Raw genomic sequence first — 218,229 nt, 5'->3', positions numbered from 1 at the left:
CCTTGTGATTTTCAGGTAAGTCCCTTCTTATCCCTCAGTTTCCCCATCAGGGTAAGGAAATCTGTGAATGAAAAGAGACTTTGCAGCCTTAAAGCCGTAAGGACAGCATCATGGCGAGCAAGCAAATCTCATTTTTGACTGGTAGAAATCCTGCCAGTGATACTTTGGCAAATTATTTAATGTCTCTGAACAGCAATGTCCCTACCTGTAATAATGCCTACTCCACAAGGATTGTTAAGGATTGAAGGCATGTGACATGCTTTTGCAAAGATTCAGACGGGAGCTGCTCTGATCCTCAGTGCCACCACTTACCAACCTTGGTCCTCTGGAAGTAACTAGGGTGAGTTTACACTGGCAACCGCCAGATGGTGCTAGAGTTAAGGATACTGGCTGTGGGATAAATTTGTTGCATCTGGTGGGGAGATTTTTGATGAGCATTAAATCTTGACAAGCTGAGACAGCTTGATTGCCCTTAAAATATCGAGAAATAGGGCAAACTACTAAAGGATGTAGGGATGAGTGAACACCAAGGAGAACTCAAGAGTCTCCATCTGGGCTTTGAGCTACCAATCTGTAAAATAACTACAATCCCCAACATTGGTTAAATAGTTAACGCTAATGCTATGTCACATCATGTTATTTAATCCTTAGAAAAGCAATGAGGTGGATATTTTATATCTGCACGTTCAAGTTCATAAGTTACTAAGTGGAAAAATTTGGGACTCAAGTCTAATTGATTACAAAGCCAATGTAACTGCAGGTCATTCATGACTCAAGAAGGGAATACAAAGGGACAGGACCATTGCTAGTACTGCTAAGAAGATTTGTGGATTCACCTCACCAACCCTTGTGCTTTCAGAGACCATCAACAGCTCAAATTCATTTCAAAGGCACCCATCTAGCAATCCTGTCCTGCCCCCAACAGCATTTTGACTGGTCAGCCCAGCACAACTACAGTTGAGGATGGATAAAAAGAGCTCCCTTGGACTCTGTACAAGATCCCTATAATTGATCCAGCACCTTCACAGAAGAATGTACACACATAATGGAATTCCTCAGAGACTAGGGTATCTGTCCCTGCTCTTTTTTTGGAGGACTTTCAATTGATGAATAAATTGCTTTGGGGATATTTTAGAACTTTTTTCCCCAAATGTCCCTGCTCTTAATAGGTCATCTGTAGAACAACAGAATTGGAATATGGACTATAGATAAAAGTATGGTATCAATCTTAAATCTCCTGGATTTGATAACTCTACTGTGGTTATGTAAGAGAATACCCTTTTTCTTAGGAAATATATATATTGAAGCATCAAGGGATTTTAAATAAGACGAATTCATTAAGGAAGGTTTTGAAATTTCAGAAATGTAAAAGAAAAACGGATCATTTATCTTTAACAGTTTAGAGTCATCATGAACATCCATTATAGAATAGTGCGATAATGAGTGCTTAGGTTCAAACTGGTTCACAAGGCATTTAAAACAACTTTGGTTTGAATCTTCATTCAAGTTTGGTTTTCACTGAGAATGTGGGTTTGACTCAGAGGTCGTAATTTAGAAGTTCTGCTACAGGGTTTACAGCTCAGGAGAAATCCTTACGCAGTCAGCCAGTGGGGCTGGGGGACTGCCTGGGAGTTGGGCCCAGACTGTAAAGCAGAGCAGAGGCAGGGCCAAGAGAGGAGCTACTGTCACACACCACAGAGATAAAATCACTTTGGAGTGGGGGCACCTGGTAGAGCATGTGACCCTTGATCCCAAGGTTGTGAGTTTGAGGCCCTCATTGGGTATAATCTCTACAGAATAAAAATAAATAAAATATTTAAAAAAAAACAAAAACACTTTGGGGTTGGTCTGGTGCTGCTGGATGGATGAGATGAGGCCATGTAAAGAACAGGGCTTCTTGGGGATCGCTTGACCCCTAGCTTAGTGAGCAACTCAGGCATGATGGGAAGGAGGCAGAGCTGTACCTGGGAGCCTAGAGCCCTTTCTCAGGACAAGAGTATCATTAGACACTCTAGTCCTTTGTCTACAGTCACACACAGCTCTTCTATTGCTCCATACCTTCACTTCTTAAGGAACCATAATTTTAGTACTTAAAGGGGACCTTGCTACTCCAATCCAATTAACGTTGCTAATCCAATCTCATTAAAGACAGAAGAAAGCTGGGGGCGCCTGGGTGGCTCAGTCGGTTGAGCGTCCGACTTTGACTTCGGCTCGGGTCATGATCTCGCAGTTCATGAGTTTGAGCCCTGCATCAGGCTCTGTGCTAATAGCTCAGAGCCTGGAGCCTGCTTCAGACTCTGTGTCTCCCTCTCTCTGCCCCTTCCCTGCTCATGCTCTGTCTCCTTCTGTCTCTCAAAAATTAATAAACGTTAAAAAAAAATTGTTTTTTAAAGACAGAAGGAAGCTGAAGCCAAGAGAGCAACCCAATGACCTGTTATGCTTGTGCAGCAGATTAGCAAAGCCAACATGAACACGTGACGTTACAGCTACAAATTCTTTGCTCTTAACACATGGATGGTCTTGTTATTCTTCATCACAACCCCATTCTTCCCCTTGTTAAGGATGAGAAAAGGGAGGATCAGAGAGTGGCTTGATGCCAAAGACATTGGGGAGGGGGAAGGTGGCCAACATCCAGAGGGGTTATGAAAGCTGTTTTGAAGTCACTTCCCTGTGAGTCAGGGTTGGCTTGAGTGTGTAGATTAACTTGCTTCTCCAGCCCCCAGGGTTCCAAATAGCTCCATCTAGGCTTCCCTGTCAGATTTCCAGCTCTTCCGCTCTGCTGAGAGACCCTGACTGGGCTCAGCCCCTTCTGCTCACTTCTCCTTCCCCACATAAAGGAAACCTAGAGGGTAAATCCATTTCCCAGGGAACGCTGAAGACTAGGAAAGAAGAGTGAAAACTTCAGAGAGAGGTTCTCTGAGGAATGGCAAAGATCTTCTAAGGTAAAGGCAAAGATGCAGGGATATTCTGCTACTTGGGAGGAAGGTAGGTGAGAGACAGCTTAGTTTAAGGAGGAAAAATCATGGGAGTGAGGTGGGGACACCTGCCCCATGTTACATGGCTGTCCAGAGCCAAGTACATTCTCAGCCTAGGCTCCCCAAGGGGTGGAAATGGAACAACCAGCTCATGATACAATCCCCACTGAAAAGCCTGCAGAAGAGGACTCTATCAGTAATATGGCAGGATGTCACCTAGGGAAGAGGAAGTAAAGTTCCTCTAGATGAAGTTGCATTCCCGTGCTCAGCACTAGAGGCCCTCCCTTGCACCTGTGTCAAAATCTGATTACGAAGAGATGTAGCACCGAAGGGGCTCTGACTCTCCCTGGGGAACTGAGCAAAGGGCCTTAGAAACCCAGTCTCCTTAGCTTTCTATTTCCACAGACAGAGCCCACTGCCTCCTCTATTCCTTAAATGACACTTAGATTAACCCTGATATAAATCTTCCATTCAAGCATTTACAGACATTTCTTGTGTGCTGGGCCTGTGCTAGATGCTGGAACACGGTGAACAACACAGGCACTATCCCTCCCCTTCAGCGGCAGAGGCAATTAGCAAGGAATGACAGAGGGAGGGAGGAGTGTTAGAATATAAGGGTGGCTCCCACATCATCTGGGAGTGCCTGACCCACCTGGGAAGCAGCAGGGCAGCTTGGACACATGAGAAGTGAGTTTGGAGAGGCAGATGAGCTGGTCCTGTCTTGATCCAAAGGCCAGGATGCCACTTGGATTTCAGGACACTGATTTTTTTCATCTTGCTATCACTTTTTTTTGTGGTCTATTTATTGAGGTATAATTTATATACTATTAAAATCTGTCCACTGTAAATATAGTTTAATGGCTCTCTGGAATAAATCTGTACAGTTATGCAAACAACATAATCCAGTGTCTATCACCCCCAAAAGGTCTTCTGTGCCCTTCTGCACTCAATCCTGGTCCCACTTCCAGCCTTAGCCAACGACTGATCAGCTTTGTCTCTCCAGTTTGCCCTTTCCTAGAAACTCTGTATTACTGGACTAATGTAATACGTAGTCTTTTTCTTTGGTTGTACTTTTTTTCTAGTTTATTTTGTTTGAGAGCGCACACACGAGTGTGGAAGGGGCAGAGAGAGAGAATCCCAAGCAGGTTCCTCACTCTCAGTGCAGAGCCCAACCTCAAGGCTCAATCTCATGAACCATGAGATCATGACATGAGTCAAAACCAAAGAGCTGGATGCTCAGCCAACTTAACCACCCAAGCACCCCTATGTAGCCTTTTATATGTTCACGCTTCTTTGACTTAGCTGCTTCCATTCAGATGAATTTTTTAGATACATCCATGTTGTTGTATGTTTGTTCCTTTTTATTGTTGAGGAGTATGATACAATAAGAAATATGTATTAAAGGGCACCCAGATTGCTCAGTTGGTTAAGCATCTGACTTTAGCTCAGGTCATGATCTCACAGTTCGTGTGTTTGAGCCCCACATCAGGCTCTGTGCTGACAGCTCAGAGCCTGGAGCCTGCTTCAGATTCTTTGTCTCCCACTCTCCCTGCCCCTCTCCCCCCCTCACACTCTCTCAAAAAATGGATGTTAAAAAAATTATTTTAAAAATCTATTTTTTTAAAGAATTTTTAATTATATATATTTGGTTTCTGTCCCCAGTTCCAGGTATACATACAGTTCCTAAAACCCTTGGAATTTGCATAGTGATAAGAGTGTTTTGTATGCTAATGAGATGAATTGGTGTCTGGGTGCCCCTAGATGGCTTCAGGATGGAGCCTGGTTGGCAGAAAAGTGTGATTACAGGGTTGGAACTTTCAGTCTCAATTCAAGGGAGGGGAAAGAGGCTGGAGGGTAAGTTAATCACCAATGGTCCATGATTTAGTCAACAATGTCTACATAATGATGCTTCCCTTAAAACCCCTAAATTATGGGGTTCAGCGAGCTTCCAGGTTGGTGAACATACTGAAGCACTGGGAGGGGTGCTTGTAATTCTATATGAATCTGAGGATCAGCTTTTCCATTTCAGCAAAAAGACCAAAAAGACTGGAATTTTGATACAGATTGCACTGAATCTGTAGACTGGTTTGAGTAATATTATCATTTTGAAGATATTAAGTCTTCCAATCAACAAATATAGTATGTCTTTCCATTTATTTAGGTCTTTAGTTTCCTTCAACTGCGTTCTGTAGTTTTCTGTGTACAAATGTTTTACTTCCTTGGTTAAGTTTATGCCTAGGCATTCTTTTGAATGCTACTGTAGAATTGTTTTCTTAATTTCCTTTTTGGATTGTTCATTGCTGATGTCATTCTGGTTTTCATTTGCATTTTCCTGAAGGCTAATGATGTTCAGCATCTTTTCAAGTGCTTATTGGCCATTCATATATCTCTTTTGGCAGAATGTAATCTTTCTTTTTTTTTCCTCCAGACCTATTTATCCTATTCCAGTGTTTTCTTTTGTTTTAACTGAAATACAGTTGACAAACAATATCACATTAGCTTCAGATTTACAATACACTGATTCCAAAACTCTATAGTTGCTATGCTCACCACAAGGACAGCTACCATCTTAACCTTTCATTCTTTTAAATTTTTTAAAGTTTATTTATTTATTTTGAGAGAGAGCGAGAGAGAGCAAGCAGAGAAGGGGCAGAGAAAGAGATAGAGAACCCCAAGGAGGCTCTTCGCTGACAGTGCCACTTGGGGCTCCAATTTACAATCATGACCTGAGCCGAAATCAAGAGTCTTCTCTGACTACCCGACTGAGCCACCAAGCAGCCCCCCTTAATCTTTCATTCTTAATCTCCAATTCTTAATCTCCAACTCTGAGTGGAGACAGGGAATCCCTTTGTCTCAAATACCCTTACTCCCTTCTTCCCTTTCCTTTTACTTTCAAAAAGTACTTAACAAGTAGAGGGGTAGCACAGGTCAGAAAGTTAAGACCACAGGGACTGGAACCAGATGACTATTGTCCCACTCTGCCACTTACTAACTGCATGACCTTGGGCATAATTTAACTTAACCTTGCTTAACTTCTCTTTCATTTCGTTCAAGTTTAACAGTTTATTCCATTTGTTACATAAAATAAGTGGCTACCCCAGTCAAGCATTGTGCTAGACCCTACATTACAGTCAGAAGCAAAAAACACACAACTGCCATCCCAGTGGGTTTCCAGGCCAGTGGACCACCCCAATGAATGTGAAATCCCTATTACAATTAACATCTGTTGCACAGGACTTTGACCTGGCCAGAGTCCAGAGAAAGCTTTTCTAAAAACACTGATGCTTTAACTGAGCACAAAGGAGTTAACTAGGCAAAGAAGAGGAAGAGCATCCCAAACAAAGGGAGAACACTTGGGAGGTGGGATAGAGTATAGTTAAGGAGATAGGTGAAAGAAGCTCAGTGTGGAAGTGTGGAAGAAGCTCAAAGAATGAAGGAGACATGCGATAGAATGTGAAACTGGAAGAGAGGCCAGCAAGCACAGAACAGGCTAAGCTTCAAGGCCTTGCTGAGAATTTGAAATTTTATTGCAAAGATTATGAAAAGCCATTCAGGGGTTTTAAGCAAGAAGATGAAAACTCAGATTTGTTTTTCAAACTTCAAATCTGTTTTATATGTGAGAAGAGAGCATGGGGCTGAGTCCTGAAGCACTTAATATCCAACTAGAACACTGTTCAAAACATATAAGCCAAGAGAGAGAGGGTATAAGAGATGAACAGGGGCACCTGGGTGGGTCAGTCAATTAAACATCTGACTTCCTCTCAGGTCATGATCCCGGGGTTCATGAGTTCGAGCCCCACCTCGGGCTCTATGCTGATAGCTCACAGCCTGAAGCCTGCTTCGGATTCTGTGTCTCCCTCTCTCTTTCTCTCTCTGCCCCTCCCCCCACTTGTGCTCTGTCTCTCTCTCTCAAAAATAAGTAAAAATATTTATAAAAAAGAAGAGATGGTCACATACAAGTTAAATGCTGTTGAAAATTACTGAAGGAAGAAGAGGACTAAAAAATCTACTCAAGAAACAAGAGGTCCCTGGTAACATCTGAGGAGCCCCCCAACACCAATGCTCAGCCCTCAGAGCCTGTCTGCCATTTCCAGCCCCCATGGCACCTGCCTCAGAACTTTCTCTCTGGCAGATAAGGGTAGGTCTTTCTCATTAAGCTTCTGAGGATTCCCTGGCAGCTCTCCTGGCTGGTTGCACTAGCTGTGTCATGGGGCCAGGCCAGGTCAACCATGTCTGCCCACCTCATCTAACCACCTCCCCCATCTATCTGCTTGGGAGCCAGAGGTACCTACTGGGTGCCAGCATAAAGGCAACCTCTTGCCATGGCTAAGCAATACTCTGAAGTCAGATACTAGTTCATATCACAACTCTACCACTTAACAAGATCTTGGTGAAAGATACTTAAACAGAGCTGTTTTCTAACCTGTAAAACCCTGTGATTAAATGTAACAGTGAAGGGGCTCCTGGATGGCTCAGTTGAGCCTCAGACTCTTGATTATGGCTCAGGTGATATCTCACAGTCCCTGGGATCAAGCCCCATATTTGTCAGCATAGAGTCCATGTGGGAGTCTCTCTCTCTCTCTCTCTCTCTCTCTCTCTGCTCCTCACCCATTCATGCTCTTTCTCAAAAATAAATAAATAAATGTGACAAGTATGTATCAAGTACTCCACAAACAGTACTGGCTATCATAGTCTCATATTCATTCATTCATATTCATTCATCAATTATTTATGATGCTAGGCAATGGGGCTATCGTAGTCAACAAGACAGACCCATCCATGTCAATAAGGACTGCCCAATCTAGTGAAGAACCCAGTCAAGTAAAAATTTGGTGCTCCGATGAGAAAGGCACAGGGCACTGGGAGAAAGATTGGGTAGTGGTGGGAATAAAAATCACACCCAACCCATTCTTGGTAGGGAGGGTTTGGTTTTTCCTTTTGGCAAGATCACTTGTTATAGCATGAAGACAGCATTGGTGTTACCGGCAAGAGGTTTGGTTCCTGTCCTTAAAGATAGTAACTTGGTTGAGAAAGCAAGCACAGGAAAACAATTGAGAAGAAAAATGTATATAAGTATTAGGTGACCATTATACTGGGTGTCACACTGACTTTTTTTTGCAAAAATCTCAGCTTATCAGTTTCCGGGTTCCAAATATCCCCACCCTTAGAGAGGCCCAAGTAGTAACCTCACTCTCTCAAAGCAAGGAGCAACCCAGTATCCCTAGTGCTTCATAGGGCTTTCTGAGGCTCAAAGCCCTTTCACCCAGAATAGAACACAAGACCTGCCCAGCAGAGGCCTGGGGTTCCTGTAAATTCTGTAGCTGGAGAGGAGGCTGCTGGAGCTCCCTAGTTTCTCTCTCAGTCCTTCCCCCTCTGCTAGGCTCAGCTATAAATAGCTAGTTGGTTTCCAGCAGGGGATCTCCCAGCCCTGCAGGAGCAAGCACCGCCTTCTCACCCAGTGCTGCCCTCAGCCTGGAGCAGAGGGGGTGGTGGCTGGAAGCGGGAAGGAGAGGAGAGGAGGGGAGGGCAGGAACAAGCACCACACAGAAGCTGGCCCCTGGACTACATTACCCACAATCCCAGACAATAGTTGGGAAGAGGAGGCTGCTAGGAGCCTGAAGCCTTAGAAGGGAAAACAAGGCCAGCGGAATCCTAGGCCCTGGGTGTGCAGTCCAGGCCGTGAAACCCAGTTTTTTTCCCCAAAAGCTAACCCCTAAACCCTCAGTCCTGGACTTCAGAGATCATCTCCTCTCCATGCATCCAATTCACAGGCACTCAGCCCACCTGGAGTCAGGGAAACCAACAAAGCTCCTTATCTTTTGACCTTATTCACTGTGTGTGTATGTGTGTGTGTGTGTGTGTGCGCGTGCACGCACACACACACACATATACACACATGTGCACAACCAAAAAACTGGAAACCTGTGAGTGATCAAGTCTAGAGGCTGCTTGGTGCTAGAAGCCCCTTCTAGGGCATATTCCCTACTGAGCTTTTCTTTCCCTGCCTCACCTGAAGCAGAACAGTCAGGGTCTCACGGGTTGGTCCACCAGAATGCCTGTACGTTGATGATGTGTTGCACTTCTGGAAGAGCTGGAGGGTGGCGTTTGAGCTGCTGCTGCTGGTTTGGTCTGTGCTGAGGTCTGGTCCCTCACTCTGACCTGTGCTCATCTCCAGGCAGACAGATCAGAGTAACCATGTGATTGAACCACGTTTAAATCTCTGGAGGTGCTGTTGGAAGGGCCTGTAAGGACTTGCTGGTTCCTGCAGTGGATAAACCAGAATTGTCAGGCTGAGCAAAGGCCATTCTGGGTGGTAGGGGCACCCAGTGTGCCCTGCTCCAGACCTCATCCCCACTGCAGCTGTATACCTGCCCCAGCTCTGGCTGACCCCACACCATCCCTCTAATTTTCTCTACAGAGTCAAACTATTGATGTAGATAGAGTTCTGGGGCTCACAAACTTCCAGACCACAGGATGCACCGCACAGCGTGTTAGGGGCCCAGCCTGAAGTCAGGGATGCCTGTCCAAGGTGAAACGGCCTAAACGGTGTAGTTGGCCTAAAAACGGGGTCCTTTCCCCTCTTTCTCCTCTCACAGATATAACTCAGTGAGCTAGGCACCAGGAATGCAAAGAGGAGTAAGATCAAACAGCAGTCTCAATAAATAAAAAGGTATATAATACTGTGTTAAGTGCATAACGTGCCTAGGAGTTGGGGGCGGGAAGGATTTCCAGAAGGCCGCATGTCTCAAACAGGTAAAGGATGAGTAGCAGTTGTACCTGGGAAAGGCACTCCAGGGAGGGCCGACAGCTTGAGTAAAGGCAGGAAGCCTCAAGAAACAGCAAGGAGGGCGGCAAGAACAAATAACAAACACCCACTTGCGACACATAAGGGGAGCAGTGAGGGAGGAGCGGTAGGCCCTCACACCGTTGTTTAGGATTTGGGGCTTCAGGCCCGGGGTTGGCAACCGCGGAGGGATCTCCAGCAAGGCGTGCTGTGTTCAGAAATGGGGAAGAAGAGGGAGGCAAAAAAATGAAACCGGTGGAGCCGGTGGGAACCTCAGACCTGGGGATGGAGCAAGACACCATGCCTACATACAGACTCCTCAGTCCGCCTGTCCGCGTTTACCTCAGCCAGGCCCGGCCGCGAAGAGGCCAGGCCGCGCGTTCCCAGCGCCGCCAGCCGCCCCCTCCTTGGCAGCGGATCCCCTGGCCGCTGGCTCCCTCCCACAGCCGCCCGCGGGCCGTCTGCCAGACGCGCCGGGAAGGAAGCGCCTTGTATGGGCCTAGGACAGGGAGGAAGCGCCTTGTAGGGCCCGGGGAGGAAGCGCCATACATGGCGAGGGGCGGGCGGGCATGGGCCGGGGGCGGGCAGTCCGCCCGGAATGGAGCGAACTTCCGGCGCCTGTGCCGCACCACCCCCCACCGCGCGCCCGTGCCTCTGGCCCCTCCCCGGCCGCGGCCCGCGCCCCCTACCCCACCCCTCCTACTCCATCCCACTCCTCGGGCCCGGGCCACAGGAATGGGGGGGCCGCAGGGGACTCTCGGGGGCCGGCGCGGCGGGGGATCCAGCCCGGCTTAGACGCCTGGCCGAGCCGAGCTGGATTCCCAGCTCCACCATGCCCTCGCTCTGTGACCTTGGGCCAAGCACCTTGTCTCTGAGTCTCAGATTCCTCTTCCGAGGGTTGTGGGGACAAAATGAGAGGACACCAGTTAAGCAGTTCCTCGAGCGAGCCAGGCCCGCAGTGACAGTCTGTCACCCTAACAACTGAAGGGCTGGGGGCGGGGGGGGGGGGGGGACGGTTTTCCCAGTCACCTACGGTCTGTGTCCCTTAAACCCCTCCCCCGCCAACTACTGGGGAGCCTGAATGAAAGGCTGTATGGGAGCTGACGGCTTCAGAAGAGACCGTTCCAGAAGAAAATAAGGCAACTTTAAGGTCTAGCGTTTTCCCTTCGAGTCTGTGAGGTTCACATCGAGAGGGCTCCAATCCCAGCTTCTCTTACCAACTGGTTGATGCTGGGAAGGTGCTTCCCTTTCCTGAATCTTAATTTCCTCACAGGTAAAATGGAGAAAATAATTTCTGATTTGCAAGGCTGTAATGATAAATGAAATGGAGCCTGTGTGTGCATAACATACCTGACATTGAGTAAATGCTGAACTGATGTCAGTTCCTCAGTTCTCGGTGCGCTTTCCCAAATGGGAGGTGGGAGAAGATATGAAGGGATTGAGTAGTTGGCCATTCTTCTGTCCCTTCTTTGGCATCTCTGGGGCCTTATTGCCAAGATATGATACCTTTGCCAGAAGTGTGTGTGGCCCTAATGCCCCCCTTTCTCAGTTCAGCCACCACCCAAATAACCTGTCTTCCCTGCTGCTGCTCTTCTCTACCTACTCCCAGAGCATAGGTGACCTGGACAGTCTGGCAAGGGCAAAAGAACTTCTAGGAAGTTGAAGTTCCCATCACAGCCAGAACCTGGTATCTAGGACACCGTACCCTCCCACAGCCTGTCACTACCACACCCACACATTTCAGCAAGAGATGGGTATCAATCTCAGAAATACATTTCCCAATCCTCCCTTGTCCCTGCCCTGCCCTCATCAGTTTTCCCTGTCCTGGAGTCCCACTTATATCTAACCTGAATCTTCCTGCCTCTCAGTCGAAGTCCCATCCTGCTGAGCTGCAACCCTAAGAGGTTCCAGGCAAGTTTGTGGACATACACAATAGATGTGTGTCACCCACGGCCTTGTTTCCTTTCATCCTTGTTGGGCAAGGAGGCTGTTGTTGGCATGGTAACCTTCCCTAGAAAAGTTGCAGCCCTCAAGGATGTTTTTCAATTCCAGCAGGGACATAGCTCCTTCCCTGTACTGTAGATCATTGGGTGACATGTAGCTGTGTCATTCTGGCCTCCTCCAGAATGGGGACATGGTGCTGGTGGCACAAAAGGAGGTTTGGTTCAGGAGAGCAGCAAAGGGCCTAAGGCACACGCTGATTGGATCTCTGAAGAACAGGTTCCTTCTGTCCTACATGTTGATCCTCTGCCGCCCAGAGAAACCAGTTCTGAGGCCCAGAATATTTAGGGGGCCTCTCGACATCTCATAGTGAATGGTAAACACACATCTTCACTAAAATCAGGCACCCAACAAATGGTATGAGGCCCAGTGCTTAATTCTGTAGAATAAGCTGATAAACCAGAAAGCCTCCAGAATCCAGTGATTTCCTTTCTCCTCAATCCCTCTGTGGAATAAATGAATATTTATTAACCATTTCCTGTGTTGCAGTTTCGCATACATTATTTCAACTAATTCTTCCCACAGTCCCTATGAGAGAGGTATTAGGACATTTTACAAATGGAAAAAACTAAAAACAAAGATCTTATGCAACTTGACCAAAAATCACATGGCCATGGAGTGGTGGCATCAGGACTTGAACCCTGGTCTTCAGATTCCCAATCTCGCACTTTTTACTAGGTTTTGTGTTCCTTTGTATTTACTATCCTGCTACTGAGAAATCCTTCCCCCAGGAACCCAAGGCACTGCCCTTCTATGAGGTCCACAGGAACAAAATGGGCATTAGCATCAATCTCCATGGCCACGAGGTCCTGTGTGGCTCTGTGTGGCATTGCAGCAGCAGCAGCAGCAGCAGCAGCAGCCTCAAACTTGAGGCTTCCCCCTGCCAGCTGCCTTGTCTCGTCATGGAGTTTCCCCGGCAGAGGGCAAGCTGAGGGAAAGTGGTTCCCAGCTGCCAGCTTCGTCTAGGCAAAATTGCATTACAGCCAGCCCCGGCTTCCCTCAGTCCCTCCAGAGTGAGCACATTCAGCTCCCCCGCAAAAAGGAGGGGGAGAGAGACACACAGAAAAAAAGGAAACTTCCATTTTTTTCCCCGGCTGGGAAGCACTTGGCTTCAAGCTGTCACTCATTTTGTAGGTGGGGAAGATTAATACTGATCCTCTCGAGATTATGGAAGACTCTAAAATGAACCCTTGGGCAAGAGCTTTGCCCAGGAGAGACATTAGTAGGAAAGCCTGGATTTGACTGTGGTGGGAAAGAAGAGGAGGCAGGTCTCAGGAGGGAGAGAGACTCCTGGATCTCCTCATGGTCTCCTCATGTGCTACTTCATAGGTATCATTTTTCTTTCTGCAAGTCTTCTGTCCAAAAAAATGAGAAGAGTACTGGCAACTGGAATAGGGTGAGGAAGAAAGCAGTAGGAGGGTACTACCAGGTAATGACCTCGAGCAAAACATAGGAAGTATTTTTATTAATGTTTATTTTATTTATTGTTGAAATAGCAAGAGTGAGGGAAGAGCAGAGAGAGGGGGGTGGGACAGAGAATCCCAAACAGGTTCCACACTATCAGCATAGAGTTGACGTGGGGCTCGAACCCATGTGCCATGAGATCATGACATGAACTGAAATCCAGAGTCGGACGCTTAACTGACTGAGCCACCCAGGTGCCCCAACATAGGAAGTATTAATAGTGTTAATAGTTAATATTTATTTATAGTGTGCTGACCATGCCTTATTTATTATCTGAATCCCTTCCCTCAGGTAGATCCCACCATTATCCCTGTTTTGGAGATAAGGAAACTGAGGTTTATGAGCTCCTCAATAAAAATAGCTCCCAATTAATGAGAGTGGATCAAGCACTCTGTAGACATTATCTTATATAATCCTCACCACAAACCAATGAGATGGAACCATTGTGGCCATTTTCTACAGGTGAAAACTGAGGATCAGAGAAGTAGGGATCTTGTCTGTGATCACTAAGTGATATAAGTGGCAGAGTAAAGGATTACAATTTGATGTGTGACTCTAGAGCATGTGGGCTTGACTACTTGGCCTTGCTGACACCAAGGCTTCTCCACATCTTCCAGGGCTCCTTCTCACATAGGCTGAAACCACAAAAATCTGCCCACACCTACATTTCTGTAGTGCTGGCCACACAGGCAAAAACCTGGCCAAGAATGTTCACTTGCTTTAGTTCAGACTTGCCACCAGAGTATTTCTAGGGTCTAGACAGATGGGCCAGGGTAACATGGGCCCTGTGTCATAGGGCTCTCATTACATTCAATCCAGATTCCCAAGGCAAGAAGGAACCTTGAGAGGGCTTCTCTACCTTCCCCACGCCTTGACATTTCCGGAAGAGATGCAAAAAACATAAATTGAACAGCCCTCAGGAGGGCTCCTTAATGCCCAAGGGAGGTACCTTTTGGAGAAGAGTCTGGAGAACCCAGCAATCAATCAGGGAGACCACAGAGTGGCAGCCTCTCCAGCTAGGCGGGCTCCCTGGGGCCTCTCCCAAAGGCTCCTCTGCCTGTTACAGGAGCCAACTCCACCACTTCCACCCATGCTGCAGGGCTGTGGGAGTGGGAAACACTTGAAATCCTGAGTCAGAGAAAAGGTTCCACTTCACTTTCCCTGGAATGTCAAGGATGCAGCAGTCTATCTAGAGAGGAAGGGGAACTGGAAAGTGAGAAAGTATAGTACTCATTTCCTTCCCTATCATCTCTTTTATGTTTAAAATATTTTTTATGTATTTTTTATTCCATTTATGTCTTTTTTATGCATGTTCACTGCAGAAAATACACATGAAGATAATAAGACTTATTAGTATGAATGTTCCTCCATTTTTTTCTCTCCTCTTGCCCATCCACGAAATGTTTTACAGTTTAGAATCCTATCCCACTTTCTAGTTTAAAGAGTTGGATCTTGGGCACCTGGGTGGCTCAGTTGGTTAAACGTCAGACTTTAGCTCAGGTCATGATCTCATAGTTTGTGTGTTCAAGCCCTGCATCAGGCTGTGTACTGACAACTCAGAACCTGGAGCCTGCTTCTGTTTCTGTGTCTCCCTCTCTCTTTGCCCCTCCCCCACTCATGCTCTGTCTCTCTCACTCAAAAATAATGAACATTAAAAAAAAAAAAATTTGTAAATAAATAAAGTTTGGTCTTTGCCAGACCAATTCCTGGATCTTTTAAAATGTAGAATCGTAAATGCTAGGGAAGGGAAGGGGGTCATTACTGGTTAGAGACAGAGAATGAGATGTAGAGCCTGAGAGGCTGGGAGAAGGAAAAATTGGGGCAGAGAGGCTAAATTGATCTGTATAATAAAGAACAAGGTGGGGCACCTGGGTGGCTCAGTCGGTTGAGTATCTGACTCTTGAGGTTAGCTCAGGTCATAACCTCAAGGCGGTGGGATTGAGCCCTGTCTGGCTCGATGCTGAGCATGAAAGTTGCTTGGCATTCTCTCTCTCCCTCTTTCTCTGCTCCTCCCCAGCTCATGCACAAGCATGCCTATGCTCTCTCGCTCTCTCTCAAAATAAATAAACTTAAAAAAAAAAAAGAACAAGGGAGGGAAGGAGACAAAGAGATGGGTTGCAAAAGGAAAACTAGGAAGAATTTTATCAAGGGTCACTATGGAGAATTAAATGGATCCCCTGTAATTCCTCAAGTAGAGATTGAAATACCATTTTTATTCTCTGGCTCCAGGACTATAATTCTTTTTTTTTAATGTTTTATTTATTTTTGAGAGAGAGACAGAGACAGAGTACAAGTAGGGGAGGGGTAGAGAGAGGAAGACAGAATCCCAAGCAGGCTCCAGGCTCCAAGCTGTCACCCTAGAGCTTGATGCAGTGCTCAGACCCATGAACCGCGAGATCATGACCTGATCCGAAGTCAGACCCTCAACCAACCAGCCACTCAGGCGCCCCCAGGATTATAATTCTTTATTTCTAACTCCACCTAGAGACTTGACCATGTAGGGATCCAGAAATTACTAAGATTCCATACAGGAAATTATAAAATATCATTATTTGATAAAAGAAAGAAAACAGGCAAGTATTTATCCTGACCTTTTTTTTTTTTAACAGCTATGTTTTTGTTTTTTTTTTTAATTAATAAAATTCTAGGGGTGCCTGGGAGGCTCAGTCGGTTGGGCGTTCGGCTTTGGCTCAGGTTGTGATCTCACGGTTCGTTGGTTTGGGCTCTGAGCTGACAGCTCAGGGCCTGGAGCCTGCTTCTGATTCTGTGTCTCCCTCCCCTCAGCTCCTCCCCTGCTCACACTCCGTCTCTCTTTCTCAAAATAAATAAAGATTAAAAAAAATTTTTTTAATTAATAAAATTCTACCCCAATGCGAGGCTCAAACTCATAACCCCGAGATCAAGAGTTGTATGGTCTACTGACTGAACTAGCCAAGGAACCCTTAACAACTTGATTTAGTCTAAAGTCTTTATTGTCAAATTTTGGCTAATAAGTGCAAATGGAATGACAGAATAATAAAATCACCATTTTGTAACCTCTGTGGGGTAAGGATTTAGACAAGGATCATCAATCATCAGGGATTCTATTGGGTCAAAGAATGAAGGAACTTTATAATACCAATAATACTTAAGCCCACCAATTACTTTTAACATCACAAAAAGAGACCACCCAAGAGAATTAAAAACATATTCACATAGAAATCTGTACATAATGTTCATAGCATTAGCATTATTTGTAATAGGCAAAAGTGGAAACAATCCAAACGTCCACCCACTGATGAATCAATAAACAAAAATGTGGTATATTCATACAATGGAATATTATTCAGCCAAAAAACAGATATGAAGTATTGATGAATAGTGTAACAGGAATGAACCTTAAAAACATTATGCTAAGTGGGGCACCAGGGTAGCTCAGTTAAGTGTCCAACTCTTGATTTTGGCTCAGGTCATGATCTCATGGTTCATGGGACTGAGCCCCGCATTGGGAGCCTGCTTGGCATTCACTCTCTCCCTCTCTCTCTCTGCCCCTCCTCTGCTCACATGTGCTCTCTCTCTCAAAAATAAATAAATGAACTTAAATATATATATACATGTATATATACATACATATATATGTGTATATATATATGTATATATATATACGTATATATATACATATATATATGTGTGTGTGTGTGTGTGTGTGTGTGTGTATATATATATATATATATATATATATATATACTAAATACACTAAAGTATTTACACATGAAATTATATAATGTCCAGAATTTGCTTCAAAACAATCCAGTGTGTGCTGGTAGAGGAGGGTGGTAGAGACAAAACTAGACCATCTGTGAAATGACAGTTGTTGAACTACTTGATAGATACAGAGAGGTTTATTACACTATTCTCTCCTACTTTTGTGAATGTTTAAAAACTTAAAAAATATGAGACTTACGGGGCACCTGGCTGGCTCACTCGGTAGAGCATACAACTCTTTGGGGGTTGTGATTTCCAGCCCCATACTGGGTGTAGAGATTGCTTTAAGAAATAAAATCTTAAAAAATATATATGAGGTTTGGATTATCCATTAAATTGGAGTATATTTAGAAAGTCTATCTTCTTTGAAGGAAAATGGGCTGAGATCGAATAGTTGAATTTGAGATGACTCCTACTTTATTAAAAGCTGAAATTAAAGAACATATGCACAATCTGAAGTGACCAGCCCAAATTATTGTAATCACTACTGTTATTATTGCAATAACTAAATTGCAAGGGCACCAGGACCCTCCCAAGGAGCCAGGAAGTGGTATAGCCTTTCATACACCAAGAAACACAGTCATACTAAGTTGTTGATCTTCCTTCTAACAACACCTGACTCCTTGTTGCCTCTAGGAAAAGTACAGGCTTCCAAATCTGGTCCTGACCTGCCTTTCCAGCCTTGTTTCCTCACCCTCCTCTCCTTGATTCCTGGCCGCCAGTAATTCACTGGTTTCTGAACATACTGACTCCCTTGCCTTTAAATCCTTGCCTGCAAATCCTTCTGTGAACTCCCAAACTTTCTTTCACACCCTTTACACATGTCTCCTTCTCTTCGACAGAATTAGCCATTCCCTGTTCTGTACGTGCTTCTGATACATCACACTGTAAGGTATTATTTATGTTTAAATCTCCCCCACACCCAACTCTGTGCTGCCCCAGACTCTATATTGTTTATCTCTACATGTTCAGGGTCTGACATAAAGTAGGTATTTGATAAATGTTTTTTGGACAACAGACGGGGGGTGAAGGAGCAGCATAGACTTTGGATAGCCCAGTTACCCAGACCTGCACTTGTCCCTTTATGTGGCTACTAAGTTAGGACACAACAAAGCAAGCAGTCTGATCCAAGAATAACTAACAAGATCACCTGGTTAATATCAACTCAGTAATAAGTAGAAGAAAGAAATTTAAGAGAAAGGCTCTGAGCTTAGTGGTATGCATGAATTGTATATTAGAAGTGGGAATGGGCCCTTGGGTAGCTCAGTTGGTTGTGCCTCTGGCTCTTGATTTTGGCTCAGGTCATGATCCCAGGGTTGTGGGATCGAGCCCTGCATGAAGCTCCACACTGAGGGTGGGGCCTGCTTGAGATTTTCTCCCTCTTTCTCTCTCACTCCCTCAAAAAAAAAAAGGGGGGAAATACACCTGTCAGAATGGCTAACATTAACAACTCAAGCAACAACAGTTGCTGGTGAGGATGCGGATAAAGAGGATCTCTTTTGCATTGTTGGTGGGAATGCAAGCTGGTACAGCCACTCTGGAAAACAGTATGGAGGTTCCTCAAAAAACTAAAAATAGAACTACCCTACGACCCAGCAATTGCACTACTAAGCATTTATTCATGGGATACAGGTGTGCTGTTTCGATGGGACACATGCACCCTCATGTTTATAGCAGCACTATCAACAATGGCCAAAGTATGGAAAGAGCCCAAATGTCCATCGATGGATAAATGGATAAAGAAGATGTGGTATATATATACAATGGAGTATTACTTGGCAATCAAAAAGAATGAAATCTTGCCATTTGCAACTACGTGGATGGAACTGGAGGGTATTATGCTAAGTGAAATTAGTCAGTCAGAGAAAGACAAAAATCATACGACTTCACTCATATGAGGACTTTAGGAGACAAAACAGATGAACATAAGGGAAGGGAAACAAAAATAACACAAAAACAGGGAGGGGGACAAACCAGAAGAGACCCATAAATATGGAGAACAAACTGAAGGTTACTGGAGAGGTTGTGGGAGGGGGGATGGGCTAAATGGGCAAGGGGCACTAAGGAATCTACTCCTGAAATCATTGTTCCACTAGATGCTAACTAATTTGGATGTCAATTTTAAAAAATAAAAAATAAAATTTAAAAAAAGGGGGGGAAGAAATGGGGGTAGAGATATTCAATGGTGGGTTAAGATCTCAAGAGTTCTCTAAGACATAGTTGAGAGAGCTCAGAGAGTTAATAAAATCACAACCATTCCTGATTTTTAAAAAACCTACATCCCTCAAATTTAGAAGCCAGTAGCAGCTCTCTGGTATTTCCATCCTGTCAGTCCCAATAGATGACCCACCTACAGGGAAACAGCCAACTTATGTCCACATAGTAAAGGACCTAGAGCCCTAAATCTCTAGAAAATCTTTCTTTTTTCTTTAGCACTCTTCGTTAACACCTTACAAATGAAGGGGCAGATCACTGCAGGGGGAGAGAATACTCTATCAGAGGACCTTCATGAAGACCTGTACATCACACCAGATTCTAAAAAATAATTATTTTTTTAGTCTTATTTTTTTCATTTTCTTTCATAAATGCAATGATTTTCCTTTTTTCCCTTTTTTTCAAAGATTTTATTTTTAAGTAATCTCTACACCCAACATGGGGCTTGAACTCACAACTCAGAAATCAAGAGATGTATGGCTCTACGTACTGAACCAGCTAGGTGCCCGTCTTTTTTACATTTTTACCAGCTTTCTTAAGATGCAATTGATATATATATATAACACTGTGAAAGTTTAAGGCATACAATATTTTGTTTTGTTTTGTTTTGTTTTTTAAGCAAGCTGTATGACCAAGATGGGGCTTGAACTCATGATCCTGAGATCAGGAGTCTCAAGTTCTATTGACGGAGCCAGTCAGGCACCCCTAGAATGATTTTCTTCTGCTCAGAAGCACCTGGGTGGCTCAGTCAATTAAGAATCCAACTCTTGGGGCGCCTGGATAGCTCAGTCGGTTAAGCGTCCGACTTCGGCTCAGGTCATGATCTCACGGTCCGTGGGTTTGAGCCCCGCGTCGGGCTCTGTGCTGACAGCTCAGAGCCTGGAGCCTGTTTCGGATGCTGTGTCTCCCTCTTTCTCTGACCCTCCCTGTTCATGCTCTCTCTCTGTCTCAAAAATAAATAAATGTTAAAAAAAAATTAAAAAAAAAAAAAAAGAATCCAACTCTTGATTTTGGCTCAGGTCATGATCTCACAGTTCATGAGACTTAGCCCTACATCGGGCTCTGTGCTGACAGCGTGAAGCCTGCTTGGGATTCTATCTCTGCCCCTCCTCTGCTCTCTCTGTCTCTTTCTCAACAAATAAATGAACTTAAAAAAATACCTACTTACTTGAAAAATAAGGAAAAGTATAAAAATGAAATAAAAAGTTTCCATAAACCCATCAGAATTGGGGCACCTGGGTGGCTCATTTGGTCAAGCATTTGACTCTTGCTTTCAATTCAGGTCATGATTTCACAGTTTGTTTTGAGCCTCCTCTCTGACAGCAGGGAACCTGCTTAGGATTCTCTCTCTCCCTCTCTCTGCCTCTCCCTCTCTTGTGCGGTCTCTCTCCCTCTCTCTCAAAAATAAATAAATAAACTTACAAAGAAGTAACAACCATTAACGTTTGATGTATGTGTGTGCACATGTGTATATTTTATAAAATTGAAATCATGCCATATAAAGTTTTATACATTATTTTACCACTTAAAATTATATTGTAGGCATTTTTTCAGGTTAATAATTATTTTAGAACATGATTTATAATGATAGCCCATCAGATAACAATTTATTTCAGCCATCATCTCTTGGCCATTTATGTTGTTCCCAGTTTTTCTCCATTACCAAAAATACTGTAATTAACAGCACTCCTGGAAGAATTGCTAGGTCAGAGGGCATGAACTTTTCTAAGGCTATTGGTGCACATTGTTGAATTGCCCTCGGGACAGCTTATACCAGTTTATCTTCCTTCCACCAGTGTGTGAGTTTCGTGCTCAAAGTGAAAAAGGTAAGACTTTCTGTATTCCTCACAATGAGTATATTTGTAATCAGGAAGAAAATTTGTTTTATTTTAAAAAGAAGAAAATATACATTTTCCCGTAAGACAGTGGTACATGGGTGAATAACTTAAAAAGAACAGCTTTATGAAGCCTGACAGTTGGGTCTGAGGACGTTGAAAAAAGTGTTTCTGGATAGAACCAACATGCTTCTGAGAAGAAAATTCTAAGGACCTTGGCAGTCTCATTAGCCAAAAATGAAATCTGGCTTTGAAGAGAAAGAAATATGGTTCTGAGGAGATAATTCCGGGGAGTCATCACAAATCTGAGGGAACGAAATTCTGAAGCTGCTGAAATAGGACTGGAAGCAGTTACCACTTCAGGGTTTCTGTTTTATAGAGACTTGGGGGCAATCATAAAGTTGTGTTTATATCATTCATAGAAGATTGGGAACACTCACCAAGGTACTGCTAGCCTCATCACTGATTTGGGAAGGATTATTAAGTCAGGTGGACCTGAGAATAGTGAAGAGGTGGTTCTGAGAACACAGTTTGAGATGAACAATTGGTGTTGAGATGACTGAAAATTGGTTCTGATAAGAAAGCTGGAGGTTATTCACTATGTCTGAGAAGCCAGTTTGAGGAAACCCAAAATTGGTTCTAAAGAGAGTCACAGGTGATTGGCAGGCTGGGATGGATTTGTTTCTCTTTCTCTCAGACCCCTGGGAGATGCTCCCAGGTAGCATTAGTAGATGTTTCACCAATTTGTTGAATAAATGAAGTACAGTTTGGTTCTCAGAAGTCTGGTTATTGGATCTGAAAAGATTCTAGGGTGAGAAGTTGGTTCTAAGGAGAAAAGAGTTTCAGAGAAGGCTAAAATCATTTTCTCTAAGGAGCACACCCACTGTGGGTGGTTCTGTGGCAACTCGACTTCCAGGTTTGTTTGGGAAATGAGGAGGCACTCTAACCCAGGTGGGCAGACTGATTTACCTGGGTCACAGAGATGGGACAAGACACTCCAGCAGAAACTCATTTCCATGTATTTGCCTCCTCAGATTTTTAAAGTCCCTTCCTTCAAAATGAGTCCCTAAGTGCAAGTCTTAGGAAGACCTCCACCCCCACTACCGTAAGGCCTGCTCTTAGGCCTCCAGCTTGCAAATCAGCACCACAATCTTAGAGGGCTGTGTCCTCCGAGCAGAGGATCTTGTCAGAGCACAGGCCAAGGCAGGTGGCAGGAGAGAGAACCCAAGATGTATACCCATAAGGATGGAGGACAGATCTGTAGGGTAGAATTAACACTGCAAAGCCCACCTGGAGAATGGGCACTCAAAGACAGGGAAAGAAAAGATTTTTTTTTAATTTTTTTAATGTTTATTTTTGAGAGAGAGAGAGAGAGAGCGTGGGGGAGGGGCAGAGAGAGAGGGAGACACAGAATCTGAAGCAGGCTCCAGGCTCCGAGCTGTAAGCATACAGCCAGACATGGGGCTCAAACTCACAAACTCACAAACTGTGAGATCATGACCTGAGCCAAAGTTGGATGCTTAACCGACTGAGCCACCCAGGCGCCCTTAAAAAAGATATTTTTTTAAATGATAGTCTTTAGTTTTTTTTCTTTTTTAAGTTTATTTACTTATTTTGAGAGTGGACTGTGAGTGTAAGCAGGGGAGGGACAGAGAGAGAGGGAGACAGAGAATCCTAAGCAGGCTCCGTGCTGTCAATGCAGATCCTGACTTGGGGCTTGATTTCACGATGTTGAGACCTGAAGTGAAATCAAGAGTTGGTTGCTTGGGGCTCCTGGGTGGCTCAGTCGGTTAAATGTTTGGCTCAGGTCATGATCTCCGGGTTCATGAGATCATGACCTGAGCTGAAGTCTGATGCTTAACCGACTAAGCCACACAGGCATCCCAAGATAATTTTCTAAAATAAGTAAAGCCATCTCTCCTTACCCCAACCCCAACTCATACCCCAGAAGGCAACAAGTGCCAATTTATCAGAGTTGAGAACACAGAGCCTTAGCTGCCCTTTCCACTCTCAGGCTGCTCCTCAGTTCTAGGCTCCCTAGGCCCAAAGAAGAGAAAAAGAGAAGCTATAGTTACATTACCTCAGAATTGAGAAGTGGGAATTTGGTAGGATAGTGTTTTTGACAACTAGTGAGTGAGTGGGGCCTGTGTTTCAGAAAACCCACCCAGGGAAGAGCCCATAGGATATAGTAATAACATGGACAGATAACCTCAAAGGACTAGTACCCTAGGGCAGCTTCCCACACCATTTGAGCTTAGCTCCTTCCTCCTTATGAGGTAGAAGTGCCTCATCGATACATAGCCCACCCTCTACCAGGTACCTTAGAGAAGTATCACCAAGGACTCATGTATTTTTGCTAAGCTGAATAAATAGCAACAGGATACGTTGCTTAGCCCCAGACATCTCATTACCAGAAGGTATAAATGAATGAGAGGGAGTTTGAAGTAGGGCAATAAAAATGATGAAGGGCTGGCTCTGTTTACGTGAGGAAAGATTAAATGAAGCAGTTCTTTTAGAAGGCTGGGCCTTCACTATGTGAGTGTGGGGGAAGGTGGGGGATTATTGCTTCTAGTAAGAGGGAGGTGAGTAAATGGGGACATGGTGGGAAGAAGGAGTCAGAACAGGGGCTGTGGAGTAAATGGGATCACATCCACACAAAGACTTGTACTCAGGTGTTCATAGCAGCTTTGTTTATAATAGCCCCAGAGGGAACCAACCCCAATGTCCATCCGCAGGTGAAAGGGTGAACAAATTATGCTATAGCCATAGAGCGAAATACCACTCAGCAATAAAAAGGAGTGAACTATTTATGTAAGCAATAACATGGATGAATCGCAAAATAATAATGCTAGGTTAAAGAACAAGACCCAAATGAGTAAATACAGAATTAGTGAATTTCTATGAAACTCCAGAAAATGCAAACTGATCTACACAGCAAAAGAAAGCAGATCAGTGGATGCCTGGGGACAGGGATGGAAGAAGGAAACATTTCCAAGGGGCACAAGGAAAGTTTTGCAGGTGATGGATGTGTTCATTATCTTTTTTTCTTAAGTATTTATTTATTTAAATAATCTCTATACACAACATGGGGCTTGAGCTCATGACCCCAAGATCAAGAGCCTCATGCTCTTCCAACTGAGCCAGGCAGGCACCCCTGATATGTTCATTATCTTAATTGCGGTTATGGTTTCACCTGCGAACACATACATCAAGACTTCATCAAATGGTACAGTTTATTGTATATCAGTTGTACTCAAAAAAGCTATAATAATAAATAACCTAAGCACTGAGGAGAATAGGCTTGTCTGAGATAGCTCCCCAAAAAAGGAAATGAAATAGATTTACTTACAACTGAGAAGCTGAGCTGCCAACTTGACCAAGGAGAATTTCTCAAGTAAGCTTTGTCTCAAAAGGCTTTCCTAGGTTCTAGTAATGGGAAAAGGGAGATAGAAAGAAAATTCACTGCAGTGAAGGGCTAGATTTGCTATTTGGGGGCAAAAATCTTAATAGCACCTGGACGCTAACAGATAAAATGTTGAAACCTTGTTTGTTCAGTGCCTGATTCTTTTAGACTCGGCCTCATTGGTCCTTTAGGACCACTGAGATCTTGCTCTGCTTACTCCTTGCCTTTCAAACTACACTAAGTGTGGCTGAACCAGGGAAAACAGCAGGGATAGGGAGTGAGAGGGACATTGCAGGAACTACCTCTAACCCTCTAGTACCCATACCTGCTTCCTAGAGTTGGAGGTTCCAAGAGGGGGGTAGGTAGAAGGAAGCACACCTCAAACTCAGCCTGACAACCAGGCTAAACTCGGCCTGAGTGCTTAGAATCTTTCCAAATGGAAAGCCTCATAGACTCAACATTCCTGAAATTCAAGAGAAAAGAGTACCTCTCAGGTTCTAGAAAGAAGGGCCAAGGGTCCTTAAAACCAGGTTCTTTTTAAAATTCAGAATCTAAACCTATCCTTTGCTGGCCAAGTTTTCCCTGCCCCTTCTCTTCTTCCACCCCACTCCTCTGTCCTCAACATCCTTGAAGCCCTAGACAATGTCCCCAGGTAGCAATCAATTGTTCAACACTATCTGGGTCCCTTCCTAAACCTCAGCCTTTATGATGATAGAGCTTTTATCAGCACCACCCTGTGCCCTTGGTTTCAGATTTCCCTCACAGAAGCAGGAGTTAAAATACTTCCCTTTTTTTTTTTTTTTTAATACTATAGGACTATAAAATGGGGCAATTTTTTAGTCTTGCCCTATTTCAGCTATGCAGAGAAACTTGAGTTTCAAGTGACAGAATCCAAAGGAACCCTGGTAACAGGACTAATAAAAATTAGCTGGCAATATTGGCAGAATTTCTCTACAAACCCTCTACATCAGAGTTGCCTGGCGTGCTTGTTGTCAAGACCAGGTCCAGGCCCCCACCCTGACCTCAAGAATCAGATGCTCTGGGAATGGGGCTTGGGAATATGATTCTAATGCATTGTAATAACATAGAAGATTTTCTGCTTTAAAGGAACAGAGTTTCTTTGCTCCTTCTTACATATTTTATTCTTGCCATGTCCTGCCATGCCCACCCTTGCCTTGGTAGTCTGTGGTGAGAAATTATTAAGACTGTGTTACAGGCATAGACTTGTGTTTCTGGGGCCAGAGTGAGATGGGGAAGGGAAGGTGGGGCTGGGAAAAGGTGTGTCAATGCAAATACTGTCCCATCAGGACCTGGCAACTTTGCCAGAACACTCATGGGGATGTGACCTTAGCTGGAGAAGGTGGCTTGGTTGCTCCTGCTCTAGACTGAGCAGTGTGGTATCAGGGGAAAGGGCAGAGATCAACAGTGTTGGTGGCTGAGGGCTAGAATAGAAGAGAAAGAATTGGACTAATGCCAGGAGACTTCTGGAATTTCCCTGGCTTCAGAAGTAGTGTGGGAGACCCTCAGAGGGAGAAGGAATGGAGGAGGCAGGTTAGACCTTACCCTCACTCAAAGGCTGATAACCACACTGGGTATAGAATATACTTCATTGTTCCTGACTGGGAGGATCAGAAGTTGACAGGATCCAAGGCTTGGGAATTCCAGGACATCAAATCTATTGTACCCAAATGACCAATGGTTGGTAGTGTCTGACCCATTTACAGAAGACTCAAATCAGGGCTGAAGGTAGTGCTTGCATTCAGTAATCTACCCATTCATTCATTCTCCCAGGTAAAAACTCACCAACACCCTCCCTAGCTCACACATAAAAAGTAAGTCAATTGAGTTGACTCTTAGCCTTCCCAACTCAATTTTTCCACCTTTCCTAAGCTCCTGTGGGGGTTGGGTGTCCTTCTCCTTGCTCTCAGAGAGCCCCATGCTTGTCCATATTATATAACACCATGTTATAATTTTTGGCCTACATATCCGTGTCCTCAACAGTCTACATTGTTGTGACCAGCTCAAGGCCTCTCACAGAGCAGAAGATGCTAATAAACCCATAAGAATTGCTCCAGCCATGAGTGTGCACCATCAGGGAGCTGGGGCTAGGGAACCTAGAACCTCAGGCCTCCTACACAATGGGAACAGACTTGGTCTGGATGGGAACCTTAAATACCAGGCCAGCCTCCTGCCCACTCTGCCTTGTGTTCCCAGAAGCTGCCAAGGATCGCAGCTCCAGCTGGCAAGTAGTTAGATTTCTTCCTGGAAGGATTCTTGGCTTGAGAACTGGCCCCCGCCTCTTCTAGGCTTCTTCGATACCCTCAGGTTTCAGGGGACGTGGAGAATGGGAAAGAGAGGCTGAGTCAGCTCCAGCCTTGTTACTACTTCCCAAAGCCCTCAGGCCCACCCTTTATCTCCCCCAAGTATATATGGCAGGAACTCTCAAGAACATAGCTTTCCCCAACCCTGGGTAGAGATAGGGGGCAGGGTCGGCCAAACATTTGCGGCCAGGAGAATAGCACTGCTTCTGGGCACTCATGTTCCACTTTTTATTTTTTTGTTTTTTGCTTTTTCTTTAATGTTTATTTATTTTTAAGAGAGAGAGAGAGACAGAGAAAGACAAAGCATGAGCAGTGGACGGGCAGAGAGAGAGGGAGACACAGAATCTGCCAAGCTCCAGGCTCTGAGCTGTCAGCACAGAGCCCGACACAGGGCTTGAACTCAAGAACCAACAGATCATGACCTGAGCCGAAGTCTGGTCGGACGCTCAACCGAATGAGCCACCCAGGTGCCCTTCATGTTCCATTTCTACCTGTAGCCTTCTTCAGCTTTAATTAACCAAGTTAAGGTTCCAGTCTGCTAGACTAAGGAAGAGGCCCAGTATCAAGAGACCCACACACAGTTCTCAAAGAATTCACTCCAGTGACACACAGCGGGCACGGCTTTGACTGGAATTTCCCTGTCTCCAGGGAGCCTGGCTGGCTCAGTCTGCAGAGCATGTGACTCTTGATCTCAGTGTTGTGAGTTCAAGCCCCATGTTGGGTGTAGAGATTACTTAAAAATAAAATCTTAAAAAACAAGAAAGGAATCTCCCTGTCTCTGTAAAAGCCCTTCAAAGCCCTCGATAAAGATGGCTACAAAAGGGCCGCCCCCTCTCCCACCCCAGGAAACACGCACCCAACCACAACTATTTTATTTTCCTTTTAATTTTTCTGAAGGATATACACCACATATCCCATGGGCAATAAAGCGCATTCAATGTGTTTATAAGCCAAACAGTCACTTTGTTTAAGCAAACACAAGTACAAAGTAAAATAAAACCACAAAATAATGAACTGCATGTTCATAACATACAAAAATCGCCGCCTACTCAGTAGGTAACTACAACATTCCAACTCCTGAATATATTTATAAATTTACATTTTCAGTTAAAAAAATAGACTTTTGAGAGTTCAGATTTTGTTTTAGATTTTGTTTTCTTACATTCTGGAGAACTGAGGCTCAGCTCAGCCCTCTTCCTTATTTTGCTCCCAAAGCCTCCCCCGAATCATCACTCCCTGCCCCCCTTAAGGCTAGAGGTGAGCACGTCCCTCACTACGGCATGAGTCAAGCTGTCAGCAAGGCGCAGCACACAAAAGGCACCAAGACGTGAAACTCCTTAAACCAAAAGGATGAAAAAAAAAACACTTTCCAAAAAAAGAAGAAAAACCAAACCGTATTTTGTCACATGTGAGAGTACAGTCGGGCAATATTTACAAAAAGGTTAACGGAACATCACTCTGACACATGCTCTGATTAATATCAAGGACTGCTGTTTCAAAAAAAGCTTCAAACTTAATCGTCACAGCATCATCACAAAATAAAGGATCACTGTTGGTTTGCTTGGCTTTTCTTTTTTTTTTTTTTCCAAAGTGAGGCCCTAACTCCAAATAATACAATAGAATATGCAAATTATCTTCACATCAAGAGTACCCCAAGAAAAACAAAATCCATGGCACAGACACTGTACAAGGGTGCAGGGCTGGGCTCTTACGGCCCAAACCGCATTTTGCCAACTTGATTTTCTAGCATTGAAGGGACCAGGGGGTCAGGCATACGATGGAGATGATACTGAAATGATATATCCAAAATCCATGCAAATCAAGTTCTTTGGAAAGAGGTGAAGAACTTGGACATGGCTGTTTCAGGCAGCTGAAGTCAAAGGGAGTAGGGATGGGGGAGGAAGGGCAAGTGGGCAGAGAGGATTGCAGGCCAATAGACCTTCCACGCCGACCCTAGAGTAGAGTAGAGGGGGAGGGTTTGGCTCTGAGAACCTCCATCTCACCTAAGAGGAACCCCCTCCTGTGGCCATCTCCTCCTGCTGTCCTAAGTCTCTTGTGTTTCTTTTTCTCCCTTTTCCTTTTTTCCCCCTTTCCCTTTAGCAAATTTCAATTGTCCTGGGAGAAAAGGTTGTTGTCATGTCCGAAAGCCCTGTTGAGGCGCTGAAGGAGTTGGTGACAGCCGAAGAAGGGAAGCTGCTGACTTGGGCTGGGAAAGCAGGGGGAACGGAGGAGTATGTGGTAGCCACTGAGGGTGAGGGGAAGCCACTGTGCACAGGGGATGGGTAGGTTGAGGAACCAGGAGAGGAGTAGGAGGTGGGCACAGGTGATGGATATGAGGTGGTGGCTGGGGACGGATAAGAGGTAGTAACTGGGGATGTGTAGGAGGTAGCCACCTGGGACGGGTAGGAAGAGAGGGAGGTGGTGGCAGAAGAAGCCACAACACCTTTGTCTGCCTTTTTGTCCTTCTGCCGCAAGTGGATCTTGGTATGCCTCTTGCGTTCATCACTCCTGGCAAACTTTCTCCCACAGATGTCGCAGGCGAAGGGCTTCTCGCCTGTGTGTGTGCGGATGTGGGTGGTGAGATGGTCACTGCGGCTGAAGTTGCGCATGCAGATGCGACACTGGAAGGGCTTCTGGCCAGTATGGATGCGAATGTGGCGGGTGAGCTCATCTGAGCGGGAGAAGCGGCGGTCACAGGACTCCACAGGGCAGGCATAGGGGCGTTCGTGGGGGGGCGTCTTGCTGGGCCGGTTGGGGTACTTGCGCATGCGGCTGGGTTTGATGAGCTGGGACTGGTAGGTGGTGTTGAGGGCCTTCAAGTCCTGGGAGCCCGACTGTGTGGCAAAGGCCTTGATGGTAGACAGTGGAGTGAGTGAAGGCTGCTGGGTACGGCCTTCCAGGCCTTGGAAAGGCTTCTGGTCTGGGGTGCCCAGGCCCAGGTCCCCCTGCTGTTGTGGAAACAAATAGTCAGGGATCATGGGGACCTGGAAGCTACCCTTGGCAGCAGGGTAGGCAGGAGGCGGGTACTGGAGCGCGGTGCCTGCCGAGCCTGGAAAGGCTTGGCTTTGTGGCTCAGGGAAGATGTCAGTGTTAGGTGTGGGGAACGTGGGTGCTGCTGAGTAAATGGGGCTGCTGTCATTGGACTGTACTGCACAGCTCAGGGGTGGGCTCTGAGAGGCAGAGGAGGAGGAGGAGGCTGCTGGAGATGGTGCTGAAGATGAGGTGGCCGGTGGGTTGGTCATGCTCACGAGGCCGCTGACCAGGCTGAAGAGGGGCTCAGGCCACAAGGTGTTGCCACTGTTGGGTGCAGGCTCCAGAGAGAAGCGGCCAGTGTAGGTGATGGGGGGCAGCCGGGTGGTTTGGCTGGGGTAACTTGTCTCCACCAGAACCTTCTCGTTATTCAGAGAGATATCAGGAAAAGACTCTGGCAGGAGAGAGAGAGGGAGGAGGCCCGGTTACTGGAGAGCAATCACTGGAGGATGAGGACACGAGCTGCCAGGCAAGAGGTCGGGCTGGCTACCATTGACTCCTGAGCTGGTTAATAATTGATAGCAGCAGATTGCAATGTTCCTGGACCCGCTCCAGCGGCAGAGCCCATTTCAACAACAGCTGACGCAAATACGGAGAATCCCCCTCCACTGCAGCTCACCGCGCTCCGCAGCGGCGGCTGCGCCACGGAGGGATTCCCGCCAGCAACCCCTCCGCCGCGGCTAGTGCGCGCCCCCTACCCCGGGCTGCCAGGACATCCCTGGGCACGGATCACGGCCATTCCTTGGGCACAGGCGGCAAGCAACGCAAGGATGTCTGGAGAAAGGGGGGCGCAGCCCTGCTCCTCAAAACAAGCCCTCCCCCCCCCCCCACCCACGCAGCCCGAGCTCTCCATCCAAAACAGAAGCTCGCTCTTCTGCGCACAGCTAGGGACAAGGAGGGTGAGGGTGAGGTGGGTGTCCCCAGGTATCCCTCTAGCACATGACCCTAAGGATGCGAGGAAGGGAAGGGAAACCCCACTTGCATCCCTGAGGTCCAGGAGCACTGCTGCGGTGAAGGGGGCGCTGCAAGGCTGTGGGGAAGGATTGGATGCCAGGATGGTGGCGAAGGAGCTAATCCTCGGCGTTGGCCACCGCTTACCTGCGGTCAGGTGCTCGTAGGGCTGCTCGCCTGCCTCCCCCTGAGGGTTGAAGGCGCTGTTGCTGCTGGCGCTGCTGCCGCCCCCTCCACCTCCACCGCCCCCGCTGCTGCTGCTGCTGTTACCGCCGCTGCCCTCTGAGGCCCCGGCAGCACCGAGAAACTGGGGAGCCCCGTTGCTCAGCAGCATCATCTCCTCCAGCTTAGGGTAGTTGTCCATGGTGGGCGAGTGAGGAAAGGAGCCGAACGGGTCGGAGATCTGCAGCGGAGACATCAGCTGCATCTCGGCCTTGGCTGCGGCCATCCCGGACGGGCAGGCTGGAGAGCTGGTGTTGGGGCGGGTGGGCGCAGCCCGGAGCCGTGGCTGCGGGGGACACACTCTCGGGGGCCTGGCCGGGTCACATGCGGGACGCAGGGCACACTGTGGCGGGAGCAGGTGGGGCCTCTAGGCTCGCCCTCGCAGCCAGCGGGTGTGGACGCGGCGCTGCTACCGAGGCTGGGGCAGGGGCCGGTCCTGCGGCGGCGGAAGCTGGCGGCGATGGCAGCAGGCGGCGGCGGCGGCTCCCCAAGTTCTGCGCGCTGGGATCTCTCGCGACTCCCCAGATCCGCTTCTATTTGAAGGGTCTGGAACGCCATGGGCCCGCCTCCGTCGTGACGTACATGGCCATATAAGGGAAGCAGGAAGCCCTAATATGGCAAGACCGGCCGGGAGGACCCAGAGTGACGTGAAGCCCCCTATCCTAGAGCTGTGGGCACCGCCATCCCTCACCCCGGCCCCTGCGCGGACTCCTGGACCCTGGGCGTCTAGGCTTCGAGAAAGCTTAGGACTCAAGCCTCAGCTGGGGACTCCCGGACTCAGGCTGCCTCGGAGTTCCCAGCCTTGCCCCCGCCTCTTCCCTCCGCCTTCTTCCCTCCTCCCGGAGCCGGAAGCGGCCGGGCCATATCTGGCCGTTCCAAATAAGGCGCTGCCCAAATAAGGGTTGTTCCGGCGGGGGATCCTTCCTGCTCCTTATATGGCGTTTCCGGGTCGTTGCTCGCTGCTCCCTGGTTGCCCCCCCTCCCCCTCCCCGGGAGCCAGAATGAGCTCAAGAGCTGGGGACGCCCTGGTGGAGGTCTCCGGGCGCGTAGCGCTTGGCGCATCGCGGCTCAGGCGACTCCCCAGCGGGGACTCGGCTGGGGAAGCCCGGGCCCGGGGCGGGGGCGAGGGCGAGTCGGCCCGGGGTTCTGCCACCGTCATCCAGGGCCCTCCCGCCCACCTCTGGGACCGTGGGAGCGGGGCGGGAGCTAAGGGGAGGAGCGGCTGGGCTGACCGGGGCAGAGGCCGCCCAGGAGAGGCGGGGCATTGACCCCCCGGCCTTGACCAATGGCACGAAGCCATTCCAGAGGTCATGGGGGAAACTGAGGCTAGGAAATACTCGCTAAGTGGTTCCCTAGGTCTCTTTGGGTTGCGGTGGGCCACCTGCTTCTCAACCAGGAGCTGGTGGTCCTTGTGGTGGTGGGAGACTTTCCCACCTTTATCCAGAACAAATGGAGATGGGCGGGCAGTGCGGCAATCTGAAAAGGGGGCTTCCCTATGGGCTGTCTGGGGACCCCTAGGCTGGCACCGAGAGGACCTGCTTAGCGGCCTGGTGCTGCCCCCTGGAGGTCCCCTCTCCAGCTCAGTTCCCCGGGCCCCGGGCCGAGTGGGCTCTTCCGCCGGCTTCGGGTTCCCCCTCCCTGCTCCTGTGCTGGGCGCGTAGCCAGACCGGGGGAGCCTTAGACGCAGTGAGCGCGAACTGAGCAGGCGCCGCAGCCTGGGTTCTCCCTGCAGTCCCTGGGGAGCCGCCACCGCCGAGGCGCCCAGACTCCAGGCGGGATAACACTTCCCTCCCGGAGCCAGCCTAAGGGCGGGAGGGCGGCGGTGGGTAGGCGGGAACGATTCCCGCAGGTCTTCCAGGAGCAGGACGCGAATGGGGAAGCCCTTTCGGTCCCATCCCTACCCCCGCATTTAAATGCGCACCCCAAGAAAACAGGGATTCCGAGAGGGGAAGGCTCCTGCTCTAGCTCTCAATCCAGGGAGGTGCTGTTTTTCTGAATTTAAAAAGAAAGCACAAAATTTGTGTGGAAGGAGGGTGCTGAGGACACAGGGACGGACGGGGGTAGGTCTGGGGTCCCTGTGAACCCAAACAGGTCAGAGTCCTGGAGTTTAAATGGGAGGGGCACTAACTTTTGGGCTTCATCCTTCTCTATCCTCTACACACGCACACACGCATGCCAACACACACACACACAGGCACACACACACACATTTTCTTATAAAAATCTATTTAAGGAATCTAGCAATGAACCTGTGTGCTCTAAGTCTGAGCTCCCCAACCCAAATGGCTAGGGCGTGGTGAGAGGCCCACTCCTAATGCCTAACCGTGTTGCCCATTAGGGCCATGAGTGATGTACCTTCTCTGAGGCCTCCTGCCAGTCAGGGTCAGATGGCCTTGTGTCTGAATGCCACTCCCAGGTTGGGTATCTTGGCCAGGCTTTTTGTATCTCACTTTCTTCAACTGTAAAATAGAGCTAATGTTAATGATACCCACATGGAAGAATTGTTGTGAAAAATTGAAGCTTACATGGACTGACATCACTGAAGTCCCAAAGCACAGTTCCTGCCTTGGAATTACCATTCAATAAACAGTGACTATTGTTATTTTCAGGGGCTTTTGACCCACGGGGTCACCCACGATTCACCCACCCGTCTTCAGCCTCCAAGCAAACTCCAGTGATCCTTTTCTGAAAAACTGTGCAGAAAGGGAGAAACATTCCAATTCTAACACAGGGGACATTGTCCTGAAGAGCTAATCTGAATCTTTCTTGCTGAAGTAAAACATCACTTCCTAGAACAGAATTTTACAACCTTGTGTGTGTGACAGAATCACTTCTGGAGCTCTGGGGAAAAAAGAAGAAGAAATTTTACCTTAGACCTACTGAGTTACAATTTTTCTGACCTTGTGAGTGCCAGAACTGAACTGAGTGGATTCCTCATCTTAGTTAGGATCCTCCTTCTGTCCCTGGGGAGCTGCCCAGATCCCAAGAGCACAGCCAGAACAAACCAATTCCCCTATGATTCTCATGTGGAAGTTGACCTAAGTTATCTTCAGATCCTCACTGAAGCTGGGCAATGGAAATCCTTATAGTCTATATCTTTTGTTTTGCATATGCAACATCAATTCCCCTCTCTTTTCATAATTGCTCCCCAGACAACGGTTTCTTTTGGGGAACCACTCCAGTCCATGTGGTTGGAGGAAGACAACCCTGTTCTAGACCTAGGAGTGGGTATGTCACCCACACCTGGCCATCCATCTAGAATGCTCCATCCTAGGACCATTCCATGTCCCTAGCCAGAGCAACTGAGTTAGGATGGGCACATGACCCAAACAAGGCTAATGAAAAGCACTTCTGGGATTTTTTCTGGAACTCTTGAAAAAGGACAATTCTCTCTCTGATGGTACTAAGCCAATGGAATGTAAGCCTGGAGGCCATCTTGCCATGAGGACTGGAAAGCCTACCTGAAAATGAAGCCAATGCAGAGGAAAACATAGAAGGCTTCTACATACAGAGAGTAAGTCTTTGGATACAGCCTGAGGTTTTTAGTTATGCAGGCCAATGCATTTCTTTTTGATTTAATAAAATAGGCTCCTTTCAGTTTCTGTTACTCACAATCCAGCAGTTTCTGATTAATACACCCATTTTCCACAACAAAAAGAACTTTTCTGAGGACTTTCTGTGGGCAAGGATTGGGAAGGCCTATGGCATACACCCCGGCCTCTAAGAAGCTTACAGTTAGGTAAAAGAAGACTGGATTCCATGTTACAAGAGAATTAAGAATAGGAAGAAGCCCTGTTAGCCTCCAAATGTCAGTTGTGCTGAAGAACACAGAAGATAAGAGGAGGGAGAGATTCCAGGGAAGGGGACAAAGATGATAAAAAGATTTTAGAGGAGAGCGAACATGAGAAGAACCAAACGTTGTGGTGCGGAAGTGAAGCACTTTCAGGCCAGGGTTGGGGGGAGGGTGGCCAGAACAGTCCTTGTGTGATCTGCCTGGAAAAAATGAGCTAAGGGGCACCTGGGTGGTTCAGTTGGTTAAGTGTCTGACTTTGGCTCAGGTCACGAACACATGGTTGGTGAGTTTGAGCCCTGTATTGTGCTCTCTGCTGTCAGCTTCAGATCCTCTGTCTCCCTCTCTCTCTGCCCCTCTCTGGCTCACTTCCCCCCCCCCACACACACACATAAACATTCAGGGGCACCTGGGTGGCTCAATTGGTAAAGCATCTGACTCTTGGTTTTGGCTCAGGTCATGATCTCACAGTTTCACGAGTTTGAGCCCAACGTTGGGCTCTGTGCTGGCAGCATGGAGCCTGCTTGGGATTCTCTCTCTCCCTCTCTCTCGGCCCCTGCCCCACTCACCCTGTCTCTGTCTCTCTAAAAATAAATAAATAAACTTTAATTAATAAATAAATATATTTTTTAAAACGCTAGAGTAGAGAGGGTTTTAATTGGGAGATAGCAGGAGGTAAGGCTGAATAAAACATTCATTTAAAAAAAACACATTGATTTATTTTTTAAAAGGGTTATTGGCCCTTGCTTGTATCAGAAACAATTCTAAGTCTTGGGGATTCTGCAATGAAGAAAGCAGATGGAGTTATGCCCTCTTGGAAACTGCTATTCAGTGACACAAGTAAACAACTATGTAAATAAAAAGGATGATTTCAGATTATGGTAAGTAAAACATACTGGAGAGGTGAGGGAAGCATCTCAGAGGAGGTGACATTTATGCAGAGACATAAAGGATGAGAGGAAACCAACTGTGCATAGAGGAGTGTGGTGGGGAGGGCATTCCAGGCAAAGGGGACAGCTGTGCAAAGGCCTCAGGAGGGAAAGGCTGCGATCAGTCTAGGGCCTCAAGCTAAGGTATGGGCAGTGAGAATGTTTAGGGCTCAACTGTACCCCTCCACCCTCTTCTCCCTTATTCTGCCCTCTATAGCTCATACAGAGGAGGAGGTATCATTTTCCACCCTGCTCTGCCTTCATGGTATACGCCCCTGAAGAGCACTGGGAGGAGTGGGCTCAAAGCCCCTACACACTGCACAGACCTTAGCCCTCTCTCTGACTGGGAAACCAGTGAGAAGGAGGGCCTGAGAGTCTTCTCCCTGGATAGAGTTATGCTCTGGGCCTGCCTTCTCAACAATACAGCTGGAAGCATCTAGGTTATCCCCATTCTCCTCTGGTCTGTCTTCTGGGCAATGGCACAACCCTGGTTGCTCTCATGGGTGGGGGCTGGGGGAGGACTGGAAGGCGAGGAGGAGACAGAGTGAAAAGAACTGACCCCTCCCAAGGAGCCAAATCTCAGGTGGGCTTTTGAGCACCTACCTAACTTGTGCCCAACAAACCTGACAACCAGCCTGGGGTCTAATGGAAATGAAACTGGGGGTAAACAAGACTCAGAGTCACTCCTGCACCCTGACCTGGGATCTACAGGGTTTCCAGGAGCATTAGGGATGAGTGTGGGACTCTCACACCTTGCATCCTGGGTAACTGGTGCCAGAAGCCCTGGGAAAGGTGAGAAGCTCTTGGAAGGGGTGCCGTCCACTCCGGCTGCCGTCTACACTCCGACTTTCCTTGCAAGCAGGAGAGGAGTAGCGAACAGACGTGACAGCAGAACTAAGCTTGCCCAGGGCACCTGGGGCTCCAAGCAAAAGCCAGTGGGAATCATTATGTCTCAGAAACTTGACCCATTGCTGAGCACCCAGCATCTGTCAGAGGAAAACAAGCCCCATTTTCCACTGCCACTTCCTCCTCCTCAACCCCGACTACGTCAGCACCCACATGTGCTGCTCAGATCGTGGTTTGCCACTGCTGTGGCCCGCCTGGGGCTCAGGAAGTGACTCTCCCTTCAGTTCCGTCTGGGGTGCCTGTCACACTTTCCGATGGCTGATGGGTTCTGCCGGAAATATGGAGGGCCTGGCCTTCAATAGGTCTGGGTACAGCTCTACTCCCACCCTGTGAAGGAAGGGTTGTGAGAGGTGAGGAGAAACCTCTGGAGAGGCCAGATCTGGTGGGGGGTCGAATGAGGGGACAGAAAGTGCACTGACAGAAGAGGAGAAATGGAGACATGAAGAATGACAAGGGGAGATGAAAGAGAAAATCCCCTCGAGGTGTTGGAGTGTGAAGCCATTGTATTTTGCTCCAGTTACAGGTGGGGAAACCAGGTGCCAGAGGAAAACCCTGACTCCTAAGCCAGGTGGAGAAGGGCATGTTCTTTTTTTTTTTTTTTAATGTTTTTTTTTTAAATGTTTATTTATTTTAAGAGAGAGAGAGCGTGGGAGGGGCAGAAAGAGATGGGGAGAGAGATCCCAACCAGACTCCATGCTGTCAGGGCTCAATTCCGAGAATGTTGCGATCACGACCTGAGCTAAAACCAAGGGCCAGATGTTTAACTGACAGGTGCCCAGAGAGGGGCAAGTTCTAAGAAGGGCTCATGGACTGTGATGCTGAGGCCTGAGGCACAGGGGCCCCTGGCTCTGAAGAGGGTACCTGGCATGCTCGGGGTGGGTTCTAGGAGCTTCAGGAAAGGGACATGGAGGATTTGGCCAAGATTAGGGGATCTGCCTGAGAGAGTTGGGGTCTGTGTTGCCATCCTCAGAGTCTGGCTGATGGGTTGTGTGCCAGACACAGGTTAGGTCTAAAGTGGAGACACTAGGGGCGCCTGGGTGGCACAGTCGGTTGAGCGTCCGACTTCAGCCAGGTCACGATCTCGCGGTCCGTGAGTTCGAGCCCCGCGTCAGGCTCTGGGCTGATGGCTCAGAGCCTGGAGCCTGTTTCCGATTCTGTGTCTCCCTCTCTCTCTGCCCCTCCCCCGTTCATGCTCTGTCTCTCTCTGTCCCAAAAATAAATAAAAAACGTTGAAAAAAATTAAAAAAATAAAATAAAGTGGAGACACTAAAGCATAATACTTTGGCACAGAGCATCTGTTTTGGGCAGAGGGAGAGGGTGAACACTCAGGGCTCTCCTGGTCCTTTCTGCCTCAGAGTAACCTGCAGATGCAGAAAGAGGCTGCTGTCCTTGGACATCAGTCTCTCTGCCTGTGCTGTGTGGATCCTCTCCCAGGCCTGGGGCTGTCAAGACCCTGGACTTACAGGACAATTTGGCCTGTGGTGGATTCTTTGCTCTCCCCACCCCTCAGCTGAGTGTGCAGCAAAGCTGGCTGCAGAAATCTCTGGAAGCGTGTTGGGCAGGCAGAGGGAGGGGAGCGTTACATAAGAGCCCACTGATGTGCAGGAAGTCTGGAGCAGCCTTTAGATGAGAGAGGCAGCGTTCCCATCCAGCCTAGAAAAGCAGGAATAGCAACGGCGGTTATTTCTGGCCCCTCACCGCCGCCCAGCCCAGCGCCGGGGGTGCTCAGCTTCATGGTGGGTGAGCTTGGACTCTGTAGACCTGGTGGGAGGGGGAGGGAAGTAGGGGACAGGCAGCCCCTGGGGTTGTGTCACAGTGGCACTGGCCTCACCCCCTACCCCAAAATACCAGGATGCAGCCATGAGCTGTGGGTGCTTGTTTTTTTTTTTATTCTTCTTAACATCTAGATGCATTCTCTACCCCCACCTCACCCATAAGACACATTTACAATGTGACAGGCTCTGTGCTAAACATTTGACAGACATTTGTATTCACAATACCTCATGAAGTAAGTACTATTCTCACCCCCATGTCATTGATGAGGAAGGGGGCTCAGAGAGGGCAGGTGACTTGATTAAGGTCAGAAAGCTGAGCAATGGGGGAGCCAGGATTCCAATCCAGATAGTCTGGCTTCAGAACCTCTGGCTGAAACCAAAGTCATACCAAGAACAACATATTCTCTGGGGTTCCAGAATGAACTGGACAAAGCTTTCACCCCTAGGGATTCTTTATTTGTATTTATTTATTTATTTTAAACATTTTAACGTTTATTTATTATTTTTGAGAGAGAGAGAGAGAGAGAGAGAATGAGCAGGGGAGGGGCAGAGAGAGAGAGGGAGACACAGAATCCGAAGCAGGCTCCAGCCTTTGAGCTGTCGGCGCAGAGCATGACATGGGGCTTGAACTCAGACCTTGAGATCACGACCTGAATCAAAGTTGGATGCTTAACCAACTGAGCCACCCAGGCACCCCCACCCTCTAGGGATTCTTGAGTCAAGTCGAGTAGGGCAGACAGACATGTGAACAGACCATTTCAACAGTTACTTATCAAACATCTACTCCTCTAGGTATTAAAGATACAAAAAGAAGTAAAAAGGTGACTTCTCTTTTGCAGTTTGTAGTCTGGGTGTGGGAGACAGATAAACAGGCAATCACAACAGTGTGAAATGTGCTATCATAGGGGAAGCTTAGTGACTTCCTAAGGCTGAATAATATTCCATTGTATGTATATACCACATTCTGTTTAATCCTTCATCTGTTGATGGACATTTAGACCATTTCCACCTTTTGTTTTGTTTTGTTTTAAGTTTATTTGTTTTTCATGAGCACAGGAGGGGCAGAGAGAGAAGGAGAGAGAGAAAGAATACCAAACAGGCTCCAAACTGCCAGCATGGAGCCCAACGCAGGGCTCAAACTCATGACCCATGAGATCATGACCTGAGCTGAAATGAAGAGCTGGATGCTTAACCGCCTGAGACAGCCAGGCGCCACTGTTCCCACCTTTTCACTCTCGTGAATAACACTGCTATGAATATTAGTGGGCAAGTACCTGCAGACTGTTTTTATTCATCATCCACTTCAGCTATCAAAAGAGAGATTAAAGTTAGATTTAAGAAGGACTTCCTGATTTTGTACTACCAGTGACCAAAGCAGCAGCATCTCCCTCTTTTCATAGTTTTAATAACCACAATCTCCTCTGCCTCCCTTAATCCTACCCCTAAACTGGGGGAATGCCCGGAATGGCTGCACTTGTATGGGAAAGAGGCTTAATAAGGGTCACTCTGGGGTCATAGCTGTAGATGGTTTATTTTTAGGAGCTGGGTGGTAAGAGTTTCATTGTCTTCCCTTAGGCTATGGGTATGTTTGCCACCATTCCCCACCCCACACCCAACTTTCTCCTTTCCCTGGCAAATCCAGGCTGTCTCCCTTTTTCTCTCCCAGGCTAAATTAGGAGTGTGAAGCTGCTCTTCTTCCCAATTTAGCTTTTGAATTAAAGTGAGAACTGAATGTGGCTGGAAAGCTGACTCCCATCTGTGTGTGTGAGAGAGAAAGGAGAGCAAATGAGCATGAACACATGCAGGAGAAGTGAGAGCAAGGGAGGCTGATCTGGGCTGCTGCTGTTTAGTGCAGACACCCATCCTCCGGTGCAGGCAAACAGCTCAGCCAAGAGAGACAGTGAAGTTTGAAGGTTGGTGTTTTTTTCAGGAGTGGAAAAGCACTACAGGACATCATTAGAACATTCCGCAAAAATGTGCCGAGGGCTTGTTGTGTGCCAGGACCCCTGCTAGATGCTGGGGAAACCGTGGTGCACCAGGTAGACCCACTCACTGCCTATGCCCTGGCTTTCAGTCTGGTGGGGAAACAGGCAATGACCAAACAGGGGGAGGTGTTGGGGAGGAAGAGCAGAATGCCACAGGGACCGGGATGGGATGGGGCAGGGACGTCACTTCTAAACTGAGACTTGAAGTGCATGCAGGAGCTGACCAAGTGGAGCAGAACTAGAGTGCCTAGGCCGAAGGCATTATGCATGCAAAGATCTGAGTGTGCCTAGCTTCTGCCAAGGAGGGCCCTGGCATCGGGTGAGTCAGGCTCAACAGGGCTCAAGAGTTTCTACCTGCTCCTCCTCTCCCCTACCCTTCTTCCAGGGAGAACAAAACTAGATGACAGTGACTTGGGCCAGAGAAGTCTGAGAGCATGTGAATCCTTCTGTTCATGCTTTAAATGGTCAACCTGGGGGACAGGGAACCTGCAGTTCTGCTTCTGAGATCCTGCTCAGAGAGCTGGACCTGGAAGGTCCAAGATGGACATGGAACAGAGGAAATGGGATCTCTTTGTCTTGAGACAGAAGTATCAGGAAGGGTCTCTGCTTTGTTTAGCTTACCTGACTCTTCCCAGGTTGGAGGTTGCTGGCTGAGTCCTTATCTTACTTGATGGGAATGAGTCATGATTCTGGCTGAGATGGGAACAGGTTGAAATCTTGGCAAAGAAAGACCCTCTCTTGGCAGAGATAGAAAAGAGCTCTCTGGTGGCCATGCATTTCTCTGTCAGCTCTCAAATTCCCCAATGACAGGCACAGCAAAGGGATGCTAGTGTAAAAATCACCATCAATATTTCAGGCAGCATTATTTATTGATCACTCATCTGGCTGGGACAAAAGGAGAGGGTAATTCATTAGGGATGCAGGGCTGGTGGGGTCAGTTTGGGAAGGAGGTCAGGGAAAGGTAGGTTACTAAGGAGGCCCAACCTTGGCTTTTGTAGAAGTACCTTGGGATTCCAGAATTTGGAAATTAGGGTCTTTTTTTTCTCCTTTTTAAATCTCATAGTGCATCAGATAAAATAAGGGAAGGGATAGGAAACACAAACACTTGGGCCTGGCCTGGGACTGTTACTATGGCCATCAGGGAAATCATATCCAGAAGAGTCCTGCAGCCAGGTGAGCTGCCATCCCTCTGGGCCTAGCCTGCCTCTCCCAAGTTCCCCACCCCTTGCCACCTGTTGGGTTCCTCTCCTCACCTGACCTTGAAATTAGCTCCAGTGGCCTCGTTGATGTCCTTTCAGAAACTCATGTTGGGTCCCTTGGGCTGCAGGACCCTCCCAGAGTCAGCTTGGCAACTTCCCTGCTTCCAGGACAGTGCCTGATTCTCACCAAAAGGGAGTACCTGCCCTTTGGGCCTGACGTTCTCCTGGGGAGTATGCAGGGGGTGGTACACAATCTGGGCTTAGGAAGTAATTGCTTGAAAATCCATAGTTTTTCCATGCACCTGCAAGAATGTTTTCTTCATGAACCTGCAACTCCAGCGAGTGGGGCATGAGACACCCTGCTCACCAGACCATAAGGCTGACTGACAGCAGGAAAAGATTCTCCCCTTCAGGGGCTGGGAATCCCACACTGGGAGTGAGCTGCGCCACCTAGTGGGCTTTTTCCCCCCTCCTTGCTGGTATCCCTCCTACCCATCCCTGCCTCCAGCCCAGATATGGGACAAGTTGTCAGGCAGAACCCAAATGGCTCTAATACTTAAAGTGCCCTCCTCTACCAGACAGGCCTATTTCAGCTCAGAGAGGGAAAAACTAGAGGAATTTGGGAGGGAAATGATCACAAAATGCCTGAAATTTAAGGCAGTGGGGAAGCCAGCAGTGGCTTCGGCCTGCCTCTTCCTATTACAGTCTCTCCCTATTATCATGGATGCCACTGATATGGTGTCCATGGCCTAGAGCCCTTGGATCCACTCCCTCCTCTGCCAACCCCCTTTCCTCCAGGCTGAGCAAGACTGGGCTCAGCTCTGTTGATCAAGGAAGAACTGGCACAGGCTGGAGCTGCTGGCTTTCCTCTGACGTCACAGCCTGGAAATCCCATTTTAAGCAGGTTCTTTGGGTGTGGGACACACACAAGAAAGAGAGGGGGAGCCAGCTGAAGCAGCTCCAGCCATGAGGACATTCTATCCAGGGACCTCAGGCCTGGAGGGCTGTCCAGTGTCCCCCAGCACGGTGGGACAGAAGGCTAGACCTTAGCTCCCACTCAAAACCTAGTATCTCTCAATGCTCACTGGGGACCCAGGGAGTGAACAAGAATTCTCCACATAGTTTTAACCATACACCTCTCTTGTGACATCTCTTCCCCACTCCCCTGGCCTAGAGGTCTACTGAGGAGGAGGGGAGAGAGAGGGTGGTCCTAAGGAATGAGATGGCAAGATGTCACCTAGACCCAAATGTGTCCTGCCTGCCCCTCCAAGAAGCTGATCCCTCCATCTTCTTGTCACCCTCCATCTTTCCTCTCCTCCCCTGCACCACAGGGGCCAGGCCCTGTGCCGAGTTCTAGGAGACTGTTTCCATGGCAACGGACCAAGGAGCTTGGAAATCTGAGCATGTTCCTGTTGACACAGAGAAACCCAGATGTGCATGGAGAGCCTGGCAGTGGGGAATCTGGCAGTGACCTTCTTAGCAAGTGGTCACTGTGGGTGCAAGCATGTATCTGTGTGCATCCATGCACATGCGTTCATATTTGTGTGTTATGCAGCAAATGGGATTTAGGTTAGGGAGGGCCTAACCTGGTTTTCTGGCCATATGGTAGCTGCTAGCATGAGACTGCAGCATCTTACTCTCTTGAGATCTTTCTAGAACAAAGGAGTCTCTCCCTGAATCCTATCCTGACGCATCCTCTCCTTTCTAGAGGAAGGGACCAATTTGCTCAGAGGCCAGTGGTGAAAAGAATGACCTTCAGAGGGCTGTTGACTGGAGGATTCCAGAGAAGATGAAAAGGGCATTTCACACTCCACCTCCACTGTGACCTCAGTTCAGGAGGTTCTTGGCCACTTTGGCCTGAGTGTGAGGCTGGAGAGGACATACCTCTGTGATGCCAGGGAAGGGAGAGGGAAGTCTGCTGTAGGGGCATTTTGCCAACTGTGGGGTCCAGAGCCTGGGGCTAGGTCCCCACACACCCTATGCCACACCCCATGCTCTGCTTCCTTCATTTTCCTTCTACAAAGCTGCACTACTGTTTCTCCCCTTCCTTCTCCCTTCCTCCTCCCTGCCTTGCTCTCTCCCCCCTCCTTCTCCACTCTTTCCCTTTGTTTTTCTCTTCCCATGCTGCCTCTGCTCCTCTGCCATCCTTTCCATTCTCTTGGGCACCGCCTTGCAGGGCTCATCCCCAGCCAGTTGTTCCCCTTGGCCCCTGGTGGTCTTCTACCTCCCAAGGACTCAGACCCCATGCCCTGCAGCCTCCTTCCTTGTCTCCTCCAACCTACCCAAGCAGCCCAGGGCTCAAGCCTTTCCTCCTGGGGCCACAGGGACTATCTCTTTGTCCCCAGTCCTTGGTGTCCTGTCATCCTTCTCTGTCCCCAGGCTCAGACATGCACTGTGAGGCTGGTTCCCCATCTCTACCTCTTCCCTCAGCCTGTCTCCTCCTTTCAGAGTCTCTCCCTCTCAGCCCTCCTCCAACATTCTTAAGCCTTTCTAAGCAGCATGGCCAACCAGTTCCCTGCCCAGCAACCCCCAAATCCTATTCCCTCTTCCCTGGGACACTCATGGGGGTCTTTGTCCTCAGAGCTTATACTGACACTTTCCATAAGGTACCAGGAGGTCCACTGGGGATGGAGGTCTCTTGGCAGAATTCCAAGGGACAAGACAACCTTGACAGTTGGAGACTCCTAGGCCTTCGTAAGTCATGGTCCCTCCTACTCCTCTGGCTGTATCTTGAACCTCCAAACCATTTTCAGAGATGGACCAGCTCAAACCTATCTCTTATCTTGGAGATCAGAGCTCTTGGGTCTCACATTTTGACCTCTTCCCCCCTTCCTCCTATAGCTGAGCCCTGCTTTTTACTTGAGGTCCTTCCCACCTGGGGACTGGAGGAGCAAGAACAAAGTACAGAGGCCGAAATACATGAGGTGCCAGAATTTGGTTTATTGGCTCATCCAGTGCCAAAGGTCCAATGGGCACCCTCTTTTCATAGAATTGGAAGCACTTTGGCTCCAATATTTCTTTTCTTCTTCACACATTCCTCCTGAAGCCACGGCAGAAGCTGGGGTAGAGTGTGGGGCAAAGGCTGGGCTAATAAGGGTCTGCCTGCTTACATGGGCTCAGTTTGCTTGGCACAGGAAAAGGAGTCTGGAGAAAAGGAAGATGGGCCCCCAGGTGAGGAGGAAAGGAGCTGGCTCAGCAGGGCCCTCTACAATGGGCCCTGAGGGGTAGAGGAGCCCAGCCCAGGGGCAGGGCAGGAATGGGAGGAAGCAAAAGGGTATCAAGGGCAGAGGAGGAGATAAGAGGCCTTCAGAGCCTCATCCTCTCTTGGGCCGAGGTCCTCTGAGGCTCTGAGAGTAGGAGGGAGGGCTGAAAGCAGGGAAGGGCCAGCTAGCTGTGGGGCTTAGGGTGGGGGGTGGTCACTGCTGGCAGGAAAGTCCTTTACTCAAAATCTCCCCAGCCCTAGACCTAGAAAGATACACACACACACACACACACACACACACACACACTCACACCCCTAGGACCCCACTTCTTTTTAGTGGGGACATGTAGCACACAGCCCTATCCAATGCCCCCAGCTGCAGCTCTGGCCTCATCATCCTGGTCATTTAAGCACATGCTAAGCCCCTGTCCTCCATTCACATCTGTGGCCTGTGCCACAAGTTCTCTGAAGCCTTCCCCTCTCCCTCCGTCTCCCAGGTGCCTTCAGGCCCATCTCTGGTCAGTCTGGGCTGTGACTGCTCCCCCAGCCCGGAGAGAGCAGTGGGGGCATATTAGGACCTCAGAAAAGGGGATGGCCATGGTCTTCAGCAAGGCACTGGGTGGGTGGGAGCAGGACTGGAGCAGGGAGAATAGCAGTTTGGGCTCTAAGGAGCCCCCGCCTCCTTGGGGGGGCTCAGTCTTCAGTAACTCCTCCAGCCTCTACCCTCCACCCCCATAGCAGGGCCTCCCTCCTCTTTTCCAAGCCCTTCCAGAGGAGTGGTCACTGGGCAGGCACCAGAAACAGCCATCTGAGGGGCCCTGGGGCCGGAGGCGTGTGGGTTACTGGCACAGTGTGCAGCCTCCGGGGGGTCAGAACCTCAAGCCAAGTCACCCCCACCAGAGGTCTTCTTCTTGGGCCGGGTCTTCAGTGTCTTGGAAGCCAGTGGCTGCGGGAAGGAGAGAAGAAGTTAGAGAGTTCAGCCTGGGGTCACACCTCCTCCCCATTTCCCCCTGCTCTGGCCTGGGCTCTCACCTCAGCTTTGGGCACTTTTTTGACAGGTTTGACCCTCTTAGGGGCCTTGTCTCCCATATCATCTTCAGAGGTCTCTGTCCGGGGATCTGCCTGGTTTGTGCTAGATCTTAAATTCAGGGCAGGGTCATCTCCTGGTTTGGGGAAAGAAAGGAGAACAGAGGTCTGGTGGCTCTCCTACCTGGCCTCCATGCCCTTGAGGTCCCCCCTCCCTCTGCCCAGTCCTGGGCCCTGCCTGTACCTAAGTCCTCAATGGTATCCAGGAGGCTGCCAGGGTTGGGTCGGAGACGGCTGTCAGGCCCCTGCAGGGTCAGTGCATCCTCGTCCCGGATCAGGGTCAGGTCCTGCATGCTGAAGCTTCGGAGCTTCTCTGATAGCACCCCCTGGCCCTAGGGTCACCACCACGCACCGGGAGAACCGGAGGAAGGGGCGGGGTGGAGATAGAGGTCACTATGGAGCACGGGCAGCCACTGAGCTCAGTGTTTTCCTCACACTGTCCTTACCCAGTCCTTTGGCAGCACTGAAAGGCCCATAATTTCCCTTTGGACAGTTGAGGAAACTGGCTCAGAGAGTTGAAGTCACTTGGCTGGAAGGTGTTAGAACCAGGCCTACAACCCTGAGTTGCACAAGCCCCAAACCATCACAGCACCAAGGACAGGTTAGATGCAAAGGGGCTTGGCTAGGGGGATGAAATGAGCAAGGTGGGGCCCTGGGAGCCTGGTCTGCCCCCATCTCACCTTGGCAGCAGCGGTGACTGCAGCATTGGCAGCCAGGTTCAGGCCTCTCTTGCCCACTCTCATCATGGTCTCATAGCTCTTGTCTCGGGCCTGTGTGATGTACTCGTCGATTTCCTGAGAGGTGGGAGGGGAAGGAGTAGGAGGTGAGGGGTGGTCCCTGCTGGCTAGGCCATTCCCTGCCCCTGTTCACACCCAGACAAAGGCACTGCCTGCTCCAGGAGGCCAGGGCTCTGCCAGATCACTTCAGGTTCTGGGTGCCCACAAGGAGAGCCAGGAATGGACGTGGCTGCAGACACTGGGCTGCCATGGCCTGGGGCAGGCTAGGAAGTCAGCTGAGAGTGGAGGCAAACCTTCTCCTTGTTGGACAGTGTTGGGTGCACGAACTTGCGGTAGAGCACGCTGGAGCCCTTGGTATAAGGGGACAGCAGCCATATCACAAAGGCGATCTTGAGCTCAAAGTAGAAGGGGAACCTGTGGGTGGGACAGAGGCAAGTGGCAGAGCCTGGGATAGGGAGTCAGGAGGTGAGCTGATCCCCTGCAAGACCTTGCCTGGTTCCCCACCCCTTAGTGCACTGGGGTTCCCACGTGGCTCAGGAGACTGGGCATTTCCTTCTTTCTTTCCTTCTTTTTTTTAATTGTTTAAGTTTAAGTTTATTTATTTATTTTGAGAGAAACCGAGAGAGAGAGAGAGAGAGAGAGAGAGAGAGTGTGAGCAGGGGAGGGGCAGAGAGAGAGAGAGAGAGAGAGAGAGAGAGAGAGAGAGAGAATCCCAAGCAGGCTCCAGGCTGTCAGTACAGAGTCTGATGAGAGGCTAGAACTTAAGAACCACAAGATCATGACCTGAGCCCAAATCAACAGTCAGATGCTTAACTGACTGAGCCACCCAGGTGCCCCTTGGCATTTCTAATCTCAAGGAAAATGGGAGGCATAGCTGAGATTCCAAGGGGGATGGTAAGTGCCTCCAGCAGAATTCCCCTTGCAGTGGCTCTCTGCACATTTTTCTCTTGGGAGTCCCAGGCCTCTCACTCTGATAGAACACTCCTGCTTGTCTATCCCAGGGCCAACACAAAGGCGAGCTTCCTAACCTCCCAGGTCCACTCCTGGGTCCTCACCCCCTTCTCTTCCTGCCCTTCCACAAGGAAGACTGAAGCTTCTCCAGCTGTGCTCTGGATCCCATTCTTTGCTGCCTCTTACTTTTAAGGACTGTTGTCCATTCCCTGGCTCCTTCTCCTCAGGCCAGACTCCTTCATGTCTCCTACATTCTCACAAAGCACTTTCCTTTGTTTGTGGCAAGAAGCATCTATGCTAGGGGCTCCTGGGTGGCTCAGTCAGTTAAGTGTCTGACTTTGGTTCAGGTCATGACCTTGCAGTTTGTGAGTTTGAGCCCCACATCGGGCTCTCTGTTCTCAGCACAGCACCTGCTTCAGATCCTCTGACCCATCTCTCTCTCCCCCTCCCCTGCTGGTTCTCTCTCTCTCAAAAATAAATATAAATAAACTTAAAAAAAAAAGAAGCATCTATGCTCACTGTCCTCACAATTTTTAACCCACTATTCTTTCCTAATCTAACCCTACTCAACTTCTGCTAAAACTATTTTTCTCAAAGGTCATTGGCCCTTGCAAGCCAATGCAATCATCTTTTGTTCTCTACCTCTCCATAAAACTCTCTTCTCTCTTGATTTAGTGTTCTGTGCTTTGTTAGTCCTCTCTTCCAAGAGGCATCTGCTCACTCAGTACACATTTTTTGCGCTCCTGCTGTGAACATACATATAGGTGATTAAGACATTCTCTGTCCTTCAAGGGTTCACAACATAGTCTAGTAGTGCTTTGAAATACTAGCACTGAATGTCTATAAGATTGGATCATATGCCTAGTTTACAAATAAGGAAACTGAGACCTAGGAAGCTGTAACCTGCCCAAAGTCATACAGGACGTCTGGCAGAAGCAGGTTTCCTGAATTCTATTGTGGTGCTTTGGCTATCATCAGGTAGAAATGTGGGGGTTGGGTCTCTTATTCTACTGATTAAGCCAGGCATGCACGGGGGGAGAGTGGACATCCAGGACCCCATGGAACTGTGGGAGGACTCTACCCTGGGTCTCAATCTTCTGTTGGGCTGCTGGGGGTAGAGAGTCTAAACTCTGGACCCTGAGATGCAGGGTGGGGATGCTGGACCTCACCAGGAAAGCACAATATCCGTGAGTGTCTCAGCCGTGGTGAAGAAGGCAAAGACGATCCAGTACATCATCCATTTCACCTGAAGGTACAGAGAGCGGTATTAGCTGGGGCCTTGAGGGAACACCCAGGACCCCATCTCTCTTGCCAACTATGCTGGAGGTGTTGTGGGGAAGGGACACTCGGGACCTCAACTTTGCCTGTGGATCACACCACAGGAGAAAGGGAACACAAAGGAACTTCCTTGAAGTAAGGTCTCCTTAGTGCTGAAGCACTGGCACAAAGTCAGTACTGTCTGTATTGTGATCCACTGGCCTATCTTTGCCACGTGGGGTGGGTAGGAGATTAAGGGGTCATAAACTCACATATTCCTTCACGTTTTTTGTCTTCACGGCCTTGTAGGAAGAATAGGCTGGGTACAAGGTGCCAAAGATGAGCCTAGGGAGGCAGGCATGGTTACTGGTCCCCTCGGCCAAGAGCAGTGGCCTCTCCCTCCCAGCTCTGCATCAGTCAGTCCCTGGGTAGGTAAGGGGAGAAGGACAGAACTCCAGAGTGCCACATCAACTGGACTGATGAACTCAGGCCAGTGGTTACAGTCAAAGCCATTAAGCCTCAGGTGACAAGCTTGGAGGTCCCCAGCCAGTGAAGGTGATGTCTCTCCTCTCTCTGTTTTTCAGTTTTTCTCCAGCCCCTTAGGTAAAGAAAGACCCAGAGGCCAGAGGGTCCAATGTGGTATCTTCACCCATGATCACTGGTTATCCGTATTGTGGGGAGTGGGGGTCTGGTCACTGCAACAGGGTGGCTCCCTTCTCCAGATACTGTGCTCATTCATACCTGTCTGCCCTTACCTTCTACCTCTAGTTCTGAGCCAGGCTGGTTAGGGCCAGGTCTGTAGGGGAACCAGACACCACGTAACAGGGCACTCTATGTGGCAATCAGAGGCACCTCTGTGGTTCTGGGGACCTGGGGCACAGAGGGCACAGGGGCAGGAGGCCCTAAGAGGGGCAAAAGGTTTATTCCCCTATAAGTACGCTTGGGACCAAGCTCGGGGGAGGGTCCTGGGCTCAAGGCCCTAGCTGGAGTACAACCTGGTAGTGATCCCATTAGAGAGACCATATACAGGACACAGGTGAGGGAAGGAGAAGACTGATGCTCCCCAGGGAGCTCATCCAGGCAAGAGAGAAGCAGCCACTCTGAAGGGCACAGGGAGGTATGACGCCTGTGGATAACCTCTGGGGTGGGGTGGGGGAGAGGAAGGAGGGAGACTCCAGTGACAGGGAGCCAGAATACAAGAACATAACAGCACTGAATGGGAAGAAGGCAGGGGGAGGGAATTTTGGGGTGTCAGTCCCCCACGGTTAGAGGCTGAGGGGCAGGGTCCTGGGGCAGGGTCCTGAGCCAGGGTAGGGGTTGGCTGAGGCCCAAGCAAAGCCCCTGCTGGGCCCAGCCCCTGACCATGTGTGGGTATTGCCTGTTCTCCCAGGGACCTGCCTCTTACAGGCAAGATACTTTCAAACCGACCTGTGGAGAAGGGGTCGGGGGTGGAGTCCTCAAGGACGAAGTGTGGGGTGTGGGAGCAGGCTTCCCTCCTGGAGCCTGGGGGAGGAGCAGGGACAGAGCTCCACAGTGTAGCCGGCAGCCTGGAATGAAGGCCACCTAAGGCCCTCCCCTATGTGGCTTTCACAAATCCAGGCTGAGCACACATATCCCCTCCCGGTTACCTCCCACACTTTGTCCTCCAAGCATCTCTGCTTCCCAACACCCAGATGTCCTCCCTGGGGGGCCTTCAGAGCTTATGCCCTCATCTCTAGCGTCCTGATACTGGAAGAGAGAGGAGGCCAAGGCTGCTAACTACGGCCCTAAGCAATGGAATGATGAGGCCCTGTCTGGCTCCCCGCTCTTCCATTAGCCCTCTCCCCGCATGAAGATGACGGCCCAGGTCTGAGTTGCTCCTTCAGCCCAGATCTGCTAGGTGGGGGAGGGGACATGCTGCCTCCCCTTCATAAATCAAGCCATGCTTCCCAGCCCTAGGATGAAGGAACACCGAAAATTAAAAATAAAAGGGGTGGGAAGCCAGGCTTACTATGCTCCTCTAATGTTCCCCCCTCCGGTCCTGGGTCCTACTCTTCCATGTCTTGTCTCTGGGAACCCCTAGGAACGATGTGCCTTTAGGGGACTCTGTTGTATGAAGCCACGGAACGGTCCATGCTGGGCTTCAACACCCCTCAGCCCCCAATTCCCATTCCCCATCCCCCTCCCTGCCGGCCGCGCCCCGCCACCGCCGCACTCACACCACCAGGCGAGAGATGATCCAGGACACCATGGCGGGGCCGGGCGGGGTGCGGGGCGGGGATCCGGCCCGAGCGGAGGATGCAGGTGCCGGAGGTCGAGCGGCGGCGGCAGCAGGAGCCGCAATAGCAGCAGCAGCCGCAGCAGCAGCCGCCGTGGGGGCCGCGAAGTGCCGAGCAGCCGCGGTTAAAGGGGAGGTCCCTGCCGCAGCGGCGGGCCGTGGGCGGCGGCGGCTCTTAAAGGGGAGGCCCGCCCGCGGCGGCGGCGGCGGCGGCGGCGCGCCCCCCTGCACCTGCTATCACCGGGCATGCGCCTTTGACCCTCACCGCCCTGCCTTCGTCTAATCGCTTGTTCATCTTCCTTGGATTCCAAGCCGTGGCTTGAGGTCCTTACAGGCCTTCAGGTTCCATCCTGACGTCCTAGCCCTCTTCCTGCCTTGCCCACATCAGGCTGAAAGGTTTAAACATTCCCCCAGGAATACTAGCTAGGACTTATTGGGTGCTAACTGTGCCAGCCTCTGAGCTAAGAGCTTCACATGCATTATTTCACTGAATCCTCATTTCATAAGGCAGAGGTCATAATTATCCTCATTTTGAAGATAAGGAAATGGGAAGCTTAGGGAAGTTCAATAATTTGCCAAGGTCACAAAACCACTAAGTCATGCTAAGGTATGAACCCATGAAGTCTACTTTAATCAGGCCACTTCTCCTAACTGCTGACTAGCAAACTGTCTTTCTCCATTACAGGCCCTGTAGACAACCACCCAAGAACTTCTCAAGTCAAAGGTATAGCTATAGCTACACCTGTCCACCTCACCCCTTCTTGGCCATTACCAATCAATCCTGTTGGAGGACCCGTCCCCCACTCTGATCTTTTTTACGTTGTCGCTTGCTAAGCTTTGCAGGAAAACAGCCCAGGCTCTCAAGGTGAATACCCAGGGGTAGACCCTCTTTAAACAAAAGGTAGGGAGGCATGGCATCTGGGTTGGAGATGGATCTAGGGCCTCCAGTTCCACCCCCACCAGCAAATGCTGGCAGCAGTGTATGCCCTAATTCTGAAGACATTTATATCCAGAATGTAGGCTAGCCCGCCTCCTGATTTTCACCAAAGCAACAAAGCTCCAACCTCTGCAACCCCCTTTCTCCCCATTGCTTTCCTTTCCTGTCCCATTTCAAAGCTTCTGCATTCTTTAAGTGGAGGTGTGAGTCTTCTGGTGACCATAGCCTCGACCCGTGTCCATCCAGCCTGAAAGGACACGTTCAGAGCTCTGTATTTCAGTTATGGTCCTATTCAAACTCTATCCTTGAACCACACAATGGTCTATTTCCACCCTGATAATTGTATTTCCAGGCTCAAACACTTTGGAAGATGTTTTCCAACAGAGTCTGGAGACGCAGCCTCCGATGACCCCTCTTGCTATTCTTTACAACTTCCTCTTCAAAAGGCCTTTTCTAATTGGAATGTAGTCTGTCCTTACTCCTCAAGCTACTTTAATTGCTGATTTATAAACAAAAAATCCATTTGGGTCTTTTCCCACCAACTCTGAGGTGGACCTAGGGCCACATGTTTCATATGTGGGCAGGTGGGCCTCCTGCTTTGAGGAACCTCATCACTGATCACCCAAAACCTTGCTCAGGCTGTCCCCCACTGCGCTTACCCCCAGCTGCTCTAGGAAGGTTAAAGACCTCATCTTTCCCACTCCATTCACATAGCATCAACAATGGAAAACCCATCTTTTCTGCCACTCTTTTCCCTTCACCCCCCAAACCCACAAACCACAATGACCTGGCACTTTCCGCTCTCAAATGGGCACAAATTCAGGAAGTAAAGGGTAATCGGATGCAGCAATGTAATGAAGGTCAGAAAATGAACCATTCGCCACCTCCAACCCCACCCTCAACCTGCCTTTGATTTTTAGAATGGCCGGCACAGAAGAATTTAGTCCACTCCAAACAGATTTGTTAGATTTTTAATAAGAACATGGAAATCCCAATCAGCCCTTCAACAAAATTAAAATACAGAAAGTGAAATTAAAAGTATTCTACAGTAAATGACTTTTATTAAAAAAAAAAAAGGTAATTGTGAACATATAAACAAGCCTGCAGGGCACTACAGTACAGCTGGAAAGAAGATAGATACATTTTCCAATGTATCTATGGGCTAATGAATTCCATCGTTTTCAAATAAATTCTTAATAAAACTCCACAGAGTTGGAAAGTTTTGCTGAAAACATTTTTGGACAAAAAACCCAAAAAACCAAACAGACTCATGTAGGAAATCAAACTTTCCTTTGCATTCGGAAATGTAAGAAGGAGTCCCAAGGGAACGCTGGTAATATGTGAAAATGGTTCCTGCGACACCAGTGTGTGTATCTGTAAAACACACCACAGCTCAGACATGACAAAGTTCTTTCTCAGATGGCTGTTCCCTCAAGATAGGACTGAGATGGGAAGGGAAGAAACTAAAAGAATCCTAAAAAGCCAATTCTTTTCAATTCTGCTTTGGCTGATTTTGTGCTATAATGGGCAGTTGATTTCTAAAAATCATAATTCTTCAAAGATTTTTATCGAAAGGAAGACTAAATGTAATGTGCCTTTCCTCATAATCCAGGAAAACAACTGTGGTATTTCAAAAATTCTAAAAATATCTACTTTCATGAAATAGTAACTATTTCACTACAAACCTATTTTTCACTAAATACACACGTTTCCTAATCCTGGAGCCTCCTGGGAAAAGCAGTGGGTTCTCCCTGGGTCCTGCAAGACTCCAGTGTTCACGAGAGACATTGTGGGGAATGGCTTCACCCCATCTCCTGGGATGGTCTGTGTCAGAGGTCACGTGCAGAGACACTGTCAGGCTTCCACCAGGTGTGTTTAGGCAATTAGCCCCTACTTGTACCAGTTATGTGATTCCCCCTACCTCCAAACACATTCCCACTTAACTAGGCACGAGAGAACAAAGAAAAGAAAGGTGTGCCCACATTCCCGGTTTCCATGAATCTCAAGTCACGAGAATGTGCAGGAAAGCCCAGCAATGTTCAGGCAATTCAGAGTCCCAAAGACCACAGGATGGGTATGTGGCACCCTTGGCTTGGAGTCTGAAACTGTGTGTGTGAACAGTGTGACTTTCCTGGGTCAACCTTCAGTGTTGAGGCAGCGTAGAAAAGAGTGGCTGGAGAGTTTGTAATACTGACCACACTGGCTCCCAGTGAAGGGCCTCTGCTCCAGCAGAGAACCCTGCCGTTCCCTGTATGTGTTGTGAGTGAAAGACCTGCTTCACAGGGGAGTTAACAATTTCTCCATGCCTAAGATCTTGCCAGTTTGGATTCATGAGCCTTGAGGGTGCCGACAGCATCTTTCACTGCGTGATAAATGATGTTCTTCACCTGGAGAGAGCAATCGGCACAGTCAGTTCATGGTGGCCTCATATTATATTCTCAAATGAAGATATATATTTTAAACAACCTATAAAGCCTACTAGTGAGTGAGGAAATCCTTCAACGAGGACTGCATACTTCCCAAATCAATCCCATAGATGATTTACAAATCACAGAGGATAGAAGGTCTATATTCAAAAAAGAATGATGAAATCATTTGAAAGGCTATATAATCACCATCATCTATGTACTTAGTACATGCTGGGCACTATTGCTAAGTTTTTGTTTTTGTTGCTTAATTTTTTTAAATGTTTGTTTATTTTTCAGAGAGAGAGAGAGAGAGACAAAGTGTGAGCGGCAGAGGAGCAGAGACAGAGGGACACACAGAATCCGAAGCAGGCTCCAGGCTCTGAGTTGTCAGCACAGAGCCCGACGTGGGGCTTGAACTCATGAACCACATGATCATGACCTGAGCTGAAGTCCGACGCTTAACTGACTGAGTCACCCAGGTGCCCTATTGCTAAGCTTTTTATGTGGACTTTCACTTAATCCTTACCACAGTCTTATTAGGTCTATTCTTTAAAAAAAAATTTTTTTTAATGTTTTATTTATTTTTAAGACAGAGAGAGACAGAGCATGAGTGGGGATGGGGAAGAGAGAGAGGGAGACATAGAATGTGAAGCAGGCTCCAGGCTCCGAGCTGTCAGCACAGAGCCCGACGCAGGGCTCGAGCTCATGAACCATGAGATCATGACCTGAGCCAAAGTCGGACGCTCAACCAACTGAGCCACCCAGGTGCCCCTGAGGTCTGTTCTATTATTATCATCCCCATTTTTACAGATGAGAAACTGAGGAAACCAAGGTTCTCTGGTTAAGAATCTTGCCCAAGGTCCTACAGCTAATAGGAATGCACTAAAACAACAGTGGGTGGGTAGGATTATTGGATATTTTCTCCCTTTGTGCTTGTATGTATTTTCTATTTTGTCTAAGAAGAACACATATTATACGTGAAGCAGGAAGGAATAGTTAGAGTTACTAAAATAAAGTGAACAGGCTAAAGACAGTTTTAAACCAAGATAGTGATTATTCCTGGGGAGGGAAATAAAGAGACAGAATGGGGAAGGGTATATGGAAGCTTCAATAATGTAGTTGTTCTATATGTGTATGTTGTATAATAAGTATGTATAGGATGCTTTATTTCTTAAGGTGAAGGATGGGCACATAAGCTCCCTTTTGCTATTTTTTATTTAAAAACTTTTGTACTGGGGCACCTGGGTGGCTCAATCAGTTAGGCCTCCGACTTCGGCTCAGGTCACGATCTCATGGTTTGTGGGTTCAGGCCCTGCCTCGGGGTCTGTGCTGACAGCTCAGAGGCTGGAGCCTGCTTTAAGATTCTGTGTCAACCTCTCTCTCTGCCTCTCCCTCACTAGTGCTCTGTCTCTCTGTCTCTCAAAAATGAATAGACGTTAAAAAAAATAATTTTTGTATTAATTAAACAATTATTTTTTTTATTTAATTTTTTTAATGTTTATTTATTATTGAGAGACAGAGCGTGAGCAGGGGAGGGACAGGGAGAGAGAGGGAGACACAGAATCTGAAGCAGGCTCCAGACTCCGAGCTGTCAGCACAGAGCCCGACATGGGGCTCAAACTCACAAACCGTGAGAATATGGCCTGAGCCCAAGTCGGATGCCTAACCGACTGAGCCACCCAGGCGCCCCTAATTCAACAAATATTTACTGAGTACCTAGTATGTATCAGATATCATGCTAGGGAAAAGCAGTGAATAAAGGAGTAAAATTCCTGCCTTCAGGGAGCTTAAATAGCTTATATTCTAGTAGGGATACAAACAAACAGAAAAAATACATTACATGTTAGACAATAAAAAATACTACAGACAAAATAGAGCAGTGACAGAGGATTGGGAGTGTCGGAGGTGACATATTATAAATAGAGACCTAATGGAGCTGAGATCTGAAAATATATATGTCTGCATATTTGCATTATATCTATAATATCAATGTTATCTATCAATGTGATTGTACTTTGTAATAAGAACTTTAAGGTTGAAACGTTCAAAAAAAATTTTTAAGTTTATTTATTTTTGAGAGAGAGAGAGTGAGTGTAAGCAGGAGGGGCAGAGAGAGAGGGAGACCGAATCCCAAGTAGGCTCTGCTCTGTCAGCACAGAGCTGGAGGCAGGGCTCGGAACACGAACCCAGAGATCAAGACCTGAGTCAAAATCAAGAGTTAGATGCTTAACCGACTGAGCCACCCAGGCAGCCTGAAATGTTCTTAATTTTTAAAAAGGAACAGCAAAAATGAGGAGACTCAGGGTTGAAGATGTCTGAATCTACCTGCGGGAGGCTGGGAGACTATATTCAGATTGCTGAAGTCCTGCCTGGGAAATCTTGCTTCCTTCTTCTTCTTCTTTTTTTTTAATGCTACTAAAGCACCCAACAACTCTTAGGGATATGGATTGCAGTACCTAGCAGGGCATTAAGGAATGGAGCCTGCACAGAAACATGTGTGAGAAGCAGCTCTGGGGAAATGCCCTTCTTGGAAACATGCTTGGAACACTCTGCCACAGTGCTTTCACCATCTAACTGGGAAAAGTCAGTCTAGTCAGTTATTAACACTGAAATACTTTATCTCCCAGGGGCAGAGAAATAGAAGATGATAGCAGAAATGACTAGGTTAAAAGATGTGTATCCTCTAAAAGCAAATCAGAAGAGGACTCATTAAATACTATGTGGAAGAGGATCATCTATCCAGTAATACCTCCCGTAGAATACCCTCAGAAAGCAGAATGCTCATCCTATGTATGTAGGCAAGCAGGAGATAAGGAGAGAGAGTGGGGGTGAAGGAGGAGTTATTTACCTGCAGTTTATCCTCATGGTTTGTATGAGTGTTAGAGAGATGCCTGAATTCCTGCGTCAGGCGGAAACAGTGCTTTACATGTTCTGGAGATACAAAGTCTTCTGCTACTTTTATGCAACTGTATAGATTGTGCACCTGGGAGAGGAAAAGTTCAGAGGGAAAAGAGCCCTGAGATGTTCAGCAATATATGGAAAATATCCATGACATAGTTTTAAAAAGAAGACAAAACCCCCCAAACTTGAGAAATGCTTATGATATTCCATTGTCATAAAAACAAAAGCAGAAAAATTCCAAGTATGTATTTATAAATGAAAATGTTAGTATTCTCACAGAAGAGGATCTGGAAAAATATATACCAAACTGTTAACCACAAGCTACTTCTGGAGAAAGCAGGGTGAGGGGATGGAAAAGGGGCATGGCACAAGTAGCCGAGTTAGGACTTTCACTTTCTCCCTTATTTAAAAATTTTCAAACGTGCATTGAGAATTACACTGAAGAAACTTAAAGAGCAAAAAAGAAGTTGCAGTTTAAGAACAGTCAGCCTAATGCAGCCATTTGTATGTATCTATTGCCAGATTAGTAGGAAACTCAGAAATAAGGAAGCCTATGGAATCCAGTGGAACCCACCTGGTGTGGGGCTCCAGCAGGTATGAAGACAGCATCTCCCAGGAACTGAACAATGGCCCAGCCTTGCACACCATACTCCTCATAGAGTCGCTTACGGAGGGTCTGGTCCAGGTACCAACTTTGGTCATGGATTGGGTCATGATCAGGGGGATTCTCTTGGCCTTGCTCTTCTCCAACCTGAAGCCATAACCAAACCCAAAGATGGAAAAATCAATGCATAAAAATTATAGCATAAACCCAACTTCCTGCAGCAATGTCCCTAGTGGGGCCAAAGTCTTCTGCTTTATTCTATTCAACACCCTCCAGGTGTGGATTCAGGCCTTCAGGGCATTTGGACAAAAAGTACCTGTCTTTAATTTTTTTTTTTTTTTTAACATTTACTTATTTTTGAGAGACAGAGAGAGACAGAGCATGAGCAGGGGAGGCACAGAGAGAGAGGGAGACACAGAATCCGAAGCAGGCTCCAGGCTCCAAGCTGTCAGCACAGAGCCAGACACGGGACTCGAACTCACAAACCGTGAGCCAAAGTCAGACACTTAACTGAGCCTCCCAGGCGTCCCAAAAGTACAGGTCTTAAAAGCCAAGAAACCCCACACGAGAAACCTAAACAGGTGGTCTCATCACCCCCAGACCCTTCATCCATGAGTGGATAGCCTACTTGGGGGCATACCTTTCGTAGCAATTCCCGGATCTTTTCTGCATCCTTGGCTGCATAGATGTGCCACAAAGCACCAGGCTTCTCCTTTCCATCATGAATCCTCTGCTTTGTCACCTCATCAGCATCTCCCTCATCAATTGTCTTGAGTACCTCTGAAAAGAGCAAAATTACTTTTCCAGTCATTTCACTTCCTCTGAGTAAAGCAAAATGTTCAATTCAAACAAGCTTAGTCTCTACTATTCTCCATCTCTCTGAAGCAATGTAAGGTAGAATCAAAGAATCAAAACTCATATTTGCCTAAGCTTTCTACACACAGTAAGAGCAACCCTAAATCTTCCTTAATAGAGACTCTGCATTTTTTTGGAGGGAGAGTAGTCTTTTAAAACATATTTCTTGCTCAAACTGTTTAGCCACATCTTATGTTCAAAATGCAGGTTATTTCCTGCTGTAAGTAGACAGACTCCATGTACTTTTTCAAGACCTCTTTATAAACTCTAGGGTTCTACGGATATAAGGCCATGAAACATAAAGCTTCTTTGGCAAGTTAAGAGGGTAGACTTCTAATGCTTGTCTATTATAATCCTCTAAAGGACAACTAACGGAAGGATCTGCAGGTGTATCGCATTAAAAGCAAATGTGTGGCAGCAAATATCCAAAATAATGACACCAACAATCCCTGAACTGTGAGATTTTGAATTACGTATTTCTTTAACATTTTGTACATTTTCTAAAATGTCCATAATTAACACATATTAATTTTATACTGAGATGGCAGGGAGTAAAAATGCAGCAAAATATCACTTTGATGCTTTTGTTCTGCGCAAATAAGCTGGCTTTATCATCTGATAAACTGATCTGGCTGATGGCAAGTGAGCCAGACTGCCCTTCCTTCTTTGCTCCTATTTCTGATGCTCTATACTCAGTGGAAAAGGGAGCATTCCCAGAAAGAGAATGACTGTGGTCAGAGATACACAAGTACCACTCTTCTTTCCTAAAACCTCCTTTCACTTAGCAACATCTACTGGGCACCTACTATGCATAGGCCCTGAGGAGAAAGACACCCGATTCTACTCCTGACGTTGAGCCTCACCATCCTGAAGTAGAGGGTATATAGAAATAGTACCTTCATCATGAGCACCCTCCCCGATGGGGATCCCAACATACACCATCACATTGACTGCATCAGATACATCTAAATGAAGGTTTGTTGTGCCAACTCTTCTATCTTCTGCGGTTATTAAGCCTGAGGGAAAAGGAGGATATGCAGGGTGAAAGGGCAATATTGTGAAAAATCCATACCAACTCTACAAGTGAGAACATACTCTAAGATGTTCTTAAATGGGTAACAGGGAGAGTGAAGTATATCTGTTGATTAAAAAAAATCACTCTCATCTCTTTTCTAGTGTTTTAAGATTGATTTCTAGCTTGGTTGACACTATAGTTTTGGCCATTCACTGAACCAATTTCACTCCCTACAACACTATCTCTATTTTTTTTTTTTTTTAATGTTTCTTTCTGAGATAGAATGAGCAGGAGAGGGGCAGAACAGAGGATTTGAAGCAGGCTCTGCAGTGAAAGCAGCGAGCCCGATGCAGGGCTTGAACTCATGAACTGTGAGATCATGATGTGAGCTGAAGTTGGATGCTAAACTGACTGAGTCACCCAGGCACCCCAACAATCTTTCCTTTAAAAGCAAAACAGATATGTGCATTACTGACATACAAATGAGAATTGGCTTTCACAGTGATATATGGCCTTATTGTGACTTCACAAAGAGCTTGCTGGGTGGTATGGAACTCTGTCTTCTTCACTGTTATTTTATCAAGGCTCTTAAAAACTAAGAATCATGTCTTCTTGCACAGAATGTTTGAGAGGAAACTTTCTAATTATTGTAGATATACAAAGTATAGATGTGATACAAATCAATATGACAAAAGCCATCGCATTTAAATCCACCCTGGGGCCTGTGCCTGGCTCAGTTGGTAGAGCATGTGACTCTTGATCTCAGGGTTGTAAGTTCAAGCCCCATAATGGGTATAAAGATTACTTAAAAATAAAAAAAAAAATCTTAACAAACAAACCTCAAACCATTATGGCTACTGTTAAATTCTTTAGCACCTGTCACTTTGTGCTCTATTAGCTCTACACAGGACCTTGACTAAATATCTCCCTCTATAGGTGAAATGGGGAACAGTAGTGTCCCAAAAGGGCAATTACGGCTTTGGCTTCTTCATACCATAGGCATTGTACATCTTGGGGCCCAGATCGGGCCTTACAAAGTAGCTGGGTAGCCTAGAAGCCAGATTGAGCCTGCCATCTCGTTTGGTGTACTCTGGCAGAGGAAGATTCTCCATCAGATCTTCAAACCTACAGAAGATCAGGAAAGATGACTTAGCTTGTTAAGAGGGAAAAAAGCAAAGAGGCAAAGTCCACTTTTCTATCATTACTTTGTGATGCTTCAGCAAGGCACAGGGTCTCAAGATGACCTACTGTAGTTCACTAACCTTGTGGGCATCATGTCTCGAAAATCTTCCCCAGGAGGCCAGTCCTTGAGTTTAAGCACCATAGGCTGCCCATCTTCTGATCTTAATCGCTCTGAAAGACAGACAGCACTCCCACAATCTGCTTGTTTGGCTGCTGCCTGGTTTTCCAAAGACTACAAGTTTTAGGAGACTAACTTATTTTCACACTTGTGACCCATCCTAATGGACTAGGTGAGCTTTGTTTTCCTCGCCCACTGCTTTATTTCACACATGCTATATTTTTCCATCTCACAAGAATTCCAGCCTCAAGAGTGAAAGTGCTCCACACAACCCATGGGAGAAGGTGCTTAAGCCCAGGTGTGCTCTGGGAGCCAATGATTGCCAGGAGAGCTAGCTTGGGTGGCACCAAGACAGACTGTCCCCCCGCCAAGGGGGTATGATTTGTGTCCAAGGGCAGAGCTGGACTTCCTTTCCAGTCTGCCGTCATCAAAACTACTTACTGCATATGATCTCAAAGCCATCCCAGAAATCCCGAACTTTCACATCGGAAATTATAGCACAGTTCCTGCAGTTCACTAAGTCCACATCTTGGTCTCCAAATTCCTGGCTAAAGGCTTCTGGCTTCCAGAGTTCAGACTTGAGCTTTTTATGTACCCCTGAAACCAACACTGGCTGTGGAAACAAAATATGCCAATCAGAACCATTTAGGAAATACTTTTTAGCTCAGAGCTCAAGGACAGGATAGGTTTCCTGAGGACAACCTCTTCTTCACGATGATTTACTGTTCTGTCCCAGCTTCAGAATCTATAGGTTTCAACATGTCAGGTGCAGGAAATGGAAACCACTTCTCCATTATAATTTTTGAGTTTCATGCTGGGAAGCATGCTACAGAAATTACTTCTGTTGCTCTGGTATCTACCACTATTTTGAGGTGAGAGGACAAAAAGCTGACTAATGCAACTTTGAGAATACTTCCTCACAGTGAGAATGAAGAACTATCCAGACAATTCCATAACCTCCCCGTTTTTCAAGCACCTTCTAAAGTATAAAAATTAGGAAGTGTTATCACACTATCATCCAAATTTGTGCAGACTTGGAACATTTACCTAGAAAAGTACTACCCATTTCTACCCACCTTCACCTTACCCCTATCACACTTAAGGATTTTCCTCTAAAAGTGTCATTAATGCCAGATCACCACTTCCCAGAAATTTCAACTACCCTTTTCAGAATGCAGACCTATAGAGCTTAGAAATAGAAGGAACCACAATATATTTTTAGGAATCTTCTGATTTTTTAAAATCCAAGTAAAATCGAAGTAGCAAGGAAGTTTTCGGTGAACTTACTATGTCTCAATCTCCCTGTCAAAAAATCTCCTAGACAGAATTGAAACTATTGTTGTAGTTGTGGTGGGCAAGCAGCCAGCTGGTCCTGGTAGCTACTTATCCTTACTTACCTGGCCTTGCTTCCAACATTCCCGGAAGATCTTCCAATTGTTTTTGTTGCTGGGGTCATGAAGACACAGAAGTCGGCCATCACAGAGCCAGGAGTGAGATGTATGGGGGTCCAGCACATTCAACCCCATCACCATCTCCTTCACTTCCTTTTGGGTATCAGTCAAGTTACAGGCCCGCTTTGCAGCATCTGAGGTTTTCTTATTTTCTACCACTGAGGCAATGATGTGGTCAAGGAAGTTGGGTAGGCTGGCCTTGTTCTTCACTCCCTGCCAGATACAATTCTATCAGGTAAGTATGAATGAGGCACCATGAGAAGAGCATTCAAAAAACTGTCTCACAACTGTACTCACAAGAAGGAGTTATGACTTACCTGATTAAGTTTCACAAACGTTTCTGAGATACTTTTTTTTTTTTCTGAGATACTTTTTGTAATTGAATGAAGGTTTATGAAGTCAGTATCTTATATTTCCATCTTTTATACTATGCTTTACATTTATGCAAGAAAAGTATGCAAAGATCGCATCTGCCTCAAGAGCCTAGAGACCTAAGAAATGTCTTTACCATCCAGCCTTGTATTAAGGATTTGCATGTGGACCACAAGGATCACAAAATGCTTTAACTGAGTGAAAAAGATTATTTACTTTGAGGCTTATAAATTTTTTTCTGTCTAGCATGCCCAAGGATACTTCAACTAAATAATAAAGTGACTTATCAAGGCAGTGTTTTTTATTTCTTTTAATGTTTATTTTTATTTTTGAGAGAGAGAGGGGGTCAGAGTGCAAGCGGGGCAGGGGTAGAGAGAGACGGAGACACAGAATCCAAAGCAGGCTCCAGGCTCTGAGCTGTCAGCATAGAGCCCGACGCGGGGCTTGAACTCACGAATTAGGAGATCATGACCTGGGTCAAAGTTGGACACTTAACAACGGAGCCACCCAGGTGCCAAGGCAGTGGTTTTTTGTTTGTTTGTTTGTTTTTTAACCAGGGAGTATACCCCAAAAAAGTGGTAAATGAAAGTATTCAAAAGGAACTAAATATTCTGAAAGTAGTCTCCTAATGTTCAATTCTTCCCTTGCTTATCACCCCACTGAGAATCTCTCACACGTTCCAGGTGATGAAATCACCAGGCTCAAAAATCAAAGTGACATACCTAATGTCACAGAACTGAGAGGGCTTTTATAAAAAGCCTGAAGTATTCCTAAGTCTGAAGTATCACTAATTATTATCTCTACAAAGTACATGTAATCATAGAACTTCTTGGGAAAATCAAAAAAGAAAAAGGAGAACTGAAGGTCAGAGCAAGTACATATAAAAGAGAGCCAAAAGTAATTTTTTGAAGTCACTAATGCAAAAGAAACAAATAACCCACATCGTACATGGCTCAACCATCCACAGCTCACTGAATTTTAGCCACTCATTATAAAATAGAATGAGAAAGATATTTATGTACTTGTTTGAAATGATCTCTAAGACAATACACACTAAAAACAGAAAAGCAAGGTGTAGAGCATCTGAGTAAAAAAAGGAGGGAAAAAACCATACAATGACTGACCTGCAGAAAAGAAAACAAGTGGCTGGGAGATGATGATGGGAAGGAGACTTTTCACTACATCATTTAAATTTTTATCTTGTGAATTCATTCATTCAGTAAATGCTTACCGAATACCTACTATGTATCAAACACTGTGGCACTAGTGATACAGCAGTGAATAAAACAGTCAAAAATCTTTTAAGGAAAGGGAAGACAGACAACAAATCAATCATGGTAATGAATGCTATGGAAAAAATAGTAAGTGCAGACAAAACAGATATGGAGGATGGAGCTGTGATGGATTTTACAAAGGGTGGTTTAAGAAGGCCTACAGGACGTGACATTTCAGAAGGGAGGAGATGAAATTAATGATGAAGCAAGCATATGGTTACATGGCAAAGAGAGTTCCAAGTGGAAGAAAAGGGTAAGCGCAAAGGCTCTGAAGAGGGATTCTTGCCTGGTCACGGCCAGTAAGAAGGTGGGTGTGGTCAGAGCAGAGTGAACAAGGAAAGTGGTGGGTGAAGTCAAAGAAGTGCAAGGAAGAAGTCTTGCACAGATAAAGCTAGAGCATTATTGTCCACTGAAAGGATTCTGTTTATATTATCAGAGAAATAGGAAGCCCTTGAAGGATTTTCAACAGAGCTAACAAAAATCATGTCAACGAAACCACTCATATTTAAAAAGAACCACTCAAGCTGCTGTGTTGACAATAGACTATAGAGTGGAAAAGGGAAGAAATAAAGGAGACCTGTAAGAAGTTTACTGCAAACATGCAGGCAAGAGAGGATGTTGGCTCAGACCAGAGAGGAAGTGGTGGAGCTAATGAGAAATGGGTGGACTCTGAATACATGTTATTTTTTATTTGAGAGAGACAGAGAGAGACAGAGAGAAAGAGCGAGAGGGGCAAAAGGAAAGAGAGAAAATCTTAAGCAGGTTCCATGCTCAGCACAGAGCTTGATGCAGGGCTCGATTCCATGACCCTGGGATCACGACCTGAGCTGAAATTGAGAGCTGGACGCTCAAATGGCTGAGCCACTGAGGTGCCCCTGCATACATTTTAAAGATCAGACTAAAAGGATGTGCTGGCAGATTAGATAGAAAATATGAGAGAGGGGAGTCCCAAATGACTCCAAGATTTTTGGCCAAGCAACTGGAAGAATGCAGATGCTCATGACCAAGAGAGGAAACTACAGGAGAAGGAGGCTTATACGCAGAAGATCAGGCATGTGGTCTTAGATGTGTTAGGTTTAGGTGTCTATTATAGATATCCAAGAAAAGGCAGTATGAATGTACGGTCTAGGTTAAAAAAAATAATAATGCCTGTTATTGTCAAGAAAATAGTGATTCCTGCTGACTGAAAATTTCAATGTCTCAATTTCTATTGACTTCTTTTTAAAAAAAAAATTTTTTTTTTAACATTTATTTATTTTTGAGACAGAGAGAGACAGAGCATGAACAGGGGAGGGGCAGAGACAGAGGGAGACACAGAATCTGAAACAGGCTCCAGGCTCTGAGCTGTCAGCAGAGCCCGATGCGGAGCTCGAACTCACGGACCGTGAGATCATGACCTGAGCCGAAGTTGGACGCTTAACCGACCAAGCCACCCAGGCGCCCCTATTGACTTCTTAACATGGCACAAAAGGTTCACTATTTAAACGGATCTCAAACATTTCCCAAATGCGATGTAAATAACTTGTCAGTTGGACAGACAACACAGATAACACAAGTTACCCATATATACTCTAATCTAGTTATCAGATCTCTGATGGCTCTTGCTTGGAAAAGCAGCAAAGGCTAGAGTTGTAGAAAGGACACTTACTGCTGAGGATGTGGAGAAGACCGGGGGGAAGGGTATGCCTGTGTCCAAGGGGGCTTGAGGAAGCTTTCCGGGTCCGGAGTGAAGGAGGTCTCGAAGGCTAGAGCCTTCGGTTTTGTTGTTGGAGGCAGTGGGACCCAGTAACAGACTGTTAAAAAGCTTTGGAGTCAATGGAGAGACCTTTGCAGTGGAGTTGAACGAGTCCAGCCCAAAGGGTGAATGAGACTCTTTACTGAGCACCGACCTCAGGGACCCTGCTTCTGTAAGGACATAACCAGGAATAGCATTAGGCATGACAAGCAAATGACTCCTAAAAATGAGCCAAAAGGGGAGGAGGACTTTCCCCTTCCCTGGTCCACAAACTACATACAGTTTGTCCAGGCCAACCTTGACAAGGTTATGACTATAGCAGGATCATGGCCAAGGAGAAGCTCTCCTACTTCTTCCTTCCTTTACCAGATCTGGATTTCAAATTTCCTTTTGTTCCAATCCATCTTTCATCTCCCTCACTTTCTAACATAGTGTTTCTGCAAGGGGGTCTTCAGAATACTTGTACTGGAATCATCTGGAGTGTTTACTAAAAATGGAGATTCCTGTTTGTACTCTAAGAGAATGTCATTTAACAGTTCTGGTGGGGCCCAGGAATCTCTATTTATAATAATTCCCCAGGCAACTCTTGGGCCCATGGAAAATCAACCCTGGCTGCGTAACAGAACCACCTGGAAGGTTAATAAAAATCTCCTATCAATTCTGACTAAAGAGGTCTGGGGTACAGCCCAGGCATGTGCCTTTTCTTTTGAAGTTTTATGTTTTATTTTCTTAAAAGTAGACTCCACGCCCAATGTGGGGCTTGAACTCATCACCCTGAGATCAAGAATCGGATGCTCTACCAACTGAGCCACTCAGGTACCCAGGCATGTGTCTTTTTTAAAAAAGCTCCACTTCTGCAAAAATATTGAAAGCAATTCCCTCATTTTATGTGATTACCCAGAGAAAGCAAGCATCATGTTTCATAAACGTGGATGGTCATGTGTGAGTTTGAAGAATCCGGGAATAAGTCCAGGTTCTACCCAAAGGCAGGGCAGAGGCTTCTGTTCATCTCACCTTTTGTTTCTTCTTTAGCCTTCTGAGTTGCTAAATCCGCCAACCAGTGCAGGGCAGATGAGGGGGGGGCTGTGTCAGGGCAAGGGGGCCTGATGGTTTTTAGCTCACTATTGCTATTTGAAGTCGAACTATCTGCTTTCAGAGACTCATCAGATCTGATGTCAGTGCTGTCAGCTTTGGGAACATGGTCAGTCTCTGATGTTGTTACTGCTGCAGTTCCTCCTCCGCCTGAGAAAGTGGTTTCATTTCCAGAAGAGGCACTAGGGTTTATGCTAGGGAGCTAAAGCACAGAAGGCCAACATGGTTAGAGTGCTGTTCTTGTGTAGGAAAAAAAACAAACAAACACATAGCAAGGGCTACTGACACTAAAAAAGTCTGGGAAAACAACCTGAAACTGTCTCATAAACTATTTCATTCATTGATTAATTTAACACATATTTAAGGAGTCCTACAACATGACAGAAACTACGCTTGGTTCTGTGAAAAGATCAGTGAACATAAAAATAAATAATACAATTTATTTTAAAATATTAAAATATATTTATTTAGCATGCCTGAGGCTCAGTTTCTGCAATGGTAAACCGATGATTAAAATGTGACCTCATAAAGCTGTTCTGAGGATTAAATGAGATAGTATATGCAAAAAGCTTAGTAGAGTGTTTGGCATACATAAATGTTCCATAAATGTTTACTATTCTATTACTGAATTTTCCACATGATTTGCTCTAATATGTCAACTCTATTGAAAATATATCTTGAGATCCCTCAGCCTTAATTCCTGTACCTCCTACAGACCATGAATTAGTAGTGTTCCTGGAAAGCACTCCAAATATAAGCAAGTTAGCTGTGTGTGTGTGTGTGTGTGTGTGTGTGTGTGTGTGTGTGCGCGCGTGCGTGCGCGCGTGCGTGTGTGTTTAAAACGGCCTCTTGTTCAAAACAGTTACCATCAAACCGGAATGACCTCCACCTCTGATAGAGCAATGAGCAAACCACTGCCTCTCTGGAGGCTTGGGATTGTTTTCAGAGTAGAATGATCCCAGCTCAGCAGGCCAATCTTCATATTTCTGTCCTCAGTACCTAACATGACAAGGACAGGGACCATGCACACATATTGGACTGCCTTCCTGTTAACCTTTTCTATACTCTTCACCTATACAAGGACCCTGAGGTATAAATCTTGACAAGATGAAAAGAATCTCATTGTGCTACTTATCAACCCAGCCTGAATTGGTTTTAAAGACAAATGAAGAGAAACTCATACCAGCTGGAGGGAATTAAAATCCCTTGAGTAACTTTTTGGGGGTTCTCTCTAGATAGGCTTCTCCATCCCCTAATTCCTCAGGAATCCTACAGTAGCCTAGGACAACACAGGTGAAAATGGGGCATTTCCTGGTACTAAGAAGAGAAGTAAGTTTCTCTCATTCATACCCACACATACCACTTTACCTGTGACATCCCATTGGTGACAGCAGGTCTCAACACAGATTTGTTCTGCCGACTAATACAAGGGCAGTTTGCTTTTATTCCCCACTTGCCCCGGGCAGCATGTACCATGTCTCCAATATTGTAAAGAGCTGGGAGAAAGAGAGCAATAGAAGCCTCAGAATGTTTTATGTGCCAGATATTGTGCTAACGATCTCATTTACATTATCTTCCTCAATCCTTACCCACATTTCAATGAGGTGGCAGCTATTACCCTCAACATTTTTTTAAAGATATTATTTATTAGGGCACCTATGTGACTCAGTCGGTTAAGCGTCTGACTCTTGATTTTGGCTCAGGTTGTGATCTCACAGTTTATGGGATGGAGCCCCGAGTCTGGCTCTGGTGCTGACTGTGGAGCCTGCTTGGGATTCTTTCTCTCTCTCTCTCTCTCTCTCTCTCTCTCTCTCTCTCTGCCCCTCTCCCATTTTCTCTCGAAATAAACAAACTTAACAACAACAACAAAAAGACTATTTTCTTAAGTTCATTTTTTAAGCAGGCTCCACACCCAACATGGGGCTTGAACTCACAAACCTGAGATTAAGAGGCCCATGTGTGGGGCACCAGGGGGGCTCTGTCAATCAGCATCAGACTTCAGTTCAAGTCATGATCTCACCATTTGTGAGTTCGAGCCTGCGTTGGGCTCTGTGCTGACAGCTCAGAGCCTGGAGCTTGCTTTAGATTCTATGTCTCCCCCTCTCTCTGTCCCTTCCCCGCTCATGCTCTGTCTCCATCTCTCAAAAATTAATAAACATTAAAAAAATAAAAATAAGGAGTGTCATATTCTACCAACTGAGCTAGATATGTGCCCCTAAGGATTTTAGTTTTTAAATAATTTCTACACCCAATGTGGGACTTGAACGCACAACCCCAAGATCAAGAGTCTCATACTCCACCAAATGAACCAGCCAAGCACCCCATACTCTCAATTTTTGATGATGAAACTGATACTCAGAGAACATCATTTCTCAAATACATACAGTTGGTAAATGGAAGTACTAATACTTTAACCCAAGTATAACTAGCCTAAAGTTCTGTGTACTCTTAACAAGTTACACTCTCTCCCTGTTACAGTAAATATTAAGGTGTCTTGCAGGAGAAACTCTAGGGGGTAGATTTCCTTCCATTCAAGAGCATGTAAAACATTTTAATTTTTTTTTTTAATGTTTATTTATTTTTGAGACAGAGACAGAGCATGAACAGGGGAGGGTCAGAGAGAGAGGGAGACGCAGAATCCGAAGCAGGCTCCAGGCTCTGAGCTGTCAGCACAGAGCCCGACGCGGGGCTCGAACTCACGGACTGCGAGATCATGACCTGAGCTGAAGTCGGACGCTTAACCGACTGAGCCACACAGGCGCCCCCATTTTAATTTTTTTTATTAGTTTTCTTTATTTTTGACAGAAAGAGACAGAGCGTGAGTGGGGGAGGGGCAGAGAGAGAGGGAAACACAGAATCCAAAGCAAGCTCCAGGCTCTGAGCTGTCAGCAAAGAGCCCGATGCAGGGCCCGAACTCACGAACCATGAGATCATGACCTGAGCTGAAGTCAGATGCTCAACCCACTGAGCCACCCAGGCTTCCCGACCATGTAAACATTTTAAATTGTACACGTGAGATTTATATACTTTAACTTATATCTAAAAAAAAAAAAAAAAAAAGGAAAAGTGGGGAAAAAGCAGACCAATGTAAACTTAACGTGAACATTTAACCAATGCTTAGATCAGTAGGGAGCAAGCATCCTACCAGTGCCCTGAGGGAGCCCCTCTGCTTGGAAGCTCTGGGGTATAAAGGATTCAACGAGTGCCCTCTGTCACACTGGAGGAGAATATAGGCAGTAGATTGATCATCTTCAATGTGTGTTATTGTAAGTATGGAAGGTGAAAACACACTTTTTGGAGGAATCATTGAAATAATGATTTCAATAGTGACATAAACATGACCATTCATAGGCTGCCTTCATGGATTCAAAAGGTTTGCTTACCTTCAGCTGGATTTTTACAAGCCTAAAAGCAAAGGTCTTTCTGGAAGCATGTGGGACTTTTTTCTATTCTGGTCCTGCCAACCACAGGAATGTAAAATGTTATGTAGAAAAGTAACCAACTTCTCTAACCTGAAAGGTGAGGCATAGTGTGTGCAATGGCTGCATAGAATCTAACACATATCTGAAGATTCAAACACTCAGAAAAATCTGGGGAAGCTTAACAAAAATCAGGCTGAGATAAAACCATTTTACCAGATCTTATGATGTATGAATTAAACCTCAACTAAATAAAAAACTTTTTTTCCACCAAATTTATGTATTTTTATTTTTTCTTTGCTTAAAAATATTTTTTAAGGTTTATTTATTCTGAGATAGAGTGTGCAAGTGGGAGAGGAACAGAGAGAGAAAATCTCAAGCAAGCTTCCTGCTGTCAGAGCAAAGCCGGATGCGCAGCTTGATCCCACAAACCCCAGAAATCAGGACCTAAGCTTAAACCAAGAGTGAGACACTTAACTGAGTGAGCCAACCAGGTGCCCCTATTTATTTACTTATTTATTTTTTAAGTTTTTTTATTCAAGTAATCTCAATACCCAATGTGAGGCTCGAACTCATGACCCCAAGATCGACAGCCACATGCTCCTCTGACTGAGTCAGCCAGGAGCCACTCTTTGATCAAATTTAAAAAAGAACTCCTTTGGGTGCCTGGGCAGCTCAGTCATTTAAGCATCTAACTCTTGATTTCCACTCAGGTCAGGATCTCACAGTTCATAGGATCAAGCCCCAAGTTGGGCTCTGCACTGGCAGTGCAGAGCCTGCTTGGGATTCTCTCTCTCTCTGCCCCTCTCCTGCTTGCATACTCTTTCTCTCTCTCAAAAGAAATAAACTTTAAAAAAAAAAAAAAAAGAACTCCCTTACCTGTGCCAGGGATAATCTGTGTAGGCATGAGATTCTCTGGTTCATGGGACTGCCCCTTTGCACACTTCAACCAGGAGAAAACTTCTTCATCACCCATCTCCTCCGTCTCTGAAACAGAAATGAAACGACTTTATTTATATTACTAGGGTCATAAGATGTATCCCTCTTAGTGAGTCAGAGTTTCAGATCCTAAAGGCCAATTTTCTCTTTAGCCAAAGAAGATAGTATCTAACTCAAAAAAATCTACTTCACTGATTTACTGTTATTTATTGTATCTACATACAAAAAATCCAACAATTTAGTGTGCACTCCCATGAATTTTCATGAATGTATACAGCTGCATAAGCACTACCACAATCATAATATAGAACATTTCCATCTTCCTTCCTAAAGTTCCTTCGAGCCCTTTGCTTAAAGTCAATAGCCTTTTCTTAACCCCTGGTCACCAGTGGTCAACTTCCTAACACTAACATTTTTGCTTTTTCTAGAATTTCATATAACTGGAAGCATACAGTATATAGTCATTTGTGTTGGATTTATTTCATTTAGCATGATTGGAAATTCATCCATATTGTTCATGTATTGGCAATTCATTTCCTTTCATGGCTGAATACTATACTGTGGTATGGATATACATTTTTATTACCCATTTACCAGCTGGTGAACAGTTGGATTATTTCCAATTTGGGGCTATTATGAATAAAACTACTATTAACATCCAAGTACAATCTTTTGTGTGGACATACTTTCTTTTCTCATTTTTTAAAATGTTTATTTATTTTATGTGTTTATTTATTTTTGAGAGAGACACAGAGCACAAGTGGGGAGGGGCAGACAGAGATGGGGACACAGAATCCAAAGAAGGCTCCAGGCTCAGAGCCGTCAGCAAAGAGCCTGACGCAGGGCTCAAACCCACGAACCGTGAGACTGTGACCTGAGCCGAAGTCAGACGCCTAACCAAGAGAGCCACCCAGGTGCCCCTGATGTTTACTTATGAGATGGATAGACAGAGAGAAAGAGAGAGAGAAAGCACGAGCGTGGGGGAGGGAGGGAGGGAGGGAGGGAGGGAGGGAGGGAGAGAGAGAGACACACGGAGGGAAGGAGGGAGGGAGACACAATCTGAAGCAGGTTCCAGGCTCTGGGCTGTCAGCAACAGAGCCCAACTCTGGGCTCAAACTCACAAGCTGTGAGATCATGACCTGAGCTGCAGTCGGACGCTCAACTAACTGAGCCACCCAGGTACCCCATGTGTGGACACATTTTCATTTCTCTCATAAACATGTAGAAGTGGGATGCTGGGTCATATGGAAAATTTATGTTTAAACTTATAAGACATGGTCATACCGTTTTCCAAAAGGATGGTACCAATTTCCACTCCTACCAGCAACTGTTAAGAGTTCTAGTTCCTCCACATTCTTGGAAACACCAGGTACTGTCAGTTTCTAAAATTCTAGCCTTCTAAGTGGGTAGAGGGGTTTCTCGTTACGGTTTTATTTTTTCCTTTTCCAAATGAGTAGTGGTATTTTTTTTAATGCATTTATTTTCCATTGATCTATCTTCTTTGATAAAGTATCTGTTCAAATCTTTTGCTCACTTAAAAATCAGGTTGTTGTCTTCTTATTGAGTTGTGAGAGCTCTTTATGGTGGATTCAAGTCCTTTAACAAATAGGCAATCAGCAAATCTTTTCTCCCAATCTGTGGCTTGTCTTTTCATTTACTCAAAGTGTTGTTTGAGGAGCAAAATATTTCAAATTTGGTAACAATTTTTCTTTTGCTTTTTGTGTCCATATAAGTAGTTATCCAACCCAAGGACACAAAGATTTTCTCCTATTTTTTTTTCTAGAAATTTTGTAGTTTTAGCTTTTTATGGTTAGGCCTACAATTTACTTTTGATATATCGTGTGGGTAAAAATAAAGCTCATTTGGGGCGCCTGGGTGGCTCAGTCAGTTATGTGTCCATCCGATTTTGGCTCAGGTCATGATCTCATGGTTCATGAGTTTGAGCCCCACGTCAGGCTCTGTGGTGACAGCTCAGAGTCTAGAGCCTGCTTCAGATTCTGTGTCTCCCTCTCTCTGTGCCCCTCCCCCACTCTGTCTCAAAAATAAACACTAAAAAATAAACAAATAAAGCTCACTTTATTTAGTACAGATACACAATCATCCCAGTACCAGTTGTTGAACTATCTCTTCCCAACTGAATTATCTTGGCACCTTCATTACCTAATCAGCTGACTATATATGTGTGTACATCTCTGCTGTTATATTACCACAGTGCCTTAAATTCCTGTAGCTGTATAGTCTTAAAATGAAATAGTATAAATCCTCTAAATGCCTTCTTTCTCAAAATTGTTTTTGTTATTCTAGTCTTTTTTTTTTTTTTAAGTTTATTTTTGAGAGAGAACATGCAAGCAGAGGAGGGGCAGAGAGAGAGAGAGAGAGAGAGAGAGAGAGAGAGAGAGAGAGAGAGAGACAGAAGATCCAAAACAGGTTCTGTGCTGACAGCAGAGAGCCCAACGTGGTGCTTGAACTCATGAACCATGAGATCATGACCCAAACTGAAGTCAGACCCTCAACCAACTGAGCCACCTAGGCACCCATAAATTTATTTTTTGAGAGAGACAGTGTGAGTGGGGGACAGAAAGAGAATTTTAGGCAGGCTCCACGCTGAACACGGAGCCTAACATTGGGCTCCATCCCACAACCCTGGGATCATGACCTGAGCCGAAATCAAGAGACGGATGCTCAATCAACTGAGCCACCCAGGCACCCCATGTGTTTCTTACCTATTAATTGAATTTATCCTTAAGCACTTCATGGTCTTTTGATGTTACTATAAATGATATTAATTTAAAAATTCAATTTCTAGTTGCTCATTGACAGCATATAGAAATATAATTGATTTTTGTTCAGTTTGTCCAGTAATCTTGCTTAAACTCAATTAGTTCTTGTAGCTTTTTTTGTAGATTACTTGGGGTTTTCTTTATTAAGTTTTTTTTTTTTTTTTTTAAGTTTATTTGAGAGAGAGAGGGAGAGGGAGTGCAAGCAGGGGAGAGGCAGAGAGAATCCCAAGCAGGCTCCATGCTCTCAGCAAAGAACTCAGTGCAGCTCTTTGAGCTCAATTCCATGAACCGAGCTGAAACCAAGATTCAGAGAGTTAACTGACTGAACCACCCAGGCGCCCCACCCAACGTGGGGCACAAACCCATGGCCCCAGATCAAGAGCCATATGCTCTTCCGACCAAGCCAGGCAGGAAGCCCTCCTTGGGGTTTTCTATATAGATGATCATGTCACCTGAGAATAAAACACATTTTACTTGGGGCACCTGGGTGGCTCGGTTGGTTAAATGGCTGACTTTGGCTCAGGTCATGATCTCACGGCTCCTGAGTTCGAGCCCTGCATCAGACTTGCTCCTGTCAGTGTAGAGCCTGCTTCGAATTTTCTGTCCCGTCCTTCTCTCCCTCACTTGCTGTCTCTCTCTCAAAAATAAATAAATCTTAAAAATTTTTTTTACTTCATTCCAGTATATGCTTTTTGCGGGAGGGATGGCATTATGCTTTTGTCTTTTATTTCTCATGCTGACTAGTAACTCCAGCTCAGTGCTGAATAGAAGCTGTGAAAACAGGTATTTTTGTTTGCTCCTGATCTTAAGGAGAAATATTCAGTCTTTTGCATTATGTAAGATGTTCCTATCTATACCTAGGTTCAGTGTTTTTTGACCCTTATTTCTTTATCACTTCCCTCCCAAGACCTTTATAGACTTTTTTTTTTTTTTGGTAATTATACTACCCACCCCAAGAAAACTGAATGCAAGATACACTACAAATCTGTATTGTATATACTGTTTCATTTTCCTTCTTCTTTTGAATTAACTGCTTTTGTATGATTTGCCTTTGTCTCCACTTTTGGCTGACTGGCTATATACACCTCTTTATTTGCTACTGTTTGTTCTTGGGTTTGCAGTATCTCTAGCTTACCACAGTCTGTCTTCAAATAGTATACCATTCTTCACACACTGTGTAAGATTCTTATATTCTTCCATTTCCCCTTCCTTTCCTTTGTGCTATTACATATTTTAATTTTACACATTTTTAAAAATTTTTTAATGTTTATTTTTGAGGGAGACAGAGTGCAAGCAGGGCAGGGGCAGAGAGAGAGAGAGAGAGAGAGAGAGAGAGAGAGAGACAGACAGACAGACAGACAGACAGAATCCAAAGCAGGCTCCAGGCTCTGAGCTATCAGCAAAGAGCCCAATGCGGGGCTTGAACCCACAAATCATGAGATCATGACCTGAGCCGAAGTCGGACGTTTAACCAACTGAGCCACCCAGGCACCCCTAAATTTACACATTATAAGTCCCAAATTACTTTGTTACTTTTGCTTTAAACAATTATCTTTTAAAAAGTTTAAAAATAAGAAAAAGTCTTTTATATGTAGTCACATATTTACCCATAGATGTTCTTCATTCCTTTGTGTAAATCCAAATTCCCTTACTGTATCTTTTTTTCCCCTTGAATAACTACCTTTGTTTGCACTGTGAATCTGCTGGTGATGAATTCTACCAGCTTTTCTTTGTCTGAAAGACTATTTCACTCTCGTTTTTGAAGATATTCTCACTAGGTATGAATTTTAGGTTAATAATTGGTTTTCAGCACTTTAAGATGCTGTTCCGTTGTCTTCAGTGGAAGAGCGTTTCTGACAACTTGGCTGTCATCTTTGTTAGTTTGTATATATAAAGTACTTTTTTTCCCTCTTGTGATTTTCAGATTTTCTCCTTATTGCTTTTCAGTAAGGTGGGTAATGATGTGCTTTGGTGTGCTTTTAATTTAAAAAATGTTTATTTTTGAGAAAGAGAGACAGAGTGCAAGCAGGGGAGGGACACAGAAAGAGGGAGACACAGAATCAGAAGCAGGCTCCAGGCTCTGAGCTGTCGGCAGAGCCCGACAAGAGGCTCAAACACACAAACTATGAGATCATGACCTGGGCCAAAGTTGGATGTTTAACCAACTGAGCCACCCATGTGCCCATGCTTCTTCTATTTGAGATTTATTGTTGATTTGTGGTTTTATAGCTTTTTCATCAAATTTGGAAAATTTTTGGAATTTTTCAGGTATTTTTTGTATCTGCTCTCTGACCATTTCTCTTTCTGAAACTCTAGTTAAAGTTCTGGCAGGCTGCCTGATATTTCCTATACATAAACAAGGCACTCTTTAACTTATAAATTTAAGTCTTTCTTCTCTTTGTGCTTAGTTTTGGATAGTTTCTATTGTTACATCTTTAAATTCAGCTTCTTGTGCAGTATCTAATTTGCCATTAATCCCACCTAGTATAATTTTTTGGGGATTTTTTAATCTCTACACCATTTATTTGGGTCTTTTATGTATTTTCTATTTCTCTCATATTTCCCTTTATGTATTTATTTTTATTTTTTGAGAGAGAGAGAGAGAGAGACGGAGGGAGAGGGAGAGCGAGTGAGCATGTGCTTGAGTGAGGAAGGGGCAGAGGGAGGGGGAAAATCCATGCCCAGTGTGGAGCCCAACATGGGGTTTGATCTCACTACCGTGAGATGATGAATTGAGCCGAAATCGAGTCGGATGTTCAACCAGCTGAAATCAAGAGTCGGACGCTCAACTGACTGAGCTACCCAGGCGCTCTTCCCTTTATGTCTTTAAATATATTCATATGATTTATAATTGCTGCTTTAAGCCCTTTTTACAGTAATTCTATCATCACTGTCATTTCTGGATGTGTTTCTATTGAATGTTTCTTTCCCCCAGATTATTGGTCACATTCTTTTTTGCATACTTGATTATTCTTTTATTTAACAAAACTTTATCACTAAAGTATAGTTGACATGTACAGTTAACATACTAAAGTAGTTCCGGTGTACAACACAGTGATTTGACAATTCTATACATTATGCAAGGCTCACTATAATAAATGTAGTTGCCATATGTCACCATACAATGTCATTACAATATTATTGACTATATTCTCTGTGCCATACTTTCCATCCTTTTGACTTATTTATCATTGGAAGTTTGTACTGCTTAATCCCTGATATGTATTTCACTCACCCCACCCCCACTGCCTCCCTTCTGGCAATCACTAGTTTGTTTTCTGCATTTATGAGTTTGTCTTGTTTTTTTTTTTAATTAATTTTTATTTTTTTTAAAGTTTCATCTTTGAGAGAGAAAGCAAGAGTAGGGGAGCAGCAGAGAGAGAGGGAGACACAGGAAGTGAAGCAGGCTCTGCACTGACAGCAGAGAGCCCAATGTGGGGCTTGAACTCACAAACCATGAGATCATGACCTGAGCAAAAGCTGGATGCTTAACCGACTGAGCCACCCAGGCACCCCTATTTTTTTAAAGTGTTTCTATGCCCAACGTGGAGCGTGAACTCATGTTCCCAGGATCAAGACATGCATGCTCTAGTGACTGAGCCAGAGAGGCACCCCCGTTTTGTTTTTTAGATTCCACATGTAAGTGAAAAATATGGTATCTTTATTTCACTTAGTGTAATACCCTGTATGTCCATCTCTGTTGCTGCAAGCGGCAAGATGTCAGTTTTTTATGGCCAAGTAATATTCCATAATGTATATGTAGGTGTATACATGTATATACACACTTAGGCTACTTCTATATCTTGCCTGTTGTAAATAACAGTGCAGTAAACATAGGGGTGCATATATCTTTTTGAATTAGTGTTTCCATCTTCTTTGAGTAATTACCCAGTAGTGGAATTACTGGATTGCATTTCTGTATTTTATTTTTTGAGAGACTTCCACACTGTTTCCACAGTGGCTACACAGATTTACATTGCCACCAACAATGCACAACTGTTCCTTTTATTTCCACACCCTCCCCAACACTTGTCATTTCTTGTCTTTTTGATACTAGCCATTCTGACAGGTGTGAGGTAGTATCTCATTGTAGTTTTTATGTGCATTTACCTGATGAGAGTGATGTGCAGCGTGTCTTCATGTATCTTTTGGCCATCTGTAGGTCTTCTTTGAAAAAATGTCTATGCAGGTCCTCTGCCCACTTTTTAATCGGGCAGTTTTAGGTTTTTTTTTTTTGTTTTTTTTTTTGGTGTTGAGTTGTGTAAGTATTCTAGTTTGGATATTAACTCTTTATTGGATATATCATTTGCAAATATCAAATATCTTTTCCCATTCAGAAGGTTGCCTTTTTGTTTTGTTGGTGGTTTCCTTCACTGTGCAAAAGCTTTCATTTATTTTTCTTTTGTTTTCCTTGCCTGAGGAGACATATCCAGAAAAATGTTGCTATGGCCAGTGCCCAAGAGATTACTGCCTGTGTTTTCTTACAGGTGTTTTATGGTTTTGGGTCTCACATTTAATTCTTTAATCCATTTTGAGTTTATATTTGTGTATGGGGTAAGAGGGTAGTCCAGTTTCATTCCTTTGCATGTAGCTGTCTAGTTTTCTCAGCACCATTTACTTAAGAGACTCACACCTGATTATGCTTTTTTTTTTTTTTTTTTTTTTTTTTAAGTAAACTCTATCCTCATTGGGGGGCTCAAACTCAAGACCTTGGCTCTACCAAATGAGCCAGCCATTTAGCTGATTATTACTCATACCCTGATTTTTCCTGATTGAATGCAGAGCTTTGTGACTTTAATGTTTCAGAGTACTGGATTTTGTTGTAATCCTTTAAAGAATGTTTGATTTTAGTCTGGTGCATAGTTAAGTAACCTGCAGATCAGTTTGATCCCTCCAAGGCTTGCTTTACACTTTGTTATGGCATCTCCACAGCAGCCATTATTCTGGGACTACATTAGTCCCACTGCTAAAACGTGACCCTTGTGCACTCTTATCCAGAGTCTTTCCAGTCTGGCTCGTGGCAATACAAATGGTAAGTTCTGGAAATTATTCAATCAATTGCTTTCTGAAAGTTCCTTTTTGGGCCTTAAGGAGTTTCACCTCATGTGTGTGCAGATCACTACAGAGCCAAAAACTGAGGTGATCTCTCTGCAGTTCTAACGTCTTCAGCACTATGCCTCACTCTTCTCAGACTCTTATCTCTTTTTCAGTTCAGTGAGACTGTCAAACCGTTGTAGTTGCTTTTCCCTCTACTACAGCCTGGAAACTGCCTGCGGGCAGTAAACGGGAGCAATTGTAGGATGTGCCTTGTTTCTTCCCTTCTCTTAAGAGACAGACTCATGCTGCCTGCTGTCCAATGTTTAAATCCATGATTTCATATATTTAGTCTGGTTTTCTTATTGTTTATGGCAGGAGGGTAATTCCTGTAGAAGTTAATCTTTCGTGGGCAGAAGTGGAAGATCTAATAGCTACATAACACATAGTACCTAGTAGATGTCAGGCCCTGTGCTAACCATTTCAAGTACATGATCTCATTTAATCCTCACAACAATGCTATGAGAGAAATACTCATATTATCCTTGTTTTATAGATAAGGAAACTGAAGCTCTGAGGGATTAAGAAAATAGCCTAAGATACCACAGGTGGTGTAAAAGATGTGGAAGTAGGATTCAAATCCCAGTTGCATACCACTAAACCACCATGTTCCAATGGTTACACAATATCTCTGAAGAGGGAAGAATGAGGTTAAGGGCCAAGTAGTAAGATAAAGCAAGGAAAAAAGGAAGCACAAGATTTGAATAGCCTTTTTCCAAAGATGAATACAGCCAACAAGCACATGAAAAGATGGTCAACACCATTAGTCATCAGGGAAATGCAAATCAGAATCACACAATGAAACAGGGACTACTTCATAGCCACTGTGATGGCTATAACCTAAAAGGCAGACAATAATAAGCATTGGCAAAGATGTGGAAAAACTGGAAGCCTTGTGCATTGCTAGTGGGATTATAAAATGATGTAGCTACTATGGAATACAACTTGGCAGTTTCTGAAAGAATTAAAAACATAGGACTGCCATATAACACATAAAATCCATTAGGTATATACTCAAAAGAAATGAAAACCTATGTTCACACAAAAACCTGTACACAAATGTTCATAGTGGTACTTTTCATAATAGCTCAAAACAGACACAACCTACATGTCCACTGACTAATGAATGGATAGACAAAATATAATATACCCATACAATGGAATATTATTTGGCAACACAAAAGAACGAGTTAATGATACGTGCTATCACATGGATGAAGCTTTAAAACAGTATGCTAAAGTGAAAGAAGTCAAGTCCCAGGAGGCCAAATATCGTATGATTCCATTTATATGACATGTACAGAACAGGGAGAGATGAGACAGTAAGAAGATTAATGGTTACCAAGGGTTGAGAGGGAGAAAAATAGGGAGTTAGTGCTACAGGTTACATTTTTTTTTGGAATGACAAAAGTGAAATTTGATAGTGGAAATGGTTGCACAAGCTTGAGAATATACTAGAAACTTTTGAATTGTACACTTTAAAAGGGTGAATTTTATGGCATGTGAATTATATCTCAATAAAGATGCTGTTAAAAAAAAAAACACACACACAAGGGAAGATGAAGAATAACTCTCCTTGGATTGTTTTAGCCTTCCCAGTTAGGCTGGAATATTGGCAACCATAATGCCTCATAATGCAACAAAAATGAGTGAAGCTAAGCAGCTAAAATGGGGGCACAAACCCATTCTTGCTTCAAGTCCCATACCTCCAATGACAGGTTACCTTTAGAATTGAACAGGACAATATTTGCTCACCACTGCGCGGACGGCTTTTTCTGAGCCTGTAACAGTCAAGGCAGACCCCAAATCCACATTTGCGACAAACCCAGTGGATGTTGAAGAGAGTTGTTTCACATACATCACACATCTCCCGCACACCACGCACTGCTCGCTTCCATGCCACTTTCTCTGGTGGAAAGAGGAAGAGGGATATTGTTGGCATTGATCATCCTGAATAACAGTAAAAGACTACAGATCCACTGACTGCTCCTCAAACTGTTTTGTCCAGCAATCAAACTCAAAGATGCAAGAAGTTAGTGTTTCTATAAATGTAAGAGAAACAAAATAGATGGAATTGTTAATATTTCTAAACAAGTGTCAACGATATAAATGCCACGTGTTGTTACTTAAAGATACTGTAAAAATGTCAATGTGGGGGAGTCTGAAATAAGAGGATTCTTCACTTGAAATGTAGGGTATAATGTCTTGGGAGAATTTTCCTTGGTGTAGAAATAGGGTACAGTATCTCACAGATATGGAAACATCATCAATGTCTGAATAACAGCGGGTTCTAGGTATGAAACATCGTACCCACTAGCACTTCATCTACTCACAAACCACATAATATCACTTACTAATACAAATAGGTTCAAAGCAAACTCAAAGTATTTAGAGTGACCCAAACCCAGACAGGGATCAAGGAAGGAATAATGTCTGCTGGATATAGTTAGAGCCTCAGCTCCTTAGTTTGCTACAAAGAGAAGTCTTATCAGTCTTAATTTGTCCACAGAGAATGCCATTTGTCACTCCTTCTACTCCTGTGACGTAACAGAAAATACAAGTTCCCAAATAGAAGTGCCTGGAAGACAAGGAAGTGGGTGTCTTACGATGTGGCTCCACCATCATCATGGCCTCTTTCTCTGACATCACGAGCTGGCAGAACTGGTCCCCAACGTTGGCCAGGATGTATTTTGAGGTTTCTAGGTCTATTCCTTCTGCAAGGGAGGAAGAGGGAATCCACAGGTTCATGGCATCAGGGTCACTTTGCTGGGGACTCAGAAACCCCTCCACACGGAGTACTCCCTTTCGAGTGAAGATCAACCTGAGATAGGAAGGCAGATAATCAAATACATGGTAAATAGCAGCCATGCAAACTAAAACACACCTAAAAGCCTAGGATCTACAAAAATTAAATGAGCCTTAAAAGGCATTAGAGTGCATTAAGAATTTTCACCCTAGTGGGGCACCTGGCTAGCTCAGTCAGAAAAGCATGTGACTCTTGATCTTGGGTTTATGAGTTCCATCCCCACATTGGGTGTAGACTTATTTAAAAAGGGAAAAAAAAGGGGCACCTGGGTGGCTCAGTCGGTTAAGCGTCCGACATCGGCTCAGGTCATGATCTTGCGGTTCGTGAGTTCAAGCCCCCTGTCGGGCTCTGTGCTGACCACTCAGAGCCTGGAGCCTGTTTCAGATTCTGTGTCTCCCTCTCTCTCTCTACCCCTCCCCCGTTCATGCCCTGTCTCTCTCTGTCTCAAAAATAAATAAACGTAAAAAAAAAAAAGGAAAAAAAAATTTTTTTTAAGTTTATTCATTTATTCTGAGAAAGAAAGAATGTTAGAGGGATAGATACGGGCAGAGATAGGGAGAAAAAAGAATCCCAAGGAGGCTCCACGCCGTGAGCACAGAGCCTGATGTGAGGCTTGATCTCATGAACTGTGAGATCATGACCTGAGCCAACATCAAGAGTCAGATGCTTAACTGGCTGAGCCACACAGGCACCCCTCCAAATTTTATTTATCTATTTTTTTTAATGTTTATTTATTTTTGAGACAGAGAGAGAGACAGAGTGTAGCGGGGGAGGAGCAGAGACGGAGGGAGACACAGAATCTGAAGCAGGTTCCAGGCTCCGAGCTGTCAGCACAGAGCCCAATGTGGCGCTTGAACTCACCAACCATGATATCATGACCTGAGCCAGAGTCAGACGCTTATCCAACTGAGCCAGCCAGGTGCCCCCAAATTTTGTTTAAAAACTAATTTTCAAAAAATAAAAACAAAACAAAAAAATAAAAATAAAAACGAATTTTCACCCTATTTGACCAACACAGTATACATTCTCTGCAATAGTAGAAAGGCTTATTATTAACACTTAATATATCTGGGTTCTTTAAGAAGCTGTCAAGAGACATCTTTCAGTTTCTCTATCCACCTGAGTGGTGTGCACCCACACCACTGAATGTGACCAGAGGAAAACAGCCATGCTCATTGTCTCATTTGAAATTCACGTCTAACTATGTCAGCTGAGCCCTTCATGTTGCCTTCCAGTTACAACAGTTTCCTGGGGCACGCCCTCTCCTAGATGCCTGTTTCGTAGCTTCTCTTTTCTTTTCTAACCTCCAATATAATTCTCTCATGAGGACCCTGTTATGTATTCCATGGAGAAAATACAAGGAGTCAGAAGAGATGTCCCCCAAATTCCCAACACCATACTACCATGCCTTCCTGCAACTGGGCCCATGTTCCATCTGACGTGCTGCTGCTAGGAATGAACTAGGATCCCAGCGAAGACCAATCTCTCCACCTATGCTCGACATCCTCTACATCCTCTCACGTAGGCAGCCCTCCACATATTCTTTCTTCTACATCATCTATCTTCCTCTCTACTGAATCATTCTTGTATTTGAACTATCTCAAAAATTCTCTAAGAATTTTCTATCTCAAAAATCCTCTCGATCCCACACCCCCCTCCATTTATCTGCTTGTAAGAGCAATGTTTCTTGACCGAGTTGTCTATACTGATTGTTACCAGCTCCTCTTCCCTTTCATTTTCTTACTCCACTCCAATCAGGCTTTCCCTCACCAACATACCAAAACCGTTTTTTGACAAGGTCATTACCCCTCATTAAATCCAACAGTCACTTTCCGTTCTCATCTGACTTGACCCAATCCCCAGTATTTGCCAGAGTTCATTATTCCTTCCTGGAAATACTTTCTTCACTTGCCTTCCAGGATACCTTACTGGCTGTTCTTTCTTAGCTGCCTTTACTAGCTCCTCCTCATCTTTCCCATCTGTCAATGTGGGAGAACTCCAGGACTCGGTCCTAGGAATGCTTTTCTTCTTTGTCTACATTTGGACTCCTTCAGTAATCTCAATTAGGCTTAAATACCTGATGACATCGAAATTTTTATCTGCCTGGACTTTTCCCCTCAACTCTAGAGTTGAGTTTCCAGCTGCCCTTTCAACATCTCCATCTAGAAATCTTTTTTTTTTTTAAGTTTATTCATTTATTTTTGAGAGAGAGAGAGAGAGAGAGAGAGAGAGTTAGTTAATTCAGAGGAGGGGCAGAGAGAGAGAGGGAAAGAGAGAGAATACCAAGCAGGCTCTGCCCTGTCAGCATGGAGCCTGATGTGGGGCCCTAACCCACAAACCCTGATTTCATGACCTGAGCCAAAATCAAAAGTTGGACATTCAACCGACAGAGCCACCCAGTGCCCCTCAATCTAGAAATCTAATAGGCATCTCAAATTTTACATGCCCAAATTAAAAGTTCCCATTTTCTTCCCCAAACGCGCTTTTCCCTAAGGAATCTCCTCATCAGTAAATTGCAGTCCCATTTTTCCAGTTTTCAGGTCAAAAGCTGTAGAATCCATTTCTTCTTTCATGCTGCACATCTGATCAATCAGAAAATCCTGTGAGTTCTACCTTCAAAATATATCCTCAATCCAACTGGACTCATCACTTCCATCACTAAGCTACTGTCATTCTCACCTGGATAATTCCAACAGCCTCCTAATTTCTCTGTGCTCCTGCCTTTGCTTCAATATAATCTATCCTCAGTAAGGTAGTCACAGTGATCCTTTAAAACATTCCTCAGCGTCACTCATCAACTCAAAACCTCCAATGACTTCTTATTCAGCACAAAAGCCAAGGCCCTTAGATTAGTCCTTTAAAATATGGACTCATCATTAATTTTGTGACCTCAATTTCCCTGCCCCCATTCTGTATTTTAGCCACCCTAGGTCCACAAACACACCAGGAATATTCCAACTTCAGGACAGTTGCCCTTGTGCCCTCTACCCGGAAAACTTGTCTCTCAGAGACATGTGTGGTCCACTCCCTCACCTCCTTCATGTCTTTACTCAAGTCTTACTTATCTTCTCAAGTCATCCTATTTAAACTATAGCCTCTCTAGGGGCGCCTGGGTGGTTCGGTGAGTGGAGTGTCTGACTTTGGCTCAGGTCGGGATCTTGTGGTTCGTGAGTTCGAGCCCCGCATTGGGCTCACTGCTATCAGCACATGGCCTGCTTTGGCTCCTCTGTGCCCCACTGCCTCTGCCTCTCCCTCGCTCACATGCACATGCTCTCTCTCAAAAAAACAAAAACAATAACCCCCCACTAAACTGTAGGCTTTCTAACCTCCCCACAGTTCAATCCTCTTTCCTGTCCTTATTTTTCTCAGTTATTAACAGCTAACATGCCATACATTTAATCTCTTTTCCTTATTTATTGTCTGCCTCCTCAGCAAACCTCTGAAGGGCTAGATTTTTATGGTTTTATACAGTGTTTAATCCTCAATGCCTACAACGATGGCTGGCACAGAGTATGTGCTCAGTAAACATTTGCAGAATAAGTGAAGCTACACTATGTGGATAAATCATTTGGATTTCTGTATCTTAAAAATTAAGATTTCTTGGAAGATTGTTTAGAAGAAATTCTTCTTCTAAGTTTATCAAGCAGAAAAAAGTGACTATCTGCTGTTTGGTAAAAGCAGGGGATACTCCCAGGATTTTCATCAGTTATATCTATTCCAAAGACACTTCACAGTATCTCCTCATCTTACTTGCCCTTCTCCCTGAGACTCAAGTTACTCTAGCATTGTAGAGGAATAAAGGGTCAGACACATCCATAATACAAAATAGCATGCTCTGCTTCTACCACTGGTTTCAAATGGAATCCAAATTAGGAATGACTCAACGTAGTTCAGGGGCCAGCGGCTGAGCTGTTCAGTTCCCTAAGGACAAAGCCACAAGTCACTTCACAATCCAAACTGAATGGCTACTATGGATAGAGCCTCAGCAAAGACTCAAGAGCAAACAGGTTAAGGAAAACAAGGAATAGACTGGACATATGCTTACAGATTCAGAGATTGGGAGTTGTATATCACTAATGGAAAGTGGGAAGGAGACAGGCAGGTTTGGGTACCTCCGGAAGTGAAAGAAGCGGCAGGCCACAGTGGAATCATCTTGCTCCTGTTCTTTAAACTTCCGATACCGCTCCAGGCGGCATTCCCGACACTTGTGCAGGTGAGGAGCTACATTGATGCATGACCCATCCTGCAGGAAGGGCTCTCCAGACTGCTTCAGCTTCTTCACCTTGCTCACATCTTTTAGCACTGACTGGCCAACTGTGGCAAGGGAAGGAGAAACGGTTGGTCATGATTGGTATTAATGAGACCCAATAACATAATCCTCTTGGGGATGAATTCTTGTCCTGACCTGGGTCATTGCTCCTTGCCATGGCTGGGCTTGTGTGCATCATGTCCAGCCATGACAGAAAGGGAGGGAGCCAAGAGGCTTCAAAAGGAAGCTAAGGACCATGGAGAATTTGTGGGCATTGTCCCATTACAAGGAAACAACTCTGGTATGGGTGAGGAAAACCCAAGAAGGCAGAAGGTAGCCACTTGCCTCTAGACTCTCAGGATACGACTGTTCTACTAATCACAGACTGTTGGGCCCCCATGGTACCAATTCCTAATGACAATAGTAATGGACGCTTGCCTTTACACATTTCTGGGCTAGAAGCTCACAGCATAGGAGTTAATGGCTTTTGGAAGAGGTGTTAAAACCTGATATATGTAACAGAGAGAAGTAAATTTGAGGGGTGATTCTTTTTGCCTAATTAAGTCTATGAAAGGCTGCTATGTGAGAACAGAGTCCAGTACTCAGTAATTCCTCTAAAGTAAATTAAAGAGGATGGGCCAAAGAGAAGTAGAAAGGGATGAGAAAAACACCGGGAAAGAACTCTTGACTGAAAGGAGTATCAGGGGTCTTCCCTTTCTCTGTCCTCATTATACAGGTAGATATCCCTCTTACAGTGTTGGGGTTTAGATGCAATCCTGCCCTGAACCAACAGGTCTGATGAGGGGCCTCTAATAGGCCCTTTTGGCCATGTTATTCTATGTGATTACAGAACTTTCCATCAAAGAAAGGGCTTCTGCTGCCCAAGACTACAATAGGCATTCGAAGCCAGTGCCAGAGCCAAGCCCATGAATAAGCCCAGCAAGATCACCTTTCAGGGGGGCGGTCCGTGGCCGGCCCTTCGGGGCCTGCTTCCCTTTGCCTTTGCCCAGTAATAGCTCAGCACTGCGCTCCCCATTGGGGCCCAGCTTCCCCATCAGGTGCTCTGGAATCCCCTTCAGGCCAGTCTTGGCCTGCAGCTGCTCCTCAGAGTCGCTCAAATCTGATAGGTCACTGTTGGTACTGGAGTCCGAGTCCTGTCTGCAAGCCAAGCTTCGCTCATCCAGTGAGAACCTTTTCACAGCTTCAAAAGGAGCTTTGTTCTCCTGTGAAAAATCTGCTGGGGAGGACAGAAAGCTGCCTGAGTGCCTGCCAAAGACGTTACTAAAGGTTTTGAGGAGGGGATTGTCCTGTTGCCCAGGCCCCACAGTTGGCCTCTCCTCTGTGGGGCTGGAGGAGAGAGTAGGCATCTCAATGGGTTGGGTGAGGCTGCTGGTGGGTGAACTGGAGCGGCCATTCCCCATGGCAGACAGGCTCGGACCCCCGGTGGTAAGAGTTGAGCCCAGAACACCAGACACCAGTTTGGAGGAGTCAGTTGTGATGAAGAGGGTTTTCTTCTTTGCTAAAGATGCCGAATCTGTAGAAGAGTGAGCCTCGGGCCAGCTGGGTGCTGCCTTAGAGGTGACAGTGGTAGCAGAGGAAGAGCTACCTGACGCCTGAGATGCAAAGCTGCTGAAAGGGCTATGTTCAACTTTCTCCACAAATGCTAGGAAAGGGTTAGAGGGCTCTTCTCGGGATAGTTTAGGGGGTTGTAAAAATAGATTTTCATGACTCTCTGGGGTGCGGGCGTTTAGGAGGCTCCGTGGGAAGGCTGGCGTGAGGGTGGGCATGGACTCTGCAGGCACCTTCCGGTCCACAGAGCTGCCAGCTTTAGAGCCTGATTTAGTGTCTGCTCCAAGAGCCGATCTGCCTTTACACAGGCTCTCAAGGCTTTGTTTGAATGAGTCTCGACTGGAGGAATCATCAGCCAAACTCTCTGAAACGGTAGTGAAGTAGTTACTGGTGGGTAAAGTTTGGGACATGCATTGAAAAAACAAGTTTTTGGAGAGATCAGAGTCTTTCTGAGACTCTGGTGCAGAGCTACAGCCAAAAGAGAAACCCAAAGGTTTATTCTCTGTGGCTAGAACCCCATTGGACTGGCTCCTTCCACTTCCAAAAGTCAAAGGTTGTGATGAACTTGGGAGAGATGCTCCAAATCCAGAAGAGGCCAGAACAGTACTTCTTGAATTCTGAAAAGAAGATAGCCTGAATTAGGAATTCTAGTTTCTCTTGACAACCTTACCACCTCTTTCCTGGGCCTAGGCCAACATTTCTTGTGGGTCAAATCAACTTTTCTCCCCTACAATTCCATGAAAACTGCTCTTATAACTAGATTTTTACCAGTGTTAGAGATGACACCTGCCACGGACCACACAGAGGGCATCTTTAACAAGGTGAGCAATAGACAGCAGGATGTCACTCACCCTGCCACTCCCTTGACTGTTAGCCAACTGGGTGTCACAGTACTAGGAGGCTGGGTAGGATTCTCAGTTTCTACTTGGAAATGGAAGATTCTACCAGGAATTGGAGAAAAGGATTCCTGAACAGACAGATACTAGCTTTTACTCTGAAATGTACCTAGTGACCCTGTTATATTAATCTCCCTCAATGATCTTAGCTACTGTCAAAGTTTCAATTTATTTAAACTAACTGCCCATTTTACAAAAGTGACTTCTGCCCCGTAACAAGGAAAAATATTCTCTTTCTTAGTCTGAAACTCCCCAAGATGGACCCTTTTAGAATTTGGCCATTTATTTATGCGTCCAAATCAATCTAAAAGTTGAGTATCTACTTCAATTAAAGTTAGACCTAAAGGTGTTAAATTATCAGGGCATCTGGGTGACTCAGTCAGTTAAGTGCCCGACTTCAGCTCAGGTCAGGATCTCACGGTCCGTGGGTTCGAGCCCCACGTTAGACTGTGCTGACAGCTCGGGAGTCTGGAGCCTGCTTCAGATTCTGTGTCTCCTTCTCTCTCTGCCCCTTCCACATTCGTGCTCACTCACTCTCTCTCAAAATAAAAGATGTTAAAAAAAAAAGATGTTGAATTACAAAGCACTCATTACTGAACCCTTCTGTTATCATTAGGATCTAACAAGCCTCCAAACAAGAAAAGTGTAGATACTGATACATCCACCAAACAAAAGCATTCAGCCTAACACACTGGAGAATGAAAAAAAATTTTCCTTTTTTTCACCTTGTTAATGTTAACTTCTGCATGTAAATAAAAGGTGTGTGCATAAAGAAGGGGAGGATCACTTTCATATATATTATACAAAGAGGGAAACATTCATCCACAGGTGGGTTTGAACATTTAAAATCAACCTTCAGGTAGTAGTAGTAGGATACCATTAAACATTCATTTTAAAACATGGCAAATAAAAATTATTCTAGGAGTGCTTAACGGATATGGAGTTTCCTTCTGGGGTGATGAAAATCACCACTAGAAAGTGGTGATTCTTGTGTAACATTGTGGATGTACTAAATACTACAGTATTTGAACACTTTAAATGGTTAAAATGGTAAATCTAATGGTTATTACTTTTCCACATTAAAAAAAAATTATTCCAGATAAATGAAAGGGCTATTGTTCAAAAAAAGGTGTTAATTTACTTAAGGTACTCATTAAATATGCAAGAAGAGCCTACATTAGGACTTTCCTTGAGGATGCCACAGAGGCATGAGAACCAGGCATGCCACCTATGGCTTGTCTCCAGTTGACATTTGCTACAGAGGCTGCTTCAGGGCATTTTAGAGTTAAAAACTTAAAGTTGTTTATTATTTATTTATTTTCTTTAAGGTAAACTCTACTTAGTCAAACTCACGAACCGGAGATCAAGAGTCACATGTTCTACTACCAACTGAGCCAGCCAGTAACCCCATTATACTTTTTCTTTTCCTTCCCACTAATCAACTACTACTGACTTAAACCCCTTCCCAACTAAAAAGAAGAGACAAGAAAGACACAGCCCTAAGAATTGTCTGTTGTTTCATTAAGCAGAATTTGGCCAGAAGCCTTGACACCTGCATGACTCCAAGGATCCAGCATGGGTAGCTTAGGTTTCACTACTAAAGTTACCCTTTGAAAATAAATATACACATGAATGCAAAATAATTTGGATGGTCTTTCATTTTCCTTCACATGATTAAATTCTAAATCCTCTTCTTATAAGAAAGTGATGACAAATTGATTTCAACTTAATTTTTAGGGCAAGAAATTTCCTGGGGGCTATGTCCCTAATTTAGATGTGATACCATAATGAAACATCCTTTTCTGTACTTCTAAATCATATCCCAGGAGAATACCTAGGCTGACACATTACCAAAATCACTGATACAGTCACAGAAACTTCTCCAATCTATTTGGAAAAGAAATGCCCTTTGAATCCACATTTCTTCTAATCAGCTTTGCTACCCCAAGAATAATAGCATTCAGTGGATCTCCCAGCATATAAAATTTGGTCTACTTTGTAACCCCCTTTACATCTACACAGCCTTTGGCATGGAGTGGATTTTAATTAGTTTGAGCAATATAATGACTTATACACGGTAGAAATTCACTTAAGATCCTCACCTACTTCTCTTGGGAATGCTGGTCAACTAACAAAGGACAAACCATTTATCAGTATGAAATCTGCATTTACAAACCTTCTCTTCTGCCTGGACATTTCACCTCCCTGCCCATCCTTGCACACTAGGGATTCACAAATCACATTTGCTAGGAGGGGACAAACTCAGATGAAATGTATATGCCATGTTTTATCTGGCATTGTTATGCCTATAATGATTCCATCTTAAGATGTGAGCTCCTTCAAATAGGGATTTCAATTCCTTGTCTATAATATACAGTACTTAGCACACAGTAGTTTCTTATACATAATTAAAAAAATCATTTAGTACTTTTTGTATTTCATATTCCAGCTTGAAGAAACAGCCAGTTTGAAAGAAAATGACTAGCATCATAAATCATTCTGTGGTGTACAAGAGTCAAGACTGTGAGAAATGATTTTGATATTGTTTCAAATTTAACTTGTATTTTTTTAGAAGTTTGTTTATCTATCTATCTATCCATCCATCCATCCATCCATCCATCCATCCATCTATCTGTTTTTAAGTAGGTTTCATGCCCAGTGTGAAGCCCAATGTGGGGCCTGAACTCACAACCCTGAGATCAAGACCTGAGCTGAAATTAATAGTGGGACGTTTAACCGAATGAGCTACCCAGGTGCCCCAATGTTAACTTTTATTTAACAGAAGTTCCATTTCAGCAACAATACATGCAAATCAGATAAAAAACATAGGAAGTTGGATCCTACTGTGATTAATTCCATCAAATTTTCCAGTGAGGCTTAAAAAGATTAAGTCAGAAAAGAAAAGAAAAAAAACCAAAACGCTTTTATAGCTATATCAAATCATGGAAAGAAGCCCAGCCTCAAAGGAAAATATCATAGAAAATGATGAACTAAAAACAGGGGATGGTAATAGTCGCTCTCACATAGCCTTAATTATAGTGTTCACTGTTACCAACACTGTAATTCATTAACCTTGTCTCTCATAGGCCTGGTAGAGGCTCAACCACTGTGTGAACTAAATAGATAATTGAATTAAAAAGATTCCCCATCAGATCTACTTTAATATCTCATTAAATTGGGTTTTATCATCAGTTTTTGATTAGTGCAATTGTTCGGGTGACTTTTAATAGCTGATAAAGTTATGAAAATATACACATTTGCCCAATGAGCAGTAAAGGACTGTTCAGAGCACAATTTAAGCACATGTCAGAAATACTTCCTTTCCTGTGGCATTTTAGATGCTTCTTAATGTGTTAACAATAAAGTAGGGTAAAAGAATGAACCCAAATCTTGCAAATCTGCCCCTGAAACAACTCACCTCTCCTGGGGCCTGTAACCGGCTGCCTTTCTGTTTTTCCGGCCCAGTCCCTGCTGCAAGGCCAGTGTCTGAGATCCTCACCGTGGTTGGGGTGGAGCTGGCGGTAGTGACCACAGCTGCTGAAGCCACCATGCCCTGGCCAACTTGTTCCAGTGTTTTTCCTGCCTCTTTGTTTTCGGCTCCACCCACCTCTGGGGCCAAAGGTGTCTGACCTGTGGCTGTAGAATATGGAGTGAAAGGTACAGGTGTGTCCCCACCTACAGGCTCATCCTGTACCACCAGAGTCCTGCCGTTTTCTTTGGTGTAAGTGGCAAAGCGAATGTTGCGGTTAATCTGGGGGACAAATGTAGTCGGTGGCTGCTTGGCTCTCTGATCCAGCCCTGGCTCTCCACTGGCATTCCCTCCTTTCCAGGGCCCTCGGCTCGCCTCACCTCCATCGCTCCCATTACTGTCTACTTCACCCCTGTCTCCTTTTAATTTCTTTGATGCAGGGTCACACCCAGAGTCCGAAGCACTTTTCCTCCTCCGGCCATCTTTCCCCTCTATGCTCTCTCTCTTCTTCTTTCCTTTGGAAGATTTTACTGCTTTTAACGTACCCCCCTACAAAACAAAATTCAGAAGAGATTTATTACAAGGAACCTTCCATCCTGTGAAAACCATAAACCATTAGCTCTTTCCCATCTCTAGAAGCAGACAATGAAAGCAGGCAGATTGCTACATTCCAATGCCAGCTCTAAGACATCCCCTTAGTCAGAAAGCTCCAATCTTCCTGTGACTCATTTTACACACATATTCAAGATCAGAGTTACTACAAGTTCACTCACTTGGCAAACCCTCCCCTTAAATAAAATGCTTCCTCAAATGGACTTTTTTGAGGGCTTTAAAAATTTGTGGAATTTCTTTTATAAAACAAGACTGCTATTGCTAGGCTGGGAGCTCAACTGCCCCTTGATGAAAAAAAAATCTGCTTTCTTTCATATTTTTCTCCTTGTTTGCCTGACAATCGCATTTCAAGTATTGAAATATAAAAATCTCCTCTATCCAGAAGTCACTAAAAAACTGGGGACAACTTAGCAATAAGACGACTAAAGTGGTGAGTCTATGACCAAAGGAAAAGTGAGCCCAACAAAGACAAGTGTGGATTGCTCTTGTGGACACTATAAATACTCAAACAATTTCCAGAACTTGTTTCAAAGTATTAGACACAGGAAAGCAAAAAAGGGAGGCTACCACAGACCATACAGCCAAATCCCGCAGCTTTTCCAATAATTTCAGCCCATTTTATGAAATCTTACTTATGTCTTATTTGAGAGGCCTAACAACCTTAAAAGATAGATTAGGAGACATGATTCCTATCTCTGAATAAACTCCTCCCCCGACAAGAGCATGGGGAAAGGGGCTAGGAACACAGTACCATTCTCTCAAACAATCTTTGTGCAGCAAGAACTTAGGTCTGGAACATTCTTAGATTGGTATCCCACCATGAAGCAATTTTTTTTTTTTTTTTTTTTTTTTTTTTTTTTTTTTTTAGCTTTATTCAGTTAACTTTCAGAGAGTTTTACTCAAATAACATGTGTTGGGCTGGTAATAAGCTAGTGATATGTAGTTATTTAGCCATTAATATTTACCAACTTCATTAAACTGCTCTTAATGCTCTTGAATATTTATAGAATCTTTGAGCAGATCTATATTTTTATTGTAACCATTACTATAGTTATAACTGTAACATTTTCAAATTTTATATTTCATCTTGCCAGTTCTAGCTTTTGTATTCTCTCTCTTTTTTGCTGCCTTCATTTGCATCTTTTCTCCTTAATTTCCTTCTACTGCTCTTAACCAAACCCAATATTTACTCCTGTTCCCCCCATACTGTTGGTAGTCTGCTGTGGAAACCACAGATCTTCTATCCAACACATCCAGCCAAGTTGCTGATCTTGGCTCACAGCAACTTCCCTGAAATTATATGTATGTCCTACTTACAGTGAGCTCCTCACATGTGAGTAGATGGCATAAGACACTGAGACTAGTACTCTCCAGCTATATCTGACCAGCTGAATAATGGCTGGCATGTAAGTAGTAGTTAATGAATGAATGAAATAAGGAAGGGAATAAGAAAGGGGCCCAACACACCCTCAAAGTAAAAAGTGTTTTCAGTCATGTTTATAGTCAAAAGGCATATCCTACTTGTGGCAATATAACATGTAGTGAAAAGCTATTGAATTCAACCCTGATTCTTCTTTTCCTAATTTGATCTTGTTATATCAAGTCAAGAATGACTGGATAAATGTGAAGAAATGTATACTTACTTAGCAGGAGTGGCCAAGACAGCAATATTACAGAGATGCTAAGAGACTGTCAGGAATATGTGGATAGATGGCTGTCATACTCAATGTCTTACTGAAGGAAATTCAAACAGGATTCCTGATTGATTTAGGTACTGATTTATTATGTATCTTTATTTGGGTTATGATAATTCTGAATGAACCAAGAGCTGGCCTGGTTCACAGTAATTATGGAGTAATCCACTGTGTGCTGAGCACTGAACTAGGCACCTGTTTGATTTGAGTTTTCTTGGAGTACAAAATTTCAGACTTCTTGGAGCTCACTACCACCTAATGAAAAGAAAAAGAGGATGCATCTTCTCCATTTCTTATTACTCGATGGGTTATAAATACTACTACTGCTTATTACAGCTTTAACTGTCTAGTGTATCTTTCAAATATATCTGTCCTGAATGACTGTAAAAAGAAATAGTTAGGCCATGGATTTTAAAAAGGCTAGGCAACACAGTCATGATTAAAAGGGTTTTCTTAGACTACAACTCCTGCTTGAGACTGTATTTCCCTTAAGTAGATAAGACTGTGGTGAGAGCAAGAAATGTACAGTGGCCAGAATGGAGACCCAAAGGGCATCCATGGATAACACACACATGAGGAATCTGCATAATAAGATAAAGAAAGCTCATGAGTCTCAGAGACTCAGTTGATTACTGTACCTCGCTCTGAGTAGTTGAATTATCCATCAGCATCACATGGATCAGTCTGGGATCTACGGACTTGATCTCACCACTCTAGAGTAGGAGAAGGATAGCAGAAAATATGAAAAAGGGGAGGAAAAAGATTTAAGCCCTGTCCAAAGATATAATTATGTATTTTTTTAATCCATGTAATTATCTATTTCTACTCCCCCAATAGAATGAAAGCTCCATGAAACCAGGAATCCCTGCAATCTCATTCACTGCCAGAATAACAACATCCAAAACAAGGTCTAGAATACAGTAAGCACTCAAATATTTGTTACATGAATGAAAGAATTGAGCTCAATGACCAAGTGTCTCTTTTAGAGACGTTAATTTCAAATTCTACATCTCTAAAATCTTCCTATTCTGTACATATCAGAAAGTAAAAACCTACAGAATCAAGTCATTAAAGGACTCACTCTACTAATAAAGAATAAAAGTATTAGGGAGCAGCCAATTTGACAAACACTGTCAGATTTAATGTGCATATCCTATGATCTAGAAATTATGTATGTAAAAACTTATTCCAATAAACAATGTGTGGCAGTATACAATGATACCTATTCAAGGATATTCACTGCAGCATTATTTGTATTACTGAAAATAATGGCAATTATGTAAATGTCCACCAATTTTAGATTAAATTAGTTATGACATACCCATTCAGTAGATAAGGCAAATTTCTATGTATATTTACAAGAAAGATATTGATAATTTACAGTTAGATAAAAAAGGTAAAGAACTATATATGTATGGTATAATTCCATTTGTTAATAAAGTATGGTTCATATATATATATATCACATAAATAGATAACATACAAATATTACACATACACACAGAAGATATTTGGAAGAATATAAAAAATACATACCAAACTGTTAATGGTGGTTACCACTGAGGGGAGTGATATTTCCCTGAGGGAAGGGGTGGCTTCCAATATATACTTTATATATGTGTATTTTTGAAATTTTAAAATGAAGATTAATTAGTAATTTTTTTGAAAACTCAGTAAAAAATTAAGTAAAATCATTTATGCTTACCTTATATGTGGTTAAGAACAACTCTGAAACCAATTCAAAGATAAATACATTTATGTTTGCCTCAAAACACTCATCTAGGGGCGCCTGGGTGGCTCAGTCAGTCAAGCCCATCCACCCTCAGCTCAGGTCATGATCTTGCAGTTCAAGAGTTCAAGCCCCACATCGGGCTGTGCTGACAGCTCAGAGCCTAGAACCTGCTTCAGATTCTATGTCTCCCTCTCGCTCTCTGCCCCTCCCTCGCGCTCTCTTTCTCTCTCTCTCTCAAAAATAAGTTAAAAAAACCCATTCATCTATTGTTTTTCTGAGACAATTCTCCAGGTCGCTCTAGATACGTTCACCGTCCAAAGGGGAGTGGCATAAGCATTACAGAAGCAAATGCTAACTGACTAGATTTTAAACTACTAACCTTTATGGATATGATAAAATAATGATAATTCTACTTCACATTTTTACACTGTTTTACAGAGTGCAAAGCACGTTCAGATCTACTATCCCAGTTCCCAAAACAGTGCTGAGGTGGGGCTGGGGGATTACCTAATTATCTCTTAATTTACGAATGAGAACAAAGAGGTTAAGAAAGTTGAATAGCCCTTCTCAAGATCATACAGTCATTAAGTGAAAGAGCGGGAGACAGAACCTAAGTCTTCTTACATATAGCTAAATGCTCCCTTTCTCTACACCACCCTCTGTAAGAGGATGGATGAATCGTAAAGGAAATAACCCCAAACCTCACCTCAGTTACAGACACTTCCATAAGACGGGTGATGGAGTCTTGATGGCTTACAACACCACAGAGCCAACTTTCTTCCCCCTCTGGCTGGTATACTTTGACCCTGTGACCTTGAACACTGTAGGGACCTACAGGAGACATCAGTCAGTACTGAAAATGTTTGGCAAAGTTATAATTCATGGTTCTTTCTAAAAGCAGAAAGAAAACTTTGGTGTAAATATTTAGCACTTTCACTTCTCTTGTATAGAGCTGAATAAAATGGTTATTAAGCCACTTAAAAACAAAATAATTTTTCCTCATGATCTTTGTAAATTCTATGTGGAGATTCTGTAGCATTCCAAATCTGATTTCACCCTATCTGAATCTTCCAATTCTAGAAGGAATAGAAGGAAGACAAAACTTACAAACAAAAACTACAGGTAGTAAGAAAATTTATCAGACGTACCTCATCTGATATACACATATAAAAAAAATGGGAGGTCAGTGGGGCGCCTGCGTGGCCCAGTTGGTTGAGTGTCCAACTTTTCATTTCAGTTCAGGTCATGATCTCACAGTTCGTGGGATCGAGCCCCAAGTCCAGCTCTGCGCTAACAGTGCGGAGCCTGCTTGGGATTCTCTCTCTCTCTCTCTCTCTCTCTCTCTTCTCTCTCTCTCTCCCTCCCTCCCTCCCTCCCTCCCTCCCTCCCTTCCTCCCTCTCCCACTCTGCCCCTCCTTGGCTGGCGTGTTCTTTCTTGCTCTCAACATAAATAAAAAATTAAAAACAACAAAAAAGGGAGGTCAGTAAGTTGAACATACTATTTTGTCATGTGACCGTAGGAATGTTAGATAACCATCTGTACTCTGCTGACTTTCAATAGCAATAGGTGGAGAGTTCCATTTATGAGGTCTCCAGCCTCTGCACTAATAATAGTCTGAACAAACATAGCACCTGCCTTCCTAGGAAAACAAAGTTTTAAAGATATTACTTTATCAGCAGGTAATGTTACCCTGCAATTTCATTTGCCCTCCAAGAAGGACAGTTTCTCTCCTCTGCATTATCTCATACATTTGAGACTATATAGTTAAGTCATCACTTATTTTAAATTATTATTATCTCTCACAACTATAATGAAGCTTCCTCAATGTTTCTCTGTGTATCCATGTACATATTCACTTCTCATTCTGTCCAGTTTTCTTCTATCAAGTTTTTCTCACATTCTTTCCTCCTTCGTATCTTTCCTTGACCATTAAACATCACTTTATGCTTATACTCTCCTTCTCCCAATAAGCCAGTTTTCCTACTTTTACCCATTCAGATACAGTTTGACAAAGAGAACCAAGGACCCTGTTTCACTGAAAATCATGATTTTCAAGAGGCTCAGAAAAAAAGAGGAGGAGATGTGCAACACGAAGGGAAGGATAAATATTCTTTATGTAGACTCTTGGGCAAAATCTGTATCTGAACTGGAAACAGCTAAGGATTCTTTTGTTTTAATTCTTAAAAAAATAACATGTTGTTAATGTGAACGAGTCTGTGGATACCTTCTTTTATGAACATGTACCTTGCACTCTAGGTTGTTATTTATGTTACTGGTCTTTTTAGTCCTTAGGAACCTCACAGACACTGAGCTCAATAAGGGCAGAGGTTTTCTAGCTCTAGTTCCTTAACATTGTGTTTAGTACAAGATTTGTCCTTGGTAACTATTTAGGAAATGGAAAACAAAACAAAACAAAACAAAACTCACAACAAAACTGGATATTATGAAATGTAATTTAAAGAGGTAACTGTGGTCTGAGTGAGATTCTATTTTTCCCATCTATTCTAGAGATCTTGCTAACTGGAAATACTCTGATGGACTCTACCCACAAGAAGAAACACAAATGTTTAGAGTTGCATGGTGTCCTTCCCATACTATCACTTCAACACTGACCACACACCTGATTCAGGATTCAAGGACAGAAGACTGCTTGTTCTTACCTCGACTAAATATCTCTTGTAGCTTCTGGTCACTGATCAAAGCATTAACTGTTTCTCTCAGTGCAGCATGTTCCAAAAGAATCTGGTTTTGGCTATCTGTTCCCATCTGGTAAAGACAAACAAAGAAAACAACCGAATATTAAAATAAATAGCAATATCTAACCAGGTGAGAAAATCATACCCTTGAGGAGCTCTATACTGACAGTGCCAAAGAATGTTTTTTGTTTTTTTGTTTTTGTTTTTGTTTGTTTTTTTAAATTTATTTTGAGGGAAAGAAAGAAAGAGAGCACGAGCAGGGGTAGAGGGAGAAAGAGAATCCCAAGCAGGCCCCGCGCTGCTAGCACAGAGCCAGATGCGGCTCAAACTCACAAAACTGTGAGATCATGATCTGAGCCAAAATCAAGAGTCAGATGCTCAGCCAAGTGAGCCACCCAGGCACCCCACCAAAGAATGTTCTGTAGAACCCTAGTCTCATGAGATGTTCTGCAAAAAATGATGCTCGGATCATTTAATTATAGGAAATACTATATACTCTATCTTTCTATATGTTGTAGCAGATGAAAGGCTCTGACAAGACATGTAAAAAAAAATTTGTTTAGGTTTCTCACACATATATGACCACAAAATATTTTATTCCATGTAAATCTTTTGGTATATGTTGATATTTATTCAACATTTACTGAGTGCCTACTCATATAAACACTAAGATTGCAAAGATGAATAAAGTAAGGGTGGTGAGAGGGAGTGAGGCCGAAAGAGAAAGGAAGACATATCAACAAAGAAATCATCACTAATATTTCACACAACACAGTTAAGGAAATACTGTTCTTGACTGCCTCAATAAGACAGCAAAACTTAGAAGTTTCCTAATTTTTAGCCTTCAGACAATAAATCTTACAAGTGAGAAATAAATATTACCATCCAAAAATTTTCAAACTCTAACTCAGATGCTAGTTTGTTTAAACTACTAATTTACCCCCTTTCTTTCTAAGTAGAGATACACCTAAGCTCTTTAATATTTAATGCTGCTTGGAATAAGCCCAAACTCCCAGCCTCTCTGCCACTGACCTAAGTATAAGCCCCCTCAAGTTATACAAGCAGCCACCTCTGTGAAACCACCTTCTGAGGAGACCCTTAGAATTGTGGTCTTTGGGGCACCTAGGTGGCTCAATCAGTTAAGCATCCAACTTTGGCTCAGGTCATGATCTCACAGTTCATGAGTTTGAGCCCCATGTCAGGCTCTATGTTGACAGCTCAGAGCCTGGAGCCTACTTCAGATTCTGTATCTATCCCTCTCTGCCCCTCCCCTGTTTGCTCGCATGCACTCACTCTCTCTCTCTCTCTCTCTCCCAGAAACAAAATGAAAACATTAAAAAAAATAATAATAATAAAAAGAATTGTGGTCTTAAGTCTTAAGTGGTTTCAAGGTAGGGTGGGGTGTGCTGAAGAGGAAACAAGTCTCAGCCACTGAATGGACTTTCAAGGTAGCAGAAAAGCTTTAAAATGCACAGGGAATTAACGGAAGCACTTGTTTCAATACTAAAAGAAAAGGGGAAACATTTATAATCAACAAATTAGCAAGGAGGGAAATAAGTTTAGGACTAGAGGAAGTATTAAGTACCTGAAACAGATGCAATCCATTAGCATCTGACAGGAAACGAAGCTCTCGATCCAAAAGGTATTCAACTGGAACCACAGAACCCAAACCAAGTTTATCTACTAGGGGAGTGAAAGTCTGTGAAACAGAAATGACAAGAAATTGATTAGAACTTGGAAAAGAAAATAGGTAACAATTCATCCACATCTCTAACTTCAGAGACAGTATCCATCATTAATATATCTTTCACCCCAGTAAATACAGATAAACTAAAGCATAAAACATTCCCAACCCATCATCTACCCCACAAATAATCATAGGAAGCAAACTAGAACAGAAACTCAGCCCAATACTCCTATTTACAGCTGAAAAGGACACAAAGAATAAGAAATTCCCAATTACCTCTAGGGATCTGACTAATTTTGCCAGGCTTCAAGAGGGCTAAATTACAGTAAATTCCCAAAATAAAGACTTACAACATTATCGTCTCTAGAACTCCTAAAATCTTTGGGAGATATGTAAAATAATCACTGGTATAAATGCTCATGGGTGAATTCATATTGCTGTCTCATAAATGAATAGCCTATAAAAGTCACCCGGGGCCCATGTCCATTTGAGCTTCTTCCAAAAGTTCAATTGGAAATGGACTTAAAAACAAACAAAAAAGGGGGTGCCTGGGTGGCTACATCGGTTAAGTGTCCAACTTCGGCTCAGTTCATGATCTCATGGTTCGTGCCCTGAGTCGGGCTCTGTGCTGACAGCTCAGAGCCTAGAGCCTGCTTCAGATTCTGTGTCTCCCTCTCTCTGTCCCTCCCCAACTCACGCTCTCTCTTTCAAAAATGAATAAACTGGAAAAGACAAACAAACAAACAAACAAAACAAATGAAAAAGGAGAGTATAGTAAATGATGTTACATATAATCAATTAAGTAGAAAATTTGCTTTGAATATTATTTATTTGATCTGGTTAGCCATAGAAGTAGGTTTTTTTTAAATGTAGCCATTTATGCCTTTACTTTGCTAACAGGATAGAAACAAAAGGATACTCTCAGAATGAAATTTATGGCATTATTTTGTCAAACTTCAGAAAACAAAACTTAATAACAATAATAAAGCACAAACAACAAAAGCAAAAATAAATAAGTGGGGCTATAACATACTAAAAAGTTTATGCATAGCAAAAAAATGATCAGCAAAATGAAAAGGCAACGTAAGGAATGAGAGAAAATATTTGCAAATCATGTATCACACAAGAGGTTAATATCCAAATACATATATAAGGAATTCATACAACTCAAAAGCAAAAGACCAAATAATCTGACTTTAAAAATGGGCAAATCACCCTAAATAGACATTTTTCCTAAGAAAATATACAAATGGCCGATAGGTTATAAAAAGGGGTGAACAACACTAATTATTAGGGAAATGCAAATCAATACCACAAGAAGCCATCACTTCACACCTGTTAGAAGACCTATCATCAAAGACAATAAAATAAGGGCTGGCAAGGATGCAGAGAAAAGCAAACCCTTTTGCAGTTGGTGGGACTATAAATTGGTGCAGCCACCATAGAAAACAGTGTGGAGGCTCCTCAAAAAATTAAGAGCAGAACTACCATATGATGCAGCAATCCCACTTCTGAGTATGTATCTGAAGAAAATGAAATCACCATTTCAAAGGATTATCTGCACACCCACATTCACTGCAGTGTTATTCACAACAGCTAAGATATAGAAACAACCTAAGCCTCCAGTGATGGGTGAATGGATACGGGGAATGATGTGAGGTGTATGTGCATGCACGTGCACGCGCGTATGCACACACACACACACACACACACACACACAGAAATATTATTCAGTCATAAAAAAGGAGGAAATCTGGGGTGCCTGGGTGACTCAATTGGTTGGACGTCCGACTTCGGCTTGGGTCATGATCTCATGGTGAGTTCGAGCCCCATGTAGGGACCTGTGCTGACAGCTTAGAGCCTGGAGCCTGCTTCAGATTCTGTGTCTCCCACTCTCTTTGTCCCTCCCCCACATGCTCTGTCTTTCTCTCTCTCTCAAAGATAAATAAACATTAAAAAAAAAATTAAAAAAAAAAAAAGAGGAGGAAATCCTGCCATTTACAACATGGATAAAACCTGAGGGCATTAAACTAAGTGAAATAAGTCACAAATGCAAATGAAATATTGTATGATTTCACTTACGTGTGAAAAAAAAAAGAACTCCTAGAGTAGATCTATAGTTCCTATGGGTGTGGGCAGTGGGGAATGTGAAATGTGGTGAATGTGGTCAAAAGGTACAAACTTCAGTTATAAGTTCTGGGGTTCTAACATACAGCATGGTGACTATAGTTAACAATGATGTGGGGCGCCTGAGCGGCTAGGTTGGCTAGGTCCTCCGCCTCTCAAAAAGAAATAATTAAACATTATTAATTAAACATAATTAAACATTAAAAAAACAATAATGTATACTTAAAAGTTGCTAAGAAAGTAAATCTTTTCTTTCTTTTTTTTTTAAGTTTATTTTCAGAGAGACAGAGAATGCAAATGGGTGGGGGGGGTCAGAGAGAGAGGGAGAATCCCAAGCAGGCTCCATGATGTCAGCACAGAGTCCATTGCAGGGCTCGAACTCACAAACTATGAGAACAGGACCTGAGCCAAAAACAAGAGTCAGATGCTCAACTGACTGAGCCACCTAGGCACCCCAGAAACTAAATCTTCAAAGTTCTTACCACATACACACAAAATGTTAACTCTGTGAACAGTGGATGTGTTAACTAACTTTATTGTGGTAATCATTTCACAATATATATCAAATTATTATATTGTTACAAACTTGCACAATGTTATGTGTCAATTTTACCTCAGTAAGGCTGGGGAAAAAAAATAAGAGTTCTTATGGAAAGAAAAGGCTTTAAGGATTACAAACATTGTTTCACAACCTTACATGAGAAAACACTAAGGTGAAAAAATTCTTTAGAAATAAAAGTATCAAATATTATCGAATACAGCACTGGCACAAAAAAAGACATAGAGATCAACAGAACAGAATAAAGAGCCCAGAAACAAACCCATGCTTATAGCTTATATGATCAATTAATCTCTGAGACAGGACACAAGACTATACAATGACAAAAAGACAGTCTCTTCAACAAATGGTGCTGGGAAAACTGGACAGCTACATGCAAAAGAATGAAACTGGACCCCTCTCTTAAAACACATACAAAAATAAACATCTAAAGGTAAGACCTGGAACCATAAAATTCCTAGAAGAAAAACAAGGCAGTATTTTGTAGACATTGGTCATACAAACATTTTTCTCAATACATCTCAGCAAGGGAAACAAAAGCAAAAATAAACTATTGGGATTTTACACCAAAATAAAAAGCTTTTGCACAGCAAAGTAAACCACCCAAAAAATGACATGGCAACCTACTGTATGGGAGAAGATACATAGAGAATGATATACTTGATAAGGGGTTAATATCCAAAATATGTAACACCAACAACTGTCCAAATAATCCAGTTAAAAATGGGCAGAGGACCTGAACAGACACTTTTCCAGAGAAGACATGTAAATGGCCAACAGGTGCATAAAAAGATGCTCAACACCACGAATCATCAGGTGAATGCACATCAAAACCACAAGATACCACCTCACATCTATCTGTCTGAATGGAGAGTATCAAAAAGTGTTGGGTTGGAGGTGGAGAACAAAAACTCTCCTGCACTGTTGGTGGGAAGGTAAATTAGTGTAACCACTGTGGCAAATAGTATGGAAGGTCCTCAAAAAATTAAAAGTAGAATTACCATATGATCCAAGAATTCCACAACTAGGTGTTTACCCAAAGAAAACGAAAACACAAATTTAAAAAGATACATGCACCCCTATGTTTCCTGCAGCATTATTTACAACAGGCAAGACATGGAAGCAATTCAAATGTCTATCCATAACTGAATAAAGAACACACACACACACACACACACACACACACACACACAGAAATATTATTCATTCATAAAAAAAAGAATGAGATCTTGCCATATGCAACCGCATGAATGGACTCAGAGGGTATAATGCTAAGTGAAATAAGTCACAGAAAAACAAATGCCATATGATTTCACATATATGTGGATTTTTTTTTAACTGTTAATTTATTTGGAGGAGAGTGAGAGAGAGAGCACACATGCGAGCGTGCCAAGATGGGTAGGGGCAGGGAGAAAGGGAGAGAGAGGATCCCAAGCAGGCTCCACACTATCAGGGCAGAGTCCAGCACAGGGCTTGATCTCCTGACCAGTGAGATCATGACCTGAGCTGAAATCAAGAGCTGGATGCTTAAATCGATTGAGCTACTCAGGCACTCCACATTTGTGGAATGTAAGAAACAAAATAAATGAACAAAGAAAAAGAGACAAAAACCCCATACTCTTTAATACAGAGAACTGGTGGTTGCCAGAGGGGAGATGGGTGGGGCCATGAGTGAAATAAAGAGGATTAAATTTATGGCATTATTTTGTCAAACTTCAGGAATACTTATCACTACGAGCACTGAGTAAATGAATAGAATTGTTGAATCATTATAGTGTACACCTAAAACTAATATAAACACTGTATGTTAATTATATTTCAAAAACACAAAACAAGTTCAGAAGACACAGTTGAAAAGATCTCCCACTTTCTGCTTCAGTAGCATCAGAATAAAAGTATGTTAGGAATATACATGCTTTGGGAACTCTAAAGAGTTCAGCTATTTTTTAAAAATATTTATTATTCTTGAGAGATCTACAGAGCACGAGCAGGGGAGGGGCAGAGAGAGAGGGAGACAGAGAATCTGAAGCAGGCTCCAGGCCAGTCTGACCTGTCAGCACAGAGCACGACGCGGGGCTTGAACCCGCAGACCGTGAAATCGTGACCTGAGCTGAAGTCAGACACCTAACTGAGTAGCCACCCAGGCGTCCCAGGAGTTCAGCTATTGGATAAATACCATAGTTACAGTTATAGTACAGGAGTAAAGCTCAAATATGTTCGTAGGCAGTAAGTCACTCACCAGGGCTGGCCACTGTGCAATTGAGACTCGAGTACCCTGGACAAGGACTGGGTCCTTCCGGGGTGCCCACACCAGAGACCCTTCCAGCAGAAGCACAATAACTTCTTCAGCATGAACTTTAACCCAGGAGTGCTGCTTCCAGTTACAGCCATCAAATTCTACAAAGATCTGCAAAAAGAGATAAAAAGGAGTTTGGAGGTCACATTTGGAAAAATCCCACATTATAATATATAAACAGACATAAACTGTGACTAGGAAAAATTCTAATTTGTTTTAAAGTCCTTTTGATGAATTTCAATAAAAATCCATCTTATTTCAGAGCAAGGAAGCTGATCTCAGCTTCACTTTGAAAAGGGTAGCAGAGTTAAGGGGGCACATCCACAGTTAGCAATTTTTAGCTGTTATCCTATTGAAATTTGTAACTCTTGGTTTCCAATTCACATCTATGCACACCAGCTAGGAGCCTACTATGTATGAGACACCATGTTAGGGTCAGAAATAGAGAAATCTAGCACATTTCCTGGTCTTAAGGAGCTCATAGTCTAACAGGTTAGAGAGAAATTCTTTACACTTGTACTGCATATGACAGAACTTTTTAAAAAATGTTTATTTATTTATTTATTTTTTGAGAGTGTGCAAGCAGGGGAGGGGTAGAGAGAGGGGGACAGAGGTCCAAAGCAGGCTCTGTACTGACAGCAGTGACCTTGATGCAGGGCTTGAACTTACAAACCTTGAAATCATGATCTGAACAGAAGTCGGATTCTCAAGTGAGCCACCCAGGCACCCCAGTGAACTTCTTTGAGGAATTTTTTTGAATAGGTGATATATGAACATGATATAAAATTCAAAGGATGAACACCAAAAAAAAGGTTCCTTCCCAGTTCTGCATGTGGATTTTTTAACTGCCCCTGCCAGGAGTGATCTCATATCTGTTAGAAGAGGCATGCTGTCAACATCAACAATACTTCGCTTCCTCCCAGCAGAGATACTCTACTTTTTGAGATATAGTTACATAGACAGTGCAGAAAGTTTTAAAAAGTGATTCAGATTAAACAAAACTTCATTTTTCTTTTATTTCATTTTATTTTACTTTAGAGAGAGAGAGAGACAGTGCGAGCGGGGGAGAGGGGCAGAGGGAGACAGCTCCTCACTGAGTGTGGAGCCTGACGCAGGGCTTGATACCACATCCCAGGAATCATGACCTGAGCCAAAATCAAGAGTCGGACGCTCAACCTACTGAGCCACCCAGGCGCCCCTAAACCACATTTTTCTTTTTTTTTTAGTTTTAATTTTTAAATAATATTTATTTTTGAAAGAGACAGAGAGAGAGAGAGAGAGAGTACACCCGCAGGAGCAGGGAAGAGGCAGAAAGAGTGACACAGAGGATCCGAAGTGGGCTTCATGCTGACAGCAGAGAGCCCAGTTTAGGGCTTGAACTCCTGAACTGTGAGGTCATGAACTTAGCCGAAGACAGCCACTTAACCGACTGAGCCACCCAGGTACCCCAAAACTACATTTTTCTAATAACTAGTATGCTTAGGTTTGGCTTTTCTATATAAATTCTGAGTATGTTTCACATGCAGCATACAGAGCAAGACACATGCATACAGGTATCAATAGTTAGCATAGAAATACCCAGGGCTTAAATTATAGCTGGTGATAGAAAGACTATTTTATTCATAGCCCCTTCATTTTCATAGAATTTTAGTTGGTTTTTGAGAAGCACATGCAATAAAATGACAAAATACAAATGAAAAAAAAAAAATCAAGGCCAAGCAAACTACAACAAGAAGTCACTATGAAAGTGTAAAAGGGAAAACTTAAGCTGGCCACGAGGATCTATACAGCTGTATGACTGAGTGATACATGTGCCTCTGAGCTTCCTAAAGGACAATTTGAAAATGAGGAGGTTAGTTGCATAGTTTCCACTGTCAGCATCTTTTTTTAAAACAATTTTTGGTAATGTTTATTTATTTAAAATCGAGAGAGAAGAAGATAGAGTGTAAGTGGGGGAGGGGCAGAGAGAGAGAGGGAGACACAGAATCCCAAGCAGGCTCCAAACTCAGCTGTCAGCACAGAGCCTGACCCCGGGCCTGAACTCATGAACTGCGAGATCATAACCTGAGCCAAAGTTGGACACTGAACAGACTGAACCACCCAAGTGCCTGGTTTTTTTTTTTTTTGTTGTTGTTTTTTAATTAAACTCTGCACCCAACATGGGGCTTGAACTTACATGCTCTACCAACTGGAGGAGCCAGGAGCTCCTCCCACCGTCTAAAAGGAAAACAAAGTAATTACTCAGGGAAGCAATGCTTTTCCAACCTCTTGGCACAATAAGAAATTTCTCACACGAAGCTTCCAGTACATGTATGTACTGTTATTTTTAAAATATGTGTAGATGATACAATGAATAAAATTCAAATCCATTAAAATTGTTACTGAGTTCATATCAGCCTTTCATGGTATACATGTTCTCATCTATTCAACATAAAAATTAAAGGTAAAATTAAATGAAAATCTAGGATACTTACATTCACAAAGTGTGAAAGCACTGTGCAGTAGCCTAGTGTTAGGCTTAATCTCTTCACAGTCAATGCATACTTGTGAATGTGGAGTGCGTTGCTGAAAAGTTATCCCAGAAATCAAATCCACTATATAAAGCTCCAGTTTTATTATTGTAATATACCAAGCTTCACTTCTGATTAAACACACATATACATACCCACCCACACACACACAGTGGGGAAACAAGGTTCAGAAACAAGAAGCACAATTTTTACTGAGAAAGAGGAGAACAATGAATTGCAATATATTTAATACATGAATGGGCTCACTCATATATACATAAATGTTCCAAGGGAATAAGACACAAACTTCAAATAACTTGCAGACCATTGGAAAGAGATAATCAAACTTATACTTATGTGCAGACTCAAGCACCAAGAAAGGTAGTAGCAGCATAATAAACACAGGTTGGGGCTTATGTTCCAGGAGACTTGGATTTGAGTACCAGCTCCACACTATTAAAAAAATTTTTTTTTTTAATATTGGGGCACCTGGGTGGCTCAGTCGGTTAAGCGGCTGACTTCGGCTCAGGTCATGATCTCCGCGGTCTGTGAGTTCGAGCCCCACATCGGACTCTGTGCTGACAGCTCAGAGCCTGGAGCCTGTTTCAGATTCTGCGTCTCCCTCTCTCTCTGACCCTCCCCCATTCATGCTCTGTCTCTCTCTGTCTCAAAAATAAATAAATGTTTAAAAAAAAATTAAAAAAAATTTTTTTAATGTTTATTTATTTTTGAGAGAGAGAGAGAGAGAGAGAGAGAGAGAGAGCGAGCAGGGGAGGGGCAGAGAGAGAGGGAGACACACCAGTTGAAGTAGGCTCCAGGCTCTGAGCTGTCAGCACAGAGCCCAACACAGGGCTCGAACCCACGAACCGCGAGATCATGACCTGAGCTGAAGTTGGACGCTCAACCGACTGAGCCACACAGGCACCCTGAGATCTACTCTATTAACCCCAAAACTTGGACAAGTCACTCTTCCCTCCTCAAGTTTTGGTTTTCTCCCCTGTGATAAGACACACTTGTCTTGCTTATCTCATAGACTGGTTGTGAAGTTCAAATAAAGTAATGGATTCAAAAGCATAATATGCCATAAAATAAGGAGAAATAAAGTAAAAAAATCAAGTACGGGGGATGTTCAGAGGCAGGAGAGATCACTTTAAGGGTGCAGAGGGGACTGATATGGGCTGAGCCCCCTACCCCCCCCCCCAAAAAAAAAAGTCCACTCAAGTTCTAGGATGGCCAGGAGCTATATAAGCAGACTGTGGGGGAAGGAGTGAGAGATGAGGCTTAAAAAAAAAACAAAGTCAATGTGGCAAACCTTGAATACTGGGATAAAAAATTGAGGCTTCATCTAGCTGCCAATGGGAGGGGTGTGTATACGTGTGCATGCACACAAGTGTCATTAAAGGGTTTCTAAGTGAGGTCAAGATATGAACAGAGTAGTTGGTTTTAAGGAAATTCAGCTACTAACCAGTGGATACAGACAGACTGGAGTTGGGGGAAGGTTATAGGGAGTATTCTTACATGACCTAGAGTGGGAGCAGTGAGACTAGGAAGAAAAGTGACTTGTGGTTGTTAAGAATAATCAAGCTTGATAAATGGCTGGATAAAAGGATAAAGGAAAATGTAAAAATGACTTGGATTTTGAACCAGAGTGATACCATTACATAACTGATATCAAGAGGAGGAGATGGCTGGAGGACAGACAAGACCTTGCATGGCATGAAAAGTAGCATGGAGTATTAAATGCCCTGGCTGAGTCTGACCCTGAGTACGCTACCAGGCATCACTCAGAAAACCAGAGGCTGAGGCTCCACGGTGACTGATGGCAAGGTGCCATGCTGAAACCACTTTAAAAATCAAAGGCGAGTCACAAAATTCTAAGTTATAGCAATACACAAATACAATACTAAAAGAAGTCATTGTACTATAGCTATAACAATTTTTATTGCTTTTACAAAAGAACTTCAACACTCAAAAAGTTAATATTCAGGAATCCTATCATCACTTACCAGAAAACATCAGGGAAAAGTTCAATTACTGAAAAACCAGATTTCACCCAACTTAAAGGAAATAAACTTTCAACCCACCCCAGCAAAGGACATATATGGAATGAAGTGTTTACTTTGACAACAACAGTGCTACACATTCTGGGATCAAGCTACAGTTCAAGGCTAACAGTATGAATGTTTGCTATTTTTTTTTTTTAAGTTTATTTCTTTACTTTGAGAGAGAGAGCACGAGCAGGGGTGGAGCAGACAGAGAGAGGGAGAGAGAGAGAATCCCAAGCAGACTCTGCACTGTCAACATGGAGCTGGATGAGGGGCTTGAATTCACAAACTGCAAGATCATGACCTGAGCCAAAACTAAGAGTCAGATACTGAATTGGTTGAGCGACCCAGGAGCTCCAATATGAATCTGTTTTAAGAGCAATATGGAATGTGGATATATGTAAGCACGTTCTCTGAACACTAAGGCTTATTTCTGGCCCTAGCACTGTGCTTTACTTCCTAGCTTAGGTAATGGAACAAAGGAGAACATATAAGGTAAACAATAATTTCAGATCAAAGTACCTACAACATGAACTCTTAAAATGGTAGTGGCAAGACCAGAGAAGAGGAAGAAGGTATATAAACTAACAAAAAATCAATGGCTGTGGTTGAACTGAGTCACAGATGACCAAGACAGGCTGATAATCTGAATAGAACAAAACTAAAACAGTTTGAGTTGATTATTTAAAAAGTCTTTTAAAAATTTCTACTATTAGAATAAAAATAGCAAATAGAACCACACATGCTATAGCTAGAATCCAAGCAGTAGATGTAAAATATTTCATGAGTTAAGGAGAGATAGTTTCATTTCAAAATTCCTTTTATGGTATATATGTGACTTACATTTATTTTAGTGACATTAAAACCAAAGAAATTCTTTACTAAAATCAATTAAGTTCTCCTAAGTTTGATAACATCAGATACTAACTAGTAACCTGAGTAATATAAGCTTTCATGTTTATTGTGTTAATATCAGCTTGAGGTCTGGTTCTGCCTAAGGCTACTCTTACTATAATTAATAAAGTTATTCATTCAGTCATGCTCACCAAAAATAGAACATCTCTTATGTATATACAGAGAACATTTACTGACCAAGAATATCAAGGTGAATAACGGTAGCAATTGGCAGGAGGGACTCACACCCCAAAAGAGTCAACACAGAGGTATAAAAATGATTACAGAGCTGTGTAATAAGGGCAATAACAAACATGTTATGTTAGGCTAGAAAACATATCTGCCTTGAGAAACTAGAATGGTTTCACAGAAGGGATAGTAGTATACAAGCTGGGTCTAAAAGGACAAGTTGCCTTCTGGCAGAGAAAGACTTTCTGGCAGGTGCAAAGGAAGAGAAACATAAAAGCTGATTGAGTGTTCCAGGCAGCAGTGGCAGCTGTTAGTAAGTAAGCTGTAAGGGCTCTGATTGGCATGTTAATGCATGATGCACTGAAACCTGGTGGCAAAGGTATCATATTTGGCCAGCAGAGTGGTTTTTTTGTTGATTTGTTTTTAATGTGCATTGAACATCTGTAGGCAGTATCTGCACTCTCCAGTTGCCAATCCACTATATTCTCTAGTCTGTCATCTAGCTGTTTTCATACACCTGGTACCTTGGACACAAGTGGGTTTATGTTCCCTGATATAGGCCTTGAGGGAGCCACTGATAGTTTTAAATGGGGAGGGGGAAGACATGGTACAATGTTTTATAAAGATAATATCATCTGTGGGAAAACTTCTCAATGCTCAATTTAAATAGAAAATCAAAATAGAAATTACAAAGTATTTTATAATTAGATGAATGGCAAAACACTTTATTCATACTATGGAAAAATATCGAGAAGTTTTAAAAAATGAGATATATCTAGAAGACTACCATGGAAAGATCTCCAAGATGTGTTATATGCAAAAGAAGCTGGTTGCAGATTTTAGGATGTGTATGTGAGAGAATAGGGGGATTGGGACAGAGGGGATAATAGCATTTTTGCCTTAATCAGTAAATGCTTTTTTAAAAACAAAACAAAACAAAATCTATATTCATATAATGCTTAAATAATTAACACTTTTTAAAAAGGAAAGAATTAACTTTGGGAGCAGGGTGGAAGATTAATTACAGAGAGAAGAAACTGGAGGCAGGGGGACCAATTACAAAGTCATGATAATCCAGTAAAAAGACGAAAAAGGCTTAATCCAAAAAGATATGAATGGAAAACAAAGTGTATTTGAGAAACTACAGAGATAAAAATAACAGATGATGATGGCTGAGAGTAAGAGAAATGGAAGATTAACTCAACTCCCGAAGTCCCTAAGTTTTCCAATTTTACTACCTACATACATACCATTAAAAAAGGCACAAGCCCAAAATGGAGTCACTTGTGCTAAGCGCAAGTCATCAAACCACAACTTAACTTCTCCTAGGAAGGGAATCTTAAACCAGTCAATCTGGAATTACCTGGTCAGCACTAGAGAGGTAATCTGCCTGATGGACCCCTGCTCTCCCCCAAAGGAAGGTAACCTTGTCTGAAACAATCAGCTCTTTGCTAAAATAACCACCTTGTGCCACCTCCTTCTGCCTATTAAAGTCTTCCATTTTGCACAGCTCTCTGGAGCTCCTTTCTATCAGCTCGAAGGGATGCTGTTGATTCAGGTATTGTTGAATAAAGCCAAGATCTGTAAATTTACCAGCTGAATTTTATTTTTTAAACGATTCTAAACAAAATGTAAAGTCTATTAGAAATGATTTTACAGGTGTGCCTGAGTGGCTCAGTAGGTTGAGCGTCCAACTTCGGCTCAGGTCATGATCTCACGGTCCATGAGTTTGAGCCCCCATCGGGCTCTGTGCTGACAGCTCAGACAGAGCCTGGAGCCTGCTTCGGATTCTGTGTCTCCCTCTCTCTGCCCCTCCCCCACCCATGCTCTGTCTCTTTCTCTCTCTGTGAAAAATAAACTTAAAAAAAATTTTAAATGATTTTACAAAACTGTGGGATATCTTGACGGCCAAGATGGGGAAGGATGCACGTCTAGAAGACGGCTGTTTTCAAATATAAAACAATTTTTTCTATATGGTTCATCTGATCAAGAGATAGCTTTCTTTTTTTTCTCAAGAGATAGCTTTCTAACAATTAACCTCATCAACCCCCCCCCAATTTCTAACATCTACAATATATGAAATGTTAAGTACTTGAGTATCATAAGGATAGCCTAAATAAAAACTCAAGCATACAAATATATAGTGTTTTTAGAGGCTGTAGCATCATAAAGAACTGAATTTGCATCCCAACTTCCTTATTTCTTAGCTGTGTAGCCCAGGGCAAGACACTTTAGCCTCTTTGAGCCTCATTTCCTTTGCCTATAAATAGGGACAGTAAGTACCTCAAAGGATTGTCTAAGGATTAAATGAAATGAAAGCATAAAATGTCTAGCAGATTTGGGGCTCCTGAAAAACATGCACTCCTTAAGAAACTCACACTACTGGTCAGATTATAAATTGGTAGGATTTAAAAACAAGAAAACATATTATCAAGAATCTTAAATATGTGCATACTCTGGGTCTTCATAATAACCATTCCTAGCAATAATTCTAGGAAATAACCTTAAACAGAGGGAAGGCTTTATTCACAAAAATGCTCACACAGCATTATTGATAAAGTCTAAAATCTTAAACAATTTCAATATTCAGTGAAAGAGGAACAGTTTAATAATTTATCCAGAATAAAAATTATAAAATTTTTCTTAAAGAGCTTTTATTGTTTTCCTTTCACTTACAAGAGCAATACATGTTACCTGTGGAAAATAAAGCCCCAAGAAAATTAAAATTACCCATATACAAAAGTTTTCAGTAATACAGGAAAAGTGCTACATTAAGTAAAATAGCAAAACACAAAACTGAAAATACAGTACGAATTCAACTACTGACAATTCTAAAAAGAGATTAGATGAATATGTATCAAAATATGTATCAAAATATGAACAGCTGTTTCTAATTGGTTGTGACATACAGGGATGACTTTTAAAATTATTATCAAATTAATTTCATTTTGTATTACAGGCATGCATTACCACAAAACCACAAAAATAAAACATCTAAAGCTTCTAATGTGACAAGTCAGGTGGACAATGGGCCTTGGATTGGGGTCTCCAATAAGATTCCAATAATCTCAAGACAAAAAAATCAGTAGTGAGTCCATATCCATAAAAATATATAAACAGGTGTGCTTGGGTGGCTCAGTAGGTTAAGTGTCCAACTTCGGCTCAGGTCATAATCTCGCGATTTGTGAGTTCAAGCCCTGCGTCGGGTTCTGTGAGGATAGCTCAGAGACTGGAGCCTGCTTCGGATTCTATGCTCCTCCTCTCTCTGCCCCTCCCATGCTCATGCTCTGTCTCTGTCTCTCAATAATAAATAAACGTTAAAAAAATAAAATAAAATATATATATATAAACAGAAAAAAGTTAAAGATCAATTATAAACACCTTAAAACAGGAGGCCACAGAGCAGAAATTCCGTAAGAAATCAGAAATTAAAGTTAACAATCTAATACTGGCTTCTACATAGTCTACTTTAAAAAAAATTTTTAAGTTTATTTTGAGAGAGAGAGAGAGAGCACAAGCAGGGGAGGGTCAGAGAGAAGTAGACAGAATCCCAAGCAGGCTCTGCAACATCAGTGCAGAGCCTGATACGGGGCAAACCCATGATTCATGAGATCATGACCGAAGCCAACATCAAGAGTCGGATGCTTAACCGACTATGCCACCCAGGTGCCCCTAGTCTACTTTTTAAGATATGGTAGTCAGAAAAGACCTCTTAAAAATACTAACAGAAAAATTCACATTCTGTTCTTGATGGAACTTACATTTAGTAGAGGAAATAAGCTATATATCTTGTTATATATCTATAAGAAGAAAAATGTGATTAATATTCCAAAAGAGGTATATCACAAAGTGCTACAACAGCAAAGAAAAAAATAACATGTTGGGGATTCAGAAAGGCTTTATAGAGGTGGTAGAACCTGGAATGGACAAACTTTCTCTTTATAGGATTTTGATGGTTAATATTAAAAGCAAAGAGGAAAAGGGAAACAAAGCAATAAAAGCCAAAAAGTACTAAGAAAGTGGAGGATCACTGAATCAGGGCTGCTTGCTATAAACATCCTTTTGGCAACACCCAATTTCCCTCATAGGATTCTTTGCACACCAAGGGTCCTTCGTATCTATGATTTGGTCTCGTGAGTAGACCAGGAAGAGGCTCTGTGCAGATCTCTGGATAGGTGTATCTCCTACTGTAAATTAATAACCTTATATGCGAATTTACAAATCAGTCTCCAGAGAGTGTGGTTAGTGAGAATCAGTTCCCCAGAGCCTGATTACCCCTAAACACACACACACACACACACACACACACACAAATGGAGTTTTTACCCTTGCAAAACTGAGAGAGGTCATATATATGAGTCACTACTTGAACATCAGGTAGGTTTTATCCACCTACAGAACAAGGGTGAAAGACACTCTGGCAGTCGGGATAGTGGGGTCGGGAGCGCTTAAAAACCACCAACCTGTCAAAGGCAGTGGAAAAACTGAGAAGCAGCAACAGGTGTCAGTCCCGCAGGCCTTGTGGAAGCAAACCCTACAGGAATCAACTCCAGCTGTTGAGAAAATCACTAACAACAGAAAAAGCCACGTAACTTACCCACCATTTACAGTTATTCACCCACCATTTACAAGAAGGGAAGTGGGGCAAGTGAATCAACCATAACAAGTCGGAGATAAAAAGTAGGCAAGCGAGTACTAAAGGAGGGACTGAGCCCCTGGCAGGTGGGGAATTAGTGAAGCAACTCTTAGAAATAAATGGTAATTAAGAGGAAATATTTGTGCACTAAAGGGAGAGGATGCTGGATGGACAAAATGGCCAGAGTATGTGATCACTGGTGGACATACTGCACAGCTCTAAACTCAACAGAATGCAAATTAAAATAGAACTACTAACAATTATACACACACAATAAGACAAACTTTTTTTTTAAAAAATGAATTAGATGAAGCACTTGAGTGCCTGAAAAACTCAAGGATGGCTTAATGTTCAAAAATAGACCTTAAGGTTCAAAAATAGACCTCCTGCTCTAAGAGAATTAAGATGAAAAACATTAGAGGGGCTCACACTTAAACATTATATATTCTTTTGTATAATCTCACTTTTATTTACAGTTCTGTAAACAGTACACTGATCCACAAAACGTATTCTATTTATTTTAATAAACAGTGTATCATGTACCAGGCAGATTTTTATTAAACTCCTGGAATTAAAAGTAAAGGACACTTAAGGATAATCATTAACTCCCATTTCAATTAGGGCTGAGTTCTACGTTTATGTGAACATAGGTGGAGATTGTGCCCTGGAAACAGAGTACTGTCCTAGACCTGATTATAATCATTATCTAGGAACAAAGTAGAGAGGTATTTTAAAGTCCACCTAACCTGAGACAAGGAAGAAAGGTTGGAGGAGGACGTAAAAAAATAAGGCAGATACAGATAAGTTTTCATTCCTCTTGGAAGACTCCCAGATAGAAGAAACACGGTACTAGCCTGGACACTGCTACAATTATTACATTATCTGGAATCAAAGGAAAGGAGTACTTTAGAGTCCACCTTTCTGCCAGATAAAGATGAAAGATTAAGGGATAAAAACAATAAAGCAGATATGCTTCTACTCCTCTTGCAAATTCTGGATAGCTGTGATAGCTAAGATACACATTCAAAACAAATCACTGGATAGTAAAAGAATCATTTAATTCTAACAAACAGCAAGAAAAGGATAGTTTATTTAATAAAACTGGTGCTACCACAACTGATTACTCAGTAGGAAGCAAGTTAGATCCCCCACCGCACATGCCACTTACAAAAATATTCCAGGCAGACCAAAGATCTAAAGGTAAAAATACAGAAACATTAAATAACATTTACATAGATTCAAGGGCAAGGAGCTATCCCCAAGCAAGTAAAGAAACCATTAAGAAAAGTGTAAGAAATTTAATGATGCAAACATCTTGTTTTTCTGTATGGCAAAACAACTCAAAGTTCAAAGACAAACGAGAGAAAATAATTGTAACACACCTGAGGGATAAAGGAGTTAATATCCTTAAAATGCATAGAACTTGTACAGAGTGAAAAGATTCCTATTTTTTTTTAAATGGACAAAAGATAGGTATATAACTCATTAAAAATATAAAAGGCCAGTAAAGATAGAAAAAGACCAGTAGTCATGAAACTGCTAGGTATTATTTTTCACCCATCAGATTGCCAAAAGAGACAGACTGATGACACGAGTGATGGGAAAGGTGGAAACCAGCATTGCATGTATGCACTGCTGGTGGGCATGAGAAATGCTATCATCTTAGTGGAAAACTACCTGGTATTATCTAATACAACTGAAGATTCATGTACTCCTAGAATTCCTAACCCACTCCTAGGTGTCTAAACTACAGAAACAAAACCATGATTACACAAGATATGTGTACAAGTTTATTAAGCACAGCATTATTTGTAGTGCCAAAAATATAACTAACTTGAATATCCAGGATAAGGAGGAATGATTAAACAAATGATGGTACATCCGTTCTATGAAATATCATGTAGTTATCTAAAAGGATGAGTAAGATTTATAGGTATTGATGTCCATGGTATAATGGTAAATGGAAAAAAGGGGAGGGGTGCCTGGCTGGCTCAGTCCATAGAGCATGCAACTCTTGATCCTGGGGTTCTAAGTTTGAGCCCCATACTGGGTAAAGAGATGATTTAAAAACAAAATCTTAAAAAAAAAAAAAAAAGTCCTTACAAAAAAGGGGGGGGGGAGGGGAAGGCTGCAGTATGATACTATTCACTAATAAAAGCAACCTTTTGTATACAGATGAATGTTTTTATATTTTTTGTACCAGTATTAAGAAAGATAATGGGGTGCCTGGCTGGCTCAGTCAACAGAGCATGTGACCCTTGCTTGGTCTCAGGGTTGTGAGTTCAAGCCCCACGCTGGGCTTTTTTACTTAAAAAAATTAAAAAAGACAAGCAAAGCCTTTTTTTTGCAAAGTGGAAGCCTGTGAAAGATACTGTTGGCTTTTCCTGTGTATTCTTTTGGTTATCAGACATTTCGCAAAATAGAAGTTTTGCCTTTTAATAAAAAAAGGAAAACCCATTTTTTTTTTTTTTTTTTTTTTTTTGGTCTGTGTGTTTAACTACCACACCTACATATATCAAGGTCCCAAGGTCTCTGCAACTTATACGGACCAGTAATGATTGGGAACACAAAGAGGACAGTTAGAAGAATCAGAAATAAATGCATAGAAACCCATTAAACTAATCTTGCAGCAACACATTTTTTTTTGTTAAACATAACAGGACAGGCCTATTTTGAAATACAAATAAAGCTACTACTCCATGGGGGGGGGGGGGTAGTGGTAAAAAGCTGTTGTCCTATTACATCTAAAATTCTCAGTAGTTATTTGTCAGCATAGCTTTGAAGATGAAAATGCCCTCTAGCAAACCTTTACCAACCAAACTCCCAATCAACAGGATCCTGACTTTTCTATTTTCATATTTCATCTTAAGGAAGTGCATGGCTTTGGTATTGTTTTCCAGAAAAGGGTTCATTAAAAGGGGCAGGACTACATTTTTAAAGATTTCAGGATCATATAATATTTAGAAAGGGACCATTAATGGAGCCTAAAACTGAAAAGTGTTTTCAATCACTTCAAAAACTCATTCATCCAACCCTCAATTACTCATCCTTAACAGGGGGCGCCCTGCTATGCAATGCTCAAAACCAAGCATGCCTGAAAACATCTTAAACTAACTGAATGAAAATCTGCCCAATCACAGGCCAGCTGCTTGAAAACTCCACCCGTGAGTACAGGAAGAACACTTTTGATTGGAAGACAGTTGTGTTTACTACGGTGTGTGGTGCAAATTGGAAAGGCCCACATGTCTAGGGTCCAAAGGAAATCTCTTTAATGAAAAAGAAAAACAAATGTCCAGTTCTCATCCTAGGCTAGTCATTCTCATTAACAGAACCTCAACATAGCTACTGTAATTCTTGAGCAATTTTGCAAACTGGTGAAAAATTCTAAAGGCTGTGAGTTTTGTTGTGGTAGTTTTCTCACCTATGTCCCTTAATATACATACAAGCTTAAGTTTATTCTCAAAACTAAATCTGCCTTTGCTTCTGTATGCACACAGCTCCATGAGAGACCCCAACACACTTCTAATGTACCCTTAACTTTAATTTCCAAGAATCACTGCAACTTTTTACTTGGTTTGGGAAACCACTTCATGAGCCCAGTGGTAAAATTATTCAGTATTTAGCTTAGTAGGTGTCCAGCATTTCAGTGAGCTTCAAAAACCTCTGTCCTTAGGGAGCTCAGCAAACAACAAAGTGAATGGGTAGCCATTTCAGGTGCAGAGCTCATTAGCAATTCATCTGATGGAGGAAACAACTAGAATATAAAATTCTAACTGAAAAGCTAGGGCAGACTAGGCCTTAGGTCGAAGTATGCATATAATAGTGGATCCTAATTATGTTTTTCATTTATGGGAGTAAATTTTTGGATCTGAGATAGACACCTCTCCCCCATCCCAACCTAGAAAGCAATCTTTTAAAGAAAGCACAGAGTATTTTACAACCAAATCCCCTCCTTAAGCATCACCCTCATCCCTTTATATTCCTGGTAGCTTTTTATAAATTCGCCCCACTGAAGCCACATAAATGCCCAAACAGCCTTTTCTTATTTAGCATGGAGAAAGATCAAAGAATGTGAACTCAAGTAGCAGAAGGAAAGGCTAAGCCAGCCGCAAGCTAAACAACCCATAAAGGCTGCATATCAGAGGAAAAGAAAAAAAAAAAGCAAAAAAAAAAAAAAAAGCCTAACACCACTAATCAATAGGTAGAAAAATAAGTATCAGAAGCCTACAATATTAACATCAAATCTCAGGAAATCATTCCCACTTACAGCAAATAAAATATCTGCAGAAGCAAGTTCATCACGAAAATTTACCTTCTGTCTATTACATTCCAAAAGAATCTCCCTATTTTCATAGTCTTAACAGAGAAGCTAGGGCTGCTATCAGAATGAGGAACTAAAGAGGCTTGCCAAAGCTCAAAGACAATATTGTGCCGCCACATTAACAAAAATAACACAAGGTCCCAAATGCTAGTTAAGTTCTATTTTACTGAATAACTTCAATCACGAAATACACCAAGGCCAAGTATTCAAGAACGCCCAAGCTCCAACACAAAGTTTCAAAACAAAACCTCTCCCAGGGTTGAGGGAGTAGCCGAGCTGGGAGCAAAAAAGCACCACCTAGCAGCCCCATTCCGCTCCTAAGACAGATCTCAAACTTATCAAAAACATCCACAACCGCAGCTCCTGTCACCCAGAAGCTCAAAGAGAAAGGGAGCCTGAAGAGTCCTGAGAGCTGGCCTTTCTGGAGACCGCCAGGCCAAGCCCGGCTCAGACAAGGAGGAAGTAACTGCCTGATAAAAAAGCCCCGAGCAGCTCTAACTGCAGCCTCTGTGCCTCCCACAATTGCCCACATTCCCGCCCCACTCGGGGCTCCCGGGAGGAAGGGAACAGGGTGCAGATTTCCAGGGAGGCTGCGAACTACAGGTCCGCGTCTTTCAGGGAGCAGCGACAGCACCAGCCGAACTGTGAGGGGCCCAGGAGCCCAGGGTTCGGGAGCCTGCTCGCAAGGCGTGTTTTGGGGGTGTGGGGGGGGACGCTGAGAAAGGGGTCGCTGAGGAGGCGGGGCCTGTCGGGTGGAGGCAGCAGCTCTTGGCGCCCTGGCTGCCCCCCGGGGGAAACCGGGGCGCGCACCCCGACGCGGAAGCCATGCCGGCCAGAGCTCGGGGTGCCGAGGAGCCGGTGGGGGGCGCTGAGGAGATCTGGGGGCGAGGAACTGGGTCACCCCCACCCCACCGCCCCCTCACAAAGGCCCCCGGGGAGGCCGCCCGCAGGCCCCGCAGCCCCGGCCTCAAGTGCCTGCCTCGGCCGCCACTCACCGCTAGGTCCTGGGGCACCGCCCCGCTCATAGCCCGCACTGTGCCGGCCCGCCAGGCCCGAGTGCGCAGCGCAGGCCCCGGATCTCCACCCGCCGCCGCCGCCGCCGCCGCCGCGGGGACCGAGGCCGAGGACGAGGCCGCGGTATCCGCGAACAGAAGCAGCAGCCGCTTGCCCACCGGGGAGGCCGCCGCGTCCGCCATCGCCAGGGCCGGCCAGACCCGCGCTCCCACCCGCCGCCTCCCACCACCTCTGCCGCTGAGCGCCCGATCCGCCCGCAAGGCCTCCCTCCGCACCACCCGCGGCCGCGGCTCCCCCCCACCCCCCCCAACAGCCACCACCAACCACCGGCGCCGCGCAGCGCCCCCCGTGGCCGGGAGCGGAGCCGCAGCCCGGGCCCCGCACAGCGCCCCCCGCGCTCTGGAGCGGGACGGCAGCTCCGGGCCCCTCGCAGCGCTCCGCCCCAACCTCCCCCGGGCCTGCAGTGCCCCCTGTGGCAGGGAGGGGAATTACAGTTTAGGCGGGGGTAGGGAAGTGGGCGGGCCCTTCAGTCTTCCTCGGTACCATCCTGGTCCCAACCTTCCTTCTGGGGTGTCCCATATGTGAGAAGGCTGTAGCTTACCCGCCTCGGACACCCAAGACTTTTCCTGGGGTAGGGGGCTTGAGGGGCAAGGTACCTAGAGGTAGCGTTTTGAGCTCAGCAGTTAGCACCGCAATAACTATTCATTTCCTATCCTGAAAATATGCCCTATCAGTCCTGTCATTATCTTTTAGAAAACTCTCCCCACTGGTCCCTGGGACACATTGTCTTCTCACTGGCCCATAACATGGTACCATCCTATTCTATACTACTAGTACTTCATAGGTTCCTTTCCATTGACCAATGTGCTACATCCACTGGATGTTGTAATACCACTCTTTCCACTGGGTGAAGGCCAATGTGTTTCCAACATCTTGGTATATTTACTTAAACCGATGGAACTTCTTCCCTTTCCAAGTCTGCCAATGTTATTCAGTACAGGTGTTTCTCAATTCAACTTTTAGGGGAATTGGAAAGAGATCAGCAATAAAGAGATTCTCTTTGGCTCAACAGCACCTCATCTTACCATGGAAGTAGTGGCGTTGGGGGCCAAAAAAAAAAAAAAAAAAAAAAACCCCAACCACTCCTATCTCAATTCATTTAATACAGGTGTGGGAGATTGATAGTTCCTGTTAGAAAAGGGATTGTAGAGAAGGAGAGATACCGAATTTCTTGCCTAGATGGTCATTCACACCAGGCACTGGGAAACCTCAATCATTAAAACATTAACATTGGTGGGGTACCTGGGTGGCTCAGCCTGTTAAGCATTCGACTTTGGCTCAGGTCATGATCTCACGGCTCGTGAGTTTGAGCCCTGCGTCAGGCTCTGACTGACAGCTTGAAGCCTGGAGCCTGCTTCGGATTCTGTGTCTTCCTCTCTTTCTCTGCCCCTCCCCCGCTTGCACACACTCTCAAATATACACACTCAAAAATAAACATTAAAAAAATCCATGAACATTGGTAATATCAGAGACTAGCACAGGTTCTATAGCTTTACAGATGCAGACTGAGTATATATGGAAGTAGATACAAACCAGAAATCATGGATTGTTACCCTCAAAGTGGCCATTTCTTTCAATTATCTGCACTACAGAAAGAACAGTAGCTGGTTCTTTCTCCAAGACTTAAGTGCTTACCCAGTTATCTCCTGACTATATCTTTTCTTTACCCTAGACATACTTTCCTTGCAAAGGTTGGGGTCTGCACTGGGGATCGGGGAGCAACTACTGACTTTTCTAAAAGTACAAAACCACTAGAGGAAGTCATTCTAGAACTAACCTGGTGGAATGCCAAGGAAACATTTCCTTGGACTTTTTCTCTTCCTATTCCTTAGAACCTCCACCTCCCATAAGCCAACCTGAGTCTTGAATCAGAATGCTTTCCTGGGCCAAAAGACACCTCTTAAAGCACATGGCCCACAAATTGTAGTTGGTAATAGAACCAGGGTGAATCCCTAAGACCTATCTGCTTTGCAGGATTCCTACAAAAATTCACTGTTGAGACTTTCTCCCATAAGGAGCTCTAATTACAGCCCCAGTGTCTAAAGCTGGATTCTCACAGCACCGGAGACAGAAATATGCCTAAGCTCAGGGATGGGAAGGCAAAGATGAGAAATTCATTCAACATAGTAGGCACTTTTCATGTGCTATTAACTTTTCAACATGCCAGGGACACAACACTGAACAGAACCCTTGTGTTCTCATGGAGTTCTTCCTTATACTAGCAGGACTTCAGGAACAGAAAATGAAATCACACTTCGCTTCACAGAAAATAAACAGTAGAAAAATCTAACAACAACAACAAACAACAACAACAAATGAACAGAAAGGAAAAAAAAGTCATTTGAGATGCTCAAACTTGACTCTTGCTCAAACGGTAGGTGAAGTGAAACAGCAGCAGTGTTAAGTAAGGAAAAAACATAATACTGAGACTTCTTTAACCACATGCCAAAGCCCCACCCTCCTCAAAGCCTCTTCTTGGTTTCTGGGGCAGGTGACAACCCTCACTATTTATGGAGTGTATTTTCATCCCCTCAAAGGTTCCTGCTCCAGGTTATCAAGCCAATCCTGTCCTCTTGCACACTTCATTGGTATTCAATGATGAGTGCCACAAATCTGAAGCAGAAAACTGGGACGGAGGCTAAGCAACTTGATTCTTCTTGCTGCCTGGCAAGTCAGCACCACAACTGGTAAAGAAAGGCTACTCCTTAGGGACAGAGGCTCCTGCCTGGATCTCTAAGCAACTACATTTTACCCAAACTGCAAGAATGCTAACACAGGGAAAAGGGTGGAATAGAAATGTCTAAAGAGAGTGAGCCACACACACCTTCCCTGAGCACATGAACATCCCAAACTAAATCATTATGTAAAATACCAACTTCTGGGGCAAAAGAGAAGTTCTGCTGTTAGGATAATTTTCCAAAAGCATTATTTTTAGAATGGAGTAATTGCCTAGGTCTTTGGAATCTGAATTCTCAAGACTAAAATCTCCATCTCTCCAGGGCATAAGATGTAAAAACTCTTAAAAAAGAAAAAGATTCCTGGTCAAGTCTCTCAAACTGCTTTCTTACCACTTCCTAAAGACTACAAATCAGTCTGGACAAGTTCCTGACTGGACTATCAAGCATTTCTCAGGGAGCTAGAATGTATTAGTACTTGACTTCAACTTATTGTAAGACTGACCACAGGGTAGAGGAGATAGTTACCACTATCAGGGAAACAAAGACCAATCAGACTGCCAAAAATAACCAAGGCCTTCTCACAAGCTGGGCCACAGGGTATTAATGCTGTGGCTGCAAAAGGCCTAGGACCAGATACAGCCCTCGAGGGGCGAAGGCCCAGCCATGTCTTAGAGCAAGGGACTGTTAGAGTTAGGTGGCCTTCTCCCTGCTTCCTCCTTGCTTTTCTTTGTGGAGAAGGGAAGAAGACACTGTAGTACACAAGATTGCTTGGGAAAATGAATTATTCTAATAAAACTTTATTTTTTCAAACACAGCCACAGAGGCAGGACCTCATGTTTAACACACACAGACTTATGGATTTTTTTAATATAAAACAAAGTTTACGAAAAATTTTTTTTCCACTTTTTGTATTTGTAATCCCATTAGCACAGGGACTTTGGCAGCAGGTGGGAGTGAAGGGCAGCTGGAGCTGCCACTGGGCAGTCACCGGGCACAGGAGGAGAGCACCAGCCTGGGAGTGGCTTCACTCACACACGCAGGAATACTCACCTACTGGTCAGCCACACCACACACACAACACAGATGCAGATGTCTACCCAGCGTCAACCACAGCCCTGTATAGGTGTGCTCCACTCTGGGTAAGCCCAATATGTGAAAACCCAAATAGTCAAAACAGCTAAAGTAGAGGGAGGTTGCTTGCTTTACAAAAGAAGCAATCACACAGGCTGCTTTTTAATGGTCGGCAGTCCAAATGCATTGCAAAATAGCATTTGGCTTATACAGAACTTTTGGAACAGATCTACTGTGTAAAGCAAAATGAACCACTTCTTGAAAAGGCTTGTCCCAGGGTCATGGGTGCTCGGATTGGGAAGCAAGATGACAGTTTCAACTAATTTAACTTTCCAGATCTTAAGGTAATAGAATTCAAATATGATTATCTGTAGACCTTCTCCCCTAAGGATGGCACCCTGGGGCTTTGGGGAAGCCAGGGTAGAGGCAGAATTACTGCCCTCACTTCTTGAGCTTGGGGCTTACAGAGACACCACTGGTCTTGCTAGTGGCCTATTGGAAGCTGGCACAGCCAATATGCAGCAGAGAGCCCAGGCATAAGGATGCCCCAGGAGGAAAAGAAGCTGGCACCAGGGAAATTATGGCCTAAAGAAGAAGAGCCAAGGGAGGGATGAAACCAAGGATGGGCAACTACTGGGCTCACAGTTTCCCTGGATTCTCCAGAGAGCCTTTCTCAGGCCCCTACAGACTTGGTAGCTCACTGGTAATACATGGTAACTAGCAGGAGAAGGGGAAGAGCCCTGGAAGGGTAGAACCTTTGAGGGCCAGAGCCTCAAGAAGAAATGGCCACCTCCCCTGGAGTGGAGGTGAGAGGGCTGCAGCGTCAGTGATGTTCCTATGTGACATGTGGGAAACCAAGAAAATGACAGGTTCAATCCCATGAGGAAGAAAACATGTGGACTTTGGTCTTCTCCCCTTACCATGAGGAACTGGGTCCTAAGACACCCTGGAAATCCAAGAGAATGCCCTTCCTCCAATAAACAAGGGCAGGTCCAATTCAGTCGTGCAGGGTCTAACCAAAGCCAGACAAAGCCTAACAAGCTATTTGGTGGCTGCTTCAGTATATCTTCACTGGTGCCAGCCCTACCAAGGGTCCTACAGTCGTTAAACCCATCCCTGCAGCCACTGGGACCTGCTGCCCTGGCTTAAGTTATGGGCGAGGAAAAAAAAAAAAAAAGGAAATTCAATCCAACAACAACAATTCCCAGCTGCTTCTCGCAGCCTTTGCTTTACACAACCTCAGCCAACCCCTTAGTGAGCCCCAACCTCCCTGAGGTCTCTCAGGTCCAATTAGAGGCAAATAAACATTTCTAAGCAGGAATGGAAGACAAGCAAACTAGTAAATGCTGACATCCCCTTCCTCTTTGTCAAGCAGGTCTGAAAAGAGGTTAGACCTGGATCTAATGACAACAGGTTTCCCTATAGTCTGTTTCCAAAAGATAGTGCTGGAATGAGCTTACCCATGCTTATTGGGGACTGAATGCCACTTCTGCTGCAGGTTGGCCTTAGATGATGAGGGCCAACACAGGGCCTTTCCTCCTTGTTCTTGACCCTCGAAGCTCAGAATGTGAGGGGGAAAAAATCCCATCAGTAGAGAGGGAAAGAGAAAAATGGAGCCATCCAACCATGCCTCAGTTGTCCACAGGTGCTTACATCTACTTAGAGAAAGAGGCAGGTTGTACATAGCCTAGGCAATCTGATAAGAAAAAAAGGCCAGCTCAGAATCAACATAGAGAGCCCTCTCCAGCCCTAATATTAGACCTATCTAGGGAAGGGGACGGGTCTAAGACAAAGACCATTAGCCAAGGTCACAGCACTTAAAAGACCCTGCCATCCCCCAAAAGAGTCCTTTGCAGAGCCAACAGTGCTTATGGATTATCAGCTCTGAAACCAAGCTACTTAGAAAAAAGAAAAACTTGGTGCCCTCCTCTTGACTCCTTGAATAAGCCTGCTATCCCGTGCAAACTCAAGATCCTGGGGGTATCATGATGCTCTGCTGTTATGGAGCAACTGCCTTCCTTCCCTAAGGCTACGCAAACACACCTTTCCCCAAGTACACTCCCACACACGCGCACACTCTCACACAATTTCTCCAAGGAGGCTGAATGAACCCCCCACCCTGGCCAAATTCTAAGACACAAGTGCCCTTTGAAGCAAAGGGGCTAGTGAAATTCCCCGAGCTGGGGTCAGCAGACCCCTTCCTTCCCTGCCCATTGCTTTTTCGGTGGCAGGGATACTCACACTCAGGGCCGCCATGGGAAGGGTCTGCTCTGGGGCTGTCCCTCCCGCCACCAGCTCCGTTTATCTTGTCCCGGCCAGTCTCTTGGCATGGTCGAGCTTCCTGGAGCGAGAAGATTTCCGGCTGCCCTGAGTCGGAGCCCTCCACTCACCCCCATTCCCAGGCTGGGCCCCTGGCCTTGGGGCCTTGACACTTGTTAGTAGCCATAGAGAATCAGTCTGTGTGGCCCCAGGAAGTAGCCTCTCAGTTTTAGTTCTCCTCAATTAGATTCAAGTCCAGGTCCCCAAAGTCCTGCTGGCACAGTGTCCGCTTTCTCAGTGCCTGCCGCCCCCACCGCACGGCCCCCTCCTCCTCCTCTTCGCTTTCACTGAGCACCTGGGAGGAACCCCCAATGGGGCTGCAGGAAGCAGAGAGGGGTGGGGGGCTACAGGCCATGAACCACGGTGGAGAGATGCTGCTGCCTTCCCGGGCTGTTTCTTGGAGACAGAGACCTCCTGAGTATGGTTTCTGTTAAACAAATAACAAAGTTAAGAATGCAGAAAGATATCAACTCCCACAGAACCCTGGTCCAAGCTATATTTCAAAGTATCCCTCTTGGTTACCCCTAGAGGTATGAGTCCTAGGCATGACGTGGGTGAACTCCCTGGTAACATTTAGAAAATTTAGTATGCAGGCACAGTTCTTTGAGCAAAGAGCCCATAGTTTCTGTTGGGTTCAAGATTAAGAGCTCACTTACAAGCTTCATGTGGGCAGGAATCTTATCTGGGTGTCTCACAACAATATTGCAAGTGCCTAGTCACAGCCCAGTACATAGCAGGTATTCAGGAACATTTGCTGACTGGATGGAGGAATGGCTCTGAATAAGTAAATTCTCAAAGGGGTTTGTGACCCAATGGACTAGTAGGAAGAGTATGAAAAAAGTGGACAAGTGCATATAACAGCTGCACTCACACTGGGAAGTCAAAATCCATTTGCTGAACAGATGAATAAGGCAGCTACCTGTTTTGCTGAAGCCCTCACACACCCAGCGGAAGCACTGACGGAGTGTGGCAAAATCAGTCTAGAGGTCAAGAAAGGGTAGGGCACTGATGATGTGACTTTTGAGGCTTATGCATCCTCAGAAGAGGAGGGAAAGCACCTTTAGCAGAACAATCAGGAATCCCTATTGGAAGATTTACCATGGGTCTCCCCTCAACTTCTCTAGAACCTCCAGGCCCAAGGAGTTACACACGACATGGGACACTGAGTCCTAAAGTAGGTACAGTCCCGGACAACTAGGATGGTGAATCACACTAGCAGAAGCTCAGACAGAAAAGAACCTGTCAGGAGTGCATGGAACTAGGGGACACTTCGAAGTAAAAATGGAACAGAGTCTCCCTCCTCCCAACCAAGTTTCCCTAGTCCTGCTGGTCCCACCTGATTCATCTTGTCGAAGTCTAAAGAAGGCCGCAGCCGCCGGGGGTCCTCCTCATGGCGCCGTTTGACTCCAGCTTTGCGAGCATCCAGATCACAGGGTTGTGAGCGGCTTCGGGGAAGATTGCGGAGGCCTCGAGGTCGCCAGGGCAGCTCTGGGGAGGATGCAGGGGAGCTCCGGGCAGAGGGCAAGAAGCGGCTTGCCTGCGGGCCCAGGCTAGGTGACAAGGAGAAGCGACGCTGGGGTGGGCAAGGTGACAGGGACTCAGCATCACTCTCCCAGGAGACACTCTGGGGGGAGGTGGCACAGGGTCGAGAAGAATCTTGGGCCAGAGCCAGGCTGAAGAAAGGGGGACTGTAGGGTCTGTGGGCCGGGGCACATTGAGAAGAGGCACTGGGAGCTTGGAGGAACCTGAGGCTGGAGACCCGCTTTGGGGGGCTCTGGTGAGGCACCTGCGGCCCACCCCCTCCACCACTGCCCCGGTGCTTGATGGGAGTCCACAGCTTGGAGGGGGCGGGCCGCCACACCGGCTGCCAGCGAGACAGGTCCACGGGCACTGAGAGTGAGCGGCAGTGCCTCTTGGATGGAGGGGCAGGGGGCACAGGAAGCTTCTCTGGATCTGGGGGCTCAGGGCTTAGGACTTGGGAGAGGGGCTGCTCCTGTGGGGAACTTCCCGGGCTAGGTGGTCTGAGGTGCAGGCTCAAGCCCGAGGGGTGGTAGCTGAGGTTGAGGCTGTCCTGGAACTCAGCACAGGAACAGTGGGGCAGGCCCCTCCAGGAAGCACCTTCTGGAAAGCATTCATAATAAAAATAGTATTAATGATAGCTAATATATTTTTAAGAGCTTACTATATGCCACAAAATATAATGAGCACTTTATGTGAGGTTTCCCCAAACCTCAGGAGGTAGGTACTATTATCCCCATTTCACAGATGAGAGAAGTCCAGTAACCTGTCCTAGGTCATGTAGGAATGAAATGATCAAAGGAGGATTCAAATCCAGGTCTGTGTGATGCTAAGGCTAGGTCTCTTACCACTAGACTATACTGCCTCCATTATGAGGAACCACCTGAAATTAAAAATAGTCTCAAATACCGCGTATCACTCCCTCTCAAAGGCACAAACAGTCAAGAGAAAAAAAAGCATGTGTGCCCTGCTCATACTTCACTCCACCTAGCCTTACTCTGCTTCCATACCTACCAGCCCCAGGTTGTAAAAAGCAGGCCCATGCTCTTCTTTAATCTTTCTCCTTCCTACATGTCACCAGCACCCAGACAAGAGTTAGGGCTGCCAAGGATTAAGAGGTAATCGAGCAGGTAAGAGATCATTTTTATTCCTAGAGAGGGCAAACAGAGTGGGGAAAGCCTTTGATGATGGAACCCAGGCTTGGGAAACCCTAAGACTATTCATGTTCCTTTGTTGTCTAGCCACCCACAAAGAAATGCTCCAATTAACACACTGATACCAAAAGATCTAGCTAGAGTGTAGTTAACTAAAAAAATTAAAAGTGCCAAATAATATATATAGTATGCAACCTTTTGAAGGAATAAAAAGTACACATTTATATTTGCTTCTATTTGTATAAAGAAAGTCTAGTTGGATAGACAAAGTAATAACACGAGCTGCTTTTGGGGAGGTGGCGGGAGCTAGATGGAGAAGGGAGACTTTTTTCAATATATTTGTTATTCACAAAAATTTTTTTTGAGGGGTGCCCGGATGGCTCAGTTGGTTGAGTGTCCGACTTCGGCTCAGGTCATGACCTCGTGGTTCATGAGTTCGAGCCCCGCGTTGGGCTTTGTGCTGACAGCTCAGAGCCTGGAGCCTGCTTCGGATTCTGTGTCTCCCTCTCTCTCTGTTCCTCCCCAGCTCACACTCTGTCTCTCTCAAAAATAAATAAAGATTTAAAAAAAAATTTTTTTAGTGTGTGTGGGAGAAGGGCAGAGGGAGTAGGAGAGAGAGGATCTTAAGTGAGCTCCAATGAGGGGCACGACCCTGAGATCATGACCTGAGCTGAAATCAAGAGTGGAACACTTAACTGACTGAGCCACCCAAGTGCCCCTTTAAATTTTTTGAACCACATGAATGTATTACCTATTTAAAAAAAATCAGATTATAAAAGTCCTGTCAAGGCTAGAATAAGAGCAAACTAAACAAATAAGCTCCATGCAGGTGCAGGAAAATGGAGATAAGTGTGAATCTCAGCAGGTGACCCTGGCAAGAAAATTGTGGAGATAGACTAGCTGGCCCTGGTCACTGGAAACCAATGAAAGAAAGGTGTAGATACACACAGACACACATACAAAGCCTTACCAGACACAAGTTGGAAAGGGTTCCCACAGTTGGAGATGTCTGCATGATCAGGCAGAGGCTAAGAGAGAGAGAGGATATCCATCATGATTCAGGCTCAGGACACAGATTTCCAGGAAGCCCTTTTCAGCTTACCCCTGTAATTCATGGGCTATAGAGATGTTAGGGACTCCTAAATGTTCTCTTCTTGTTGTCTTCCCAAAGTTAGTGAGTAAAATAATCCACATCTTCCAACATCTCATACCCTTCTCCACCCAAGTTTTGGTGTCCCTTCTCTATCAGTGGAAAAATACCTGCCCCCTTCCTTTTGGGCTGGGTTCTGAGCCTTTAGTAGGCTCTTCTAGTACAAGTACCATGACTCATACGGCACAGGACATGGGTAAAGTAGTAGCAACAAACAGCCTCAGAAAAAAGGGGGAGGGGATGGTAGAGAAGCAGGAAGACTGGTCTTTTACCAGACTGATGCTGAAGCGTGTGCATTTCAGCTCATCCAGAGTCTGCTTCTGTAGCTGCTCAGTGATCAGGGTTATCATGATTCTCCCCAGGATATGACTTGCACACTTTGGAGCAAATGATGGATGTCTTCCCTGTTGTTCTTCCAGACCTCACTCGTGAGCCGTCTTCTGCCACTGCAGCACCATTCTAGCACCATTGGGACTCCCCTCTCCAGTCATGCCTGCTGAGTCTGCCAATTACAGAGGGACCAGCCCCAAGTGATATTAGAGATGTACCTGGCCCAAAGGTGGAAAATGCATGGCACACATACCACAGCATCCCTATGCCAGGCCTCTGGCAGACATCATTAATTGATCACAGCTCTTTCCTGCTAAGCCTAAACACAGCCTCAGAAACATTCTGAACGTGGCACTCCAGTTAACCAGTAAAATGAACTGGAGTTAGCAAGCAAGTTGAAACCTATTTGCCACTCCTAACCTGGTTCATGCTCTGCTCTGTCTACCCAGACTACTGGTACCACTTAAAAACAGCTCAAGTGAGAGACAACACCCAAATGGTTACTTCCATCCTGATTACCCCAATATTTTCTTTTATCCTCTAATCAGAAACAGAGAGATACATTTTTCCTAAACCACACAAATAGTAATAGGGAACAGGGTGGAGCACTGGTAAAGGAATGACTTTTTCCTTTAGACCAATCAGAGTGAACAAGGTTTCATGTTCTCCCTTAGCCTGAATGTATATTGTTATATTGTTTTCTAACAGATACTGTATACATTCTCTTACAAAGCTAAGAAGACAGAGAAATGGAACCAGGATTATTCCAATTACATTTCAACTCTATAGATGTTAACAACTGTATGACTTCATTCAACTAAGTTTTTAGCCTGATCTGACTCAAAGACCATGGATACAATTAACTGAGACTCCTTCTCATGGTCAATTTCAGTAGAAGCAAACTAATTCTATCAAAGAACAGGCTTCCAGCCTACACAATTGCCTGAGGGGCCTTCCTCAATGGAGAGGAGGTTAACCTAGTATTTCCATATGGTTCTGCCTATTCCCAGAAATGACCAGCAGGCAGACAGCTCATCAGAGGGTGTATATAGCATTCTCTAGTAGATAAAACAAACATTCAAGAAATCTAAATCTTGCTCCAATTTGCTGTGACAGTTCTGGGAAGTCACTTGACTTTTCTTGGCCTTAGTTAACCTGTATATAAAATGGGCACAATAAATATGTCTTAACCTATCACAGGTACCATATAACATGAAATACCAAAATGTAAAAAGCATAGGATCTAGCCTGTACAAATCAGGACTCCACAAAGACTGCTGTTTCTCAAACCCTCCTGTTTGTTGCTCTACACAGGCTAAGAATGCCACAAGTGATGATATTAAGCTGAAGAAGGCAATTGGATTTATCTATTTGGCTGGACGCCACCCTTCCTCATCTGCACACCTAGGGGAGCCCAAAACAGCTCTTCTGTGACCTTGGAGGCAGATCACTTTCTACTTTTGCAAAAAAAAGAGGGAATCATCTTGACCCCATCCCCACCTCAGGGAGAGGTAGGTAAGGAAAAGCAAAGAAATACATGTGGATGTATGTGGAGTTTTTTTGGAAGAAAGGTCTGGGAGAAGTCAATCATCATTACAGATAACTATCATTTTCACGTATAATTATCACCACCCTGAATGAAGTTCCAGCTTCCCGAGAGCTCCCTTCAGCAGCTTCTATGTTCTTGGAGGAAAAGCTAAAGCGTCTTTTCTGCTCTTGGTTTCTTAACTCTGCCCCCAAAAGATCAACTAGAGAGGGAACCTAACTAAAGGCTTTTACCCCACAGATCACAGGCCTCAGACTGACCAGCCATGAAGAGCAGGGAGTGAAGCAAACTCTTTCAAGCTTTTCATGAGGCATTTGGCCAAACAGCAAACTCCCAGCCCTCTCTGGGATCAAGTGAAGAGAGTGATTTTGTGTTTTTCTGCATTTTAATTGTTGGGATGTGGCCACACACGGCGGTAATTGGAACAATGCAACTACCACCACGCAACTGATACTCTCAGCCTGAGTTTCCTAAAACAGGCCAGCCTGAGAGGGGGAACAGAACGGAAGCCATAAGGAATCAAACCAGGACACAAAAGAAGGCAAACCAGCTCCGCGAGGGGCCTCCTCTTTCTCAGGCAGGCATAGAAAAAAGTGTAAGAAACCCTCTCTTGCCGCCTTCCTTCCCCTTCCATTTTGTTTATCTGAGGGGCAAAGACAGCCCTGAACCTTCACTAAACAAGTTAAAACTTCTCAGTTTAACAACTGGCAGAGGGCTCAGCCCTTCACAGAGCAGCAGGCCGCTAGGCCCTCCCCACGACCCCACCAGGCCCAACTCTCAATCCAGTCTTTCCTTCCACCATCAGCCCCCTAACATAAAGACTGGACCCCCATCCCATCTCTTATTGGATGGCAGTAACCCCTGACATTCGGGTTTCAGGGATGCTGAGGTTGTGATGAAAACTGAAGAACCTAGGATCTAGTCAGGCCAAGGGGTAAGAGAGTCACAAATCCCCTGGGGACCTTCCCCCTCACCCCACCCCCAGGTCCCAGGCCCACACCTCTGGGGGAGACTGAAGAAAAACATGAGGAAGGCAGGGAGGTGCATGAGCATGTAAGTGAAGATCTGACTGTTCCTTCTTCCATATGGCTCTGGCGGGGATAGGGGTGACAAGTGGGGAGCACCCCTCCCCCCACCCCGATGAAGAAGCAAAAGGCTAGGCCCCCCTCCAGTCTTCAACCTCTCCCTCGGTTGCCCTGCCTGTCCCTGCGGGGTGGGGCATGGGGCGTCCGCTGGCCCCTAGGGGGGCACAAGGGCTCGCTCAGGGGGGCTGTCGTTCGCCTCCTCCCATATCAGCTTCCATCACCTGGCCGCGGGAAGCGAACTCAGGACGCTGGGGATGAAGAGGGTCTGGGACTTAGCACTCCGCCAACCCCTCCCCCACCGGGTCCCGTGCTCTCCCCGCGGAGGCGTCCAGAGAGGCCGTGCGGCGCTCGCGGCCGGGCTGGGGGAAGGGAAAGAGGGAAGGAGGGAGGGACGGCCGAGGTGCCCGCCCCGAGGCCCCAGCGCCACCTGCCCTCGCCACCTACCGCGGCTCCTCCAGCTCCCAGGGCCGCGGCCGGAGCAGCTCTGAGCGCTCCGTTCGCCCCACGGTGCCCTTAAAAGGCGCCGGCGCGAACCAAAGGGCCCCTAAGGAGAGTAGGGAGATCGCTCTGGTTCGCGGAATCCTCCTGAACCGCCCGCGCAGGCTCGAGCCTTAAGCCGCTTCTCTCCCAAAGTCTATTTTGGAAAGTACTGTCGGGAATGAGACAGGTTCTTTGATTTAGGGATGAAGGTGGTTTCCTCACTATCGAGTCACCCCCTCCAAAATACTGCAGAAGGTGGACGGACCCAGTTGGCGGCACATCTCGAAACCCGCGGGGGAGGCCGTGCTGGACGAAGGTAAACAAAGCCATCCCCCTCACCCTCCATTCCAACACTGGCGTAAGTACAGCCCTCTACTCGATTTGAGTCGCGTAACAGAATTAGCCGAAGTTCCTCTTACCTGCTCTCCTGTCCGGCCCTCTAGGGCTGCTTCGGAGAAGGAATCCCCCTTCCGCCAGCAGAGGACCCGTCCGCGGCGTGAAGGCTTCTGGGAAATGTAGTCCAAGAGTCGATCAGGGCCTGCTCCGAGTCCCAGGAGCCCCTCTTCAAGCTGCCGGATCGCCTCGAACCTTATAAACCCAGGACTTGCGACGGTTGAGCGGCCGTTCCAAATTGGTTTTGTAATTAGCCCTCACCCAAACACTTTGTGAAGCTGCGGAGGGCCCAGGGCTGTCCACTACTCTTCCTTCCTCTACGCACCCCCACCCCCGAGCAGGATGAGGTAATGGGGTTGTGATTATGACATCATAGGCGGTTCAGTTGCTTGCGGGGGTGGGTTGGGGGGGGAGGGAAGGAGGAGTATGGTGGTTACAGCTGGACCACTTAAGACAGGGAGGGAGGAAACAGGCAGCTGGAGAAAAGATGTTCATGTCCGTATATTTCCTCTTTAGGAACAGGATACCACCCTTTATTAAATCTCCACCACTACCACCATCTCCCACCTCAGCCAAAGTTTAAGTCTTTTTTCGAAAAGACTGCATGTAGACGTTAGTAGGGAAGAGGGTGAGGAACAGCTAAATGGTTCCTGACTTTCATGTAAATTCGAGGCTCAGCTATCAAAAAAGGTTTAGAAAGAAAGGCAAAAAGAAAAAGAGGCTTTAAACAATGCCTTCGTGTTGCCATCTTTTTGTACAGCAGTTTTAGATTTCTTTTTTAATCGATTGGGAAGTAGCAGTAATGCAAATAATCTTCACTATTACAACTATTACAACTTAGCAGCAAGTCCCTTGAAAGACGTCTGTTTTCTCTAAATATTTTATGCCCCACTCAAGTCTAGGACAGATATGTAACTGATCAGCTACAAAGTAGCACCAGTGGTGGGGATCTTCCTCACAGAGCCAGGGAAGGGAGTAGGCAGGAGCCACCAAGTCTGCAAACTGAAAAAGAAGAGTGAAGAGAAAGTGAGATTTATCAAGAAAATAGGGGCGGAGGGAAGATAGATGCACTGCATATTCCCTTGCCCTGCACATTTCCCCTTGGCAAAAGAGGGAACAAGGCCATGAAGTATAGGAGACATGGTTTCCAGTAATTACTGTTGTGGAGCACTTATTATGTACCAGACACCGTGCTACATACTTTAAAAAAGTATTCTCATTTTTGCTTAGAATCATGAAATGAGCAAATGTCTCTATTTGACAGATGAAATGGTTGGAGAGATTAAGTGACTGCCCATCTGGTAGGCAAAGGTAATATTACAGAGCAGTCCTTGATGCTTTAAAGTCCTTGGTCTTCACCACTTGATGATCCTCCTTTTTTAATTATTTATTATCCTTTTATAATTTTGTTATTTATTATCCTTTTATTATTAACAATGCTTTAATAAAGTTCAATGATTGATAATAAGAAGTTAGCATTGGCTCATATGCAAAACATTTATAAAATGAGACACTTGAAAAAAACAAACACCCAAATCCTCCACGTCAGGTTTCAGGCCTCAATTCCAAGGAAGATTATACCCCTTTCATCAAGTATAAGATAGCCCCCAGTGCAGCCCAACTTCCCTGCCATTAGTAACTATAATTAAATCTCCTTATGCCACCTTTAGTTCTCAGAGTTTTTTATTCATGTCCTATTTTTTCTTGCTGCCCCATTTTCCTTCTTTCATTCTTGGACAACTACCTTGAACCCCATGCTAATTGTCACCTCATAGGCCAGACTCCATATCTAACAGTGCACCAGTGGGATTTAGAAGACAGGTAGAAGATAGGTGGATAGAAGACTACCTGGGCTCCCTTCTGGTCTCCATCCAGATTCGTTGAGGGTTCTAGGGCCTGGAACCAGTCATCCAAAAGGTCATCCAAAGGGGTGGAACCCATTGGCTCTAAGAGATGCTCCATCCCCTGCCTAGGAATGCAGCAGAGTCAGAGGAACATGCACCTCATTCAGACTCTCCCTTTTCAGCCATTAAAAGCTAAACCCCTGCAAAGTAAGGAGAGGTGGGGCTCAGTCCACCACTCAAACAAGAAACCAAGAATAATGCACTCACCCCTCAGCCCGACTGCCCTGCAGAGGCTGGCTGGGGGGGTCCCAAGAATGTAGAGCTCTTCTCCACTGCCTGATTTGGGCATCCCACGAGCGACGGCTGTACCTCCTGTTCTTATTTGGTGTTTGAGGGTGAAGTCCTGGCTGTCGCTTTGCCCTGGCAACGACAGATATGTGTCAGACTCAGGTCAGGGGGAAGGGGCACAGGTCAGTTTATCACAGTGAATCAGAAGACTCATTAGGATTTCTTAAGAGTCAGGTAGGATCAATGCCTGCAATTCAATAGAAAAAATAAATCTTCAGTTGGGATTAAGCACCAAACTTCCTAAATTCCTAATATTCTTCTGGCAAGGGTAATTTAGATATTCCAACTCCCTCAGAAGTCAAGATAGATATAAAAGACAGTATCTGACATCCCTTTAAAATACATACTACCTCTTTATACATTTAGTTTGCCCGTATGCATGGAAACTTACATGTAATTAGGCAAGTATGTTGTAATTAGTGAAGTCAGCTGGCGGTATGAAGTAAAAATGGTTGGAAAGAAAAACTTCATTAGCAAACATGGATTGAGCTTTTGAAAGTCTCATGGGCCAAGTAGGATTTGTTCCATTTGAAAAAACAGTCTTGAAAATTTATTTAGGGGCTACATTTCAGGAGACTTAGTTTTAGTAATGATGAGACTTTGTGAGAGCATTCATATTCTAATATCTTTCCATCACCCTACATTGAACCAAAGCCACTTAGCTGACATGCTTGTTGTGACCCCGCACAACTGCACTCACTTGGGGACCTGCTGCAGGAAACACTGGTAACCAGGTGTGCGCTTGCCATAATCTATCTGTTTTTGCCGCCGCTGTAGAACAACTTCATCTGTCTCTACCTCCCACCTGCAGGGGAAGTATACAATGGTCCCATGAAGTGTGATTATGGTTTTCAAAGTAAAAACCAACTCATCCCACACACACTCCCTTAACCCCTAGTCTGTTTTTCAAACTCACCTAGCATGGCAGGGCTCTGTGCTGACTCCCACACTCACCATCTCAATCCCAGAGAACAAAGACTCTTCACATACCTCCTTTCTGGGGAAGCAGATTCTCCATATGAAAAGGGTATTAGGATAAAACCCAGCTGACTATGCTGTACTTCTTAGCAACTACCGCCACCAAGATGTGGACACGGGATAAAGGTTGTGTTTGTGGCTCAACTGTTGCATTGCTTATTTGTTTCTCAGAATGTGATTTGCAAACCATCAGCATGAGTAGTGCCTTGATAATTCCTAGGCCCCACTCTCTACTTATTGATTCATCATTTCAAGGAGCTTGCATTCAAAGAGCTTCCAAGTTATTTTGAACATCTTTTTGTGTGTGTAGAAAATTTCAAAAATAGAGAAGAGCATGCCATAATGTTTTGCTACTCAAAGTATGGTCTCAGGACCAGCTGCATCAGCATCAGCTGGGAGCTTGTTAGAAATGCAGAATCTTGGACCCCAACCCAGACCTACTGAATCAGAACCTGCATTTTAACAAGATCCCCAGATGATTAAACTTTGACAGTAGTGATATAATGTACCCCCAGTTACCCATTGCTTAATACTCATGGCAAATCTTGTTTCGTCTATACCCACCACCCACCATCTATACCCACCACCACTCCCGCAGGATTATTCAAATCCCCAACATTAAGAATAAATTCTTAGTATCACCTGTCAATGTTCAAATTTCCATAAACGGCCAAAGCTTGGGATCCTTTGGACTGTGATAGTATTATACCAAGAGATGATTTAATTCCCCTGTTTTCCCTGAAAAGGAATTTCCTTTATCCTGCATAACCTAGAGTCTCAGAGATGCTGAGCTCTAAAAGGAACTGGAAACAATGAAAGCTATTGGAAGGGGTCAATACATAAATGTAGCATAAATACACACACCTGTCTCGCCTCAACATCTGCCATACCGGTGGCAAATGCTCCATCTCCAACGGAAGGCAAGAAAAACGAAGATGAAAAGGCCCAAGTAACGACACAAGAAAGAAGCAAGGGGAAAGAAAAGTTTAAAACACCCTGTCACCCAAACAACTCTCTCCAGGTATTATCTTAAAGAGCAGTACTCGCTACCGAAGTCCAGTTTAAATCTCCCGGGGTTGGAAGGGCTAAGGGAATAGAGTGCTCAGGAAGGGTGTGGAGATTGGCCAGAGGGAGAGCCAATGGTGTGCCAGGCACCCGGGGGGCGGGGCTTACCTAGCGGTTTACTGAACCCTGACCAATCGGCATCCTGCTCTGGCTGAGGGGCGGGGCAAATTGTGTTCCTTCCAAAGCAAGGTCACGCCTAGTGATGTAGAGCCAAACGATTGGCCAAAAGAGTCTGGGCGCGCGCGGGCGCAGATTGGCTGACGCAGTCTTGAAGTGAATGGGATAGGTTTATTGGGGAGGCGGAAGGTTTGAATAGCCAGGCCCTGTGACTGTTGATATTCTTGCACTGTGGCTGTAACTTCGATCCTCTCGGCCTATCCAGTCTAGAAACGGAATCGTAGTCTGGTTAATTAACTCCTTTCGTCAGATTTCCTTTAATTCTGCTCAAGTCTTCGCTTGTGACTGACTCCCCACCTTTGTTTTTCCTGAAGGTGAATCTCTGGCTCCAATCTGAGGTAAGCCGGGAACCCTCTCCCCCGGTATCACGGAAACCTCAGCGTCCCCCAGGGTCCAGTGGGGGCTCTACAAACAGAACTTCAGGGAATTTAATAAGCATTATCGTGAGTTAGGAGACCCGAATTCTTTCCTGTCAGTAGTCACTAGCTGTGTGGCCCCCGAATAAGTGAAAGCCTTTTCTTTTCTTTTCTTTTCTTTTCTTTTCTTTTCTTTTCTTTTCTTTTCTTTTCTTTTCTTTTCTTTTCTTTTCTTTTCTTTTCTCTTCTTTTCTTTTTTCTTTTCTTTTCTCTTCTTTTCTTTCTTTTTTTTCTTTCTTTTTTCCTCTCTCTCTGTCTCTCTCTTTCATCCCTTTCTCCCTTTTTTCCTTCGAGAGCTGGTGAGTCAGCGAGGGGGGGGGCGGGGAAGGGGGAAGGGCAGAGGGAGATGGAGAATGATAAGCAGGATCCAGGCCCAGGGCAGAGGCCTGGAGGGGCTCGATCTCACCCCCGTGAGATCATGAGATCATGGCCTGAGCTGAAATCAAGAGCCCCAAGCTTAACGGACTGAGGCATGCAGGCGCCCCTCATTCCTTTTTTAATGAAGTCCTGGTTTTGGATTGCCTGGCTGGCTTAGTCAATGGAATGTGGAACTGTTCTCGCGAGTTCATGCCCCACTTTAGGTGTACAGCTTACTTTAAAAAAAAAAAAAAAAAAGTCCCGCGTTTGCCTCTAGATAAGTTCGGCTCCAAGAAAAAGGTCAAGGTGCTTGGGGCAAGTGGGATTCAACTTTCATGCCTAGTTGTGATCCTAGGGATGTCCTTTCTCCAGTACTGAGCCACTGGGCTGCTGCTGGGAAAGGTGGAGGAGGTTGTGAAAACTGGATAGCCTGTGAGGGACCTATGTAGATGATGTTCACCTCTTAGGTAGGTGTTATTTTTTTTTTTTTCTCAGGAGGCCATGTCTGCAGAATTGATTTCATCTGCAGAAGAGGATGTACATCCTGGCTCAGGACCCAGTTTTAGGTCCAGTCAGAGGAAGATATTAAACCTGCTCTTGGAGAGAGACACTTCCTTTACCACCTGTCCAGATCTCCCTAGAACTCCAGTGAACAAACTCTTTGGCGATTCTGCAAACCTAAGTGTTTTGTCTGGGTAAATCCACCTTTTACATCTTATCTCCTTTGCTTTTCCAAATAGCCTTGGGATTTTTATTTATTTATTTTTTTTAAAGTTTATTTATATTTGAGAGAGAGTGAGCAACTGGGAGAAGGGCAGAGAGAGAGGGGGACAGAGGATCTGAAGCCGGCACAAGCTGATAGCAGCAAGCCTGATGTGGGGCTCGAACTCACCAGCTTTGACATCATGACCTGAGCTAAAGCTAGTTGCTCAACCGACTGAGCCACCCAGGTGCCCCAATTTATTTATTTGTTTGTTTGTTTATTTATCGTAAAAGTTTATTTATTTATTTTGATAGAAAGAGAGAGTATGAGCAGGGGAGGAGCAGAGAGAGAAAATCCCAAACAGGCTCTGTGATGTCAGTGCAGAGCCCCATGCAGGGCTGGAACTCACAAACCGTGAGATCATGAAGTGAGAGTTGGGGGCTTAACCATCTGAGCCACCCAGGCACAGCCTTGGGGTTTTTAAAAAATTATCTTGGCTCCTGCTTCAGATTCTGTGTCTCCCTCTCTCCATATCCCTCCCCCACACTCTCTCTCTCTCTCTCTCTCTCTCTGTCTCAAAAATAAATAAACATTAAAAAAAAAAGTGGGGAGGAGGCACTTGGGTGGCTCAGTCAGTTAAGTGTCTGACTTTGACTCAGGTCATGATCTCAAGGTTTGTGGGTGCTGACAGCTCAGAGCCTGGAGCCTGCTTCTCATTCTGTGTCTCCCTCTCTCTCTGCCCCTCTCTCTCTTTCTCAAAAATGAGTAAATATTAAAAAAATTTTTTTAAAAATTATTGTGGCTCAAAGATCAGGGTTTAAGTTTTAAACCGTGCCCTTCAGTAACAGTGTGACTCTTGACCCTCAGGCTTCTTTTCTGTGACATAGAAATAATAATCTCTTCCTATCTTACTAGGATCTTATGAGAATTAAATGATGTGATGTCTGGGAAAAGTCTTTGAAAACTCTATTGTGTTATTGGAGTTGGTATTTTTATTTGTATTAATATTAGTGTTATTATTATTGCACTTTAAATTCTGGTCACGCCATGCTCTGATGCCTCAGCTAGTTGGAGAGTTATAGACCTGAGAAGTACTAGAGACTCCAGGGAGAAACTAAATCTATGTACCCACAGTGCGTAGGGCAAAAGATGTGGGGTCAAGACCCACCTCAGCCAATAATGTTTGGTCCTCAATTTGAAAAAAAATTACTTGTCTCAATATGTTGGTGAGGAGGAAATGAGATGCAAATTATTGGAGTAGAGAAAAGGTTCCTGAGGGGTGTTTCAGATGAAGAGGATAATGTGATCTTTGCCTTTCAAGGTTATTACAACTTAATGGGAATCTTGCTGTACTATTATGTCTCAACAGAGGAACCCCAAAATGTTGCCTTGATCTTTCCAATTTTAGCAATGGTGGGGAGATGTCTGCCAGTCAGCTTACCACTTCTGCAGACCTTGATGAAACAGGTAAGGAGAAGGGAGGTAAAGGCCTCAAGGAAAAGAATAACTTCTAAGGGAGAAAACAGGGTAGTCAGATAGAGATGGAAGGTGGTAAAATTAGGTAGAGGGGCGCCTGGGTAGCTCAGTCAGTTAAGCCCATCCGACTTCGGTTCAGGTCATGATCTCATGGTTCTTGAGTTCGAACCCCACCTCGGGCTCTGTGCTGGCAGCTCAGAGCCTGGATCCTGCTTTAGATTCTGTGTCCCCCTCTCTGTCTGCCCCTACCTTGCTCACACTCTGACCCTCTCTCTCTCTCTCTCTCTTTCTCAAATATAAATAAACATTAAAAAAAATTTTTTTTAACGGAGGTAAAGATCCTTGAAGTTGAAATTCTGTGGGTACCTAGGGGATTTTTGAGAATGATAAGCCAAGAAGAGAAATGTAATAACATAAATAGGAGTCATTTTGCATTTGAAAAATTTAGACAAGAAGGAATATTTTGTTAACTGATTGACGATGGGAATGAAAGTAGTAGTTAAAATGGGAAGTTTTATGCTCTAGTATAATCTCAGCAAAGGCAAAGAAACATAAAGAAATACTTTGTTAACTAATTCTTGTGGTTTTGTAGGGCCTGAGCCCAAAAGGAGTATGTTTTACTAGTCAATAATTTTTTTAATGTTTGTTTATTTTTGAGAGGGAGAGAGAATGAGCACTCACCAGCTGGGGAAGGGCAGAGAGAGAGAGAGCGAGACAGAGGATCCAAAGAAGGCTCTGTGCTGACAGAAGAGAGCCTGATGTGGGACTCAAACCCACAAACTGTGAGATCATGAGCTGAGCCAAAGTCCAACACTTAACTGACTGAGCCATGCAGGTGCCCCACTAGTTGATCTTTTTTTTTTAAGTTTATTTTTATTTATTTTGAGACAGATAGAGAGCAAGCAGGAGAGGGGCAGAGAGATAAGGAGACAGAGAATCCCAAGCAGGCTCCACGCTGTCAGCGCAGAGCCTGATTCAGGCTCAAACTAAAAAACCATGAGATCATGACCTGGGCCTAAGTCAAGAGTTGGACACTTAACTGACTGAGCCACCAAGGCACCCCGCTAGTCGGCCATTTTAGTATTTCTTCTATTTTCAGAATAAATGGTCTATTTCCTGAGTAATCAGCATTATTTCCTACCCATGAAAAAAATCTCTGTTCGTTATTGTCCTGCAGTATTTCCTGCATAAATTCTTAAGTAACATATATAAATTCTTAAGTTTTCATGAACTTGTACCTTGTACCATAAAATTGGTACCTATCAGGAGCCCATGCATTCAAAACATCAGCTTTTGAAATTAATGTGGCTTACTGGCAATGAAAAAAATGAGAAGGAAAGACAGGATGTGTGGACAAGATTAACTCTTCACATTTGATTGCAGGCCACTTGGAATCTAAAGGACCTCAGGACATACATTTAGCTGGGATGTAAGTTCTTTTGCTAAATGAACCCCATGGCTGAAGCCTTTTCAGCTCTGGCACAGGAATTTTATCCTGTGCAATCTCTGCAGTATGTAGAACCTTTTACTTTGGGTATAAGTTGGCTTGAAAGCCTCAGTCCCTCACTGGAAAGATTTTTTAAGTTGCTCAGATCTAAATAGTTCATTTTAACCATTCCATACAACCCGTATTATCTTTAAAAATGAAGGAAAGGGTATATTGCGTTTAGGCCTAAGCTGTTTCGTGCATGTGAATAGTGCAGTGTTAGAGCATCTGAATTCCAGTGGCTTACTATTTCACCAACTGTGATTCTGAAGATTTTCTTAACTTCACTGGACCTCAATTTCTTCATTTGTAATAAATAACAATAGACATAATAATAATACTTTTCATAACTGCTCTTGTAAGGATGGAATTTAGCACGTATGAACTATTTTATAATGTTTAGTATTGTTATTCATGGGGACTCTTTGTTGGACATCTTAAAATATTCAATCAGGGAATGCTCCAGGAATGAAGTTATTTCAATTCAACTCATTAACTTCTTAAACTTATTGTAAGGTTTCCATTTGACTCTTTTAATCTTTTTAGAACTTTATCCTTCTATGTTTAGGTGAATTAGGAGCTACTTTAGGACACTAGTGAGAGCATTCCATGACTGTTTTTTAATTAATTAAACCTATTAGTTTTAATTAATTATTGATTTAAATAATTAATTTAATTAATTAGTTTTGAATTAATTAATTTATTAAGACTTTATTTTTTTTAACAGTTTTTTTTAATGTTTATTTTTGAGGGAGAGAGAGAGTAAGAGTGGGGAGGAGCAGAAAGAGATGAAGAGAGAGCATCGCAAGCAGGCTCCACACTGCCAGGGCAGAGCCTGACACGGGGTTCAATCCCACCAACCAAGGGATCATGACCTGAACTGAGATCAAGAATCAGTTGTTTAACCGTTTAACTGACTGAGCCCACCAACCGCCCTTCCACTGTTTTTTTTGTTTTTTTGTTTTTTTTAATTTTTAACATTTTATTTATTTTTGCAAGACAGAGAAAGACAGAGTGTGAGCAGGGGAGGGACAGAGAGAGAGAGGGAGACACAGAATCCAAAGCAGGTTCCAGGCTCTGAGCTGTCAGCACAGAGCCTGATGTGGGCCTTGAACTCATGAACCAAGAGATCATGACCTGAGCCGAAGTCAGATACTTAATTGACTGAGCCACCCAGGCGCCCTGCCCTTCCACTGTTTTTAATAATACATGTGAAAATTTCACTTTAGATTGCTTGTAGTTTATTTGACTTGCTTTAAAAATCCTAACTCATGCAAACTGGATAAAATCTTGGCAGTAGGGATAATAATTCATAAAAAATAAGTATTAGCTCCCAATAGTCAATGCTGGAAAATTAGTAAATTTGGTCTACATAAGATGTAGGACAAGCTCATCATCTTTAATGGATATCTATATATATGGTTATGAGGGCCTTATCCCCAGGATGTCACTTAACATCTTCATATTTGCCACAGAGAGCACTTTACATATTGTATGGAGACATATCAACTAGATATAGGGCTCCTAGAGTGGAAAAAAGGAAAAGTTGGGATGCCACAAGCCATTGAGGAATAACTAAACAGTATTTGGGGTTTACTGACTGGCACTTTTTTTGATCTTCAGGAATCATCACCAGCACTTTACAAAATGCAGCCCAGTGAGTAACATCTATTTCTTGGGTTTGGGTTTGTTTCTCAGGTGGTAGGCAGAGGCTTTCCACCTCACCTGTGGCTCAAGGATGCTGGATGTTCTCAGAAAATGTTCTCTTGTAGGCACAGCTGCTTTGTAGCACTCCAAATGTTTTGGACTGTGGCAACAGGAAGAAAGATGCAGTATGTAGCTCACCCACAAATAAAGAAAATGTAAGTGTTAAATGGAAACCCAGATACATTAGTACTTTTCTCCCTGTGAGGGGAGCAACTCATCAGTATCATTATGAGACCCAGAACTGTTATCCCTCAGTATGCAGACAATCAAATTGCTTCACTATAAGGCAAAAAATTATTTATGGTTTGTTTTTTATCTTTAAGATTTGACCCTAGAACAGACACCTAGCTCCATGTCTTCCAGAGCAGATCATCATTATTCCTCATGTTCAGTTGATTGGTTTAAGGGCAAAAATCTCTATTAGTGTAGTTTGGGAATTTAGGGCTATTTTTTTAAACAGATAATGTATATAAGTTGTTCACATACTCTGTGCATGGCTTCATGTATGGGTTTACTTAATTTTTTCTTATTTCTCCCTTACTCAAGCTTCTTAGCCCATGTTCTGAGAAAGCCATGGGCCTTTTTGTCTGAGCCTCCGGCCTTCAGTCAGTTCTAAGTTGAAACTGGGCTCGACAGAGCCACCTAATCACCAAGATCGTTCTCTAACTAATCCCTTCAACGAATTCTCTTTTCTTGTTTTTTTTTTATGTGTATTTATTTATTTTGAGAGACAGCACATGTGCGAAAGAGCACAAGTAGGAGAGGAGGAGAGAGGGAGAGAGAGAGAATCCCAAGCAGAGTCCAGCCTCTGCACCAAGCCAGATACAAGGCTCGATCCCATGACCAGGAAGGAGATCATGACCCCAGCCAAAATCAAGAGTTGGACCCTTAACTATACGAGCCACCCAGGTGCCCTGAATTGTGTTTTCTAGCCATCTTTTTCTTTCCCCTGCCCGTCATCCTTTCCCCCAGGTCAGTATCTATAAAAGGTAGCTGCTGTTCTTCTTTTCTCACATTGACTAAGTTATACCCATGCTTTTGGCTGTTTTAATCAGCTTATTCTTGATTTGACACTGTCCTTGTAATCACTTTTTGGAAATCTCACCATCCCCTCCCTACTCAGGCTCCCCTTTTCCTCCCTTCCTTTGGCTTGTGACCATAAAATCAGTATCCTCCAAATCTACATATCATACATCAAATCCAAGCCATAATTTGTATTGTCAGGATATAGGATCAACCTTGATTATACTTGATGTGTTTTGTGAGGGTTATTCATGGCTTCACCTGATGAAATGTTTTTGGCAGGGCTTGCTGACACTTGTCTTCCTCCAGCCAATGTAATTTTTCTTATGCAGAAGAATAACACTTTGAAGTCCTCCGAGTGGTGGGCATCCAGGAGCCTGAAGTTTCAAAAGACACCAGGGGAGCCTTACATGTCTCCCCTTTCTCTACTGGTGAGTCACTGAACATCCTCATCAAGGGTCTGCTGAGGTGTTGTGGATTATAGGATGGCAGATCTGCATTACAACCCTTTCAATTTTTCTAAGCTGGCTTAGGTGAGAAAAGTGGTTGGAGAAGTAACTCTGGGAAAAGTAAGAGACATCCTCTGACGTTTTATTTGTTAGAAAATTCTTAGGCCTTTAGGGGGCGCCTGGGTGGTTCAGTCGGTTAAGTGGTTAAGCTTCCGAGTTCCGCTTACGTCATGATTTCACAGTTTGTGAGTTGGACCTCCGCGTCTGGCTCTGTGCTGACAGCTCGGAGCCTGGAGCCTGCTTTGGAATCTGTCTCTGTCTTTCTGCCCCTCCCCTACTCGCTCTTTGTCTGTCTCTCTCAAATATGAAAACAAAACAAAACAAAGCAAAAAAACATAAAAAAAAATTCTTAGGCCTTTAAAGTTGTTCTATTTTGGGGTCCCCTGGGTGGCTCAGTCAGTTAAGCATCTGACTTCAGCTTAGGTCATGATCTTGTGGTTGGTGAGTTCAAGCCCCTTATTGGGCTCTCTGCTGTCACCACAGAGCCTGCTTTGGATCCTCTGTCTCCTCTCTCTGCCCTTTCCCCCCCTTCTCAAAAATAAATAAGTGTTAAAAAAGGTTTTTTGTTAATTTTTTCTATTTTATTATTTATGTGATTCCTCCCACCCTAATTTTAAAAGTACTATGTGCCCATTGTGAAAATGGTTTAAAAATATAGCAAATATAGGGGTTCCTGGGTGGCTCAGTCAGTTATGCGTCCAACTCTTGATTTCAGCTCAGGTCATGATCTCACGGTTTGTGAGTTCAAGATCTGCACCAGACTCTGCTAACAGTACAAAGCTTGCTTGGGATCCTCTCTCTGTCCTTCTCTCTCTGTTCCTCTTTGCCTTGTGTTCTCTCTCTCTCTCTCAAAATAAATAAATAAACTTAAAAATATATATATATATATATATGATAGGGAATATAAAAAAGAAAAGAGTTACCTCATAGAGAAAAACTATTAACATTTTACCTCATTTTTTATAGTCTTTTAACTATGTATATAATTTTAGAGTTGAAGTCATATTAATTACATATGTATAACATTTTTTTAAAGAGATTCCTTTTTTTTTAAGTTTATTTATTTTTGAGAGAGTTGGGGGAGGGGCAGAGAGAGAGGGAGAGAGAGAACCCCAAGATTATCTGACAGTGCAGAACGTGATGCGGGGCTCTATCTGACGAACTGTGAGATTATTACCTGAGCTGAAATCAAGAGTCAGGTGCTTAACTGAGCCACACAGGTGCCCCATATATATAACTTTATATCCTGCTTTTTTAAGATATTTTTTTTTTAACGTTTATTTATTTTTGAGACAGAGAGAGACAGAGCATGAATGGGGGAGGGGGAGAGAGAGAGAGAGGGAGACACAGAATCGGAAGCATGCTCCAGGCTCTGAGCCATCAGCCCAGAGCCCGACGCGGGGCTCGAACTCACGGACCGTGAGATTGTGACCTGAGCTGAAGTCGGACGCTTAACCGACTGAGCCACCCAGGCGCCCCTATATCCTGCTTTTTTAAAGTTAATATTGAAACTTCTAGTAAACATTATTCTTTGTTGGATACTTTTACCCTAACAAATGGACCACAATTTACATAGTTCCCTATTTTTGGACTTAGTAGTCCCAATTTTGCTTTTACAAATAATGCTATTATGTAAGGTCTTGAGCATAAATCTTTGCCTACACTTCAAAATTTTTTCTTTAGGATTGGTACCAAGAATTATAACTACCAGGCTAAAGGATATATTTTTAAGATTTGTGATACATGTTTCCAGATTCCTTTCAAAAAAAGTTATGAGTTTACATAATTCATGAATAATCAATAGCTCTTTTGATAAATGTTTATTTTTTTAACTGCCAGCTAGATTGATAAATGTTTTATGTTAAAAACAATTAGTAGTGATTTCATGTGAATATTAGCTATGCACATTTTGCTAGTAAATGATTGTGCCTTTGTCCATTTAGATACTGGAGTCTTAAGTTACCCAGGCATTCACTTGCTTTTAATAGACAGTGGGTTCAAGATATTCCAGGGATTTGGGGTCTAATCTGAATCTTAGGGAAAAATCTTTTTAACACAGCACATCCGAAGTAGATTAAGTTGACCGTGTTTCAGATATTTGATTTCTTGGATAAGAGGAAGACTTGGAGCCTGGTAAATTACTGGGTAGTCTTCTTCTTTTTTTTAAAGCTTTATTTATTTATTTTTTAATGTTTGCTTGTTTGTTTGTTTGTTTTCAGAGAGAGAGCAGGGGAGGGGCAGAGAGATAGGGAGACAGAGAATCCCAAGTAGGTTCTGTGATGCCAGCACAGAGTCTAATGTTGGGCTCAAAGTCATAAACCATGAGATCATGATGTGAGCCAAAATCAAGAGTTGGACACTTAACCAATTGAGCCACCCAGGTGCCCAGGTTGTTTTCACCTTTGACTGTTGCAAATAATGCTGCTATGAACATTGATGTAGAAATATCTGTTCAAATCCTTGCTGTCATTTTTTGAGGGTATATACCCAGAAATGGAATTGGTGGATTATAAGATAATTCTATATTCAATTTGGCGGGAAGCTGCCATACTGTTATCCATGGCAGCTACACCATTTTTCATTCTATTTGGTTTTTTGGTGTTGAGCTATATGAGTTTTTATATATATATTCTGGATATTAATACCTCATCAAATGTATGATTTGTCGATATTTTCTCCCATTTGGTGGGTTGTCTTTTTACTTTCTTGGTGGTATTTTTGATGCACAAAAGTTTTTAATTTTGTTAAGTCCAATTTGTCCATTTTTTCTTTTATTGCCTATGCTTCTGTCATATTCACAAAATCATTGCCAAATCCAATGTCATGAACATTTCCCACTGTTTTCTTGTAAGAGTTTTATAATTCTAGCTTTCAAATCTTTGCTTCATTTTGAGTTAATTTTTGTATATAGTATAACGTAAGGGTTCTGAATAGTTTTTAATATTGTCAATATAATTGACAGGACAATGGAAAGTTGGTGGAAGGAGAAATGAAATATCTGGGCAGTCCCATTACTACACTTCAAAAATTGGATAAAAATTCAGAACTAGAAGAACACCAGGCAGAGGAGATTTCAAATGAATTGATGGAGTTTTCTCTGGAAGATCAAGAAGAGATCAAGGTAAAATGCTCCCCAGTATCTTTGCATTTTCCATATTCCTTCATTCTTGAATTAACAATGTTGTGTATATACTGGGTTTCAGCCACTTACTAAGTAGTAGGTCTGCAGAAATCAAGAAGACATGATCTCTAAACTCTAAGGGCTACCCGATAGGATATCAGGTAACTATGGGATTCTTATTACTGCTGGGTGAGAGGGTTCCAGTTAGTAGTTTGAGTACCTCACCATCAATGTAACTTGGTGTAAATGATGGCTCCAGGATAATAGTAATGGATGGAACATACCTAGTATGATTTTTCAGGTATTTTACAATATATCCTTTTGTCTTTTATCCTCCTCATGTCAGTGGGAGGCATACCTGAAGCCTGTGGCTTATTGGCCATATACTGAGCCAGTATATTGCTTTCTGCTCCTAAGCAGCTTCTGTACTGTCAGCACAGAACCTGATGTAGGGCTCAAACCCAGGAACCATGAGGTCATGACCTGAGCTGAAATCAAGAGTTGGAGGAGCTCCTGGGTGGCTCAGTCGGTTAAGCGGCCGACTTCGGTTCAGGTCATGATCTCGCGGTCCGTGAGTTCGAGCCCCGCGTCGGGCTCTGTGCTGACAGCTCAGAGCCTGGAGCCTACTTTAGATTCTGTGTCTCCCTCTCTCTGACCCTCCCCTGTTCATGCTCTGTCTCTCCCTGTCTGAAAAATAAATAAACGTTAAAAAAAAAAGAAATCAAGAGTTGGAAGCTTAACCAACTAAGACACCCAGGTGCTCTATAGCTCTTAAATTTGGGTCTTGGTCCATTTTGATTTAATTTTTGTGTGTAGTGATAGGTAAGGGTCCAATTTCATTCTTTTGCATGTGAATATTCAGTTATCCCAGCACCATTTGTTGAAAAGACTGTCTTTTCCTTGTTGAATGGTCTTGGCTCCCTTGTCAAAAATCATTCGACCATATGCATGATGATTTATTTCTGGACTCTATTCCATTCCATTGGTCCATATGTGTATCTTTATAGCAGTACCATAGTTTTGATTACTGTAGCTTTGTAGTAAATCATTTTAAATATTTTTTATTCCACAAATTATACCTGAATATATTCTTCTTAAAAAAAAAAAATAACAGGGGCGCCTGGGTGGCGCAGTCGGTTAAGCGTCCGACTTCAGCCAGGTCACGATCTCGCGGTCCGTGAGTTCGAGCCCCGCGTCAGGCTCTGGGCTGATGGCTCAGAGCCTGGAGCCTGTTTCCGATTCTGTGTGTCCCTCTCTCTCTGTCCCTCCCCCGTTCATGCTCTGTCTCTCTCTGTCCCAAAAATAAATAAACGTTGAAAAAAAAAATAATAACAACAACCTGTAATAGCTGAGGCTAACCCTATCTGATCACTATTGAAGAGCAACTTTGAGATTATCTGAGATTATCTGGGATTATAGGGAAAAGTTAAGAGTGTGGGAGTTAGTGGAACATATTGGTCTAGAAAGTAACAGACTTTGGATCCAGACTTTGGATCCAGACTTTCTGGGTTCCATAGCTTGATTCTTTAACAATATGGGTACAGTTATATGATTTCCCTATGCTTTAGTTTCTTAATCTATAAAAAAGAAAAAGTTTGGGTAACTATTTCATCAGGTTGTTGTGATGATTAAATGAGTTAATTGTACATAAAGCAGTTAGAACAATACTTGCTCAATTACTAATGTTTAATTATTGTAGTGTAGTATGAGTGCTTAATTACTATAGTGTAAGGGCCAAAATATGTGGCATTATAAAGATTGATGGAGAAGGGATGCTCAATAGCCTTGATGTCCTAAGTGAAGTGAAAATTGCAGTAATCTCATGACTCAGTGGTGAGTGTTACGTGACAGTCATGAAGAATTTAGAGAAGGTTATAATCAACTTTCGGAAACCATAGAAGGGAATTATTAAAAGGCTAATAAAATGATATTTGTGCTGTTTTATATGATAGACCTACATGGCATAGTGTGCTGTTGCCTAGAAGCAAGATTGGGGACTTTGGAACTCCAGAGATGATTAAGAGAGGGCTGTAGGGTGCTAATGGCAGATGAAAAAGGGGTTGAGTTAGTCTAGGTGATGGTGAAGGTAGCAGAGAAGTAGAAGATGATGAATCAAAACCTGGATAAGGAGCCAAATGTCTCACTGAGTAGACTCAGTAAAGTAAAAACAGTAATGTGGTTGAAAGTTGCTGAGGAGCAAGAAGTGCCTAGTTTAGAAAGCTTTGAGAACTAGGGGAAAGTTTAGTCAGTTTGAGAGCATGCCAAGTTTGAATTCTTGATAGTAGAGTAATAGAGGATAGTTGCAGATCTTTTTCTTTTTGTTTTGTCTTTTTTTTTTTTTTTTTTTTTTTTTTTTTTTTTTTTTTTGGTCCCTCTTTGTCAAGAGGCTAATGTGGAGTGCAGGAGAAGCTTGGTGCAACTATTGAGGAGTTGTGAAGTCACTGTCCAAAGGGTTTTCAGTTTTCAGAACACTGAGTTTGAGGAGAGAAGAAATAGGGATTTTAGTGTTGTTGGTGTAACAGACTAGACTGGAAAAGAAAAATGAGAGCCAGGTAATAATAGTAGGTCCCATTTATTGACTACTTAGAGTGTACTGGGCACTGTGTGCTGAACAGTTTATATCTGTCATTGCATTTAATTTTCATGTCAGTCCTGAAATATGAGTGTGATGCCCCTTTATTTTCTTTCTTCTCTCCCTTTTGTTCTTTCTTTAGTCTTATCTTAGGAGGAGAACATCTGGCCATGGGATAAAGGCTCTTACCCAAGGTCACAAAATTAGCCATTGGCAGTGTCAGGATTTAAGGTGAGATCTGCCTGACTCCTAGCTGGTGTTTCTAGCAGTATTTGGTGTCTTTTATGAAGATACCTGGAAGGTGAAAGTTGTCCCAGGAACATGTAGTAATGACATTTGCTTTTTGAGTAGGGTTGGTAAGGTTGAATAGTCACAGTTTGAATGAATTGAAGTGTTCAGGAGGATGGTGAATCAATTTTCTAGAACACTGCTGTTCTGTAAAACTTCCTGAGATGATGGAAATGCTTTATATCTGTCTAATACAGTAGCCCTATGTGCGTTTTGAGCACTTAAAATGTGGCTAGTGCAACTGAGACACTGAATTTTTAATTTTGTTGAGTTTTTAAAAAAAATTTTTTTTAAATGTTTATTTTTGAGAGAGACAGAGACAGAATGTGAGTAGGTTAGGGGCAGAGAGAGAGGAAGACACAGAATCCGAAGCAGGCTGTAGGCTCCGAGCTGTCATCACAGAGCCCCACGCGGGACCCGAACTCACGAAGTGCGAGATCATGACCTGAGCTGAAGTCAGACACTTAACCGATCAAGGCACCCAGGTGCCCCATAATTTTGTTGAGTTTTAATTAATGCAGACAACCATGTGTGGCTAGTGTTACTATAATGGGTGGTGCAGATCTGGAATCTTCTAAACATATGGTCCCTGGAGCAGTAGCATCAGTGTCAGGTAGGAATTTCTTAGCAGTGCAAATTTTGGGGCCCTATCTCAGAAACTTTGAATCAAAAAACTGTAAGGGTGGGGCCCAGTAGTCTGTTTTAACAAAGCTTCCAAGCGAATGTCATTGGTTTGTAGGAAAACAGCAGAACCAAGATATGATCTGAAGGAGACAGGGTGGGTATTGAGAGAATTGATGTTGACCTTCCTGAAACAAACATTATTGAGGGCTAACTGGTAATGGAGGGTAGATCTGTGGAAAAACAGCAAGTTTAGGCATAGTTAGCATGGGGAAAGGTTCCTAGGCCTTCTGGAGAAAAACAAAGAGCAATATAGAGTGAACATTTAGTGGTGCTCTTAGAAATATATATTAGTCTTCATGTTTGCAAAATGTAGCTAAAATAGTCAAGTCTCAACTAGTATTAGCTTAGGGAATTAAATTTAACGTTGATTAAAGAGAAAATTTTTTGTTTTCAATTTTATTGTTGAAAATTTATCTAATGTGTTTAATCTGCTTTTATGAAATAAGTACAATGAACATAACGGAAATTTTTATTGTCTTTGAAACATCATTGTGAATTGTATAATATAGACAGTATGGAAGAATGGATTTAAAATAGATGGACCCTAGGAAATACTCTGGAGAGTATGTTTATTTACATGGAAGAGTAGCATATGGCTGTGAGATATTTATTTTGTCTTTAAAAAATAATAATTCCCTTTAAGTGCTCATTTTAATGTATTGTGACTCATATAACATCATTTTCAGTTGAGGGCACACTATATAAGAATATGCATAGCAGTAGGTTTTAGAATAGAAAAGGCATAGGGATGTTTGTTTGGGGTTTACATTCTTGATGCTAAATGGAAATAGATACCTGATAGAATAAGGAGATTTGTGTAACCTCAGTGATTTTTGATTAATTCATTTAAAAAATATTTATTGAGTACCTATTAAGTGTCAGATACCATGTTAGTCACTGGTGATACAATAATAAACAATACATACTAGGTTTATGGTCTCTTGGAATTCGTATTCTTGTCAAAGGGATATCAACAACAACAAACACATGTTTGTCAGGGTAATGCATGTTCTAGTTAGAATTCTTGGCTGCAATTAAAAGAAACTGATTACTACTTACCTTAGGCAGAAAAGGGATTTTTCTGGAGGGTATTGAGGAGCTCAGAATTGCTAGGAAGGCTGGAAAACAAGGTAAGGCCTGGCTACAGTGCTGCTATGGGGTCATTGTTCTCAGGACATTACCACCAGCTGCCTGGACACTTAATGTCACCATTACTGAACCCCCTGCCCCATGATGTAATCCCACCTGATGCTAGACTCTTGCTCAGGGACATTTGCTGCCACCCACTATATTCTCAACTGTGATGCTGCAACCATAAAAAAAGTCTCAACCAACCCTTTGCTTTTTTTGTGTTATTCCTCAAGTTTCAAAATGCAGTCAGGAATATCCGGTTGACTATAAAAGAATGGAAAAAGGAATACCTGTCCCCCTTCGGCCTTCTTATCAGGATGCAGGACTGCCTCCCATCTAATTTGAGATTTTACCAAATCTCCAATTTTAGCCAAATTGCAAATGACTTCCATAACAGACAAAATGATTTAATTATTGCAATTGTTCAAGTGTAAAGAAGGTAACGAAATGGGGACTGAAATAAACACTAACTGAAGGGAACCTTTTAATGGGAATAAATAGGAAAGGCCTCCTTCAGTAGGAGATATTTAGTCGAGAACATATTGATAAACTGTCCCAGTTTGCCTGCCATTGAGGAGGCTTCTACAACTTGGGCCTTTCAGTGCCAGAAGTGGGAAAATCATAGACAGATTTGAATGAGTTGGTCACTCTAGTTGTGCAGGAACCATACATGACCTGACTAGAGACAGGAGGATTCCATGAGGAGCATATTGTAGGTGCAAAGTTCCCAAGGTTGAATAGATCTTGGTGTGTGCAAGGAATTGAGAAGCCAGTGTGAAAGAGGGTGACATTTGCCTGAAGTGGGATAGCAGGTAAGCAAGAGACAGACGATACAGGGCCTTAGGGCTATGGTAAGTGTGTGGATTTTATTCTTAGTGCATTGGCAAGCTATTGGGGGATATTAAGCAGAGGAATAATGTGATGTGGTTTATTTTGTGAAGACTGCCCTGTTGCTCGATGAAGAATGGATTAGAGAGGATTAAGAGTTGGAAGGAGGTGGGAAAAGAAATGAAAGCAGGTACAAGTAGGACAGGAAGCTATTTCAGTAGCTTCAGGGAAAGTTGGTGGTAGCCTGGACTACGGTGGTGGCTACAGAGACAAATGGATAAATTCAAAAGCTATTTTGGATACAGAGTAGACAGGACTTGGTGGGTTGCATATAGGCTGTGAAGGAAGGATAGGATCAAGGATGATTTAGACACGTTAAATTTGAAGTGTTTTGGGGGCTCATGGGCGACTCAGTCACTTAAGCGTCTGACTTCGGCTCAAGTCATGATCTCACGGTTGGTGATTTCGAGCCCTGTGTTGGGGTCTTTACTGTCAGCACAGAGCCCACTTCAGATCCTCTCTCCCCTTCTCTCCCTTTGCATGCCCCCCCACGACACCCGTGTGCTGTCTCACACATTCTCTCTCAAAAATAAACATTAAAAAAACAAGTTTGAAGTGTTTCCGTTTCAAAGGGAAAACAGAAGCAATCATACCCATATAATTTACCATCCCTCTTGTCATCCTGCATGAAGTGTCCCTCCCCCTATCTGAAGCTACCTCCCCCTCTGCACTTCCACCTGTTGATTGATTGATTCATTCATTTGGTAACACTGGGGATACAATAGTGAACACAACAACTCAGCAAAGTCTGTGCTCTCATGGAGTTTACATTCTAGTCAGGAGGAAACAGATAAATAAACAAATACATTTGTAATATGACAGATGGTTAAAGACTGTGGTAAAAATGCAGGGTAAAGAGAATAGGGAGTACCTGGATTGGGCTAGAGTAGAGTGGGAGTTGATATTTTTGATAGGTTTCATAGATTAGAAAAGACCTCTCTGAGAGCGATGTTTTAGCACACATCTGAAGCAGGTGAGGGTACCAAACAAACAGGTATCAGGAGGGATGAGTTTTTCTAGGCAGAAGGAAAAGCAAGTGCAATGCTTTTGAAGTGGGAATGTGCTTGGCCTCTCTGTGGAACACCAAGAAGCCAGTATGGCTGGAGCAAAGTTAGCAGGTGCGCAGTGGGACAGAGTGTAGGTAGTAAGAAGGACAGGTCACATAGGGCCTTGTAGGCCATTGTAAAGATTTTGCAAAAACCTGAGTCACATGGAAGCATCTCCTCTTGACTGTTTCTGCAGTAATCTGCTCTTTTTCCTTCCTGTATTATCATTTCCCCCTTGCTCCTAGATGAAGACTTCACAATTTTTTTGGTATCAGGATTCCTTTGCAATCTTAGAAATTGTTGAGAACACTTTGCCTTGTACCTGGTCTTACGGGAAAAGCATCCAGTTTTTCTCTGTTGAGTATTGTTAGTTATGGGTTTCTTAAGATGCCCTTTATTAGGCTGAGGAAGTTCCTTTCTATTCTTAGTTTGCTGAGAGATTTTAGCAGGAAGAGAAAATATTCTGTCAAATGTTTTTTCTGCATCTATTGAGATGATCTTAGGAGTTTTTTTTAACTTATTAATATGGTTAATTACATTGATCTTAGAATGTTAAACAACCTCTCATGCAGGTGATATCCTTACTTAGTCATGATGTATTATCCTTTTTACATGTTGTTGGATTTGATTTACTGAAATTTTACCGAGAATTTTTGAGTCCATGCTCATGACAGATTCTGATCTTTACTGTTTTGTTTTCCCTGTAATGTCTGTAATATTGGTATCAGTGTAATGTCATCATTTGGAAAGAATTCACTCTTTTTCAGTTTTCTGGAAGAGTGTGTGTAGAATTGGAGTTTTTTGGTTTTTGTTTTTTTAATGTTAGGCCAAATTCACCAGTGAAGCCATCGGGACCTGGGCTTTTCTTTGTGGGAAGTTTTAAAATTACTAATTCAATTTTTACTTTTTGTAGGTCTAGTCAGATTTTCTATTCCTTCTTCGTTAGTTTCAGTAGTTTTTGTCTTTTTAGGAATTTGCCCATTTAATCTAAGTTTTCTCATTCATTGGTATGTAGTTGTTCATAGTATCCCTGTATAATCTTTTTTATTATAATTGCTAGTACTGTCCATTCTTTCATTCCTAATTTTAGTAATTTGAGTCTTTTCTCTTTTTTTTTCTTGGTCAATCTAGGCAAAAGTTTATCAATTTTGTTGATCTTTTCAAAAAATCAACTTTCGGTTCTATTGTTTTCTCTTTTCTGTTCTTTACTTCATTAAGTTTTTGTTCTAATCTTTATTTCCTTGCTTCTGCTTGGTTTGGATTTAGTTTCCTTTTTGATGGAAGGTTAGGTCATTGTCTTGAGATCATTCCTTTTTTTCTGTTACAGGCCTTTATAACTGTAAAGTTTCACCTAAGCACTACTTTAGCTGTATCCTTAACTAAATTTTGGTATGTTGTGTCTTCATTTTTATTCATCCAAAAGTATTTTCTAATTTCTCTTGAGATCTTCTTTAACCCAATGTTTATTTTGGAGTGTGTTGTTTAATTTCCACCTAATTTGTGAATTTCCCAGATTTTTTTTCTGTTATTCATTTCTGATTAATCCATTGTGGTCAGAAAACATACTTTGTATGATTTCAGTCTTTTAATATTTATTGAGTCTTGTCTTATGACCTAGTGCATGATCTGTCCTGGAGAATATTTCATGTGTATTTGAGAAGAATGCATGTTCAGTTGTTGGGTACAGTGTTCTGTAATGTCTGTTAGGTTTAGTTGGCTCATAGTATTGCTTCAATTAGTTTTTGAACTTTCTAAAAATGCTCCATACTAAATGTGGCCATTACTGGCCTTGCTATTCTTACAGGGCCTTTGCATTGTTGTTTCAGCCTGGAACATTCTTCCCATAGGTAACACAGGATTTTTTTCCCTCAATTCAGTCTCATTTCCCTACATGTGTTAACCATCAGAAAAGCCTTTCCTGACAAGCTTTCCAACCCAAATATATTCCCTATCTTTTTATTCTTCTTATTTTTTACTTATAGAATTTAAAAGCACATATTTCTTTGTCTCTTCCACTCCCTTATTCACTGCTATGACACGTAGTAGGTACTCAGAAACTGCCAAGGAAGTATGTGGATATGGAAATCTGGAAGTAAGAGCAGAAGTCTTGATTTGAAATAGATATTTGAGAGTCATCAGTATAAACAATACTTATTTTGAAAACAGAAAATTTGAATTCACAGATAGAAAAAAAAAAATCACATAAGGCCAAAGTGAGGAGATATAAAAGGGCCAGGACCTAACCCTCGTCCAACATCTGTTAGAGGTTTGGTAGTGAAGAAGCCCAACAAAGAGGACTGAGAAGGAGCAACAGAGAGGTAGAAGCATCATGGTTCTATAGTTTAGGGATTGCCTGTACCAGCCCTAATCTAAACTAGAAGGTGTCTTGAAGCCAAGGAAGAAGGCAGTAGCCAACTCCATGGAAGCTATTATGAAGTTCAGAAAGATATATGTCTAAAGATACAGTGATATGAAGATTGCTGATAACTTTGACAAGACCAGAAGCCAAGTCTATTTGTATAGAAGAGTGTGCAGGCCATGAGGAAATGGTGATGCCTTCTCAGTTTACAAAATAATAATTATTCAATTAGATCTTTTTATAAAATCTGCAGGTAGACTCGAGCTTAGCAAGTTTCCTTTTCTTCTTCCTGGCCTTTTCAATGCTTAAAACTCCCAAATATTGAAAGTATTTATTGATTCCTTAAAGAAGGAAAATCACTAATTGGCAGATATTGAGTGCCATCTAAGCCAGCTGGTCCTTGGTTCTCCCCACTGCTGCTTCTGAGAACTGGGAAATTTTGACTAGCAAGACAAAGCTAAAGTATCATCATGTCTGCATGACCAAGCATGTATGCTCTTTGCAGTAAATTGCCTTTTGTTTTAATATAAATGTGTTGAAAAGAATCTGTTAGAAAAGTAGTGGCTATTTCTGTTTGTTAAAGTAGTTTTCTGCTGTCATTTATTTCTGGGTTCTTGCCTTTGGATTATACAAAACACAAAAGATATTTATCACCTGCATTATCACCGTAATACCTACTAGAAACCTAAAGCATCAATGCAAGAGAATAGAGATTCAAGAAATAGACCCATGCATATATGGCCAGTTGATAATTAGACCAAGATACAAAAGCAATTAAATGGAGAAAACATGGTCTTTTCAACAAATTGTGCTGGAGCAATTGAAAATCTATATGAAAAACAAAAACCTCAATCCATACCTCATGCCGTATATAGAAATTAGCACAAAATGGATCATAGACCTAAATGTAAAATCTGGAACTATAAAACATCTGAAGAAAAAAACATGGGAGAAAATTTCTGTGACCATGGCTTAGGTAAAGGTTTCTTAGATATAATATTAAAAAATGGATACATTTCCCATTTCCCTTAGTAGCTCATTCATTCCAAACTCTTTAAAATGAGCCGTTAGCCTAATAATTTGGTATGTTCTAGGAAGGCTTTTATGGTTAAAAGAAACAAAGACTGCACTAAGGCCATCAAATTTGAAATTCCTATCTGGCTTTCTCCTGCCTTCTTCTCAGGGCAAAATTGAAATTATATGAAGAATAGTGGGTCAAGAAGTCTGGGTAGCCTGTTCCTCATTCCTTTACTACATCTCTCTGCCACTATACCTTCGGTTCATCCATGCATTCATCACTGGCCTCATGGCCTTGACTGTATCTCTTGACTTCTTCCTTTTAAGCTTTGGCTTCTGTTGCTGCCTAATTATTTTGCCATTTTCTAAGTTAGACTCCCAGGAGAGAGAACCTAATTGGCCCAGATTATTTTTACATATTCTAGGCTACTAAATGGGTGTGTTGAACCAGCAATATGGGCCTGTCAGTGGCTCTGGACAGGGTTGTGGGGATGTAGGGAGTTGACTGGCATGGATCCAAGGGAAAAGGTCTGTGTAAAATATTGGTAAATAAAATGTGAACTGTACCTTCAGCTGGTACCATGAACAATGGAGTTTTCCTTAGATGGGACCATCGATGTGACAAACACTGTAATAGATATAGTTACTATAAAGTAAAATTTTGATGTTCTTTTTTTATTCTCCCAGAAAAAGTTGATTGATCATCAACTTGTCTTCTAGTTATAGCTCTCTTATTATCTAGCTCACTTCTCAATCAATCCATAGCAGTTAGTGAGGTGAGTGTATAAAGTAGAAACTTTTGGCTTTTATCTAGGCAAGAGATAGAAGGTATATGGGAACAGAGGATAAGAATCTTGGATTAGTTGAGGGGTACCTGGCTGACTCAGTCACTAGAACATGGGACTCTTGATCTCTGTGTTGTGAGTTCGAGCCTCATGTTGGGTGTTGAGATTATTTAAAAACATTTCTTTTAAAGAATCTTAGATAAGTTGAAAGTTGTTATCAGAGGTCATTTAATATATCCCTCTGCCTGTGGTTATAATACCCAAATCATGGCTTTCAAGGAGACAGTAGTCCATCATGTTACACTTTAGTCTGGGCCAGTAACTCCAAGGCTAGTTCTTCATGGTATTTAATCCATTTTTCCCCTGATAGTCTTCATAATATCAATCCTATAATAGTAATCTTGATATTAGATTCTAGTGTTCCCGTTTTCCTTGCAGGATGCTTATTTTGCTATTTTTCTTTCCCACTAACAACCTCCTTTATAAGAAAGCTGAGTGGTATTTTTTCTCTGTCCCTCTAAGAAACTACTACCCAAAAAAGTGACACATACTCTTGCTGCCTAGTATTTTTTCTTACCCAGACTGACCTTTTTGGTTTGTCATCCTCTATTTTGTTTGGGTCCTTAAATGTTGATTGTCAGAGTCTTAAGATCCTATAGAGAAATTGTGGGATTAGGTTCATTTGTTTGTTTTTTCCCTTGACTGGAGGAATTGAGTTTGCACTTGCTTTCTCTTACAAGAATTGGTGTGTATAAGATGGTCACGTGGTGAATTTGGTTTGGCTTAGAGTTAATATATCTGGGGGAGATGAAACATCATGCAGTCTGAGGAGAAAGATGTTAATAGGAGGAGAAGAGTGGTTGCTTACCTAAGGTTTTGCCTATCAAACTTTAGGGTTGCTAGAAATCACCTGGGCAACTTGCTAAAGTGCAGATTTTAATTCAGTCTGGGGTCCAATATCTAGGATTCTTCATTTCTAACAAGCTCCCCGGAGTATTCATGCTGCTGGCCTGCAGACACACTTAGAGGAGTAAGAACATGGCGGGGGGCGGGGGGTGATATTCCCATACAGGCATCTCTGAATACAGCTCCTTGTATCACTCGCCTTCACTGCCAGAGACTCTGAACAGGCCAAGACTGAATCAGGTGGTAAAATTCAAGGACAATCCCATAGCGGATAAAGTAAAACAGGAGTATTGTTCTCACAACAAAGAATTCAGGAAGGTAAGAACTTTTCAAGATGAGAATCTGTTTAATGCTCTTTCTTGTCTTTTCTGCTTTTTTGGTATGAGGATTGCTTCAGTATATCTTCTTTTTAATTACTTTTGCTTTTTGTCTCTTTGTTCTGTCTTTTCTACATCTGCATCCATGTATAAAATATTTAACAGTAAATATTTTTTATATTATACTTCTGGAAATGATGTTGGCATACTGTCTTCCCAACTTTCTTTTTTAAGATCTGAGAGGATACAAGGGAACCTTGAATGGTAAGGATATTTACTGCTGTTTTAACTGCATTCTGACAGAAATAGCATCATGGAACACACTGTTTGGTGGCAAGCAACTTTTGAAAAGCTTAGCCCCATTTCCTACCTCTGCTTTATAAAAAAATCTAAATACATTTGGCTGTTTTATAGTATATAAGTTTCACATAAACAAAAGAAGTTGTTGTGAGGGGCGCCTGGGTGTCTCAGTCAGTTGAGCATCCAACTTCGTCTTGGGTCACGATCTCGCGGTTCCTGAGTTCAAGCCCTGCGTCAGGCTCTGTGCTGACAGCTCAGAGCCTGGAGCCTGCTTCAGATTTTCTGTCTCCCCCTCTGTCTCTCTGTCCCTCCTTGACTCGTACTCTGTCGCTCTCTGTCTCTCAAAAATGAAAAAACATTAAAAAAAAAAGAAAAAAAGAAGCTGTTGTGAAATGTCCATAATCCCATAGGCCAGAGATAATTACTGTTAGCTGATGTATGTTCTTCCAGATTCTTTTTTGGATGCAGTTTTTTGTTTTCTTTTATTAAAGTGGTATTACAAAAGTACATGTTTTCTCATTTTTTTAAGGATATCATGAACTTATTTTCATGTCAATGAAATTAATCTACAACATACTTTTTTTTTAATGTTTATTTATTTTTGAGAAAGAGAGAGACAGAGCATGAGCAGGAGAGGAGCAGAGAGAGAGAGAGAAAGAGATGGAATCCAAAGCAGGCTCCAGTCTCTGAGCCATCAGCACAGAGCCCAGTGTTTGGGGCCTGAACCCACAAACCATGAGATCATGACCCTAGCCAAAATCAGACACTTAACTCCCTGAGCCACCCAGGTACCCCTACAACATACTTGTTATTGCATAATAGTAATATATAATGTGTAGAATATGATTTGTTTAAACAAGACCCTGTTATTTATTAATAATCTTTCTCTATTATAAACTTGCTGGGATATACATTTTTACAGATAAATCTTTGTGCGTATTTTTATTTCACTAGGAAAACAAACAATTATTAGATCAAAAGGTGTGCATATTTTTAATAAGTCTCCACTCCTTCTCTCCCCTGGTTTTTAAACTTTTAACATGAGGAATTGGGGTGGGGGAAATCTTGTCATCTTCAGGGCTTAGGTCTAAAGAAGGCAGTCTCTCTCTGTGACATTAATATTACTCAGATGCTGGAGGAAGAGTCTAACCAGGGGTCTCTGATTGGTGATTTCTCCAAGGTGAGTTTGGTTATACTCATCCTATATTTCACTGAGTCATTTTGGATTTGAGTCTTCTTTTTTTTGTTGTTGTTGCTTGCAGAGGACACTAGGTATAATCATGTATCCTCACCAACTACTATTTGATAAACTGAAGGTGCTATCATGGTAGATCTAGACCCTAAGCCTTTCCAGTGAAAAAGTACTTTTTATTAATTCTGGGAAAATCCAAAGCAGTGGGGAAGTGTGAGGCTTTTTACTTTTTTCTTTTTAAAAATATCTTTTAGGGTGCCTGGGTGGCTCAGTCAGTTGAGCGTCTGACTTTGGCTCAGGTCTGATCTCACCGTTTTTGAGTTCGAGCCCCACATCACACACTGTGCTGACAGCTTAGAGCCTGGAGCCTGCTTCAGATTCTGTGTCTCCTTCTCCCTCTGACGCTCTCACACTCTGTGTGACCCTCTCACACTCTGTGTGACCCTCTCACACTCTGTGTGTCTCTCTCACAAAAATAAAATAAAACATTTAAAAAAATCTTTTAAAATTATATAAATAATACTTGGTCATTACAGGAAAGGTAGAAAATGCAATATACCTCAAATCTTATGAACATCTTGGTATATATTCCTCCAGACTTTTTTCTATGTATTTTCACAAACACACATGCATATTTTACATACACAAATACATATTTTTGGGTTTTTTTTGTTTTTTCACAAAAAATGATTTATACTGTTTTGTGATCTACTGGGGTTTTTTTTCTTCCTCATTTAATGTATCAAGAACATCTTTTCATGTCAATAAACAGTTCTGCTTCATCATTTCATAATGTTAAAAACCTTCTTTCTTTCTTTCTTTCTTTCTTTCTTTCTTTCTTTCTTTCTTTCTTTCTTTCGAGAGGGTGAAAGTGGGGAAGGGGCAGAAAGAGAGGGAAAGAGAGAATCCCGAGCAGGCTCTGCACTGTCAGCGCAGAGCCCAACATGGGGCTTAAACCCATGAACCAGGAGATTATGACCTGAGCCAAAATCAAGAGTCAGATGCTTAACTGACATTCAGGCACCCCAACATCATTTCATAATTTTTAATAATACAGTATTTCTTCTTTCTTTCTTTCTTTCTTTCTTTCTTTCTTTCTTTCTTTCTTTCTTTCTTTCTTTCTTTCTTTTTCTTTTTGGATTCCCATAATTTTTTAAAAAGATTTTTATTTTTTTACTTTTTTATTTGTAAGTAATCTCCACACCCACTGTGGGGCTTGAACTCACAACTCTGAGATCAAGAGTCACGCGCTCTACCAACTGAGCCAGCCAGGCATTCCTGCCCATAATTTCTTGATAAAGCTGTTCTTGTAGCTTATATACTTTTACAAGTTTTCCTTTTGAACTGTACCAAGGTGGACATATTGATAGCTAAATCTAAAATTTTGTACACACCCTTGATTAGTTCCTTAGAATCACTTCTTAGAAATGGATTGCTACATATGCAAGTTATAGAGACTCTTGATTGTTTTGAAGGCATCTGGGGTTTTAAGGTCAGTTGGAAAGGAGGACAATTTGTGGTCTTTGATCTCAAATTGGGGTATAGAAAATTTGTTGTTATTTCAGCTCTTGGGTATTTCTAGGTGTGTGTGCTGCCAACCGTGTCAGGGAGACACCAAGATCTGAAGTACATCAACCCAGAAACAGTAAGCAGATTTCTGGAGATGGTAACTGGTTACATAAGCTACCATCTGGTCTGTTCTGTCCCTAAAATCCCACTTCCATTATATTTCTTTCATTGTGTTCACTCACATAGGCACCTCATTCAACTGAAGCTGTGTTAAAGGAGTCCCGTTTATCCCATTCTGTTGCCTTTATTTTTAATTAAACCAGTGATATAAAATTGTTATGAAAGAGAGAAAACAATAAAGGAAGGGAGGGCAGGAAAAAAGTCAAAATCACTCAGTTGAGGCAAATTTATATCCTGGTTTAGAGGTTACAGTCCCATTGACACCTTTCAGCGTGTGGTAATTATTTATAGTGTTCTCTTTCACTCTCAAAAGTGTCCTAGTTTGTGCAATAGTTATTTGGTTACCCTACCCATAATCTCATCACTGGAGATAACCACTAGTAATATTTTCCTTATGGCCTTCCACGTTTTATTCTGGAACATATTTGATAAAAATAGAATCATAATGAACATGTTAGCTTCTATACATGTTGAAGTTAGCTTAGCAAGACATTGTAAATATGTTTCCACATCAATAAAAAAAATCTATATTATCCTTTCAATGACTATATAATATTCTATTATATTGGCATGTATAATTTAACCAAACCCCCATTATTGAATATTTAAGTTATTTGTAATATTTTGATAACCTAAAATAATGAATGCAGGGATGAATATTGTTGTCCCACATCTTTGCGTACTTTTCTGTTCACTAAAGATGTTGGAATAGAAATTACTGAGTCAAAGTGTAATTACACTTACATTTACAAAATTCACTCCAGAAAGGTTGAACCAATTTACACTGTTACAAGTAGCTTAAGGATGTCGACCTTTTCCTTCCTTATCCTTTCCTGAAAGATTTGCTTTCTTCCTTTACGATGGAGCATGGGGAACCATTTCCCATTTCTTCCTGCAAAGTCGGAATTGCTACCTGCTACCTGTACCACTGCAGAAGTCCTTGGGTGTCTTCTGAGAGGCTCAATGCAGCCATGCCTGCCTCCAGATGAGTGGCTTGAATATGATTTTCTCTGGTGTCTTGACAATACTAGCTACTTCGGTGTTCCAAAAAGACCATTTCCTATTTTATCCTCTTGAATGGGGGGTAGGGATGCAACCAATGCTCCATTTCAAAATATAGGGGGCCTTTGGAGGACGGGCATACAGTAGAATCCTGGGTGACTAAAGGGAGTACAAATGACGAACTGTGTGAAGGGCTGTTCTCTCCCTTGGAGTGACTGGGAGCAGAGTGTTTAAATCATTATTTCTGTGCAGGTGGCTGCCTTACTGTCAGGGAAGTTCCAGAGTCTGATTGAGAAGTTTTATATCATTGATTGCCGCTATCCATATGAGTACCAGGGAGGACACATCCAGGTGAGGTTACATAGGGGACATTAGTTGGGAGGGGCTGGAGGTAGCTCTTTATTGAGCAGAGTCTATGGATAAAAGCCCTATGAACTCCAGAACCAGGGCAGAGGTTATACATTTGGATAAGCCTGCAAGTCCTCATTCCTATTCTAATTCTGTGTACATCGAGCAATTTACTTTCCCTTTTCCTCCTAGACCGATCTCCCCCTATTTTGTTGGAGCCAAGGGCTCCTACTTCAAATTAAAATATTAATGCAAGGATTGAGAAGCACTTTGCAGATACTCACAGACATTCCTCACAACGATTCCTACATGTTAGGGGTTGGAGGGTCAGTTCTACAAACATTTATTGAATACCTACTACATACCAAGCTCTATGCCAGACCTTGGGGATAGACCCAGAGATATAATTAGATCTATGCCCCAAAAGTGCTTATAGTCTAGACTTCTTTGCCCAGATATCCCAAGATGGTATCCCAGTTATTTCTAAGTGTTGTAACTGTCCAGAGGTGCTTAAGGAAATACAGTACTTACCAAAATTCTTCTACAGGGAGCCTTAAATTTGCACAGTCAGGAAGAACTGTATGACTTCTTTCTGAAGAAGCCTGTCATGCCTCTGGACACCCAGAAAAGAATAATCATCGTGTTCCACTGTGAATTCTCCTCAGAAAGGGGTCCCCGAATGTGAGTGTCTACATGGGCAGATGTTGGAAATGGACCTTGAATTGGGACTTAAAACCAGGGAGCCTTCCCAGACCAGTTCAGACAGAGACTGGAATGAATGAATGAATGAATGAATGAATGAATGAAGGAAGGAAGAATGCATATTTTCCATTGCAGCTTAAAGGTTAGAGAAGTGGAAGGAAAGGTTTCTACAATTTAAAAGTTTGGAGCAGAGGGGTGCCTGGGTGGCTCAGTCACTTATGCATCTGACTCTTGGTTTCGTCTCAGGTCATGATCTCACGGTTTGTGGGTTGGAGCCCTGCATCAGGCTCCCCACTGACAGCGTGGGACCTGCTTGGGATTCTCTCGCCCTCTTTCTCTGTCTCTCCCCAACCATCAAAATAAATAAACTTAAAAAAAAACATTTTTTTTTTTAAAGTTTGGAGTAGTGAAGGAAAAAGGATTGGGAATGAGATACCCACAAAGGAAAGGAGAAAGAGTGACTACTTGAACCTTGTTTTGCAAAAACAGTGAGATCTGGAAGTCCTTTGGGGTTACCCATAGTCTATTCTTTGTTCCCCTCCCCAGCAAATGGTCCACAGAATCCTGACCTTGCTTCTTTTCACCCCACCCACCTCTGGGTTTTCTCTAAAGGTGCCGCTCTCTCAGAGAAGAGGACAGGGCTCTGAACCAGTATCCTGCATTGTACTACCCAGAGCTATATATCCTTAAAGGGGGCTACAGAGACTTCTTTCCAGAATATACGGTAAAGAATGGGGCACGTGGGCAACAGGAGAGCTCAGACTTGGGGGAGCCAACTTTAGCATTAAACTTCCAGGGCCTGCAAAGCCCTCCGAGAAGAAACTGCTGCTCTTCTTAGCTACTACTATCAGCATCTCCATTATAGTTAGTAGGCAGAGTTCTGGAAACTGGAGTTTCCCTTACTTTGTCCCCTACCTTTCAGGAACTGTGTGAACCACAGAGCTACTGCCCTATGCATCACCAAGACCACAAGGCTGAGCTGCTGAGGTGTCGAAGCCAGAGCAAAGCATGCGAAGGGGAGCGGCGGCTGCAGGAGCAGATTGCCTTACTGGTGAAGGATGTGAGCCCATGACAATGGATCAGTGGTTTGCTGCTAACAAGTCACCCAAAGACATTGTAGAAACCCTGAACAGAAAGAGCCATGTTGAATGTGGCAAAACCCAACATTGTTAAAAGATGGCTGCAAACCAACAGGCTGCCAAGATAATGAAATTCTAGGCCTGTGGGTTGGTTTTAGCAAAACTGCTGGCTGTTGACTAAGTCCCGGAGCTGGCTTTAGAAGGCTGTAGCTTTGGGTTGGATGGAGATTTGTGTTGCTTCAGGAAGTGGTTACATTCTCTTCCCAATTAAGTGTCTTCTTACAAGCCAGCCAGCTCTTTCTCTCCCTGGGTCTGTGCAAGGGAGTTGGGCATCTTCTTTCTCTGTACTTTGCTTCTTTGTTTTCCTCTCTCTCTTTTTCTTAAATGACAAAATAAACACTACAAAATTAGAGATTTGATTGTGAGCTCAGTCTACTCCTAGAAGGTCTTTATAAGGAAGAGATCACCAAATTAGACTCCTTTAAACAAAGGTGTAACCATCTTGATTTATAGCTGAGGGCAAGGTGCTTTTCTCTACACCTGTGGTTCTCAAAGTTTGGGCCCTGAACTGTAAGCATCATCTGAACTTCTTTGAAATGTAAATTTTCAGGCATCACACAGTTAACTAAAAAAAACTTCTGAGTTAGGGCTCAGAATTCTGGGTTTTGAAATTTCCCTTTCAGGTGATTCTGATGCATGCCAAGCCTTGAGAACCTCTGCTCTGGAATTAAGGAAAACCTTTTAAACTGCATTCTTCAGCAATATCCTGGCTATCCTTTCCTAGACCATTCCAAGGTATGCGTTACCTAAAAGTGTGCCCCATACTCAGCATGCTGTGATAACTAGGCTCAGAGAACCAAGATGATTGCCATGTCTAAGGCAGGTTATAGTTCTGAGTTGGGCTCAAAAAGATTCCTTGTCTACAGGGGAATTTTGACTTTTCTCATTTCCCACAGTCTTTTCTCCACTTCATTTCACATCTCACAGGGATAAGTTTAGGACTTGGGAGAGTTGAAAATAGATACCTGTGCTATCTGAAGATATTCCTATTTATTCCTTTTATTCTTAAAAGGATACAAAAGTAGTAAGCAGGAGCAGTTAGACTTAAGGAAGACCTTTTAAACTATTTTCCAGCACTATCCCAGGCTTTCTGTTCTTAGAGTTCTTTAATGTAACCAGGCTTTCGTCTTCATAGTGAGATACAGCTCTATGGCCTGGGGTGGTGGTAGAATTGCCACTGATCATTGTCATTCTGCATTAACCTGGTAGGAGTGCTAGCCCAGGACTGGACAAGGACAAAGGGCTCTGAAGCCTGGCTGAGATAGAATAGAGACAAAAGTGACATCTTCCCAGGTTCTGGGGCCAAGAGACTTTTTTTAAGTAAGTGGGAGGGAAGAAGGGCAGTAGCTGGATTGATGTTTGCAAGGTTCGCTAGTGTGCTTCTCTTGGAGTGCGGCGGTTGTGCTTCCCAGCAGAGGGCGCTGCTGTATTCTTTAAGGCAGCTTCTGGAGTCTGCAGCCTCCGCTGCTTGCACTTGCCTCTCTGCGCAGAAGGAAGCTACCTCTCTGGCCTTCTCCCTGAGCCCTTGAGCTCAGAGCTCAGAGGGCTGAGGGGAAAGGAGAGAAAAGCTGTTGCTGTATTAGGTGCAGAAGGCTGAGGGGAAGATGCTGCTTCTCTGTCCCACTCCCACATCCTTACGCCTGCCAAACAGGTACTCCTAGTAGCCAGAGGAGGAAAATGTTTGAAGTACCTCCACTTCCAAATATGAAGAGGGAGTCCCCTGACTTATTGCCTAACCTAGTGGGTCATTTCCTGATCATTTTCCCCAGAAAAGTAGAACCAAGCCCCCACCTGGGAAGAGACTGGTGCTCATGTTCATATTTCAGTAACTTTTTTTCCCAGTCCCATTTTATTTTATTAGTATTATTTTTTAACATAATTTATTGTCAAATTGGGTAACATATAGTGTATATACAGTGTGCTCTTGGTTTTGGGGGTAGATTCCCATGATTCATCGCTTACATACAACATCCCAGTGCTCATCCCAAGAAGTGCCCATCACCCATTTTCCCCTCTCCCCCACACCAACACCCCCATCCACCCTCTGTTTGCTCTCTGTATTTGAGTCTCTTATGGTTTGCCTCCCTCTCCCTAACTATTTTTCCCCTTCCCTCCCCCATGGTCTTCTGTTAAGTTTCTCAGGATCCACATATGAGTGAAAACATGGTATCTGTCTTTCTCTGACTGACTTATTTCACTCAGCATAATATCCTCCAGTTCCATCCATGTTGTTGCAAATGGCAGGATTTCATTCTTTCTCATTGTCAAATAGTATTCCATTGTATATATAAACCACATCTTCTTTATCCATTAGTGATGGACATTTAGGCTCTTTCCATAATTTGGCTATTACTGAAAGCGCTGCTATAAATGTTTATAGCAGCGCTTTCAGTAATCTTAATTAAGTGGAAATTCTGAGTTTCAAAACAAAAACTAGGGCTTAATTAGTTACCTACTTTATGAAAAATTGTATTTGCCTAAAAGGCACCATTTTCCTGTATAATTTCTTGTAATATCCTCCCACCTCATAGGTACCATGTGATTTGATTTATGTTATTTTCAGGAATAATGACAGTAGTTAACATTTTTCGGGTGCTTATTATATGCAAGACTTTTTATGAACTCATATGTATCAACTAGTTTAATTTTCACAACACTCCTGTGAGGCAGGTACTTATTATTAGGCACATTTTACAGATAAAGAAAGTAAGAAACAGAGGGATTCAGTAACTTTTAAAAAATTACACAGCTAATGGGCAACCTGGGTGGTTCAGTTGGTTAAGCAAATGACTCTTGATTTTGGCTCAGGTCATGATCCCAGTTAGCCTCTGTTGAGCATGGAGCCTACTTAAGATTCTCTCTCTCTCTGCCTGCCCCTCTCCCCCACTTGTGCTTTCTCTCTCTCTAAAGTTAAAAAAAAAAAATTAATTAAAAAAAAAATTCACATAGGTAATTAATGAATGGTGGAATCTGGATTTGAACCCAGGCAATATGGCTCCAGTGTCCATACTCTGAATGGGTTTGCCGTTACCACATCCTCAACAAAGAACAATATGACTCTCTAGAGTTGACAGTGTATTACATGTTAAATATGTAAGTGAGTGCCTCAATTATAGTTTCTTAAGAAGTCAAGGCCATAAGGGTTGCTTGGGCTTGGGAGATGAGGTTAAGGGCTAAGACCCTAGCCCGGAGACCTTGGAATGAGGTATATAGTCGCTTACCTCTACACTAACACTGACTGGTTGGTATCTGTTCATTATAAAGTCAAGAAATGAGGACTGGAAATCTTTCAGTCTGAAAACATGGTTTTCACTCTCAGCCCAGGATCTGGCTGACCTCTGCCACAGAGAGGGCAGGAGCATTTCCTTTCCTTTCCTTTCCTTTCTTTTCCTTTCCTTATATAAAGTGGGAGGAGGTATGGAAGATTCTCTTTCCCCATTCAATTCATGCAAATGTTAAGGAAACACCAATTCCTTTTGTTTTTATTATTTATTTTTCAAATGTTTATTTATTTTATTTTATTTTATTTAAAAAAATTTTTTTTAACATTTATTTATTTTTGAGACAGAGAGAGACAGAGCATGAACAGGGGAGGGGCAGAGAGAGAGGGAGACACAGAATCCGAAACAGGCTCCAGGCTCTGAGCTGTCAGCACAGAGCCCAACGCGGGACTCGAACTCACGGACCATGAGATCATGACCTGAGCCGAAGTCGGACGCTCAACCGACCGAGCCACCCAGGCGCCCCTCAAATGTTTATTTATTTTAAAGAGAGAGCAGTGGAAGGACAGAGGGAGAGGGAGACAGAGGATGTGAAGAGGGTTCCATGCTTACAGCAGAGAGCCCAATGCGGGGCTCAAACTCAGAAACCTCGAGATCATCACCTGAGCTGAAATCTAACACTTAGCCGACTGAACCACCCAGGCATCCCTATTTTATTTTATTTTTTAAACCTTTTCTTTTGAAGTTTATTTATTTATCTTGAGAGAGAGTGCATGTGTGTGCATGCCCCAGGTAGGGGCAAAGAGAGAGAATCCCAAGCAGGCTCTGTGCTGTCAGTACAGAATCCAACCGCAGGGCTTGATCTCACAAACTGCCCTTGTCCTCAAGAGACTGACAGGGTAGGGGCGCCTGGGTGGCTTAGTCATTTAAGCATCTGACTCTCGATTTCAGCTCAGGTCATGATATTGAGGTTCATGGGTTTGAACCCCCTGTTGGGTTCTGCACTGAGCATGGAGTCTGCTTGGGATTCTCTTTCTCTTTCCTTCCCCTGCTCGTGGGTGTGTGCTCTGTAAATAAATAAATAAACATTTAAAAAAGAGAGACTGACAATGTGGAAAATGATTTCCTTTTTTCCCATCCCTATAAGCACTCTGGCAAAGAGAAGAAGTACTTTAGCCTTCAGCTCCAAAGCAACAAATCTGGTGGTGGGGGCTGGCTAAGGTCACAGAAAAATTAACTTCTGCATGCCACCTGGAATGATACCATTTATTCAGTGCTTGCTCTGGATAGGCATTATGCTAAAGTCTTTACTCAATATATAGTTGTATAATCCTCACAACTGTTGTAGGAAATAGGTATTGTTATTAATTTTACAGATGAAGAAACTGAAGCCCAGAAAAATTAAGTGCTGTGCCCAAGGTCATCCAGCATGTGTTGAACCCAGAAGGTCTATAAAGCTTGTGTTCTTAACTATTCACCACACTGTTAATATCCCAGGTGAGGGTAGCAGCAGGAATTAAAGCTTACCAGTGAGAGAGGGCCTGATAGAAGGCAGAAACCAAGATTACAAATGAAGTGGAGTAAGATGCAAGGTTTTCAGACTGTTGAGCCCAATTAGTGGATTGCAAAGCCTTATAGGGCAAGTTTTGTCTCTTAATCATTTTTGCACCCGGTACAAATTTGAACCCATAATCAGTCTCAAAAGACATTATTGAATTGAATGACAGTTGAATAACATCATCTTTATAGAAAAGACTGGCTCATTTGTCATTATCTACAAGGTTCCCAAAGGCAATGCTGCTTATCTAGCAGGTGTTGGCAGTCACAGGGGACATGGTTGGTGGGCAGAGGGTGTGCTGGGAAAGCTGTCAATATAAGTGTTGGAGTCAAATTTATTTGCCGAGGCTTCCTCATCTCTCCCCTAACTTTGGTTACCAATCGTCATTAAAGGTCCAGTGATGTCAGACTCTCCACTCCAGTGCCCAGGCAGAAGGATGCTCCAGGCATCTCATTATTCTCACAAAAAGGCCGGCCTATTACATATGGAATTAGGATTGCTCTCAGCCTAGCAGTTTGACCCTGTTCCTGCCTTCCTGGTCCATTCCATGGGGATGGCACTGAGTAGACACTTAGAGTGGGCCTCCTGAGGAAATGCCTTTTCCCAGCCTGTCTTCCTACCCAAACTTGATTGGGCTTGGTTGCTGAAGGAGGGGGAGAGCAGAGGCGACACCCCTTGGCACCCCCCACCCCCGACAACTCTGTTATTTCATCAGTCTCAGCCCTTTTTTAGCATTCCAACCATCTGATATTGTTACTCTTTGTAGATCCCATTTTGAAACTATTGCCAGAGTGGAGTGGAAAGGGGATATCGGTCCCCAGTACAGCTTTCTAACCTCACTGGAGGAGAAGGTACAGGGAGGTAGTGTGGCTTTGGGGAAAAACAGGCCCTGTAGAAAAGCTGAGTAGCCAGATGTTCACTTTCACAGCTCTCCTGGAAGACTGGCAGGGCAGATAGAGATTAAAATGAAGCACAAACTCCATTTAAAGTGCATTACAGCTCAGGAACCAGCTCCCCTTGGGCAGGGGAAGGGAGGAAAGGGCACAAGAGGCCACATCTCTTCTTCCTTATCTAGGGCCACATGTCTCTCTCCTAGCTTTGTGAAGGGTGATTTACACCCCTGGCTGGGATGACTCTCTTTCTGGGCTGATTACATCGGCAAATGCCCCCCAGAGGCCACAGCAGGATGGCCATATTGAGAAGCAGCAGCCAATAAATCTCAGAGGTTTATACTGCATTTCTTGATACCCTCCTCCTGGCCCTCTGCCAGGTCTGTAGAAGTGAGGAGAGGGCTTGGGCTGCAGGGTTAGGAGACAAAACCCTCCACTTCCTTTCATTATCTTCTTTCTCTTTCTAAGCACTGCTTAGTTATTCTTCCAAGTCATTGTGCCTCTGTTTATCCTGGGAGCAGGTGGGAATCAACCCTAGGCTCAACAAATACCCTTTCCCTTGTGGGTAGAAATCCTGGGCTCTTGGCACAGCTGTGTTTCTACCTCACTGTTTACTCTTGATGGAGTAGGTTGCTTTCAGAAACATCGACCTGAAAATGAGGAGGCTGCTAAATGGTCTCTCTAGCACCTTCTTCAGGGATCCTGTCTTATCTATCTCCAGGGAAACCTCTAATCTGAGGAGGGTTTAATCCTTCCACCCTCCCTAATGACACTGAAGGGGTTGAATTTTGGAGGAGGCTAGTCTGGCAAAAGTCCTGGAATCTGGCCGCAGGACTGTCCTCAGCACAGCCATTTCACCTGTCTGGGACCCATCTTTGCAGAATCATGGGGTTAATGATAACAGCCCGACCTTACCCTTGAAGATACTTACAAGGGGGAAATGGAGGCAAAGATGTGCAAATTCTAAGCGGGGGGGGGGGGGGGGGGGGCACCTAGAAGTGCCCTGGTGCTGTTTGTTCAAGTTTTCTTGGAAGGGGTGGGGGTGCGGAGTCCAGAAAGTGAGAAATGGTGCTTTGTTTGTTTGTTAAATACTTGATCTCCTGATATGGCGAGTCTCCAGCTACAGCTGCCACAATTGTCTTGGGCATAATTCCTCCTCTAAGCGAAGTGGGCAACGGACGGCAGGTGGGCCGGCTCGGGTAGAGAACCCTCTCTCTGGCACGCACAAGCCGGGCGCATGCCCTTTTCGCCCCCACTCCCGCCGTCTTCCAGATAGAGTAGAAGCGACGCGGTTCGTTCGCGCGCTTCGGAGTTGGAGGGCGGCGCCCAGGACTCTGGTGGGAGAGTGTCGGCACCGCGCGCGAGGAAGGGCGGGAGGCGGCAGTGGCTGGCGGTCGAGGAGCCTGGCTCGCAGAACCTCAGCTCGAGGAGCTAGGGGAGCACAGCGCTGGGTGCAGGCATAGCGTCTCCGGAGCCGACGGCCGGCGTGCGGACAGAGCCATGGTTCGTCCTCCTAACCCGCGACCACTGGCGCCCTTATTCCTGCTGCTGCTGCTACCGCTACCGCTGCCGCTTGGAGCCGGTGAGTGTCGTCTGTGCGTACGCGGGGCCGCTACGGCCAGGGCATTAAGGGGAGAGGAGAGGAACCTACGGGGGGGGGGGGGGGGCATTGGTCACGGTTGTCCAGAGGGGGCTCAGACACCGCACTACCGCCGTCCCAGGTGGCCCTGTGTACGTGGAAGGAAGCCCTGGGTGCCGGGAAGGGGCTACCTTCCATGCCTAGTACAGTTTTTGAACTGTTGTAGATTGAATGCCAGTAATGGCCAGGACACCCAAGCATATCCTCGTTCCCCTACTCCCCATTCCCCCACTTTCCTCTTTTGAGGTGCGTCTACACAGACACAGAACAGTAGCAGCCAGGCCACTTCCACGACAGCATCTCTAGGAGGTGAGGAGAATCAGGCTGGAGTGCCATTTGCTGCACATGGGCTTCAGCCCTTCCACTCTCTGTAAGGACTGGGGACGTGGACAGTAGGTACGCCTGAAGAAAGAAGTTTTTTGTAACTGACTTGTTACAAATTAGGGTTATAAACTGCTGCCAGAACTTCTAACATCATTATTTGAGAATATTTCTCACTGCCACCCCCTCCATCCTTTTAGAACATACTTTCATTATTTTAATTATAGCAGAAAACTCACTGTTGGGGAAGATGGCTCAGCACAGTGCGTTGCTCTATTATAAATACACAATAAGTATCTTGTGGAATATATAGTTCAGGGCCTGGTTTTAGAATTATGCCATTCCCCCAGAAAAGGGTAGCCTTGGATCCAAGATCCCAGGGAACATGCCTGTGACCTTTGGGAGTGGGACGGGTGCATGGAAATCTCATTGTGGGGCTCCTGCCCTGAGCCTCAGTGGAGACAGAGACCATACGTGGACCCGTCACTTCAGCTCACAAAGTAGTCACTGCAGAAATGAAATACTATATATGTGGAGCCTTGGCTGCAAGACAGGTATGGAAGGAAGGAGGGAAAGGACTGGTCTATCCAGATTGACTCCATCAGTAAATCAGGGCAGCAAGTTATTACCAATCTGATTTTACTGCCCAGAAAATTTCAGTAACCCTAACAGTATGGCTGAAACCTTACGGTATGCCTAACATCAGGCGGAAACCTTTAACACCTTCCCCATCAACCAATTAAGTATAACAAGTTCTACCCTGTTATGATGAACTTCAACATTGTCCCTACCTTCTTTTGTTAGAAGAAGGGTGGCCCTACCTTCTTTTGTTGAGGTGCAATTGCCCCTAAATCCACCATTGTTCAGACTCTGAACTGTCAGCTCTGAACTTGGAGGTTTACTTTTGAAAATTGTTCTGAGTCAATATTTAGTCCAGTTTAAGCAGTGAGACGTGGACTTGCTACATTTCTTTCAGCAAGCACTTATTGGGTACGTACCAGCAGTAACATCTTAAATATATAATATTTCTCAAACTGTTTTATTTAAAATTGGTGAGTATTTTTCATTTGTTGTTTTAGTTTTATTTAAATCCAAATTAGTTAATATATAGTGTAATAATGGTTTCAGGAGTAGAATTTACTGATTCATCACTAACATGTAACACCCAGTGCTCATCCCAGCAAGTGCTCTCCTCAATGCCCATCACCCATTTAGCCCATCCCCACCCTCCCACACCCCTCCAGCAACCCTTAGTTTGTTCTCTGTCTTTAAGAATCTCTTATGGTTTGCCTCTCTCTCTGTTGTCTTATTTTTCCTTCCCTTCCCCTTCTTAAACCATCCAAATCCGTGTTTCTCTTTTGGTAAAGATAAATCTCTCATGCCTTCTCTAAATATGTTTTTGCAATTTCAAAAGTATTTTTCATCTTCCACATATATAACGATCAAATATACTTTTTTGAGCCACCCATTACCTTTGGAAATTCTGATATACTCCTGTAAGGAGCCTAACCTATATCTTCCCTAGCCCTCCATTGAGAAACACTGGTTTAATCCAAATTCCTCACCTTACATTTGGGAAACTAAGGTCCAGAAAGTGAAGCAAATTGTGCTAGGCAGAACTGGGACTAAGGTGAGTGAGTGAAGGGGGTGCCATTGAAAAAGTAGTCAAGATAAAGAATATTTTAATGCAATATATATTTTTTTAAGATTTTAAAAATTCTTTTAAGTAATTTCTACAGTGAATGTGGGGCTTAAACTCACAACTCTGAGATCAGAAGAGTCTCATACTCCACCAACTGAGTTGGCCAGGTGCTTCTTAATGCAGTATTTTTTTTCTTTTTTTTTTTTATATTTTTTTTAATTTTTTTTTAACATTTTATTTATTTTTGAGACAGGGAGAGACAAAGCATGAACAGGGGAGGGTCAGAGAGAGGGAGACACAGAATCTGAAACAGCCTCCAGGCTCTGAACTGTCAGCACAGAGCCCGACGCGGGGCTCGAACTCACGGATCGCGAGATCATGACCTGAGCCGAAGTCGGCCGCTTAACCGACTGAGCCACCCAGGCGCCCCTGCAGTATTTTTTTTAATGCAAAATCAGGGGCACCTGGGTGGCCCAGTCAATTAAGGGTCTGATTTCGGCTCAGGTCATGATATCATGGTTCATGAGTTCAAAGTTCAAGCCCTGCTTCAGGCTCTTTGCTATGAGCACAGAACCTGCTTCAGATCCTCTGTCCCTCTCTGTGCCTCCCCTGCTCATTTTCTATCTTTCTCGCTTTTTTAATTTATTTATCAAAAAACAAATAAATGTTAAAAAAAATTTTTTAATGAAAATCAGAGGCGTTGCTGCTGCAGCCACCATCACATCCACAGTCATGCCGACGCACGAGTTCTCTGTGGACATGACCTGTGAAGGCTGCTCTAATGAGGTCAGTCAGGTGCTTAACAAGGTGGGAGAAGTTGAGTTTGACATTGACCTGTTCAACAAGAAGGTTTGCATCAACTCTGAGCACAGCATGGACCTTCTGCTGGAGACTGTGGGAAAAACAGGAAAAGCTGTTCCCTTCTTTGACCCCAAGTAGTGAGGGCCTGGACCCCTGGGCCCAAGATGGACCAAAAGGGACAAGCCTCTGATCCTCTCCTGACTTCCAGACAGACCTGGGGCCTGGCAGTCCTACTCAGCAATGGGGGTTCCTACAGAGACCCTCACTTGCCCAGCCTCTCCCTCGCTTCCCTGCAATAAAATCAAGCCACCCTGGTTGGAAAAAAAGAAAAAAATAAAAATCATTGCTGACTTGGGCACCTGCGTGGCTCAGTCAGTTAAGCATCTGACTTTGGTCAGGTCATGATCTCACGGTTTGTGAGTTCAAGTCCCACATAGGGTGAACACGAGCCCCGTTCAGGTGAGCCCCACTCTCTCTCCCTCTCTCTCTCTCTCTGCCCCTTGTGGGATTCTTTCTCTCCCCCATCTCACTCTGCCTCTCGCTTACTTGTGTCATCTCTCTCTCAAAAAAAATCAAAATCAATGCTTGCTTCAGCAGCACATATACTAAAAATCAAAATCAGTGCTCCCCCCCCCCCAAAATCCATGAGGAGCAAAATATCAAAAATGTAATAAAAAGAGTAACAATGTCATGTTGAAGCATATTGGAGCCTGAAGCAAAAGGTGAAGTTGATACTACTGATCCTGCCTTTGTGCATTGGATATGACCAATTCTCAAACTTTGGGATGCATCATATTTTCCAGTGAACTTGCTAAAACTCAGATTCCCAGGCATTATCACCACAGCTTCTGATTCAGTAGTTCTGGGATGGTGTCAGAAATCTGCATTTTAATAAGTAATTGACTTAATTATTGTTTGATTGAAAGAAAAGGTTGGACTAACTAAACTCATGCCCCTCCTCATTCTGGCACTTTTTGATTTTAAATAGAGGGAAGGAGCTCAGAGAAGTTACAGAGGTGACTCACAAAATTCCTCTGTTATTTGTTTATTTCTTTTTTAAGTTTATTCATTATTTATTTTAAAAGAAACAGAGACAGCACTAGTGGGGGAGGGGCAGAGAACGAGGGAGAGAGAGAATCCCAAGCAGGCTCTGTGCTACCAGTGCAGAGCCTGATATAGGGCTGGAACTCACGAAACTGTGACATCATGACCTGAGCCAAAACCGAGTCAGACACTTAACTGACTGAACCACCCAGGCGACTCTGGTTATTATTAAAAAAAAAATTTTTTTTAATGTTTATTTTTGAGAAAGAGAGAGAGAGAGCGCTAGCAGGGGAGGGGCAGAGAGAGAGGGAGACAAAGAATCCAAAGCTGGCTCCAGGCTCTGAGCTGTCAGCACAGAGCCAAACGCGGGGTTCAAACCCATAAGCCGTGAGAACATTATGGCTGAAGCTGAAGTCTGGTGCTTAACCAACTGAGCCACCCAGGCACCCCAACCCTGGTTATTTTTTTAAATAATAGGAGCTCATAAGGAACCAGCACTGTTCTAGGCACTGGCAACAGAGTAGTGATAAGATAGATGTAGAAGTCCAGAGGGGGAGATAATAAAAAATCAAGTTAAAAAAATTAAGTGATGATAAGTGCTATGCAGAGAATTGGAGTAATGATGCAGTAGAGTAGCTAGGGGGTTATTTCACATTGGTTGGTTGGGGATGGCCTTTCTGCGATGCTATTTAGACAGAGAACTCAATTACCAGAAAGGGCCAACCATGTGAAGATCAGGGAGAAGAGCATTCCAAGCAGAAAGAAAGGCTAGGGCAAAAACGCTAAGGTTGACACAGACTTGTCTTGTTCAGTGGCAACAAAAGGAAGGTCAGTGTGGGTGAAACGAAGTGGGAGAGGAGAAGAGGGCTGGAAGGTAAGGTTAGGTAAGTGAGCAGAGACCTGGTCTTACAAGGGTTTGTAAACCAGGGCATATAAACTAGATCCTAATCTAAATTTTTTTTTAATGTTTATTTATTTTTGAAGGAGAGAGAGACAGAGTGGGAGCCGGGGAGCGGCAGAGAGAGAGGGAGATGCAGAATTGGAAGCAAACTCCAGGCTCTGAGCTGATAGCACAGAGCGTGACACAGGGCTCAAACTCAAGAGCTGTGAGATCATGACCTGAGCCCAAGTTGGACGCTTAACCGGCTAAGCCACCCAGGCACCCCTAAACTAGACCCTAATCTAAGTGCATTGGAGGTTGTTGGAAGAATTTAAGCAGAGTAATGAGATGATCTCATTTACAATATTTAAGAGATGCTCCCATATAATGCCAATCGGCATTAGAATTACATTATATTCACACAATGGAATGATACACAGCAAGGAAAACAAGCTAGTTGCAACTTAATGGGTAAACTTTACTTAGTGGGTGAACTTCATAAAGGTAATATTGAGCAAAAGAAACTAAGACACCAAAAGCACATGTTGTGTGATTGAAAAGCAGGCAAAAGTAATCTCTAATGTTAGAAATCAAGACATTGGTTTCTTTCAGAGGGGTTGGTGCCTGGCAGAGGGCATCTGGGGCGCTGGTAATGTTCTGGTTCCTTATCTGAGGTCTGGTTACACAGTGTATTAAATTTAAAATTCATTGTACTGTACATTTTGATTAATACATGTTTCTGTATGTTGTACTTTAATAAAAAAATATTATCAAACATGATATACAAATGACTACCAAACACATGAAAATATGCTCAACATCATTAGTTATTAGAGAAATACAAATGAAAACCACAGTAATATACTATCTCACATCCATAAGGATGGCTGGTTAAAAAAAAAAAGGAAAATAAGAATTGACAAATTGGAACCTTTGTACATTGCTAATGGGAATGAAAAATGGTGCAGCCACTGTGAAAAACAATTTGGCGATTCTTCACAAAGTTAAACATAGAATTACCATACGACCCAGAAATTTCACTCATAGGTGTACACCTAAAAGAATTTTATGCAGGAATTCAAGCAAATATTTGTACATGGATGTTCACAGAAGCATTATTCACAATAACCAAAGCATGGAAACAACCCTAATGTCCACCAACTGATGGACTGATAAAATATGGGATATCCATACAATGAAATCTTACCCATACATAAACAAGAATGAAGTAGTGATACATGCTGTAATGTGAATGAACCTCAAAAAGCAATATGTTAGGGGTACCTGGGTGACTCAGTTGGTTAAGCATCCAACTCTCGATTTTGGCTCAGCTCATGATTTCACAGTTTATGGGTTTGAGCACTACATCAGGGTCCTCACTGTGGTTGAACCTGCTTGAGATTCTCTCTCTTCCCATCTGTCTGCCCCTTCCCTGTTTATGCATGTATGTGCTCTCTCTCAAAATAAATAAACTTAAAAAAAAGCAATATGTTAGGTGAAAGAAGCCAGATACAAAATATTACATATTTTATGATTCTATTTACATAAAATATCTAGAATAGGTATCTGTAGAGACAAAGCAGATTAGTGGTTGCCAGGGACTAGAGAGGTTGGAAAAGGGAGAGTGACTATTTAATGGGTATGGGTTTCCTTTTGGGGTCATGAAAATATATTGGAATTAGATAGAAGTGATTGTTGTACAACATTATGAATGTACTGAATGCCACTTAATTATGTCCTTTAAGATGGTTAATTTTGTATGAATTTTATCTCAATGGGAATGGTTTCCAACGTGTAAAAAAAAAAAAAAAAGGTCATTAAAAAAGATGGCTGCGGGTGCGTAGGTGGCTCAGTCAGTTAAGCTCTGACTTGGGCTCAGGTCATGATCTTGTGGTTCATGAGTTCAAGTCCCAAGTCAGGCTCTGTGCTGACAGTTTAGAGCTTGGAGCCTGCTTCGGATTCTGTGTCTCCCTCTCTCTCTGCCCCTCCCCTGCTTGTGTGCTCGCTCTCTCGCTCTCTCAAAAATAAAATAAACATTAAAAAAATTTTTAAAGAAAGTTGGCTGCAACAGCAAAATGTTAGTTATGTAAGGTAAAGGATATATTAACTAATCTTATTGTCTTGATCACTTCACAATATATATGTAAATCAAATCATCATGTTGCCCACCTAAAACCTACACGATGTTTTATGTCCATTAAATTTCACTAAAGCTGGAGAACAAAACAAAAAAAATATGGCTGAATGGTATGGGAGAATGAATTTGGAGGATGGAATCAAGGAGACCAATAAGGAGTCTTGGCAGTAGTTCAGACAAAAGCTGATGGTGGTTTGAGGATGTGGTGATAGATGTGGAGAGACGTGGACAGCATCCTGATATATTGTGGAGTTGGCAGGACTTAATGGATTGAACATAGGATATGAAGGAAAGAGAAGAATTAAAAATGACTCTTAGATGTTTTGCCTTGCAAAACTGGCAGCATGATGGCTACCCTTTGACAAGGATGCTAAGTCCTAGGATGTAGGGAAGATCCACAAGGCTGACCTATAAACCAACATCGGTATTATTGAGTGACAGAATCAGCAAAAGTTCCCCAACACCAACACCAAACAGTTCCCCCGTAAAGGTATTTTAAAGTGACTTTTAATGGAAGCCTCAGAGTTGTCGCTGACTCTCATTTAGCACTCCCATGCACATTGTCAACTCTCTGGTTATTATACTAGCCCTGCCTGTGCATTGCTCTGCCAAGGGCCCTCTTCCCTGTGCCTGGCAGGGTCATATCAGGCTCAGCTTCAGACAATAGTCCCCCTCCTTCTCTTAGGAGGCTGAGCAGCCTCTCTTCAAATCCACCTCTTCTTGGGCCTCATCTATTCTGTCCAGATTGTGACAGCTGCAGATTCTTTACTCCTACTGGGCTTTTCTCTCCACTTATTCCTAAAGGCCTCTATGCCACCCCAAGACTTTCCTGCCCAAGGTTTCATCTTGAATCCTCTACTCTACCTCACACCTTGTTACTCCCAGGCAGCTACTCTGACCTTATGTGAGCCTCACCTGGTCTCTCTTCCTCCACAGCAGACCCTCTCCCTATAGAGGGCCGGCTCGTGAACAGCTGTATTCAGGCCAGGAGGAAGTGCCAGGCCGATCCTGTTTGCAGTGCTGCCTACCACCACCTGAATTCCTGCACCTCTAGTATAAGCACCCCATCACCCACACAGGAACTTTTGGTCCCTGAGGACTGCAGGGAGGCAGCAAAGCACCTCAGGAATAGCTCTCTGATGAGCTGCACATGCCATCGGCGCATGAAGAACCAAGTTGCCTGCCTGGACATTTACTGGACCGTTCACCTTGCCCGCAGCCTTGGTGAGGCCCCCCTCATAGAGTGGACTAAGCTAAGGAAGATGGCTCTTGTGGGGTGGTTGTTTAATCCTACAGGATATAGGCTGCATGGTAGATTCTGGCTGGGATGGTAATGAAGCTCTGCACTTGACATCTACAAGAAGTAGAGGGAGGAATTGGCAGTATTCTTTTGGGCGCCCACAGTGCTGCTCTCTCTTCTTCCTACTTCCCCCTTTCCTACCTGGCAACATGTAGCTGCCTCTTGGCAGAGCTCTGAACCAGACTGTGGCCCAACCTGGTGAGCTCCTGGGACAGAAGTGTATGGAGAAAAGGTGGAGGAAAATGGTCTTAACCCATACACAGATTCCAAATACAACATAATCCGTAAGTTCAGAGAGAGTGGGAAACAGCATCCTGGTCCTGCCTTTAACAGAAAGGATACTCGTTAACCAGACAGAAGATAGTGAGAGAGAAGGACTGGAAGAGCCAAAGAGAGGAGCTTCCTCTGACTCTTTCCAGAGATGCCTCTCTGTATTAGTCAGCTTTTACTGGACTGTGCTGCAGTAACAAAACAGTGTTTTGTAAAACAAAGTTTTCATTCTTGCTCATGTTCTGTGTTAACTATTTCATGTATCTTCTTCATTCTGGGATCCTGGCTGAAGGTACGGCCTCCATCTGGAATGTTCTTTTCTCATGGCAGAGGGAAATGGGTAATGGCAGAAGCAAATGATGCCTTTAAAAGCTACTCAGATGTTACATAAAATACTAACGCTCACATTCCACAAACAAAGCAGATCACATGGCCAAGCCTGAATCCCTGGTGAGGGGGAGTATACTCTTCCCACAGGAGACCCTGAAAATCACATGGCAGTAAGTGTGGAAACCTAAGAGTTCTATCCAAATAGTATAGCAGGCCTCCAGACTAGGATCTTGTGATAATTTCTTTGTCAGGTGGAGATAGGACTCCCCTTGATCTAGTTAACTGTGGACAAAAAGGACCAGTCATCTGCCTGCCTCCAACATATTCTCAGTATGCATCAGTGGAACAGGGACTGGAGAACCACCACAAACACTCTCAGAAAGAGGAGGAATGAGAAGCACACAGCAGACATTACTTCATAGCTGTTCTGAAGTCCTCTGCACAAATTGTTGTCTAAGGGCCATCTTCCCTGGGAGTAGGAATTGCTCTTTAATAAGGCCCTGCTTTTGCTCCCTGGGACAGTTGCTTTATCTGTTGTTCTCCAGGGCTCTTGGCCCAGCCCCCTACCCATGACAGGTTTCTTTGGCCATATCTGAGAAGGATATTGGAGACTCTCACCTCTTTGAGGAGTGAACAGCATTCTCAGCTTGCTGCCTACCTGAGAAATGTTGGGGCATTTTAAGTCTCCAGTAGAGTCTATTTGAATCCTGGCTGGTGGCTCTTAGCAGTACAACTTTCTCAAAACATAATTGCTTTTTTTATATCTTTGGTTTCTGTCACCTCTGGTGCCAGTAGTCTTCCCTATAATTCTTTTCAAGACATATATCTCTTTCTAGACTTAATCAGAAGTATCTTGCTCTTATCAGAGGGAGAGCCACTACCCTAGTCTTTTTTCCCTGAGCATAACTGGCAGGATTTATTGATACCATCTTAATCAGTGAGAGATCTCCACAAAGGGCATGATAGCCATATACTTGAATTGGTCTTTGCCCCAAGGCTGAGTCTTAATGGACCTTATTACTCAAAGCATTTTTTTAATTTTATATTTTAATATTTGAATATGAAAAACAGTTCCATCTCTTAATCCTGCAAATCCTGAAATTTCTGGATTTTTTCTTTTCTTTTTCCTCTCTATTTGCAAACTGATCAATTCTTCTCTGAGCTTAACTTTCTTGTAGTACCTTGCAAAATGCAGCCAATGGCAATCAAGACATATTAGTAAAGGGGCACCTGGGTGGCTCAGTCAATTAAGCTCCTGACTTGGGCTCAGGTCATGATCTTTTAGTTCGTGAGTTTGTGCCCCACATTGGGCTCTGTGCTGACAGCTTGGAACAGTTGGGAGCCTGGAGCCTACTTCAAATTCTGTCTCCTTCTCTCTCTCTGCCCCTCCCCCACTCACACTCTTGTCTCTCAAAAATAAACATTTAAAAATTAAAAAAAGAAGACATACTAGTAACCTTCTGCTTCTCAGCTTCTTTTCCTTAAAGCACAAGCTCATTCAATATAACATCTTCCTTCCAAGTTATTGCAGGCAACAGTTTTCCCAAATGCTTTCCCACTGCATATTGAGGACTGCCATTTTTCATACTTCAGGAACAGCTTATTTACATCCACTCACTGCCCAGTCCCAAAGCCAATAAAATTTTAGATTTTTAGATCTTAGATCTTAGATTTTTTTTTGTTACTGCAGCACTCATTTCTAGATACCAATTAAAATTTTTTAATTTTAATTTTTATTTAATTTATTTTTTTAAGTAGGCTCCATGCCCAGTGTGGAACCCAACATGGGGCTTACACTCATGACCCTGAGATCAAGACCTGAGCTGAGATCAAGAGTCAGATGCTTAACCGACTGAGCCACCCAGACAACCCCACCAATTACATTTTTAATAAGAATTTGCCAGGTTATACTGCAGTAATAACCAACCAACCCCCACATATCTGGCCTCCTAGAAAAAAATTTTAATTTTTGTTCATGTTACACATCAGCTGTGGGCTTCCTTGAGTGGGATTTGTCTTTGCTCTGTCTTCTTCATTTGATGATCCAGGCTGCTAGAGGGAAAAGAGCAGCAGCAAGACCATGTGATGGTTCTTAAAGCTTCTGCTCAGATGTGATTTATGTCACTTCAGCTCACAATCCACAAGCCAAAGCAAATCACATGGGCAATCCTTATAGTAGGGTGTGGAAGTATACTCCTCTCATAGGGGCCCTGAAAGTCACATGGCAACTGAGGTGGGGGGGTGTGTGTATAATCTTCTCATAGGGTGGGTAGCTAGCAAATAGCTGGAAACAGTAATGCAATTTACCACCCTTTTTGTTCCCTGTTTTCCACTCCTCATCCTAATCAGTTCTCTTTCAGAACTTCCCCAGAGACTTCTCCCTAGATCCTCTTGTCTTCTTGCCTTTCCCCTTGGGAGCTTTCAGGGCTTCCCAGATATCCAGACCATCCTTTCCTACTTGCTTGACCTCATCCATATTTTTTCCTCCCTATAGATGCATTCTCAAAGGCAAACTGGGTGACACTTTGCACTCTTTCATCCTTCTCTTCCAACAAGATTAGCCAACATTTATTGAGTACCTACTGTGTCTATGAGCTATGCAGTGACTTTATGATCTATTATGTCCCCTTAAGGAGCCCACAGCCCCTCCTGTTCCCAACCTCCAATCTGGTCCTCAGGATTCTTATCACCTTGTCTCTAGGTGACTATGAACTGGATGTCTCCCCCTATGAAGACACCGTGACCAGAAAACCCTGGAAAATGAATCTCAGCAAACTGAACATGCTCAAACCAGGTGTGGAGGGCAGTCTGAGGTTGGGACATGAGGGATGGACCTGGACCCTGAAGGAAGGGTGACTGATGGGGAACACAAGCCAGACGGAGGGCGTGTTGGGAGAGAGTTCTAGCCTGCCACGTAACTAAAGAAGCATTGTGTCAGGGTGGAAGTCTGAGCTGTGAGCATTTGTGGTCTTATATGTCAACAAATAGTTAATAGGGAGGCCATTAGGGCTCCTTGGTTCCAAAAGGTGGGTCTCTACAAAGCGTTTGATGGAGTGGCAGCAGTCCCAGAAAAAAAAATGCTGAAATAAAGTAGTTACCCTCATTCGAGGCAGCCAGGAAAGTAGCTTTTTGTCCCTGAAGACTAGGAAATTGCTTGTTTTCATACCATTTTAATGGGATGGGTGAGGTGTTGGGCAGGGAAAATGGTGAGAAAGAATGTGACTGCTCAGGGGTTACTCAGGGTGGGGAGCCATCAGTCTGGCAAGGACTAAAATGCATTTTTTTTTTTTTTGGAAAGTGAGGCTCTTGTGTTAATTGGAAAGGCACACACACACAGACACTCACTTTTTGAGAAAGATAGAAGCTTTGTTGTACAGTTAGTCCTGTATATTGGAATTAGTATTTTGAGAGAAAAGTGTAGAGATTTGTGCATAAACACTTACTTATAAGGAATCTGGGAATAACCTGTTCCATTTACTCCATTGTTCTGACTGCTGGAATGTTGTCAATAAAAAAATCACCATAATTTCCCCAGCCTCAGAGCACAGGGAACTTTTATGCATGCATCAATCATTAAAGGCAGACAGGTAATATTAAAAATGGGCCAAATACATGCAAAACCAAACAAAAATCCTCAGCAGAATTTAGTTGCATATGTTTTGGACAGTTCAGAAAGTGCTTTAGAATGTTGTAGGGCCTCTAGATGATGATTTCCACCATGAGACTTCAGTCCACCATAGGATTGAGGAAAGGGTTTTGGTTATTTGAGCTTTCTGGCCACTTCAAGTCTAGGTAAATGAGTGTAAGATATGTATATGGCCTATTTTATTTTATTTATTTTATTTTATTTTATTATTATTTTTTTTAACACGTAGGAAAGCTGAGGAGTAGGATGGGGGAAGCTCACAAATACCAGATATAGTTTATGGGTAGAGGGAAAGTCTAGGATTGGCAGTGGACTTATTCCAGGGAGTCCTACCTTTCCTCCTACCCCCACCACCATCCTTGTTAAATCCGCGGTTTGCAGGGGTTCCTAGCAAAACTGGGCTGCACGTTTGCAGAGAGGACTGGTGACTTGGTGCCCTTATCCCCGCAGACTCAGACCTCTGCCTCAAGTTTGCCATGCTATGTACTCTTAATGATAAGTGTGATCGGCTGCGCAAGGCCTATGGGGAAGCGTGCTCGGGATCCCGCTGCCAGCGTCACACCTGCCTCCATCAGCTCCGCGCCTTCTTCGAGAAGGCTTCGGAGCCCCACGCTCAGGGCCTCCTGTTGTGCCCCTGTGCACCGGCCGACCAGGGCTGCGGGCAACGCCGGCGCAACACCATCGCTCCCAGCTGCGCTCTGCCGTCTGGGGCCCCCAACTGCCTGGAGCTGCAGAGCCTCTGCGTCGCTGACCCGCTGTGCAGGTGCCGGTGCCAGGGCGGGAGGGCTGGGTGTGGGTAAGGGCGCAGTGCACGCCACTCCTTATGGGTGCTTTCCTGTGCAGAGCTGGGCTTGCCCCCCAGAGGCCGTGGACTGACTTCACCCTGTAGTATTTTCTGAAAACCCTGTGATCAAAAAAAATTGTTTTCCTTTGTGTAAAAACTTCAGAAAATATAAAACGTATAAAATCCATAAGAATCCATCACCTGAAGATAATCTACATACTTTTGGGAGCGTTTCCTTCCAGTCTTTTTTGTATACCCATAAACAAAACTGGATTTTCTAGAAATATATTTGTACCTTATTTTTTTTTCACTTATGTGCGTATCTCCTGAGCATTTTTCCATGGAGGCAGCAGGGAACAGTGGTGAAGACAGGCTCTGAGGTCAGACAGATGTGAATTTAAATCCTGGCGCTGTTCGATTTTGAGCCCGTCACTTTAAGCTAAAATTCCATCACTTAACCTAACGTTCCTCTGAGTCCTCTGTAAAAAGTGGGATAATAATACAGACCTCATGGGATTCTGGTGAGCTTTAAATTACATAATTTATGTAGAGTGCTTAGCTTACTGGTGCAGAATAAGTGCTCAATAAATGGTGGGTGCTTATTTTGTGTTTTACTGTCCTTTTGGCAACTTGATTTTTAAATGCCTACATTGCATTCCATTTTATGGATGCCCCATACTTTATTTAATCCTTCCTCAATTGTTGGATGTTTAGGTTGCTTTTTTTATTGCTATAAATAATGCAGTAAATATCACTTGTTCATTAATCTTTGTGCACAAATCTAACTATTACTTAGGGTGTGTGGCCATAACTGCCATTACCAAATCAAAGTACACAACTGTTGGTAAGGTGTTTGATATGTATTGTCCAGATAATTTGAAATTCTGACCTGGCTTTCCTCTGCCTTCTCAGGACAAAACATTCACCAAATTGAAGTTATCATCCACTCAAGTAGAATTCGTTGACAGTGAGAGTCACTTATTTTGCAGCCTGGTTCTACCCCTTATTTCTCCGTAACCTTGGGCAAAGTTATTTAACCTCTCTGAGTTCCACTTCCTTCTTCTGTAAAATACTACATAAAAGCTCTCAATCATCATAACACCAACACTTAGTGAGTACTTACTATGGGCTAGGTACTGTTTTAGGTACTTAGTATGTATTAACTCATGTAAACCTTACAAGATAGATGGTGCTGTTGTTTTTTTATCATCTGCATTTTACAGAGAAGAAACCATAGCAGAGAATGTTTAAATAGCTTGTTGAGACTCATCCAGGTAGTAAGTCAGGTTACTGAATGAGGTCTGGAATGAAGAAGTCTGGCCTGGAGTCTGGCCTAACTGCTCTGTAGACTGCCTATTGTGTTGCTGATCGCTATTACTATCACATAACAAGTGCTGGTCTGGATGACTAAGATACTGTCCTTTCCTTCAAGGAGTTTGCTTTTGGGTGAGCGTGACAGAGAAATAAACCACCTATCCAACAAAAGGCAAAACGTAAGGAAAATTGCAGAAATATGTACAGAAAAACATACTTGTAATTGTATCATCTGAAGATAACCAGCCTTACCTATTGTAGGATCAATGTTAATAATAACAGTCTTTAACATTTAATGAACATTTCATATGTACCAACAACTATGCTAAATGCTGTACATGCAGTCTCTTACCTCATCCTCACAAAAACCCATGAGGAAGTACTGTTTTCATTTCTATTCATAGTTGACAAAACTGAGGTTAAAGAAGCTGCCTGAAATCTCATACCTAGAGATTGTGGAGCCCAAATTCAGAGTGGCATGCTTTGGGACTGGGGTGATCGTACCCTTAATTGTGATAGAAACAGGCTTCACTGAGGGGGAAGCCCTGGACCATGACCTGAATGCAAAGGAGGATTTGGCATGAAGATGGGTCTGTCATCTAAAGGGGAGCAAGGGTGAAGGCTGCAGACCAGACCCTCAATGGGGACTCTTGAAATTTCCCCTTCTTCCAGATCTCGCCTGGTGGATTTCCAGACCCACTGCCATCCTTTGGACATCCTAGGGACCTGTGCAACAGAGCAGTCCAGATGTCTGCGAGCATACATGGGGCTGATTGGTGAGGCTGGGGGCCATATGAAGGGAGCCAACAGGGTGGCTACTCCTGGGGGTGAGAATCCTCTGGAGACTGAACCCAGATGGGGTGGTCCTGAGACAGGTGGCAGAGAGTGGGGGTTGAAGTTTGGGTGGCCTAGGCCCTGACAGTCCTTTATTCACCCCACAGGGACTGCCATGACTCCCAACTTTGTCAGCAATGTCAACATCAGTGTTGCCTTAAGCTGCACCTGTCGAGGCAGTGGCAACCGGCAGGAAGAGTGTGAACAGCTGGAAGAGTCCTTCTCCCACAACTCCTGCCTCAGTGAGTGCATTACACCTGCTCCCAGCCCCCAGGATTGGATCAGCTGGACCCAGTTTGAGGAAAAGGGTCAGCTCTGTGGTCCACACTGGTTCCATCCATCTCCTGCAGACAGAGCAGCCCCCTCCTACTCCCTGGTGACCCCTCAAGCTTCCTGTTCAACCTGTCTTGGCCCCAGGGACACTCTTCAGCTTTAGGAATAAGCAAGCAGAATGAAACAATATCCCATTCCTACCCATCCTGCCATATGCCAGGGTCCCTAAGACATTCCCTTTTCTTTCATGGGAGCCTAAGAGATCTCCAACATATGCCCACTTCTGTTTACCTTCTCTCCTCTCCTCAGTGGAGGCCATTGCAGCTAAGATGCGTTTTCACAGCCAACTCTTCTCCCAGGACTGGGCAGACTCTACCTTTTCCGTGATGGAACGCCAGGTAGGGCCTCCTTTATTACACACCTCCTACCTTTACTGGTCTAGCTGGGGGAAACCCAGACAAGGGGACAGATGAGGTGACCTCACTGTGGTCATGAATACTATAAATCTCTAATGGACACATCAGGGGTGGGGGGGGACAGGCTTTGACTGATGCCAAAGTGGTGAAGGGGGTGGAGCTGACTCCATTCCATTTCTTCTACAGAACAAAAATCCTGCTCTGATGCCACAGCCCTGGGTGCCCTCTCTTTTCTCCTGTACACTTACTTTGATTCTTCTCCTGAGCCTCTGGTAGCTGGACTTCCCCTGGGCCCCTCTCCCCTCTACCACACCAGCCTGACCTTCAGCCTGCAAGGGGTAAGGAAAGAGCGGCATCAGGAAGGAGGTGCAGTAAACAACATGGCGACCCTCAGTCCATACTGCATATCCAACTGACTCCACATGGGGCCATCATTGAAACTGACTCATTCCCTCCTCAGCCCTTCCTTAGGACTTGGTGACCATGATTTAGCCATATCTTCTGGTGGAGACCATCTCTACCAGTCTCTCTTATAATCCTTTCCTCTTGCCCACCAGAATCACCCAGGCTCTAACAAATCAGTCATTATCTATTGCATTCTTCAGGTAGGCAGGGCTGGATGTTCTGAGGCAGCATAGAAAGACAGTCCCCATTGTAAGGAAGGCTGGTGCAAGACTCCTACCCCCTTGTCTCCTCCTCTGAATGGGATATAGGAACCTAGTGCCTACCCTACCTGGGGATCCATCAGAGCATTTGAGCCTCAGGAGACGGAACATTTGGGTTTTGCTTTCTTCCTGCTACTGTCCTGAAGTATCCCCATGTAAATCATAATTAAACATTTGGCTTAAAACTTTGCTCTTTTCCTGTTTTCTCGCATTGTGAATTTATGTAGAATTAGAAGTGTTACAGGTACAAGAATAGAGGTGGCCAGGACCAGGAGACACAGTTACCCTCCCACCAATTGCTGTGTGACCTCAGCAATTCTCTCAACGTCCCTGTGTACTTAACATGGAGTTGGAAGGAAAAATATAGCTTATGTGAGGCTTTGGACCTGGTATCTGTCCCAGATCCAGCCATATCTGGTATACTACCTGGGATCTGCCACAGGAGCTGAGAGGGGAGTATCCCCAGTCAACCAAAGCATTTATTGAGCACCTGCTCGTGTTATTGGCTTGCTCCAGACCATGATGGGGGCCAGAGGAAATGAGAGACTGTTCCTCAATCCCATTTGCAATCCTGTTGGGATAAGGAAACAAAGTAGTTGGGAAAATATATTTATAGAGCTGTGGACATTTGTCTATTCATTCACTCACTCTTTCCTTAAGCATCTGATGAGTGCTGGCTCAGCAAGGCACTGTGCTGGATGCAGGAGATTCTGGAGTACTGATTCAGATACTGTTTTCAAGTCTTTTACACTCCAGAGCAGAGGAATAGACAAGACAAGAAGAACAAGACAGTGCGATAAGTGCTGTACAATAATTATAATAATAACCGTCATTTATTGAGCCTCTACTGCATGCAAGTACATGCATTAATTCATTTGATCTTCCAACAGTATTTGACTTTGTTAGTTAATAGCTATATGACCTTGGGCTCAACCTTTCTAGACCTCATTATCTACATCTGTAATGTGAAAAAGCATAGAACCTACTTCATAAGGAATGAGATAATCCATATAAAAGCATTGGAACTGACACAATATAAGAACTCAGAAAAGTTAGCAATTACAGTATGTGGTTTTTGTAGAACATTTGGACAATACAGACAATTATAAAGAAGAAAGTAAAATACTCTAAAATCCCACCAGCAAACTGCCAAATGCTCTGCCTATATGTGCACATGAAAATCTATGGGTATGTATAACTTTATATAAGTGGGATCAGACACTGCATGTCACTGTGTAAGTCACAGATGTCTTTCAGCATGCATGAGTAGAGCTTGAACTACATCATCCTTTTTATCAGCTTCAGAGCATGGACTTATATGAATGCATATTCCTACATATATCGTTTTTTTAACCAGTTAGTTATCAATGGATATTTGGTTGTCTTCCCATTTTTCTCTCAACCAAGTTTTAAGGTAGTGAGCAGGTGACTGGGGGTAGGATGTGCAGAAATGCTGTCAGAGTGGCGGGTAGAATAGCGAAGCCTCTTCTTACACATTTTTGTATCCCCATAGTACACGCTGCCCCCAGAAAATGCTAGGTCAACATTCCTCCCTGCAAACTTCAGTGGGGGCACTGGAGACCTTCCCCTTCACCCCTCCCAGGAAGATCTCTGAGCTGGCAAAGCCTCTCCATTTGCTTTGACTCCATTAGCCTGGGGCTGGGGGTGTGAATGGTACAGTCATTCCTTGCTAAGTGCTTGAATTAGACTAATAGGTCATCTGTGCTTTTCTCTGAATAAGGTCCAAATTTCTGGTAAACAACTAGGCCACTCCCCAAGCCCAGGGCCCAGAGCCAAGACCTGGGGTGGGGGCACAGTGGCTGGACTGAAGCTTTTAATGGTATCCTGGCTGATTGGAATGGCGAATGCCATTAGACTAGCTCCTGGGTAACAAGGAGGGAAGGGCCACTGACAGCAGTGGTAAATGGGGAGTGCTGAATTACAGGCCTCTGCATCATTGGGGTAGAGCAGACTGTCTTTTATTTTATTTATTTTACTTATTTTTTCTGACTGTCTTTTAAACAGCGCCCTTCATATTCACCCATTCATTCATTCATGCATTCATTCAACAAACCTTTAACAAGCATTTGCTCTGTGCCAGGTTGTAAGTATTTTTCAAGATCTTTCCTTGACCATTTATGAGCTGCCATTTTGGTGAAGGGGCAGCCCAGGACTCTAGCAGCCAGACCTCAAGTTTGGGCAGTTGAGACTTTTCATTTATTCTGGTTGATTATAACCCTCAGCTCTTTGACCTTGGGAAATACGCTTTACCCCCCTGAGCCACCATTTCTTCCTGTCTGCTGGGGATGCCAATAGAAATACCTAACTTAAAGGGTTGCCATTTTTATTTTGCTTTTCTAATTTAAAAAGATTTTTAAGTTTATTTATTTACGTAGAGAGTTGGGGAGGGGCAGAGAGAGAAAGAATCCCAAGCAGACTCTGCACTGCCTGCAGCACAGAGCCCAACATTGGGCTCAAACTCACAAACCATGAAGTCATGACCTGAGCCAAAACCAACAATCAGATGCTTAACTGACTGAGCCACTGGCACCCCTGTTTTGCTTTTCTTACAAAAATAAATATAACATCATCAATTTATCTTCAGCCAAAAAAAACTAATTGGCAGTATCAACTAATGTTTATATCGATTTTAATGGTTTTGGTTGGCAAGTTTTTGGCTTCTTATTTCTGTAAAAGCTTATAAGCATGAGGAATTTATGCTTGTTTTGCTCTCCATGCATATTTAAGTTAGATAATAGTAAAAATACTTAAAACCTATTTTAAAAATCATGATTTTTTTGAAGACTGGAAGTAATACTTAGCACAGCATCTGATACAAGATGGGTACTCAATAAATGGCAGCTATTATTATTATGACCTCTGGGAGGGGATCTGTGGGTACCAGATGTTCTGCTTCCTGCCCAGGAGGAGTGGTGAGTGATGGTGCTGGCTTTCCTTCCAACTGTGGGCTGAATTCTGGGTGGGGCTGCCCCTGGGAGATACTATTCAAGCTCTGAACTCCAAGATGTAAGCCAGAACTCTGGGTCTGTGTCTCAGATCTGAGGGACCTTGGACAAGGCACAGAGTCAAAGAGAGTTAATGTGTTAGTCAAGGATCTTTTGGTTGAATGTAACAGAAATATTGGAATTGCTTAGTAAAAGGGGAATGTCCTGAAACCCAACCCCAGGAAATTCATCCAGGCCTTGGGGTGCTGAGACTGGTGAGTCAGGAACCAGTCTTGATTGCCCTCTCTTGAAGGCCTAGACATCTTGAACCATCTACTTCATTCTTTCTGCAGACCTACTTCGAGTTCACCTAAGTGATCTCCCATCCTAGTTCGAAATTCACAGAAAATCTGATTGTCTATGCATAGGTTCTAGATTGGCTTTTCTGGGTTGAGAGACAATGCCAGGCCTGTGTGAGGGACACAGAGTGGCTCAGACAGGCCCAATGGCATAGACTCCTGTCAGGGAATTGCAGTGGGTCTTAATTACCTGAAGTCAGGGCTTGCTTCTTTTGTGGCTTCTTTCCTGGCCTTGGAGTATCTCCTGAGCTTCCTTCTTGGATGCCCTGAAGGGATGGGAATGTAGGAACACAGACCAGGTGCTGAGGCTCTGGGTCTGAGAAGTACCCTTGGGGCTAGATCTGAGTGGAGGTTCTTTTTTAATTTTTTTTTTAATGTTTGTTTATTTTTGAGAGAGAGGGACAGAGACAGAGCATGAGTAGGGGAGGGGCAGAGAGGGAGACACAGAGTCCAAAGTAAGCTCCAGGCTCTGAGCTGTCAGCACAGAGCCTGATGGGGGCTTGAACTCATGAACCATGATCTCATGACCTGAACTGAAGTCAGATGTTTAACCGACGGAGCCATCCAGGTGCCCCTGAGTGGAGGTTCTTTATGGCTGCAGAAGGAGGCTTTGCTAGATTTTTGGTTCTGGCAGTTGAAGAGTAAGGCAAATTGAAGGGAATCAGAGAATGCCATTCCTAAATATACTACTTGGTGTAAGGATTATTTTGACCTGAAGATGATAGAGAATCAACAGATTCAGGAAGAGTTCTGTGCCCTCCCCTCAACTGTCTGAAAGCAGGGCATGATTGAGGATGGGGAAGCAACACCAAGATGAGTTTGCAAAAACCAGCCTTCCTAAAATAGCCCTTATCTTCCATTAGTTTCCCCCATATACTTCCTAGTCACTTCCCCACAATTTATTGTCCTGTGACCCCAAACCCTCTTTACTTTGTTAAAAGGGTATATAAGACCCCTAATTTAACCTCAGGTCTTATTTGAGTTTCACTTCTTTTTGTAAACTCCTGTGCAGGTAAATATTAATACAATTTTTGCCTTTTCTCCTGTTAATCTGCGTTTTGTTAGTTTAATACACAGGTTTCCTGATACTGAACATAAGAGGTAGAAGAAAAGATTTTTCCCTTTGACAAAAGCCCTGCCATTTCTTTGGCTAATAACCCTCTATCTTCACCTCTACATCCCATCTGACCAACGTTCGTAGTCTCTCACCCTCTTTCCTCTCTTAGGATCTCTGGTTGTCAGAAACTCCAGTCTCTTTTTAGCATCTCTGCTTCTCTCAGGAGGAAGACTCTTCACATCTGGAGCTTGGGAGACTTGGTCCAATAAAATTCCCCTTGCACATATTGAGCTGGTCAAGGCCCTAACTGACATACTGTACATGGGTGTGGAGGTGGAGGACTAACATTTATTAAGAGCTTCATGTGTGCAAAGCATAATGCTAATGGCTTAATGAGCATTATTTCATTTACTTTTCAGAACTATCCTATTTTTTCCCTCTGTTTTACAAGGGGCTTAACAAGGCCAAGCAATTTGTCCAAGTTACAGGGCTAACAAGTGACTGATCCAGGAATCAAACCTCAGCCTTCCTGACTCCCAGGCACAATCTTTGATACACATCACATTTGTCCAGTGTTGGGGTGAGGCCCTATGTCTTAAATTAGAACAGAGACTATGATGAGGAGTGTGGGGGTAAGGGGGAGCTCTTTTAGGCTATAGTTATGGTTTCCGGGAAGAGAAGGTATTTTGGCTGGACCTTGAAGAAGTAGGATTTAATTAGGCAGAAATGGGGGGGGGCACCCCAAAAACCAGAATGAGCAAACAGAGACTGGAAAGGGCAGGGAGTGTTGAGGGAATTACAGGTAGTCTGTCGTGACTGGAGTTCTCTGGGGGGAAGGTGCTCCCAGGTCTTCAGGGTCACTCATTTCCCAACCTGACTGCCTGGGTGTGTCCTCTGCAGACACACCAACTGCAGAGCTGCTGTTCTGAAAACAAGGCCCATGGAGCAGGCAGGAATCCTGAGGAAACAATGTGAAGATTTCTGGCCTGGCATGCTTGGCATCCGTGACCACAGGGAGCTCCATGGCCCCTTGACCCCTTGCTGACATCCCAGGGCACAGAGGTCAGTGTGTGGCAGGGAGAGGATGAAGTGAGCCTGTGTCTGGGCTGGGAACAGTGATAGGCAGAAAGGAGGAGCCCATCCCCCACAGAGGGCTAGAGCAAACAGCCCCTCCCTGGGCTGACCCCACTCCAGTTGCTGTGGTCAGCTTGAATATCAGGCATTTGTTCTGGGAGTATGGTCTCCCCAGATTTTGGTTGGCTTTGGGGTTCCAATGGAGGCTTCTTCCTGCTGAGCATCTACTGTGGACCACATAGGGCAGGCAGTAGGTTGCCACAGAGATGAAGACAAGTGTTGTGGTAGAGACAGATAGACAAATAATAAAGACATCATTATTTGAGTACTTGGTCTGTGTCAAACACTGCACGAAGAGCTCAATGTGTATATCTTTAAAGCTGAGCTGCCTCATAGGCTTGTCTCCACATGGTATCAATCTGGCATCCACAATATTTGAAACAAATTTAAATAATGATTGCACAGTCTTTTGGAAAAAATACACAGCAAAACTTAAAATCCTCTTTCCCCATCTGTTTCTCTGTATTATATGTACAAAGCAGCCATCTCTACACAATCTTTCCTCTCTCTCCATGCTCCTGGGTAGAGGTTTATGCCATGAATATATACAGTTAATATTTTTTCCCTTATCTCACGTGTATAATCCAATTGAAACTTCATTACAGCCCTCTGAAGGCAGGCACTATTATCCCCATTTTACAGATGGGGATAGAAGTCTAGAAGTTAATTCTTGCCCAGAGTCACACAGCTAATCACTGGCAAGTGCATTTGAAGCAGATTCTGTTTGTTGTGAAAGAGCATGTGATCCAGGGCCTGTGAGACTCCTGAGGGACAGTCAAGACAGTCAATTCATGGGGGGGCTTCATTCGGAGGAGGCTACATTTGAGTAGAACCTTAAAGGATAATAGAAGCTCAACAAACAGAGATGAGCGACAGAAGTGTTTCTAAGGAAGGGAGCGACACCTAAGAGGTGAGCACATCACACAGTGGGATGTCCAGAGAGAGACAATCTTGTTCCTCTCCCTCTGAAGAGTGGTTCCTCTCCTCCTGCATTTAGGAGACTTGCCTCATTTCCCATCTTTGCCCTAGGCAGATTCTGCCTGTGCCCTTTAACAGTCCCCATCACAAAGCGGCCTTGTGGCTTCTGAAAGAGACCCTCTAATTCAGGCTGGCTCCCTACCACCCACCCCCACGCCCCAAAGGGGAAGAGAACTCCCTTCTAGGCCAAGTTAAATCACTTAATTCTTAAGGAATTACATGTCAAGCTTGTGTTAGGGAACGTAGCTCTCTAGTCTTTAAGAAAAACATGTTGTAGTGCAAAGAGTACAATGGAAAGTGGATCCAGCCTGATCTGGGTTTGAATTTCAGCAAAACTCTCAGCTGAGTGAATTCAAGCAAATTGCTTAATCTTGTGAAGCTTCAGCCTCTTGATCTAGAAAATGACTATTGCTAAAAAGTGGTGACTGATAGATTTGTCAGAGAGGAAGAGGAAATGGCTGGCTGGGAATATATTGATCTAATATTTACTTCAGTGTTAGGTGTCAGGGACTTGTCAAATCCAGGTTTCTCCTGCAGGAAGTGTACAGTATGAGATGTTAGGTACTTGGGTGGGAAGGTGACTCCCAAGTAGTAGAAGGAAAGAGAGGAGGAGGTGGCTAAGCATGGACAGGGTTCCCAGTCCTGAAGTCTTGTCTTGCTGGAACAATTCCATGAACCTCTCCTAGCCTCAGTTTCCTCACTTTGAAATGCCAACCCAACTTAATGAATATTGGCCAAACTCTTGAATTGCTATTTCATCCATTTTATTTTTAAATATATTTTTCCATAATTTGCCTCATCCCAGAGGAGATTTGAGGTGATATTTATTTATTTATTTATTTATTTATTTATTGTTTTAAAATGCTTATTTTTGAGAGTAAAAGACAGGGCATGAGTGGGGGAGGGGCAGAGAGAGAGAGGGAGACACACACACACAGGATCTGAAGCAGGCTTCAGGCTCCAAACGTCAGCACAGAACCTGATGTGGGGCTCAAATTCACGAACTCTTGAGATCATGATCTGAGCCGAAGTTGGACACTTAACCAACTGAGCCATCCAGGTGCCCCTGAGGTGACTTTTAAAAATACACATTTTGGGGCACTTGGGTGACTTAGTCGGTTAAGCGTTGGACTCTTGATCTTGGCTCAGGTCATGATCTCACAGTTCATGAGACAGAGATCCAAGTCGGGCTCTGTGCTTAATAGCAAAGAACCTGCTTGGGATTCTCTCTCTCTCTCCCTCTCTCCCTCTCTCTCTCAAAATAAATAAATGTACTAAAAAAAAAAATAAAACTAATACAAAATGAAAATAAAGGCCCACAAACCAGGTTGCAGAGAGAATCAGAGTAAAACAGTGAATGACCGCCAGATCATTTCAGTAACCTGTAAAACCTGTGAAAAGGTCCTGCGCAGATGAATCCCATTTTCACAGAACCCGTAGCATATAATACTTGCCTGTAGTAGAGGTTAGAAAATATATCTTAACCAGAGCTACAGGTAATATTTCTATTTCACAAATGAAACTGAGGTTAAGTCCTGCCCTGGTCCCAGTATATAATGTGCATGGGTGAAGGGGAGGGAGGAAAAATCCTTTGTAACTTATACTGAAGTATGAAGTTTGGGACCCCTGTGTGTTTGTGTTTGTCAAAAGACCACAAGCTGCCTCTGCTTTCTCTGTCCCCCAAGGGATTACAGACCTGACCATTTGGGTGAAATGACCATTCAGGAGAGGGAAGGCAAAGGAGAATAAACCCCAATCAGTATTTCAATGAGTTATCCTGTCACACTACAATAAATATTGAGTGCTTATTATCTGCCACCTAGTGTGCTAAGCACTTCACATTTTGTATATTTTACATTTAAATTTAGTTTAAATTTCACATTTAAGTACAGTTTAAATTATATATTGGAGGGTAGGAAGCTTACGAGATAAGGGCACACTCGGGTAAGAAAGGGTGGGAGTCCCACCTCCCTCAGCCGCTTGCTGCACAGCCTTGGTGATTGCTGTGTTCCTCCACTTGTGAGACCAGTTTCCTCCATCCGCCTCTTGGGTCGTTGTAATGAATCAGTAAGCTTAAAGCATGTTAAATGTTCTGCCCAGTGTTGGCACAAACTAAGCAACAACAGCATAAACAACGGCAGCAAACGTTTAGTGACGAATCAGGACCGAAGGCGCATCCAAAACCTGAAACACGACCCCCCACGTCGGACCCCACTGGCAGGGCTCTGAGTTTAGTCAGGGCGGTAACCGCCGCCCCCACTCCCACCGCTGGCGCGGCTCCTCGGCACGGGCAGAACCGCGGTGGGGAAGCCGCAGGCTGCGTGCGGGGAGGCGCGCCGCCTAATGCAGTTGTCAGTTAATTAGGGGAGAAGGTTAGGTCATTAACGGCGGGATCGATGCAAAGGGAATTAAGAGGCTCTGGCAGCGTCGCCGCCGCGCTCTCTGCGCGGGCCCAGGGCCGCATTCAACAAAAATTCGATACGCATTAGCAGAGGATCGGAGGCCGCCCGGGTCGAGAGGCCGCCGAGCGCACGAGCTGCTCCTGGGTCAGGCGGCCAGGGCGGGACGCGGTGCCCTGCTGGGAAGAGCCGGTGCCTGGGCGGGCACCACTGCCTGCGCGCGCCGCCCGGGAGTCTCTGGGAGGTGCAGGGTGCAAGGCGAGGGAGGCTGGAGGTCCTCGCAGGCGAGCATGGCCGCTTGATCCTGGGGAGGCTGCGGGTACGATGACGGGTTAACGTTTAAACATTCCAAAGAGCTCCTCCCGCGGTTCCCCAACTCACTCTACCACTGCCCCTCACCGGCCCCCCTGCCACTCATCCTTCAGACCCAGTGACCTTAGTCACAGGGAAGCTGCCCTGACCTCCCCAGACTAGGCCAGGCCACCCTGTAACCCTCCCACCCAGTACTTACCTCTCCTTCATAGCATTTATCACAGTGTTGTTACATGTGTGCGATCTGTACAACTTTCTGGCCAATGCCTTTCTCCTGACCAGATTGCAAACTGCAGGAAAGTGAGGCAATGTACATCTGTTTTGTTTACCTGCGCCCACAAAGCCTGGAACATGGCCGGTGCTCAGTAAATATTTGCGGGAAGAATGAATCCCCTCAGCAACCCAGTGAGTTAATTGGTAGGATGAGGAAATGATGGCTCAAATAAATGAAGTGACCTGCCCAACATCACAGCCATCTTCCAGCCTCCAAGCCCTTTCCTTGAACAAATGTTCTCATCTGTCTGAATATTAGCTTTTCCATCCAGGGAAAAATAATTTATAGCTGCCTTCATACTATGTGCCAGGGAGTGTGCTAATATTTATTTGTATTTGCTCCTTTAATTCTTACAACAACCCTGTGAAATACAAATCATTGGTTATAAAGGAGGAATTTGAAACTAGCAAGGGCTGGGCCCATCATTTGCCTGTTTGCCCTCAGATCCATCACCCCCTTTCTGATACTGTTTTTCATGGGTGGGCCACCCCCACACTTCTACCTCCATTCCACCTCCCGTCAGGCTGGATTTCCCAGGCTCCTTTGTCAGCTGGATTTTGGCTGATTTTGGCCAATGGTAGCCACTGTACAAGATTGGAGAGCTGAGGATAGGAGGACCCAGAATACCCCTATCCTTGACAGCTTCTGGGCTCCATGTCCTTCCTTTGGCCTCCAGACTAGATGGTAGTGGTTTCTTGCTCTTGCTAATCTCTGGGTTACCTCACTTACCTCGTATGGCTTTAAAGTTCTTCTGTCACTTCTGCCATCTGAGTGGCCACAGTGTTAAACTCTCTATATTAAATTTCCTCTGTTTGAAATAGTTCGAGTAAATTAATTTTCCTGTAAGAGCTATGATTTGAATCCAGATCTGTCCGACCATGAAGATGTCTTAAAGCTTAAAGCTTAAAGCTTTCCCCAGGAGATGAGAGCAGGCAAAGCAGTGCAAGAGTGATAACCATTTAACCACCCTGCCCAGAGAGCTCTTTCTAGGTCCCTTCTGTGAGAGAAATTAAAGATAATGGTCCACTCATAAAACCTATTCATTATTTATTTTTTGGTTTAAGAAATTCTACTTTCCATAGCTAAAATATTGTTTATACCTAGAAATGAAGATATTAATAGCATCTACCCACTAGAGTTATGAAGATTTAACGAACTAATGTATGCCAAATACCTCGCATGTGGTGGATGTCCCATGACAACTCCTTCCCCCACTCCTTTAAAACCTAAAAGAATTTTTAGTACCTATGTTTTTTTTTTCAGCTTGGTAATCCTGGAGTGTGGAGGACAGGGGCTCTGTCCTTGATTTCGTAGTATTGTCCTTATCCATCGTGCTGTAGATTCACCTTGCCCATTAGACCAGTGAGTGAGAAGTAGTAATCAGAGGGCTCACCCAGCAGCAGAAGATGTGTGCAGTGATTGTTAGTTCTGAGTGAATGCTCCTAAATCAATTGTACTGCCCCAGAGACTTGGTTGGCAATGAATGAGAGTGTGAGGTGCTTTTGACACACACATCCAGGATCTGATTTGAGCAAAGATGTCTGCTCAACAGTCCCGAGGGCAATTTTCTCCTGATTGATTTGCAACTTTCAATCTTAATGGAAAAGAAGCCAAGTGTAAGGGAGGTAGTTTTTCTCCTGAACCAGAAATCCTTCTTGTACTTTTCTTTCTGAACTTGGGGTGGGGGGTGGTGCCATCTCCTATTACCTGCCAAGAGGCTACAGAGGCCAAAGTTCGCCAGAGAAGGGTATTTAAGGTGCATTGGTAGTTGGGGGAGAGGAGCTTCTTAACCTACACAATCCCATTGACTTGGGAGAACCAGGAGACCAGAAACTACTCTTGATGATAGAACGACTGCAGATAGCAGGTCAGGTCTCCAGCAACCATATTCTGGAGCCTGGTCCTGTGGTGTCCTGTCTGTACCCTGGACAAGGAACTTCATTTGAGTCTGCCCTGACCATTGCACAAATTGCTGGGGGCTCATTTGGAGTCATCGATGTAAATGCCATTTGAGGAAGTTTGCAGATTACAAACATATTTGAGGTTATGGTTTTAAGCTGTTCAGCTGAATATTGCTTTTTACAATAGCATAGGCCTGTACCCCTAGAAATAAATAGCACAGGATTTGGAGTCAGGTAAACCCTGGTTGCAGTCCTGCTCATTGTGACTAAACATTTCTGAGCTCCTCCTTCTTTCCTCTTCTGTTAAAACAGGATTGATAATGAGAAGTATTTAGATGAGAAGGGTGAAGAGGAGTCCTCCATGGAATTACAACTTCAAAATGGCCACAAGGGGCGGCTGGTTCAGCCAGTGGAGCATGTGACTCTTGCTCTTCCAGGTAGTGAGTTTGAGCTCCACGTTGGGTGTAGAGATTACTTAAAATCTTGGGGGAAAAAAAAATGGCCACAGGAAGAAACACCAGCAAATTCTGAAATTTTCAAAAGTTTGAAGTCATAAGCTTAGTTGAGAAGTGCTAACATGTTATGGCTGAATTGTATCTCCCCAAAATTCATGTGTTGAAGCACTAACCCTCGGTACCTCAGAAGTACCTTATTAGAAGACAGGGCCATTGCAGATGTGGTTAGTTCAGATGAGGTGCTGCTGGAGTAGGGTGGGCCTCTAATCCAATATATCTGATAACCATACAAAGGGGGGAAAATTAGACATTGACAAGCACAGAGGGAGAATGTCATGTGAAAATGAAGGCAGAGGTCACAATGGTGCTTCTACAAGTCAGGGAATGCCAAAGATTGCCAGCACATCACCATGTAGGAGAGAGGCCTGGAATAGATTCTCTCTAACAGCCCCTAATAGGAACCGACCCTACTGACACCTTGATTTTGGACTTCTAGCCTCCAGAACTGTGAGACAATACATTTCTGCTGTTTAAGCCACCCAGTGTTTGGTACTTTGTCACAGCAACCCTAGCAAACTAACATATGAAGCACACAAATCCAAAAATGCCTCCCTTCTGTCTCTCTAGCAGTAATTCATACCCATGCCCTGATTTTTAGATCTATGTGTACAGGCCTCAAACCATTTCTGTTTTAACAGCTGGTGTCAGGCATGCTTCTAAGCAGCAGGCAGAATGGGGAAACCCTTGACCTGTTAGTGCCAAGGAGTCCAATCAACTACACCCATGTAATTAAACAGGAACACAAAGAAATTCCTGCTTCGGTCTGAAGAGTTTAAAAAAAGTTTAGGGAAAAAAAGTTTTAATTATTTAGCTGTTTTACACTAACGTTATAAGAATGAGTAATAATAATTGCTTGGGGCACCTGGGTGGCTCAGTCAGTTAAGTGACCAACTCTTGATCTCAGTTCAGGTGGTGATCCCAGGGTTGTGAGATGGAGCCCCGTGTCAGGCTCCACACCGAGTGCGGAGACTGCTTAAGATTCTCTCTCTCCCACTCCTCTTTCCCCTCCCCACTCTCACATGCATGCGCGCTGCTCTCTCTCTCAAAAAAAAAAAAAAATTGCTGAACATTGATTATTATGTGTCAGAGAATTTGCTAAGTGCTTTGTATATATTATTTAATCCCCTCAAAAACCTTAGAGGTAAGAACCGTTGTTATTTACATGTTATGAGACTCAGAGAATTAGCTTGTCCCTAAACACGAAGTGAGTCAGTAGTAGGACAGACCTCTGACCTAAGGTGGCCTCAGCCCAGAGTCCAAGTTCTTTGTTACAATGCTGCTCTTTCTCCCAGCCTAGCACATAGTGCAAGTTCATGGAATATTAGTTGTCTCCCTTTGTCTGACTTAGTCTTATAATTGATTTAAAAGCTACTGCTTGTTCCGCCTGCTTTTTCAAGCTCAAAACGAAAGAAAAGTGACTGGCACATAGTAAGTGCTCAGTAAGTGTTAGCTGTTATTACTATTAATATTGCATTGTATATGTTCCTCTCCAGCAAGGAAGGTGAATCCCTAGTCTATTGCTAATAGTAGGTACTTAGAAGTGTTCTTGAATGAACAAGGCCAATGAGGTAGGGGCCTGGAAAGTAAAGTTGATCTAGGAAAAAATGATAAGTGAGGGTGGGGAGTTAGGGCTGAGGGAGGGAGCGAGGGACAGAGAAAGCAGTTGGCAGAAGGCCAGACTCCACTTTGCCTTTGGTGAGGCTGTCCCTGGGGGTTTGGAGTTGGGGGGAGGGCAGTGTAGCCCCTCTGCTCCTGATTGGTCAGTTCACCTAGCTTTATCCTTTATTCCTTCCCTTTTGGGGTGATGGGGAGGCTGCAGCTTGTGGTTACATAAAGCTTCCAGGAATTCTTCCAGGAAGAGGACAAGTTCATGAAGTGCTGGCAAATTCTGGGGGTGAAGAAGTCTGTGAGCAAGAGTGATTGGTGTACCTGCAATCAGTGCAAGGGTGAGGCAGGAAGGCATGGGAATTAGGTGGTTTGAGTTATAAATCCCAGCTCTCCCATTTCAGCAGCTGTGTGACCTTGGGCAGGTAATTTACCTGAGTCTGGTTTCCTCTTCTGTAATAAGAATGAAATGGTATCTACTGTACAGGCATTTAAATGCTAAGTACAGCTGAGGTGCCTCGGTGGCTCAGTTGGTTCAGCATCGACTCTTGGTTTTGGCTCAGGTCACAAACCCACAAACTGTGAGATCGAGCCCCCTCATCGGGTTCTACACTATCAGTGCAGAAACTGCTTGGGATTCTCTCTCTTCTGCTCTCTCTACCCCTCCTGCTCTCTTTCTCTAAATAAATAAATAAATAAATAAATAAATAAATAAATAAATAAATATTTTAAAAAATGCTTAATATAATGCCTCATAAATAATTGCTGTTATTGTTATAATTATAATTATTATTTTATTTTTTTTGAGACAGAGAGAGACAGAGCTTGAGCAGGGGAGGGGCAGAGAGAGAGGGAGACACAGAATCCAAAGCGGGCTACAGGCTTTCAGCTGTCACCACAGAACCCGATGTGGGGTTCAAACTCATGGACTGCGAAATCATGACCTGAGCTGAAGTGGGATGCTTAATCGACTGAGCCACCCAGGCACCCTGTTGTTGTTATTATTTTAAGTGTTAGGCTTTGATGTCCTCTCTACCTGAATACATGGATTCACCAGTATCCTCCTTTTTCTCTTGTTCTCTCAGTCCTGGAAATTTGAGCAAAGTATTTCCGAATGCCTCTTGATATCTCCATTTTCTCCTGGACCTTCCAGTGGGGCCAGGCCTTTGCACACTTTTGTGTGGCCCCAGGATATTTGCCTTCATGACTCTGGGATGGTCCCTGCCCCCAACAGCCCAGGAATGATTGAAAAAAGCCTTATCTGAGTCACTTTCCATTATGGGATTAAATCAGACTTGCTTTGGGGCCTTCTGGCTGCTACCCCAGGCTGGATGCCAACAGCTCCCGGTTATTGCCTTTGGCCCAATCTGAGGTCATCACACCTCTATGGACCCAAGGGGCCTTCAGAGGAGAGCTTGTGGCAGCCATTTGGGATTAGTTTCAGTTAATGATCATGGCTAAGCATGGAGGCCACAAGCGGGCCACATGCACTAGGCACCATGGTGGAGCAAATAGGAGATTGGACACTTACCCAGCCAGCTCCAGTCTGAGTCAACAAATGATAGGCTCCTTCAGGGCAAAAGACGGGATGTCAGAGATTAGCAAGGAGAGCAGTGGGGCAAAATAATAATTGTGTACTTGCAGGCAAGTTGCTAAATTTCTCTGAGCCTGAGGTTCTTCAACTCCCAACTTGGAACACTAACATTTACTACAAAGGTTAATGTAAATGGAAACGTACTAGTTAAAAGGACAAGATCTTAGGGGTAAGTCTTGTTTTGGATCCTGGCTTGGTCACCCACTGGCCTTGTGCCATTGCTGTTAACTTCTCAGAGCCTCAATTTCCTCATAGCTGTGAAGGAGGAAATAACACTTCCTTCCCAGAGATGTGAGAATTAGAGAAAACTAGGCTTCACGGTTAGCTTTGACTTGGGTGAGTGTGCAGACCCCTTCCTGCTTCACCCCCAATGCTGCTTAGTGAGTGGGCACTCGTGGTTTTTCTTCTTTTTAGGGCAGTGTAGAAGGGGTGTGGGTTTAGCCCTCTTGTCTGCCTTCCCAAATTAGAAAGACAGGAGAGAAGTTGCATTTCTCTTGCTAAGGCCTATTGTGCAGGTCTCTGTGTGTGCCCTGGCCAAAGCCTGGACTGAACCAGATGCTACCTCAGCATGAGGTCACCTCTGTGCAGATGTGTTTACTGAACTTGGGTCAACTTGGGACCTTAGAGTAGACAGGTGCAAGCTGTGAGCTACCTGGAAGGCCATCCAAAGACGAGGGAAGCTTCAATGCTCAGAGCCAGGCTGCTCCAGTAAAGGCTCAGTCTGAAGCCTGAGGTGCCAACTCAGGACTCAGCTTGTACTTCATTCTCTCTGCCCAGGTCTTTCACCTTCCTGGCTCCCTTCTTCTCCCTTACCTCTTGTTATTTGCCACCACTTATAAATGTATTGTGGTTGATTATTTCCTGTCCTGGACCCACTTGGTAATCTGGCATGTGTGAAAGGACGCCAGACCCTTATGCCTGTTGAAAATGCAAGTCTTTGGGGCTCCTGGGTGACTCGGCTGAGCATCCGACTTTAGCTCAGGTCATGATCTTGAAGTTAGTGAGTTCAAGCTCCATATAGGGCTCGCTGCTGTCAGCCTGTCAGTGCAGAGCCTGTGTCGGATCCTTTGTCCCCCTCTCTCTGCCCTTCCCCCACTTGCGCTCTCTCAAAAATCAGTAAATCTTAAAAAAAAAAAATGCAACGCTCTTTGTGTACCTACCATATGCCTGCAATGATCTCATCTCATTCTCAAAACAACCCTACAAGCAAGCTTCTCTTTGTTTTTTAAAGTTTATTTTATTTATTTTGAGAGAGAGAGAGAGAGAGCAGAGAAGGGGCAGAGAGAGAGAGGGAGAGAGAGAGAGGGAGAGAGAGAAGCCCAAGCAGGCTCTGCACCATCAGCGCAGATCCTGATGTGGGGCTCAAACTCAGGAACCATGAGATGATGACCTGAGCTGAAGTCAGATGCTTAAACCCAGGCTCCACCCCAGCAAGTTTCTCTTAATATCCTCCCACTCAAGGTAAGGGAAGTGTCCTTCTAAAGAGATAAAACAAATTGCTCATGGTTACTTGTCTAGGAAATGACTGGAGCAGGATTTGTCCAAAGACCACATGACTTCAAAGCCCATGACATTTCCATTCCAACTCCAGATAAAGAGCATTCCCAGTTCTGAGATGCACCTTCTACACTCATGGACCCTGGGCAAGTGTAAGAACTGTGCTGTTTTCTCAGGGAGGGTTCAAAGCCCACCAGAGTGGCCACTGTGGCCTTTAGAAACAATGGGGTGGTAGATGGTCCTCTGATGTCTACCTCAGAGGACAGGAATCGGGCACTGAGCTTGTGGGAGGTGGTATGCTGAGGGCAGAGACTGGTCTATCCAAGTTTTAAAGGGAATGCAGAGGTTCCTGGAGAACATAAGCAATCAAAGACAAAAATGGGGGAGGCAGGTTACTTTGAAGTAGTGCCAGTAGGTGCCCCATGCTATGACACTGGTTAGGCACGTGGGCCTTGGAGCCTGGCAGACCTGGGTTTGAGTGCCACACTGGCAACTGTTTCTGTGGCTGACCTTAGGCAAGGCATTTAAAATCTCCAAGCCTCAGTTTTTTCATCTGTAAAATGGGGATGATGGCAGTACTTTGTTGTGAGGATCAAATGAATACCATGCACATAAAGCAGTTAGCTTAATTCCTGGACCTCAGTCAATGTTAAAAAATGGTATTATTAGTAATAAAATTGGGTTAAGAGTAGACACCTTTCAGAAATGTTGTCTATCTTGATCGGGGTGGTGGTTATATGAATGTGCACATATGTAAAAAAAAATCATTGAAATGAAATGTCAACCTAAGATCAAGAAACCAGTTCAAAGGAAAAACTTGGGATAAAAGAATTGCAACTCAGAGTACACAGACTTATGTGGAAACCCAAATAGTGTCCTGATTCTAGGAGATGGACTCAAGGTTTTTATAGGGGAGAAAAGAAAGATTAGGTAAGTTGTTTTTAAGAAGAGTTGATTGGTGCTGATAAGGAGGACTAGGTTTGTACTTCATTGATTGGTCAGGTGAAGTAGTCACTGGGCAAAAGTCAGTATCAGTCTTTTCAAACAGGATTTTCTTGTCCCTGCTGACTTCTGAGAATATTGGTGGTTTGGTCCAGTTCAAAGGTTTAGAAAACAGGACATGCAAGACGTTTCTCAAATGGCTTCTCTAGCTTTATTTTAAAAATGTTTCTCCTTACATCATTGGTTCACAGTACTGCACTTTTCACATGTGAAAATATGTACTTTTGTGTGTATCTTATACCTCAACAACAACAACAAAAACAAGAACAAGAAAAACAAAAGGAAGCTCTTGTGAGCCAGGGTTGAAGTGAAAGGTTAAAAAAAAATGTTTTCTAAAGTTTATTTTTGAGAGAGAGACAGGGAGCGTATGAGTGTGTTGGGGGGAGGGGCAGAGAGAAGGGTAGAGCGAGAATCCCAAACAGGCTCTGCATTGTCAGCACAGAGCCCAACCATACCGGGCTCGATCCCAAGAACCGTGAGATCATGACCTGAGACGAAATCAAGAGCAGGATGTCTAGCTGACTGAGCCACCCACGTGCCCAAAGCGTTCAAAACATTTTTAAAAACTTTGCAGCCTAAAATGTAGAGAAAAATATATTATGGAGGTATGGATGTCAGGCAGTTAATAAACACATACGGTTTTCCTCCCTGGATTTTGTTGTGCTTCTGGGATTTGTCGGTGTTTTAAAATGTATCATTTTTTATGACTTCTTTTGTTATTCTAAGTGAATATTCATAGTTAAGAAAATGTAGGGATGCCTGGGTAGCTCAGCCGGTTGAGCATCCACCTTCGGCTTAGGTTATGATCTCATGGTTCAAGCCCCACGTTGAGCTTTGCACTGACAGCCAACTTCGGATTCTATCTTCCTCTCTCTCTGCCCCTCCCCTGCTCATGCTCTGTCTCTCAAAAAAATAAATAAACTTAAAAAAAATTTTTTTTAATGTAAACCCCACTCCTGTTTGGTAGGGCCTAGCAGTGGGACCCTCTTCCCAACAGGAGAAAAGTCAGGAGTTGCCAGGTTGGATAAGAACAGAGCCACATCCAGAGCACCTTTCTCCCCAGCTGGAAGCAATGAGTGGCCTAGATGTGGGGTCTTGTCCTTGTCCTTGGGAAAGCCTGCCTAATGGGAATGTGCTGTGATCAGGCTCAGTCTGATGCTCCTGCTGAGGGAGCTCCTGCTGGATTATGTCCCTCAGAGATAAAGAGAATGAGCAACACAATGATGTCAGTCCCATCAATACTCCCTCTTCCCTACAGTTCTCAGCAGTGACCTTGGAGGTGAGGCATCCTTAGGGGGACCTTCCTGAGTCATAGGGATAAAGGACACCAGAAGGGGGGTATCCAGGCTGTGAGCCCCTGATGAGCAGGGTTGGTATCAAGGCATCCCATTACATCCTGGGGCTATTACCTTGGGGAAATGGAATTAGACAAGCCTGCCTTTCCATTATGCAAAGAAAGGGCTTTTCAAGTAAATTTCCATTTAAGTATGAGCTTAGATCAGTGAAGGTACAGCCATAATAGCTTAGATGGTCATCACAGCTATTAAAAATACATTTTTTTCCTTTGTGCTCAGGCTGCCTTGTCATATTCATATTGTTCATCCCCAGAAGTCTGTGACTCAACCTTCCCCAAACTCCTGGGAGCCAGGTTAATGTCCATCTATATTTTCAACTTTTTAATTCTTCAACATACATGATATATGAAATGTATATGCTTGACACAGCCGGTGAGTGTATCCAGAATATTACAAAAAGTAGATCTGGGGATGGAGACGGGCAGTGGGTAGTAAATAAAGCATTCCACTCATTGGTGGTCATTGCTTACAGTGTTGGGCTCCCCTCTCTCTTTACACCATCTTATGCTGCCCATTCTCTGCTGAGGTCCTCAGACATACAGAGTTCATCTTTTTTTAAAGTTAATTAATTATTTATTTATTTTAGAGAGAGAGCAAGAGTGAGTGGGGGAGGGACGGGGGGTGGGGGTGGGCGGTGGCCAGAAGATCCAAAGCAGACCTGTGCTGACAGGGTGATAGCAGCATACCTGATGTGGGGCTTGAACTCACAAACCCTGAGATCATGACCCGAGCCGAAGTCAGACACTCAACTGACTGAGCCACCCAGGCACCCCCCAGAGTTCATATTTAGCTCCAGGCCTTCAAACTGTTGTCTATGCTGCCTGGATACTCTTTTCCCATTCTCTACCATGCTGACTCTCACTTACTCCAGGTCTCAGTTTGCACCTAATGTTTTCGAGGAAACCACCCAACTCACTCCCAACCCCAGACCAGGGTAGGGCTTTGAATTGGTTTTCTCTGTCTGGGTAACAAACCACCCTCAACCATGTATTTGCTCGTGCTTCTGTGATTTTGACTGGGCTCAGTCTTGCCTGGGGTGACCTCTGCAGCTGCCATCAGTTGTTGGGTTGACTAGGTGCTAGCTCTTTCTGGATAGCCTCTCTCATATGTCAGGAGCCTTAGCGAGAATGATGGGAACAGCTAGGACAGGTGGAATGTCTGAGACAGCCAGTAGGCTAACCTCAGGCTTCCTTACATCGTGATTTTCTGGCAGCAAAACAGTGGCAGTGGAACCTACAAGGCCCCTTGAGGCCAAGGCTCAGAAGTCACATAACAGTGTCACTTCCACAGCATTCTATTGGTTAAAGAAAGTCACAAGGCCAGCACAAATTCAAAGGCAGGGAAATAGTGTAACTAATCTCTTGATATAAAGTCACACTGCAAAAGGGCCCATCTCCAGGGATAGTTAGCACACATATAGCTCCCTAAGCTTTTCTTTCACAGCTCTTATCATAACTGTTATTAAATAATTCCTTGTATGGGGGTGCCTGGGTGGCTCACTAAGTTAAAAGTCCCAACTCTTGATTTTGGCTGAGGTCACAATCTCACTGACAGCAGGGAGCCTGCTTGGGATTCATTCTGTCTCTCTCTCTCTCTCTCTTCTCTCTCTCTCTCTCTCTCTCTCTCCCTCTTCCTCTCACTCTCAATCCCTCTCAAAATAAATAAATAAGCATTAAAAAGAGTGCTAGACAAATTCCATGAATGTGGGGATTGACTGTCTCATTCATTACTCTCCCAGAGCTTGGCACACAGTGAGAGCTAGGTAGGTTGTTGTAAATGAACACATGGGTAGATGAATGAATGAATAAATGGAAGATAAAGTTCTTAGAATTCTAAAGATGCAGCATAAGGCTTTGGAGATAGTCCTAGGTTTGAATCCCAATTCTATCACTTCCTAGCTGTTTGACCTTAGGCAAGTTGCTTAATCTCTCTGAGCCTCAGGTTTTTTTTTTTTTTCTTTAAAGTAGGGATAAAAAGTAACTCCGCCTCACAGTACAATCATAACTATGAGGGCTTCAACTCCACATTCATTCTCCCCCCTTTTCTTTGAGACCCTCTTGACTTTTCTTACTCATTAAGTGAGGGCTGCTAGTTACCTTATTTTAAGAGCCTCACCCGAACTTTAAAGCATTAGAAACTGGATTTTCAGGGCAGAGTACATTCCCCCAAGGTCACCAGGAGTCCATTATATATAGACCCCTGTTCCTACATGACTATTGGTTGTGAACCAGTGGTTCTCAACTAAGGGTGATTTGGATCCCCCTTTCCCAGTTCATTTGGCAATGTTTGAGATAGTTTTGGTTGTCACAGCTGGGGGATAGTGGCATGCTACTAGCATCTAGTGGGTGAAATCCAGAGACACTAAACATCTTACAATGCACAGGACAGCCCTCCCCCAGCCCCAGCAAAGAATTGTCTGTCCCAAATGTTGATAGGGTCAAAACTCTGCTGGAACTGACTGTTCTTTCAATCCTCACCGGGTTTAGATGTAATAAATTCTTCTTGGCAGTAGTTAGCCCTCACCCTTCTTTAGCCTCTGGTGTCTGGTGATAGCCACAGTCCTCCTATCCCCGGACCTCACAGCTTTGAGCAACAGCTTTTTCACATAAGCAGTTTGAAGAGAGGGTAGGGAGGAAATGGCTCCATCTGTTGGCCAGAGCCCACATTATAGCAGGGAACACTGGATTTTTCCAGCAGAGGCCTCAGTTATGTCATACTTCACTGTACTACACATCCCAAGGGCAGCTGGAGAATGGTAAGTGGGATAGCAAGTGACTGGATAAAGTTGTCACTGAAGCTGCCTGTGTGACAAGCTTGGGGTTAGGGCATAGCGGATTGTATTTAGGGCCTCATTGTATTTAACAACTTCTTATTCTTCTTGGAGTGCTTTCCTCCTTATTCTTTCTTCTTGTATTATATTTAATTTATTTTATTATTTATCATTTTTTTCTCTGACAACAACTCTGTGGTGTAATGGAAATACACATGAACTTGAGAATCAGAGAGATGTGAGTTCAAATTGCAAGTAATTAAACCTCTTCAGCTATAAAATGGAAGGCAATGATATTGATGGTCAGTAATCAATCACACAGGGCTATTGTGAGAATGAGAAGAAATTACATATAAACTACCCAATAATCATGGGGCGCCTGGGTGGCTCAGTTGGTTAAGCGTCCGACTTCAGCTCAGGTCATGATCTCACAGTTTGTGAGTTCAAGCCCTACATTGGGCTCTGTGCTGACAGCTCAGAGCCTGGACCCTGCTTTGGATTCTGTGTCTCCCTCTCTCTCTCTGCCCCTCCCCCACTCATGCTCTGTCTCTCTCTCTCTCAGAAATAAAATAAATATTAAAAAAATTAAAACAGAAAACAAAAAAAACCCCTACCCAATAATTAGCTAAAATACATTAAAATCTTTCTCTCCCTCTCTCCTTTTCTTCTTCACTGACAGAGTAAAGTTTCTTCCCAGGAGGGGCATTAAAAACAGTTGTGTGGGACGCCTAGGTGGCTCAGTTGGCTTAGCCTCTGACTTCAGCTCAGGTTATGATCTCACTGTTCCTGGGTTCAAGCCCTGTATCAGGCTCTATGCTGACAGCTCAGAGCCTGGAGCCTGCTTCAGATTCTGTGTCTTCCTCTCTCCCTGTCCCTCTCCTGCTCATGCTGTCTCTCTCTCTCTCTAAAATAAACATTAAAAAAGTTAAAAAAAAAAAAGAGGAGGCATCTGACAAGTGAAAATACAATCTCTGACTGTAGTACAGAGATCGAACTCTGGGCTCCTCTCACTTCATCTCCCCTTCAAGGTATCCATCAAATATTATGCCAAGGGGAATAGTCCTTGTTGGAAAGTAGGTGAGGTAATGAGAGACTTAGGTCTCTCACTTTGGATGGAACCTGGTTGCTGGAGGGGGCTCATAGACTTCCAATGGGAGTGGAGCTGTGCATCCCAGCCATAACTTTGACTTATTTCTTCATTACTTTTGCTACCTTTTCATTCACTTACTGTTAAAAAACAAGGAGGTTGTTTTCTCTCCCCTGACTTTTGCAGAGGCAGTCTGAATTCCAGTCTCCAATCAGAAATTATCAGATGCAGAGGGAATCTTGGAAGTCATCTTGCACAACGCTATCATTTTACAAGGGGGAAAACTGAAGCCCAGTGGGGAGAAGGAGTGGGAAAGGGGAGATTTTCTCAGATATGTTTAGATCGAGGTGGATTTCAGCTCTTCTGGATCTCCAATCTGGGCTGTCTCTAGATGACAGCCATCAAAGGGGGAAGAGGTTTGACCTAGCAATGCAGAGTCTTGCTTTCTTTACCTCTGCATGGCTGAATGACCCCTAACCCATGCTGTGTGTCCTCTCATAGAAATGGCAGTGCCTACTAGGTGTACCTATCTCTCATTGCCATAACAAGTCTCTAAAGTAGGTCTTGTTATCATTTAAAAAAAGAGATAGGTCTACTTCATGGGATTCAATAAGATAACATTTGAAAATGATTTGTAAATGGTAAACCATACACATAAGATGATTTAATAATTTCTTATCATTATGGAATGTAGTGGAAGAATATGAGTTTTAGTTAGACAGAACTTGTTGCCTCACATATGTTGCCTGGGCCTCTATTTCCGCTCTGTAAAATAGGGGTAATGATACCTGCTTCACAGGGTTGTCACAAAGATTGGTGATCAGATATGTAAAGAGACTAGCCAAGTGTTCAAGAATACCTTACATTTGGAGCCCCTGGCTGGCTCAGTCAGTGGATCATGCAACTCTTGATCTCAGGGTTGTGAGTTCAAGTCCCACAATGAGTATAGAGATTACTTAAGAAAAAAAAACTTAAAAAAAAAAGAATGTTACATTTATATTACATTTATCCAAAACTTATTATGTTAAAGATTGCTCTAAATATATTATGGGGACTATCTCTTTCATTTCTTACCCCAAGTGAATAGCAGAAATTATTGTTATAATCCTTATTTGATGGCATGGAATAAATGATATAATAATAAATGATATTCCCCCCAAAAAGAACTCTTATTACTACCACCATTCTACCTCTGGAGAGAGGAGAAGAAAGGTGAAAAGATGCTTAATGTCACTTTGGAGATGAAATACCTTTGAATTAGGCTGAGATTGGTGGTGTATAGAGGGGCAAGTTGGTGGAGTTCAGGGTGGGGGGAGTCACACAGGTGTTCCAGGCTCCACATCACTAAAGGTAATGACAGTGGCTTTCATTTTTTTGAACATTTCACAAATAAGATAATTATTTAAATATTTTCCTTTTGAAAAAAGGAACAGTTTTGAGTCTTGGTTAAATGAAAGAATGAGTGTGAGGTAGTTCCTGATGGTCAGATGAACATGAAATGATTTATTATGCACCTGTGCACTGGAAGTCTCCGAGGTGGTTTTTACTATTGTAGTGTTTTATTTTAAGTCATACAAATATTTAAAATGTACCCACAGTGGGTAATAATTAAAGACTCCAAAGCATAGGGGCGCCTGGGTGGCTCAGTTGGTTGAGCATCTGACTCTTGATTTTGGCTCAGGTTATGATCTCGTGGTCGTGGGATGGAGCCCGTTGTCAGCCTCCACACTGAGTATGGAGCTTGCTTGAGATTCTCTCTCTCTGCCCCTTTCCCCTGCTTGATCTCTCTCTCTCTAAAATAAAATGTAAAAATATTTAAAATTTTTAAATGTTTTATTTATTTATTTTTGAGAGAGAACGAGCAGGGGAGGTGCAGAGAGAGAGAGGGAGAGAGAGAAAGAATCTCAATCAGGCTCTGTGCTGCCAGCACAAAGCCCGACCTGGGGCTCAAACTCATGAGCCATGAGATCACGACCTGAGCTGAAGTCAGACACTTCACTGACTGAGCCACCCAGGTGCCTCTAAAAATATTTTTAAAAAAGGACTTTGAAGCATAAGCCACCTTGATGCTGAAATACTAGTTAATGGTTATAAGGGCACATAGGTGGCTCAGTTGGTTGAGCATGTAACTCTTGATTTCAGCTCATATCATGATCCCTGGGTTGTGGGATTGAGCCCCATGTCAAGCTCCACACTCAGCAGGGAGCCCGATTAAGATGCTCTCTCTCTCTCTCTCTCTCCCTCTGCCCCTCTCTCCTGTTCATGCTCTCTCTCTAAAATAAAATAAAAAGTAAAAATTTAAAAAAATTTAAAAATTATGGTTATAAAAATTATGATTATAAGATACAGGTCCAACACAGAGACTGGTTATATATGTTTATGATACATACATATAATGGATTACCATTCAACTTTGAAGAGCATGATGGGGAAAAATATTTATTAACGATGGGGTAATGCTCATAGTGAATTATGTAACAAATGTGGACAATAAGATAGTATGAAGCTATGTACACAGGTGGATTAAAATATTCAGAAACCAGTTATTTCTTTTGTATGGGACTTATATGGTAATGTTCTATTTATTCATTCATTTAACAGACTTCATGTTTTTAGTACAGTTTTTAGGTTTATAGCAAAGTTGAGCAGAAGTTACAGAGATTTCCTGTATGCTCCTTGCCTCATATATGCAGAGCTTCTCTCTTATCAATATTCCCCACCAGAGTGGTATACAGTTGGTGAACCTACCATGACACATCCTTACCACCCAAAGTCTAGGGTTTACATTAGGATTCACTCTGGGTGTTGTACATGGGTTTAGACAAGTGTATAATGACAAGTATTCAGCTTTACGGTATCATACAGAGTTGTTTCACTGTCCTAAAAATCCTCTGTGTTATGCCTATTCATTCTACTCTCACCCAA

General features: G+C 43.7%; 8 protein-coding genes across 20 annotated transcripts; 3 read left to right on the top strand and 5 right to left on the bottom strand.

The window, feature by feature from the left end:
- Positions 1-27,608: 27,608 nt before the first annotated feature.
- On the bottom strand, positions 27,609-31,483 carry EGR1 (early growth response 1). The gene is made up of 2 exons (XM_027076586.2): positions 30,870-31,483; positions 27,609-30,165 (listed from the first exon to the last, which is right to left on the bottom strand). The coding sequence occupies exons 1-2, from the start codon at positions 31,168-31,170 to the stop codon at positions 28,838-28,840; spliced, it is 1,629 nt and encodes a 542-aa protein (XP_026932387.1). The 5' UTR covers positions 31,171-31,483; the 3' UTR covers positions 27,609-28,837.
- Positions 31,484-44,444: 12,961 nt separating this feature from the next.
- On the bottom strand, positions 44,445-51,181 carry REEP2 (receptor accessory protein 2). Of its 3 annotated transcripts, none has more exons than XM_027076588.2 (8): positions 50,960-51,181; positions 49,034-49,106; positions 48,674-48,750; positions 46,847-46,967; positions 46,497-46,610; positions 46,001-46,142; positions 45,763-45,893; positions 44,445-45,676 (listed from the first exon to the last, which is right to left on the bottom strand). In XM_027076588.2, exons 1-8 carry the CDS (start codon positions 50,989-50,991, stop codon positions 45,608-45,610), a joined length of 759 nt encoding a protein of 252 aa, XP_026932389.1. In that variant the 5' UTR covers positions 50,992-51,181; the 3' UTR covers positions 44,445-45,607. The 3 variants fall into 3 exon arrangements, with proteins under 3 accessions (XP_026932389.1, XP_026932388.1, XP_026932390.1); XM_027076587.2 differs by having other exon boundaries at positions 46,001-46,148; positions 50,960-51,171; XM_027076589.2 differs by having other exon boundaries at positions 46,001-46,148; positions 49,034-49,185; positions 50,960-51,158.
- A 1,731-nt stretch (positions 51,182-52,912) lies between these two features.
- Positions 52,913-127,385, bottom strand: KDM3B (lysine demethylase 3B). Of its 3 annotated transcripts, none has more exons than XM_053221490.1 (24): positions 127,247-127,385; positions 105,531-105,698; positions 100,504-100,617; positions 98,883-98,988; positions 96,928-97,052; positions 95,128-95,202; positions 92,133-92,732; positions 87,199-88,435; positions 86,113-86,314; positions 81,801-82,015; positions 80,950-81,102; positions 71,261-71,368; positions 68,331-68,458; positions 66,885-67,164; positions 65,784-66,040; positions 62,436-62,702; positions 61,480-61,651; positions 61,001-61,091; positions 60,733-60,863; positions 59,620-59,739; positions 58,509-58,648; positions 57,839-58,015; positions 57,212-57,346; positions 52,913-54,342 (listed from the first exon to the last, which is right to left on the bottom strand). In XM_053221490.1, the coding sequence occupies exons 1-24, from the start codon at positions 127,259-127,261 to the stop codon at positions 54,262-54,264; spliced, it is 5,097 nt and encodes a 1,698-aa protein (XP_053077465.1). In that variant the 5' UTR covers positions 127,262-127,385; the 3' UTR covers positions 52,913-54,261. The 3 variants fall into 3 exon arrangements, with proteins under 3 accessions (XP_053077465.1, XP_026932391.1, XP_026932392.1); XM_027076590.2 differs by lacking the exon at positions 127,247-127,385 and adding an exon at positions 121,178-121,485; XM_027076591.2 differs by lacking the exons at positions 92,133-92,732; positions 127,247-127,385 and adding an exon at positions 121,178-121,485.
- On the bottom strand, positions 124,699-135,172 carry FAM53C (family with sequence similarity 53 member C). 2 transcript variants are annotated; one of them, XM_015064317.3, is made up of 5 exons: positions 135,007-135,172; positions 131,419-131,648; positions 130,967-131,024; positions 128,661-129,445; positions 124,699-127,751 (listed from the first exon to the last, which is right to left on the bottom strand). In XM_015064317.3, the coding sequence occupies exons 2-5, from the start codon at positions 131,494-131,496 to the stop codon at positions 127,494-127,496; spliced, it is 1,179 nt and encodes a 392-aa protein (XP_014919803.2). In that variant the 5' UTR covers positions 131,497-131,648; positions 135,007-135,172; the 3' UTR covers positions 124,699-127,493. The 2 variants fall into 2 exon arrangements, with proteins under 2 accessions (XP_014919803.2, XP_026932400.1); XM_027076599.2 differs by lacking the exon at positions 135,007-135,172 and adding an exon at positions 134,552-134,695.
- Positions 135,173-135,205: 33 nt separating this feature from the next.
- CDC25C (cell division cycle 25C) lies at positions 135,206-168,905 on the top strand. Of its 5 annotated transcripts, XM_053221504.1 has the most exons (17): positions 138,984-139,171; positions 139,707-139,730; positions 140,661-140,860; positions 142,238-142,335; positions 143,728-143,773; positions 145,454-145,487; positions 145,603-145,692; positions 146,893-146,991; positions 150,032-150,190; positions 152,057-152,061; positions 162,049-162,184; positions 163,562-163,663; positions 165,258-165,320; positions 166,619-166,717; positions 167,262-167,395; positions 168,029-168,140; positions 168,339-168,905. In XM_053221504.1, exons 3-17 carry the CDS (start codon positions 140,667-140,669, stop codon positions 168,486-168,488), a joined length of 1,521 nt encoding a protein of 506 aa, XP_053077479.1. In that variant the 5' UTR covers positions 138,984-139,171; positions 139,707-139,730; positions 140,661-140,666; the 3' UTR covers positions 168,489-168,905. The 5 variants fall into 5 exon arrangements, with proteins under 5 accessions (XP_053077472.1, XP_053077475.1, XP_053077479.1 ...); XM_053221497.1 differs by lacking the exons at positions 138,984-139,171; positions 152,057-152,061; positions 162,049-162,184 and adding an exon at positions 135,206-135,327; XM_053221500.1 differs by lacking the exons at positions 152,057-152,061; positions 162,049-162,184 and having other exon boundaries at positions 138,440-139,171.
- On the bottom strand, positions 135,818-139,522 carry LOC106968518 (oocyte-specific histone RNA stem-loop-binding protein 2-like). 2 transcript variants are annotated; one of them, XM_053221515.1, is made up of 6 exons: positions 139,015-139,522; positions 138,089-138,169; positions 137,873-137,977; positions 137,092-137,244; positions 136,829-136,949; positions 135,818-135,982 (listed from the first exon to the last, which is right to left on the bottom strand). In XM_053221515.1, exons 1-6 carry the CDS (start codon positions 139,056-139,058, stop codon positions 135,818-135,820), a joined length of 669 nt encoding a protein of 222 aa, XP_053077490.1. In that variant the 5' UTR covers positions 139,059-139,522. The 2 variants fall into 2 exon arrangements, with proteins under 2 accessions (XP_053077490.1, XP_053077492.1); XM_053221517.1 differs by lacking the exon at positions 138,089-138,169.
- Positions 168,906-175,321: 6,416 nt separating the features above from the next.
- On the top strand, positions 175,322-217,543 carry GFRA3 (GDNF family receptor alpha 3). Of its 3 annotated transcripts, none has more exons than XM_027076597.2 (8): positions 175,322-175,806; positions 183,628-183,912; positions 187,290-187,382; positions 188,685-188,997; positions 191,005-191,108; positions 191,274-191,408; positions 191,749-191,837; positions 215,491-217,543. In XM_027076597.2, exons 1-8 carry the CDS (start codon positions 175,725-175,727, stop codon positions 215,590-215,592), a joined length of 1,203 nt encoding a protein of 400 aa, XP_026932398.1. In that variant the 5' UTR covers positions 175,322-175,724; the 3' UTR covers positions 215,593-217,543. The 3 variants fall into 3 exon arrangements, with proteins under 3 accessions (XP_026932398.1, XP_026932397.1, XP_026932399.1); XM_027076596.2 differs by having other exon boundaries at positions 183,625-183,912; XM_027076598.2 differs by lacking the exon at positions 215,491-217,543 and adding an exon at positions 192,042-192,710 and having other exon boundaries at positions 183,625-183,912.
- On the top strand, positions 178,508-178,978 carry LOC128315305 (copper transport protein ATOX1-like). The gene has a single exon (XM_053221487.1). It carries the CDS (start codon positions 178,511-178,513, stop codon positions 178,763-178,765), a length of 255 nt encoding a protein of 84 aa, XP_053077462.1. The 5' UTR covers positions 178,508-178,510; the 3' UTR covers positions 178,766-178,978.
- Positions 217,544-218,229: the final 686 nt, after the last annotated feature.

Source organism: Acinonyx jubatus, chromosome A1 (assembly GCF_027475565.1).
Source record: "Acinonyx jubatus isolate Ajub_Pintada_27869175 chromosome A1, VMU_Ajub_asm_v1.0, whole genome shotgun sequence".
NCBI lineage: Eukaryota > Metazoa > Chordata > Mammalia > Carnivora > Felidae > Acinonyx > Acinonyx jubatus.
The sequence above is the reverse complement of the archived record's forward strand: the minus strand, read 5'-3'. Positions and strand labels throughout refer to the sequence as shown.

Bases quoted from the DNA above. Each gene is read 5' to 3' on its own strand.
- EGR1 (XM_027076586.2), bottom strand. From the start codon at position 31,170: ATGGCCGCAGCCAAGGCCGAGATGCAGCTGATGTCTCCGCTGCAGATC. The intron at 30,166-30,869 runs GTAAGCGGTGGC...CTCTCCTGCCAG, and splicing joins CTACGAGCACCTGACCGCAG to AGTCTTTTCCTGATATCTCT.
- REEP2 (XM_027076587.2), bottom strand. From the start codon at position 50,991: ATGGTGTCCTGGATCATCTCTCGCCTGGTGGT. The intron at 48,751-49,033 runs GTGAGTTTATGA...CTGTACCTTCAG, and splicing joins CAAAAAACGTGAAGGAATAT to GTGAAATGGATGATGTACTG. The intron at 46,968-48,673 runs GTGAGGTCCAGC...TCCCACCCACAG, and splicing joins ACGGATATTGTGCTTTCCTG to GTTCCCCTTCTACTTTGAGC.
- KDM3B (XM_027076590.2), bottom strand. From the start codon at position 121,378: ATGGCGGACGCGGCGGCCTCCCCGGTGGGCAAGCGGCTGCTGCTTCTG. The intron at 88,436-92,132 runs GTGAGTTGTTTC...TCTTCTTTTCAG, and splicing joins GGTTACAGGCCCCAGGAGAG to AATTCAAGAAGTACTGTTCT. The intron at 66,041-66,884 runs GTGAGATGAACA...ATGTCCTTACAG, and splicing joins GGCTAAAGAAGAAACAAAAG to AAGCAGGGTCCCTGAGGTCG.
- FAM53C (XM_015064317.3), bottom strand. From the start codon at position 131,496: ATGATAACCCTGATCACTGAGCAGCTACAGAAGCAGACTCTGGATGAG. The intron at 131,025-131,418 runs GTAAAAGACCAG...TCTCTCTCTTAG, and splicing joins CACGCTTCAGCATCAGTCTG to CCTCTGCCTGATCATGCAGA. The intron at 127,752-128,660 runs GTGGGACCAGCA...TTTGTTTAACAG, and splicing joins ACTTCGACAAGATGAATCAG to AAACCATACTCAGGAGGTCT.
- LOC106968518 (XM_053221515.1), bottom strand. From the start codon at position 139,058: ATGGAGCATTTGCCACCGGTATGGCAGATGTTGAGGCGAGACAG. The intron at 136,950-137,091 runs GTGAGTGCATTA...CTGCATTCCTAG, and splicing joins CAGGGCAGTCGGGCTGAGGG to GCAGGGGATGGAGCATCTCT. The intron at 135,983-136,828 runs GTAGTCTTCTAT...CTTCTTTTTCAG, and splicing joins GAGACCAGAAGGGAGCCCAG to TTTGCAGACTTGGTGGCTCC.
- CDC25C (XM_053221504.1), top strand. From the start codon at position 140,667: ATGTCTGCAGAATTGATTTCATCTGCAGAAGAGGATGTACATCCTGGC. The intron at 142,336-143,727 runs GTAAGGAGAAGG...ATTTGATTGCAG, and splicing joins TGCAGACCTTGATGAAACAG to GCCACTTGGAATCTAAAGGA. The intron at 163,664-165,257 runs GTGAGTTTGGTT...GGGTATTTCTAG, and splicing joins TGATTGGTGATTTCTCCAAG to GTGTGTGTGCTGCCAACCGT.
- GFRA3 (XM_027076596.2), top strand. From the start codon at position 175,725: ATGGTTCGTCCTCCTAACCCGCGACCACTGGCGCCCTTATTCCTGCTG. The intron at 187,383-188,684 runs GTGTGGAGGGCA...TTATCCCCGCAG, and splicing joins ACTGAACATGCTCAAACCAG to ACTCAGACCTCTGCCTCAAG. The intron at 188,998-191,004 runs GTGCCGGTGCCA...CCCTTCTTCCAG, and splicing joins GTCGCTGACCCGCTGTGCAG to ATCTCGCCTGGTGGATTTCC.
- LOC128315305 (XM_053221487.1), top strand. From the start codon at position 178,511: ATGAAAATCAGAGGCGTTGCTGCTGCAGCCACCATCACATCCACAGTC.